We start from the raw sequence: 285,000 nt of genomic DNA, 5'->3' as shown, positions 1-285,000 counted from the left end.
CGGGTCGCAGATGGTGTGGGACACAGAATTTTCCCCATTAAATTCCTAATAATCTTTTTTGCGGTGCTGGTGGCAGAGGGGGGTGAGGCAGAGGGATTTCTCATTTTAATTAGAGGGTTTAAGGAGCTAAGCCCCTTTGAAAAGCGTGTCCTCTGAGAGGTGGTGCAGGTGATCCTCCTAACAGAAGTTGCAACCACATCGTCAGCCAGAAGCTCGTTTACATATTAGATTGGTGTCAGGTTGGCACTCGTCCTGGTTGAAAGAACTCCCCCATTTCTGAACTTGGCACATTCTCCCTTATTCTGGCATGGTGTGAGTGTTTTAGTATTAGGGGTTATAAGCTATGGTGTATATGCTGAAAGAGATCAATATATATTTCTTAGTACAGAATCAAGACGATTCTCCTTAACACATGTTTATTTATGAGTTCACTGAGCAAAGAAAAATATTTGATACATTCAGGAGAAGGGCCAATTCATATATACAGTACTTTTCAGCATGTAATTCGGGTGCGAAAAAGATGACACATTCTGATATGATTCAACAAGACATTGACCTCATCAGTCTAAAGTCCTTGATGTGAATTTAAAAGCCCAATATTAAATATGTAAGAGCTACTCCCATTTGGACAAATTACATGAAGTTTGTCTGCATTAGACATGGGCTAATCTGTAGCCCATTTATTTGCAATATAAGAGGGAAGTTCGACAATAAGGTCATTTGTATTCTATGTTTAAGCTTTTATAAAAGCTTAATGTCCAGAGCTCTCTAATAGATGTCTTTGCTAGTTCAGAAAAGCGTAAAGTGCAGTTTCAGTTTTTCGACCCAAATTTGATCTACTTCAGTGTAGCAAGGCACAGCCACTAGTCATTTTAGGTCTTTGGCTAAACACCCTGGAATTAATCCAGACAATTTGACTATTGTGGAGTTCAGAGACACATTTAACATCAACAGACCAACAGTTTATCAAAAAATTAGCAGCATGCCAAAATACGCTTTAACTGCGATTGATTCCAAGTTATTGTTTCAATGTATGGTCATGAGCTGTAGATAAAACAATATTCCAGGGTTTTTTTTCTTTCCAGGGTTCAGGGTCTGAATCTGAAACACAGAACAAGAGTTCAAAAACAGATTCAGAACAAAGCTCATATAAAAAGGACACCCACATACAGCTCAATCACCTTCATTAAACTACCAACGCTTCACACAATATTGAGAGAAATAGGAGTGTGTGTGTGTGTGTGTGTGTGTGTGTGTGTGTGTGTGTGTGTGTGTGTGTGTGTGTGTGTGTGTGTATATAATTAGTATTTCTGTAACAGTTAACAGTGATTACTACCACTACTTGTGCTTTTTTGAGGTCATCACAAAATGTGGATAAAAATGTGACAAACAACGATGGACTAATTTTAATTATTCAGTAATATAACAACACCAAAAAAATCCAATGCATTTAATCACACCATTAAAAATTAGATTAAGTATTTGTAATGGAAAATAAATAGAATAATTTTCAGTTATATGAAAGCTGTACACATTAGTGAAAACTTCATTGCACCGAAATGATTCACTGAGTTCCATATGGGGAAATACATAAATAAGTATCTCCTTGTTAACATTTTGTGTATATGAGTGTGTATGTGTGTGTGTGCGCGTGCATGCGCGCGCGCGTGTGTGTGTTTTGGGGAGTGAAGGTGACAGCAAGAGAGAACTGGCACACACACAAGGACCAAATGGTCTCTTGGCATCGAATGCAAAGCCATAAATTTTTACTCTCATTTCCTGAACAGACAATATCTGAGCAGCCTGGTGAACGTGATCATCCCCCTTGGTATTTTTACCCTGTTTTGTTGCATTACAACATGGAATCAAAATGGTTTTTTTTTTTGTATTTAATGCAGTGAACCTAACAAAATTGTCTACAATTGATAAAGTGGAACGAAACAAGGAATGAAGAAAGAAGAATAGATCAGGCTTGGTTTATAACAAATAAATCCCAAATTTTGAACACCTCACAGAGCACCATTATACCATATGACAAAATGGAAAGAGTATGACACCACTACAAACCTGACAAGACAAGGCCACCCACCCAAACTCACAGAGCACGCACGGCAGGGCATTATTCGGAGATCCAACAGACACCACGGGTGACACGACGGAGCTGTAAAGACAGGAGGACTTTGAACCACACATCCCACAGAGTGAGGTTGTGGCCAGAAACATTGTTGTTTATAGAAAACATCCATTGTATTCATTGTTTATAGAAAACAAAATTCAGAAACATGTTTGGAGTTTGCCCAAAAGCAGGGGTGAGGGACACTGTCACAGGGAAGAAAGGTTCTCTGGTCAGGTGAGACTGAAACCGACCTTTTTGGGCCTCGTAGGAAATTGTGTGCTGCGGGGCACAAACCCAACACTCCCCATCACTTCAAGAGCACCGTTCCCACTGAGAAGTATGGCGGTGGTAGCATCACGCTGTGGGGAGGCTTTTTATCCCAGGGCTGGAAAAATTGGTCACAACTAAAGGAAAGACGGATGGCAATAGATACAGGGCAATTTCTGAGGAAAATCTCTTTCAGTCTGCCAGAGTTTTGAGGACACTGACCTCACACTGTTGATGCTACACTGGAGTGGTTCAAAGGGAAACCCTTAAATGTTTTGGAGTGACCTAGTCAAAGCCCAGACCTCAGTCCAATAAAGAAATGGTGACATGACTCAAATACTGTTGTACACCAAAGTAACCCATCTAACATGAAGGAGTTGGGGCACATTTACGTGAAGAATGGGCAGAATCCCCATTCAATAGTCATGCTAAGCTAATAGATACAAACCCCCAGAGCTGTGGCAGCTGTAATTGCAGGTAAAGGTGGGGGGGGGGGGGGTCACCTGTGCATACAAAAGATTTAATTTCATTTGTCAGAAATATTTTGCACCTTCAAAGTGAGTAAGCATGTTGTGTAAATGGTTGTGTAAATTTTAACTCCAGGTTGCAATGCCACAAACACCAAGGGTGGTGAATAATTCCACAAGGCACAGTGAATGCCATGCTGACACCACGTTTAGTGATTCTGACTATACTAGAATTTGTATGCAGACAGAAACTACATTACATTTCTATCTAGATTAGAAATGTAATTAGACTATCCCAAAGTCTGTAAATGGTGTCTTAAAATGATTATATATGTATATTACATATGGACATATATATATGTCTTACATGACCTTACACTCATTTGTTAAAAAAAATATATATCCACATTTAATAAGGAAACTTTTTTTATATACACAGTAAATAACTAAAGGCATACATAAAAAATTTACACATTTAAAAATGTGTATGTCAGAGTTATTTGTACTAGGTGTCATTTTTACAATGATGATCGCTTGTAGCAAGTTGTTTTGCATATGTCTGATGAAAGGAATGTCTGCATTGCGATGCAAAGAGGTCACAGGTTACAGGTCACAGGTCACCCTGCTCTCACACGCTAATAAGCAGAACTGCAGTAGTTATGTGTGCACATATGTGGCATATTTGTGCACATGCACATGGTTGATTGGGTAGAGGAGGAGGGAGGGAGGGAGGGAGATGGGGGGAGGAGGAGGAGGTGTGGAGGAGGGAGGGAGGTGTGGGGGCGGAGGGAGGGAGATGGGGGGAGGAGGAGGAGGTGTGGAGGAGGGAGGGAGGTGTGGGGGCGGAGGGAGGGAGATGGGGGGAGCAGCAGGCAGGAGGAAGCACACAGCACTGAATTATAATGCCCACATCTATCTCCCTCCATCAACAACAGCAGGGAAAAGGTTCAAGCTTTTTTGGGCGTTTGAGCAGTTCCGTGGTCCAGCACGTTCATCTGTTGCTCAATACCACAACAGACAAAATCTAGGACATTACCTCTGATAGTCGTGTTCATTCTTTACTCTTTGAATGTAGCATTTTTTTCTGTTGATTTGCCACAAGAAAAATTATTTACTCTCCCCTTACTCTTATTTTCCATATGACTATGTGTTTGAAGCCTAGTACCATATAATGGATGTTATACACAGTAAAGTCACCATAATAATAAGGAGCAGCTCGTCTTAGCCGTGTACCTCCACTGGTGGCATGTTGGCCCTCGGGCCTCCCCACCGGGACCACACTGCCATCGGTGGCCTCTTCCCTGCACAGACCTCGGGGAGCAGATTGGTTGAACTTTGCTGGTTTTATATGGTAGTAAAGAGTTGTGGATGCTGGGAGTGGGGGGTGTTTTGGTTCTTGGTCATGTTCCAAAAAAGTGTCATGGTACGCCGTGTATCACCAGCTGGAGGCTTAGCCTATCCTCTCAGTCTCTGTAGTGTCAGACGCCACCTGGAGAGGAGGAGAAGAGAGAGAGAAGAGAGAGAGAAGAGAGTGATACAGGAGTGGTTACTGATACGGGTCAAACAATATGATTGCAGCTCATTAATTGGATATTGCTACTCAAAAATGCTATTCAAAAATATTCAGTGCTATTCAAAAATACAACGTCTTAGAATATTATATACTACCCTTTTGGAAAATAGGTGAGAGGACTAAACATAATTTATCTTAACAAGAGTAAAAACAGGTTTGCTTGTGCAGAATTAAAGCAAAAATATGCTGTTCAAAGCATGGGTGCATTAATTTGTATTTTAACAAAACATTTTCAGATTCTATCAAAGACCAAAAAAAAAAAGTGTGAGTGGGTTATAAAAAATGGTGAGCAATAAACAGGCAGACAGGTGTTGATGATGCAAATGAAACAGATGACAGATGGTTAGTGGCTCCATCACTCACTGTGTGGATAATAGATAGAGGTAATCAAATTCCTCTGTGAATTTGGGACTTTCTTCAGAACTTTCCTCATACCACCATCAAACGCTCTCTGCGTGATGCAGACCCAGCAGGGCAAGCTGGGCTCCTCAAAGACAAAGCCATGTTTCACTTTCAGTTCCCAGGATTGTGCCACCTTCAATGGAGCCTTCAAGTTGCTCGAGGTCTATGGCATTTTGCCTTTCACAGTGGTTGATAAGTTTAAAGAGTTGTTGGTGATAGTTTTGCCTTTGGGTCTCAACCTCTTTGACAAGTTACCAAAATGATAACGGGACCAGGGTGCCTTAAGCTGAATGTTTTAAACTCCATTCTGTACATCAAGGACATATGCACACATAAGCACAAAGAAGACAAAGTCAGTACAGGATCAGAAGGTTCAGACAGAATACGTGTGCAAAGCAGGATCTGTCGTTTGCAAAACAATTTGCCACAAGCTTCAGCAAGTTCAACGACAAGCTCTAGAGACTCATCATTTCAAAATGCCTTTTTCATCAAATAGGCAAAAAAGAGGAGTCTTGTTAAACATGTACTGTAGTGCCTGTTTTAGAAAGCCTTAATCTTTTAGCACTCATTCTATGGTAAAGCATCCAATAGTGCTAAACAAATGTTCACTCATAACACTGATGTCCGCATGTGCGTAGATGACAAAAGTAAACCTGTTATTCTTCCATTGCTATACAATAACCAGATTCTATATAAAGTTGATGAATTAGTTTATAGGCAGGTGATGCTTCATGAAACATAGCACTCCAGATTAGGGGTGTATTCAACTAAGGATTTTCATAGTCGATTCTGATTCGTCTGCTTTTCCCTTTAGTCGACTAATAGTCGAATCGGGTTTATTTTATTTATTTATTTTTAGAGCGCCTTAAACGGACGTTCTCATTCAGGACTTTTTTCCTCTTCAAAGTAAAAACCTAAAACACTTAGATAAATGAATAAACACGGTAGGTTGGCTTTATTCAGCTTTTATTTATTTACTTTTTTTTATGAAACGTTAGAGAACATTAACCGTCAGAGCGCATTTCGCATATCGAACTGTCCGTGCAAAATGTCAAAAATATTTTAAATAAAATATGCCTGCTTGAAAATATTTTTAAAATTGCCACACAACAGCAAAAAAATACAAGGAAAGGTTCAAGTAACGGGGTTTAAAAGCAAACAACAACAAAAAATGTTTATAAACCTACTTGAGACGCACCGCGACGACACCTTCAAACATTTTTTTTCGCCTTACGCATTTTAAATGGTATGCCATGTTGGTTGTTGTCGTGCGAAATGAAAGACGTTGATGACATAAGTTGCACTTTACTTTGTTTGATTCATCTTTATGTTTTTCAAAATACTTTTGAAGTTTTTTAGTAGCCATTATAATCTCGGCAGATGCTGCGTATTCTGTAGCGTGTTCAGCTCCGCTCGTTTGGATTGTGCAACAGCAGGGTGTGATTTATTAATGTGTAGTAAGGAAGATGCCTATTGTTAATGCGCAAACATCATTTTTTAAATATTTATTAACAGAAATTTGCATGATTTTATTTGACAAAAGGCTATATATAACGAAAACAAAGACATTTCATGTAACAACTAATGCTTAGCTGCATCCTTGGGCACCCCATGCAGTTAGAATGGTACATTCGACTAAGACGTTCATAGTCGACTAGGGGGTATAGTCGACTATAGTCGAATCAGACTATTGCAGGTCACCCCTACTCCAGATTATGTTGAGCATATGTTGTGTTTATCTTAAATTATCACAAGTTTGCATGATCAAAATGAACTCAAGGCAGGCCTACGGCTGACTTCTCAGCTTCAGAACTATTTTAACGAACTTCTCAAAAGTGTTTGCAAATTGTCGTCACCAATTAATTGTCCCCTATGCAAAGAAACTCTCAGAAATCTGAACTGACAAGAAATGACAACCTCTTCTTACATTTCCATTTCAGTTGTTATCTTCATGCTCATCGTAGATTAGCCCTTTAGCGTCTAGGAATATGTTTCTCAGAACAAATACATTTAAAGGACAGAAATAGTGATCAGTTGTATATATAGCAATAAAAAAACCCTAGTTACATCAGTGTATACAAACATGTGCTGAACTGAAGAGTGTAGCTAAATGCCTGCGCAGACGAGTGTGTGTACTGGTGTGTGTGAAGGGGCGGACTTGTGTGGCGTGATTGTCATTCGTGCTGGTATCCTCGGGCGCTGCGTGCCAGGCTGCCAGTCTGTGCCGTTACACCTTGCTGCCTTTTAAGATTGCCCTGCGGAGACAGAGAGGAGAGCGGCAATTTCTACACGCCACAGTCTGCCGGCCCCGGAGAGCCCAGAGTCAGGGAGCGCTGCCAAGACTATACCCAGGAGAGAGAGGAGGGGGCAGGGCCACCAGAAACACAGGCACAGCCCAGAACCAGGCGGCACAGAGCTGGGTTGCCATGTGCAGCGGAAAGCAGTGTCTCTGGAGTTCTTCACAGCAATATCTTATCATGATCAAGCAAGTGTGTACTTTTATTGGGCAGTCCAATATACGTGGTCTATTCTAAGATGATCCATGAAGTGTGGTATATTTATATATGTATATGTGCCATTTTCTTTATTCTTCATCTACAAATGGTGGTGGATGGCAGAATGTAAATGAGATGGTTATTACACGAATGTTCATCAAGCTGAGCTGGAGAGACTTGAATAGCTTGATGAATATGCATGCAAATTTGTTAATTAAGTTAATTATTCTGCTGAAAATTCATTTGTCTTCCAAGGACTTTCTTGCAATGATTTTAACATGTTTCTATCATTAGTCATACTCCATGCTATTTAAAAGCACTTTGGTCCACTTTCCAAAAGTTTGACACAACCGGAAAAAGAAAATGAGTTTAAAAATGAGAAGATAAAAGAAAAGATAAAAGATTTTCATTTTTATAAAATCCTTTACAGCCTCACAAAATATGGATGATGGAATTCCATTATGTAAATAGGCTTATAAGCACATTTGAATGACCACAACTAGTTTAAAATGTACATGCAAAGTAAATATTAAATATTAATTAAAACTCATGATTGTCTTACATACCTTATTACCATGTCTGAAGTTCATCTGATGGCTACACATTTATGTAACTTTTTTTATCAATAAGAAAAAATAAAAACATCTAAATTTTTTGTTCAATACAGTGGTCCATGTTGTTACATTTGGACAATTTTAAATGTATATCTGGAGGTTAATTGATTCATATTTATATGTAGTTCAGTATGTACAAACCTACTAGATAGTCTTCCAAGCTATGAAGCTGTCGTTGCTATTAACTGTGTACTATTTATTCATAAACTGTGGACTTGACTCAGTTGAATATGTCGAATAGTGTATTTGCAGTTATCGTCTTGATAATAATGATAGTACTTTATTTACAATCAAATGATTATTGTAGTGGTTATGGCTGTATGTTGTATGTAAAGTCATTCTTGTCTAACATTGATGTTTCTTCAAATTCGCCTGGGAAAAAAAACAACTCATTATAGCAAACATTATTCATTCCATAAACACTTTATATTTCAGCACGGAGAAGCTGTTAAACTTTGTTTTCTACATCAATCTCATGCAGTGTCTGTTTAATCATACACTTCTTGAAGGTGTAATTTCTGTAGTTGATGTCACTATAGTTTTCATCGCATGTATGTGTCTATATACATGAAAGTCTTTTTTTCAGAGAACATTTAACAAGCAATTAATGAAGGAGATAACATCTCTCCTTCCATTACTAAATTACAGTGGTTGGCTCATCCATATCACAACATACTCACAAAACTAATTTAACCCCTTACTGTGTTATGTGTTTCACATATCAATGGCTTACCTAACAAAAAACAGGCACCTGCTTGTAGAACAGCACTTTAATTTGACCTACTAAAATAGGGATTTTTTATTTAAATTGTATTAACTTCATGGGTTTTTCTTGTAATATACAATGTTATGAAATACATTGTGATTATTTTTTTCAGGCTCTAACATAATTAAAATAAAAAGAGACAATTAATTCAGGGGACAGCTTCAGTACATCTACAAATAATTTGTTTACACAAATAATGTTTCCTGACAACTCACTATGACATAAAAGTTACCCAGCTTAGGTTGTACTATTGTGCAAAAAGCTTGAATGGAGCAATGAGCTCGAATGGAATAGCTACGCTTTATAGATCAAAACAAAGATATAAACAAAGATTGATGGAAACGACAGAAGATTTACTGGTCAAAAATGAATAACCATGAAAGAGAACACTAAACTCTGAAACACTCTTAACATCGGTGACCATTCCCAGATATTAGATCATTCCATCTTCTATTTGAGAAGCTTTTTTAAATAACTGTATACTAACATTAACATTTGTTATATTAAATGACAAAAGAGCCCAAGATTCATGAAGATACATAGAATGGGTGACCTCTGGAGGAGCTGTAGTCCTACTGCTGTCGTTTCAACCTTCTCTCATGAGGTTCTAGATGACTCCAGATGACTCTAGATGGCGCTAGACGACTTTACATGGCGCTAGATGGCTCTAGATGACTCTACATGGCTCTAGATGGCTCCAGATGACTCTAGACGACTCTAGATGACTCCAGATGATGCTAGATGGCTCTAGATGCCGCTAGACGACTCTAGATGGCTCTAGATGACTCTAGATGACTCCAGATGGCTCTAGACGACTCTAGATGACTCCAGATGACGCTAGATGGCTCTAGATGGCGCTAGACGACTCTAGACGGCTCTAGATGGCTCCAAGCTAGAGCAGTACCGGGCCTTCTGCGCTGTGTCTTGAACATTCTGTTTGTCAGCAAACCTAACAACCTGCCTTAGTGCACTGACCCCTTCAGTATCATAAATCAACATACAGTAGTAATTTCACAATATATTGTTATGACATATGAATGTTAAATCTACACAGGTAATCAAATATGCATTCATGCCTTCCCTGTGGTCGTGAAAAACCTACTTGCTTAGAACTGAAAGGCCAAGCCCTTATGTTAGTTGATCTCCACTGATCTCTATACTAATTTATTTTTATTGTTTCTACAGAAAATTAGACAATGGTAGAGAGATATTTCATTTGGACTCATGTCCTGAGTTTAAAAGGGGAGATTGTATAAGCAGTCGGGTCAATGGGGCAGTTCCTATTTTTATGACATGTTGTTCTTACCGAAGAGGAGGAGCTTGACACGCTGACACACCCTTCCAGTAGATGGTCTTTTATATATACACCATAATGAATTCATTACTGAACAAATTTCTTTGTCGTCATTCTACGATAAAATTGACTTTTATCTATTAGTTTCCGTTTAACAGAACTCTAAAAACGTCTAGAACCCCCACTGGCTCAGAACTACAGCGCCATCTGCTGTGGAAAATAACAGACAATTTTAATTCGCCTGGCATCACCTGTGCCAATATCAATAGTCCACTGAACCAAAAGTATGATTTATTATAATTGTTTCATCTGAAAACATCCATCTCCGACCCTCCTTTAGAAGCCCTGAAAGTTGTTTATCTTCCATCCTCTTCTGTAGGTTCAGTTATTATGAGTCAAATCCAGATTAACCACTCAAAATCTAATAAATAATAATAATAATGATCACATTATGACCGTTTTGAGATATCAATCCCAAACAGGTTGAATATGATCAAGCTGTAAAAACCTCATGAATGAAAGCTAAACTAGGGAATATTTTAAGAAAAAAATATTATTTAAGAAAAAAATATTATTTAAGCCTTCATATCCAGATTATCTCCACAGACCATACTGACTGTCAAACATACCATATTCCCCAAGCTCATTATTATTATAACATATGTATAGTATAAGAAATAACACATGTATAGTATATATAATGTATATGCCTATGTCTAATTGTACAATGTTGGCAGAATGCTAAAGTAAAGATGGCATTGGTCACCGCTCTTCATCTGGGAGATGCAGGACTCACACAGGCCTTGTCGGACTGCTGCGTGTCTGCTATAGTAGGAACACATGGCGGTACATCACAGCACCTGTCATTATAGTGAAGTTGCTCTCAGCAGGGGGCCTCTCTCCACACACCGTGTGACACACTACATAGGGTAGTAATATTTCTTCAGGAATGGAACATATTAAACACAAGTAGATTGCATGTGTTTTTGTGAATAACATTGTAACTTTATAACGTGCCAAGTGATATTATTTCACTTATTTATTCTAGATAAAGTAGCATAAACCTCATGTGAATTTTTATCAACTTTCTTAGTCACATTCCCATGAAAGTATCAATTTCTGAAAATTATCTATTTAGTAAGGCAGCCTGAATACTTAATAACAGGCTACTAAAATATGCTGCTAGACTCATTAATCTAGTCAGAAATGCTCGTTATGAAGTAAGCTGTTCTATATTCTTTTCAGAAAGGTTACCAGTGTGTCCACAATGCCTGCAAAGCATTTGAGGCTCTGAAAAAATGTAAACATAATTACAAACCAGTTTGCTATGTCTTACCAATTAACCCGATGTATGTACAAGATGCACAGAAAACCTGGAAAACATGGCTGTGTCAGCTATAACATACATATGGTACAAAGACACTCACAAGATCCGTTTTCTACACCTCTCATGTCTAAAAATGGAATACTCAAAGGAACATATTGCAACAGAACCAGAGTCTGCCTTGTGCTGGCACTGGCCAACACTCTGAGCAAGGGCCAATGAAAACACACAGTCCCCTGTCTCCACTTTTAATTGGGATATTCTAGGGCCATTAACAGCGGAGGCTGCGTGCCTGCACACGGCTGCCTGGGAAACACCACTAACTCTCGGGTCCGTCCCGTCACTCGGGTGAGGTTTGTGAACCAGACAAACAATACGGGAAAGGATGCATTTGACATTATACATGAAAGATGAAGAGATTGGAAAGACTGTTGCTCTAGAATTGGATTCATGCCACCTCTAGTGGAGCTGCTGTTTTTAATATGAGTGAGTTGGAAAAGGGGGAAGAGGTATCTCCATGGAATAGGCAATAAGCCTGTGCCATATGTTACGCCAGCATTGATTACAGTATCTTAAAGGTGTACCTTGCTTGGCAAAAAAGAACGACTGAATAGGTTTGTATATATTTTAAACATTTAGATGTACAGACACATATGGAGGACATATTAAATACTTCATTAAATCAGAAAATAGAAGCTGTTAAGGAGATTTTTACCATGATCAGTTACATATTGGCATCTGGGTGAAGCGAAAGCGATGACAGTTAAATTAATTCATACAGGCGGCGGCATTTTGACACCAAGTCAAATGCAAACTAGAGAACCCTGAAAACTCAAGATGGGATTCACTGAGCCCTTTGTCACTAAAGAGTGCTTCTCTTTAAAGAGAATCAGCAGTTATATAACGTTTACACACAGTATTTGTCTTTAGTGTTGGGAAGTAACTGACTACATGCAACATATATGATGAATTCAGTCTACACTTGACTCCAAAAGCAAAATAAATGTGCAGATTAAATGCTCATTTGCATAGTTAATATGGGGGAAAAGTTCAGATTACTTCCTCACGGTATGTATTTATTGTGTCTGTAACAATTGTGTCTATTCAGTGGATGGTTTCTTACTTATCTGCATTTTTTGCTGTTTGTCTTGTTAGTTCAATCCTTGCCAATACCTCCAGGCAGTGTACTAACACACAAACACTCACACACATATACAGATGCAGTAAACTCTGGAAGGATTATTTCTGCATTGTTGAATATGCATTTTTCTTCATGCACCAAACCATTATTATTACTGGTCTCATGTGATCACACCACCCGATGAAAGTGCCAATAGCATTTCACAAACTCCACACACTTAAAAAAAACTACTTGCAAATTAATAGTCCATGGATATAGATGCTTTGTATTTTCTATCAAGTAATATATAAAGGGCTTATGTAATCATAAGCTGGTGGTAATGTACAAGGCAGAATAATCAGTGTGATGTCATTCTTCATGGTGCACCACATTAGGGTTTAAGCCTAGTGCCACTGATACATACTGCAGATATATAAGACGACAGATGGGCAAACGTGAAATACAATTATAATAAAGCTGGATGTGAAGGCATGACAGAAAGCATATTACTACACACCAAGTTGGGCTGATCAGAAGGGCACACATGCATGTGTACACCCACACACACATTCAAGATGTGTGAATTTGAATTAAGTCCACACCTGCAACAGATAAGTCTAATAGATAATAAACGCAATATATCACTTCATCTAAATGAGGGCGTAGGATAACATATTGATCTCGAAAGAAAATGGAAGGCACTTCATTATGGTGCTAAAATTTACTTTATAATTTGTTGTATTTTATAAGCTCTGAGACCCTATAACAGTTTCCCTTGCATCTGAATTTACATATTTATTTTTATATGTATCTTTTTAATATACAAATACAAGATGCCTTTTGGAGCGACCTGGCATTAACACTGTCCAGGACGATGTCCATATCTAGCCCAGTGTCTGATCTTTATCACAGATGTGTCTCATAAATACCTGTAGAGTTTTGTGTGTGACAGAGGGCATTTCGTTTGGCAGTAATACAACTACCTCCTATGTTACAAGATTGTTTTATGAGTTTTCTGATTAAATTGTGGGTAGAAAATATTTGCCAACCTCTATGATATACCCTGCTGGAGTTTGTCATTGCAGTTTTTAAAATCAATACCAGTGTTTTAAAAATAGAAAGAAATGTCTTATTTGGTGGCAACAGGATTGACTAGTTAAGAGTGGACTTGCAGCGCCCTCTGCTGGAGAGATGTAACATCACAGTTTCTATTTAGGAACTAAAAGATTGTAGTTATTGACCTCCACTGTTAAGGCGCCTAACCATTAATGTTTCTTCTGAAGCTAACATGTTGGCAACAGCATAGAGAGGTAGGCCAAATAAGGGGTGTGAGTGGGTAGGCAGCAATTAAGACAAAAACAATAACAGCTGGCTGGCCTCTAGCTAAATTGTTTTAAAACAACAATCTGCCAATTGCGGAAGCCAGCATTGAATAATTCTGTTTTAGAGCACATCAAGCTTACTAGTGGAATTCATGTATGTACACGTTGTGACATTTTCTATAAGTAATTAGAGTTATCATAAGATCCTAATCCAAGTAAGTTATTAATGTTTTGCAAATTGCTCTTTAAAAATCCAACAGGGATTAATTTGAGCATTTTGAAAATATCAACTCATTGTGCTCAGCCACTCAACAATCAGGCCATTAACTTGGAGAGAAAACAAATAAAGATCAAAAAGTAGAGGAGTGCCGGTGACTAATATGACACATCCATCATTAACTGAGAGTTTTCTTGCATCCTCTTGCAGAAATTAATTGAGTGGCACAGAAAGGCCAGCAGAGCCCGAGGCCAGACTGCCTCCACCGTCTGTTCCTGGTTCCTCATACACACACAGGCCCACCAAACTGCTGATGCCAAAACTCTCAAAACCACTCACTGAAAGTCCACATTGCAGTTAAACGCTGATCTTTGCCTCAAATCACTCTCTGAAGGAAATAACTAACCAATGTGCAGTTTTCCACTATTTTGTTAAACAGGAAGGGTATTCATTACATTGGATCTTTTGCAGTTTTGCATCCCTTCCTATGATTCTACATACTTATTAATAGTACTTGAGATGTAACAGGCTATCCCTTGTGAAAGACAAGACCCAGAACATTGTGTACTACAGAATGATTCAGTAAGAACACTCCATGGAAAACATCAGGAACAATGTCAGCGCTTTAAGGTACAGAAACAACAACTACACATGCTGTCACTTTTCACCCTGCCAGCAGCTACTGAATCATCACAGCCAGTCAAGATGGACTGTAATTATAATCTTTCTTCATGTGGCCCATGCTGCTAAACTCCCTACCTACACCCTGCTATTGAGGATTACTCACTTCAATTTAGAAGGGCAGGTCGACATTGTAGGCCACAGCCAACAGGATTACAGGGTGTGAAAATAAGACTAGGAAATGCCTGCTGATGGGAGAAGACAAAGGTGCATATGAATGAGCCATACCTGCGTGACAGTCAAACCGAACCAAGAACTGAGATTCACGACACTAGCAGATCAGACATCTCAGAATTGTGAATCATGCTGGCTCCATTTTACTCAATTTTCTGTGAATAAGATTATTCAGAAACAATGCAATGTCTATAGACACTCCCGAAGCCTAATGACCTAAAAACATCCATTTGCCTACATCTCTCTATGTGGTTCGGTCTAATACTAAGCTTAACCTTATCCTGCAAAAATCTTCTGATCAATATACCTCCAAAGAAATACACATAATTTTTACCATTACCATTTAATTATTGATTTACTGAAGAATTTCAAATGAGGGTGGATTTTATATATGCAGTTGTTTTGGACTGCAGACTGAAAGAACGGCATCTGGAAAATTGTCACTAGTAAAGCTTGGGTTTACTTTGACAAATTTTATCCGTCCTTTAACCAGTTAGGATGTGGGACATTAATATTTTGTACATAGGGTTAGTAACTGTCTGGTCCTCCGAGCTTAAGTATATTTAGAAAATACTTTTGCAGCCTGCCGCTGCAAAGACTATAGGCAAAGGCATCATGACTAAAACAAACCCTGCTTGAGTGCAACATGAGAACAAAAGATCCCAGCACTCAGTTAAAAGCCAGACTGGACATTTACTGGTTCATGAAATCCTTCAATAAACCCCCAAAATTCCTCTATTAAAGTGTTATAGAACATAATATATACTTAAATTAAAAGAATTTAACTTAATCTACTGATGCATTTAATGAAAGACATTTCTACATTGGTCACTAATCTCCCATAGATTAACTGTGACATAAGATCACAAGATTCATGTTTATATATGTCTTTAAAAAAACTGATCTCTGGCACAGATTAACAATGCATTTACATACAACAATGAAGTACATTATCTCCGAGATGCTATAGTTTGTATTTGCTGATAAATGAAGTTTTCACAATGTAGAATTTGTGGAATGGCCATAGTAACTTGATAGTATCAGTATCAAGCCTATCATTATGAATACATCTTTGTTTTATAAACACCACCAGCCTTCACCCTAAACAATGAGACCAAATGAACATAGCCACCTAAATCATTTGTAACAAAAAAATATATACGTCTGAAAAACCATTTTTATTGTGTATAGAAATACTTAGTCGAGTGTGTCCATCAAACGTTCATTTTCATGATCAAACATCCAACTTTATCCCTGATTCAAAGCAGTCATGCTTTATCAAAATGTGGAATACCTATAAAAAAACTTTTATATAGACAACATTCATTTTCACAGCTATGTTTATCATGCTGGAATATGATCAGAAAACTTTAGAGCCATAATCAAGTCTGGTGTCCTAAAAACTGATGTAGTCCTGATCCTCTGGTAAATCCATTATTTTAAAAACCATGGACCTTCAACTGTTCTTCCTTTACAATGTTTATCTGTAGAGGAGGGGAATAAAAGAGAGAACCTCAAATTTAACAAATGTGAAACAAACAAAAACAAAAACAAAAGACACACACACACACACACACACACACACACACAATTTACCTCAAGTAGAAACTGACAAATATTTTTTCTTTGGTCTCCTTGTAACTGAATAACTTCTCCATACTCGGGGTGCTCAATCACGGTACCATTGCAGGCAAATTTCTGCAAAATAAAAGCAGTTACAAACAATAAAAGACTGCCTTTAATTTGACAAAGCAACAAGTCTAAATTCACAGCAAATTAATTTAATGGCTTCAAAATAAAAAAACAAAAAATCAAACCTTTTTGAAGGCCTTCACTAGCTTTTTTTTGTCATAATCATCCGCAATTCCTTGCACTGTAGTAAGAGTCTTGCGCCCGTTTCGTTGTTGTATCCTTATGTGGATTTTATCTTCTGTCCCAGCAGGGAGCAAGTCGTCACCCTTAGTTGCATCAGCAAAGGGATCTGGAAAGGAAAAAGTTTAGCACCAAATCAATGGAAAAAACTGACTTCTTTTACCATTTGACCATTACTGTATCGAGACCTTTGTCGGAGTTAGTGTCTACATCTCTACATGAGTTTTAATCCTACAGAAACGCATAACCAGGGCTTCCTCTGATCATAATATCGACATAACTATCCACACAAAAGGATTAAACATTTAAACTCTGTTGTAACCAGCTAGCTAAAGACACCAACTATAACTACCCGCTCATAGTGGCACGGCAACTAGTTGCAGATGGGTAACTAGTTACCACAGCTGGGTAACTTATCTAAGAGCAGTGACTACAGTGAGGTACATACAACCACACCAGCGTTTAGTGAGTTTAAACAGCCCAGCAAGTCTGACCATAAACTTAAAGGAAACCTCAAGACATTTTTAGCAAATTGGCTAAGCTAGCGTCCAGTAGCTAGTTCGCTCACCGCCCTAGTAGCACGGTTAGCTCATTAACGCTAGCCACTGAGCGAGAAAAAAACACACACAATTGAAATTAATTCTTAAATAAATACTTTTTTTGCAATGTATCCGCCTCACGGGATTTTGTTAAGCGCCTAGTTAGCCGGGCAGTTAGCTACTTAGTTAGCAGCGGCTCGAGACCCACGGCTCGCGCACGGTTTAGAGGCCAGCTGTCGCGTTAGCCAAAACTTACCGAAAGACTGGAGGTTCTGGATAGAGGACATGCGATATTGTGACTGTAACTTGATGGACGAAATATCTGCGCGCCGAGTTGGGCGTTATTACGAGCGGCTGATGGCTAAAGCGGACGCGGTGGTGGCGAGAGAGGGGACCGAGGCCTAAACGAACCGGATGAGCTGCCTGGCTACGCCTGCTTACGACATACGGGCCTCAGAAGAAAGAGCGAGATCGAGGAGGACGAGGCTGAGCGAGACGAAAGCCTTCCGCTTTGTTCTCAAGCGCGTCCGGTGAAAAGCTCGAACCTCATTGGTCGAGTCCGAGCAGAGGCGGGGTTTGTGTGTTTCCTGGGTTGCTGAGCTCGCCAGCAACACATGTATCTGTTCCCTAGTGATGGTAAAAGTGGGGCTTTTGGGAGATCGAATCAAATGAACCAATTGATTCGGAAAATGATTCGATCTTGTGAAACGTTCGAATCATCACACGCCACAGTGACATCTAGTGGACAACCAGGGCCTAAATCTCTAAATCAGGGGTGCCCACAGTTTTCAGCTTGCGAGCTACTTATAAGATGACCCAGTCAGAAAGATCTACCGGGGTGGCGGCGAACGTAATTTGTTGAGCGGGGGGGGGGGGGGGGGGGGGGGTGGCGGCGAACGTAATATGTTGAGCGGGGGGGGGGGGGGGGGTGGCGAACGTAATATGTTGAGCGGGGGGTGGCGAACGTAATTTGTTGAGTGGATTGCAGATTTGCTACCGTGAATGTCAATCAAAATACAACCGTCAGTGCAGATGTGCGATTCATCTACTACTATTTTATGTGACGCGATCTACGCACATTCCTTCGCGATCGACCGACACTTCCTTCGCGATCGACCGGTCGATCGCGATCGACGTAATGAGCACCCCTGCTCTAAATCCTAAATATTCCCCCATAGCATATTGTGTTCCTAAATAAATTTTATTAATGAAAACAGGGTTGTTTTAATGATGTCATTAAGATGTATTTTTCATTATGATACACTGTTAGTCAGTGGATTGATATAGCTGACATTTTTTATTTTACATTGAAAGGTAGGGAAATGCTTGTGTAATCCTTTATTTATTAAACATTACAAATAATTAGTAAACATTCTGATCTCAGACCAGCTGCTTGAACTGAAGTGCGGACTAAAACGCGCGAAAAGATTCGAAACGTTTCGAAACTACGTGACGTAACGAAACCCGTTTTTGGAACAGTCACGTGACTTTCCCCTTTTGATACTGACTTCGAAACAGTGTCTCGGAACACCGTGATTCAAATGAATCGATTCAGTTCGATTTCGCGTTTCGAGTTTGACATCACCACTGATCCCGCTAGATTAAAAGAAAGAGCTTTCAAAGAAAAGGCACGTTTAATTAACGATTAAACAAACAAAAAACAACAACAAAAACGACATTTCGGTCTCCTGACACTACTTTCAGAGATAGGAAAGAGAAGCACAAGCCCACATCACTGTTAAATACATGAGTGACGTTACACAACAGACACTACAGCCAAATCTGTTTATAACACTTACTCATAAAAGACCTGTGGTGGTGGTTTGCATCACAGCCCTATGAGTGCCTGAACTTAATAAATCACACACCTAATAGATCACACCGTGTACCATATACAATCAGGCAATCAGAATAACATACTAATTCGAACATCGTTTACCTACAAGGCAGGGCTACAGAATATTCATAAACAACCCGTTATACATCTTACAAATGAATTGAAGAAGCTTTTACACCATAAACTATATTGAACTCAGTGTTGGAAGAAGTGATCCAGGCGGGGCCACCGACAGTTGGCTGTGAATGTATTGTTGGCCTAGTGGGAAACAGAAGAACTGCACACACTTCAACAGAGGCTATCGCCACAGATGAGAGAGTGCACCAAGGCCATAGTGGTCCCAACAGCTGAGCAGCTCAGCTCAACTGTTGCTGTTGGAGTTGTATAATGGAAATATAATGGGAATGGTCCCTAGGAAATTGGGAAAACTCAACAAAAACGGGTTTAATGCAGTTTGATGTCTGTTAAATGGATTCACTGCCATTTATTTGGTGCTTGTGCTGAAAGCCAGCTGAAATGTTGTGCAGTGTTACAAGTCCTCCTCCACGTGTTCTGAAGCAGTGTTACAAGTCCTCCTCCATGTGTGTTCTGAAGCAGTGTTACAAGTCCTCCTCCACGTGTGTTCTGAAGCAGTGTTACAAGTCCTCCTCCACGTGTGTTCTGAATCAGTGTTACAAGTCCTCCACCACATGTGTTCTGAAGCAGTGTTACAAGTCCTCCTCCACGTGTGTTCTGAATCAGTGTTACAAGTCCTCCACCACATGTGTTCTGAATCAGTGTTACAAGTCCTCCTCCACGTGTGTTCTGAATCAGTGTTACAAGTCCTCCACCACATGTGTTCTGAAGCAGTGTTACAAGTCCTCCTCCACGTGTGTTCTGAATCAGTGTTACAAGTCCTCCACCACATGTGTTCTGAATCAGTGTTACAAGTCCTCCTCCACGTGTGTTCTGAATCAGTGTTACAAGTCCTCCACCACATGTGTTCTGAATCATCTCAGCACAGATGATGTCAGCACTATGCAAACTCTGACTTATTAAAAACTGCAAGGAACCTAACTCAATGTTCTTTACAGACAAAAACAACAAATTTAAGGGCACAAAAAAAACATATAATAATAAACACGGTAGTTCTAGACATTTTACATAAAACAAAATATATTCTGTTCGCCCACAATACCATGTTCTTCCATTAAAAAACCTGTATTTATTTATTTATGCTTATTGTCTATCTAAGACAATCTTCAAAATGCTATAATTGACAGTATAGCTAAAATCTATTAGCTACAATATCTGACAAGTGCTATGTTTTTGCTTTTGTCTAACCATTCCATCAACCCAATATGCAAAAGCACTTGACCTTATTGTTGTCAGATCACTGCTCAATACACTCTCCAGACTGACAAAGTCAAAGGCATTTCTGTCCAAGCTGTTTATGAGAAACAGCTGAGAATGGTCATGGTTTGCCTTCTTAAGCTCTTCAGCACACTGTGCCCGAAGTCCATCCAGGAGATCAGTCTCAGAATAACACAAATCAGATTGGGCCTGCAAATGGCAATCAACCTTTGTCTGGACAAACTGATAATGTTTCCTTAACTGACTTGCAGCTCTTGCGAGCTCTATGTGGAGTGCCTTCTGCCAATCTGACACAATAATCACATAGTAATCAAATTTGTCCATAAATTGCTTCAAATTCTCAAAGGAGTCATCAGTAATTCTCTCTATTCCTGACACAGCCCAAAATCGCACATCTGGGTATCGAAGTCCTGTGGCCGGAGTTGAACTGCAGGTAATATTCCGCTGACCACATAGGGCATTTAAGAGAGTGGAGACCCCTGACCCGGTTTCCCCCAAAATAGCCACGTCTAGTTGGAAGTGGTCTAAAGCCTCCAGTACAATCTTCACCTCTTCTGCACCATGTGTGAAATCAGAGCGTTTGCAGATTGTGCATAACTTTGCAAGGTCTTCATCTCCGATTTTTCCACTCTGCAAGGCATGGTGCCTAAAAGTCCTAATGTGTGTGTGTGTGTGTGTGTGTGTGTGTGTGTGTGTGTGTGTGTGTGTGTGTGTGTGTGTGTGTGTGTGTGTGTGTGTGTGAAAGAGAGAGAGAGAGAGAGAGAGAGAGAGAGAGAGAGATGAACACCAATGCTTTACATGGATCTTAAGTGAGATGTATCAAATGTTATAAGAAGTACAATGGAGACTTATTTCCTGGACGTAATGCTAAACATGCTAAATGTTCATAGTTGAAGCATACTCACTTTGCTTTTGTTCTACTTCTGGTGAATAGATTCGCCATGAAAATGGGGGAAAACCTCTCTTTTGAGTTTTGCAGCTTCATTCTCCAGTGTGTTCTTAAGGATCTGCATGTCATATTTCTGTGTGCCGTGGACTGACACTAGGAATACATGGGGGTGTAGGTTTTTGTCATTTAAATATTTCAAACATTCATTTCTCATCAGATTCAAAGTTCTGTTTTCAGTGAAGCTGAGTTTTCTACTCTGGGAAAGCAAATCATTGTCTACTTTTGTCCTGACAACATAAAAAGGCTTATTTTGTCTCTGTATTTCATCAATCACAAGCATGTTGTTCTCTCTAAATCTCTCAGATATCACTACAATGAACATGTCATACAGGTCAAATTGCATTCTGTCCACATAAGTCTTTGAGGCAAAAGAGGGCGTGCCCATCCCAGGAAGATCCCACAGTCTCACATAAGGGAGGTTTGGGTATTGATACATGGATGGTTCTGTTGTCGTCTCCACTACTCCTGTTGATGCTGCCCCTTCATCACCATGGTTTAGTCCACGCAGCGCATTAATAAGTGTTGACTTTCCTGAGCCAGACTCTCCAGTCACAGCAATGTCCATCTTTAACTGTCTGAACACTTCCAGAACAGCTATAAGCTCGTGCGTTGTTGTCTTGCAGTTTACAGACTGCAGTGCCTCTGTGATTTTGTTAAAGTGCTCTTCCGGGATCTTTTGTGGCATTGTAAATCTAAATGAGGAATAAGTGAGGTGAGTTCACATCCAATTTGTCGACGTATGCACCCCTCCCAACTGTGGCTGATAACTCGTTCTGGTTATTTTCAAAATTATGTTTCAACATTCCTGAATGTAATTTAGTTTGTTTGGCAGTGTAAATAAAACATGTGGTATTTTACAAGAAAATAAAAATGTCATAATCTCATAATCCCATAATTCTTGTTGAGCTCACAAGAAGTTGCTATCAAAAGAAAACAACTCGTTACCCTCAAATCACAAGAAAAACAAGTCATGAGAGCTGAGAGCACAGTATAGTAGAAAAGGGAACTTAAATGTGAAATGTGTAATAAATGCAAGTAACGCACAGTCTGTGCACCATTCATTTACTGACGGTGTTTATACTTTCTTTAGTGAAAATATAGGCACACCTGACTTGTCAAGTAAAATAAATAATCGTACACCGTGAAGTAGCATATGTGACGTCTGATCTTTTACATATTTCCTTTATACGACTTTATTCCTAAAATAAATTTATTTTTAGTGTGTTCTGTTATCATCAAAAGACTAGAATGTCTAAAGTAATAAAGTACTCACCCGGCGTCCATTTTACCTGTTTATAACGAGAAAGTGAAAGTGAAACGGTAATAAAGTAGCCGACAGAAGAAAATACTGTCATAAACCTGTGTAAATCATTCGAGCATCTTAACGTTGTTCAGGGTAGTCTAATGTGTCTTTAAACTGCCTTAATGACAATGTAAAGCGTCATTTACTATTTTGTGTGTAACCGATTCTTCTGTTCGTGATTCTCACGAATCGGCAACAGTAATGAATCAAATTGTGTCAAAATAAAAGTGCAGAATATTTTTATAGTTCATAAAAAACAATTTTAAAAAAATCCGAAAAAATATATAGAAAACAAATGCACAAAAAACTATACACTGACCAAAATACTATGTTCAGTAGTACACTGACTGCCTAGTAACCAGAACATTGTAAATGGGGCATATAGAAGAAATACATGTTTATGTAGTGTCAAGAGGTGTTTAGGCCATGAGCTATTTTGGCACGTGTGAGAGGAAAGAGCACAGCTAGTAGAAAGTGGGCTCTGATGTGATATTAAGGGGCTAGCAGATGTGGCAGAGTTTTGTTAACTTTTTTGAAATCAGAAAACGATGCATTCTAAGTTGATTTCTTACTGAAGGTTTATTCAATGTAAAATGCACAAAATAAATATGTGGAAAAAATATAGGTAGCTACAGACTGAGCTAACATAGATTAGCCATCACTAGCAAATGACTAACCACTAAAAAACAAGTAGATGCTATAGTGCTATACTATAATTTTTATCCTTTCTGTTGCCCTTGTCGGAGGACACGTATAGCAGACAGGATGTTTTAGTTCAAGGCATTGAATTGGGAATGCTTAAACTCCCATTACACAGTATATATCTCCCCATGGATGATTCCATGGGAATGGTACGTGTAGCTGTAGTAAGTGGCGTTTCATTCATTCTGCAGACCCAGACTTGTACAGGATTGATGTCCAATACGCTACATTTAGGGTTCATTTTGATGGTGTGACTAGCACTGACCAGCAGAGGGAGCTCTATTATGCCAGTGTTGCATTCCATCCATATTCTGATGCATGTGTGAAAATTTGTCAGTTGTTTTTGGAAATGATAGTTTAATGGTACATGTATATTTAAGACATGAGGACTGTAATATTGAGATTCACATCAGAAGGTGGAGGAACCCTCAGTGATCTACAGCACAATACGAATTAAGATCAGAATTATAACTGTGGAGGAATATGAGAGACAGGGGGAGGGTGGCAGTGTAAATGGTGATGTGCATGTAAGTGAATTTATGTGAATGTATCAGATTTGGAAAATGTACTTTCTTTCTTATTTGGTCAACTTTGCTCTTGTAGGCATACAAGGCTACCCAAATTGTGACCTGTGAATGTTTCCAAAATCTGCCAATCTGCCAATGTACCGATCTCATTCAAATTAAGTGTTAAGGGTTGATAAGAGTCTGAAGTTATAAGAACAATATGTCAATAGAGGAGGTGATCACAGAACAAATAAACAGAGGTTTGATGGTGTTTTGAGTCTATTCAAGATTGCTGTTGTCATAAGCTGCATATTGTTTGCAGTAATAAAGCTTGTGTCAGTAAACTAATTCTGAGTTTACCGTAATTTGTCCTTAATTTAAAAAAAATAGATTTTCATGTAATTGGCTGAACTGAAGTCATTGAAGTAGTTGTTGTTTTGTTGCTTGTCTTTTTGATTAAATTTTAGCTAGAAGGAAACTCCTGTCTATGCTTCATTGTCTATGACATCATGTGCATTGTGATGTCATATTTGTCATATGTCTAAATGTCCCATCATCAGGCCAGTTCTCCTGAAGGCAGCGAACTGATGGCTGTGGAGATCATAAAATTATAAAGGGCGTACATTTTTTTATTCCCAGTGATTTAAACTGAGCGAATAGAAAATCTATTCAATTGTATAAGAGGATTATAGACAAAAAATCGTCTTTGGTCAATTGATGGAGGTAAGTCTTGGAATGCTGAATGAAGAGTGGGAGTGTGAGGAGAAGTGTCAATAGGGTTACAAAAATGGAAAGTAAAGAAACACAAAGAAACTAAAGTATAGTAATGAATTACATTTTCTTTGTTACTGTCCATCATTGCTCACACAAATATTTTTAAATATCAGTGAACGGGAAACATGTCCCCATGCCCTTCTGATCACGTAGTGTGTACATTTTCACCAATCTTTCAGTCCTCCTTGTGTTCAATCAACTCTCAAAATGTATAAAACTTTGAAAACCTAACCAAATCATACCTGCAATCACATAAACGCTTCAATTATTATGCAACTGCTCAAGTGATCTTTATAGTGGAAAAAAAGAACGTTAATTTGCTTGTATTCTAGCTCACACCGTTGTCTAGCATATATGATGTGAAATTTATGTGAATAACCACTCGTAGCACCATAAAACAAAAACTGATGTCAACAGCACAGTGATTTTACACCTGGACAGTACTGCAACCCATTGATGGCTTTAAATTTCTACATATATTTTATAAGAAAAATCACAAACAGCGGAGCACTCTCTCTACTCGACCTACCTGTAGCAGAACGTCTGTGCTACTAAGGTAAGGAGCGCCCTACAGCTAGAGGACAACAAAACCGGGAATTCCGCAGTAGGTGCACATGAAATATACAGGGAATTGTAGTTCCGTCCCATATATATTTTTATTATATAATACTGTGGCTTTTTCATGCATACCTTTCCCGTAATTTTTTTTCATTTAACATTTCCCCCCACCTCAAATGTTGTTGGAAGCAGTGTTACAAGTCCTCCTCCACATGTGTTCTGAAGCAGTGTTACAAGTCCTCCTCCATGTGTGTTCTGAAGCAGTGTAACAAGTCCTCCTCCACGTGTGTTCTGAAGCAGTGTTACAAGTCCTCCTCCACGTGTGTTCTGAAGCAGTGTTACAAGTCCTCCTCCACGTGTGTTCTGAAGCAGTGTTACAAGTCCTCCTCCACGTGTGTTCTGAAGCAGTGTTACAAGTCATCACGTGTGTTCTGAAGCAGTGTTACAAGTCCTCCTCCACGTGTGTTCTGAAGCAGTGTTACAAGTCCTCCACCACGTGTGTTCTGAATCATCTCTCAGCACAGACAATGACAACTTTGACAAAAAAAAAAGAAAAGTAAGAAAGAAAAGGCCTCTACTTCTTACTGTCCTTTTTTGAGCACTTCAATGTTCACTTCCTTTTTGTCACTATGCAAACTCCTATTAAAACAGCAAGGAACCTAATTCAATGTTCTGTACAGACAAAAACAACAATACCAAGAGCAAATAAAAAACCCTAATTAATAAACATGGTAGTTCCAGACATTTTATGTAACACAAATATTCTATTCACCCACAATACCCCAAACACAAAGTGGAGAGTTTTAAGCTGCTCCAACTTTACAAAATCATTAATTACAGGTGCTAACACTTTATCATACCCATAGTACTTGGATTTTTGAGTAGGGTGACTTCTTGACAAATAGCTTGCAGGACATGAATTTGTATTCAATATGTATGAAATTTTATGTCTGTCTATGGTTATTTGTGCTTCTTGGCAAACGTCTAACTTGCAAAACACTAGGTAATGACTCCTGTAGTTTAGTAGTAGTCTGACTCAGTGGTATCTAGAATTCTGGCCTATCCGTACTATTACCTAGGCTGAATTCTGTGATCAGATGCACAGCACTTTGTAAGTCGCTTTGGATAAGAGTGTCTGCTAAATGCCGTAAATGTTTAAATGAATTTACATGAACAGTTTAAATATGTGCATGGATATCAATAGACCTGAGCCATAAGACTATGATTCATTTATTTACTTTAATTTATTAGTTTATTTGACAGGAACAGTGTACATTAATCAACATAACTGTAAAAGTACTAGAATGAGCTTAAAGGATATTTTTCATACTTCTAAACACTTACTGCTGAATATAGTATATCTATACTTATTTTCATAGACACAGTTACCTATATTTTATTTTTTATTCTATATTTCTATATTTTATTTTATATTATATTTTATTTTATATTCTATATTTATATTCTATATTTTATTTTATATTTTATATTTTCTTTATTGTATTATAAGTCCTTATATATTTAGATGTGCATATTACAAATTTCTTTCTTGCTGTAATTACTTCTTTGGAGTGCTTATACCTATATAGGTTGCTACTGTAATAAGTGCAATTTCCCCCTGGGATCAAAAAATATTACACAATCTGATTCTGATTCATCCGTTGTCCATTGTGTCTGCATGTCTGTTTTAACATCCTCACTCTTGGCACTGGAACACTGGAAGAACAAACAGAAAGGGGCTTTATTAGGCACATCTGGATAGGTCAAAATAATCTGTGGAAACATGGACCTAATCATTTAAATACAAGTCAAATTTGATTGAAAAACCCAAATCACTGAAAAGACATAAAAAAATGCATACATTGAAGCATTATGAGCTGGTCATTGCAGTGGGTCCTTTTGAAGCGCCCCCTAGCGCCCCCAGCTCATAAATTGCATTATTAAACATATTAAATATTGATGGATCTCCAAACAAAAGCGATACATTTCCTATCCCATCTACATGCCTACCGAGTTTTAGCCGTCTACATGCAGCCGATCGCGAGATATCCGGCTTTGAAGTTGGTGATGAAAGTGCCTCACGCACGGGGGTCTCCATACATATCCGTTTAAAAAACATATTTACGATGTGAGATGACTTCATGTTTTGTCACCTAAAAATCGTTTACTAATAAGGCTTCAATTTAAAACCTTAACATAGTAGAGAAAATGTTGTTAAATACCTTACTTTGCTTGCTCACTTCGCTGCAACATTGTGCGTAATCCACTTCCTGGATGAGACGCTCTGACAAATCTGCCCCTTTCAGCGTCACCGAAGCGTTTTAAAACCTGATTTGTCCTCTAATTACAAAGCTGAAGGGGTTCTGCTTCGAAATGCGTCGTTTTTATTGGTCTGGAGGGGGGGTAGTGACTTTGAGTGACAGTTTTTAGCACCTCTCCCTGGCGAGGTGTGGGGGGGGGGGGGGGGGGGGGGGTCATCCAATAAGCCGACTGAGACAGCTGGCGCCTTAGAAGTGATTAATGGCTGTTCTAACCAATAGTTTACTTCAAGCTGAAAAGATAAACACCTCACTTGCCATGATTGGTGACGTTTATTTGAAATTCCAGCACAGGAACGGTGGCTAATGATTTCCGTTGTAGTTTTGCTAACCTACTAGCCTAAGCTAACCTAAGCTAAGCTCCCCAGAACACACGCAAATGACTATGTTCGGCGAAACTGAAGCAGTCGTGGATTATTTTGTTAGTTGGTATTTTGATCGCGGATACTTTTGAACATCACAGAAAATAAAAGGATTACTTTTGATGGAATATATGTCTAGTTTTCGGGTACCACTCCGAACCCGGAAGTAAGCCTGAACCACCGCTGGACTCGTGAGTAAAAATGAACAATTTTACATACGAGAATTCGTACTAAATATATAATCTAATACTAAACATTAGATTATAAACAGTATTAGAGCATTTAAGTACTGGAGTACTCAGTATCGTGTAGGATGCTAGCATAGTTGGCTATGTTAGCTTAGCTTAGCCTGTCGGACTATCTTGGACATAAATATCATAACATAACATTTATAATAGAACATACAATTACTTCGTTTGGAATTTTCTGGTCTTTCTGTAAGATGTGCAACGTTGTTGTTTGCAATAGCTCCTCAGTTTCGTGTAAGGAATTAGTTAGCATGTTAGCCTATTTGGCTAAGGGTGTGTACAGGGTGTGTCATATTTGGATATGGGTGTGGTGCACTGGACATACCTTGGAACAAAGCTGAATAACTTTTCAATACTTTTTTTATGACAATACTATTTTTCTATGTTGTCAGAAAAGACCCTAGTGATTATATTTTATAATCTAGAACCTGATTTGAATAACTATGTGAATATACATACTGGTTAGGGAAGCGAAGCAGCCGGGCCGACGTCACCGGGAGGCGGAGCAGCCGGGCCGACGTCACCGGGAGGCGGAGCAGCCGGGCCGACGTCACCGGGAGGCGGAGCAGCCGGACCGACGTCACCGGGAGGCGGAGCAGCCGGGCCGACGTCACCGGGAGGCGGAGCAGCCGGACCGACGTCACCGGGAGGCGGAGCAGCCGGACCGACGTCACCGGGAGGCGGAGCAGCCGGACCGACGTCACCGGGAGGCGGAGCAGCCGGACCGACGTCACCGGGAGGCGGAGCAGCCGGACCGACGTCACCGGGAGGCGGAGCAGCCGGACCGACGTCATCGGGAGGCGGAGCAGCCGGACCGACGTCATCGGGAGGCGGAGCAGCCGGACCGACGTCATCGGGAGGCGGAGCAGCCGGACCGACGTCATAGGGAGGCGGAGCAGCCGGACCGACGTCATTGGGAGGCGGAGCAGCCGGACTGACGTCATTGGGAGGCGGAGCAGCCGGACTGACGTCATTGGGAGGCGGAGCAGCCGGACCGACGTCACCGGGAGGCGGAGCAGCCGGACCGACGTCACCGGGAGGCGGAGCAGCCGGGCCGACGTCACCGGGAGGCGGAGCAGCCGGACCGACGTCACCGGGAGGCGGAGCAGCTGGACCGACGTCACCGGGAGGCGGAGCAGCCGGACCGACGTCACCGGGAGGCGGAGCAGCCGGACCGACGTCACCGGGAGGCGGAGCAGCCGGACCGACGTCATCGGGAGGCGGAGCAGCCGGACCGACGTCATCGGGAGGCGGAGCAGCCGGACCGACGTCATCGGGAGGCGGAGCAGCCGGACCGACGTCATCGGGAGGCGGAGCAGCCGGACCGACGTCATTGGGAGGCGGAGCAGCCGGACCGACGTCATTGGGAGGCGGAGCAGCCGGACCGACGTCATTGGGAGGCGGAGCAGCCGGACCGACGTCATTGGGAGGCGGAGCAGCCGGACTGACGTCATTGGGAGGCGGAGCAGCCGGACTGACGTCATTGGGAGGCGGAGCAGCCGGACTGACGTCATTGGGAGGCGGAGCAGCCGGACTGACGTCATCGGGAGGCGGAGCAGCCGGACTGACGTCATTGGGAGGCGTGGAGACCTGGACACAGCATCAGGATGCTAACCATGTTAGCCATCGGGACGCTAACCATGTTAGCCACCGAGGCAATAACGGTGAAAGGAGACGAGGAACACCTCCACAGCCCAAAACTTTGCTGATTAAGGCCTTTTGCTTTCCTTGTGTTACTGTCTGTAAAGTGATACCCATGATTCCACGCATATTGCAAGATCATCCAGCTATGGAAAGACTGATTGTGCATATCGGCTCTAGCGATGTTTACAAACAACAGTCTGAGATTCTGAAACAGGATTTTAACCATCTTCTCGACATTCTGAAGTTTTCCCAGTCTGAAGTGTTCATTTCTGGACCAATACCAACTGCACGTCGAGGCAGTGGTCACTTTACCAGACTGCTGGCTCTAAATAGCTGGCTCACTACAGCCTGTGCACATCGGAAGGTAAACTTCATCGACAATTTCAACATCTTTTGGAGGCGTCCTGAGCTTTTTAAACCTGATCAGCTTCACCCTAACAAGGCTGGGAATCAAATGCTTGTGGATAATCTAATGTATGGAATCACTCACATACGGAACTTGCACCCAACCGCCAGCAGTAATGTCAGTAATGTCAGTCACAGGAGCTCACCATCTTCTGTCAGAGAATCTGTCCACAGTCTCAGAGGTAAACTCCAGGGGCCTCATGTACAAAGACTTGCGTGGATTTCTTACTAAAAATTGGCGTACATACAAATCCAGAAAATGGCGTACGCAAAAAAAAATCCGGATGTATCAAACTGTGCGTACGCCGGAATCCACGCACATTTCTTCTGTACATCCCAATCAACGTGGAATTGAGCACACACGGTGACACACCCCCCTATAAATATGCAAATTCATTTAAATTTGCCCTACACCGGAGGAGTTTCCTCTCTGATCTATCACAAACCATGTCTAAACGGGGAAAGAAGAGGAACTTCACCGAATGTGAAGTGAAGACACTCCTGAATGAGGTAGAGGCGCGGAAAAAATGTTTGTTTGGTGCATTGTGGCATTACGGCAAAGCGCAATAGGTCTGAGTGGGACAGCATGTGTGAAGCTTTAAATGTTGTGGGGTCAGAACAATGCACACTGGCAGAATAATATAATGCACCTAAAAAATATCAGTGATGTGCTCACTAGCATCAGCGACTCAATAAAAGAATTGGTTAAAATTTGAATGCTATCTCTTACCTTTTTATATTGTAGCTATGATTTGTTGCCTTGCTTGTATGGCACCTGGGTTAGGATGCGCATTAATTTGTCCTGGCTCTGGGTCCGCTGGTTGCTCCACCACCTCTAACAATGGCACAGCATACCTGTGCGCAACATTGTGCAGGACCCCACATGCCCTCACAATACGACACACCTTCTCTGGCCGATACACGAGCATTCCACCAATTACACCAATATTTTAAGTCCAATTGTCCAGGCCCACTCATAAACTAGGGCTGTGTACAATATATTCTGCAATATACTGTGAATACACCCTTAACAATATGTGAATCGATACAATCATCAATCCTGACTATAAACCCCAGAAATATCTCAACCTTTTGCAGGGTGTACAAGAACAAGCAGAAAGATGCTTACCTTTATCTTCAGCGCTTCTAGGGATGCGAACTCCAGCTTGGCGAGCTGGATCTGAATGTCCTTAGGCACATCTGGAATAACGAATGCCAGGATGACCTTGAAGGCCAGGAGGACGTGCTGAAATGGGGGACAGCAGGAAACACACACGTTCATCCTCTCCCTTCCCACATCCTAATGATCAGCACGAGAGCAGAAACTGAGCTGGTGTGTGCGTGCTGCGCGAACACTCCTGAACACACAGCTGGGTCTATGATGGGTTGGTGTATTCAATTAGGAACTGTTTCTGAGGAACTGACAAAAATGAAGCCTTTGTATTTGTGGCATTTTAATCTATCATGTCTGTAGGTCTTCTGGGAATGAAAACAGTGGTAGCTACTAGCTAAGTGATTAAGGTAATAATCAGATGGTTGCCAATTCAAGGATTCAACTGTGGACTTAAAAGAATCAAATAAGTGATGCCACAGTAGGTTTGACCCAAAGTCAACCAATGTTGGTGTGCAACTTGCTAGTGATCCAAATCCTAATTTGATTTTCATTTGAAAGAAGCATTTCCCCATGTAAAGAAACAAACTCTACATGGTATTTCTTTCGTTCTGTCTTACATGTTCTTGGCCCAGGGCCAGGAGCACAGTTATCAGCTTGAAAAACAACATATACATAACAATGTATGTGTGTGGTCTATGTCTCTTGGGGCAGAGTCTCTTGTTTAATTCTGCTAACACATGTAGAGTAGTGTTGTGTAGCAACACACAGACACTGTCCAAATATCTAGTCCAACAAGATTACTGGACCCAAGTCATTCAGATAAATTAGATCGTACAGATGCAGCAAAAAAACAGCTCAGTAGCACTAGAGATGAGAGGAGAGATGAGGAAAGATTACCTCCACAGCCACCACAGTAAGAAAAAGCTGTATATCTGCTCCAGAGAAGTAGGCCTTCACTTGCGGAGACAAACAAATCAGCGCACAGTTGGTCACCACGGCGATAACACTCATTACCTCAAACGCCAGCTGGAAGAGTGAGAAGAGAAATAAAAGTAGCAGTTCAGAATTTTAGCACCGAATACAGATTTATAATTGATCACAACTTCAGTCTGTGTTGTGTTGACACATTTGAGCTACCAGGATTGTGTGTTTAGAAATGACTTCCTGCTTTACAAGCATAAAATAAAATTTGCTTTTCGATATGTACAGTTCTCTGAGTAGTTGGCTTTTAAAATAGTTAACATTACATCAAGGTTATAGGTAATGTATCAGACTGTAAAATTAAAGGAAATGTGTAATTGTTCATCGGGGCACTAAAGGCTTTTTTATTCCTCTATCCCTTTAATGTGACATATCTGTTCATCTTTCAGAGGAGGAGGCATGCAAGACCACCCAGGTGTTTAACTAGAACTCTGAGGTCCACATCCTCCACATCACTACCCATAATCCCCAGCCTCCGCTCACTTGCCACACTCCAATGTCAGACGCGGGCTCAGAGAAGGGCCGTTTGAACACGTTGCACATCTTGAAGGCGTCGGAGTAGACCTCCGTCACGTTGTTGAGGACGACGAGCAGGGCGGCCAGGGGGTAGACGCAGGAGAAGAGGCTGACGTAGCCAAACAACAGGAACTGCTCCATGTAGTCGTCAAACGTGCCCTGATGATCAACCATGCAGCAAAAGCATATGAGCCCGAGGCAAAACTCCACCCACTACACCCAAGACAATTGACTTTATTTTAAAAGCCTCCCAACCTTCTGAAAATTTTTATGTAAGGTGATGTTTCAATAGTGTATTCAAATTATTATTTGATTTGATATGTCCATTAACATACAAATACACAATGAGCAACATATGGTGAAAGTGCTTTAACTTAATACAGGCTAATCTAAAAATCCCAACAATAAGTGCATATCACATCTGCTTTCTTTAAGAAAAAAGCAGTTATGTCCAACAAAACAACATTTTTATAATACAAAACTTTGGCTGAGATTACAATTGAGGCCAACTAGGAGACCTCTGAAATGTTTCTCCATATAAAATCATCACTCGGGAGCTCTGTGGCTGACCGTGTAGGACTTCATGTCACTCTCCAGTTCCACTTGCTCCACCAGGGCAAGCATTTTGTCTTCTTTGTCTCTTTTCATGTTCTTCTGGACTTTATTTTGGAGCTTCTTATTGCGTCTCCCCTGCAGCCAGTATGGCAGGAAAGATTCCATCACTTGGTTCAGGATCTGAGAGGTGATGAGCAGAGTAGCAAGACTCTGCAAGGCAACAAAAACAACTTCACTGGTAGTTTCCTGTAGGGGATGATCTCACACGCACGATGAGGATCAGGATACTTTACTAACATAGGGAACTGTCCTGAAAACCAATTTGTCCTGTTACTATGTATTCCCTAAACAGGACACCCAAAGACTGACAGTAGCATCAGTACTAAACAGAATGTACATCTCGAGATGCAGGTAATTTCATTGGCCACATTAGGTTTTAGTCAGTAAAATCCTTTAAAATTAATCAGAAACAAATGTAAAAATGTGCAGCTATTAAGGCTGTGATGTATAATTTAGAATTTTGATTTATTACTTACCTGTCTAAGTTGCACCATATCTTGCATTACAAAGGCAATATAGAACAAACAGTCAAAGCAATTGACGAAGTTGAACTGTAAATACATAAATACAATATATACATACATGATTAATCTCCAGCTGTTTTTAAAAGTAAAGTTTCAAAACAATGACTAAATTTACCTAAATGTCATTAATCATCTTGTTATAAAGAACTGACACAAACATTCAGTACATAGCAGATAAAAAAATAATAATAATTGAAGACCTATATACTTACCACTAACACTTTGAGCACCAGATGATTTTGAAAGGATGATTCTAGCCTGTGGTTTTCTAAACAATGCAAAGAGAACAAAACAAAAATCACCCTCATTCTTGGACATGTGTAAATATCAGAGTTAGTGCTACTCTGTGAATACCAATCCAAACTCAAGTAATTGAATCAGGAATTTCCAGATATGGCACCAGTCTGATACCATGTATAGCAGGGCTATTCAACTATATACGCAATTTGTTGACCGGGGGGGTGGGATGGGGTGGCAAACGTAACACTCGTGACAGAGAAACGTACCACATCATATGCAAATAGAATTATTTAATTATTTATGGGGAGATAGGGCGCCAGTTAAATAGCCCTGATATGTATAGGAATCCGGTCAATATCAGTTAATATGCTGGATTTAATATTGGAACAAAAATGGCACATCCAGCCAGAAAACAGCACAGCAGCATCACACCACCACTCACGTGATTACAGCACAACTCACACCACAGCTCACTTTATTACAGCACAACTCACGTGATTACAGCACAACTCACACCACCGCTCACGTGATTACAGCACAACATAATTATGAAGTCAATATTAATGTAATTAATTTGGAATTATAGTTGCATATAGCTGCAAAGGAAAAAGGTAGAAGAGCTAGAGTGTAAATTTCAGGAGTCATCAGGGGAGGTAACCATACTGAGCACAATATCGGTACAAAAAAGTTGAAGAGGGTAGATCAATTTTCCAGAAGATTCCACCACATGTTGCTGTTCCTGCATTCTCACCCCATTTAGTGAGAAACTCAGCTGCATATTGGAACAGCTGGTTCATAACCTCAATGACCACTCCATAGATGATGCTTGGGATGAAGAGCAGAACACTTGTCCAGAAGGTTGGTTCTGCATCGTAAACGTTCTGTGCCCAGATCTCCATGTCAAAGTAGATCATCATCACATAGACAGATATGTACAGGCACAGCAGCACAAAGGGCACAGACACCAGGTATATCCTCAGCAGCCGTCTGTGGGTTGCCAGAAACCAGTCTCAATTATATGGATATACATATATACTTTATATATGATATATACTTTATCTTCTACTAGGGTTATACAACTGTCAGACAAGATTTTTTGCTAATGCATCCTTCATTTCACAATACATACTTGGTGCTGGGATAGACAGGCTCTTCTCGGCCCGTCACTTTATTGCGGCCTGGCGTTCCATGGAATCCCGGCCGTGGCTCCTCGTAGGCCGTCTTGCAGCTCAGCGTACCCCATCCGTAGGCCAGCTGTGCACACTGTCGTTTCCAAAGCTCCAGGAAGACGGTGGACCACACCAGGTTGAAGACAGCGAACAGGACATATCTGTTGTAGTCCTCCCACGCAAACAGGTAGTAGAGGATGCCAATGGGGACCATCGGCACCAAAGCAAACGTGAAAAACTCCAGAAAAGCACTGTATATTGCTATGCCTTCTCCAAAGTAATTTCTAATGTCATCTGGATTGTTAAAAACACACAAAAAAAACATCTTTAGGATAACTTAGTGTGGAGTGTTGGGGGGGGGGGGGGGGGTTTAAGTGCATAGGCCTAGGCATAAGGACTAGAATACTGTATATGGGTCAAAGTGTTAATGTCCTATAATTTACAAGACCTATGAAAAACACACTGCACACTTGAGCACGCCCTCTCCTCTTACGCTCCCGTGTGAAACTAACTGAAGGGCTTGTTAATGAACTGAGGCAGCTGTGTTGGAAGCAGGAAGACTGTCAGTCTGCAGAGGGACCGTAGGGCCTTGAGACACTGACACGGGCGTGAAACGCAGATGTGAGCTCAGCTAAGAGAGGCAGCGAGGGTGACGCATTAAGACACGTGGGCTGAGTGCAACTGCCATGCCAGTGTTGGTTGTGACTGGAGAGCTTTAGTGAAAACAAGGCCTAATGCACTGAAAGGTATAAACAAACCATTACAAAGGGGAAGGGGTATGAGGAGACCCTAACAATAGGAATTTAGATGGAATTGGAGCACTGTGGAGGGAAGAAAGTGTTTTAGCTTAGCTGCTGAAATAGATTCACAAACTTGTGGTTTAATGTGAATATACTATTGTAGAAGGACCCAAAAATGCATATTAAATTAACAGCATAAATGCTGTAAAACACTTATGCAGCAAAAAAGCTTCATAATTGTCACGTAGGGCTACGCCCCCCTCTCCTAGCTGTCACTCCGGTTTCCCTGTTCCTCGTGTCTGTGCTGTTCCCTGCTCATTGATCCCGCCTTGTTGTCTGTCTCCATGGTTTCCCCTCGTCTGCCACGCCCGTGTCGTCATTGTCTTCACAGCTGTGTCTTGTTAGTTCATTTACTCATTCGTGTATTTTGGTGTTCTTTGTTCCCCGTGCGATCTCCGTTTGTTCCTGCCTGGTTTGTGAGTTCTCCTTGTGTTGTAAGTCATGCCTGTGTTCGGACTGCCTGCCTGATATGACCCCTGCTTGTTACTACGACTCTGCTTATGGAATCCCCTTTAATAAATCTCGCTCTCCTCAGCGTTTGTGTCCGCCTCCATGCTTTGCAACGAGCAGAACATTAAATAAATATTCAGTGTCTAGTCATGAAAATGTCCTACAAAGGACATAGAACATGTATCAAGCATAGCAATATTGTGAAATTATTTTAACAGCAATTTATCTAAGAAAGACTGATGTAATGGATGAGCTGTCTGGTTTAAAGTCCAAACGACTGCCTTACCCAGTGGCTGAGCAGAGAGCTTGATGTTTTGATACCAAGAGCGTGAAAGTTTTTTCAGCAGCTCTTTCTCATGAAGGGGGAAATATTGCAATATAATCCCATCGGACTGCAACCTATGTACTGAAAAAAGTAAAAATTAAAAAAAGTTTTTAAGTGTTTGCTGCGAGAAGTACAATTGACATGCCCAAGCATAAAGTGTGAAGTTTAAAAGTAATTAAAAATACATTAATCCCTTTAAAACATTCCTGTATTACTGTTCACCAGCATAATCCATCTTCAGAGTAGACTCACTTATAGATTCTCCAGAGTAGAGCTTTACTTCAGAGTTGCCAGGAACATAATCTTCCTTTTCCTTTGCCCTTAGCATGTCAAGCTCATGTTTGAGTATATACTGACGTTCCGCAGTGTTGAGGAAGCTGTCTCCATCCCCTAACACAGCATCAACAGGAAACAGCACTTATCTCTGCTACTACCTGCACACCCTACTGGGTTTAAGCAAGACTAGAAACCCTGTCTTTTTACATGATATAAGTATCTGAATGGGAAATATATTTTATAAGGGCACCATGACCTTCAGCACATATTAAAAAAAAACATATGCCACTCATGTATGTTCACACCCGCCAAGTCTTCCATCTTCCAGAAGCAGTGACCCATGTGATGTAACAGGCAACTGCTTCTCCTCTGCTTTAGCCTTCTCCGTACCTTCAAAATCTTTGAAATCCTCCCTGCTGGCGTTCGTAAATCCCCGCATGGTGCCATCTTTGAACTCCTTGAACAGCCCCGCCACCTCCGCTCCAGCAAGGAGCCTCTGCCTGGTTGAGCCCACGTAAAGCACAGTACGTTTGCCATTCTGCTCCTTCTGTACACGGCCCAGCACTTTCTCCAGTAGCAGCTCCGCTCCTGCATGGCGCAACAGAGAGACACACTCAAGTGAGCAAAGACCCTAACAAACCTCCAACTTCTAGAGATCCACTCTGAAATACAGAAATACTAATATATTGAACATCTATACCATGACATTTACATGACTATTAATGTCTACCACCTGCATCTGATTTAGAACTTATTTAAAGTATGCCAAGCTACTGATAATGGATCCATTCTTCTTCTTTCAGCTATTCCCGTTTAGGGGTCGCCACAGCGGATCAAACTCCTCCATCTGGCCCTGTCCTGAGTGTCCTCCACTGACCCACCAGCCACTCTCATATCCCCTACCACTGCATCCATAAACCTCCTCATAGGTCTACCTCTCCTCCTTTTGCCTGGAAGTTCCATCCTCAACACCCTCCTACCAATATACCTCTCCACCCTCCTCTGTACATGTCCAAACCATCTCAATCTCACTTCTCTAACTTTATTTCCAAAACAAGCTACATGTGCTGATCCTCTAATAAACTCATTTCTGATCCTATCCTTCCTCGTCACTCCAAATGAGAATCTCAACATCTTCATCTCAGACACCTCCATCTCCCTCACCTGTCTCTGTCAGTGCCACTGTCTCCAGTCCATACAACATAGCAGGTCTCACTACTGTCCTATAGATCTTTCCTTTCATTCTAGCCGACACCCTTCTATCACAGATCACCCAGACACTTTATGCCATCCACCCCACCCTGCTTGCACTCTCTTCTTTACCTCTCTTTCACTTCCTCCATTACTCTGTATCCTCGACCCTAAGTAGGTAAACTCGTCAACCTTCACCAAATCAACTCCTTGTAACTGAACATGTCCACCATCTGTCCTCTCTTTCACACACATGTACTCTGTTTTACTCCTGCTCACTTTCATTCCCCTGCTCTCCAAAGTATATCTCCATCTTTCCAAGCTCACCTCCACCTGCTCCCTACTCTCACTACAGATCACAATGTCATCAGCAAACATCATAGTCCAAGGGGACTCCTGCCTAACCTCGTCCGTCAGTCTGTCCATGACAATTGCGAACAGGAAGGGACTCAGGGCTAATCCCTGATGTAGTCCTACCCCCACTTTACACCCGTCTGTCATTCCTACTGCACATCTTACTGCTGTCACACTGTTCTCATACATATCCTGCACCACCCTTACATACTTTTCTGCTACTCCTGACCTCCTCATACAATACCACAGCTCCTGTCTCGGTACTCTATCATAAGCTTTCTCTAAGTCAACAAACATACAATGTAACTCCTTCTGTCCTTCCCTATACATCTCCATTAACACTCTCAAAGCAAACATAGCATCTGTGGTGCACTTAGCTGGCATGAAACCATACTGTTGCTCACAGATCTCTACCTCCCCTCTAAGCCTAGTTTCCACTACTCTTTCCCAGATTTTCAGGCTGTGACTGATCAACTTTATTCCCCTGTAATTACTACAGCTCTGAACGTCGCCCTTATTCTTGAAAATTGGCACCATTATGCTTCGTCTCCACTCCTCAGGCATCTTCTGACCTTCCAAGATTCTGTTAAATAACCCAGTCAAAAACTCCACTGCTGTCTCTCCCAAACATATCCATGCCTCCACTGGAATATCATCCGGTCCAACTGCCTTACCACACTTCATTCTCCGAATTGCAGCCCTTACTTCCTTCTTGCTCACCTGGGGCACTTCCTGATTCACAACCTCTACCTCTTCTAACCTTCTTTCCCTTTCATTCTCTTGATTCAACAGTTCCTCAAAATACTCCTTCAACCTTCCCAAGACACTCTCCTTACCAGACAACACATTACCACCTTTATCATCCTAACCTGCTGCACATCCTGCCCATCACGGTTTCTCAGTCTGGCCAATCTGTACAGATCCTTTCCCCCTTCCTTAGTGTCCAACTTCTCATACAGCTTGCTATATGCCTTCTTTTAACTTCTGCCACTGCTCTCTTTGCCTTACAACACATCTCCTTGTACCTCTGTCTACTTTCTTCATCTCGCTGAAAATCCCAATTCTTTTTAGCCAACCGCTTTCCTCTCAAACTTTCCTGAACTTCCTCATTCCACCACCACGACTCCTTGTCTATCTTCCTCTGTCCTGAGGTCACACCAAGTACCTTCCTAGCCACATCCCTCACTGCATTTGAAGTCTCACTCCAGGTATCCAGAACACCACCACCATTACCCAGTACCTGCCTCACCTCATCCCTGAATTTTACACCACAGTCCTCATCCTTTAACTTCCACCACCTGATCTTAGGTTCCGCTCTCACTCTCGTCCTCTTCTTCACCTCCAAAACCATCCTACATATCACCATCCTATGCTGTTTAGCTACACTCTCCCCTGGTAACACCTTGCAATCACTAACCTCTTTCAGGTTTCGTCTCCTACAGATGATATAGTCGACCTGTGTGCATCTTTCCCCACTCTTATATGTTACGTTACCTTCCTTTTTTTATAGTAAGTGTTAACTACAGCCATATTTATCCTTCTAGCAAAATCTACCACCATTTGTCTTTCCGTATTGCTTTCTTTAACACCATATCTACCCAACAACTCATCATCACTACTGTTCCCTCCACCAACATGTCCATTTAAAGCTGCTCCAATAACCACTCTCTCTTCTTTAGGAACCTGCAAAACAACTTCATCTAACTCTCTCCAGAATTCTTTATTCTCCTCCACATCACAACCTACCTGAGGAGCATAAGCACTGGTGACATTCATCATCACCTCATCAATCTCTAACTTTACACAGATCACCCTGTCACTTACTCACTTTACCTCCACTACACTCTTACTAAACTCATCCTTCAGGATTACCCCTACTCCATTTCTCTTCCTGTCTACACCATGATAGAAGATTTTGAAGCCACCACCAATTCCCCTGGCCTTTCTCCCCTTCCACTTGGTCTCATGTACATACAGTATATCTATCTTCCTCCTCTCCATCACATCAGCTAGCTCTCTCCCTCTACCTGTCATAGAGCCCACATTCAACGTACCAACTCTAACCTCCACCTTCCTGCTCTGCCTCCTCTCCTTCAGCTTCAGAACCCTTTTCCCCACTCTCCTCTTCTTTCTTGTCCCAGCAGTAGTCCAATTTCCACTAATGCCCTGTTGGACAACAGCACCAGCGGCGGTCGTTGTTAACCCGGGCCTCGACCGATTTGGTATGGAACTTCTATTTTTGATCCGCATCATTTGATTTGGCACAGTTTTTACACAGTATGCCCTTCCTGACGCAACCCTCCCTATTTATCCGGGCTTGGGACTGGCACTAAAATACACTGGTGTGTGCACCCTAGTGGCTAGGTTGATAATGGATCCATTCTGCACGTCATTATTATGTGTGGCGTATTTAATAAAGGAAGATTAAGGCTTGTTAGCAAACTGAAAGACTGATGTTATAATGGTAATTCCTGCCTGACCGTTAAAGATAAACCACAGCTGTACATACAGTGCTGCCTGAAAGTTGAGGAGGGAAATGTGTGAGTTGCTAGCATGAAACATGGAAACAGAACATGTGCAAAAGTAAATGTACCACAGCTGCTCTAGTAAAGTCAATTAGGTAAAAGACTCAGGTTGCAGAGTACTTGGATCTACAATCAGGCGAGCTTTTGCAGAGAGAACTTGAACAAACCAAAGGCTTTCTGGAAGTCCATTCTCTGGACAGAAGTCCAAAATTGAATTGTTTGGCCACAATCATCCAGGCCTGGGGGAGGAGCTCCTTGGCGAGCGCCTGGACAAGAGGGCTGCTTCCTTGAGACTTTGGGTTTGGGGCTCTGACTTGTTTGTGCTTATGCACCAAATGTCAGTTTGGAGTACCCGGCCTTCTTGGAGTCCTTGGAGGGGATACTGGAAAGTGCCCCTTCTGGGGATACCATTGTTCTGCTGGGGGACTTCAATGCTAATGTGGGCAACAACAGTAAGACCTGGAAGGGCGTCATTGGGAGGAATGGCCTCTACGATCTGAACCCGAGTGGTGTTTTGTTATTGGACTTCTGTGCTCATCACAGACTGCCCATAACAAACACCATGTTCGAACACAGAGGTGTTCATAAATGCACATGGCACAAGGACACCTTAGGTCGCAGCTCGATGATCGATTTTGTAATCGTGTTGTTGGACCGTGTGTCTTGGACGCTCGGGTGAAGCGAGGAGCTGGGCTGTCAACCGGATCAGATGGCAGGCAATGATGATGGACAGACATGGCAAACCCAAACATATAGTGAGGGTTTGCTGGGAACGTCTAGCACAAGAACCTGTCAGAAAGGTCTTTAACTCCCACATCTGGCAGAGCTTTGACCGCAACCCGAGGGAAGCCGGAGACATTGAGTCCGAATTTGCCTTGTTCCGCGCCTCCATTGTCAATGCGGCTGATCAGAGCTGTGGCCGCAAGGTTATCGGTGCCTCTTGTGGTGGCAATCTCCAAACCCGATGGTGGACACCTCGGGTAAGGGAGGCCGTCATGCTGAAGAAAGAGTCCTATCGGGCCTGGTTGACTCGTGAGACTCCAGAGGCAGCAGATGGGTACAGGAGGGCAAAGCAGATTGCGGCTTTGACCATTGCGGAGGCAAAAACTTGGGTGTGGGAAGAGTTCAGTGAGACTATGGAAAGTGATTTCGATTGGCTCTGAGAAGTTTCTGGAAAATCATCAGGAAACTCAGGAGGGGAAAGTGGTTCCCGACCAACACTGTATACAGTGGGGCTGAGGATCTGCTGACCTTGACTGGGGATGTCATTAGGCAGTGGAAGGAATACTTCGAGGATCTTCTCAATCCCACCATCACGTCTTGGGCTGAGGTGACCAGGGTTGTGAAACTCCTTAGCGGCAAGGCTCTGGGGGTGGATGAGATCTGCCCTGAGTTCCTTAAGGCTTTGGATGTTTTAGGACTGTCCTGGCTGAAACGTCTTTGCAACATCATGTGTACATTGGGGCATTGCCTCTGGACTGGCAAATCAGGGTGGTGGTTCCCTTTTTAAAGAAAGGGGACCGGAGGGTCTGCTCCAACTATCGGGGGAACACAATCCTCAGCCTCCTTGGTAAGATCTATGCAGGGGTTCTGGAGATGAGAGTCCAGTCAATAGTTTAATCTCAGTTACAAGAGGAACAATGTGGGTTCCGTCCTGGTCGTGAAACACTGGACCAGCTTTTAAGGTCCTAGAGGGTGCAAGGGAGTTTGTTCAACCAGTCCAAATGTATTTTGTGGATTTGGAAAAGGCATTCGACCGTGTCCCTCTGGGATTCGTCTGGGGGTTCTCTGGGAGTATGGGGTATGGTGCCCACTGCTACGAGCTATCCAGTCCCTGAACAAATGGAGCAGGAGCTTGATTGGCATGGCCGGCAGTAAGTCAGAATGGTTCCCGGTGGGAGTTGGACCCTGCCAGGGCTGCCCTTTGTCACCGATTTTGTTCATAACTTTTATGGTCAGAATTTCTTGGCGTAGTCAAGTGGCGGAGGGGGTTCGATTTGGTGGCCTCAGTATTCCGCATTTCCTTTTTGCGGATGATGCCTGTTGGCATCATTGGGCCAGGACTTACAGCTCTCGCTGGATCAGGTTACTGCCGAGTGCGAGACGGCCAGGATGAGAATCAGCACCTCTAATACAGAGACCATGGCACTCAGTCCGAATCGGAACTAGGCAAGTGTTGTTTTTGTGAATGGTTTGTAATATGTTTGAATAATCATGCTGAAAGTAATTATTTAAATATTGGTAAAATGTGGACATATAAGGATGTACATGGCCAACGGTACCCAAATGTGGAAAATGATGCTCAGTTGGTAGTAGGAGAAGATCAATTGGCAGGAAAGCAATACATTATATTACACCACCACTAGTCTAAACTGTTAAACAAGAATGTTAGGTATATGGATTCACAATATCTATACCAAATTGTGACCCAGCAACCGATTCTGCATGTTGAAGCAGAAACTGAGATTAATCAAAGCAAGCAACAGTTTTCCTATATTTAACCTCTTTTCCTCTTTAGTTTCTACCTGTTATTATGTCACTGAAATCTTGATTGCTGAGCTTCTGCCAGATGGATCCCACAGACATGTTGGCGGGCTTGCCCTTGTCTTCTTCAACCAGCTCCAACTTTTTAACCAGCAACTCAGCTCCTGCATGCACAAGAGAGAAACATTTAAGTTGGTAAAAAGCTTAAGAAATCATCCATCTTTCAGAAATCCAAATCAATAAACGCCAACATAGTGAAAATGTATAGCCTAGTACTACATTAACATCAACATATCCATGTCTAACTATGCAGAGATGTGACTTAAGTCATAGAACGAACAATCATTTGTGACAAATATAAACAAGTGAATTTTGTTAAAGTAGCATAAAGTTTTAGCATTAATGCACAGTGAGTTCTTATCACACCTTACAAATTATTTATAATTTCATATGTTAGATATTTTGATATTAGCAAAAGCCAAGAGCAATAGAACAAAGAGGTTTATTTCTGTGTTTTTAAGAGTGACATGAAGTTTCCAGCTAGAAGAAAAGCAAGAATAAAAAAATAAGAGAAAGCCAGTGAGCATCCTGTAAAAATAAACAGATTCCACTCGAATTTCCTTTTATTTTCATTAGATCTTTAGATCATTGTTAGTGTCAGGGTAGGCTGGGACCTGGGCTCAGGGGAGACACCCACTCCCAGACACACCCACCGCTACACCACTCCATCAGTCTCAGTCAACAGACTTACTAACACACCACACCTGTGCACATTCTTAACATTCCTAACATTCCTCGCATACTATTCATCTCTACTTAAGTCTACAGGTCCTGTCATCCAGTGCTGCTTATTCATCAAGCATGACCTGTGAGCGCTGCCTTCCGTGAGCTTGTCACCTGGAGTTCCATCTTTGTGATTGTTTGATCTTAGTTGTTCTGCGCTACTGCACCTTTCTTTTTGCTAGGCGTTTGTTATGTTGCCTGTTATGGACAATAGAGCTCTACAAACGCCTTTAACGCCTCCTACTGCTTCCGCCCCATCACAAGATTAGATAATTAGGTCTTTTGTTTATTTGTTTGTTGTTAAGTTAATCATTTTTGTCATTGCTTAATTTGTTCTCAACACATTGTGTCCTTGAATTTTAAGATGTTTTCTTCTTTAGCTAAAAGTCTGATAGGAGATGGAAATTTGTATTGTGTAGCCAGCAATTAATTTGTTCCAGAATCTTCAGCCAAGACAGGAATAAAATTCAGAACCTATTGGTACCAAGACTGTGGATGTCATTTAAGCAGTTACCTACATTTCAATGTAAAGAATACAAGTAAAGTTCAGGAATTCTATGGAAGAATGGGCTTTGGGCTTTGCAGCCATTTGCACAGGCTCCCAACTAGCAGCACAGCCTAGCAAAGCTTCTTCTGCACATATGGGCTGCTGCTTCTGATCCAACCCATTGAAGCCTAAGCCACAACTTTCTCATATGTTCAGTTGTTGACACCAGTTGGGTGACTGTTATTATTGTGTATTATACTTTCATTTTGCTGAGTAATATGTTAATAACCTCTCATCACTGTCTGTTTTTTTATCTTACTTCATCACAAGCCTTGTTTTGTTCATTTTGTTTTGTTACAGTTCTCTTATAGTCTTAGTGAATTCAGTACATTTGCTCTTTATTGATCTATCCCTTATGCATCCTATCACTGAATACATTATTATTGCTGATTAATCAATAAACATACCATTCATTTTAAAGCTTTGTGGCTTCATGGGTGGCTCTAATAATTTCCATTGATCAATGACTATATGCAACTTGTGGATTTTAATTGAGACTGAATTTGTGACGATCAAAGGAGGAGGCACGACGATTGACGTTGCGATGAAAACATATACTTTAATCAACAAAAACACGTGAAGTCCAGAGCGAATACGCAAGCACACAGACACAGGATCACTCACGCAGGCATGGACTCAAGACAAAGATGAGCACAAGACATTGCGCGAACGCACATTATATAGGTGACTAACACATACCCTCGTGATCTCGAGACAAGGCACAGGTGCGACTACGAACACGCTCACAAACGACCCACACCCACAGAACTACAAACATGGACATAACTGCACGCAGACGACATAACGACACGCCCACAGGGAGGGGTCCGGTGCTGTCGCCGTGACAAAATTCAAATGTAATCAACTCTCACTGAATTTTAATTTGCTCATTTATTGGTAGGATAACACCACCACACACCACAGCAATATGTTTATGGAATCATTAAGTCATGTGTAAAACTTGTCAGCAAACAAAGCAGTTCCACTCTGGAACAGATTTACTTTATTATGGCAATGCCTGCCTAGCCATGAAAGTTAAACCAAACTTGTACATTTGTGAAGGTCTTCTTGTCTCTATCAAAAGATTGGTACTATGACTACATCACCAAGTCCCTTTCACACTTCTACTTTCAACTTCTACCTAAGGTAAAGTCTTGATTATGTAACCAAAGAATCATAATGAAAAGAAATATGACTAATGCTATTTAAAGTTTGAACTTTTACAAAGTATTTTGTAATATAACACAATAATATGAACATCCAAACTCCATCATACCTCCATTTTGCTGCTTAGCTTTGATTCTTTCCTCTAACCAAGTGATGGTCTCATCTTTAGTGCTCTCAGCCAGCTCCAGCACCACCAGGGGCTCAAAGGTACCAGCATCACTGTCAGAGACCTGCTGGCTTAGCATGTCCTTCAAATCCCTGTTAAAGATACAGACAAGAGGAACAAATGAGAAAAATGAATTCAACACAAAAGTAAACACTTGGTGAGTAATCTCTATATACAAGTAAACATTTTTCATTTGAAACCATGAATCACTCAGATGCAAATAAAACCACACAACTTTGCCTGAACAGTTTCCATGTAAGTAATTTCTCTTTCAAGGACATCTTTCATATCTTCATATCTTGCCACAACTTTTGTATGGAATTGAATTCCAGTGACTGGACCAATCCATAATGCAAATCTTCTTTCTCTTAGGCCATTCCTTGGTAGGTTTGCTGCAATGCGTTGGGTCATAGTCTTGCTGTATAATTCATTTCTGTCCCACCTTCAACTGCCTGACTGATGGCAAGAGATTCTGGTCAATTGTTGATGGGTCTGGGAATTGGTGGTTCCCTGGATAATATGGTGTCATCCTGGTCCAGACACAGAAAAGCAGACCTTCACATTTCCACCACCATGCTTCACTGAGATTTTTCTCCTTATAATGTAGTGTTGACCTTTCTCCAAACATGGTGCCCGTTATCGTCCTTTCTTGAGTGCAGAGGTTTCCTTATAGTAGCTCTCCCATGAATGCCATGTCTATTTATTTTTTGCCTGATTGTAGACGCATGCACAGTTATCCCAGATGCTGCCGGAGAGGTTCCAAATGTCCTCGGGTGTCTCCTTCTGAGCTTTACTCTCCCTTTCAATCAGTGTGGCTCAAATATTTTGCCAAGGATGTTTCATTTGAGTGGTCTGCTTAATTGATCACTTGAGTACTCACGTGTTTCAGCAGCTCCCGGACCAACTGGGGGTGACATAAAAAGATGCAGAGTGTGATGATTTGCTTAGCCTGCCCACCAATCCCTCTGTAAAATACAGATATGAGGAACAAACAAGCAAAAACAAAAAGAAAACTCTGGGTGAGTAATCTCCATATACAAGAACGACCAAGTTAATGTTTTTCATTTAAACCCATAATTCATTCAGTGTGCATAAAGACAACACAATTTTGCGTGCATACAGTACTGTACATTGCATAGACAATATATACATACCATTCTAATCCAATTAATCAATTGCTTAAAAGTATACTACTCAAAAAAATAAAGGGAACACTAAAATAACACATCCTAGATCTCAATTAATAAAAATCTTTGAAATCAGTTGAAAATCTCTCATTTCTACCTGTTGTCTGTTCCATTTGCACAAGAGCAGTTGAAATTGATTCACAATCAGTGTTGCTTCCTATCTGAACACCAAGTGTGGATGACTTGGAGTTACATTGTGTTGTTTAAGTGTTCCCTTTATTTTTTGAGCAGTGTATGTCACAGTAGGCCGGGATCGGGGCTCAGGGGAGACGCCCACATCCCCGATACGCCTCCACAACACCACTCCCTCAGCCACAATCACCTGAATATTAATGCACCACACCTGTCCCTAATCCTAGAGTCTCTTACAAAGTCCTGCAGGTCCCGCCGTCCAGTGCTACGTATTCCTCGAGTCTTGTGAGAGTCTACAGACTGGTCTCAGTCACCCTCGAGTCTTTGCTAGTGTTTTGTTAAGAGATTGCGCGTCAGCGCTTTTTGAGTTGTTCGGCGTTCTTGTCTTTTCCGTGATTGCCACATGGACAATAAAGACCTTCCAAAGACTTTAGCGTCTCCTGATGCTTTGCTCACATTATATATATGAAACATACTTGTTTAAATCCTATTTTAATCCATAACTGAATAATTTAAACACTAAAAATAGTCTTCAAATAGCAATACATTAAACATTTTGAAATCAATTTCTGTTCAAACATTGTTTTTTGATGCATGTATGTTTATCCCAGATGCGGCCAGAGAGGTATAGCTATCGCATCGGCATAGCCTATTGTTATTGTTATCAAGACATAGTACAGCGCCTTGCGTTTGCACTGAGTCATGGACAGTAAAGACGAGCCGCTTCCACCCTCGCGTACTCCTTCTTTCCCGCGTTACGTGGTCGTTGATTAACAGATAAGTTACTTTCAGTCTACTGTCGAAGTTTCATTTTGTAGCCTACTGAAAACATCTGCGCCACAAACCTGTTAATTTTAATATCAAAATGTAGTGTGTGTTGTCCTCAGGGGTTTACAGATTTTAATATAGCATATGTTTAAATGTAATAGGCTATGGAAACTGAAATCCTAGATTAAAATTTTACAAACGTTTTTATATAAAATAAGTTTCGTATAAAAGTACTTGCATGAGCCCATTAAAACACTTAACTTATCATACAATGTCAGTGCATGAATAATATTGGAGAATTATTGTGAGATAAATAAAACTTTATGTCCAAGACATCACACATGGCAACTGACAAATCTTAACGCTTAAAATGTTCGTTTGCTTTTAACGATACATTTTTGCTTGTGAGACGGTTCACTTGACAGTGTAACTGTCATTTCTCCAACACGGGACGTGTCTCTCTCTCACCTGCTCTAACTCGGCGTTAAACATCTTGTTCGGTGGCTCTCACCTTTTGTGTCATGCACTGTTGTTCTCTTCAGCAGGTGTGTAGTCCTTCGGCTGTGGGTTGTTCTTGTCTCTCTGCAGTGTACTTCGTTCCCACTGAACAACTCAAAAGAGCACAGCGAGATCACCTCGGCACGGTTTTATATTGCCCTCCCTATGCAAATAACGGGGCACAGACATTAGGTGACGTAGCCGTGATATGAATATATGAATATGAATATATATATATATATATATGAATATTATTGTTTCACTGGGGAAGGGGGGGCACCATTCACAGGTAGTTTTGTAGTTTGAGCAGGAATTATTGGGTGGGGACATACATGTACTCTTATGCCTTTATAATAGGGTTCAAGAAGCTGAGAGTGTATGAGGATCATTGTGCATCCACTGCCCTCACAATTCCAATTTATATGAAAACCTCCATATTTCAAGCAATGCATCTTTAGAATGTGGAAATGTTCTATATTTTGGTGCATAGCACAGCACTGGACCTGGTGTAAATAACAACCCCAACATGTGACGTCGTGATGACATTTTTCACTCTTTAAGGCCCTTGTACTGGATAAGAAATCTTTGCAGAGGATGTCAGAGAGGACGAACAACAGTAGGTGAAAGTTCAGGTAGCAAGGCAAGTTTATTTATACAGCACCTTTCATACACAACAGTCATTCAAAGCAGTTACCCTGCCTGGTAACCACCAATGGTGCCACCTGTATACTAACCATGGAGTTCGACCGCTAAACCTCTCGACCCTTGTCGAGTTAGATCCCCTGAGTTCCCTATGAACTGCCAGTGCCAAAACACATAGCTCCACGTTACTAATGAACCCTTAAATGTCTAGTAGTTGCAGTAAAATACAATGACTTAGAATTATAGTGTATGTCTCTCATCTAGGTTTCAGCGTTAACTTCTATTTGAAGTTAATGGCATTTTTAGACTCTTTTCCATTTTTGTAAATGTTTCCAAAAAAACCCAAATAAACACTTTTGTAAGTTGCTCTGGAAAAAATAAAAGCCATCTATACAAATGTAATTATATACACCCCCCCCCCACACACATACAAATTCTTGGTTAGAATCCAAGTTGTCACTGATTGATTTGGTTTAAAGTCTTATAATGCAAACCTGTCAACCTGTCATCTGTAGAAATGAAGTGTACATACTTTTGATTATTAACTGTTGAGTCAGCTTCCCCATGAGGAGTAGGGCATAGTGTTGTAATGAATGTACATTCACCCTCCTTGGCATTTAGCATGAGTTCTCATGTCAACACTTTTAAGTTTTCTGTTTTGGTTTACTTCCATTTGCTTCCTTGTCTTATTTGGTCATTTATTTTGTATGCTACATCATGCTTTGGTCTGTGTTTAATTCTTGGGGGGTTTTCCCCTCTGTGTTCAAGGTTCCTGTTTTGCCTGTTCTATGTTTCATATAATCTCACTTTTGAATTGGAATTCTTGGTTTTGTTCATGTTTTTCTTTATGTTCATTAAAGGTGTGCATAATTAACAAAAACTGTACTAATAAAAGTTGAACCCACAAACTGCATTATTTCCAGAATTGAGCAATACATTTATGAAAGGAAATTTCATAGTCATTTTTATATGGATCTTTAAGTCTGTAGCTGAATTGATGTAAATATTACTGATTGAACATACTATGCTGTATACTGAATCCACTTTTAACAACTTTTATGCTGATGGTAGTAACAGTAAGGTTGTAATGAAATGCATTTTTGTCAGATCAACTTGTTCAGAACTGGCTATCTTGTACAGAAAGCCTTAAAAATATACACTGCTCAAAAAAATAAAGGGAACACTTAAACAACACCGCATAACTCCAAGTCTACCACACAAAATCGTTAAGATCATACTAATTTATTGTTGATTCCATTGTGTACAGCGCTTTGGTTACACTTTGGTTGTGTAAGGTGCTATATAAACAGTGTTGGGAATGTTACTTTAAAAAAGTAATTAGTTATAGTTACTCATTACTTGTTCAAAAAAGTAACTGAGTTAGTAACTGAATTACTCTATAATAAAAGTAACTCATTACCTGGGAAAGTAACTATTTGCATTACAGTAAAAAAAAAATGTATATGCCATTGAATAAGGATTTTTTGGAAAAGCAGTTTTCACAGTCAGTTGAATTGAGTAGACCAGAAAGGTGTTTAACTTTTGATATTTATTGCACATCAGCAGACCAGTGCAGGATAAAATCCTTTAAAATCCCAAATCTTTGTAAAAAAAAACTGGTTTGTTCACAACAGAAGTAAACTTAACAATAAAACCTTTATTTGGCACGGTGAGGTGGCCCCCTACCGGTCACCTCCGTCCACAGTGGCTGTTGTTGTTGTTTTGTAACGTCGTGTGCGTCCCTCAGGTGGGCGGAGCCCGTGATCCGTCTCACCTGAAGGTCGTTTGTTTGCCTATATATGTCTTGTCTTTGTACCAGTTGACCGCTGGTCATTATATCCTTAATTTGGAGATATTGCACGGGTTTTTGGTTTGCACACTTTCTATTAAACCATCCTTTTTCCCTGAGACTTGGCGTGATCGCTTCCTTTTAGTTCGCACACCCTGCCCGTCACAGAATGACCAGCCACCCTTCTGACCTGGGAAAGCTTTTCATGTCCGTTATTCGTTGCGAGAGTTCCGCCGTGCGTTTGTTTGTGTGTGGCACGGCGAGGACCAGGGTGTCTGCCTGGGAAAACTCTCATGTGTATGTTATAAGTGTGTACGGGTAGCAGACCGTAGGATCAGTGTGCGTGCTCGTTTGTTATATGTTCAATGTTTCATGTGTGTGACGCGGTCGCCGCTCGTCACTGTCGCCTCGCTCCCCGTGTGTCTTGTGTTTAATGTGGGGAGCGACTGCGACTCTGAGCGGCGCGTCACTATTGTGTTTGTATATGTAGAGCATGCATGTTTTTGGTCCCGTTCGTTTACTGTCTGTGCACTACTTTCTGTTTGTCTAGTATTTGCGTGTTCGTTGTGTCCTAGCGTGTTCGTGAAATGTCGTTGTTATATGTAATTCCACGCTTGCTCCTCCCCTTAAATGTGTGTTTGGGGGGGGACCGGTTGTGGTCCCGTGCCACTGGGTATGGCACGGAGGGGGTCGGTGTGGCGCGTTTGTGTTGTATGTTGGTGTGTGGTTGGGTGTGTGTGTGTGTGTGTGTGTGTGTGTGTGTGTGCGCTGTTTCTGTGCAGGTGCTTCTCCCTGGTGGTGTCGTGGTGTTCCTGGACCTTGTGGGGGTCTCCACCTTGGCAGGAGCCCCCTTGTGTTGTGGGGTGATCGGAGCCCGGTCATGAAGAGCCCCTCCCTAGAGGGCTGGGGCCCCTGGATGTTTGGGGACCATGGGGCTCCGGTCTGAGAAGCTCCTGCTGAGGAAGGAGATCCTCCCTCCTGCCCGTGGTGACCAGGAGGCCCTTGGAGCCGCTCCCTAGCCCGCATCGTTGGTGCTGTGGGCCTCGGTCTCTGGCGCTCCTGGGTTGGGTGGAAGAGTCCACCTTGCGATGAGAGGCCCCGGGAGGGGTTGGCTCCCCAGGAGGCTGGGGTGACCCCTAGCAGAAGGCAGGGGTCAGCTCTGGGAGGAGGTAGGTCCAGGAGGTGAAGTAGCCACGCCTCGGGGAGGTAACTTGCACACACGCACACACTAAGGATGATAAAGGAGCCGTAGCTCCTCGTCCGCACACCCTTGGGGCTCTCTGGCTAAACGCCGGTTAGGGCGTGAGGGCCCTGTGACCGACCGGGGCGTGGTTTTGTGTTGTTAACGGCCCAGTCGGTCCAGGGTCCCGCCCGGGGAGGTGAGCTGAGTAATGTTTTATGTTTTGTGTTTCAGCTCCCGGACTGCAGGAGATGTGTCCCTGCCTATCCCTGCCTTCCTGCCCCTTCGTGTTTTGTGTGCAGCCGCTGTGTGCCACACACCCAGTGGAGGGGAGTGCGGCTTGGTGTGGGGGTCTGTCACGGTGAGGCGGCCCCCTACCGGTCGCCTCCGTCCACAGCGGCTGTTGTTGTTGTTGTTTTGTGACGTCGTGTGCGTCCCTCAGGTGGGCGGAGCCCGTGATCCGTCTCACCTGAGGGTCGTTTGTTTGCCTATATATGTCTTGTCTTTGTACCAGTTGACCGCTGGTCATTATATCCTTAATTTGGAGATATTGCACGGGTTTTTGGTTTGCACACGTTCTATTAAACCATCCTTTTTCCCTGAGACTTGGCGTGATCGCTTCCTTTTAGTTCGCACACCCTGCCCGTCACACTATTCTTAATTAAATAAATCAAATACCCAGTCTGGTAGACATTCAGGAACCTCAAGTATTTTCTTAAATAATGTTTATATCGCCACCTTGAAAATGCAAAATTTTCTTCGGCTTGCTCCTGACTTGCCATTTCTGCCTCTTCTCAGTCTGTGTCGTGTGTCACTGGTGTGCTTTGGCATGCGTGTAAAAAACACGGGCTCTGATTGGCTACCATAACGCTGCCTTAGCCAACCGCTTACTGACTTGTTAAGTTAAACAGGTGTTACACCGAGAACTATGACCTATCGAGATCTGTTACTCCTCACTAGCCTGGGCAGGGGTCAGCTCGCATTACTGTTAGTATATCAATATATAGTAACGCACCGCTTTTAATGACCAGTAATGTCAACGGCGTTGTAACAACAGGAAAAGTAATTATATTATCCCGTTACTGACAAAAGGACGCCGTTTTCTAACGTCGTTATTTTTAACGGCGTTATTCGCAACACTGTATAGAAATAAATGATGATTGATTGATTGACTTCTGTGAAACCAACCTGTTCAGTTAGGAAACAACACTGATTGTGAACTAATTTCACATGCTTTTGTGCAAATGGAACAGACAACATGTAAAAATTAGAGGCAATTAGCAAGACACCCCCTATAAAGGAGTGGTTCTGCAGATGGTGACCACAGACCTTTTGTCTGTTCTCATCTTTTCTGGCTGATGGTTTGGTCACTTTGGAATTTTGTCAGTTCTCTCACCATAGAGGTAGCATGATGCAGTGTCTACAACCCACAGAAGTTGTTCAGGTAGTGCAGCTCATCCATGATAGCACATCAATGTGAGCTGTGGCGAGATTTGCTGTGTCTCTCAGCACAGTATCCAGAGCATGGAGCAGATACCAGGAGACAAGCCAGAACACCCAGAGACAAGGAGGGGCCATAGGAGGGCAACAACCCAGCAGCAAGACTACTACCTCCTCCTTTGTACAAGGAGGAATATGAGGAGCAGTGCCAGAGCCCTGCAAAATGACCTCCAGAAGGCCACTAATATCCATGTTTCTCCATGTCAGAAACAGTCTACATGAGGGACGTCCACATGTGGGGCTTGTGCTTACAGCCCACCGTGCAGGGCGATTGACATTTGCCAGAGAACACCAATATTGGCCAATTTGCCATTGGCACTCTGTGCTGTTCATGGATGAGAGCAAGTTCACACTGAGCACATGTGACAGATGTGACAGAGTCTGGAGACGCCATGGAGAATGTTCTATTGCCTGCAACATCCTCCTGCATAGCAGGTTTGGCAGTGGGTCAGTAATGGTGTGGGGAGGCATTTATTTGGAGGGCTGCAAAGACCTCCATGTGCTAGCCAGAGGTACCCTGACTGCCATTGGGTACCAGGATGAGATGTTCAGACCCATTGTGAGACCATATGCTGGTGCAGTGGGCCCTGAATTCCTTCGGATACATGACAAGGGGCAGTCATGGCCTGGTGGTAGAGAACTGGTCTTGTGACCGGAGGGTTGTGGGTTCGATTCCCAGACCTGAGGCCATGACTGAGGTGCCCTTGAGCAAGGCACCTAACCTCAACTGTTCCCTGGGCACCGGGTTAGGGCTGCCCACCGCTCTGGGCACATGTGATCCACAGCCCCCTAGTAATCACTAGTGTGTGTGTGTGTTCTAACTGCACAGATGGGTAAAAAGCGGAGGACAAATTTCGATTGTGGTGAAAAATCACAATTGACAAAATATGGCACATTTACATTTGACAATGCTTGGCCTCATGTGGCTAAAGTGTGTCCCACTGGATCCAATTCCTTCCACTCTTTTCCAGAATATGTCAAGAGAACTCCTTCTGTTCATCTCAGCAATCATCAACAACTCCTTAGTTTCGGGTCATGAACCTACCATGTTCAAGATGGCAAGGGCGGTACCAATCCTGAAAAAAGCAACACTTGACACCTCTGACATGAACAACTACAGACTGGTATCACTTCTTTCTTTTCTATCAAAAACTCTGGAACGAGCAGTCTATGACCAATTATCTCTCTTCCTCACCCAGAACCGACTCCATGATCCTAATCAGTCTGGCTTCAAACGGGCACACTCAACAGAAACTGCCCTCAAAGTAATGACTGAGAAGCTCCATGCTGCCAAGGCTAACAAGCTATCATCAGTTTCAATTCTTCTAGATCTTTCTGCAGCCTTTGACACTGTCAACCACAACATCCTCCTCTCTGTTCTTTCTAGCCTTGGTGTGACTGGCCTTGCTTGGAAATGGTTCCAGTCATATCTTGAAGACCCTTCTTATCAGGTAACATGGAGAGGATCTACATCCAATCTATATAAACTCTCCACTGGAGTCCCCCAAGGCTCGGTCCTAGGCCCTCTTCTCTTCTCTTTATATACTCGTTCCCTTGGTGACATTATTTTGTCTCATGTTTCTCTTATCATTGCTATGCTGAAGACACCTAGCTAATTCTTTCCTTCCCTCATTCTGACACCCAGGTTTCTAGGCGTATCTCGGTATGCTTAGCAGATATTGCTTCATGGATGACTACTCACCACTTGAAGCTCAACCCTAGCAAAACTGAGCTTCTGTACATTCCAGGAACCCCAAACCCACACCACGACCTCACAGTTTCCTTTGAGAACACCTTGTTAACACCATCAGAATCTGCTCGAACTGCTCAATGAGTTGTCCTTCTCAACACATTTGAAAACTGACCAGATCCTGCAGATTTTTCCTCTGCAACATACGGAGAATTTGACCCTTCCTTTCACAGGAATCTACTCAAGTGCTTGTGCAGTCTCTAGTAATCTCTAAGATGGACTACTGCAATTCCCTACTAGCAGGTCTTCCTCTACGGGCCATCAGACCTCTACAACTAATTCAGAATGCTGCAGCATGACTAGTCTTCAATCTCCCCAAGTTCTTACATGTGACTCCTCTGCTACGCTCTCTTCACTGGCTTCCAGTAGCGGCACGCATCAGATATAAAACCTTGATGCTTGCTTACAAAGCCAAAAATGGACTGGCCCCTCTCTACATGATGTCCATGGTCAAAAGCCAATCCGTACAGCGAACACTCCGAACCTCAAGCTTGGCTCGACCCGAAACTCCATGCTTAAAGTCTCTTGGAAGACAAAGCTCCAGACTATTCTCCATCCTGGCTCCAAGATGGTGGAATGATCTTCCATTAGCTGCTCGGACTGCAGAGTCTATTGCTATCTTCAAGCGTAGACTGAAGACCCACCTGTTTGTTGAGTTCTTACCAGAGCACTAACTCAGCTGATACCACTTGCTGTTCTTAAATTGTATGTCTGTCTATGGTTATTTGTGCTTCTTGGCAAACGTCTAACTTGCAAAACACTATGTAATGACATTGACTCCTGTAGTTCAGTAGTAGTCTGACTCAGTGGTATTTTGAATTCTGGCCTATCCGTACTATTACCTAGGATGAATTCTGTGATCAGATGCAAAGCACTTTTGTAAGTCGCTCTGGATAAGAGCATCTGCTAAATGCCATAAATGCCATAAATGTGTCAGCAGTTCCTGCATGATGAAGGCATTGATCCTAAGGACTGGCATGCTCGTCCCTCAGACCTGAATCCAATCGAGCACATCTGGGACATCATGTCTTGTTCCATCCACCAATGCCACGCTGCATCACAGACTGTCCAGGAGTTGACTGATGCTTTAATCCAGGTCTGTGATAATCTGGGATATTTGCCATAGCCTCATCAGGAGCATACCCAGGCATTGTAGGGAGGCACATGAAGGCCACACATACTACTGAGCCTCATTTTAACTTTCCTTGAGGAAGTTGGATCAGCCTGTCATTTGATTTTCCACTTTGATTTTGAGTATGATTCCAAATCCAGACCTCTATGGGATAATAATGCTGATTTATATTGATATTTTTTTCTCAACGCATTCCACTATGTAATAAATAAAGATTTACAACTGGAATATTTTATTAATTGAGATCTAGGATGTTCGTTTTTCCTTAATTTTTTTTCTTAATTAATACACGTGAACATATTTATTTGGCAGTGACCTCTATTGAGCACAAGTTGAAATGGTTGGTATACTACACTGCAGTGGCGGCTGGTGCAATAAAAATTGAGGGGGGCGCAAAATTTTTTAAAACAAATAAAGCAGTCTTAGTGCTCTTTATTTATTTGAACATGAATTTTGCCCTCTTTTCCTTCTGGCTTGCAAATTTCTCAATTACATTTTTGTTAAATTCAGTAATCTGTGACTAGTCTTTTCTCCATTGACAAGATGGCCAATGCATTCAGTCTGTCCTGGGTCATTGAGTTTCTCAGAAAAGTCTTAATCCTTTTTAGTGTTGAGCAGTGGGGAACCGTCAGGGCCCTCTACGCCCTCTCAGAGGGCCTAAAATATTCTTAAAGCATTATATATATAATTATCCAATTTTATTTTATCTACTTACAGTTTGACATTCGACATCTAAACAATTACAAAAATATAAGCAAATAAAATATTCACCCGTGTCTATTCAATCTGTGTTGGAAGGTGAGGGGTTGAGTGGAAGCCTGTGAGCCTGTGTCTCCCCCTATCAGGACTGTGATGCCCGCTGTTCGTTTACAGAGGGCCTGGCAGTTATAATTCAGCGCAATACCAGTTTCAAATGACAGCAAAATTGACCAATCATATCTTCTCTCTTAGTGGGCGGGCTTAACTGTATGATAATTTCCGCCCGCTGTGGCGACGCTAGCTGTCGTTAGCACCATCGCTAGCTAGTTTCGATTCATCCCTTTGACGTCCTCGTGCGCGTTGTTTACATATTCCGCTTCCGAGAACCACGGAGCTGTGAACCTTATTTTGTTTGGAAACTTATTTTGCTTAAGATGTTATCTAGTACAGATATTATTGTTTATTGCGTTTTTAAAGCTGTACTGTCATCTCAGTTTTTCTTTATTTAGTTTATTAAGAAAGGAAAAAAAAAATTTCGGGGGGGAGGGGGGGGGGTAGCGGGCCCAGGTTTAAAGGTCACGGTTCGCTACTGGTGTTGAGAAGCACCTTTCAGCTTCTGCTGTGGTCATGGGTGTGGTAATCAGGATCTTCAGGAGTGTGACAGTCTCTGAAAAGACTTCTTCTAGATTATATTCCATAAACAGCTGGAATAGGCCCACAGCACCACAACAGGCATTGAACTCTTCCTTGCTGTAGATGAGACTAAGCTCTGTTTTCAGCTTACCTTGATCAAGCACTGCACAACATTTGGTTGATCCGGGCCAAGGTCCTTCATCCTTTTTTCTATTCAAGTGAACGCTGTGTGAAAGGATTTTTTTTGTAAATCTAAAACTGAATTTTCCTCTCATTTTGTAAGATATGCTGCTCCAACCTGTAGCTATTCAACGTGAACCGAGTTAACGAACCGAGATGACTGACCCTACCAACAAGAGTAGGTGTGTCCGGGGCGCAGAGAGCTGCGCCCCGTGGAAAATCTGAAACCAACCAATTAAACTGCAGCCTCAGATCACGTGCTTGGCAAAAGTTTACGCATCTACATTCACTCCCATTAGACCGACGCCCCAACCAGGAAGTGTGCACAATGTAAGCAATTAAATACAATTATGTGTTTACTCTTTTAATAAATTCAAACATGGCTATATTAGACACACAGTGTGACTAAATAATTTCCTCACTATCGCAGTTTATAATGAACTCATTTTAATATCAGAACAATATTATGTGGGCGGCGCCCCGTATTGACCAGCCACCACTGCTACACTGGCTAACAGCACTGCTTGTCTTGTTGGGAACAGGAGTTTAGACTCCCATCTATGCAAGTTCATCATGCTGTAGCAGTAAGGGCCCTTGGTTTTTTCTCTTCGTTTGCTAGGGAGTGTAGAAGATACAAGGGTGGTATCAGACCAAAAGGGCTAACGAGGCATTCAAGGAAATGAGCTAAGCAAGGTGGTACACTGGCAACATTTTACTGCAAAAGAACAGTTCAGAAATGTTAAGCAATGAGGCCACTTCGCAAAGAATGCAGGGGGTCTATATGCATACAAGGAAACAAATGAAAAGAATGCAACTAGGGGATTTATTTACATACAAGGAACAGGTATATATGGTGGGTGTGGTTGGTGAAGACATTGTTACTGACTGAGGTTATTAAAATGTGCAAGTCTATTATCCTGTCATTCTGTCATCTGTAGTTATGAAAACTATATACTTTAAATTATTACCACTGGTATCACAACTTCCTCTGGGCATAGTGAATGATTGTGTCCATTTAGTGTTGTCAGTGAACAAAAACTCTACCGGTAAGAAAAAAGGCCACAAGTTGCATTATTTCCAGAATTGAGTAATACATTTGTGAGAGAAAATGATAAAGAATAAATAGCCTGATGTATCTGGGAGTGTTCAATTACAATCACATATGATGTATAATACAAAGATAAGAACCTGTTTGTTGATGAATTTCACAAAATAACAATAATTGTAACGCGAGGGTAGAAGCAAGATCTTATTAGTTTCACTTTTATTAAAGTGAAACAGATACTCATAGACACTCAAACACAACAACCTCACAGTTTCCTTTGAGAACACCTTGTTAACACCATCAGAAACTGCTTGAAGCCTGGGTGTAACGTTGGACAACCAGTTGTCCTTCTCAACACGTTTCAAAACTGACGAGATCCTGCAGATTTCTCCTCTGCAACATACGGAGAATAAGACCCTTCTCTAGTCATCTCAAAGCTGGACTACTGCAATTCTCTACTTGCAGGTCTTCCTCTACGGGCCATCAGACCTCTACAACTAATTCAGAATGCTGCAGCATGACTGGTCTTCAATCTCCCCAAGTTCTCACATGTGACTCCTCTGCTACGCTCTCTTCACTGGCTTCCAGTAGCGGTGCACATCAGATATAAAACCTTGATGCTTGCTTACAAAGCCAAAAATGGACTAGCCCCTCCCTACATGATGTCCATGGTAAAAAGCCGATCCGTATAGCGAACACTCAGAACCTCAAGCTTGGCTCGACTCGAATCTCCATGCTTAAAGTCTTATGGAAGACAAAGCTCCAGTCTATTCTCCGTCCTGGCTCCAAGATGGTGGAACGATCTTCCATTAGATGCTCGGACTGGAGATTCTATTGCTATCTTCAAGCGTAGACTGAAGACTCACCTGTTTGTTCTTAACAGAGCACTAACTTGGCACTTGCTTTTGTTCTTAAATTGTATGTCTGTCTATGGTTATTTGTGCTTCTTGGCAAACGTTTAACTTGCAAACACTAGGTAATGATATTGACTCCTGTAGTTTAGTAGTAGTCTGACTCAACGGTGTCTTGAATTCTGGCCTATCCGTACTATTACCTAGGATGAATTCTGTGATCAGATGCAAAACACTTTTGTAAGTCACTCTGGATAAGTGCGTCTGCTAAATGCCGTAAATGTAAATTTACTGTAAATGTAACTGTCAGGGCTGGCTCCAGGGATGTGCCATCTGCCGCCACAGGAGGGAGCCCACGAGCCAGCTCCCGCAGGCTCAATCAGCAGTGATGGCCTGCACCTGTTTTTCCACAACATAAGACAGACGTTGTGTCTCACTGCTGAGTTATTTCATGCCCGTAGTATATGTGGCCCCAGTCGGCTCCCCCCCCCCCCTCTCTCTCTCTCTCTCTCTCTTTCTGCACCATTCTCGCTGGTGTCAGGAATAGCAGATAACATAATCACGTTCACCTGTCTCACCACCACGCCCACATTCCGGGCATACTTAAGCACCCAGACTTCACTTCCTGGTTGCGAAGTATTGCCTCATGTCGTTGCATACCAAGCCGTCATTCCTGATTGTCTCTCTGTGTGCCGAACTCTGCTTGTCCCCTAGACCACGTCTCCTGCCTGATCCTTGGTTACCTCCCGGACTCTGCCCTCGCCTCTCGACCCTGGACCGCACTGACCACCGCTCCCACGCTACTGCTCTGCACCTGCCATACGTCACTTTGCTCATCGTGTGGCTTGTTGTACAGAGTTATTCAAATAAAGAACGTGTTATTCCGCATCAGGATCCCTCTCAGCGTGTTCTATACGTTACAGAATACTTCGCCTTTCCCATGGATCCTGCGGAAACACAGGCTCACCTAGCTCGCCAAGAGGCGACTATCGCGGCCCTGACGGAGCGTATACAACAGCTCACCGAGACAGCGTGTAACCAAGAAACCGCGCTCCGTGCCCTCACCAAATCTGCACGCCAGAACGTCCAAGGTGCCAGCCCTGTGTCTTCTGCCCCCCTGACCGTTGCGATGCATCCCGCCAATATGCCAGTTGCCCTACCTGAACGATATGACGGGTCTCCGGAGCGTTGCAAGAACTTCCTGATGCAGTGCTCCATGTACTTCACCTATCACCCGGCCCTGTTCCAGACGGATCGTCAAAAGGTGGATTTTATGCTGACATTCCTGACGGGAGAGGCAGGAGCTTGGGCTACTGCTCTTTGGAGTAGCGGAGACGACTCCCTGAATACGGAGCGCCACTTCTCCGAACTGCTCCGATCCGTCTTCGATCACCCCGCCGCCGGGCGTGATGTCGGCACCCAGTTATGTGAAATCAAGCAGGGGAGACGCAGCGCGGCAGACTATGCCAGAGAATTTCGTACATTGGCTGCTGGCAGTGGCTGGAGTGGAACTGCCCTCAAGACGGTGTTCCGCCGCGGTCTCAGAACCGATCTGCAGATTGAGTTGGCCTGTAAAGATGAAGATTTAACTCTTTCCGAGTTCATACAAGCAGCAGTGAACATAGATAAGCTGCTCACTACTCACCGTCCTAACACAGCAGGTGTACGCACTTCCACTCTTTCTCACCAGTCGTCTCGTCTCCCCGGAGAGGACAATCGAGAGTACTCCGAAGCGATGCAGCTGGGCCGGTCTCCACTCACTCCCCGGGAGAGGGCGCGTCGCATGCGCGAAGGACTCTGCCTCTACTGTGGCGAGGAAGGTCATTTCCGAGACCGATGTTCCACATGACCACCTCGTCTCCGTGGGAATTCCCCCTCTCAAGCAAAAGTAAGCCCTCCATTACTTTCTCTTTGTGGTAATTCCCAATTTAACCTACCTATACAGCTCACCTGGGGAGGTGTAACTCGCAGCTACTCAGCGTTAGTTGACTCAGGCGCAGGAGGGGACTTTCTCGACAGCGAACTAGCCAGATCGTTAAACATCCCCGTTGAGGAGGTAAACCCCCCTTTCCGAGTTAACTCAGTAAGCGGACAACCCATAGGTACCGGATTAGTTGACCGACGTACCAAGCCCTTGCTCCTCCGTGTCGGGCTGTTCCATACCGAGATGAGGCAGTTCTTCCTGGTCTCCGCTCCTCGCGATTCTGTCATCCTCGGTTTCCCCTGGCTAAGAGAACATGACCCTGTCATTTCGTGGCAAAGACGCGAATTAGTTGCGTGGAGATCGCATTGCCAGCAGGATTGTATGCATTTACCCCTTCGCTCCTCGATGGTTGAGAGTCCTCACACACCTCTCTCCGATGCGGTCCCTGAGCAGTACAGAGAATTCGCTGACGTATTCAGTAAGGAGCGTGCCAGTTTACTCCCTCCACACAGAACCTGCGACTGTGCCATCGACCTCCTTCCCGGGGTAACCTTGCCCAAGAGAACTAAGCCGTACCCGCTCTCCCGCCCAGAAGATGCCGCTATGGAATCTTATGTCAGTGAGGCCCTACAGAAGGGGTTTATTCGCCCGTCGACATCTCCTGTCGCGGCTGGATTTTTCTTCGTAGAGAAGAAGGACGGGGGGTTACATCCCTGTATTGATTATCGAGCCCTGAATGCTGTCACGCCTAAATATGCTTACCCTCTACCCTTCATCTCTGCCTCACAAGAGCGACTAATGGGGGCTGCAGTGTTCACGAAGCTTGATCTCAGGAGTGCCTACAACCTGATTAGAATTCGCGCTGGTGACGAGTGGAAGACAGCCTTCGTCACCGCCAGGGGGCACTATGAGTACCTAGTAATGCCATACGGGCTGTCTAATAGCCCGTCAGTGTTCCAAGCTTTCATGGACGACATATTCCGAGACATGATTGATAAATACGTGTTTGTTTACATAGACGATATCTTGATCTATTCCCCCTCTATCCAGGAACACATAACTCACGTCTCTTCGGTCCTCCAGCGTCTGCGAGAGAACGGCTTGTACGTGAAGGCGGAGAAATGCGAGTTTCATGCACCTGTCATCTCCTTCCTTGGCTGTACCCTATCGCCGGGTTGCATCAGTATGGACAACAACAAGGTAGACGCAGTCACAAACTGGCCTGTTCCCCGTTCCGTTAAAGATCTCCAGCGCTTCCTCGGATTCGCCAACTTCTGTCGTCGGTTCATCAGGGGTTTCGGTTCGGTGGCGGCCCCCCTTACCGATCTCCTGAAAGGGGGAAAGAAGCGCCACTTCATATGGACACCCAAAGCGGAACAGGCGTTTAAAGCGCTGAAAACCGCGTTCACCAGCGCTCCCATATTGCATCTCCCGGACCCTTCGTTACCTTTCATCGTTGAGGTCGATGCATCCGACGTTGGCGTGGGGGCAGTGCTTTCACAGAGACAAGGCAATCCACCCAAACTGTTCCCGTGTGCCTATCTTTCCAAAAAATTACAACCGGCCGAGGTGAACTATGGCGTGGGCGACCGCGAACTCCTGGCCATGAAACTGGCTCTCGAACACTGGCGGCACTGGTTAGAGGGAGCAGAGCACCCTTTCCAGGTATATACAGACCATAAGAACCTGGAGTATCTCAAGTCCGCTAGGCGACTCAATCCCCGGCAGGCCAGATGGGCGCTGTTTTTCACCCGCTTCAGATTCACAGTACATTACCGACCTGGATCCAAGAACACCAAGGCCGATGCATTATCCCGGATTCACGAGAAGACGCCGAGCGGCGAGATACCTAACCATATTCTCGGAGAATCCTGTTTCGTTGACCTCATCCGGTGGGATGTTCAGGACGAACTGGAGGAAGCCCTCCGCGCCGACCCAGGCCCTGCAGATAGTCCCGATGGAAAACAATACGTCCCGGTCCCGCTCCGGGGACGCCTCCTCCAACTTGCACACGATACGCCGGGCACAGGTCATCCTGGTATAACTCGCACCAAACACCTGATCGCCCAGAAATACTGGTGGCCGTCCTGGGAGGAGGACATTCGCGACTACGTACTCGCCTGTGTTGTATGCGCACAATCGCGCACACCCCGAGCACTGCCCACTGGTCAGCTCCTCCCCTTGCCGATACCCCGCCGTCCGTGGTCTCATCTGGCCATCGACTTTGTTACGGACCTGCCTGTCTCGGGCGGTAACACGGTGATAATCGTGATGGTGGATAGGTTCTCCAAGATGTGTCGTCTGATCCCTCGCTCGAAACTGCCCACTGCCATGGAGACGGCCTCTGACGTGTTCCACTACGTCTTCCGGATATATGGGTTACCCGAGGATATCGTATCGGATAGAGGCGTGCAATTCACCTCCCGTGTCTGGACCCAATTCTGCAAGTTACTCGGAATAACCGCCAGTCTAACCTCCGGATACCACCCCCAATCCAACGGAGAAGTGGAGCGCTACAATCAAGAGCTAGGTCGCTTTCTCCGCCAATACTGCTCTTCCCAGAAAGACTGGCACAAGTACGTCCCCTGGGCTGAATACGCACGCAATTCCATCATACATTCATCCACCAAACTGACTCCTTTCCAGTGTGTGTACGGCTACCAGCCGCCGTTCTTCCCCTGGGATAAAACCCCCTCTGACATCCCCGCTCTGGATGACTGGTTAAAGAACAGTGCCCGCACCTGGGAGCTCGCACACGTTAAGCTGCGGCGCGCGCTCCACACTCGTCGTATGAACGCTGACCGCCGTCGTCTCCCCGCGCTCATATATCACCCCGGTCAGCGAGTATGGCTCTCCACTCGTAACTTGAACCTACGCCAGCCTTGCCATAAGCTCAAGTCTAGATACATCGGGCCGTTCAAGATTACCCGCAGGATAAACGCTGTTTCCTACGAACTGCTGCTGCCCCCTCAATACCGCGTCCATCCCGTCTTCCACGTATCCCTCCTAAAGCCTGTTCACTACAGTCCCATGTCTGTAGCCCCGGTTCTGGATCGCCCCCCCCGAGCCCCTGGACATTGACGGCCGACCTGCGTATATAGTACGGGAGCTGCTGGAATCACGTCGACGGCGTGGGGGTCTCCAGTATCTCGTCGACTGGGAGGGTTATGGTCCCGAGGAACGAGCCTGGGTAGCCGCTCGCGATGTCCTCTGCCCGTCGCTCATCGCCGACTTTCACGCTGCACACCCGCATTTCCCCGCCCCCCGGGGCCGTGGCCGGCCGCCTTCGCGGCGTGGAGCGTCTGGAGACGCTCCGTTGCGGGGGGGGTACTGTCAGGAATAGCAGATAACATAATCACGTTCACCTGTCTCACCACCACGCCCACATTCCGGGCATACTTAAGCACCCAGACTTCACTTCCTGGTTGCGAAGTATTGCCTCATGTCGTTGCATACCAAGCCGTCATTCCTGATTGTCTCTCTGTGTGCCGAACTCTGCTTGTCCCCTAGACCACGTCTCCTGCCTGATCCTTGGTTACCTCCCGGACTCTGCCCTCGCCTCTCGACCCTGGACCGCACTGACCACCGCTCCCACGCTACTGCTCTGCACCTGCCATACGTCACTTTGCTCATCGTGTGGCTTGTTGTACAGAGTTATTCAAATAAAGAACGTGTTATTCCGCATCAGGATCCCTCTCAGCGTGTTCTATACGTTACAGCTGGTCTATCTCAAGTTTTCCTTACGCTGTATTTTTCTCTGTCTAGTTTCGATATCATTTATATATGATTTATAAATAAATATATGCAATAAACTGAGTGTCACGTGCGGCTACGCCCCCTCTCCTAGCTGTCACTCTGGGTTCCCTCGTGTCTGTGTTCTTGCCCGTTTGTCCCACCCTGCTCGTTAGTTTTGATTAATCCCTTGTTAGTTACCACGCCCCTGTATCATTGTTGCACCTGATCCTTGTCTAGTTCTATGTATATAAACCCCTGAGTCTCCCTTGTCCTTCGTCCGGTATTTTGTTGTTACTCTTTGATTATTGTATGCTGTTAGTTCGTGTATCTGACCCCGTGCTTTCGTGTTTTGTTTTCGCCCGTTTATTTCCTTGTGCTCTGTGTCTCCCTCCCTGGTTGTGTTTCCTTGTGTTCATCATGCCAGTGTATGCGTGCTTTTCGGACTGCCCTCCTGCTATCGACCCTGCCTGGCTATCCGACGATGAATACGGTATTCCCCTGAATAAATCTCGCTCTTCTCAGCACTTGTGTCCGTCCTCTCGCTCCGTGGCGCGAGCCACGTTACATAATACCGGAACTATCCAGGACACAGCGAGAGAGCGAGACTCCGGTGAGTTTAGTCGCTGTAACGAGTTGTTGGCTGCTTCCGTGCAGTTTAACTCTCATGTGTTACAGCGCGAACGAGCCGGAGACAGGAATACCCCTGGCGCTGTGGGAACAAGGAAGTCTCGTCGCAGACCGAAGAAAGCGCAGTCTCTCACTACTGGCTTTCGCGGCAAGACTCCTTTTGAGCGCTGTGAGTCTGCCCTGCTTGACGAACGCCACAGGGGTGAGCAACCTGTGGTACAAGCAGCGGGCAGACGGAGGGAATGCACAGACGAGTTTTGGCTTACCCCTCGGTCGGCTCTCAATGGCTGCTGCGAGCTTCCGACGCCTCAGAGGAGGCGGAGCCATCGCAGAGAGAGCCACCGAGGGGCGTGTGTGTCTTTGTGTTCTTCCAGGCTCAACCCGGACACTGAGGAGGAGGACCGAACACCGCTGATCCCGCCGGCTACTCCACAGGACACCCCCATGTATTTTTTGGGGGGGAGTACAAGCCACGTCGGCTTGGCGGACACGCCCCCCGATGACGTCAGTATGGTGGCTCCGCCCCCCGAGGACGTCAGTGCGGCGACTCCGCCCCCCGAGGACGTCAGTGCGGCGACTCCGCCCCCCGAGGACGTCAGTGCGGCGACTCCGCCCCCCGAGGACGTCTCACCCACGCCGGTTCCTGTCTCCGCGACCCAGGAGGGGTCGTCCACGCCGGCTCCTGTCTCCGCGACCCAGGAGGGGTCATCCACGCCGGCTCCTGTTCCCGCTGCCTGTCTGCCGGCTCCTGTTCCCGCTGCCTGTCTGCCGGCTCCTGTTCCCGCTGCCTGTCTGCCGGCTCCTGTTCCCGCTGCCCGCCAGCGGACGGCTCCTGTTCCCGCTGCCCGCCAGCGGACGGCTCCTGTTCCCGCTGCCCGCCAGCGGACGCCGCCTGTTCCCGCTGCCCGCCAGCGGACGCCGCCTGTTCCCGCTGCCCGCCAGCGGACCGCGCCTGTTCCTCCAGAGACTGTGCTGCCCTCTATTGGGCCCGGACTTTATGTGCCCTCTGCTCTGCCCTGTACACCTGCCTCTGTACCCGTGTTCCCCTTGCTCCCGTGTTCTGTCCCTGGATTTGTGTTGGTCCCAGTTCCTGTGTGTGTGCCTGTTCGTGTCCTTGTACCCGTCCCTGTGTTTGTGTCTGGTCAGTTCTTCCAGGTCCCTGTCCCCGTGTCTGTTCCCCAAGTCACGACCCGCTTTGTGCCCGTGCCTGTCTCTGTGGTCCATGCTGTCTTCACCTCAGTGTTTGCCTCTGCCTTGTCCCCTGGCCCCACTCCCGTGTCTGTCCCCAGTCCTGTACTGTCCAGCCCTGCTCCTGCTTCTTGCCCGGTCCGGTCTCCCTGTGCCCCGTGTACCGCCATGCCCCAGCCCGACTCCTGGCCAGTCTCTGGTTTCTCTGTCCCTGCCATGCCCCGGTCTCCGTGCCCTGCTTTCCCCTGGTCTGTTCCTCCGGTCTGTCCCGTGTCTGCTGTCCCTGTCCCTCGCCGTGTTCCGTGGTTCCCTGTCTTGTCCTAGTCTGGTTCCCTGTCCTGTCTGCCCTTACGTGCCCCGGAGTGGCACGCTTTGAGGGGGGGTTCTGTCACGTGCGGCTACGCCCCCTCTCCTAGCTGTCACTCTGGGTTCCCTCGTGTCTGTGTTCTTGCCCGTTTGTCCCGCCCTGCTCGTTAGTTTTGATTAATCCCTTGTTAGTTACCACGCCCCTGTATCATTGTTGCACCTGATCCTTGTCTAGTTCTATGTATATAAACCCCTGAGTCTCCCTTGTCCTTCGTCCGGTATTTTGTTGTTACTCTTTGATTATTGTATGCTGTTAGTTCGTGTATCTGACCCCGTGCTTTCGTGTTTTGTTTTCGCCCGTTTATTTCCTTGTGCTCTGTGTCTCCCTCCCTGGTTGTGTTTCCTTGTGTTCATCATGCCAGTGTATGCGTGCTTTTCGGACTGCCCTCCTGCTATCGACCCTGCCTGGCTATCCGACGATGAATACGGTATTCCCCTGAATAAATCTCGCTCTTCTCAGCACTTGTGTCCGTCCTCTCGCTCCGTGGCGCGAGCCACGTTACACTGAGCACGAGGTCATATTTTTACTCAATTTCTGTTGAAATCACAGATGATCTTCAGTGATAAAAGTTATTAATGGTGGACGTACATTATAAAAATGTTGTGTATATACATACCAGCTACTTTGTCATGCACACAGGCTGAGAATAGTGTTCAAATGTTACTAATGGTGTTTATTTGAAATTGTGTCGTCGGGTGCAGCGTGAAGGACGAGACACAAATCCAGGCTTGGTCACAGATGTCACTTTTATTGTGACAACGAATAGCGCAGTATGTGCACGTATAAACACTAACATAAACAAGAAACGTTCAGACTCAGACAACGACGAGCACAGGACACTGCGCGAGCGCACAATAAATAGACAAACCACATTAGCCACAGGTGAGACAGATTATCACAAGACACAGACGTATATATATATATATATATATATATATGAAATGACGTATATATATATATATATATATATATATATATATATATATATATATATATATATATATGAAATACCTTCAAAAAGTACAGTTTGCATGTAAAATGTGGGTTACAATGGCATCACTTCAGTGGAGCTTTTATTCCTTAAATCACAGGAAGACCTTTCTTTGCTAATATGTCCCAGATCAGACTGTAATGACTACCTATAATTTGTCTCTGCTTAGCATGAAAAGTCCATCCCCCTTAGAGATATGACGGAAGTTACACTCCTAAACTGTTAACGTGCTAAAATATTCTTAACATTTAGACTGTGATTTGATGAATTTGACTTGTGTAGGAAGGTGGCAGGAATGCAAAGGTTGGATGTGAGTTTAGATTGTGTGTTGATTGTGTAAAAATAGCAGAAATAATAAAAACATTTGGATGTTGCATAATTGGAAGATCAACACAATATAGTGTTTGGCTGTATGTGCTGTTTCTGCATGGGTATGTCTCTATGTCCCCATGTTAGTACAATGTGACAGGAATTATGTGACAGTAACTAAACAGGATCGATTTATGTTCAATGTACTGTATGAATGTCAACATAGAACAAGGTTTATATATTCATTAGGTGTAGGGTTTATTAAATGGTTGTATTCATTAGGTTTTATTACATTCTGTCATTAACACCCATTATTGTTATATTACATGAGAATTATGTAAACCCAGAAAAGTATTGTTGCTGTGGAAGATTCAGAAGGGTGTCTCTCTGGTTGCCTGGAGGCCTAGTAATTTTCAAGAATGTCATGTATCCAGGGCAGCAGAGCACAAACTTTGGTGTAGACACCAGGGAGATCAGGCTGGGCACAGCCATAACCCCATGATACAATGCCCTGCAGTACACCGTTACACACCAGAGGACCACCAGAATCACCCTGAGAGAGACATCCAGAAAAGGAAAGAGCTAAGAGTTATGAGCTACCTTCATAACCTTTAGTTCATTAAGCTGTATACACAATGTTTACATGGTGTAAGCAGATGCAGTTCATTCATATGCATTTATAATTCATTCATGCCATGGTATACTCATTAAATATAAAATCACTTATATGTGAAACCATTAAATAAATTAAAATGTGATGATTAAATGATTTCACAAATGCATATTAAATGTATAAGAATACATGGCATACCTGACAAGCATCCTTGCCTCCCTCCAGATAGCCAGCGCAGATCATGTTATTTGTGATCTTGCCTGGATAGGAGTTTTCACACACCTCATGGGAGAGAATTGGCACTTCTACACACTGGAGGTTAAATGGGTTGAACACTTAAAAAGAGGAAGGGAGGAAGTGTTTAAGTAAAGGTTGGATGTGTTTAAGACGTACAATGACCTAATATTCTGAATTAACCTTCAAAGTGATTTTCCAAAATGGAAATATTATTATTGCAAGCGAATCAAGTTAGACGTTCCTCCTGGACAAGTAATATACAATTAGACACAAGTATACTACGGGATCCCGGACCTGGTCACTGTATGCCTCGCGGGTCACATCTGGCCCTCTGACTTCCTCTCACCAGCCCACGTGGGATCGTTGTTAAATTAGAAGTCAAAACTAAATGTGTGGACATTTAGTCAGGAATCAGGACCAGGAGTCCTGCTTACACCAGCTTTGTAACATCCCCAAAAATGGTAAAATCCCCCCAAAAACCTTTCTCTGATGAGGAGTTTGTCAACAAATGTTGACGCTACTTTGTCCCGATACAAAGGAAACATTTTCAAATGTGTCCCTCTCCAGGCAAACGAGACGGATCAAGTGGGAATTTGGACATTGAGCTACAAAACAATGCCCATCCTTCCATTTTCATCTGCTTATCCGGGTGTGGGTCACAGGGGCAGTAACCTAAGCAGAGACGCCCAGGTTTCCCTCTCCCCAGCCACCTCTTCTAGCTCTTCTGGGGGGATACCGAGGTGTTCCCAGGACAGCCGAGCGATATAATTGCTCTAGCGCAGGGGTTCTTAACCTGGGGGTCGCGACCCCCCTGGGGGTCGCGACGTACTTCCAAGGGGGTCGCGAATGTGACACAAAATAAGGTGTTTTCTGAGTTAAATGTGCGACGAATCAGGTTCGGAGCTAAATTTTGTTGTTCTTTACTCAGCCTGGACAAGCGTAGCCACAACGTGCATGCGCGAACCTGAATCAAGACTCTGAATGAGGCAGGCTGATTCAGTAAAGTTTATTGAATCAAACTGCCTCATTGTGGCTCCGCTCGTCCAGGCTGGATTAACATGGAGCGTTTTGTAGAACGTCGAACTGAAAGTGGGGATGCAAAACGCCCACTTCCAGGAACTTCAGAACAGAAAAAAACGAAGAAAGTGAGAAAATATGAAAAGTACTTAGAATATGGATTTACGCAGACAAGCGAAGGAGAGGATGCACGACCGCAGTGTGTTCAGGGTTGCCAACTTTTCAAGATCGCTTGGAGTGAGATTTGAACCTGGAGGGGGTGGCGAGTGTAAATTGTTACCGGGCGGGTGTACAATGGACACAAATTAAGTGTTATATCGCGATCGATCGATCACCGGTGATCGGTGCCAGAGCGAACTAGTAACTCATTGAATCATAGATATGGATCAGAGGTAAATAAACTAGTTTTTTTTCGCCGTGAAAAATCGGATGTGTGGCGTGAGAGCGTGTGAAAATAGTCAAATTCGTGTGTCTCAGGCTCAATGCGTGAGAGTTGGCAACCCTGGTGTCTTGTTTGTGGCGAAGTGCTAACCAAGGAAAGTCTCAGGCCCTCCAAGTTGCTACGTCATTTGCAGACGAAGCATTCGAGTTTGCAATCAAAAGCTGTGGAGTGTTTAGAACGTAAACGGGGGGGGGGGGGGGGGGTCGCGAAATTTACCGGAGCCTAAAAGGGGGTCGCACAGTGAAAAAGGTTAAGAACCCCTGCTCTAGCGTGTCCTGGGTCTTGCCCGGGGTCTCCTCCCAGTTGGACATGCCCGGAGAGCCTCACAAGGGAGGCGTCCAGGTGGCATCCGGCCCAGATGCCCGAACCACCTCACCTGGCTCCTCTCTACATGGAGGAGCAGTGACTCTACTCCGAGTCTCTCCCGGATGACTATACTCCACACCTTATCTCTAAGGGGGAGCCCTGCAGAGAAAACTAAATTTCAGCTGCTTGTATTTGCGATCTCATTCTTTGGTCACTCCCCAGAGAATCGAAACGTAGATTGATCAGTAAATCAGGAGCTTTGACTTTTGGCTCAGCTCTCTCTTCACCACAACGGTCCAGTACAGTGGCCACAGTGTTGCACCGATCTGCCTGTCAGTCTCTCATTCCATCCTTCCCTCACTTGTGAACAAGAACCCGAGATACTTGAGGTAAAGACTCGCTCCCAACCCAGAGAGGGCACTCCACCGTGGTCCGACTGAGCACCATGGTCTCAGGTTTAGAGGTGCTGATGCAGTGAGAACTCTACGTCTTGGCCTGATGATACCAACAGGACCACATCATCCGCAAAAAGAAAAAACTGAATCTTGAGGTCACCAAACCGAACCCCCTCCGCCACTTGGCTACGCCAAGAAATTCTGTTCATAAAAGTTATGACAAAACAAAATAAAGCGGATGATTTTTTAAAATCTTTTTGTGTTGTCTCTGGAGAGTTGTGCTGATGCAGCCCAGTTACTGATCTTAATACATGGGGTAACGAAAAAAAATTAGATGACAGAGGAGCTATGTGGTCAATGTGATGCTACTTTTTTTTTTTTTTTTTGCATCTAATTTTTGAGAAATCATTAACATGATGAATTAAGAATTGAATATATAGAATCATATAATTAAAGGTAAAGTGTGGAAGTTTGTTATTTCAGAAGTGTTTATCTTCGCATTCATCTGCACCCAAGAAATAGCTCTCAGTTTCAAAAAAGTTGGTGAAACAGCATGAGCTAGGCATAGTTTACGCTGGTTACATGTCATCGTCACGTTTGAGATGATTTTGTTCCAACCCGTGTACTCTGAAAATAGGCCTATTCATGTTAATTTTTAATAAAACGAAACGTAGTATGTTCCTAATAACATTCGAGTTTATGCCACACGATACCGAGATCGCACAACAATGATTCCAGTGGATCATTTGAAGATGGAGCTAAAGAGCTTTTAAAAAATCGAGTTTTGTTATGTTCGCCTACTTATCCGCTAGATGGCGGTATTTATTAAATCTTGAGTAATGCACCCTTAACCCACAGGATATATAAAGTTGCCATGTGGGTGATGAAACAAACTCATTCAAAACTAAAAATGGCTCTTAATTTAAGTGTAGCAAAATCAAGAATATCGTGTAAATAAAGACAGTCATGTAGACTTGAAGTAGAAGACCTGCAAATGTTTTGATTCAACCAACTTCTACTGACCTGAATCTGAATAGATGTTGCCCCAGCCAGACACCACGCACATGTCCCCAGGAGTAGGACAAGCCTTAGGCAGAGCAATAGGCTTGACAAACTTATTTGTGGTGACAGGGTGAGACAGCTTCATCAGCATGATGTCAAAGTCTAGAGACAGGTAATCATAACTATGGTGCCAGTAGATGGCATCCACACCCATGTACTGTTCTGTACCCTCATACATCCAGATGTGGTGCTCTCCCAGGATAACAATTTGGGCATATGGGCTAAGAGACGGAAAGAAATCTTTAAATTGCTTCATGTATTCAGTTTTCATATCTGTCAAAGTTCATTAGCAGCTATTAAAATTCTATGTAATTTTGTGATATAGTATTTGTGATATAGTAAAGGAGAAAGAGAAAAGGTCTGAACGGTGCATTAGCATAACTTCAGCTGATATTAGCAATAGATAAATTGATGGTTAGGACATTTGCAATACTAACTCAATCCAGCAGTGGGCAGCAGAAATGACCCATTGATCATTGATGAGGGAGCCACCACAGTAATGATATCCAATGTTCAGAGTAACTTGCCAAGGCTTAGAGTGAGACTCGCACTCATAACCACCAACTATCTTATCATTCAATGGTGCTGCAGCTGTGGTAAACACACACACACACACACACACACACACACACACACACACACACACACACACACACACACACACACACACACACACCCACATAGAGAGAGAGAGAGAGAGTTATATATATTAAGTAATTTAGCTCTACTATAAAGGTAAAGTAAAAGAAAAATAGTTACTCAGGTAAATATAAATAATTAGATCATCTACAGCCTATGTTTTGTGTAAAGATACTATAAATGCTAGTGCATAAATATTTACACTGAAATATCTTATTGTGCCTATTTCTTCATTTTCCTTACCTGCAGTACCCAGAAGTGCTAACAGTAAGATCATCATGTTGCCTATTCTGTTCGTCTGACTGAACACGGTCCCTGAAAGCTGCATTTATAGTAGTGAGAACATTCTCTTTCTCTCTCTCTCTCTTTCTCTCTGTCTCTCTCTCTCTTACACACCCACTTTTTCTCTCTCTGTCTCTCTGTCTCTCTCTCTCTCTCTCTCTCTCTCTCTCTCACTCACTCACTCTCTCTCTCCCCTCAACAACTATCTTTCTTTGTCTCACACACACACACACACACACACAAACCAGCCTTCCTATGTGAGCTTTTAGATCTAGATCAATTAAAATACATCTAATCAGAATAAACATTTTCCAATATTATCATGCCAGAATGTAATTTTCCTGAAATATTTTGCAAATACAAAGTAGATTTCAATGGGAAATTGGTGAATTTTTAGAGAACCATCTTGTTTAGTAAATGTAAAGTTTAGATCTGCCATGCAACCAGCAGCACAGACCAAAAGGCATCTCTGCAGAATAATTTACAGCTGTAGTTAAAAACGTAAACTCAATGTTTCTATACATTTTATCATCAAAACATTATCCTTAATTGTACACAATGTTTACTACAGATGTTTGACTCTCAGCCTTGATATCAGCTTTTTGAAGATAGCATAATATCTAACATCTCAGACAGGTTATTTTGGAGTAGCAGGGTCAGGACAACACGTGTCTATTTCACACAGTACTTGATATCAACTGAAGGACAGGTAGAATTATAAAGACAGCTTTACAAGTCGACAAGGTTAAGTTAAAATTTCTATGCATAATTTTGAGAATATTACCTAATGTGGTCCAGGATTGACTGCAATAACGTGATTCAGGCAAGATGGCTGTTAAGATTTACATGTATTTTAAATTAAGAGAGAACGCTACTGTTATTTCAGTTACTGGCCTTCCAACAGAGATATGTTAACAGGTGTGTGTGTGTGTGTGTGTGTGTGTGTGTGTGTGTGTGTGTGTGTGTGTGTGTGTGTGTGTGTGTGTGTGTGTGAGAGAGAGAGAGAGAGAGAGAGAGAGAGAGAGAGAGAAAGAGGGAAGAGGGAGGGTGAAGATCATATATAATGCTTGAAGCAGCAGCCACTGTTTGCGCTGCTGAAGTGTTCATCATGGCGATGCTTATTCTGCTGACACTAGTGGGAGCTGCTGGTAACCACCGAGACTTTGTTCTCATCTTACATTCTTCTGCATGTTGTAAATATTAGCGGGTCAGCTTCACTGATTCGGTGCCTCTGATGTTAAAAAACAGATTCAGTTCCTTGGTTGTGTTGCCTAAACCAGAAATGAAATCTTTGCTTTACCTGGATTCAATGACCATAGATAGAAGTACATCTTTGGTTTTTGTTTTTTAAAAGGTGAGTTTGCAAGTGCAGTTAGATGATGACTATGTTTCCAGCTGTGCTGGGGTAAACAGAGGAGGTAGGACAGATCTTAGCGGAGACGCTTTGCTGAGAAGTGAAGAGTGGAAGTTACTTGCTCTAGCTGAGAACCGGGACCATGCATGCTTAGATGTTGGGAGAGAGTTTGCTTTATTTACTCAGTTTATTTACTTATTTACTTATTCACACAGTTTGTTTCAACTGTGGCCTTTTCATTAATCAGTTATTGCATAACTCCAAAATGTGTGTGTGTGTGTGTGTGTGTGTGTGTGTGTGTGTGTGTGTGTGTGTGTGTGTGTGTGTGTGTGACAGTGGCAGCACCCAGCTTTGATGGAAGGATTGTGGGAGGCTATGAATGCAGCCCTCACTCACAGCCATGGATGGTCTCACTCAACTATGGTTATCACTTCTGTGGTGGCGTGCTCATCAATGAACAGTGGGTGCTCTCTACTGCCCAGTGCTGGTACAAGTGAGTACTGCATGAAAATACACACATTCTTTATTATTGAATCAAAGAACGCATTTAAGGCATAAAACAGTTCATTTCATTTCGGAGGTGTAATGTACAGATAGAGGAGAAAATAAAAGAAACATTAAGAAAAGTATTAAGCACGTAAAAATTATTAAGACTTTTTGATTTATATTCCTGTAATGAAATAATAAAAAACATAAAAGTAACATTTAAATAATGATACATAAATAGAAAATAAAAGCACAACTTATGGGTCTGCTATCATGTTTCACATTTAAGCAATAAACTTAATTATGTGGAGTTCAGATTGTTAATTAAGTGTATGTTTGTCATAAATTTGAGTATGACATACAATACTTGCTATGAATGTTTTTGAGACTGTTCAGGTCAACTCATTCATTGTTGGTCCTAGTTTGTGCCCAGTCTTGCCTGTGTTGCCTCATGTTGCTTTAAAAGGCCACGTAATAAAGGCCTGTATCTCTGACTTATTTTGTAGCTTCTGCAACTTCTCCATTTAAAGGCCTCTGTGCTTTTTCATGTGCTGTTTTCATTATTTTGTCCAACTCCCCTAACAAAATGGTCACTTTGTGCATTATTATGAATTGCAGTTAAGTGAGAGGTTGAAACAGTTTCTCATTTCTGTTTGTCACTTTCTCTCCACCTAATAGTCCATACAGCATGCAGCTGATTTTGGGTGATCACAATGTACGTGTGTTTGAAGGCACGGAGCAGCTTCTGAAGACAGACAACATCATCTGGCACCCCAGGCAAGCATTGTCCCAGACCACCAAGACCACTAATACATCTAGCATTAAGACACCTCGTGGTCTGCAGATCCCACTGAAACACTGGCCCCATTAACCTCTCGTATCTCCAGCTATAATTACCAGACTCTGGACTACGACATCATGCTGATTAAGCTCTTCCACCCAGTGAAAGTGACTGATGCTGTTAGACCCATATCTCTGCCCACTGGTTGTCCATATGCAGGGATGCCGTGTACCGTCTCTGGGTGGGGATCTATCTACTCTGACACCTGTACGTACTTCACCCACATCCAGAATTCTACATTCTACCAAAAATATTGCCATTTTAGTGTGAATCTTGGCTTTCAAGACATATTGGATCTTTCTTGTAGTTATTAGGAATATCGGCATTGACCCTAAGGGTGTAATACAGGATACAGCTGTTCAAATACACTTGTTCATGAATGTATATATTAAAGAAGTGTGAATTGGTTGTTTACAGTATCTGTTTTGTTTTCTGTTATTCTCCAAACAGCATTTATGCCTTTCCACCTGCAGTGTGCGGATGTGCCAGTTGTGAGTGACGAGGTGTGTGAGACGTCCTACCCTGGTCTGCTGACTCAAAGGATGCTGTGTGCCGGCCATGCCGAGGGGGGCCAAGATGCGTGCAGCGTACGTACGGCCAGAGCCCTGCAGTCCCCACCTGGACTTGTGATGGATCACGGACCTGACGCTTCAGAAACACTACACAGAAACTATTTCTGACCGCGGCTGGAGATTTAAAAACTCCCGTTTGAATTGAAATGGTTCTTGAATGATTTTCTTCTTGTTGCCAGGGCGATGCCGGCAGCCCGCTAGTATGCGATGGAGAGGTCCATGGCCTGGTGTCGTGGGGTCAGGGCTGTGGTCTGCCAGGCTACCCAGGAGTGTATGTCAAGGTGTGCGAGTACCTCTACTGGATCAAAGATGTCATGGCTGCCAACCCTTAAAGTCTCTGCTTGAACTCCACTGCTACTTCTGCCTCTCTCTCTCTCTCTCTCTCTCTCTCTCTCTCTCTCTCTCTTTATTCACACCCTTTTCAATCATCCCTCCTTCATTCCTTTTTATCAGTGTATAATCCTGCATGATTTGGGAAATTCATTCCTTTTTATCGCTTTGCACTTTAAAGCTTTTATTTCCCTTTAGTAATCAGCCATATGCTGGACTGGTGTACACAAATAAACTGTGAGTTACTCCCTCGCTGTGTCAGTGGTGACTGTAAAACAGTGTTATATCCAAGGTTACCCAATCACTGGGCAGAAACAGAATGATGTTTAAGGTAATGTCCAGTTTATTTTCATTTCTGAAATTAATTGTTAACTGGTACTAGTGAGCTAGTTATTAGATGTTTCTTATTCAGGAAAACAGATAAGAATTGTAAATGTACTCTGTGAGACAATGACAGGAACACTGATTAGCTACAACTGTTTTACAATTGTACTTATGAACCTAATAAGCAATATAATTAACTTACAGCCATGACTTTCTGTCTAAGCTGGTTTGTAATAATATTTTTTTAAATTAATTGCATTAACTTAATTAATTCATGTGTATGTAGTCTCTACTCCAGGTTTTGGTTCAGCATTAACAGTTGTTAACAGATTTACAGTAATTTAGTCTACACCCAAATTTGGCTTACTGTACCATTTGTCATTACGTAAAAGTGAGGCCATGGTGCCATAAATTATGCTATGGATAATGAAATCTGATTTGGACTATTTGATTGATGTGAACAACACAGTTTAAGCTTTTGTTCTATTGATTTTCTTGTTGAAGCCCTGTTGATCTGTAAATTCTGTCAGGACGAGGGCCATCTTCCAGAGTTCTTTTGATGGTGTCTTCTGGTGGAACCTGTATCTTCCAAACCCCTCTCCTCTCCCTCTTCCCTTTGTTTATCACTTCTCCTCTTTGCTGAATTGCCTGGCCACGCCCATGGCACTCCAACTGAAGAAAAAGCAGAGAGGCAAATTTGCTTTGCTAAACATCTGCCACAATATGTCACTATAAAATAATAGTCCGTGGACAAATCTGATTGAACTAGTCACTAGACCATAGACCATATGCTTTTATATTAGTACACACTAGTGTACTAATATAAAAACATATGGGCTATGGTCTAGTGTACTAATAAAAAACATATGGTCTATGCTCTAGTGTGTACTAATTTAAAAACATATGGTCTATGGTCCAGTGTGTACTAATTTAAAAACATATGGTCTATGGTCCAGTGTGTACTAATTTAAAAACATATGGTCTACGGTCCAGTGTGTACTAATTTAAAAACATGTGGTCTATGGGCGAGTGTGTACTAATTAAAAAACATATGGTCTATGCTCTAGTGTGTACTAATTTAATAACATATGGTCTATGGTCTAGTGTGTACTAATTTAATAACATGTGGTCTATGGTCTAGTGTGTACTAATTTAATAACATGTGGTCTATAGTCTAGTGTGTACTAATTTAATAACATGTGGTCTATGGTCTAGTGTGTACTAATTTAATAACATATGGTCTATGCCATAGACCATATGTTATTAAATTAGTACACACTAGACCATAGACTCTATGGTCTAGTGTGTACTAATTTAATAACATATGGTCTATGGTCTAGTGTGTGGGTATACTGGAACAGACCTTCCCAATCATCCTAGAAAGCAAAATTCCTAACAAATTGAATATAATGTGTGAGTGATGTTGGCTGCTGAGACAGGAGCAGAGTGAAAGCAACATCTTTATTTTATATAAATAAAAGCCCTTAGCACTTAAACAAACAAAATGAACAACACAGGTCCTTAAAACAACTGACAAAGAACACGGACAACGATTAAATACACAAACGGTAAAACGTAACAGGTACAAGACAAGGAAAAGGTGAGATGACTAACACAGTCAAATGCCTAGACATCAACACCCACCCACCCACACACACACAGGGGTGTACAGAGACAAAAGCACACACACACACACAGACATGCCCGAGGGAGGAGTCAGGGGCGCTACTGTGACACTGAAAACAACAAAGAAATTACACATATAAATAACCTGACCTTGACATTACCACTGCAAGACTACAAGTTCATTTTAGTGGTTGATTAAGGAGTGCACACAAATTTTGCTGTGAGGAATACATTCAAGCTACTCGAAATAGTTTCAGCAATATATGAAGTGTTAATGAAAATGACAATCACACTATACAATGAACAATATGATAACGTGCACCAGAAACTCTCTGACCTCTTGAGGCCTTCTACCACTGAACTTTGAGTGAGCCCCTTTAGGATAATAATTATTTTGTTTTGATATTTTATTAATTATAAAATATCATTTTATGGCTTTTTTCCATAATTGCATAATTGTTTTATGGCAACCAGAATTGCAGCAACCAGCATGTGCCAATGTGTACGAGGGTGTCAATGTGCAGGTGGCTGAGAAAGAGGCAAATGGGGTTACAAATATGCAGCATATGAAGATGCCACAACCCGAAGGGTCAAATGGAAATGTGGGCGGGGCCACCCTGGGTTTCCACTACTCAGGGCATTCGTGCTTCTCACAGTCATATAATGACAAGAGAGAGTCATTACAGCAGACCAGTTCAACAGTGGTTATTCCATTTTTGCTGGAACATAAAAATGTAAGCGTAGTACATTTTTGTTCCTAGTAAGCAACGTTCAATATAGTGCTTATAGTCAATATAAGATACTTACAGTTTCTGTTTAACTGTGAGAGTGATGGATCACTGTGCTCAGGCAGTGACTCCTCACTAGAGAGATAGAGAGAGAGAGAGAGAGAGAGAGAGAGAGAGAGAGAGAGAGAGAGAGAGAGAGATGAGGTCACAACAAAGTGAAAAAGAGGTTGGGTTCATTGGTTTGATTTAGGAACATCACAACATTGAACACATTACTTATTTGTTGTCATGAACTAAAACCTTTAAAGTTGTAAAATACGATTGTCAGTCATTTGTCAACTCTAGCTTACTTTATAGCAGAGGTGGGGACTCGAGTCACATGACTTGGACTCGAGTCGGACTCGAGTCATTAATATTAAGACTTTTGACTTGACTTGAAAAAATATTCAGAGACTTAAGCCCTATCCGGACGGGATTAGTTTCTCAGGGGGTCCTGGGGTAATTTTCTCTTTTACGGGGGGTCCTCTGTGATTTTAATCCCGTCCGGAACGAGCATGTCCGTGTTTTTCTCAGACGTCCTCAGAGAAAATTACAGGCGGAATTACCTACTGTTTTTCGCTGTACTCCGTGGTCGTCTGGTAATTTTAGTCCCGTCCGGATCCACATGTCTGAGTTTATACATGCAGACATCACCTCGCGTTTAATAAAACAGCTATATGTCCACTGCCACGCACCGTAGTTACACGTTGGGCGCGCGTTTTCACGGAGATCCACGTAAAGACAGCGGCGAGCGAAAATGGATTTACTGGATTTTTTAATGGATTTATTTTATTTTATTTAACGGATTTATTTAGCTATTTACATTCATTAGCGATTTTTTATAATGTGTTTTCTGTATTGGTTTAACAAAATAGCTTAACTTAAACGGAGATCTTAAATGCTGAACTGAACAGTAGTAAAGTTAAAAGTTAAAAAGGAATCATCAGAGTTGGCAGTGTGACATTATTAAACATGCTATCACGTGACAAGGCGATGTCATGTGACCGAGAAAGCCAAAAACTCACGGGTCCTCCTGTTTTTTCAATTGCTGTCCGGATGCAAGAGTTTTATCACTGAGTACAAGGGTGAAATATTTTTCACAGACGTCCCCCTGAAAAACTAATCCCGTCCGGATAGGGCTTTAGACTTGACTTGGACTTTTACACCAATAACTTGGGACTTGAATTGGACTTGAACCTGTTTACTTGCAAAGACTTGATTTATTTTTACCCCAAATCTAAATTTTAAAACGCATATTAATATTTATAAAGTGTGCCCCATTAATTTCATTTCCGTCCTTCTGACGCAGACCGGCGTTACACCAGATTCTGTGACCGTCGAGTTTTGTGACCACAGGGGGCGCTATTTCACAGTTTCTGTTCAGAGGCACAAACGCTTTACGAATGCTACGTAAACTACGCTGGTGCACTTTCTTTACTCGTTTTGTTGGTGTCCACGAGCAAAAATATGACAGATGTTTATATTTACATTTATCGTCTCTTAATTACATAAATGTACTTAAACAAGATTTACCATCCCTTCACCATTGCAGCCAACAAAGAAATCATGAATGGGATGTACAGGTGAGCCTTTTTAACTGGGGTCACCAATTCTGACGGCAGCCATCAGAATATGTGACCCCACTGAATCTCCAGGTAACATTAGTAGCCTACACCGTGACCCCACAATAACAGAAAACAATAAAAAAATAACCCTAACCTTTTATTAGTCTATATTTAAACATTTTATCCAAATGTTTAGAATAACCATTCATATGACAGCATCTTGCTTACGATGAAGCTTGCTATTTTCGTGTAAAATGATGTAACGAAACATTCTTGTTTAAGTACATTTATGTAATTAAGAGAAGATAAAATGTAAATGATCTGTCATCTTTTGGCTGGCGGACACCAACAAAACGAGTAAAGAAACGCAACAGCGTAGCATTCGTAAAGCGCTGGTGCCTGTAAAAAAAAAAGACTCGAAAGGACTTGAAATTCCAAGTTTGAGACTTGGGACTTGACTTGACGGTTGCTTGTCTTGACTCGAGACTTGACTTGAGTTGACTGTCTTTGCTTGAGACTTGACTCGGGACTTGAGGATAAAGACTTGGACTTACTTGAGACTTGCAAAACACTGACTTGGTCCCACCTCTGCTTTATAGCATGAAAGTACACTTTATTTTGTCATTACCTTAATCCTTCTATCAGATCATCTTAGCATGTGATAATTTAGTATTGGCTGCATTTGTTAGTTTCAAACAAGATGAGATCAATCCCAATGGCAATAATTTATTAGAGTATTAAAGTGCTCAGTTAAAGATCACCTTACCCATACAAGGATGCTTCACTCTGATTCAGCTGTTGGTCTGAATGTGGAACAGTCCTGCTGATTGCCTACAGAGATAACACAGTAGGTTACCTTCTAAAAACAAAATGTGTACAGACAGTACTATCTGGATCTACTACATGAATAACTAATATGGGTGTCAAACATATTTGGTTAATTTAACATTATTTTGACCATCTGTAGACTGATGTATATTTAAAAAAAATATGTGTAAATACCTTCACCAAATCAATATTTATATTGAAAACATTATAAAGATTCCTAATATATTCAAAAGTGGCATGTGTGTTAATTCAAATAGACAGAGGACACGTTTCCTGCTCTGAACGGACACTCACTGAGCTGCTGTAGGCCCGGGCCAGCATGTCCTGTAAGGAGGGCATGGCGTGTGCAGTGGGGAGGGAGGAGGAGGTGCAGGAGCTGTGCTTGGGCGGCAGGGGAGGAGGTGCAGAGCTGGACGTGGGGACCTGATACTCCTCCAGCGATGCCTGTTAACGGAGAGCAAGCAGAGCATGATGGCACAAACACATCTGAAGGGTAATAGTGCTTCCTGGTGTATTAGAAGCGCAGGAACTGGGCAGACCAGTGCCACCACAAGACCTTTTTCACACTTCTGTGTAGGTGCCTCAGTGATTGAGGGTTTTTTTTAGATACCATCGTGTGCAGTTGAGAACACATGTTGTGGAGGGCATGTGATGCTCTCTCACTCTTTTCATGGCAGCCAGTTCTTTCATGACCGCTTCAATGTCCTCATGGTCGTCTTCCAAATCTTCATCATCCTCTTCTCTACTTTCAGCTGTTGTGGGCCGATATGGCTCGATGAGGATGGACTCGGTCCCTCTGATGTCACAGCGGCAGTAAGGGCAGGTGTGTGCGTCTGACTTCTGTGTGCGGGGAGTCATAATGTAAAGAGTCTGCACGCACATGAACAAGCACATGTGAACTCAGGCGACCGGTCAGAGCAGTGTATCTGCGAATGGACCCCCCCTCCCCCCCATATAAGCGCCCTAGGTACAGTCCGCTGTGTGTGCGTGTGTTTCGTGCCTGTTTGTTGCTGCACTGAATGTCATTGTCACAATATGTGACAAAACCACCGGCCACTCTATGGGGGGGGGGGGGGGGGGGGCGAGAGCATCTCCTGTTCTGGGGGGGGATTGGGGGGGGGGGGCAGGTTTGGTTGGGGTAACAGTACAGCATCCCCTGAATCATTGTCACAATATATGTTTGTATCTGTTGCCAGTGTATGTTTGTGTCTCAGCTTCCCTCGTTCGCCGTGGCAGATTTAAAGGCCCATAAAGACGGTTTCCTTTATAGCTCAGAAAAGCTTAATAATATTTTCCAAAGGATGGAATTTTGAACCTCACTTTAAGGTTCAACATGTGTAAATATTTTTTGCATGAAAGCTGAATGCCATGGATGTCTTTTGTTTTGCATAAAGATTTGAGTTCATTGGAAATTACTCTTCCAGTGAAAGGCAGCAGAGATGCATGTGACCTGCTGTCATGCTTAAACATGTAAATGCTAGCGTGATCTGGGGTGTGATGATGAATGTGAACGCAGTGGAAAATTAGACACACGCACAAGCACACGCACACACGCACACATACACACGCACACACACACGCTCATGCTTGTTGAAGCACAGACAGGAAGTCAAGTAAGGTTATGATGCCTGATGTGTCTTTCACAATACTGAATCATTGTTTGAATGATAGTGGGCTAGCACACACAGTTGTGTATTCAGCTACTACACAGTATGAGGGCTGAAATATTTGTTTTAGCCATTGGCTAGTAGCCGATTTTATTATAGTCATCTTGCACATTATTAAAGGAAAGAAGAGTGAACCTGTTATGTGCTGCAGTTCAAAGTGTTAAGTAATGTAATGTAATGAGTTTGTAATGGCGTGAAGATCAACACACCTGCCAGCCAGACAGGCAGGGTCTGCACAGCAGGTGACCGCAGGGCTGAATACGGGTGTCCTTGTCTCGCTCTGTACAGATCTTACACAGCTGAAAGGTACTGCCAATTTCACAGTATAACTCATATTGCTCCTGCACGAAGGATGGACAAAGAGAGAGAGAGAGAGAGAGAGAGAGAGAGAGAGAGAGAGAGCATGTTTAAGAGAGAAGAAAATTACATCCAAGCAATGGGAAGCTAGTATTTACAGTGACAAATCCATGCATAAAGCTTTTCAATCATAAATATAAAATAAAAATTTAATCAAATCAACGGATTCATTCAGAGACTGTAAATGTTTGTGGATTTTAGTAAGTTGCAAAAATATTTTCTCCATCAAGAAAATGTATTATATTTTAATATAAGTAGTTGTTGTGCTTTCTAATTAAATTATACCATCAATTCAATAATATCACAATAATAATTAATATAGATTAGATAAAAGAGCACTATTATTCAAGTTCAAGTTCAAGTTCAAGTTACTTTATTAGTACCCGTGGGTAAACTGGTTTTGCAGTTCATGAGAAAGGTATAGATGTCCATACATATAGACTACAAACACATAACACATATACATAAAAAAGAAAAAAAAACATTATAATTATTATTATTATTACAACTATTATTAGTTGTTTAGTCATTGTTTTAGATTCCAGTTATTTGGATACTTATTAGGGATGGTACCACATTCTACCACTCTGCAAAAATAGATATTTTTTGTTTACACTAAACTGCTCTAAATAAACCAACGCCTCAGCGTCCTGCCTCTACGTCCTGCCTCTGCATCCTGCCTCTGCGTCCTGCCTCTGCGCCCTGCCTCAGGGTCCTGCCTCAGCGTCCTGCCTCAGCGTCCTGCCTCTGCATCCTGCCTCTGCGTCCTGCTTCAGTGTCCTGCCTCTACGTCCTGCCTCAGCGTCTTGCCTCTACATCCTGCCTCAGCGTCCTGCCTCTGTGTCCTGCCTATACGTCCTGCCTCTACGTCCTGCCTCTGCATCTTGCCTCTATGTCCTGCCTCTGCGTCCTGCCTCTGCGTCCTGCTTCAGTGTCCTGCCTCTACGTCCTGCCTCAGCGTCTTGCCTCTACATCCTGCCTCAGCGTCCTGCCTCTGTGTCCTGCCTCAGTGTCCTGCCTATACGTCCTGCCTCTACGTCCTGCCTCTGCATCTTGCCTCTATGTCCTGCCTCTGCATCCTGCCTCTGTGTCTTGCCTCTATGTCCTGCCTCTACGTCCTGCTTTTACGTCCTGCCTCTGCGTCCTGCCTCTACGTCCTGCCTCTGCATCCTGCCTCTACGTCCTGCCTCTGCTTGGCCTCCCCCTCTTTCATATTCGAGCAGGTCTGAGTTGAAGGTGGACATGGAGTCTCTGCATATTGTCTCTGCCTTGCAACATTATAGTTAGGTAACATTAACCCTAACTTTTATATAACTAAAGATATCATTAATGTTAATTAAGGGAGCATTTTATGTAGTTATCTCTGTGTGATTGTTACTGCAACAGCAAAATGTGCATAAACTGTAATTGCATGTTTAGAGGTTGTTTGAAGATATATTTAATTTAGTTATATACAAAGATATACAGTATACTTAGATATACTTAGTTATATTTTCCTATAAAATCTTCAGCTTTCAAACTAGACACCAAAAGTGCAACCTGGCTGTGTTTCATAAGAGGCTGACTATAAGTTTAAAGCAAACCCTTGTGAGGAAGTCAATTACCTCTGTGACCTTAACTCGGCCCTTCTGAGATGGCATGCACAGACTTGTGAGGTCAGGATTCACATCACGGCCATCCGGATACAAATAGCTGCAAACATTTGCATTCCAGGTTATGGAAATATCTCATATCCTTTGAGCTTCTTTTCTTTAGGAAGCTGCACTATTCACTCACCTTCCCTCTTGGAATCCCTGTATTAGCACCTGGTAGAGAGGAGTGTTCTCTGGGATTGTCTGGATGATGTTACCATCTGTGGTCACATGACCGATTGCCCATTGGCCCATTCGTGTGCAGCTCAGACGGAAAATGTAGCTGGAAACACATTCAGAAAGGGAGTCACGGCCTAATCTTTCTGATCTAAATTCACAGGCATCTACTGGTAAACACATGTTCCTCACAAATGTTTAATAGTTAATGCATAAATCTTTAAACATTCCGTTAATGTATGAATCTGAATGTTAAGATGGTAAAAAAAAAAACCAAAAAGCCATTTTCATTTCATAAAGGCTTTCAAATTGTCCACATGGGCTGCTAAGCTTTCCAAAATGGCTTCTCTTCATCTTCTCTGTGCCACTTTGCTTCTGGTAAAGGCATAGATGTGTTGTAAACTAACACTGTCTTTATGGCTGAGGCTTAAAGGCTGAGTAAATATCAACAGCAGGAATCTGTTTAATTTGCATTCATTGAGTCACATCTCATCTAACTCATGGTTATTTCAGGGTATGTTTACACTTGGCAGCTTTCGTTTCGTTTCTAGACCATGGTGCACACCAAACAAACAGACCAAAACCACCAAGACCCTCAAACAACCTGTTACAGTTTGTTCCAGCTATGAATGCAATACGGACTAAAGTGATGTCATGAAATATGACCATGACAATAAAATGCACTCTTACTGTTTTGCCTCCGGAGTTGTGTCTAATCTTTCTGAATTTTAAACTGGTGAACATACCCCCCAACATATACAAATCCCACACAAACATTTAACACAACATAGAGCATTATGTTATGTTTTGGTTGGCATTATTAAAGTTTGGTTGGCATTATACTTTGGTAGTTATTGTGAATGAATGAATGAATGTTCAATTTAATTAATGTCTTTCAAGATACCCAAGATACCCAATACTCAATATTGTCACAAAATATACAGTATTAAAGCTGTTCGGCTTTTGTTTACATCTTTTAGTTTGATAGCAAATATGTCAGAGTGAATGCTTAGCCTATCAGGAGTAAAAAGCAACAATTTAATCTTTTTTTTTACATTTTGGTCCAGACTAAAGGAACCAATTTACAAATCTAAATGTAACTTTATTGTTCTCTGGTTGAATTCACAATTTGGACCCAAGCTAAATTATTAGATCTTATTGGTAGGCCTAATTATCAGTTACTTATCAGTGCAAGGAAAACTTATAATTAACAATTTGGTACATCAAAAAGGCAGGAGAAAGGTACATCTAAATCAAACAAGTGACAAAAAGCAATGCAATTTAATTGAAAATGACTGACTACCTGAATATAAATTCAGATATAAAATTCAGATTTTTCACTTTCATATGTTTGCTCTGTTCTTCTGGTGATTCTTTTTTAACATCTTTACCAAGCTTCATGTTTCACGCCTCAGTCCCTGCCTGGCCCCCATTCGCATGGCGTACCTGCCAGGTCGGTGTCTGTGATGCTCCAGTCTGGCCGTTACCTGGTCGTAGGTGAGAAAGGCCATGTATCCTGGGTGAGTCACTGCTAGGTGATTCCAGTTTCTCAGCAGGGTCGGCCAGGGCTGAGGTGAAAAGACATTATACTGTCAATGTATGTAATACTTTCAACAGAGCCACGAGAATCATTTGAAACAAAATGTAAACAAATATTAGATGGCTGACAAGACCAAAAATGGCTTTAACATTCAGGACTCACCAATAATATTCTTATATTCCTATGTGTATATATATATATATATATATATATATATATATATATATATATATATATATATATATATATATATATATATATTCTTATACTCTTAAATTCTTAAATTCTTAAATTTCTCCTACAATGTTTGGGTACACATGCAAGTTATCATGTATGTTTTAAACGTGTTACACTTGTATGCAGCTTGCAGTTTCCAGCACACAACTGGTAGCATTACTAGTCATCTGTTTCTTGGTATATGTCTTAACACAGTGGTTCCCAAAGTGGGGGGCATCAATATGGGGGGGTGTGTGTAGGGGGGGGGGGGGGGGGCGCAAACATATTCTCATCTTCTAAAGGGGGGCACGGCAGAAAAAGTTTGGGAACCACTGTCTTAACATATATGGACTCTTTAACATATTGATTCTGGTTGGCTTTCACCTTGGGTGCAGGTGAATTTATTTCACCTACACCTATTTATTTCACCTACACCTATTATTACCTGCTTTCCTAATTAACTGCAATAAATTAATAAAAAAGGCAACAGTACAGCTTTAGAAATGCAATAAACAATAATATATGTACTAGATAACTTCTTAAGCAAAATAAGGTTCCAACAAAATAAGGTTCACAGCTCCGTGTTCCTCAGGAGCGGAATATGTAAACAAAGCGCACGAGGGCATTAAAGGACTGAATCGAAACTAGCTAGCGGTGGTACGCTAACGCCAGTTAGCGTCACCACAGCGGGCGGAAATTATCTTAAAGTTAAGCCCTCCCACTAAGAGGGAAGATATGATTGGTCAATTTTACTGTCATTTGAAACTGGTATTGCGCTGAATTATAACTGTTAGGCCCTCTGTAAATGAACAGTGGGCATCACAGTCCTGATAGGGGGAGACACAGGCTCACAGGCTTCCACTTAACTTAACCCCTCACCTTCCAACACAGATTGAATAGACACGGTTGAATAATTTATTTGCTTATATTTTTGTAATTATTTAGATGTCGATTGTCAAACTGTAAGTAGATTTTTAAAAATGTGATAAATTATATATATATATATATATATGTTTTAAGAATATTTTAGGCCCTCTGAGAGGGCGTAGAGGGCCCTGACGGGTTCCCCACTGATAGTAAGTTGACATAGGTGAGCTTACCATCATAACGAATTTTAATGTGAATGATACCATGTCACAAATGTCATAGCATATTTAACATCAGTTATTATGAATTTGGCCCACTATATATAGCATTATGTAAAACATGAACATTTTCTTTAAATACTTACTATATACTTTCAAACGTTTAACTTTTTTTCTGCGTGCTAGTTGTACCTGAAAAAGTCTGGTGAAGATATCAAACTCGAAGACAGAAATATGGTCGTTACAAGTGAGATCAACCGTTGACTTCAGGGCCATTGCTTCCATCCCCTCTTCAAAGCTGTGCACCCTTCTTAACTGCTGCTTAAAATAGGACCACTGAACTATACACCTGAGAGTGAACAACAAGAAAGCAGTAACTATAATGCTCAGAGGGACATGTCATGTTTTGCATGCAAAGTGCACAAATTCTTTGGAAGTGCACAAAACGTATGACAAAGCACAATAAAGAGTGCTTCTGACGAGTCAAATCTGGTGAAAATGATCTGTGATCATATATTCAAATTCATTAAATCAAATCTACATGCTACGTTTCCTCACTTGGTTCCAAATGCTCTTCTCCAAAACTCCTTCGCCTCTGCCTTGGTTAGTTTGAAAGTGTCGCCCTGAAATCGACCACCAGGAAACAAGGCACGTATCTCCCACAACATGTGGCTGAAGAGTAGAGACAGCTTGGTCAAGTTTCTTCTGAAAGAGGAATATGTGAGATCATGATATTAGAATAACAACAAAAAAGGTAACGATTACATAGTGAGAACGATTAATAGTACAGTGTATATTGTGTACAGTAGTACACAATATACAGTATAGTAATAGTATTTAATAGTAGCAGTTAGATATAAGCCCAGGTGGAATTTCACTGCTTTATGAAATAGTTATTCACATGCATTCATGTAACAAATCAAAAATATATACTGTACATAAATAATTAGAAAGGAAACACTTTCAAATACATTAACACATAAAGGCAAGAAATCGTGTAAATATGCACAAGACACATGCATGCTAGCTACTACAAACAGGAAATCACAGGCTTACATATCCTGTCCTGAATCTTTGAAGTTCACTGACAGAACTTTCCACTGTCAAATGACCATGTGTAGACAGTACATTTCGTTGCCATGTCAGCATCCCTGCTACAATACAATTCTCTTAAAAGACATGTACATAAACAAGTTCATGTTTATGTATTTGTCAGCATAAAAAACATAGGGGAAAAGTATTATTATTATTATTATTATTATTATTATTATTATTATTATTATTAAGAAGAAGAAGAAGAAGACAAAGAAGAAGAACAAAGTGATTAAGTCTACAAACTATGAACTGGCAGAATTTTGTGAAACTTAGAATTTAGTAAATAAGCCCATCCTCCGTAAACACTACAAATAATGCATTATGTTTTTGAGTAGAGTCACAGACGTAATTTTGTTAATTCAGTTTTTACGGTTAAAACCAAATATTTAAATAGCGACGAATCCATGTCCCCCCCACTTTTGAAATCAAAATTACGTCCATGAGTAGAGTGATACACCACTGCATCTTGTCATAGGTGTGCTGAACTGGGTGAGACGTGTTGTCTTGCAACCTCACTGTTATCACTGTCCACATCTGCTGTGGAGGAGCAGAAAACAAAGTTTTGATATAAAAATACATGTAATTTTCTTTTGTTGATTTATTATTAAAAATGATAAAGCAACTTGCATGTATTTGCTTAGCTCAACCTGTTCTTTGGCCAGTTCTTTTGTTCTGTCAGTAGTTATAAGTTGTATAAGTTATCATTCATCATTCATCAGTTATCATTCATCAGTTAACTTTTGAGAATAAACAATGATCTTAGAGGGTGGGTACTTAACAGTACAGCTTTAGGCTGTATGTGCTTTTTAACTACTTCCATGTGCTTTTTGTACTCATTTATGACATATTTTTTAGTATTTGTCTCACTGTTACAGCTTAATTTTGAGATTGTTGTTTTTCTTATGAGAGAGTTACTTGGTGTTTAGTCAAGATGAAAAGCAAGTTACATTAGCTACGAGCTAACAAGCTCAAGTAATGACAAAAGCTAACTAGCTAGCTAATTAGTATGGCCAATTATTTAGCTTATTTACATGGAGGTTCATTTTATTTATATGTCTCATTCAGGGAAATAGCCTGTTTGTCATGGTAATCCATATAGGTATCTTTGTCAGATTTCTCATTTTTATTCCATAAACAAGATCTAATTTAGAAACTGACTAGTTAGGTTGCTAACTATTTAAGCCTATAGCTAGCTGACTTGTTCTTTCTGGCTAATGTTAGCTTCTCCTCCACTCCTGAAATATCCATCAATGCAGGTTCAGACATAAACAGTTGGCTGGCTATGTAATCCATGGTTCAACTCTCACAGTTGATTTTGATGTGTTGATTTTTTGAAAGCCATTCTGTGCATCACCCCTAATTCCACCAATCAGTGCCATACTCATAAATTATTCATGATCCCCTCAGAAGAAGGATTAAAAAGAATAAATAAACCAAAGGTTTGTTACATTCAAATCACAGTGCTGTAAATGGATATATAAACAAGCATTTTTTAGCCTGACGAAGGTCACATAAAATCTATACTGCCATCAAAGAACAATAAATAAAACTGAATTAATGCATTCTAGGGTACTTTTAAGCAAAACCCTAATCCAGTTCAAAATCCAGTTACAGAAAGCTGTCAACAGTGTGTCGGTAACAGTTTGTGGAGTATGTTGAGATGGTATGTACGCATTGAATATTGTTCCTGCTAAGTGACTTCTCAAGATAATATCCAGAGATGTAAATTTGGAAAATAAAGAAAAAAAAATTTAGTTACACAGTTATTTAAAAGTCTTTTTTTACAACTCAAAATAAAGTGTCACCAATATAATTCCCAGTAATGTTATATGGTGTTATACACTTTAATTGAAAATGTAATACATCTTGTGTATTCCTGGTATTTTTTACTTTGTTCATACATTTCCCAGTACTGATTCTTGATTGTGATGCTCTGTTCGATGATATTTTGTACTTTGTTCCACTTGTGAGTACCGCTTGACCGCGATTACATTCTCTCCTCTGATTCATGACGATGTTACAGATATTCTGTTAAGAACTTCTTAATTCTTAATCTTAATACAAAGAACCACACAAAATTGTGTTAAAACAATCATGAAGGACATCACTAACTCTAATAACTCTTGAAAACTGTACATTACCAATAATGTAATAAGGTACAAATCTGCAAACTAAAAATGTAATGCCTTCCCAAAAAATTTATTAAGGTTTTACATTATTAGTCAAAATATTGCATTAATGGTCAAGACCCTGTATTGTATTATTAAGCAGATTATTACATCATTACAATCATGTGCACAATTGTATTACATGAATGAGGTTATAGTATTATTGGTAAATTATTAGAATGTTAGAACATTAGAATGGGTTGTATACACGTAACAGTGCGTTGTGAATAATCTGTGGTTAAACTGTGCCAAGAATGAAACATAATGTAAATAGGTAGTAGATCAATAAATAAATGGTGATGTTACCTTTAGTTACTTTCAGACAACATGACTTCCTCAATACCTTAAAATCCCTCAAACTTTTAAGTTGCTTGGTGGTTTGGTTTTGGGTTTTTTTTTCCCTACTGTACAATACTTTCTATTATCTTTCATAACTATTGTATGCTTTTTGAATTATTCTGTTGTCTTTTTGTGGGCTTGCTTGTGAAGCGCGCCTGGACCATGCCATTTCATTTGTGTGTTTAGTCAGACAGCTCAAGGCCACGCTGGACCCTTATGCCAAGTTACTGGCTTTAGCTGGCAGAAAGTAGTTTTCTTCTATTAGCATCATAATGGAGAAGTCTTCCAGCGCTCATACACATGGGCTATTAGTAGTCAGAGTAAATCTGCTACTTGGCACCCTCTTAGTGTAGGACAGGACGAAAACCAGGCACACTTTAGTTAATAAAGGAGTTCGCTATAAAGTAGCAAATGCCTAACTTTTGTGAAAATTGCTAAAGATATTGGGCATTTATAGTCATCATGGTTGTAGGCAGATCAGCTTTAGATGTTTAGCGTTGGCTTGCGCTTGCTTGGATATTTTACATCACAAATGTTGGCTTTTAGATTACCCTTTCAGCTGCAGACACAAGTCCAGAGCAAATGAGATCTTTTTAAAGACTTGGAAACATTTGTGTTTCACTCTGTGGTCATTATTGGAACAACTTTATTGAATCGCATATATCTGGGAGTGAACCAGTGCTGTGTGTGTGTGTGTGTGTGTGTGTGTGTGTGTGTGTGTGTGTGTGTGTGTGTGTGTGTGTGTGTGTGTGTGTGTGTGTGTGTGTGTGTGTATTCTGATTCAATATTTAATATTCAAGATATTCAGTTACTGAACTAGCGCCAAAGTATAATGTTGTGCAGACATGGCAGATTTCAACAGAAACAGAACAACTGGACATTGTTACATATGCATGGTTAAAGAACATTTGAGTGTCTCCTCTCACCTGGAGCTAGACATTTCCTCAAATATCTTCTCCTTCCCATCTTTGAACAGCAGGACAGCCCTGTCTGTCTTGTCCAGCAGGTGTCGAACGTGGATCCTCAGGTAGTCCACTTCATCCCCGCGTGTAGAAGCTGTGGCCGAGGCCCTGTAGGGAGCCCATACTTCCATCAGGAGGTTCCTCGTGTCAAACACCAGTTCCGGTAGGTACGGGGGACTGTTCTTCAGACCTAACCGTGAGTCGGTACAGAGCCTGTGCAGTTTGTCCAGCCTTTTAAGCACCTTGTCAAGGAGTTTACAGTCAGCATTGGTAGGGGGCTGGGATGAGGAGTGGGGCAGGTTAGGCTCAAGGTTTTGACCTAATCCCCCGGAACTTCTGGACACTGCCATTACGGATGCGAAGTGGACGTCTTCTCTGTGGGTTTGTTTCTCCAGCAGCCGTACACAACGAGAAACACGTGGAGCAATGGCCAGACCCCGATCCTACATCTGCTGAAGATGTAGCACATATCTAGATGGGCAGTGATCTCTATGGTTCTTGATGTCATTCACTTCCGTTATATAGCCTGAACACTGCCCCTCTCTTGAAAATGATGAGACACTGGTAATAATGTGGACCTTAATTTAAACATATGATCAACAGTAAAGAAAGATCTGCATATTGAAGGTCTGCTCATCCTGCAATCATGCCTCTGCGTTAATGCACCCCCCCCATAAAGTCTTTGGCTCTTGCTCTGTGTATTTGAAGCCACTTCCTGGGGTACTTTTTCTTTTCTTAACTACTGAATACAAGGTAAAGTCCTTCATATCATTTTGACTGATCAATATATAATTCAGTAATTTTTGAGAGGTCATCTTACCATACTTTGTTCAATAATCCATTGTATGGTCCATTTCATAAAATGTTGTTAAATCCATCTCAACCCATGTCATAATCCCAAGGTTTGACAAAAAAAAGTGTTGACTGACGAAAAATGGAGAATATCAAGCCAATTACAAAAGTGATTAATAAAGTTAGCAGTGCTGAAACACCTTCAGAGGTTATGACTAAATGACTTTACTCAAACACAGTTGTCCGAAAAACCCATCAAATCACTTATATGCTTCTAATAATAACTGTGAAGGATCAACATAAATCTGGAGAGAAATTTACTGAAAGTGCCTTGTCCTGCCTGCTGTGGCAAAACTCCTCTCCCGCAATATCACTCCACCCCTTTTCACAATAAGACTCTCACTCCCTCCAGCACCCATGTGATCTCACTCATACTGTCCATCTGATTCTATGTTTAACCCCAAAAATGGTTGCAAAAAGAAAATATATATACTATATACAACAGGAACTAACTTAGCTGTAGACATTCATGTTTTTTTCTCTCTCTTCTCTCTCTCTCTCTCTCTCTCTCTCTCTCTCTCTCTATCTCCGCCTAACATACAATCTCAGGTTAGTTTCCGGGTAGTAAGCAGACAAACAGGTTTTCTTTAGGCCTCAAGGGGGCAGAGAAAGAATGTAATATCATAATAGAAGTTTGTACCATCTAAATGCAACACAAAAAAGAGTGTGGTAATTACTAAGGTATTGTAACTAACAAAGTCATTTTTAACAAATACATTTTTATGAGGCAGAGACAGTGAATTTTTGTGTGATTATTTTAATGGGAGTTTTATTCATTATTATTTAGCTTAAATGTAAATTAGGTATAGGAGGGGAGACAGGACTCACAAGTTTCTTCACATCATCACTTTGCAAGTATAAGCAATTTCAAGTGTTTTATACTTAAAGGGCAATAGGTATTTAAATGTTTTTTTTTTTTCAATGATGATTCCTCTTTATGGAACAGCCATTATACTGACCCCTGGTGGCCAGATAATTCAGCTTTTTGAAGACCTAAGCATTTAAGGTTCCATTACCAAAACCCTTCACACTGGACAGCAAACCTGAGGAGGGGCTACTGACTTAATTCAAATACGGAATCGAGAATAATCCTTCACAAATCCTAAAACACAGCAGTCACAAGAATCATTCATAAGTGGAGGCACAGAAGAGACCCCCCCCCCCCCCCCCCACCCCACCCCGCCACTCCAGACCCTCTAACAGACATACTGGTTCCAGTCTGCCCCTGTCCACTTCAGATGGTCCTTGCACTGTTAGACATGTGTTCCTATATTAGTGCTCTGTTTTATAATATTTAGTTTAACCATATATACACAATATTGGCCATTTATAGCCTTCATATATGGCTGACTAGATTTTGATCAATACATTTGGTATTAAAAAAGCAAAGTACAACTGATTGAGTCTCTGTCCCTGAATCCCTTGTCTTCAAGTTTAAACCTATTTCTTAAGACTAAATAAATAAATTCTGATTTTGTCAATCCATTATTATTATTATTATTATTATTATTATTATTATTAACTCGACTTCTCACCATTTGGAAGACCAACAACGAATACATTAAATACACTAGCAAAATACATGCGCGCGCACTCTCTCTCTCTCTCTCTCTGATACCTGCAGAGGGCAGGTGCTACGTACTAATACTCTATACGCACTCTTGATTGTGAACGAGAGTGTGAGAGGTGTGTCGTGGTGTGGGCGTCTCCCCAGAGGATCTGGGCCAGCCTACCGTCACAGCTTTGTACTGCTCTCAAGTGCTTGATACTATTTGGACAGAAATTACTGTCCAAGTAATATGCAATGCAAAAACATTATCTTTTGACTTAATTTTCTGAAAAGAATAAACATAGAGCACATAGAAGACTTTCTGCATTGAACATTTAAAATTGTTTTTTAAATTGCTGTCGTCATGCTACCATGTGTTTTTGTTTATATGTTTTACTTTTAAAGGTATAAACATATGACTCGGCCTCTGTTATGTAAATAATGGTTTGGGTCTCCTGTTACGACAAACCCAAAGCTAAACACCTATGATTAATGGTATAATTGTAACAGATTGCAGCTGGTCAAATATTTACTGAAATATTTGAAATATACATAGCATGTATGTTCTATCAAAATAATTTAATTTAAAACAGTAGGATATTTGACAGCATCTTTTGTTGTGTAGAACGTTTTTTTTCTCTCTCTCTCTATGACTGCAGGTGAGCCAGGCCCGTCTCTCCTACCCTGTAGGAAACTACCTACTTCTCTCTGTGGATTCATGCAAATTTTTCATGAGGTTCAAAAAAAGGTTCTTACTTCTTTTTGAAACCTCCCATGGGTTTTGAAATCTCAGTGATATCTTCCATCAAGCTATCGAGGCACATGTTACATTTACAGGTCATGAACTGACAGTCTACAGCAGGGTTTTAGGGACTTTAAATACTCATTATCTTTCCGTTTGCCATTCTCACCCATAAGGTAAAGGAAAGTCCCAAACGGGCCCAGGTAAACCAAGCCCGTGGTCGACTGATACCCTGGAACAACCAGTAACCAAAAGGGAATGGGTGTGAAAGATGATTACTTATAACAGGGCGTGTGCATTTTTTCGACAAGATCGACCAAAAAGCTAAATTAACTTAAAACAAACCTCAGAGGGTGAAGGTTTTAAAAGATGCAAGGACATTGTTAAATTAGAGTTGAATAATGGTTAGATGAGTTGCAGATGTGAGAATTCGTGTCTTGATATTTGTCATAATTTGGGCAAAGTTACTCAGCCAGGACTGTAAATCTTTTTTTGATGCCAGAGGTCTCTAGCCCTTATCCTGAGGATTAGAGGAAGAGGTCGGGGCGTAGAGAGACCTGCTTCCCGATAACAGACAGGGACATCCCCGCGGTCCTGCCAGCTTCCTACTGCGGCAAACCGGTTGATGAATGAGAAGATAAGACTGCAAAACAGCAGTTGTGCCTGCATGGCTCCTTCACCGCCACCAAACAGGTTACCTTGCGTTCAGGGCGAAGAGTCACGCCTGTATAATACAAACCAGAAACCGATGGGAGAAATAACCTGGTGGTTGAGAAGCTTCGGACAATCCACGTACAACCTGACCACGTCAAATGTCAGATTTATTCATAAAGCACTTTAAACACAACAGTTGTTGACCGAAGTGTTGTCCATATATCGCATGAGCTCAAAGGGGAATAATGAGTTTATTGCCTATCAGTGTGAAGCTCCAACCGACGTGTCGTCCATATATCGCATGAGCTCAAAGGGGAATAATGAGTTTATTGCCTATCAGTGTGAAGCTCCAACCGACGTGTCGCTTTCTACCACTGACGGTTATCCTGCAAAAAAGGTCAGCTGATCAGTTATAGTTTTCTTATTTTATTTTACTTTATTTATTACGGATCGTGCAGCCAGACCGCACGACAGCAAAATCTGCATAAAAATATTGTGGCGTGTAGCATTTCGCTTAAAGTTGTTGGGCAATGTGAGTAGGGAAAACCCCCAGTGTTCACGCATTGGCGTGTGTAAGTGAAGAGAGAGAAGAGAAACCTTCTCTGAAGACCTCACATTAATGCAGGACATCGCAGCAGTGAGCACCATTGCTCTGTGTGCATTATTATTGCACATATTATTATATTATTGCACATAGTACTATTAATGCCATAGTACTATCGCAATCAAATGAGAGAGCATGTAGTTTTATGAGAGAGAGACGGTGCATTTCCTAATATTACTTTGATCAGATACTGAATTGGTCAGGGTGTTGATTTCTTTGCGTGGTTTATTTGAATGGGTTGTAGTATAGTATTCACTGATGTGGCATACACATAGGAAGGCTTTCAGACCGTGATATTTAGTATCATTAAGTTTTTTACTTTAACGAGTTTACTCAAAGGACTATTGTTTTGCGGACCTGTAAAATGTTTTAAGATGCCTCCGGGCTAAAAGTAAGGGATAAGGAGAGCTCAATTACGCTTGATGACAATGACCATGAGCGATAATAACACTGAACCATCTGCGCCGCTTGACCTGAGGACCAGAGGAAGAGATCTGGGGAGCTGCTCAAACCGAGCAGCAGGCACTGAATGTCATCCAGGGGACACCATCAACGCAAAGGTGGCGGAATACAGCTCCAGAACATCTTCAGTTTCCTCGACGATTAAAAGGGACAGCGATGAATGCAAAATCAGCCCAGCCAACATGCCCTCTAACGGGAGGTGTGCCAGAGAAGCTGACAGTCATCTGAGGTCTTCTGAGACCTCTCCATCAAAACTTCCATTACGAAAACGTCCTTTCCCTCCCGACAGCAAACATGTGGAGGAGTTGGGAAGTAACGTGGAACCGCTACTGCCAAAGGACTCAAAGACGGACTGGAGAATAAGGCCAAGTCCTGCAAAAGTTCCAAAATGCAACCGGAATCGTTCAAATGTGGAGGACCATCAGTTCATAACCCCAGTTCCTGGTGGCTCTGGCTGCCTTGATCATGTTCATACCGTTCAACCATACTGTAAGTTTTAACATTTCTCTTAAATAACGTATGTCTTGTGATATTATTCATAGATATATGAATAGCTCATTGATTGTGGTAATACAGGAAACGACTCGTTTCTGAATTTACTCCAGTAAACGCAAGACCAAGTCGAATTTCCAAGAGGACTGTAGATCTGGACGTTTGATCATGACTATCGACTGTTCATGAGAGGTTTAGAGATTTAAATAGGTTTAAAGATAACAATGTTCGAAACCACTCGAGTTTCCTAGTCACTTTTTGTCAAGTCTACTCCATTTAATATTTCTCACGAAATATGTTTGAGTCATATTTTAATTTGGTGTGCTGCAGCGCACTCGAGGTCTGGGTACCGGTGGTAAATACGAGACTTGGACCTGGTGGTAAATACCCGAGTGGTACCTTGACAGTCCGTCTTAGACCCAAGCATTAATTCATTCATTATTTCATCCTCTCGTACTGGGTTGACGCAAACACAAGATTGCGAAGTCATGGTCAGTCCAGTCAACGTTGTTTGTGATTGTGAAACTTTCCAGTCAACAGGAAGTTAGAGAGTATGTTTAGAAGTCTCTCACAAGACGTGTCAGTGGCTTAGCCTTTCAGTTCGCACGAAAATAATGCACATGTGTGAAAAACTGCCTTTCCATTATCTGCAAAAAAATATTAGAGATTAATTAGGAGATTCATCTGCTATTGTTTTCTAACCCGGAAGTAGGAGGATAGGGAAAGCGAATCTTAAAGTGAAAAAAAAACTCTTATTGTGTTTTCATTTGGTAAAAATTTGGATTAGTCTTTCATTGTCTTAAAGGCTGTTGTTACAAGTGCTCTGTTGATTTAATACCGAGGATCCAGATAAGCATATATGTTAGAAATTTGAATTAGAAGTGAGCTATATGTCAACTATATGAGGTCCTTATGTGTGTTTTAACAGCTAGTGTCCCTCTGTATCATCACAGGCTACACATACTATGTGCCGCCATACAAACGCTTACCTGCTTCTCTACACCTGTCTGAGGATACAGATTATCTTCTAAACGAGGTTGCTCTGGCAACACGCCAGGATGAAGATGGTGACACGTAAGTCTTTTGTTTTATCAGTCGTAATGTTCAGGGCTTCAAAGTGGGTAACACAACACACACAGTTTCACAGTGCTTCAGTAAGAGTGCCCATGGCTGATAATTGCCTTTAAAATGTATATTACTTACATTAATATCCTGTTATGATTTAATTCGTGATTTACTCCAACGCTATGCCACTGTACTGAACCTGAACATGAAGATGAAGAGAAGAGCTCAATCAGAACACCTAAGCACAGTGGGGCAGTATAAGTTTTGACGTTCAGCTGTGTATGGAGGTGCAAGACCGTGCAGAACTTTGCTTGTAAGCAGGAAGAGTTTACACTGAATCCACTGAACTGGTAGCCAGTGTAACTGATATAGAATTGGGGTTATGTGGACTGATTTTCTAACATACTAGAGAATTTCATGAGCCGAACTTCAGCTCTTAGTGTGAAACATCACTGCTGGTAGTCCTGCTCACCGGGTGGGCGTGTCTAATATCCAAACCTGAAACAGTTCCGTCTATATCAAACAGAAGAGCAGCCGTGTGCAGTCTCACACATCCATGTGGCAAATGTGTGGTGAACACCAGGCCAGAACAACCCGAACAATTGCCCTTCTGAGAGATGGTCTCCGTCACACCGCCAATCAAACTCAAAGCACTGAGTGTGAAATGCCCCATTATACATGCATTTTCATAGGAGTGCATGAACAGAATGCTGCCCATACGTTGCCATGCAGATTTGTCCTCCTCTTGTAACCTCATTCATCATTTGTCACTTTCTGGCTACAGAACAACCACTGTTGTTGCACCTTTCTTAGATCGGTTGTACGTCATTGGTCAGTGTTGCTGGTATCTTTACATGGGTGAGTACTATGTTGAGAGTTGACTGCCATCTAAGAAGAACTAAAGAAGGCAGTCATGGTCTGATGGTTAGGGAAACAGTCTTGTGACCAGAGGGTTGTGGGGTTTGATTCCCAGGCCCCAGGCCAAGACTGAAGTGCCCCATGATCAAGAAACTTAACCCCAACCGCTCCCACATCCCAATAGTGATCACTAGTGTGCACTTAAGTGTGTAAGTCACTCTGGGTAACAGTGTGTGCTAAATGCCGTAAATGTAGACATGAGAAGACCTCAGTAAATAGCTCAGTAAATGTCCTCGGTGAGATATAGCTAACACAGTTGTTCATGACAGCAAATGGGTGCCTGTCTCTAACTCCTACACCCACAGAGTGTTTCTAATAATGTGTCTAATAATGGGGGTGGTTACTATAGTTCTGTATGAGTTAAGGTAGCTGAAACTGTGGATCAACTTTTGTGGGCTTTATTGTCTGGTTTGTAGCCTGTTTGGTGAATATATATATATATACTTTCAGATTCTCTTTGGTATGATTAAGCATTTTAAAAGTGAAATTGTTGCCTTTTAGAGAAGGTGATTCTAATGAAACTTGTCAAATTAGTGCAGTCGTTATGATTTGGGCTGGCACACATCTCTTAACACATCTGACTGTCTGACTGACCCCCCCCCCACACACACACACACACATACTTCACAGCCATTTCACTTCCTGCAGGGAGGATTCCATATGGCCCCTATGTCTTCTGGTTCATTCCAACAACTCTCTGTTAAGTTGCTGTGGAAGCAATGAATGAGTAATTCAATAGAATGTAACAGCAGTAAGCCATACTAGATTGTGATTAGTGCATGTATTGCCTGTTGTGGGGTAGAGAGAGGGGGGGGGGGGGGGCAAGAAGGAAGCAAGGAGAGGGGGGTTATGGCAGGTATGTCAGACTGCATGCAGCTGTATGAATTCTTTGTGCTTTGTTAGTAAGGTGAAAATGAAGGTAGTACTTTGAGTAGACAAGTAATCTCAAGATGCATAAGACCTGTGGTGACTCTGCTTATGGTCAGCTCTATGGTCCAGACAGATAACAAGTAGTATAGAGAAGATGTGCGTTCTTTGCATGAGGAGCTGGGCTTGAGTGACTGAGGGAAACGGATCTAGATGAAAGGTCTGAAGGTCCTTGGAGTAAGTGCAGGTGAGACGGGCCATACTGCAGATGATCACATAAAATGCTCGGTCATGCATGGATACACACCCTTACTGTAAGACCTAAACACACACCCACGTGATGCCAGCTATGAAAATGTCAGTCTTTGTGAGCTCATGTGAGTGAAACTTTGCTGTCCAAAAACAGCACCTGCTGTCATGCAATACCGACACCCAGAGTTAGTCAACACGTCTTCAAATGTCTCGTCTAAGTGAATAAACGTGACTGTACAGGTTCACTTAGAACGATCCTTCAGAAGAGCAAGGTCAGATGGAAAGATCGGTTAAGATCACGCTTTAAGGAGTCTGCATATGTCAGTTTATATGTATTCAATGTGTAAGTAAAAAAACTATGCATGTAATGTGTACTGCTAATGTTTATGTGTAGTATTGTTTCATAAGATCATATTAATCATTGAGATTGAATTTTCATCTCTTTAGTGTGTTTTCAGTGTAGAGTTTATTCTACCAACATATGATCATGAATTGGTGTTTTGAAAGATGGCAAGTCTGGGTTACTGGTAAAAACCAATTTCCTGGCCCCTATCTTCGTTTACATCAGCAGATGTCTGAGAGGTCATATTTCAGCAGAAAACAACATTTAAGCCACACACACTTACATACAGATGCACAAAAACAGGCGAACACACACGCAAGCATGCTGCCCGAGTCCCCCTTCTCTGTAATCTGCTGTCTGAGGGCTTTTACGTCAATGGCTGTTTCATCCTCTCACCTTGTTTTCTATCTCAGCGCTTCACAGACCCTCACTTTCGGGAAAGCCAGTGTGAGCGCGCGAGTCTGCGGTTTGCTCAGGTGTCTTTCTCTCACTCTCTGTGTTCTTCTCTTTTTTAATCCTTTTTAAATGAATGGGCTCAAAAACCCAAACATCCGCTCAACACTTCCTCTTTCACCGCTTTCTCCCCATCTCTCTCTCTCTCTCTCTCTATCTCTCTCTCTCTTGCTCTCTTTATCTCTCTCACTCCCCATCTCTCTCTCTCTCTCTTTATCTCTCTCTCGCTCTCTTTATTTCTCTCGCTCTCTTTATCTCTCTCACTCTCCATCTCTCTCTCTCTCTCTCTCACTCTCTTTCTCTCTCTCCCCAAATCTCTCTCTCTCCCCTTCTCCCCATCTCTCTCCCCATCTTTCTCTCTCTCTCTCTCTCTCTCTCTCTCTCTCTCTCCCCATCTCTCTCTCCCCATCTTTCTCTCTCTCTCCCTATCTCTCTCTCTCTCTCCCTCTCCCCATCTCTCTCTCTCCTTATCTCTCTCTCCCATTCTCCCTATCTCTCTCTCCCTATCTCTCTCTCCCCCTCTCCCTATCTCTCTCTCCCATTCTCCCTATCTCTCTCTCCCATTCTCCCTATCTCTCTCCCCATCTCTCTCTCTCTCTCTCTCTCTCTCTCTCTCTCTCTCTCTCTCTCTCTCTCTCCCCATCTCTCTTTCTTCTCTGTACTATTTCTGTTCCTGCTCTTTACTCTTTCTCTCTCTATCACTGGTTTTATGTACTTTGTTTTGCTTTTCACAAGTCCTTAAAGAGATTTGTTTATATAAGAAAACTATACATTAGGTGCATGTACAGACTGTAGTAGTAACTGCATAGCATCGACTTGTCAAATGTATGTAGTGCTAAAGGAGTGTGAAGTGTAGAGTGTTTTGCAGGCTTCTCTTCTTTTCCTGTGACTACATTAACAAATGAACAGCTTGCTGTGTGCGTTGCTCTCAGATAACGACACAGCTGTGTACTGTACGTCTCCGTCGTTCATTGTATCCTCTTCTTTAGCCGTTTCTTTCCCAACTCCACTGGGTAAGTACATGTAGAGCACATGGGACATTCATAGATAAATGAGACATTTTTACCAGGGGAGCATGAAAGCCCTCAAAGGCGGTAAGAAGACCTCAGTGGTCATATAAGGAGATACTGTTGGCAATAATACTTTCTTTTTTCATAAGTAGTGTGAGGTGCAAGCATATTAACTATCAGCATTATTAATATCAGGAAAGGATATAAAATGGGCATTATTTAGCTGTTCTGGATTTGGCATAATCTTTCTGCAAAGTTTCATCTTACTTGGAATAATACCCATAATGCTATGGAGAGTACATCTTTTCAATAACCTTCATGTGCGCTGTAGCTGCATCTGTATGTGTTACAGACACTACTGGAGTATAACAAAATGGGTTCATTTACATGCAGCAGGTTGCAGCATTCATTATAGGCCAGATGCAAATTGTTGTTTGATGCCGTTGGTGTGTGACTTCTGTGTGAGTGGGTGCAGGTTTACCCTTGGGTCAGGTCTGTTCTGCCTCAGTAATAATGCATTTTATGGTCCAGTGATGGCCCAAAATGCCAAAGTTTAAATTCACTTTTAATAATACAGTTTTGCATCCAGTTCAGGGTAATGTTTGGTTCAATTGGCCTGTTGTGGAACCTTTTCTCAGCAGCTTGGTCTGCACTGTATCTGTCACTGTGACATTAGAGTGTTTGCTGTTATGTGTATAGCTGGATTCAGGTTTTGAGGTTGATGCTAAGAAACCTAATAAAATAAGATGGAAGTGCATGAAGAAGTTTGCATGTTGCATGATGTCCAACGTTGAACCTTCTAAAAACACACACACACACACACACACACACACACACACACACACACACACACACACACACACACCCCATCCTTTCACACAATGTTCTGCCAAAGTGCTTGGTTGTGTTGCCGTAAGGAGCCACTTGCTTGTGCCTCTGGTTGGTTTCTGGTAAACGGTATCATACAGTGCTTGGCTCAGGCTTTTTGGGCACACTTCAGCTTCCCTTCAGACTTTGTTTACTGCCACAGCCAGCCCATGCCACAGTGGATGTGAGGGTTTGTGTGTGTCTGGTTTGTACAGGATGCCGAACATGCGCAGCCTTTTCATTATCTGGGGCTGCGGTCTAACTAAACTCTCACTCACTTCCAGGAACCTAAAGTTTCATCTGTACAGAAGAGAGACAGAGACTGTGAGATTGTGAGAATGGGTGGATCATGAAATGGAAGTGTGAAGTGGGGTGCTGTGCGTACTACAGCCCAAAGCGTCTTACCAGCTGTTAAACATGCAGGTTGTTAATATGGTATGAAAATGAGATGTTTTAAATATGATGAGATGTTTTAAATATGTACATGTAGGCACACATCGAAATTATATATATATATATATATATATATATATATATATATATATATATAGTTCTTTGGTCAGTGAAGAGCTGCTGCTTATCTTATCTTCTGTTATGTGTACTGTAGCACTTCTACCAATGAGTTGCAAGCATTGGACCCATGATTACAAATTAACTAGGATTTCATTGAGCATTACTTTTGTAAAACCGGAAAAAAAAACATATCGTTTGGTAATGAGCAAAAACAACCCAGAAACATGAATACGATATATAGGCAGCATTGGCCACACCTGGCAGGTATGGCAAATTTGGCTGATTTCCAGAGCAAACACTGAACAGTTGGGAAAGGAAACCTCCACTTAAGATTAAGAGAACATAAAGTGGCCTTGCAAACGGGCCTCCCACTAACCCTGTGTGTGTTCTGCCTTTCTGAGTTTGTGGGTGATGTGAACGTATTCTACAAGGCTGTTATTGAGTGGGACAGATACTACTGTGGAGAGAAAGCAACTGCTTACATTAAACCTGCAGCAAAAATGTGTCATCGGTCTAATATTATTTGTACTATGCACTTAACAGGAAAATGATAACTAGCACCTTATTTACTTCAACAGTTCTCCCACACTGGCGTGAATATGAGATGGAAAAGAAATTAAAATGCACGCGTTAAATTAAAATACACAGCACCTTATCTGGCCCATGATTAAGGCGTAAGAAGTAATATCATGAACAGAGAAGTCATTTACGGGAAACACTGAAGGAGGAAAGAGCCCGGTGAACTTTAATGGCGTCTTCTGCTTTTTTGTTTCTGAACCAAGGAACAGAGAAAGCGTGATGAAGCAAGTTTCTTTTTTCCTCTTGTTTAAAACAACCTAACCTTTTAGGTCTGAGGGCAAAGACTGAGTCAGGTCAAAATTAAACACTGTATTCTGTCTCAATTCCTCTTTCACTTTAATGCTTCTTGAAAGATTTTGATTGTATGGTTATTCTTTTTACAACCTCCACATAGGAAAAGCTATGTTTGCACATTGGAAAAGTCAGATGGTATTTTAATGTGTCAACATTTCAGAATGACTCTAGATATGCGTCAAAGAATCTTAGCACTTGTTAAGTGACTGTAGCTGCAGACAGTACTGCCGAACGTCCATCATCTGTCTTTACGTCTTTACATGTTTGCTTAGCTTTTTCTATAGGTTAGTTGTGTGTGTGTGTGTGTGTGTGTGTGTGTGTGTGTGTGTGTGTGTTTCATTTTGCAAATATGTGACGTTATTATTTTGATTTTGTTATTTACACGTTATTATTCTTTTTATTATGACAGTGGGCCATCATGTGTGCACCATGCAGGTCCTGTAGTGGTTGTGTCCGTGGCGTATATGTTTTTTTGTGGGGGGGTAGAGGGGCTGGGGTGGTGGGGGGGGGGGGGGGGGGGGGGGGTAGGCACAGTGCCCCTGTAACAACATCCCTGGATCCCTCCTGAGGCGTGGCATCATTTCTGTGAATGCCGATAAAGCAGCACTAGTATTGCCAAATTTTCGACTTTGTCGCTATATTTAGCGAGAACTCAGACCTCTCTAGCTACTCTTTTTAGGGGGTTACGTCATTTAGCCACTTTCAGCTACTTTTAGGACAGCCAATCACTGCTTCCCTGAGTGAGGAGTTGGTAACACAGTCATCTAGGCTAGTGATGTTGAGAATGTGCTGCATATGAATGACTTTATACCTGCATGTAACTAGCCAGCTAGTTAACTGACTACATGGCTAATGCAGAAATCCCATTGTAGTGTGACACTTTTTTGCTCTATAGTTCTTTCCAATAATGAAGAGAAAATGTAATATATTGCACTTCTTTAAAAAATAATAATAAAGAGGCTCATGCGGACAGTCAGTTAGAGCCAGAGAATTCAGTCATGGTGAACTGTTACAACATCCGCCCTTGGCTTGATTTCAGCCTCTGTGTATTACTGTGCATGCACACACTTCAGTTCTCCCCAAAATCTCAGAGCCAGTATTTGACTCAGCAGCTGGACTGTAAGACGGTGACTTAGAAAGAGGGGATTTACAATTCATGCACGGTCATATAATTCATGCATAAACGGCATAAACAAGCAGGAAGAGTGTTTGTAATAATAATAAAATTGATGCCTGATTCATTATTATAATTGATAATTGATCATATTGTAAAGCAAATAACACAAAAGTAAAAGCACCAAATTGTTGATGATAATCTTATTTATAACAGAAAACTGTATAAAATGTTGATTCATATTGAATGTTTACTTTTGCTGATTAAATGCCAGCACCATAAGGTAAATAATCGACCCCTCTAACAGACCTACTGGTCCCAGTCTTCCCCCCAGTTCAGATGGTCTAGAACCTCCCCCAGGTTGTGTCACATCTGATGTTTGTCTTTGGTGTGGTGTGGGAACATGGGCCACTGCATTCCTACTGACCTTTTTTTGTGGTTTCTGGTTTTGTGAACAAAATGTACGAGATCTCCTGGATGTGAAAACGCATTACCGGCTGTCCATCTGTATTGGACATAAAGGTTAGAAATACAGCTCGGTCATTTTAGTAAGATAATGCTCATGAACCCAACGCAGGCATTCTGCCAGGGAGTCAAAGACACTGAACTCACAAAGAAGGATTTTTTTTTTCCAGGTGTGTTGAAATTCTATGTCACTGAACAACATACTGAAAGCCCCTATAAAGCCGCATTAATAACAACGATGAATATTATTCAAAACAGAAAGAGTGGTGCCATTGTGCCTGATGTCAGGAAGTGACCTCAAACTAAAGTAGTTGTTACTGGAAGTCTCTTTACAAAAAATATACACATGCTAGAAGGATTGTACGAGTCCCTCATTCATTTTCTTGTGAATCCCGGACACGCCCCTTTCTGCTTTCAACTTGCACACACAGAGAGAGAGAGAGAGAAAGAGAGGTTTTCTGTGAAGTGATGGACTGATAACGACTTCCCTGTACTTACTGGGACTGTTACATATATGGATACTGTGTGCGGTATGAGTCATGCAGGTTAAAAGGTTTCAGAAATGGTTAGTCACGGCATCAGGTGATGGATCGCCGTGTGGATCGCAGTTGCTTCACTCAGCTGTCTAACCACACACTGGTCAGCAGTACATGTGGTATATGCCTTGTGTGTTTGTGTGCATATGACTGCGTGTAAGTTCCATATTCCAAGTAATATACTCACAATTTCTTTGAAAAGCGAAAATCTGAATGACAGTAAGATCAATATATCATAAACTTCACTTTTAAAGTGAAATTGTGTGTGTGTGTGTGTGTGTGTGTGTGAGAGAGAGAGAGAGAGAGAGAGAGAGAGCATGTGAGAAACATGTGCATGTGTTTTGTAATAGAGGGACTGGAGTTAATATAAATATTGATAAAGTTGATTAAAAATTTGTACCAGTCAAGCATAGCAACTGTTTAGTAGAGTCATCCAGATAATTTACAGACATTGGGTGCTTCTGACAGCTGTGAGTGAAGCAATACACATATTCACTTCTGCTGATGCTTTTAAGAAGTTCAAATGGCAGAAAGCTGTAATAAGGGTCTTTAAAACCGTGTCCAGAAAATCTTTTACATTCAGAAACAGATGAGCTAGACCTAAATAACCAATAAAAGAACACCAGTAACTCTTAAGAACAGAGCAGGCCAGGTAGCATCTGGTAAAAAGTTCCTAAACTTTCCTATTCATACACGATCTTTAAGCCCTGGAGAAGAACATTTTGAATGAAACGTTGGTGGAATACCTCATGTTTTACTTGTAGGACTAAAGCAAAGGGTTAGTAGAGCTTCATAACTGAGGGTTCTCAGTGTCTGGGAACTCTGCCCATGAAGCAGACCCTTGTCTGGCTGATGCATGGATTGTGTTTATTATTGCAGGTCTCTGCATATCGCTGTCGTTCAGGAGAACGAGGCTGTGGTTTACTGGCTCATTCACATATTACGTCGGGCTCGCAAAGACTTGGACTTGTATAATAACCTCAGACAGGTAGGACACCTCCTGGTGTGCACGCATACACACATGCACACATAGTGATCCAATCAAAAAACAAGCAAAGGTACTAAGCTCGAGGTGATGAAGATCATAGCATTGCATGAGGAGAGGGGATGAAAATCGGCACCTGTGCTACACCCGCACATCCAGGGAGCTGACCTTTCCTCCCCAGACCCGGTGCCTTCTCACGTCTGGTGCTTCTTGGGAGCCTTTCGGTGGTTAGCCTGTTTGCACATCACACCACTTCCCTGTGTGCAGTGTGAACCTTCTGCTCTGGCTGGGAACTGCTGTGGCTCCTGCCCCCCCCTGCTGAAGTCCACATGGACTGTCCCCATGCTTTCACATTCTGTTCTCCTCCTTCCCTCCCCCCCTCCCTCCCTCCATCAAGCAGCACTTCCAGCTATCTCACCCGTTCTCTTCATCACAGATAGCCACTTCATGTTTAACCAAACCACAGAGATTACCTCACCTCATGCTGGGGTTTCAGTCAGCACACGCAATGCAACACAGTTACCAGAAGCTTTGCTTGAGTTAAGCATATGAACAGGGGTTTGTCTTATTGTTTTTTTTTTTTTGTTTGTGTCTTTATTATTATTTTTTTGGTTGTCTTCACTTTTATGTGTTTTCCAGTAAGTAAAAGAACACACATATTATAAAATACAATGTCTCCGATACTTCACTCAAATTATCTCCAGGCGTTCTTTATTAAATTTAAAAAAGTGAGCATCTTCTCAGCTGACTAGCATGTTTAACAAGTGTTACTACTACCACCGATTTCTCTATATTAGTGTATTCCTCTTTCCTCTACAGCATCTTTACGCCCACAGATGTACTGTGACCACTTACAACGACTGAATGCTCATTATAGATTCTGAGCAAGTCTGTGCTCGCTCACGGCAACAGCTGTAGTGAAGATTAGGAAAAGAATCAAAATCATTATCATTAGGTTATGTGCATGGAGTCTAGTTATGTGTGCAGGTTAGTTTTGTATACAGAGGCTAGATATGTGTGTCAAGGTTAGTTATGTATGCGGAGGCAAGTTATGTATGTAGAAGTTTGTTTTGCGCATGGAGGTTAGTTATGCGTGCAGTGGTTATGTATGTGGAGGTTAGTAATGCGTGTGGAGATTAGTTATGCTTGCAGTGGTTAGTGTTATGGTTAGTTATGTGTGTGATAATTATGTATGTAGAAGGTATATACGTGGAGGTTAGTTATGTGTGTGATGGTTATGTATGTAGAAGGTATATATGTGGAGGTTAGTTATGTGTGTGATGGTTATGTATGTAGAAGGTATATATGTGGAGGTTAGATATTTATGTGTGCAGAGGTTAGATATGTGTGCATTAACATGCATTTTTCTTGTTTTCTGAACATTGCAGTGTAAGCTGTGTGTTTGTGTGTGTGCGTGTGTTTGTGCATGTGTGTGTTTGTGTGTGTTTGTGCATGTGTGTGTGCGTGTGTTTGTGCATGTGTGTGTGCGTGTGTTTGTGCGTGTGTGTGTGTGTGTGTTTGTGCATGTGTGTGTAAGTGTTTGTGCGTGCGTGTGTGTGTGTGTGTGTGTGTATTCGTGCGTGTGTGTGTGTGTGTGTGCGTGTATTTGTGTGTGTTTGTGCATGTGTTTGTGCGTGTGTGTGTGCGTGTGTTTGTGCGTGTGTGTGTGTGTTTGTGCATGTGTGTGTACGTGTGTTTGTGCGTGTGTGTGTGCGTGTGTTTGTGTGTGTGTGTGTGTGTGTATGTGTGTGTATTTGTGCATGTGTGTGTGCGTGTGTTTGCGCGCGCGTGTGTGTGTGTGTGTGTGCTCTGTGAAGCAGCTGCTGTATGTCTGGTATGTGTGTATGAACTTATGTGTCCTTATTCCGAGAAGTCACATGCCCCTCGCTCTCTGGGCTGTTTCTCAACATACCTTCTGTTGTGGCTCAGAGGGTAAGAAACTGGGACTTTCCCTTGCCCTTCCTCTCTCTCTCTAACTCTCTCTCTCTGTCTCTCTCTCAGTCTCTCTCTCTCTCTCTCTCTCTCTCTCTCTCTCTCTCTATCTATCTATCTCATTAGAACTTTATTATATTATATAGATTATTTAGTTTGTCTGAAAAATAAGGCATCAACTTACCATAAAAGACCGATTTACTGTACATTTAATTCAAAGTATGAATAGCTCTATCTGCATAACTGCCACCGGGGCAGTACTCTCGGCGGGTGGTGTATTTATTGCCCCTCGTGTTCATGCTCTCCAGCTCTGTCTTTGACGCTATCACTCCTGCACTTTGCTCTGTCGCACGGCCGTTTTATGTGCTCATCCAAACATCCGTTCAGCACGTCCCTTTTTTTGTTTGCTCTCTTTCCAGATAGGAATATAAATATCCAGACGCACTGCAGGGGAGAGGAAAGGGATTTTCCCTCTCTAATCCCATCCTTCCATCCATTCTCTCTCTCTCTCTCTCTCTCTCTCTCTCTCTCTCTCTCTCTCTCTCTCTCTCTCTCTCCACTCTTTCACTTTCAGCTCTTCCTCTCCCATCCTTGTTTGCCCCTTTCTTCTTGTTGTTCTTGGAGGGGTGTGTGGGTGACACGTCACATGAGCAGTGGTAGGAGAACCGTTACAGCTGGTAATCTTACAAAGGGACTGTATGAGATCAGAGATGATTGTCTTAGTTGAACTGTAAAGAATTTCTCATTGGGTTGGTTGAATACATGGGTTCTTACACATGCACAGACCAGTGAGATCCTGATGTGTGATTGTGAGATGCGTGGTGACTCAGACTGGATTCAGGGAAACTGTGACGCTTTCACCGGAAGGGAGTGTCACAGACATTGTGACACCGGAGGAATTTCTCCTTTCTGCATATCTATATGTCTAACTGCAGGGTTTTACAGGAACCTTGAACTCCCCTTTCTTACTAACCTCCAGTGGGTCAGCCCTGTGCCAGGCCTACCTGTCAGCACTAAAACAAAAGAATATTTCTTGTTATCGCTGTGAAACAACACCAAAACATGTTGTTGTCGTTGTTGTGCTTGTTCTGCTGTCTGTACCTTTAACTTGGTAGATAGTTCCAAGTGAGAGAGTCCCTGGGTGGGAATACACTAGGATGTGATTCATAATTAAATACTAAATTGCCCTGTATTGCCAAACAAACTTCAATCTGTTAATGTTACTAGGAATTTATGAATTTATGATGCGATTATATAAAGTGAGTTTTTTCTCTTGGGGGAAATTATTACAAATGTTTTAGTACTTAACTCAAGTTATTATTGTTTGTCTATTGCCATCTCATTCCTTTGAGTACATTTCCTGCTTCTGTCCTGCATCCGTCCTGCTTTTGGAAATCCTGGTCACAATGATTCAATTAAACTGACTCTCACTGCTTCTGCCCCCCCCCCCCCCCAAACAGACTCCCCTGCATCTGGCAGTCATCACCCATCAGCCTAGAATAGTGCTTGCTCTTCTGCAAGGGGGGGCTGACCCAGGGGCGCTGGACCGTAATGGACAGACCACGCTGCATCTCTGCTGCGAGCACAACCAGGCGGAGTGCCTGTCCGTCATCCTGTGCCACCTGGCCCGCCCCCCGCGCTGCTGGTCAGGACTCCTCGATAGCAGGAACTACGAGGGTAAGTGCTGGACTAGATGAACCAGGTGACTGTGATGTTGACACCTCTGTGTGAACCTTCTTTTGGGTATTGTTAAATGTAATGAACCCTATAATATACATTGTTAATATATATTTAGGTTGAGATGCAAAGCATTTCTGAAAGTAGGGTTTGAGAGAGGGCATGCAGTGTATGGCGTACCTACTGTGTGTGTGCAACGCTTTAGACAATTTGTTAAAAATGTTAAAAAAAAAAAAGTTTTACTCGATTGAATTTATTAGCGACTTAAACCATGCGCCCTCTTGTGATAAGGGAGAGCTCTCGGTTCAGTTGCATGGCAAAGTGAGCCTTATTTTTCCTGCTGTGAGGTACAGAAAGCCCCTAGAATCACCAACAGAGGGTCTACCCAGCTGAGATGTGGGTGATTGTGTGGGTGTGGGTAAATGCCTTTGTGTGTTCTTCAGTAAGACAAGCCCAAGCTTGCCTGGGAGTGTTATCAGATTTGAGTTGTTAAAACATGACACATCCATCTGATCATAAACAAATCTGCAGTACATTATAATCTGTTGAATTCCAGGCATGACCCCTCTACACCTGGCTGTCCAGGACAGGAATAAGAAACTGGCCAAAATGTTACTGGACAGCGGAGCTGACATCAACGCTGTGGTCAGTGAAGTCTCTGTCTCTTCTTCATCTCATGCATGTCATATTACTTACAATAAACGAATCATTTTTCTGAAAATGTTTGACATTCTTTAATGGAGGTTAAAAAGACAACCACACAGGAAGTGATGTAATAACTGTAGCTCCTGTGAGTGCTTAGTTGCTGCAGAGTCTCAAGAACAACTGCTCACCAACAGAACTAGGCTGACTTATGCACACATGTCTTCTTTTTAGTATACATAACATGTTACAGAATGACAATTTATTTAAAAAATTTATAGTTTACATAGAAATCATTTATGGAAGGATTGGTATATTTTCACACAGTATTGACTGTACGTATGTAAAATTAAAGTGACTTAATAGGTACATGTGTAAATATATGAGTGCATATAAAACATAAATGACAGCAAACGTCAGGATGGAAAGGATGGAAATGTGTTATTCCATCAGACTGCTGATGGGGAAGCAGCGGGACACTGAAAGCGAGACAGTGTCCACGCATGCGCACATGTCCCCACAGGACAGTGTGTCCACCGCACAACAGTGTTGCCCTGATCAGAAAAGACAAATACTTCACTGAATGTAAATAAAGAGATGGGTATCTTTCCTACCAGTGTGAGGTTTGTAACTTGCTCGTGTGAGTAAAATTAAAGTTGTAAATGAAATTCAAGCTTAAAAGGCAATAGGCACTTTTTTCATTCTGTTGATACTGTGCTGTCACCTCTGTATATTGTTGGAATGTTTCCAGGTTATTCAGGTTATAAGATGCTCTCATTGTAACCGCATTGTTCTTTAATTATGGAACACCTCAATGCACAAATCAGGTTCAAGTTTAAAGTTGTGCTGTCGTTTCTCTATGTACTTATTGTGTGTCAGATGTTTCTGCTGGTCCATAGTGCAGCAGCAGATCGGCACAGTACAAGACTACAAAGTGCAAATGCACAAGAATGACAAATGTGCAGAAGAAGCAAAAAAATACTATAAAATACTATAAATACACACATTTTGCACAAGGGAGAGTATCGGTAAGACAGATCAGAGTAGCGCAGAGCTGGGAGGAGTCTTGGTGGTGATGGAAACACTCTTAATTAGTCCAACTGGGAATTGGGGAGCAGCGGTGTGTTGAGTAAACTAGTGTGGAGTGTGTAGGCTGGTGTGGAGTCTGGCGGTGCTGGCAGTGGAAGTTCTGGTACTTTCTGCAGGAGGAAAAGGGGGCGGAGAGATTGTGAGAGGCGCGAGAGACGTCATCCACAGTGCCGGTGGCTTTGTGGGCGCACCGCTTGTGCCAGAAGGTGTGTTGAGAGACCACTTCTCAACTGTTAACATATACTTCACTGTAGTGAAGGCGGTGGCAGTGGGAGGCGTGTCAGGCGTGCTCTTCTGAAGCGATACAGGAAGTGAAGGTGTCACTGAGCTGTTTTTGCTATGGCAGGTGGTGCCGAGGGTCCAGGTGAACTTGGCTGTGATATGCACACCAAGGAACTTGGAGCTTGTGAGTCCATTGACAGTTGGGCCATTGATGTGCAGTGGGGAAGCTAAAGAGGATTTTTTATGACATAAGGCCAATAGTTATGCAGGCAGGACAAAGACCATTTCTTTAGCACTGATGGTGATCTTTTAAAGGGGAAATTGCCTGGCTCGGGGGAATATTGAAAATGCCTGTTAAGACATCCGTGAGATGATTAGTAGATTAGTACATAGCAGTCTTTGGTAACAGGAAAGAGTTTTCCCTGACATCTCCTTTTCCACCGTGGTAAATGGTTTGCTCTTCCCTTCAAATCATGCCGCCAGATCATTCAGTGTGTTTAGGAGTGAGGCATCTCCATCACGTGATAATACTCTGTGGCTAGTGATGGCTGGAATATCCTGTCACTTATGTGTCATACGTGTCTCTGGTGTCAAGGAAATGGTCAGTGGATTCACTGTGCACAGTAGAGCTTTGCATCTGTGATAGCCCAGGATATTTTTTTTTTTGTGGGAAGGAGAGTCTCCTGCCATTTCGTATATGTAAGCAACCTCCCAGGTTTTTAGCAGCTCACACACCTGTGAGGTTATCCATGCCTTTTGGTTAGCAGGTGTGGTGATGGTGGTTCTGACATCATTGTCACGCTTGCTTATGTAGCCAGTAACAGAAGTTGTGAAATGTGTGTTTTGGGTCTGACTCACTTCTCCCGTCACCACAGGACGTAAAGAGTGGACGCAGTCCGCTGGTACACGCTGTGGAGATCAGCTGCATGGACATGGTCAACTTCCTCATTGAGGTGTTTATTTGTTTTCTGATGTATTTACTAGGTGTGTCAGGAGTTTTTTCCCAGTTTTATTTCCTTATAAACATATGACTCAGGCTTTTTACAGTAATTCAATATAAATATAGTCACAGACTCTCTGTTTTTAAACATACAAGGAACAAGAATAGACTCTAAATAAACAATAATTTAAAAGCAGACTTAAAACTATATATGTCTTGCCTTTTTACCTATAAAAAGTGATGGTCATTGTAGTTTTAAAATACATCACCTAAGAGGTATATTAATGGAAAAGTTACTTTTTTCTGGATATTAGTGTATAATAGTCATTTTAGTGTTTAGCAAGAAGGGTATCAAGAACTCGCTTGACTCTTGTAGGGATTCCTTCAGCATTTTATATCTCTGTATACCAGCAAATGGCCTGATAATAACATAAGATAAAAATTAAGTCAGGTTAACCAAGATATCGTGCTGCTTCATATGTACTTGAACGTTTTGGAGAGATATTGGAGTAGTCATTTCTGCTCCTCTGCCCCGCCCTCAGAATGGCTGTAGCGTGAATTCCCAGTCGTACAGCGGAAACACAGCCCTGCACATGGCCTGTGGCCGTGGGGATGTGGAGGCCGTGCGTGTACTCTTGAGGAACGGCGCTGACAGCAGTCTGAAGAACTACCACAACGACACCGCCGTCATGGTGGCAAAGAACAAAAAGGTAAGAGAGTCGGAGTGGTTTAACGGGCAAGAGGGTAGAATCTATATTCTGTTTAACTTCATTTAGAAACGGAAATGGGAGAAACTTGATGATTTCACTGATCATTTTCCATGAGTTAAATAGAATGTAAATGCTGCCTGTCACTGGTGAATGTTAGCAGTTACAATGTTTTGCCGTTCTGAAATGGATCAGGGCTGATATGGCGAAGAGGCTGGTTGTGTGGTTAATTCTTGACTTTTTGATCAGGTCTCTGATGTGCTGCGTGGGAAGGCGACTCGTGGCCAGTTTTTGAAAACTGAGCAGAGCTTTAATGGTGAGGTATACACCATACAAAACGTTGCGTTATAACACTATAACAGCATGAGCCATATGAAATAGGAATATACCTTCCTGAGTCTACCTGAATTTTAAATCTTGAAGATTTTAAGTGAAGTGTACCATTATACTACCTACAATCTCTACATATTCTACAATTGTTTCTATAACTGTAGAAATGTTTATGTTTTTTAAAGTAAGGGTCTTAGTCATGGGCAGAAAACATATGATTGCTAAGTGACCCTGAATAGTCCAGGTGCAGGTTATCCATTGTGCTCTGCACTGATATCAGTTCAAATCCCATTTTTATCATACATTGTCCATGGCCATTTCTGGCATCTCAATGATGTTGAGGGCGACTCTCCCATCGCACAATAATCAGTCAGTCAGAGCACGTGTAGACCATGCGGTTAGTGTTTTCTGTCCCGCATCTGCTTGGACTAGAGTTAAAAACCTTTTTGGGCTTAAACCATATCCACGATTTTTACCTCCTATGCTGGTTTGACCTCCTATGTATGCTGGTGGTCCTTTCAGCCTTTGTAACTGTTTTATATTGCCGAAGTCTTCCTGGTGGAATAACAAAGCTTGTTTTTGTTTGTTTTCCTGTTTAGATTCTCCATCTCCAAACAATTTAAGCCATTCTCCTCTGGCCACACCCAACCCTCAGTGTAGCGCATCCCTGTCTCCTGTAGCCCTTCGCACACACTCACCACACAGCCAGTCTGGTGAAAGCATATCTGGGAACCAGTCACCAATGGGAACTCAAGAAAAAGAAGATGTGCAAATGAGACCGCAGGGATTTCATAATGTGGTATCGGAGAGAGCGGACTGTCGGATGTCTTTTCATTCTATTCACGTTTTACAACCATCTCACTATGATGCATTCTTGCCTTCTGTAACTCCTTTGAATGTGGAAGCTTTCATGTCATCTCAACCACGATACTACCCACCTGATGTGCGGAGGCCTCTGTGTCCCTCTGAGGCACCCTTAATCATCTTCCCGGCCGCACCACCTGGAAGGGGTGGCCCACCTCCACATGTTCATACGTCCACGTTCACACAATCACGGCCCTCCAGTCATAACAGTGACCAATCGGATACATCCAATACGAGTGTGAGCAGTGAGGGTAAAGGTGCAAGTTGATCATGACTGATAATTTTATAAACTGTTTATAATTGCACATGCTCCATTTGGTCCTTTTGGCACTCTGAGGGTTAAAATATTTACAGTGGTGATTACAGAATATGAACAGATGTGGCAGGCCCATCTAATGAGATGTTATTATTCTATGTAGCTTATAATTTATGGTTGGCCTGAATGCTGTCTAAATTCCACAGTTTTTATTATCTTAGCATTTCCATCACATATTTATACATTGCACCTGTGAAAATGCATCATGGGTGAAATGATGTGCATTATATTAATTATTCTAACAGGTTTTAAGGTCACTGCAAAGGGATGATGATTTTCAGTAACTCTGGTGGAAAGTCCCTCCAAAACAGTTACTAATTATGATGTGTAACCTTGTATGCAGTTATGAGCTCTAAACTGAATATATGAAAATATGGCAAAAACTGAGAGATGACAAATAAATATTTTTCTACATACGTTTTTCTTGTAAGTATATTTTGCTATATATATATATATGTGTATGTGTGTGTGTGTGTGTGTGTGTGTGTGTGTGTGTGTGTGAAGTATTCTGACTTCTGTTTTTCTTCTCTCTGTCTCGCAACTCAGTGCATTTAAGCGTGTAGACCAAGACAATCTGCTGCAGTTCAAATCGAGCATCAGAATGTGTATTAAAAGGTGATTTTAGTGTCTTTGAACGTGCCATGGTTGTTGGTGCCAGAAGGTCTGGTCTAAGTATTTCAGAAACTGCTGATCTACTGGGATTTTCATGCACAACCATCTCTAGGGTTTACAGAGAATGGCCAGAAAAAGAGAAAATATCCAGTGAGCAGCAGTTCTGTGGGCACAAATGCCTTGTTGATGCCAGAGGTCAAGTTTTTCAAATCTCCTGTTGTCCAATTTTGGTGAGCCTGAGCAAATTGTAGCCTCGGTTTCCTATTAGCTGACAGGAGTGGCAACCGGTGTGGTCTTCTGCTGCTGTAGCCCATCCTCCTCAAGGCTCTACGTGTTTTGCGTTGAGATGCATGCCTCGGTTGTAACGACTGGTTATTTGAGTTACTGTTGCCGTTCTATCAGTTCGAACACGTCTGGCCATTCTCCTCGGACCTCTGACATCAACAAGGCATTTCCGTTAATGAACAGTTGATGTCATGTGATTGGCTAATTCGACATTTGCGTTAATGAGCAGTTGTACCTAATAAAGTGGCCGGTGAGTGTGTGTGTGTGTGTATATATATATATATTTTTTGTGAACAGGAAAGGTGGCATGACCTCCTGTGCTGCTCACCATTTTACATTTACATTTATTTACATTTACATTTTTTCTTTGTTAAATAGATAAATGCTAAATAATTTTAATGTGTTTCTACAAGAGCTTATTCAGAACGTCTAAAATAGCAATCACATTAGGGATAAATTGAGCTCTTTTTAGTGTTTGTATAGTGAATTTTCCATACCACTTAAGCAGGCTATGTTTCGTTTTTTGTTCAGCAGATGGCGCTGCGTGCGCTACTTCTGGCTATGTGCCAAGAGACTACTTGTATCTGTAGTTGAGGTAGCAAAAGTATTTGCATTTGTATTTTATGCAGCAATCTGTTTTTGTTTGTATTAATATTTTATAGTTAAAGTGTTGATATAAGTGTTCTTCAATAAAATAATAATTATGAACTGTTATGAAGCATTAGTTTATGGTTATCATGAACCTAGAAAAAAAACATATAGAACCATAAACACAACTAATGAAAATAATTTTAAAACTAGCATTTAGTTCCTAGTCCACAACTAGAATCAATAAAACAATACAATACATTACAATACAAAACAGAAAATTATAAAATCTTAATTAACCCGTGAGAGAGATCTGGTGGAACGAGTTTTATTTTCTATATAATCAATGCCACTACAAATGGAAAGATACAGCCTCGATATCACAGTGTTATGTCATTTCTGCCTTAATACAACCTAAACAATTTGGGTTGGGTGGGCAAACCCGCTTCGCAGTAAAATGAGTTAAGCCATATGCAAGATGAATAAGACACAACTGTAGATCTATGCATGTTTGTAGGCTATTTAACGAGACAATAACTCGGCGGCACGCTACAAATTTCAACTCAAATCCGCGATTGGCTCTTTGAGTTGCGCGTCATTTGGTGCGAAACTTCTCAACTCACAGCCGCGTTCACCAAAAGGCCCGGAAGGAAGAGACGAGAGGATAAACGCTGCGTTACGTTAAAACAACCGACTTTGTTTCAAGATAACGAGCTCCTTCAAGTCAAGAAGGTAACGTTTGAGTTGAAGCATACTTGAGTTGAACATTTGAGTTGAAGCTCGCCTGAAACGGAGCAGTTGGTGGCGGTGGCGCAGGAAAACGTCCTTGTGGTGATCTAGCCGACTAGTTTATACGGCAGTGGTGCTCGGTCTCTATCCACTATTCAGTAAAACCTTTAACACATTTTTGTTTTTGGCTGTTTTCATCCAGTTTCATCCAGCCGCGGTTAAAGGGAGCTGCTGGACCCATTTGGACTGAATGTAGAATCGAGATACTCGGTTCAGACGCTCGGGGTTTGCTCGGTTAAACCGTCCACGTTAACTAATGTTTTTAGTGAAAATCACAGCAGCAAACAATAGGCTGTGTAATAAATGTTATATTTTTAAACGTAGTTTTAGTCAAGTAACTAGCTGTAACCTTTGAACAACGTCTAACTGGTTAAAATACGAGATATATTTTGCTAGAAATTCACCACAACTGCAGGGAAGGAGAGCTGCTTGTTCACGTGTATTTTTGTGCCAATCTCGGTACAAACTCGCAGAAACGGTCCATGAAGAACAAATTGGGTCCTATAATGTCCTTCTTACCTACATTTGCGGCATTTAAAGTAGATTTAAACACTTTAATGACGGGTTTCCATTTAGAGCTCGTGTGAAGGCTTACAGTGTGTGCTCTACAGGTAGTTTTAGTGAGATAATGTATAGATATATCTATAGCCTACTTATCTATATAGTATAGATAATGGTGACACTAGGTGCACATCACTGTGAAAGTATCAAGTCTTTCCAACTTGCTCAACAGATATTTTAGAGGCTGGTTGCAGATGCTGTACTCTGGCCCTGATTTTTACATTTCCTTTGTCTTCTGGTCATTTATACGTTATGAAATCAAGTAGATCAGTGATATTGGTGTCTAGGATGTATATGTTCTTTATCTTGGGATGTACAATGTGGTTATTTAAAGATCTGAAGGTCTAGCATTACAGCTTTGGCTAGAAGCTGAATTCCACTACAAACACTTAACATTTCTATTGGCGTTCCACATATTGGTCTCAGCCACCTTCTGTACAAACCAGCGGGCATTAAAAGAGGGAGCAGTCATGCATTCATAAATATGAGATGTTCCTCACTGTGTTCAAATAATATTCTATATATAAAACGTAAAAAATCTCCAAGTGTTAAATTTTTCTGTTTATGGCCATGTAAGTAAGCATAGTCGATCTAATACTGTTTAATATTGTCCTGATTTTTTAAGGTGGCTCAGCGTCCAGAATTTCCTTCTGATGGATTCTGTGGATCAGTAAGCCAGAGAGGAAAACAAAACAAGTGATAAATGCAGACTTGGGTACAATCTGTATTGACTTCAGCGTCTGGACTGGAATTCGGTTGTCTCTCTGCTCAGTAGGGACATCTTGGTTAGAAATTCCTCATAGAGATAAGTAAATACCAAGGTTTTGGGCAGGTTTGAGGACCATCATCTGAAATTAGCTTTTTTTGAATGTAAAAGGCTGTTAATCACTCAAATCAAAAATACTATAAAGGGTATTACAACTCAGAAGGAGTAGGACACTGTGATAGATTATTCCAAGTTAGTTTATGATGGAAAACAAGAACTTCAGGAATAACTAAAATAATTTGTAACAATGAACATATTTGTATTTTTACATTTTCAGAACCTTATAAGACAGAGTTGAGTTACACTGAAGATACAAGTTTGCAAGTTGTTTTGTTTGAATGTAGCAACCATTATATATTTTTTATATTTATTCATATAAATACAATTTCTCTTCTTTTTTGGAGAGTTTTCTTAAAACTTTATTTCATACGTCAGCTCCTCTTCTTTTCAAGAGGTCTGCACATGCAAGCACAAGTAGAACCAAACAGTTGTTTACACAGTAGGGCACTACATTTGTGAGAAGCTGTGAGCATACGGTTAAAAACAGTAGCTTAGTAGAAAAACTAGTCAAGAATCCACAAACTGTCGGGCACGGTTCCTGTGAAAATGGCCACTGCAAGAACAGAGATCTCTGCTTCAGTTGTAAATCTGAGCAAACAGAATGGACAGACGAGGTCATCGTCTCTCCAGTCAAGATCAGCCACTGCCTTGACACGACCGGGAAACACACTCCGTGCCCCCTATGAAGGAATCGGCGTTCCACACACCACTGGTGGTATCAGGTATATATGGATGAGACGTACTGCATACATTTGGTGATATTTTTCCTTATGCAAAATAGTGCATCCTCCTTTCTTTGTTTCTCAAAATGTATCTATTGAATCATCATCATCATCATCTCAGGTTTGGTGATGACTGGAAGAAGGTCCTACAGCTCCCACCAAAAGACACGAGAATGAAAACCTCGGTAAGATAAAAATAAATGTTATATAGAGGCTGCGTGTTTTAAATATGGGCGTGACCTAATTTCACTGCATGTTAACCTAGTCTAAAACACCCGTTTCACAGTAGGGTGTAAAGATCCAGGCACAAGCAAGATGCAAAATGCAAAAAATTGTAACCTTCTCAGTTTGACTCTTTTATAGTGCCACCAGTCTGATTGATGCCACTCAGTTCTAAAGTAAAACTGCTTCAGATGTGCTTTAGAGTTCAGTGCAGCTAGAATCCCCATAGTGATTCGTTCCTCAAGGTAATATTAAAGAAATTACTCATAGAAATTACTATATCATTTAGATATAATTATAGGCACTGCTTTTCAGCTAATTTTCTCTCAACAGGTCATGTTAGTTTTTTCTTTAATTAACATGAGCTTAAGCATTTTCTGCTTAGTATCGACACACAGGTGCCAGAGGTATCTAGGTATCTATGTGCAGTGAAGCTTACCGACAGGTCCTGATTGTACTTTTGAATTTGAGTAGTAGTCTAATATTGTTTCAAACCTTCAAAAGAAATGTCAGGATAACCCAGACATTGGGATGATTTGAAAACCTGTACAAATCATCCAAATTATCTTAACCAGCTTGTAAAGCTCATCTGGATTTTTTTTTCTGGTCAGACAATAGCTGTTGGATTAGATCTAGATTAAGACTGTGCTGCTATAGTCCCTCCTGCCAGACGTAGGTGGGGAGTGTGGTTTTTAAGGATCTCCCTGCTCTTGGGCCATGTGGTCTCTGTATAGCAGAGACACAAAGTCTTCATAACTGTTTGGATCTGTTAGGTAATTTCCAGTCATGTGTATGTTGCATTTGATTCTTAACACAAGCACTATCAGATGAGAGGATGGATATGTTTGTTTTTCCTTTTGCTGAGAGTTTTGTAAACCATCTATATACGCCACCTCCTTTCCATTTTGCATCCTGCTTGTGCCTGGATCTTTACACCCTATCCGTGTGTGTTTCAGAAACACCATGACATTCTTCAGTGCTTTAATCCAGAACCATTAAATCTCCTACCAGTAATGTAGAACAATAGCATTTTCTTAAATTTGCGGTTCGTGCATTGTTGCAATATACAGCTTGTCTTTGATGCATTGTAACATGCGCATTCAAAAATCATTTCTATTTTTGCAGACCAGTGCTGGACTGTATTCTAAGTCACCACAGTGTGCAGTTCTTGTTATGGTATTCAATACAGAATCAGATTCAAAAATACTTTACAGATCCCGGGGGAAATTGTGATTATTACAGTTGCGACCGTTAATGTTAAAGAATAAATACTAATTTAAGTACTCCAACAAAAAAATGTGCAATATCAACTAGGCTTGTCACGATACTAAGAATTACAACTTCGATACAATACTTAAAAAAATATTGAAATTCGATACCATTTTCGATACCAAAGTCAGATACGGTGCTAATTTCCGTTTTAAAGCCTTTTTATTTTTTTTATAAACAAACAAATGAATGTTGCTTTGTGTTTGAAAATTGTACCTTGGGACAATTGTAACTTCATTTCACAACAAATATCTGTCTGACTGAACAGTTCTTTTGTGTTAACAAATACAAGCATCTTGTAATTCCAGGATGAAACATGAGAGAACGTGAAGACGTTACGATTGGGCGTTTTGAAAATAAACATCCATTAAATAATATGATAAAAAAGCGAATAATTTCGAGTACATGTATAAATATTTAACTTATCCCAACAAACATGCGACGTCAGAAAGATGTTAAAATCAAGTCTGTATCACGTCGGTCAGTCCAGACCCATTTTTGCATGTCTGGTGGACGTTCACTGGTTCAAAATCTGACAGTGTGACTAGGACCATAACCTTTTAACTTAACATGAACGTCTATGACGAGTTTTCTATCTGAACGTCTGACTAGGACCTTTATTGGATGTCAGGACGTGCAAAAACTGCAACTGAACGGCAGTAATAGACGTTTAAAAAAGACGTCGCTAAAACTTTCATTCTGGCTTTTCAGTGGACGTCTTTTGAACGTCTGACAAAGTGTCTTTGCTCGTGCTGGGAAATATTGAAATGGACCTTGAAAGTGACATACAAGTGTTTGAATTCCACAAGGTGTATGAACCCTGCAAACATGACTTTGTTGAAGCGCGGCGCACGCGAGGTCGTGCACCTCTCGAATTTTGTAACTTCGCGCGCGCCGCGCCTCAGCGCAATGAACAAAGTCATGTTTGCAGGGTTCAATTCAAGCGCTTGTACTAATATTTCCCAGCACGTTAAACTTAATTAAGTTAAATATTTATACATATACTCGAAATGATTCGAAATATTGTGCTTTTAATCACATTATTTAATGGTTGTTTATTTTCAAAACGCCCAATCTTAACGTCTTCACGTTCTCTCATGTTTCATCCTGGAATTACAAGAGGCTCGTATTTGTTAACGTAATACAAGTTAACTGTTCAGTCAGACAGATATTTGTTGTGAAACGAAGTAGTTACAATTTCAACATTTTCAAGTACTTTAGCCTAAATTGCAGTACTTTTCAAACCTGAAACACAAAGCAGCATTAAAATTCGTCAGGTAAGTGTTCATTCCCCTGTTTTGAGGGGTGTTTCTTTTATACTACCACATATAGTTTCGGACAACACTGCAAAGCGGAAAAGCCTCCACCGCTCGCTGAGGTGTGCGCGGAGTCGAGCGCTATGGTCACTCAACCAGGCTTTAGCGCCCTTCGTTGAAATGTTCCAAAAGCACCGCTTGCAAACGGGCTTGTTCATGTCCTTCAGTTTTCCATCTGTATCTGCTTCGAATCCAACAGCACTGCGTTTGCTTTAGCTGCCATATTAGCATTACAAATTGTCCTGTACATTACGGCACCTTGGGTGGGTCAAACGAAAGCGCATTTTATGTAAAAAGAATCGATACTTAAGGGAAACGAGTATTGTACCGTTTCAGAATGTTCAGTATCAATACGTATCGATATATCGATTTTTTTTTTTTGACAACACTAATATCAACACTAAATTAAGTTTATATTCTCTAGAATACAGTTAAGTGATGGTGGCTGTGATGATAAATATAAATATGGAATATACAAAACACTGCTAAGCAAATGTCAAAACAAAGCCCATAGCTGTTTTCCCCATGCTGGAAAAAGCATAAATTCATATTAATAGTACAATAGATAATATATTTTTATTTTTAGGATGTGACTGCAACCAAAGGTAATGAGTTTGAAGACTACTGCCTTAAGCGTGAATTGTTGATGGGCATCTTTGAAATGGGCTGGGAGAAGCCCTCCCCTATCCAGGTAGGTCCTGAAAGATTTGTTTTTTCAGAGTGTGGAAGCAGTTGGTTCTAAATATAAAATGTATTTGTATATAGCTTTGCCTTGTTTGTACTGCTCAGGTCATTTGTAGGTAGAGTACTGTTCATATATGATGGTGCTGTAGCCAAAATGTTTTCTGCTATTAATGCTTGCAAAATCGACTTGTGAATCCAGCATTCATGTGAGCATCTCGGGACACATGTTATGATCTAAGGATCATACCCCAAGTCATTATCTCCATGCAAGATGCTGTAATTATTTAGCCTGTCTATTTTATTTGGAGCAAGATTAATCAAATTGAATTAATCAGAACCTCCTGGTTTAATTCTTGTGTGTATTAGGCTAACAGCTTTTGTAGTATAATCTTTTCACCCTATCGACACAAGTCACGTCTGGTTTGCACCTTTTCAGTTTTTAAGAGATGCAATATTTGTTTAGCATCAGTACATCATTGCCGTGGTAACATGAAGCCCACAGTGCTGCACACAATCTTGTTCTTTTTTTTGGTTTGTTGTTTTGGAATATTCACCTGGATTGATACAGTGAGTCTTGTGGCATATAGACTAAAAGCAAGCAACAGGTCTGTGTGTGCACAATTAAGTACCGAACCACCGTTCAGCTGTGTTCCTGAGGCATACACACACACACCCACCCAGAGTCTGGGAAAACATTTTAATGAGAGCCTCTGGGGATGTCGGACACACACCCTCAGACACAGAGACATACATATAAATATACAGTACATGCAACCAAACAGGCAAGCAAAACACATTCACGTCCAGTGTAGCATACTTTCAACACAAACACATGAATAGACAAACAGGTACACGCACACACACACACGCCTGTTGACCTCGCATCTACTCTGACTTAAAAAAGAGTTAAATATGCAAAGACCCATGCTTTGTACAAAAGTTTTTTTGTTTAGTAATGATACTTGTTTATATAAAAAACGAAAATCAAACCAAAATCTTAAGAAATTTGGCTTCCCCACTCCCAATAGAACAAACGAATGAATAAAGGGTGTTCTTGCTTCTTCATAGACTACACTTTATATCCCCTACCCTTCTGCTCACCCACGCATGCATGTTTATAGCAGGCATTACCCAAACATTGAGGTGAACGTTTGTGACCACAACATCCCTGTCAGTATATCTATATTACTGACTGCGTAAGGGAGTGTCTGCATTTATTACATCTCTGCTTGGAATGTTAAACCTATACTAAAGATGTAATGTGTTTATTTGCCTATCGCGCCTGTTTTAAAGGAGGAGAGCATTCCCATTGCCCTGTCGGGGAGGGACGTTCTCGCGCGGGCCAAGAATGGCACAGGGAAGAGTGGCGCCTACCTCATTCCTCTCTTGGAGAGGATCGATGTAAAGAAGGATCACATTCAAGGTAAAGATATGCTCATTTCTGGTACACTTCGCAAAACTTCTGCTTGTCAGTATTGAGAAAGTGGTAGTTTTTTTACTTTGTCATTTTGAAATATCTTATTAAGTCTAAATATCTGTGTGTGTATATATATATATATATATATATATATATATATATATATATATATATATATATATATATATATATATATATATCTCCATCGTCATTCTTTATGGATAAAAGTAGAATAATGTAAGGCTTTGGTTATTTAAAGCATTTTTTTATTGAATATAAATTTTGAGACATTCAACCACTAATTAATTCAACCACTCTAAGCAGACTTAACAAAAAATCTACTGTTTTAAAGGCATGATGTGCTCTAAAGGTACATGTTGAGGTTGGTTTATTTTACAGTATGCAATTATAAATTTGTGGTATTGGTTTTCAAAACTCTTGGGGGCGGGGGCTGCTTTGGTGTATTGCTAGACAGTTATAAAATCATTGTTTCTTTAAAACTTTGAGTCACTGTAATGAGAATGAATGTCTTGGACCATTTACATAAATAGATCTAGTGCATTTATTCGGAAATAATGCATTAAGAAAACTGTTGGTTTCTTCAAGCATTATGAATGTCCAAAGCATGCTTTAAAAATATGTCTCTCTCCATTCTCTCTCAATCTAGCTATAGTATTGGTTCCAACCCGTGAACTGGCTCTACAGGTGAGCCAAATCGGTATCAATATGAGCAAGCACCTGGGCGGAGTTAAAATCATGGCCACGACCGGTGGGACCAATCTTAAAGATGACATCATGCGTCTGGATGAGACTGGTAAGTGTCCCTGACTGATGAAGAGGACTAATTTCTCAGCCTGCTATGCTGCAAAACTGCTCCTTAGAAAGTTTTGAATAAATTTGGGAGCACTTGACTTAAAGAAATTACTCAGTGTCTCCCTTTGCTTTTCTGTAGTTCATGTTGTGGTCGCGACCCCAGGCAGGATTCTAGACCTTATAAAGAAAGGTTTGGCCAAAGTCAGCAACATTCAGATAATGGTGATGGATGAGGTGAGTTTATCTGTTTAGTTTTTACTCTTCCACATGTTACTTCATTCACTAAAACTCAAAGAATGATGGATGGTCCCTCTGAATCATGGGTATTGTGTGATACGCTCCAAATTACATGTTTTATCAATCCACACAAATGTGGGTTCCAGTTACCTTTTTTTCCCAGAGCACTGAAATCTGGGAGTCTGAGAAATCATGTCCTCTTCCACCACCAAAGAAAAAATACACAATGTATAATAAAGATTCAGCAGATTTGTGTCTGAAGGAAATTACTACTTTCACTGAACATGCACTGAACTCCAGCAGAACCATCCAGAACGTGGAACTCTGCTCAACTGTTGCTCTCATTTATTTTCCAATATTTTGAATCAGAAATGTTTGACTGAGTTTATGCTTATGCAGCTTTATTATAGCAGTGTCTTCTCACCATCATTGTTCTTCACTCTGTAGGCTGATAAGTTGCTCTCTCAGGACTTCATCGTACTCGTTGAGGAAATCATTGCCTTTCTGGACAAGAATCGTCAGGTTCTGCTCTACTCAGCCACCTTCCCCATCAGTGTACAAAAGTTCATGGTGAGAAGAGTGTGAAAGTGAAAGAATAGATTGTCATCCTTATGGGTCTGGGGAATAGTTCTACAGTTCTTTTTCATAATGGGCAAAAATTAACAGGCTAGTATTGATTTTGAGTAGTGGTGGGCCGTTAACGACGTTCGTTAATTTGAGCCATTTTAATATAGATTAATCTAGATTAATCTAGATTAATTTCAAGATTTCAGTGAGATTAATCTAGATTAAAAAAATTAATCTATGCCCACCCCTAATTTTAAGTGAAATTGATTAATCGCTAAAGCTCCATTTAATTGTATTATTTACATCATTTTGCTGAACTGTTCAATGGATTTGGTCACGTGTACTTGGATTGACGGTTGACTTGGTATTTGTCTTGGGTAGGACTTGAGTACTGAGTAGGATTTGAGTACTGAAGCCCATTTATATCGGTACTACATTTGTAATTTTCTGTTAAGAATGTTAGGATTTTTAACATCTTGTGCATTCAGGCAACATTTACAAAGATCTGATGAGTCTCAAAATTTATAAGTAACGTTTTAAGTTCAAACTTCATTTTGTTCTAATTATATTTAATCAAACAAGTTTTAAATTTTTTGTGCTGCTACGTTGAGAAGGTGCGTTCCTTGTGTTCTTGTTTTGTAGAATAGTGTTAGCTTTCTGTTGTCCTCATCACCCACTTCCTGTTTGCTGGTTCCTCCAGATGTTCTCCTACATGAGCTTACCCACCTTGTTTTTGTTTTTCTTCTTCTACCTCCTGTATTCTGCGCAGGCTAGACATCTCCGAAAGCCCTATGAAATTAACTTGATGGATGAGCTGACTTTGAAAGGCATCACTCAGTACTATGCCTACGTTACAGAGAGACAGAAAGTTCACTGTCTCAACACCCTCTTCTCCAAGGTAGGAGGCATCTTGAGGCATTTGGTTTGACATGTCCTTGTTTTCTAGTCCTGTGGTGATTCTTCAGTCCTGGAAGTACTACTCCTCCGAGTCTTCCCCTAGCACACCTAATCCAACGCAGAATGGGGTTTTAACCTTCTCCGGTTGGAGGTTGAGAGATGCTGCTCATTTGTCTGTGTTGATAATAAGATTTTATCTTTGTCCTTTAGTATAAACCAGCAGGTAGAACTTATCTTCTGTTTCACTATTGTCATTATTTGACTCTTACAGCTCCAGATCAATCAGTCAATCATCTTCTGTAACTCCACTCAGAGGGTGGAACTTTTGGCTAAGAAGATTACACAATTGGGCTACTCGTGTTTTTACATTCATGCAAAAATGAAGCAGGTAATTTTATGAACCATAATAAAATGTGAATTTTCTTGCAACGATTTTGCTCTAAAAAAATCATATCAAACTAAAGTTTGTAGAAGCATTTCTCTCTGTTTTACTATAACAAGTGTTTTAATATTGCAGGAATACAGAAATCGTGTGTTCCATGACTTCAGAAATGGCCTATGTAGAAACCTGGTTTGCACAGGTAAGAATACAGTGCTTCTCAGACTGATAACTAGTGGAGTGCATTGTTTTTATATATTTTATGACTGGTTTTACATTGCGTTTACTTGTTTTCCCAGATCTTTTTACAAGAGGAATTGATGTGCAGGCTGTCAATGTGGTCATTAACTTTGATTTCCCCAAAAATGCTGAGACCTACTTGCATCGTATTGGTAGATCTGGTGAGTGGTCAACATATACACCTGCATACATAAACCGAGTTGGAGTGAAGTGTTTCAACTTTCTTCATAGATCATGTGGTACCTTGAATTTTTTTATTATTATTATTTTTTTTTTACATTTATTCATGATCTTTTGAGGGGCACTATACATTTGGATTATGCTTGAGTTACATTTTGGATGCGTTTGTTTTGTCTTTGACCACTGTGGTAATTTTAAGGATTGGGTACGAATCACTTCCAAATCCCCACCTTCACCTCACTGCACCTTCACCTCAATTAATTTGCATATTCATGAGAACGTGCAATATTCTGCCATTGGATCATTTTAAAGAAAATTTACTTTTACAGTAATTCTTTGACTCTTACAAGCATTTATTTTACAGTAGCATGCAGTGTTTTGACCACTAAGTGTATTTTTTTGACATGCAATCATTGTTCAGGCTGTCCTAGTTATTTTGCTGTTGAGAGAAAATTAGAATGGACGATTGCTGTGTTTTGTCAAAATCTCCCTTTACTGCAATTGTGGTTTTCCATTCTCTTGTGGTTTATGAACGTATAGGGGCTGCCAGTAGATGTCGGACCCTCCATATGCGAAGTGTTTTTGAAATGTTTCAGTTTTGTTTTGTTCTTCTGAGAAATCAAGTGTTGGTGTACTTGATGTGTCGGAAATGCAAAAGAAGCAAATTTGATTAAAGTAGTGATGGAATAAAACTAGTCAATAACTTGATGTCCGTATTCTGCTCTGCTCTTATGGAGAATTCTTAGATTAGGCCTATACACAATTCATAGAATTGATTTTTGTAACCTTATTTTATCAATGTTATTTTGGAGTGTTTAAAATTCTCTTTGCTTTTTTGTTGCCCTAAGGCCGTTATGGACACCTTGGCCTCGCCGTTAACCTGATCACCTCAGATGATCGTTTCATTCTGAAAGCCACAGAGGAGCAGCTGGTGACTGATATTAAGCCCATTCCCAGCAGTATTGATAAGAGCCTGTATGTGGCAGAGTTCCACTCCACCAACCCTGAGGACGAAGAGGAAAGAGACATTGTGCTCAGATCTACAGAGCTTGGTGCACCTTAACCGGTAAGTGACTAAAATCTAGGCACGGGCTATCTTTATCTGTAGATGGTAGCTGTTGCTGGTTGTTAAAGTACCCAAACTAATGAGAGTTTTAAATTAGTGGGGCTTACATGGGTTTAATGGTCAAATAATACAGTTGTGATTGTGGATCTCACATCTTTGTTTACTGTGTTCATGCACTGTTTATGCATGTGTGTGTTTTTGTACTGTAAGCAATTTGTAATGTAAGCCAGATGGACGGACATGTTTTTTTTTTATTATTTCAAGTTAATGTATTTCTCATCATTTCATTCTTCCCAGAGGAGGAAATAGACGATGATGCATTTTGCACATCTTCTGTGGAACAGAGGAATGAGGACAAAATGCCCTTCCCTTTATTAACACAGTTATTCGTTCCTAATTTGTTACATTTGCCATTTCCTGACCCTTCAATGCATTGAAAATGCTAATTGTTTTTAACTTGGGGGGTACTGGCAAACCATGAAGATGTGATTTTGTATCAGTTTTTTTTCCTACACATTTAAACCCATATTGCTTGTTACCAAGTATGAAATGGCGTTTCATTTAGGGTTCTTGATGTCTGAACCTACCTCATCCTACACCACTCTGTGAAAGAAGGACAAAATCGCATTACATTACATACAGTTTCACATATTCTTAAGTGCCTTAATGAACACTCGGTGAGATTTGTGAGCCTTGTTTCCCCAACTTTGTTTGAAGATATAAATGAACCTGGTTCATTCATTTTAGGACATTTATAATCTTGAATTTCATTTTAATGTAATAATTGGGACCGCTCCTTGTTTACCAGCGTCACCCTCACCCCTGGTTGGTCCTGTTTAGCTTTTTATTTGCTTGTCACATCAGCACAACTGTTGCAGTTGAATTAGCAACAGTGTGTTTAGATGTCAAAACTGCTGTATGCCGGTCTGAGCCAGTGCAAGTCCCTCTTTTTGTCTCACTGTTGATTTGTACCATTTCTGTGAGTGGACACCTTCGACGTGGTGTATAACTGGGAGAGCTTTATGTTCCAAATATCAATACCAGAATCTCCATTACCTTGTATATTTTTTTAAGGGGAATAAAGTCCAGCATTTTTTTATGAAGGAAAATAAAGTCAACATCCTCTGTACATGTCTAGTGTTTTGTTTGTTTTTACTGACATTTAAACAACTTTAACATATTCTGTCATGTTCATTTACCACACACTGCCGTTCAGGAGTCTGTAAATGCAGTTTTAAATTTATTTTCAGATCTGGGAACCAGGATCGGTTCAGTAGTGAAACTAATTTGTTCATCTCAATCATTTGGCCTAGGGTGACTGATGCCAGCCAGGTGGCTTAAGCAGTTCACACAAAGTAACACTTAAGCCTGGTTTATACTCGACGCGCCGCGAGCGGCGCGAGGGTCCGCGCGGCGAAAATGACGTAATCGCGGTGGCTCCGCCCGTGCGCGAGGGCCTCGCGCGCTGTCGCGGCGCGAGGTCGTGCACCTCCCGAATTTTGTAACTTCGCGCGCGCGCCGCGCTTCAGCGCGATGGACAAAGTCATGTTTGCCGGGTTCATACACCTATACAAGGTGGAATTAATGCACTTGTACGTCACTTTAAAGGTCCATTTCAATATTTCCCAGCACGTTAAACTTAATTAAGTTAAATATTTATACATATACTCGAAATGAATCGAAATAATTCGCTTTTTTATCACATTAGTTTATGGTTGTTTATTTTCAAAACGCCCAATCTTAACGTCTTCACGTTCTCTCATGTGTCGCCCTGGAATTACAAGAGGCTCGTATTTGTTAACGTATCGTTTCGGACAACACTGCAAAGCCATATTTACGTTTGATGCCTGATGTGTATATATACGGTCTCTGGTCAGGTAAAAATGTTCTTTCCCCGTTTTTGCAGGGGTTTTTTATTCTCCACTGCCACCTATCGCCACCTATCGTTTCGGAGAACACTGCAGCGACGCTCGCGACGTTCGCGAAAGTATAAACGCCTACACCGCTCGCGCAGGGTCGCGCGAGGTGGGCGGAGCCGCGCGCTACGGTCGCTCGCGAAAGTATAAACCAGGCTTTACACTTGCAGATATCTGACATAGTGGAAACACCCCAAATGGTAAAACCGTTCTTAATGTTACTAGTTGTTAATGTTTAACGTTACTAGTTAATTTTTCACATGTGGTCCAGAACATGAAGTGTAACATTATTAACTGAGAATTAGTACTTTATCATAAAAATGCATGGCAACAAAAACATAATTTTGAAGTTAAGCAGTTGTACTTGAAGCGATGCCTTCAGACTGTTCCACGGACTATATGCAGTGTTCAGTAAGGTTGCATTAGGTTTTCAAAATAAGCTGACACAATCTGCAGACGAATGCCATGAATGGTCTTTAATGAGTTTAAAAGACTTGTAAATTGTTATCAGTAGACTTTATAGCCAGGTTTTGTACGCACCATGAGCATGGACATCACCTGTGGGGCTAGTGTAAGAACTACACCCACCATCTACTACATCTACCAAACGGGCATCTGTCACTGCACAGTGATATGGCACTCAAAACACGTGCAGGAGTAATTCGATCATGAAACTGGTCGTTTCTTAATGCTACAGATGTAAAAGCTTAAATGTTGCACTTGTAACAATTCCTCAAACGGGCTGTTAAGGGCGGACCGACCCGCCCCATAAACGCGCGAGCCAATCGAGGCGAACGGATCGTTGTTCCTGTTTACGTCGATACTTCATACTCGGTTCTTACTCGTGCTCAGGATTAGAAGTTGTTTTACTTTAATCGTACTATATCGCATTTTTGCACACCCTGAAGATGCAAGGAATAAGGTATGACCGCAAATATACCGTAGTTTAAACTGAAAGCTGTTAACGCTCGTATTTCTTAAAGAAGTTTTCTAAAAACCGGAAGGGAAATGTAGTTATGTCGTTCTACTAATGTAATTCTACCAATGATTATACAGGCTGTTTAGCTTAACAGATTTAGGCCGTTTAACAGAAACTATCACTTAGGTCATTTGGTTATCGTATAGTCAGTTAATCTAACAAAGGCATACACAATCACCTATATTTCACCCTCAGAAACTACTTTAGACCATGGTCATCTGAGGCAAACCTGGATGGCAAAACTGTTGTGATTACTGGCGCCAATACAGGAATCGGCAAAGAAACTGCCATCGATTTAGCAAAGAGAGGTAGGCTTTTCCTGTCTGACTTTAACGTATTCGGGGATGTTATGTAGCTGGCAATGTTTTTAACTATATATACTTTATTTTAGTTGTACCTTTACTTTATTAATTCAGTGATTGTCGCGCTTGACTTTTGTGTAACTGTTGTAAAGAGTGGAGGCAATCCTAACTCTGTCTCTTAGGAGATGGTAAATCCTGTCTCTGTCTCCTAGGAGATGGTAAATACTGTCTCTGTCTCCTAGGAGATGGTAAATGCTGTCTCTGTCTCCTAGGAGATTGTAAATCCTATCTCTGTCTCCTAGGAGAGGGTAAATCCTGTCTCTGTCTCCTAGGAGATGGTAAATGCTGTCTCTGTCTCCTAGGAGATGGTAAATCCTATCTCTGTCTCCTAGGAGATTGTAAATCCTATCTCTGTCTCCTAGGAGAGGGTAAATCCTGTCTCTGTCTCCTAGGAGATGGTAAATGCTGTCTCTGTCTCCTAGGAGATGGTAAATCCTATCTGTCTTCTAGGAGAGGGTAAATCCTGTCTCTGTCTCCTAGGAGATGGTAAATGCTGTCTCTGTCTTCAGGTGCTCGTGTTATCATGGGTTGCAGGAATGTGGAAAAAGGCGATGCTGCTGTTAAAGAGGTCATCAAAGTTTCTGGAAATCAGGATGTCATCTGTAAAAAGCTTGACCTGGCCGACTCCAGCTCTATTAAAGAATTTGCCCAGGCTATCAACAGTGGTGAGAGCATGATACATTTAGTCTGATAGATTTTCTCATAGGACCTTAAATTTAACTAATCAAAAATATCCATGGTGGCCACTGCATTATGAAGCTTACTTTAGCCCTTGGCAGAACAATTTTACATTGTCATATGAGAATTTGCTTTAAACACCCTTTTTATTTGGACCTGGATACCAGACAGAGATGTATATTCTTGGAAATGCTACATTGTGGTAGTGGTAGAAACGCCTTACTTTTGGACTTCATTATTTTAACTGTTCTCTTGTGCAGTCTCTTTTTACCTGAGCACCACTGTAGTAACACATGCATGTAGATAATTTGATATAATTCTAAGAATTAGATGCTGTTATAAATTGAAATAACACGGTTGAAGTCTACTATAAACTAGATCAGCCTATCTCTGTGGTCCAGACCAAACATCAGATACCTGCCTAGAGAGTTTGTTGTAATATTTGATACTCTGTGTAGTATTGCCTAATCGAGAACAATGGATGAATTGACATTCAATTGACAAACAAGTCTTTCCTTGTTTTACTGAATGCACACAGCAGATTGTAAATGTTCTAGCCTTGTTTTAAAATGTATGACTATTTAGCACCTCACGACTAAGAGAAGACAGTTATAAGCATCGTGTTGCACTGCTGTGATACTGAAACATCATTCCCAGCATCTGCTTTGATTGTAGCCTATTCTTGATTGTTTGCTCAGGTACCACCTGGCACTGCACATATGGTACTGCACATCTACTGCAGTGTTTCATCTTACCAATGACCTTTTACAAAACATTCTGTTCAAAAGATGCAGCCATACTTGATTTTCTAATTGTGAGGATTGTTTTTTTAATCTTGTAGGCTGAATAACTGAATTCTCTCTTTATATATAAAGATGCTCAGCTATAATTACACGATGTAAGTACAACTTTGTTTTTCTAGAGGAGAAACATGTCAACATCCTGATTAACAATGCTGGGGTGATGGTATGTCCATATGAAAAAACAGCAGATGGATTTGAAATGCAAATTGGTGTCAACCACATGGGTAAGCAGGAGTGATTGTAAATACATTTAAAGTCTTATTTTAATTAAATGCAATGAGAGAGGTCATAACTTTTCCCATGATCTTGTAGGACACTTCCTGTTGACGTTTTTGTTAATTGATCAGCTGAAGAGATCAGCTCCAGCTCGTATCATCAACGTCTCATCCATGGCTCACAAGTGGGGGACTATTAATCTGGATGATATTAACAGTGAGAAAAGCTATGATAAGTCCAAAGCTTACAGTCAGAGTAAACTGGCCAATGTGCTCTTCACTCGCTCCTTGGCTAAAAAACTACAAGGTGAGTGCCACTGCATCAAAAGGGCAAGTCTCTCACACATTACCTGGGTCTTCGGGGTTGCTGTTCTAAAGTCAAGAGCAGAATTGCTCCAGAGCAGAATTATATTAAGTGTAGAGAAATATAACTCCATATAGCTGACCTGATTTGATATTTTAATGGGTCAGCTCTGCTTAGTCACACAGCTATATTGTGGTGGTTTTAAGGATTTACTGCATTCCATCGTCCTCTGTAAAAATGTGGCCTGACGAGAATCCTTGGGTTTGTGTGACAGGTTCAGGTGTAAGCGTGTATGCGCTTCACCCTGGGGTAGTGCAGACTGAACTGTGGAGACACTTGAGTAGAGTGCAGCAGGCAGTCATGTGGATGGCTAAGCCCTTTACCAAGACTTCAGTGCAGGGAGCCCAAACCACCATCTACTGTGCTGTAGCTCCTGAGCTAGAGAAAGAGACGGGCAAGTATTACAGGTGGGTAAAAGAAGTGGAGTGATTAGCAGCCATGTTCAAGTGTCTTTGGTACTTTTATTACATTGGTTATTAAAATTGTGTGTGTTCCTGCAGTACCTCTCCACTGTCTGCAAACTTGACTTCCCTGCAGTGACTGTATTGCAGACTGACTGTCTTCCCCGCCGCAGTCACTGTATTGCAGACTGACTGTCTCCACTGTCTTCCCTGCAGTCACTGTATTGCAGACTGACTGTCTCCACTGTCTTTCCCTGCAGTCACTGTATTGCAGACTGACTGTCTCCACTGTCTTCCCTGCAGTCACTGTATTGCAGACTGACTGTCTCCACTGTCCTCTCTGCAGTGACTGTATTGCACACTGACTGTCTCCACTGTCTTCCCTGCAGTGACTGTGCACCTGCAAGTTGCTGTGACGCTGCTCTTGATGACGACCTGGCACAGCGCCTCTGGGACCTCAGCTGCCAGATGCTCCATATAACATGGGACTAAAGCTCATGGGACTAAAGCTCATGGGACTGAGGCTCATGGGACTAAAGCTCTGGTTCTGTTGGAATGAGCCAAGAGATGGACATGTTGGTACCCCCCCCCCCCCCCCCCCCCCCCCCGGTCTTGGTTTGACCCTCATACAGCACTCATTCACGCTTTTCTGGCTGTTATGCACTGATTCATTTGAGGATAGAGAGATTATAGATTGGGGCTTATGACAAAAAGTGATTTACGACTTTGACCTCTAGTTGACCCCGCCCCTTACACCCCCCCCCCCCCCACTCCCCTCCACACCCCCCCCCCCTCCACCCCCCTCCATCCCCCCCCCCCCCCACTCCCCTCCGCCCCCTCCACCCCACCCCAACTCATGACATCATCATCACATCAATCACGTCAAGACGACCAAAGAGTATTAAGTTGTGCTTTGATATTTTGCTTGATAAGGTTAATTAAAACATTATTTTGATCTTCTTTGATGTTGACTCTCCGGAGCAGTATAACCCTAGACACCTGCGACACACACACACACACACACACACACACATAAACAAACACGTGCACATACCCCTAGTCCACACAGATCAGCGCTAAAAGATAGGAGGATCTCAGATACACACAAACACACACCCTGAACAGAACAGGAGGATCTCAGACACACACACACACCCTGAACAGAACAGGAGGATCTCAGACATACACACACACACACACACACACACACCCACTCCCCTGAACAGAACAGCACACACACACACCTAGTCACACACACACACACACACACCTAGTCACACACACCCACTCCCCTGAACAGAACAGCACACACACACACACACACACACACACACACATACATACCCCCTAGTCACACAGAACCGCGCATGCGCACACAAATATGCTTACTTTGAGTAACTTCAAACAGTTAACAAAACTCTGATGAACCAATGAGGAGGCATTCTCAACACACCAATCCGGGGTGCATGTTTAGAGCGCGAGCATTTAAAGAGAGAGAGGGGGAACGTTTCCTTGAGTAGCCAACATGCATTCGACTGTGGTATGCGAATATCCATACAAACCATTTTTTTCCTGAGTGAGGCCCCATACTGACTTGAAGTAACTCTGAGGGTCCTCGGCACACTGAGTTGACCTCGTCACCTTTCCCTCAATGAATTAACTCAGGTCTTCCCACACACACACACACACACCGATGCACTCGCACATGACCTTGACTCACGCTGTAGGGAAACCTCCGTCCACTGCCCGCGACACACACACACACACACACACACACAGCGCCCCCTAGTCACACACTCCCCTAGTCACACAGAACAGCGCACACACAAATATGCCTACTTCAAAGTAGCGTACTTCAAACAATTAACAAACTCTGATGAACCAATGAAGAATCATTCTCAACCGAGTTAAACCACACTGTATAAACATTAAAATTACCTCTTTTAAAATTTTATGTAGAGAACTTGTTAAGTTATCAAGTTTATAATGACAATCTTAAAACAATGTAAATATATGTAAAAGATTAATACATTGTTTTATTCACTGTTTTTTTCTGAAAACATGGAACTCAGATTTCAGTCTCCCTATATCAAAGAAACTGCCATAACTTTTGATCAAATGTTGGAATATCTCCTCAGGAATCACCCGACTCTTTTAAAACATATCCTTTCTAAAGTCTGCAGGAGCCTATGATACATGTTGGGTCATAGTGCTTAATATCCGTTATGTGAAGCTCCACTGTGTAGCAGAGTTTCAGGGAACTTCCTGAAGACTTATGAAAGGCCGTCCTTTAACAGTAAATGTGGGTTTATCAATAAATGTGACAAACCCATAGAAAGTTGCAAAAAAACACTGGACCGAGGCATGAATTGTGCACCAGTTTAACACCAAGTTTAATCTATGTGAATTGCAGTTTACAAAAATTGCTTCTGGGGCAATTTCTTTAACTTTATCTTAAAGTCCTTTAGCGGGAGCCATGACAGTAGTCACAATGTACATCACAAAGTGCTGCATCTGTTATTTTAAAACACCAAAGACAGATTGGACATTTTGTCGTTCTGAAATATAAAACATCCACAAATCATTACTAAGTTTGGGCCTGCGGTATTTACATAACAAATTATCAGACTGTTGTGCATGACATGAAAATGTCAGTTGTCTTATCTACTCGCCAGTCAAAAATGTAAGCAGATGGAACTTCATCTTTGATTTCATTAAGGCCAGAGGCTGTAATAACAGAGCCTACAGTTGTAAATAACTCTGAATGTAGTTGGACATGCCAGAAAACAGAGGATGACTGGAGTGGTTAAGACATCATCGTACACGGATATTCTCTGTAATTGCCCTTGTTAGTAGATTCTACCCTCATTACAACCTCTAAAAGTGAGCTGTTTAACGTCGAGCAGTGAAGAACATCAATATCTGGATAGTTGCTATTTTGTGCTGTTAAATCTTTATCTTTTGGTCCCTTAATATGTAGCCCATCATCAATCACACGTTCTACTGTGACTCTACATAGGAAACCTGACCATGAACATGAGCTCACGTTCCTTGTTTTTCTATTGAGTTTTGTATGTCTAGTCAAAATTAACCAAACCCTCCAAACACACCTTTCACCAAACAATATGTAACCGAGATGATTGCGGCCAAACATTCTCTTAGTTTAAGGCAAGACACTACAGGTGAATAGGGTAAAAATGTCATCTAGCAATCACTATGAAACAATGATTATTGACATTAAGAGAATTACAAGTTTTCTGAAATGTTGTTTAAATATGCAACTTAGGCGTTATCTAATTAAATATATGTTAATTTGCATTTATTTCAAAAACAGAAATCTAAACAATGCATAAAGTCAGGTTCAAAATTCTTGTTTTGAGATTCTGAATATCTCTTTATTACTTTATAAATCAGAAAAACTGTTTACTTACTCTCAATCTAATCATATCATTAGAGCATCCCCAACAATAAAAGGACAAACAACAGCAAAACAGAGCAATGTAATGACTAAGTTTAACTTCAATAAAACGCAATCACAGCGCACACACTGCAACCTGTAGAACTTTTACCTTAGATTGTTGTATGTCTGTCCTGCACAATAGTTCCCCAGTCCTGTTTACAACCTAGTCATCCATCCCTGCTCCATATGTATGTCCCTCACACATTTCCTCATGATGTCTTTTCAGCTTTTTAGCTGTGCTCAGGTTTGCACTTGTGTTTCACGCTGGCAGACGTGTCAGATGCGACAACCTCTGCTTTTGATATTCTGAGTATATCAGGTTCATTACATTGACAGTAAGACTGGGCTCTGCAGCCACAATCTCTCCATATCAGTCATCATAGCAGAGGCACCTTCACTAAAGGTAGAAATGGCCATACCTGTTGCTGCCTCAACCCTGCATTTACCAACACAATTAAATGCATAGGATATCACTACCTGTTCATCTCCTCACGTTTAATTGGTGTATTTATTTTTTACTTTTACGTAACATAGGTATGAGTTTAAAACCTTTAGTCACAAAACACTGTATTCATTCACTTTTATTAATATTTTGTCCATTCTACCACTAAAGAAAAAATCTGTAGGGTAAAACTGACATTATTTAAATGTCATTATATAAAACTGTCTCTATCTCAACCCTGTCCCATACCTGTATTATTTTTGTAAACCTGCATGTCCCAAGACGCGTATATGTACAGTATATACAGGTTTGCGGTACCCATCTCTTTCACACAGACTGCACTCTTAAAACAAACTGCTGCAAAATCCGTGGTCTGATATTAATTTTAAGCCCTGTGCCTACACAATTAGGACAAATTAATCCACTAATTAGTTCAAACGCGCTTTGCTGTCTAAAGTCTAAAGACATTTGCATTTTACACCTGAGAATATCCCTCTGCAATCTTCACTAAAATGAAGCGACTTAAGAAGTCAATATTTACATTTTTCTACAGTATATACAAACAGTATAGTAAATAATAAATAAAATGAGCTGGAGTTTATGAGTTTATATTCCATATATGCCCCATGAACCGAGCTTGAATTCCTCCAAATGCCGGGGTATGCTTTTAAAACTATGTTCTTTGTCAAAGTGATGAAAAGCTTCAGATGATCTTCCAATCATTATATATTACACTGCACAAATTCATTCCTACTGTGCAATAAATGTGTAAATATTCCAGATAACAACTGAACTGAAAACTGAACTGAAAAAGAAGTATACAGTCTGAAGTGTAGTACTGAACCCCAAATATGCGCAATGTCCGAGGGGTTAAACGTGTTGTGCTTCTATGGGGGAAAACGTCACGCTAGTTGATGACAACCTGTGAGAACTTGTTCTTTGAACACTTGCACGTCCGGTACATTGTTTTGGAAGAATATAGTTATGTACATATAATATTAAATATCTGCAGAACTTTTTTCAAGATATTTTGGATATTTTACCTGTGCTTACCTCGCAGTTGCCTTTGAACTGCGGTTATCTATTACACTTTAGGTCTAAACTCATATCCATACTGTTTAAAAGGTTTTTGAAGTAACGTAATGTTTTGTACTACATTTTCCATATGACTTGTGCAGTTTAATGAAGTTTATATATAGGCTACTTTGCACTTCACTTGCCCGGCTGAAGACCTCTGTCTAAACCTCCTGTTTCTCTATAAAATCTGCACAATTAGGGGAGGCCGGGTATGTTTGTAACCCTTTTTGCTTCCAGTATGGAAAACACAATATGTATTAGTTAAACAATATACAAGACTCGTGTGGCTTAATGAAATGTGGGAGTGATAGAATTTATAATTATTTTATAACTGTGGGGTATTTTTCTTGTCCAGAATCAACCAGCTTTTTGCTGCCATGGTTCTATGGTGTAACTATTTTGTACTTCACTGCACATCAACATTTTTCTCAACTAGGTATTCAACAAGTGTATCAACCACTTTGCAAACATTAATCTGTTTCTTTGTTGAAAGTTTTACTACACAAATGTCTATTATATACACACACAGACAAAGCACATGATCGATTTTTACAGCATTGTTGCTCTTAGGCATGAGAACCAACAGTTTACTAATAGACACATGGGGTGTTTCGTTAGAATCTACACACACAACTGGGCCAAATGATGCCAATCATGCGACGTTGTTGTTTTGACAACATTCATTTGATTCTTGAAATTTTGTAAACGTTTAACATCATCAGCGTTCATGTTATTAAAAAGTGTAAAATCATCCACACTATCGCCAATACAATTATACAACAAATGTGTCAATTCGTAGTACACACGATGTTTCATCACACGTTCTGACAAACTCTGTCGTACACAAGCCAGACCCATTTTCGACTTAAACAGCACTACGAGTCTTTGAACCGCCTTCCCAATGGTCAACGGCGTCAGAGACGAATTGTTCGGATGTTTGATCAACCAGACTTTTCCTTAGCTCCTGCAGCTTTTCCACAATGTACGGCTCGCTCCGCAATTCACAGACAACGGTTTCAGCACATCCTTGCACTTTTTGAAGAGCCAGCTGTATTCCAAAACACTTTAGAAGACCCGCTATGGCTTCTCTTAACTCGGGTATGAACAGTGACTGTGTTATATCTTTATAGTATTTTTCAAAAAAGAAGATATCCGGCTCAAAGAGACACGTGTGTCGACGCTGGCTGGGGTGATTCACCTCACAACCGAGACACATCTCCTTCAACTTGCGATCTATGATGTGTTGTAGGATTGCAACAACGGCAGATTTTATCAGTTTCAACGACGTAGTACACACTCGGCTGTCCACATCATCGGGCTGCTCATGTGTGATTGTGTCTTCTGGAACATCGACTTGCTCATCCGATGGGGAGGCCATATTCACATATCCAAGAGCCAACATACTATTGTCCGGTCCCGTGTTGTCCATAGCTGATTCATCATAGCTGTAGTCCACAAACCTACGACCGGTGCCGATCTCCGTATATTCAAAGCACGGACCTCTGTAGTTTCTATACCACACACGCTCACAGGCATCCGGCTGGTCTGCTGGATGAAAATCCTCAAACACGTTGGCCTGCATGTTGGCCTTGTCTTGATGTTGTGTGCCCACGATGTGGAGTTGTGTTTCTTTTAACGCACTTTCGGGTAGGCTGTGATCCTCTTTGACCACCCCACAAACGTCATAAGCCAGAGAATCAAACAGATTAATTTTAACATCCCTAAAGTGGTCGCGAGGTATTTGACCAAATGCTTTGGTATACCGTCTCTTCCTTGGCGCTAAAAACAAATTGGTTTCACCACTAGAACTAAATCTTGGCGTAACTGTTAAATCTCTAAAAAGAGCCTGATCCACACACAGCAGACATTTTAAAATGCTGTAGCCACATAAACTGCAGTGTCGGTTTAAATACTATATACAACATCTACATATTTAAATGTCTCGCGTCTGATTGACTAAACTGTGTGACATAGACGTCAAGGCGTCATGCACCAACAGGTGTGGTGTGGCAGGGGATGTGAACTGTGGGGGGCGTACCCCCAGACCTCCCCTTGTGGGGGATAGCCTGTCAATCAAACATGTCACTCAAGGGTCATAAATCACTCAAAAAGGTTGTATAATTGTATTGGCGATAGTGTGGATGATTTTACACTTTTTAATAACATGAACGCTGATGATGTTAAACGTTTACAAAATTTCAAGAATCAAATGAATGTTGTCAAAACAACAACGTCGCATGATTGGCATCATTTGGCCCAGTTGTGTGTGTAGATTCTAACGAAACACCCCATGTGTCTATTAGTAAACTGTTGGTTCTCATGCCTAAGAGCAACAATGCTGTAAAAATCGATCATGTGCTTTGTCTGTGTGTGTATATAATAGACATTTGTGTAGTAAAACTTTCAACAAAGAAACAGATTAATGTTTGCAAAGTGGTTGATACACTTGTTGAATACCTAGTTGAGAAAAATGTTGATGTGCAGTGAAGTACAAAATAGTTACACCATAGAACCATGGCAGCAAAAAGCTGGTTGATTCTGGACAAGAAAAATACCCCACAGTTATAAAATAATTATAAATTCTATCACTCCCACATTTCATTAAGCCACACGAGTCTTGTATATTGTTTAACTAATACATATTGTGTTTTCCATACTGGAAGCAAAAAGGGTTACAAACATACCCGGCCTCCCCTAATTGTGCAGATTTTATAGAGAAACAGGAGGTTTAGACAGAGGTCTTCAGCCGGGCAAGTGAAGTGCAAAGTAGCCTATATATAAACTTCATTAAACTGCACAAGTCATATGGAAAATGTAGTACAAAACATTACGTTACTTCAAAAACCTTTTAAACAGTATGGATATGAGTTTAGACCTAAAGTGTAATAGATAACCGCAGTTCAAAGGCAACTGCGAGGTAAGCACAGGTAAAATATCCAAAATATCTTGAAAAAAGTTCTGCAGATATTTAATATTATATGTACATAACTATATTCTTCCAAAACAATGTACCGGACGTGCAAGTGTTCAAAGAACAAGTTCTCACAGGTTGTCATCAACTAGCGTGACGTTTTCCCCCATAGAAGCACAACACGTTTAACCCCTCGGACATTGCGCATATTTGGGGTTCAGTACTACACTTCAGACTGTATACTTCTTTTTCAGTTCAGTTTTCAGTTCAGTTGTTATCTGGAATATTTACACATTTATTGCACAGTAGGAATGAATTTGTGCAGTGTAATATATAATGATTGGAAGATCATCTGAAGCTTTTCATCACTTTGACAAAGAACATAGTTTTAAAAGCATACCCCGGCATTTGGAGGAATTCAAGCTCGGTTCATGGGGCATATATGGAATATAAACTCATAAACTCCAGCTCATTTTATTTATTATTTACTATACTGTTTGTATATACTGTAGAAAAATGTAAATATTGACTTCTTAAGTCGCTTCATTTTAGTGAAGATTGCAGAGGGATATTCTCAGGTGTAAAATGCAAATGTCTTTAGACTTTAGACAGCAAAGCGCGTTTGAACTAATTAGTGGATTAATTTGTCCTAATTGTGTAGGCACAGGGCTTAAAATTAATATCAGACCACGGATTTTGCAGCAGTTTGTTTTAAGAGTGCAGTCTGTGTGAAAGAGATGGGTACCGCAAACCTGTATATACTGTACATATACGCGTCTTGGGACATGCAGGTTTACAAAAATAATACAGGTATGGGACAGGGTTGAGATAGAGACAGTTTTATATAATGACATTTAAATAATGTCAGTTTTACCCTACAGATTTTTTCTTTAGTGGTAGAATGGACAAAATATTAATAAAAGTGAATGAATACAATGTTTTGTGACTAAAGGTTTTAAACTCATACCTATGTTACGTAAAAGTAAAAAATAAATACACCAATTAAACGTGAGGAGATGAACAGGTAGTGATATCCTATGCATTTAATTGTGTTGGTAAATGCAGGGTTGAGGCAGCAACAGGTATGGCCATTTCTACCTTTAGTGAAGGTGCCTCTGCTATGATGACTGATATGGAGAGATTGTGGCTGCAGAGCCCAGTCTTACTGTCAATGTAATGAACCTGATATACTCAGAATATCAAAAGCAGAGGTTGTCGCATCTGACACGTCTGCCAGCGTGAAACACAAGTGCAAACCTGAGCACAGCTAAAAAGCTGAAAAGACATCATGAGGAAATGTGTGAGGGACATACATATGGAGCAGGGATGGATGACTAGGTTGTAAACAGGACTGGGGAACTATTGTGCAGGACAGACATACAACAATCTAAGGTAAAAGTTCTACAGGTTGCAGTGTGTGCGCTGTGATTGCGTTTTATTGAAGTTAAACTTAGTCATTACATTGCTCTGTTTTGCTGTTGTTTGTCCTTTTATTGTTGGGGATGCTCTAATGATATGATTAGATTGAGAGTAAGTAAACAGTTTTTCTGATTTATAAAGTAATAAAGAGATATTCAGAATCTCAAAACAAGAATTTTGAACCTGACTTTATGCATTGTTTAGATTTCTGTTTTTGAAATAAATGCAAATTAACATATATTTAATTAGATAACGCCTAAGTTGCATATTTAAACAACATTTCAGAAAACTTGTAATTCTCTTAATGTCAATAATCATTGTTTCATAGTGATTGCTAGATGACATTTTTACCCTATTCACCTGTAGTGTCTTGCCTTAAACTAAGAGAATGTTTGGCCGCAATCATCTCGGTTACATATTGTTTGGTGAAAGGTGTGTTTGGAGGGTTTGGTTAATTTTGACTAGACATACAAAACTCAATAGAAAAACAAGGAACGTGAGCTCATGTTCATGGTCAGGTTTCCTATGTAGAGTCACAGTAGAACGTGTGATTGATGATGGGCTACATATTAAGGGACCAAAAGATAAAGATTTAACAGCACAAAATAGCAACTATCCAGATATTGATGTTCTTCACTGCTCGACGTTAAACAGCTCACTTTTAGAGGTTGTAATGAGGGTAGAATCTACTAACAAGGGCAATTACAGAGAATATCCGTGTACGATGATGTCTTAACCACTCCAGTCATCCTCTGTTTTCTGGCATGTCCAACTACATTCAGAGTTATTTACAACTGTAGGCTCTGTTATTACAGCCTCTGGCCTTAATGAAATCAAAGATGAAGTTCCATCTGCTTACATTTTTGACTGGCGAGTAGATAAGACAACTGACATTTTCATGTCATGCACAACAGTCTGATAATTTGTTATGTAAATACCGCAGGCCCAAACTTAGTAATGATTTGTGGATGTTTTATATTTCAGAACGACAAAATGTCCAATCTGTCTTTGGTGTTTTAAAATAACAGATGCAGCACTTTGTGATGTACATTGTGACTACTGTCATGGCTCCCGCTAAAGGACTTTAAGATAAAGTTAAAGAAATTGCCCCAGAAGCAATTTTTGTAAACTGCAATTCACATAGATTAAACTTGGTGTTAAACTGGTGCACAATTCATGCCTCGGTCCAGTGTTTTTTTGCAACTTTCTATGGGTTTGTCACATTTATTGATAAACCCACATTTACTGTTAAAGGACGGCCTTTCATAAGTCTTCAGGAAGTTCCCTGAAACTCTGCTACACAGTGGAGCTTCACATAACGGATATTAAGCACTATGACCCAACATGTATCATAGGCTCCTGCAGACTTTAGAAAGGATATGTTTTAAAAGAGTCGGGTGATTCCTGAGGAGATATTCCAACATTTGATCAAAAGTTATGGCAGTTTCTTTGATATAGGGAGACTGAAATCTGAGTTCCATGTTTTCAGAAAAAAACAGTGAATAAAACAATGTATTAATCTTTTACATATATTTACATTGTTTTAAGATTGTCATTATAAACTTGATAACTTAACAAGTTCTCTACATAAAATTTTAAAAGAGGTAATTTTAATGTTTATACAGTGTGGTTTAACTCGGTTGAGAATGATTCTTCATTGGTTCATCAGAGTTTGTTAATTGTTTGAAGTACGCTACTTTGAAGTAGGCATATTTGTGTGTGCGCTGTTCTGTGTGACTAGGGGAGTGTGTGACTAGGGGGCGCGTGTGTGTGTGTGTGTGTGTGTGTGTCGCGGGCAGTGGACGGAGGTTTCCCTACAGCGTGAGTCAAGGTCATGTGCGAGTGCATCGGTGTGTGTGTGTGTGTGTGGGAAGACCTGAGTTAATTCATTGAGGGAAAGGTGACGAGGTCAACTCAGTGTGCCGAGGACCCTCAGAGTTACTTCAAGTCAGTATGGGGCCTCACTCAGGAAAAAAATGGTTTGTATGGATATTCGCATACCACAGTCGAATGCATGTTGGCTACTCAAGGAAACGTTCCCCCTCTCTCTCTTTAAATGCTCGCGCTCTAAACATGCACCCCGGATTGGTGTGTTGAGAATGCCTCCTCATTGGTTCATCAGAGTTTTGTTAACTGTTTGAAGTTACTCAAAGTAAGCATATTTGTGTGCGCATGCGCGGTTCTGTGTGACTAGGGGGTATGTATGTGTGTGTGTGTGTGTGTGTGTGTGTGTGTGCTGTTCTGTTCAGGGGAGTGGGTGTGTGTGACTAGGTGTGTGTGTGTGTGTGTGTGACTAGGTGTGTGTGTGTGCTGTTCTGTTCAGGGGAGTGGGTGTGTGTGTGTGTGTGTGTGTGTGTATGTCTGAGATCCTCCTGTTCTGTTCAGGGTGTGTGTGTGTGTCTGAGATCCTCCTGTTCTGTTCAGGGTGTGTGTTTGTGTGTATCTGAGATCCTCCTATCTTTTAGCGCTGATCTGTGTGGACTAGGGGTATGTGCACGTGTTTGTTTATGTGTGTGTGTGTGTGTGTGTGTGTGTGTCGCAGGTGTCTAGGGTTATACTGCTCCGGAGAGTCAACATCAAAGAAGATCAAAATAATGTTTTAATTAACCTTATCAAGCAAAATATCAAAGCACAACTTAATACTCTTTGGTCGTCTTGACGTGATTGATGTGATGATGATGTCATGAGTTGGGGTGGGGTGGAGGGGGCGGAGGGGAGTGGGGGGGGGGGGATGGAGGGGGGTGGAGGGGGGGGGGGTGTGGAGGGGAGTGGGGGGGGGGGGGTGTAAGGGGCGGGGTCAACTAGAGGTCAAAGTCGTAAATCACTTTTTGTCATAAGCCCCAATCTATAATCTCTGAGGATGTCAGTCATGCACAGTGTAATGAACACTATTGTTTTAGTGTTTGGTCCCCCCGTCTGCTCTCAATCTCTCTCTCTGTGTGTGTGTGTGTGTGTGTGTGTGTCTAAATTAATGACATATGTTTATTACAATTACAAATAAAGAGTATCAAATTGTTACACATATAAAACAAGTGGTATGAAAATAGTGGTCTGATAATAGAACAGTGCTGTGCCTGCAACCTCCAGTACTTAACCAGGAATTCATTACAATAGGTGATAAATTATAGAAGCTTTGACCCGTGTGGATTACACCCTGGGATGAAAATGGAGAACCTCAGCAAATTGCACGGACCACCATTCTCACACATAACAGCTTGAATTATGCAGCACCATCATTTTTGCAAACAGGCTCCTTATTCATGAAAATATTCAAGTCTAAACAGTGTTTTAGTTCTGGTGTGATTACAAGCTGAAAACAAGTGCAGCTATTGCATTTCTTTTGGCATTAGGCATATTGGAAGACCGAGGCAAATGAACAGGGCTCAAATGTGTTGACCAGAAAAACATCAACAATAATGATTGTCTAATGTTCCATGAATGTGGAACTGTGTTCTTATAGTTGGCCTCGGTCTTAGAGAGACCAGTCATACAAAGGAAGGTGATACCTGTACACTGACAGCTCTTAAAAACCCTAAGATTGCTGCCAACAAGTTCCTGAGGGAACTGCTGATAAGTTAAGGAGATCCAAGCCAGCCTGTGCCTAATGCGCCATCTTGTGGGAGGCATGTGTGCTCTAGTAAACCCTGGTGATAAACGTATAACCCTGGACATAACATATAACCCTGGTGGGAGGCTTGTGTGCTCTAGTAAACCCTGGTGATACATACAACTGTTGCAGAGTGCTTGCGAGTTACTGGGGAATGTATTCATATCTCCCATTTTCAAAAGATTATTAATATATGTTTTATCTGGGGATTTTTAACAGTGGACCTGGGGTGGGGTGTGAGAGTGTTTGTTGTGGGTAAACTAAAACTCCTTATAAATCTTTATGTAGTGTAGTCGAGTTTTATCTCCTCTATCTCCCCACTCTAAAAACGCTGCATGAACCTAATAATCAGTAATTCTGTAATATGAAATTCTGATCCAAACTTGGCCTCTGAGACAGTGTAGCATAGGCATAATTTTGGAAAGGGACGGAAGTTGTGTGAGCAATGACTCCTTACTCGTGTGTTAGGGTGGGTGGCGTGAGGTATTTGAATAGTCAAATCATGATGTTTGCTTTTTTCCTATGGCCTAATCTCTTAATTACCAAAATGTGTCATTAAATTGATAATCAGGTGTGAAACATGCTGAACACGTTACTGTAGCGTCTTTCTTATTTTGACCTTGTTTTGAACTTGGCATCTGTGCATCAAACTGTGCTGTTTGTTCCTATAGCCTGATAACTGAAAAAAACTCAATCAAAAGTTAAATATATAGTATTTTTTAACATAATGTTATTAAAATAATGCATTTTACTGTAGCATGTTTTAATTAAGCCCTTGTGAACTTAGCATCTGAACCTGTGTAGTGTGGGTGCACTGTTGATTCTCAAAACTTCTCAGGAACTTGACAATCATATGCAAAAGATAATAGACTCTGCAATAATTTTACTGTACAAACAAATTTTACTGTAACATATCTATGTACATTCAGACCCTGTGAACATGGTAAGGGATGGTTAGTCATCTGAAAGCCTTTGCTCAGTGTTTGACCACTGATATCTGACAGTACAGTCACATAATCTGACAGAAACAGTGACCACTGTGCCAAGACTGTTCTGTACCCTACCATCAAAGGCACATCATCAGAAATTATTTGGTTAGTTAGTTTGGTTACCTATTTTTTGAAATCTTCCTTGAAGTCACACGTCACAAATGGTGTCATATTTTCCTGCCCTGTACACTGTATGCGTGTGTGTGTGTGTGTGTGTGTGTGTGTGTGTGTGTGTGTGTATATATATATATATATATATATATATATATATATATATATATATATATACACTTGTACAATGTATGACAATAAAATCTTAATTCATTCATTCATATTATATATATATATATATATATATATATATATATATATATATATATATATATATATATATATATATATATATATATATATATATAATATCCTGGATTGTGTTGATTCCACTAATTTTACCTGGATTGCTAATTAGAAAATCTAGCAAGCTTGAGCAAAATCCTGGTGAGGACTTTTAATCGCGGCACCTGGAATTGACAGCACTAATATATATATAAATTCATATACACAGTTACACACACACACGTGTCACGCAGTTTTTTTGTGTGAGTGTGTGTGTTCATGAGGAAATTTGCACAGTGGTTAACCACGTCACTAGAACCGGGTTAATCAATAATCTGTCCTGACAACTGATAATGAAAACCGTCTCTGCGTTTCAGAAGCTTCGTCGTTCGATGCGCCTACAACATCTCGACATGATGCACTTCGTTTTCCAGCGGTTGTATTAAACCTACACGTGGAATGGCTATATGCAAAAGTGATTGCATAGAGAGACCACTGTCCTCGGCATTTGGGCGCCTCGGACGTTTTGTTAGTAGAAATCCGTGGTGTTTTTTGTTTTTTCCTTTACTGCTAGCAGGTGGTCTGGGATCGGGGTTCATCTTTCTTTTAGACAGGGAGGTTCATGGCATTGAGAACCAGTTTACACCTCTGAACGGACCAGCCAAACACGAGAGGGCGTTTATACAAGAACACTTCAAAAATAATGGACCTTTCTCTCAGTTTAGGCTGACAACGGAGGGCTGTTACGCTTCTGTGATCATCACTGATCAGAAGCAAAATGACATTTTAACAGTAGACGCGTTTACCGAAATAATTGACCTGGACAGCGAAATTAAAAGTGTTAATACAGGGGACACTTTTGCAAGTCTTTGTGCTGAAACCGCAGGGACATGCATGTCAAACGCAGTTTTAGATATTATAAACTACAATGCGGGTGAAATTGAGAGTACCAAACTGGAGTATCCAGTAACTGGACACACCTTCTTGGGATCTGAGGTGGGAGGTGTGGAGCTTAAGGCAGGAACCTCGGAGATCGACAGCGCGAAGGCCATCAGACTTTATTACTTCTTAAAAGAGGACCAACCGAATAAAACTGTTCGGTGGCTGGACGCTTTCATTGAAACCGTTTCCACTTACAAAGACCTTAAAACGGTAAGCAGATCAGCTGTTTAGATGAAAGAACTTTAGTTTACTAAACTAAAATTCAAATTTTCTGCCTACACAATAAATGTTGTTAATATCAACAATAACAATTTTAAAGCTCCTGACCTATAGGTCTAATAATAAAATCGATAAGTAATAATAATATAGGCCTACCGTTTGCTAACGGTTATTTTTTGTAGGCTACCTTTTGTTCAGGACTACCTTAGATTAGATTCTCAGACAACTCAAACGCGTTTATTTAAAAGATCTGAAATTATAAATCCTGAAAAAATTGTGCATTAGTTTTGATTAATTATTAATCCATTATTTGTGCTAGATTCAAAATTGTGTATATACTTTCATGTAGGTTGTACTACATGAATACATAGGTGACTATTTGGACACGTAATTTATACACCCTGTATGTTTAGGTGTCTCTGTCTTATTACACTTCACTATCAAGAGACGAGGAGCTGGAGAGAAGTTCAGCATCCGTCATCCCCTTCTTCGCCATCACCTATTGTTTGGCTATTAATGTCGCAATAATATCTTGTTTGAGGTAAAAATAAGCTTTCTACAAGTTACTTTCAGAACATGTGATTATGGATAAATGTAAAACCTTTGTTGATTTTGGATGATGTAACAATATATATATATATATATATATATATATATATATATATATATATATATATATATATAATGATTGGTGTCTTTGCCATAGCCAGTAATTCTATTAATTTAATAATTAATTAATTTGATGTTTAATGAATTTTAATGTAATTAATTAATTAAATAATTTCCCCAGGTTGGACTGTGTGAGGAACAAGGTGTGGGTGGCATCTTTCGGGGCGCTTTCGGCTGGCTTGGCCGTGCTGTCCAGTTTCGGGTTGCTGCTTTTCTGTGGAGTACAATTTCCTATGACAGTGACTACAGCTCCTTTTTTAATTTTGGGTGACTCTTATTACTCTGTTTCATATTTAGTTTTTATTATAACAAAAACACGCTTTAATTATGCTTGTTACTAAGGCTACTTTTCCTGTATTCTCTCCAGGGATTGGGGTTGATGACATGTTCATTATGGTTTCCTGCTGGCAGAAAACAAAAGTTCTGGATGAAGTTGAAGATCGTTTGGCAGAAACGTATAAAGAAGCGGCTGTATCGATCACTATCACCACACTAACTGACGTCCTGGCCTTCTATATTGGGCTCATGACTCCGTTTGTCTCGGTACAGTCGTTCTGTTTGTACACTGGTACAGCCGTGCTCTTCTGTTACCTCTACAACATCACATTTTTTGGTGCCTTTCTTGCATTAAATGGAAGGCGAGAGAAAAGCAACAGACACTGGCTGACCTGCATGGTGGTGGCTAACAGAAAGGACTGTCCCAATGGTAATATGTGTTGTGTGGGAGGGGATTATAATGAGTCGACTGGTACTGAAATGGAAATGCCCCTTGATATCTTTTTTAAGAAGTACTATGGGCCCTTTTTGACAAATTCTTGGACTAAAGTGTTTGTGATTTTTCTCTATGGTGGGTATTTGGCTGCTAGCATCTATGGGTGCTTTCAAATGCAAGAGGGAATTGACCTAAAAAATTTAGCTGTAGATGACTCCTATGTTGTTAAATACTATGATAATGAAAAATACTTTAAACAGTATGGTCCCATTGTTATGATTGTTATCACGGATGACAAATTTCAGTATTGGAATGCTTCTGTACGAGAGAACCTTGATTTATGTCTTAAAGAATTTAAGAACCTGCCCATGACCTCAGAAAATGCTCCCATATCTTGGCTTCATGCATACTTACAACTACCTTTAGATTTCAATGATGAGAAAATATTTAAAAGCAACCTGGTGCCATTTCTAAGTGTTTCAGGATTCAGTCAAGATGTCAACTTTTCTAATAACCAAATTATTGCCTCTCGCATGTTTATTCAGACGGTAAACATTAGTACAGCAATTGATGAAAAAAATATGCTGAATGTTTTTAGGGAAACTGCTGAAAAATGTGCAAAGTCACAAAACCCAGTAGACATATTAGTTTACCACCCTGCATTTATCTATTTTGATCAGTATGCCGTTATAGTAAGCAATACTATCCAAAACATAGTAGTTGCTACTCTGGCTATGTTGATTGTTTCCCTGTTGTTGATACCAAACCCTCTCTGCTCAGTATGGGTGACTTTTGCCATTGCGTCTGTCATTGTGGGTGTGGCTGGTTTTATGGCATTATGGGATGTCAATCTAGACTCAATATCTATGATTAACCTAGTCATTTGCATTGGTTTTTCTGTTGATTTCTCTGCTCATATTTCTTATGCGTATGTATCTAGTGATGAAGAGACAGCAGATATGAGGGCTGTAGATGCCCTCTATAATCTTGGCTATCCAATGCTACAGGCTGCAGTGTCAACCATTGCAGGGGTAGTGGTGCTGTCAGCCTCTCAGTGCTATATATTTAGGACGTTCTTTAAAATCATGTTTTTGGTCATCCTTTTTGGGGCATTTCATGGCATAGTGATCTTACCTGTGTTCCTCTCTTTATTCGGAGCATGTAGGAAAATGCAAACTTCAATCGAACCTAAAAACAATAAAAATCATGAAATTCCAAGTCATTTCGTTAATAATTATGCCTTCTCCGATCCGCGTAATTTATCTCTTGATCAGATCACATACAGAACATATCAAACTCCTTGTAGCAATCCACCAGCAATTCAGAATCCTGCAGTCTATCCAGCACTGGGGATGAGCTCAGATCCTGACTGTCCTTAAATCACTAGTAGTGAATTCATCATGAAGACACAAGTGTACAGTTCAGACCTAAAACAAACTCTCATTTACCCACCAATATATGCATGAATGTTGTTTTGCTTTTGTTTTGTCAGCTGTAACATGTACAAATAACCAAAATGTTTAAAACACTCCTTCAGTGAAGCCTTTTCAGCACATACTGCTAATTTAAACAACGAATTTATGTACATGGTATTTTACGTAGACAGATTGTAATTCAATTTGTGATAATAAATAAACATTTCCTGTAATACTGTTATTTATTTGCACTTTTCCTGCATTATGTTTCAAATGGAGCTTCACTTATTATAATGTAACACTATATTCCCTATATATCAGACGTCTGACAGTCAGTTCTTGAAGTTGATGTCTTTAAAGCAGGTTCAATGGGCAAACGTGAGGATCCAGCTGACTGCTGTACTACTCTAGCACATATAGGTGAGAAGGTAGTGTTGCCTGTGATGGAGGGATGTTAGAGCACAGTGTGTTACAGCTTGCTGTATGGGGACTGCGTAGCTGAACTCAACCTCTAGTTTAGTGTTGTCAGGGTGATCTTCTTGGGCCTAATTCATGACAACAAAAACAAGCCTAAATTATTCATAATTAGGCCTCTTCTGAATAAGAGAAATCTAGACCTCACAAAGACAGCACATTTCAAAACCCAGTGACCCAAAGTGACTGAACAGAATAAGTAGTATACTCACATTATCACAAATACATAACGCAACACACCAATAAATGTAATTTCAGAGAGAATGACTTAAAATAGGACAAAGTAAAATATTCAGGGAGAGATAAAATGTAAAAGAAGTTAGATAACTTAAAGGCACTTTTGAAAATGTGCTTATTAAAAGTCAAGAGTAAGGCAGAAGCTCAGTATTGTGCAGGAGTAGTGTTCCATGGTTTAGGTTCAGGTTTACTAATATAGGACAGAAACTTAGCAGCACTGAACCTTTGAGTTCTGCACATACTGCAATGTTATAAGCCCACAGGCAGGGAGCCTGTACAAAATGTCATTGCAGTCCAACCAGGTGATAAACAGATAAATAAGAATTTCAGCTGCTGAGAGTGAAAGAGTGGAACACAATCTAGAAATGTTCTTAAGATAAAAAAAATATAGCCTTAGGAACATTTTAATGTGGTAATCAAAGTACAGTATTAGGCCTAAGACAACACCAACATTATAACCTGAGCCAAGGAAGAAGTGGTCAAATCTGGGATTTTTCAGGTGTACTTTTGGACTTTCTTTAGAATTGCTGGTGATGCATGTTTTAAGAAATTCTCAGCCATCCATGACTTCATGTCAGTAGGCAGCAATGTTCTTTACAGCTTATTTAGCACTACTCATGACAGTTTTACAATAAACAAACAGCAGTGAAATACGTGTGAATAGACACTGTTGTAACCTTAGATTACTTTTCATGTCTAGATTTATTTCTACTTGTTTGTTGGCCAGAAATATTGACATTTCACAATACCTCTTCAATGGGGCATCATAGAGTAGAGACTTTTCAAGCTAAGAACACCCTCATCTGCAACCTTAAATGGGACATGTAACAAGATGTCTACATTACACAAAAATTTGGAAAAATGATAAATGAGGTCAATGACAAAATTAAATGATGGTTTGAATTAAATGATAAATAATGAAGGACACTAAAACTCAGATTGTATATGAAATATAGCCATGGAGGGGCGTGGTTAGGGTCCCCAGACTGCTGTAGACTTCCCTACAGCTGAAACTAGTTCAATTTTTAAGGGTTTAATGTGTTACATAGGTGATAATGTATTAGTGGGATCCGTGTATGATTTCTTTTGGTTAGAATGCCCTCTCTAGATATTCTAACATAGATTCTTGTTACTGTCAAAGACGCGGAAGTGAGCAGTCGTGGTACCCCGAGGAGGACCTCGAGGAAGAGGCCACATGCCAACCATCTTCAAAGGGCCGTTAGAGAGCAATCACAGCACTGGCTGAGCCAGCATGCATCGGCCTATCACACTGCCACGGCAGAGGAACATAGGAGCCATGGTCCGCACGGCCGTGGGAGGTTGGCCAGCATCATGGTTGTGTAATATGGCCATCACTGGGAAACCGTTGCATCTGCTCTGTGTGGTGAAGGCCCTACAAGACCTTGTGGATCAGATCATTATGGCCTTGCAGTGTTGACCATGGCCCTCCAGCAATGTTTAGGGCAGATTGATCTTGACCTTGGTGGCTGTATTTGAAGTTGGAGGATACAAGGAATATGAGGAAGAAGGAACTGGAAATAAAACATCATGAAGATGGTTACCGTCCCAACAGAATAGGTATGGTAAACAGAACAAGTCAACCATTTCTAAAACAATATTAAACATTAACAAATTGACAGAAAGCAACATGGCATTGCAGGGAACCCAGCCATGGCCTTCTCATCTCTCCCTCACTCAGGCCAAAATCAAATCAAATTTTATTTATATAGCGCATTTTACAACAGTTGTTGTCACAAAGCAGCTTTACAGGTGTCCGAGTCCAAGCCCCCAGTGAGCAAGCTAAGGGTGACAGTGGCAAGGAAAAACTCCCTAAGAGCACGAGGAAGAAACCTTGAGAGGAACCAAGACTCAGGGGGGGAACCCATCCTCCTCTGGCCGACATAGCTTCCTTCTCGAGGATCCCATCATCCCAAGGCAGCCCCTCTCCCATTGTGTCGTCTGCTGTAGTGTCTGAAGGTTAGTTCTGCTCCTTCTACACTGGTGGCTGCTCCAACGTTGGCTGCAGCACTGAGTTGAACGTTTTGTCTCTGCTCTTCCGGAAGCAGCAATATGGCACTATGAACATGGATATATGTGCTGGTGTTGGGGCTGAGTGCAAGTGCATGTGCCTGGCCTTCAGGAGGACAAGATGTAAGACAAGTTAGTGCCATTTTGTTGCTTCCGGAAGAGCAGAGACCAACATGTTCAACTCAGTGCTGCAGCCAACGTTGCTTCCACACAATGGGAGAGGGGCTGTCTTGGGATGCTGGGATCCTTGAGAAGGAAGCTATGTGATGTCCACTACTGTCCTGAGTAAGAGAGAGATGGGAAGGCCATGGCTGGGTTCCCTGCAATGCCATGTTCCTCTCTGTCAATTTGTTAATGTTTAATATTGTTTTAGAAATGGCTGACTTGAAACGGTTCTGTTTACTGTACCTAGTCTGTTGGGACAGTTACCATCTTCATGATATTTTATTACCAGTTCCTTCTTCCTCATGTTTACATTAGCTCACTTTAGTTCACTTTCTGCATGCTTGCTGTGTGTGTGATTTTCATTAAGCGAATTGTTCATGAGAAGGAGATATTGTCAGAGCTTTTTTTGCCACAGACATTACAGTACTATTTCTTGTTTCCCCTAATATATGTTACCCCTATTTCTTGTTATTATATTAATGTCATGCTTGTTTTGTTTTTTGCTTGTACTCATTAAATTCAGAATTTCAATGCGTTATCAATGTAACTCAAAATTAAACGTTAAATTTGCTTAATAATCGGGACAGTCATGGTCTGGTGGTTAGGGAACTCTTGTGACCAGAGTGTCGTGGGTTCAGTTCCCAGGCCTGAGGCCATGAATGAGGTACCTTTGGGCAAGGCACCTAACCCCAACTTCTCCCCAAACCTTAAAACCAACATGAGTCATGAAGTGTGGCAAATACTCTGGTCAGACATCAGCCAAGGAATATGAGGACACTTTACTGAACCAGGTTCCCTCATGCTGTTACCATATTCCAGGCAGTAATAGCACCAAGCATAGCTAAACAAATACAGTGCCAACTAAGCTAATTCAGAAATTTAAATTTCTCACATCAGTGTGAAGCAGGGGTCACCAACCTTTTTGAAACTGTGAGCTACTTCTTGGATACCAATTATTGCGGAGGGCTACCAGATTGATACACATCAATCGATCGAAAGTTGTTGAGCTGGGGGGGGAGGTGTCGATTGCTAAGCGGGAAGACCGCTAGCAACCGCGGACAATCTCTAATAGTAGCAAAAAAAAAAAAAACGATGCAGTTCATTGGTGCGTTGCACTATAGTGAGCTATTTGTAGAACAGGCCCGCAGGTGACCCCTGGTGTGAAGGCTAATAAAGTAATAATGAATAAATAATAAATAATTTCAGGAGACTTCTGCAGAACTCAGATAATAAAGTTTAATATGTAACTCTTAAGTGTTCAGGTGAAATGTATCCAGGGGAAATGGTTTGATTGCCTGTAAGGAAGTGAGATTAATATTTCACTCAACACAGATGAATTACTTATTTCTAGTCAGGTTACTGTCTGTTATTTGTTGTTTCTGCTTCTGAAACTGGAGAGAGAGAGAGAGAGAGAGATAGATTATCTATCTATCTATCTATCTATCTATCTATCTATCTATCTATCTATCTATCTATCTATCTATCTATCTATCTATCAGTCATCTATCTAATCATATGTCTATTGGTGATGTGTAGGTGTATAGGTCTACATCATCACAAGCACATGTAGCATGTTTTGGAGATAAAGTTAGAGAAGCGAGATTGAGATGGTTTGGACATGTACAGAGGAAGGAGGAGAGGAATATTGGTAGGAGGGTCTTGAGGATGGAACTTCCAGCCAGGCAAGAGGAGGAGAGGTAGACCTAAGAGGAGGTTTATGGATGCTGTGGTAGAGGATATGTGTGGCTGGTGTGTCAGTGGAGGACACTCAGGACAGGGCCAGATGGAGGAGTTTGATCCGCTGTGGCGACCCCTAAATGGGAATTGCCGAAAGAAGAAGAAGAAGCCATTATGGCTTTTTGAAAAACGTTTTTGGGGGAGGTGGGGTAGTGCCCTGTGACGTGACCTACGCTCAATGGCATTTTCCCCTTACATGACTTTAATACTTTAAGTAGTATACTTTTACACTTGTAAAAAAGATGAGTTTGAGTTGAGTAAAAAAGATTGAGTTGATACTTAAACTCTATCCAGAAGCATTTTTAAATCATAGTATCTATACTTGAATGAATGTGAATACTTTTGACACCTTTGTTGATTTATTTTATTGGGAAGGTCATCTCTTCACTCCCTTTTGGGAGTTTTTTAAATATGTTCACTTAATTTACTGAAATAATCCTCTCGTGAACATTCTTGTAGACAGTTCATTGTTTTCAAAGGCTGACCTAATTTATTGCATCTAATTTAGCAAACTGACTGTCAGACCATTTTATTAGTCCATGGAGTTACCCAGGATGATCTACCACCCCCACACACAAAAAACAAACAAAAAACGCAGTGTGCATTTTGTGACCTGAAAATTCAGCCTTCAAATAGTAAGCCATTGTCAGTAAGCTGTTCATTAATTTGTCATATATCAGTAAGGCAGGCAGGGCGTTGAGTCACTGGCTTTTCCTTTGGAAATAGACACAGCATACAATTGTTTTAAAGCTCTTATGCTTGTACTTGAATTACTGCAGGGCTGTTTAAACTGGATATCTTCTATTGGAAGTTAGCCAGCTTGATAGTTGCTATACAATTGCTTTACTACCTATCTGACCTCAGATAAAATGATTCAGCTTTAACCAGGAATGCTTCTGAAAAGGCCATACATTATCTAGATTGTTCATGACATTTTATTACTGTCCCAGCTGGCATTTCAACGTTGAATCAACGTCATATGTTAAGGTTGAATCAACGTTGGACTTGGTGTTGATTTTGAAAAGTGAATGAACGTTGATATAACCTTCAATATAACGTGAATAAACGTTCAACCTTGAATAAACCACAAAACTCACGTTCATGATGCTCAAACTTGCATGGGAGAGAGGAAAAAAACAACTGTATGCCATAATGAAAGAAGAACAATTGATTTTTTTTTATTCTCTCTGTAAATTTCTTCTTTGAGAACATGGAATAGCAGAACTACAAACAAAATGTCCAGCAAATATAGGGTAGTGAAGAACTTGCATCAGGCTGAGTGTAATGAATGTCAAAAAGATCTATCTTATTTCTTGTGGCCACCACTACCCAACCTCTGGTGCATACTTGAGGTATTTAGCCATCGTGTCCATTGCCTCCTGTTGTGTGATTTAGTGTGTGCTGAGAACAGTGTCTAAAGAGGAAAAGCAAACCGTAGGTTAGTTTATAGTCATAAATACTGTACATCCTGTGTACAGTGTGAAATTTTTTTTAACTGTACATTGTTATTCCATTAGGATCTTTTTAATTATTCACACATGGACTACAAATAAACGTGAAAAAAAAAAAAAAACAATTTACTGGTCCACTTTGGCTTCCTATGAGAAACTACATTAGCAACCAAACCTAAAATACAGCGTTGTATGTCCGTGGTCCAGGGACGCATTAGCAGCTAAAGTTAGCTTATACTAAATCTCACACAAACTAGCCTCATAACACACTAGTAATGTTAAATGGGCAGGCACACACTTAGGAAACCGCAGTAGCAACTGCAAAATTTCATATTGAAAAATATTGAATTTTCATCAACTCATTTCTAATTTTTGCTCATGCTAGCTAGTCAGGCATCCTCACAACACCTAGCCAGGATAGCTAACCAGCTAGCGTTACTGGGGTCACCTATTTTAGTAACTTTACTTTTGTAATTAATAATATTATGCTCCTCAGGTATTGACTAAACTTTGACTTTGCTTACCTTAACTTTTAAAAATGCCTCCCAGCGTAGGCTATACCACACCAATGTTTATAAAATGGCGCCAAGCAGCCAGGGGTGTCAAAGTCTCACAAGATTATCTCGAGGCCGGCTCTGGTGGAACAGAAAAAAATGTCTTGATATTAATATATGATACGCTATATAATATATTATAGGCTACGCTATAATACCGCGTATATTATGTAAGAAGAAAAAATAAAAAGGACATACATACCTTTACATTTCACGCCCTCCGCCTGCATCACTGACGACACAACAGCCAGAATCCCTCGAGAGATCACACAAGATTCACAGTTCTGCCTGATGTCGAATACTTTCTCCTGCTATATTTAAACTTCTTGATTTGTCATTGCGAAGTTTTGTTTCTGCCTTAAAACATTTCAAACTGTTTCATTGCCTGATGTTGTCTTCCTGTTAGTACCTGCCTGTTTTTGACGATGTTTTTGGACAAATGAATGAATTATAATAAATAATAATAATAATGATAAATACCTCTTTCAAAACCCTGATCCAATGCCAAAGAGTTGTTTGTACTTACATTTTTCATCCTTGCATCCAACCGTTTTTTTATTGTATTTTTTGAACAAATGCAGGTTGAAGATATTATGTTTATTCACTGTTAATAGTTCAACGTTTGCACAATAATTTAACATTAAATGTTGTTTCAACATTGAAACACCAACAAACATTATTTCGACCATATTTCAACCATATTTCAACGTTGAAGGTCGGTCGTGTGCCAGCTGGGGTGTTTGCTGTTATTGCCAATTATTATAGAAAAGAAAAGTTTCATGATTTTTCTAAACAATGCAACATCCTCAGCTTCCTTACAGCCTTGATCATAATCCTCTCCTGCCTCTCTTTTAGTGATCACATAAACCATCTAGAGGCTATCTAATAAGAGACATTAACTCAAACTAGAGGTATTGCAGTTTCAATTTGCAAATTTTTCAGTGCATTTATGGCCTTCACCATTTCTGTCTTCAGTCTCAATATCTTGTTCATCCTGGTTTAATACTGTATAATTCCATCTACTTAACCTGTTAACTGGTTTCTCCAGAATATAAGGTACCGGATCCCATTCCATTAGAACCCACATTTTCTATTAATCTAGACTTGTTGTTATGTCACACATGTATGTCCTGACTGTCCTGATATACATATATGCCCTGACTGTCCTGTCATACATATATGCCCTGGCTATCCTGTTATACATATATGCCCTGACTATCCTGTCATACATATATGCCCTGGCTATCCTGTCATACATGTATGTCCTGACTGTCCTGTTATACATATATGCCCTGACTATCCTGTCATACATGTATGTCCTGACTGTCCTGTTATACATGTATGTCCTGACTATCCTGACATACATATATGCCCTGACTATCCTGTCATACATGTATGTCCTGACTGTCCTGTTATACATGTATGTCCTGACTGTCCTGACATACATATATGCCCTGACTATCCTGTCATACATGTATGTCCTGACTGTCCTGTTATACATGTATGTCCTGGCTATCTGTCACGTCCCGCCTAGTTTCCCCCCTTGGTTCCCTCCTGTCAGTAGCCTGTGCTTTCCCTTCGTTTCTCCCGTGTGCTTGTCTGGTTTGTTCTGTTTTGTCTTCCCTGTTTTAGTTCTCTTATCTCTTTGCTGGTTTATTTAGTTGTTCCTTGTTAGTTGTATTTTCCCGTCGCATATTGTTCCCCTCCATGATTCTCTGTTTTATGTTTTCTTCATTCGTATATCTGTTCCCCCTTAGTAGTTGGGCTCTGTTGTAGCCTTCGTCTCTCGCTTCTAAGTTTGTGTATGAATTCCCTGTGCATTTTAGTCTTCTTGTTCATCCAGTTTTTCAGTCCTGTTTATGTTGTGGTTGTGTCATGCTTATTGTTAGTTCGTCCGTTGTCGTAAGTAAAGTAGTCCTTCCTGTGGTGTGTCTAAAGTTTAATATTTCTAGTATTGTGTTTAAAGTGGTGTTTCATTTAGTGTGTTGCTTGGTTGCCGTGTTGTCTATCTTGTGTTCGATCTGGTGTATATTCTTCTGTCCTTAGTTGTTCTCTCTTGTTCCTTAAGGTTTCATATTATAGCTGCTCCAAATAACCTGCAAAGCCTGAAATCCCAAAATATCATTTGCAATGATATATCAATTAGCTTTCAAATATTCGGCCAATCTCCGCATATTGCCACTAAAGAAAATCTGACCTTCTACATTAAATAGACTGAAATTGCTCTATATCCACTTCAAAACCCATGCTTTTCTCCAATGTTTTGCTTTCACGGTATGACCGTCGTCTTCCATAAAAACCTTAAACCATTAAAAAATACAGCCTTTATCAGGACTCTATTAGGCCCTGGGCCAGAAGCTGCCTTTGCGTGATGATTCATGTCTTATATCTCACTGCGTTTGGTGGGCTCACATCTATTTGCCACTCTGCCTCCTACTGGTGGAATATCTACTGGCAAATGGTACTCATTTGCCTTTATCCTGATCAGAACACCAACCTGGTTCTCTACTTTTTTTTTTACTTTTAAAATACCAGATTTCTCCTTACTGTTTAAGGTCTTAATAAAGGTATAAATGGATCCTGACAGCCTAGCACAATCCTTCTTTTTAGTCCATTTCCTCAGAACCTCCCTCACAGCCTACTTACCTTTACTGATGTAATTGCTAGTTAACTAGTAAACCTGATGTAGCGTACTTTGTGAAGTTAATGATTTACTGAATTATTATTATTTTTTTTTTATTTGTTGACACTCCCCGCAAAATACCCGTTACGTCCTTAGAAGCTATATCAATTTGGTCTAAGCATTAACCAGGATATGATTTCACATGGAAACTGACATATTTGGTCAATAATTATCTTTTATTCTTCCTCCCCAGTTGATTTATATACAGCAGTCGCCATCCCAACCTTACAACAAGAAAGAAAAGCATACGTAAGATTTATTTTCATTTTTCCACTTTTGCTATAATTAGTACATTCACTAATTAAAAAAAGAAACTTATGATCTTTTAAAATAAATCCACCCTTCAACATTTCACGTAAGTTGCCCATGATTTATTTCAGATCACTTTCATCATGAAGGATGATGATCCAGACATCGCAGTTGTTGGCATAGGATGTAATTTCCCTGGAGGTAAGCTATTAAATGAGCAATAAACACTTCTAGCAGAAACATCACACTTTTGTGACTTTGCTTCTTATGGAATAATACCGCATGCTGTCATCCATTTTAGGAGAGGGGCTCGATAATTTCTGGAAAGTGCTCCTTGAGGGAAGGAACTGTGCCGTCCAGATACCAAAAGAGCGCTTTGACTGCACCCAGTGGTACGATCAAGACGAGAGCAAGGCGGGCAAGTCTCGCACAGCTAAAGCCGCACTTGCTGATGGGTGAGTGTTGCGCTCTTTCAAACGGAACTTGGCAGAAATGTTGAATAGTAGCAGGACAGTAAATTGGTGTTAGACATATAATAATCACTGTGTGGCTTTTGTATGCGTGTGTTCATAAAATGTATTTAAATATTCAAACAAACCTGTTATGTGGTTAAAGATGCTTACTGTAGCTTATTAAGTTTTGAATGCGGCTTTTCAAAATACCTCAGCCACTCATTAAAATGCTGAAATATTATTTTATTATAATATTATTATTATTTTACTTTTCATTTCAACTATAGTGTTAGAATAAATTATATAGTATAATGCGTGTAAATGTTACTATGTACAATATTGCTAACACTTTTATTAGCTGGTCTTTGAATGAGCTGTAATGTCCATATGCAGTGTTGTACATGTGTTCACATTTTTGCGTTTTCTAAACTTGAACCGTTCAGTTTAGAAACAATGAACGTGAGCGTAAATAGGTTTGTTTGAATATTTAAATACATTTTATGAACACACGCATACAAAAGCCACACTTTTGTATGCAAATTGTGCCCACCAGATATGAAAAAACAAGTTCGGACACCAGCATAAAATTTAAAACGACATAGTAGTGTTGAAGCATCACAGTAGTATTGTGGAATACACGCGACTTAATGATGAGTAGAAGAATTCATCGCAAGAAGAACTGCGATGCAAAGTTCGTTTCCCAACAATAAGTGGGCAGGATTGCACTTGATTATATTGTGGGCGATCTACAGTAGTTTGAAAAAAATCATTTTCATTAGTATAAAATGAACTTTGAACTAGTATTAGTGTGAACTGATACCACACTGTCCAAGCGGTGCGCGTCGCGAGCGAGGATCAGGCAGGAGTCCATAGGGCAGCCACACGTTTAAACTCACACGCAACATGGACCAGTAGCGCCTTCAGACGACTGACAACGACGACATGTAGGCTAACACATGGACTTAAATACGTAAATATTAACAAGACACAAGTGCAAAACATAACAATAATGAGACAAGACACAGGTGAGATGAATAACAGGGATGAACACATACACGCAAAGAAACACACAACACAAACACGCACGAGCCGGACCGTGACGCCACCAAATGCATCAATTATACCGTGATGTTTGCTTTGATCTTTTGAAAATCTCACATACTAACACTGCATATAACTCACACAGCTCTAATAAGTATTGCTATATATGTTCATTCAAACTTCATATATAGGCTATGTATGGGGGCATTCACTTAAATTAAAATAGTATATAACCAAATATTATTAAGATAATATTATAATTACGTTGTTTTTTTTACAGGTTCAATCAGCTTGATAACAAGTTCTTTGGTATTACTGATGCTGAGGTGGAACAAATGGATCCTCAGCAGAAAACACTCCTACAGTGTACCTACAGAGCACTGGAGCATGCTGGGATACCTATGGAGAAGGCTGGCGGGAGCAGAACAGGAGTGTTTTTGGGTAATACTGACACAGTATAATCTAAAAAGTGTGGTGGTGATGATGATGATGATGATGATGATGATGATGATGATGAAATAGAACATATTAGAAAGAGGCCCTTCATTTTCTGGGCAAGTAAAGTGTTTCTTCTAAACTCCTACAAAATTAGAAGAATATATATATATATATATATATATATATATATATATATATATATATATATATATATATATATATATATATATATATATACACAGGTGCTGGTCATAAAATTAGTGTGACGGACAGGGTGAGCGAAATAAAATGGAAGCGATCACGCCAAGTCTCAGGGAAAATGGATGGTTTAAGTGCGCAAACCAAAAACCTGTGACATGATCCAAATTAAGGATATAATAACCAGCGGTCAACTGGTACAAAGACAACACGTATATAGGCAAACAAACGACCAGTGGTGGACTTAGCAATTTGGGGGCTCAAGGCGAATTTAGGGGCCCTACAACATTAATGTGCGAGAAATAAGTTAGCTAATCTGGGGGCCCTACAGTGGGCTGCAGTGGGAGGGGCCCAAGGCAATTGCCTAGCAATGCCTCTATGCAAAGACCGCCTCTGCAAACGACCCTCAGGTGAGACGGATCACGGGCTCTGCCCACCTGAGAGACGCACACAACCCAACAATTACAGGACAGCTGCCGCTGTAAACGGGGGCGACCAGTAGGGGGCACGCGGTACCGTGACAATTAGAATATCATGAAAAAGTATATTTTATTCAAAAAGTGAAACGTTTTCTATATTTGTATATTGTACTCATTCATTACACACAGACTGATATATTTCAAGTTATAACTACATATAGACAGTGCCTCCAAGTAGTATTCAATGCCCTGACATTTAGACTGTAGATCAGCCTGGATGTGTGAAATGCACTGCAGCAAAAATACTTAAAATATTAGTTTATTTTTTATTTTAATTGTGAAAAGTTCAATCAGAGGGTCAAGGCGTATTCCAAGGTCATCAGAGACAAAATTGTGAAGGGTGACAAGGCTGGCAAAGGGACAAAACTCTTTCCAAGGAGTTGGGCCTACCTGTCTCCACCATTGGGAGCATCATCCGGAAGTGGAAGGCTTATGGAACTACTGTTAACCATCCACGGCCTGGACAGTCTTTCAAAGTTTCCTCCTGTGGCGAAGCCAGGCTTGTCCGAACGGTCAAGGCTGACCCAAGGACAACAACGGGGGGGCTCCAGGAAGATCTCATGGTGGTGGGGACATTGGTTTCAATCAATACCATAAGTAACGTACTCCACCACAATGGTCTCCGTACTTTCAAAACCTCATGTCTAGGCTCGTCTACAGTTTGCTCATGATCACTTGGAGGACTCTGAGGCAGACTAGTTCAAGGTTCTCTGGTCTGATGAGACCAAGATTGAGGTCTTTGGTGCCAACCAAACCCGAAATATTTGGAGACAAGATGGCACTGCATACAACCCCAAGATTATCATCCTTACAGTCAAGCATGGTGGTGGCAGCATCATGCTGTGGGGCTGCTTCTCAGCCATGGGGCCTGGCCACCTGGTCTGCATCCACGGGAAGATGGATAGCACAGCCTACCTGGAGATTTTGGCCAAGAACCTCCGCTCCTCTATCAAGGATCTTAAGATGGGCCGTCATTTCATCTTCCAACAGGACAACGATCCCAAGCACACGGCCAAGAAAACTAAGGCCTGGTTTAAGAGGGAAAAAAATCAAGGTGTTGCAGTGGCCTAGTCAGTCTCCTGACCTTAACCCAATTGAAAACTTGTGGAATGTGCTCAAGGTCAAAGTCCACATGAGGTGCCCAAAGAACCTAGATGACTTGGAGAAGATCTGGATGGAGGAGTGGGCCAAGATTACTCCAGAGAATTGTGCTGGCCTGATCAGGTCATATAAAAAAGGATTAATAGCTGTAATTGCAAATAAGGGGTTTTCCACAAAATATTAAACTGAGGGGTTGAATAATAATTGACCCTAATGTTTATGTTTTAAAATGTATTATACTTTACCTGAGCAACTTATATGTTAGGTTTGTATTATTAGCATCTGTTAATAAATGCTGATCTTGTTATATATATATATATATATATATATATATATATATATATATATATATATATATATATATATATATATATATATATAATAAATATAATATATATACATATATATATATTTTTTTATTTTAGGGGTGGGTATCACCACTGATTTCCCAGTTTGATTCGATACCGATTCACAAGGTCCTGATTCAATTCGATTTTCAATTCGATCCGATCCGATTCAATATTGATCCTTGTAGGGACATTCCAGTTACAATAAAAAGTGTAGTTTGAATGTGAAATGTTGTAATGATACAAGGAACACTCAAATTTTATTAAAATGTATTAGGATATTAGTGTTTATACTGTGAACAACAGTTACATTATTTTTTTTATATCAATTAATGCACACATTTCCACATAGCTCCTTTACCAGAAAAAGCATTGAAAGCTGTTTTGAACAGCCTTTTAAAGTGCAAATTAAGTTTTTTTTTTTTTTTAGCATGTAACAAAAACATTTATGAACAGTTCTGAATATTGTAAACATTAAGGTCCAAAAACTAAGATTTATTCATGACTGCTTTCTGACATCTTGGAGATTGTCAAATTTTTCTGCAAGAAAAGGAGCTGATCAACATGTTGAGGAGTGAGACAGCTCCTTTGTGCAGTAACAATATTGCCAGCTTTTGAGAAAACTTCACAGCTTTATACTTGACGCGTCGCGACCGGCGTGAGGGTCCGTGCACCGAAAACGACGTAATCGCGGTGGCTCCGCCCGTGCCCTGTCGCTTCGCGAGGTCGTGCACCTCTCGAATTTTGTAACTTCGCGCGCGCCATGCTTTAGCGCAATGAGCACGTCACGCGAGATAAAATGCGAGACATAAAAACGGTACGCATATGCGGGGAAAATTGGCCAATTCTAAAGATGATCCCAGGTTTAACCTATACGGCATCGATATTGAATCATTCAAATGAAGATCGATTTGAATCGAAAAATCGTTTTTTAAACACACCCCTAATATATATATATATATATATATATATATATATATATATATATATATATATATATATATATATATATATATATATATATATATATTACAGTAACTTGAAATTGTTTCATATATTTATATGTATGTTTAGGCCTGATGAACAGAGACTACGAACTCAACATGACAAATGTTGACCCAGTCGTCATTAACCACTGCACTGGTACTGGTTTAGCTATGAGCATCGCTGCCAACAGAATCTCCTACTTCTTCAACTTCACCGGGCCATCTTTCACCATAGACTGTGCCTGTTCCTCTTCTCTCGTTTCTCTTCATTTAGCCTGCCAGGCCCTCAAACAAGGTAAAAACAACACACTGTTTTTTGTTGTAGGCCTACTGTATTTCATCTTTTATCTTATGACTTCATACAGCTTCTTGGGTAACAACTCAAAAGCACTATTTTTATATTATATGGACATAAGCAATCATAAAGAGTCAGTAGTTTATACTGAAACTGAACTAGTCAGATACATTTCTCTTCTTGAATCTGAATGATTTGGTTATTACTTCCAGAATTCTATTAACCCGTTTGGCTGTACTGTTTTAAACAGGAGACTGTGAAATGGCTGTGTGTGGAGGTGTTAGCTGTATTATTCAGCCACAGATATTTGTGGCTCTAAGCAAAGCAAAGATGATTTCACCTAATGGCACAAGCAAGCCATTCTCTAACAAAGCAGATGGCTATGGAAGAGGAGAAGGTTGTGGAGTCCTCCTGCTCAAGCCTGTGAATAAGGTATTTCATTTTACATAAACCATGTACCTTTAGACCTTAACACATTTATAGAACCAGTTTCCCAGAGCAAGATCAAGCATAGGGCTACAAATAATTTATGAAAACTATAAAAGTAAATATATACATATATATTATATTTGAAAATATTCCCATAGGCTCTGCAAGACCATGACCACATTTGGGGCATCATATGCAAAACTGCAGTAAACCAAGATGGCCACACTGTCACTCCAATCACAAAGCCATCCATGGTCCAGCAGGAGAAGCTTCTCCATGGCATCTACTCCACAGAGACCTACCTGTCTGACGTGCAGTATATAGAGGCTCACGGGACTGGGACGTCAGTGGGAGATCCAATAGAGGCAGGTAGCATCTCCAAAGTTATTGCCAAGGCGAGGTCTGCAGACTTAGGGCCACTCTGCATCGGCTCTGTTAAAAGTAACATTGGACACACAGAATCTGCAGCAGGCGTGGCAGGACTCATTAAGGTTCTCCTCATGATGAAGCACCAAACCATTGTTCCTTCACTGTTCTACTCAGAAGAAAGCTCTAGCATAGATGCCCAAGCTCTCAATCTAAAAATCCCCACCAGAGCTGAGAAATGGGTCACCAGAGACAGTTCGGTGAGAGTTGCAGGGATAAATAACTTTGGATTTGGAGGGACAAATGCACATGCAGTTGTGAAACAATATAGACAGGAAGAGTGGCCAAAAGAACCTGTCAAGAAAAATCATCATTTTTTTGTACTTTCTGCAGCAACAGAGAAATCAATGGCAATGATGATAAAAGACACTGTAGAAAATATCAATAGTGGTAATATAACAAATCTACATAGCTTGGCATACACATCTGCATGTAGAAGGAGTCACTTAAGACATAAATATAGGAAATCATTTCATGCATCATGTTTGACTAATTTGAAGGAGAAACTTGTGCAGGCCCTAGAAAAAAAGACTGTGATTTCAAAGCCAGATCCCAGACTAATTTTTGTTTTCTGTGGGAATGGGGTAACCTACAGAGGCATGTGCAAACAGCTCATTAAGGAGGAACCAGTTTTTAGGGAAAAAGTGAGAGAGATTGAGTCTCTTTTCCAAGACTACAGAAAACTGAGTCTCATAGATATGCTGGAAAGGGAGTTTCAACCTGACGTTGACTTCTCAGATCCAGAAATTATCCAACCGCTCCTCTTTGCCATTCAGGTTGCCATTGCTAAGCTACTAATGAACTGGGGAGTTAGGCCAGACGCTGTTCTTGGCCATTCTGTTGGAGAGGTTGCTGCAGCCCATTGCTCAGGGTTGTTGTCCCTTGAGGATGCAGTGAAGGTGATCTACTATCGCAGTCACCTGCAGAGCAAAGCAACTGGAGGTAAAATGCTAGTTGTAAGTAACATGGCTGTGTCGAACGTGTTGGATATCCTCCCTTCTTATTCTGGGAGAATTTGCTTGGCAGCGTACAACAGTCCTCTGTCGTGCACACTTTCAGGAGAGGCAGACGCCATTAATAGTTTACATAAGAGCTTGAACAATTCACATAATGGGAAAAATCTGTTCCTTCGTGTTTTAGATGTCCCTGCTGCTTATCATAGCCACATGATGGATTCTATTTTGGCAGAGGTAGAGAGCAGTATAGGTCCATTAGAGGCACAGAGCATAGCGGCAGAATTGTTCTCAACAGTGACAGGAGACAAGGTATGCCCCACAGATTTTGTTAATGGCACGTACTGGGCAAGAAACATCCGAGAGCCAGTCGCATTTGAACAAGCAGTAAAATCAGCCAAACAGAATAAGAATGCAATTTTTGTTGAAATTGGCCCAAGGAGAGCACTGCAGAGAAACATCATGGAGACTCTAGGAAATGACACAGTGGTGATCTCCACAGTGGAGCCAGAGAAAGACCACGAAACAATGTTGACTGCTGTGTCAAAACTTTTTGAAGTGGGAGTGAATGTAGATTGGGATCAATTCTACAAAGGCTGTGAGATGAAACCTATTTCTTTGCCAAGGTATCAGTTTGACAATGTGATGAAAGATGTGCTTACTGAAGTAGCACACACCGATACCAGTAGTAGTCACCCTGTAATTTCACAGAAGAGTAAAGATAGCTTGGTTTTCAGCTGTGACCTCTCATCTGAGGCACTGTCCTACTTGAATGATCACAAACACCAAGGTGTTGTCATTATTCCTGGGGCATTTTATGTTGAGTTGGGTTTAGCTGCTTTCATGATGAGTGCAAATCCAAAAGTACCCCTCAGTGCTCTGCAGCTCAGTATAAGTTTCCACACTCCATGCATTTTGTCACAGAATACACCAGGCATGAAAGTGCAGCTGGATCCAACAGAAGGCTCAGTGGGAAACAGTTTTCAGTTCAGTGTACATTCTTTGTCAGCAAAGTACGCATCTGGCAAAGTAGAGTCAGTACAAAAAAGACAACCTGAAGAACAATGCATTTCCCTGGATTGCATCTTTAAAAGATGCCAGTTATTTTTCAGTTCTGAGGAATTCTACAAATGCCTGTCTAAAGTTGGATTTCAGTACGGTTATGTCTTCAAAAACACATGGGGTGTTTACTATGGGGAAGAACTCAGAGAAGGCTATACAGTTGTGACAGTTCCTGAAGAGTTATGGCCGCATCTCTATGACTATTATCTTCATCCGGTGGTCTTAGACTATCTCATGCAACTTCTTCCTGTAACAGGACCTGAACGCTTCTCAGGAAGGGCTGGATTTCCATCTCAAATTGGCAGCTTAACTGTGTTTGAACCATTGCAGAAGGAGATGGTTATATACTTGAGAGCAACTCATGTAAGTACAGAGGAGCTTAATGTGTGTGCCTGTTTTACTGACAAAGAGGGCAGAGTTTTGGTTGAACTCAAACATGTGACACTCACATACCTAGGGGATCCTTCTCATGTGGTACAGGAGTATTTCTTCCACAACAACTACAGCACTATCTTTGAGAATGAAAACTTCTTGACACCAAAATCTTTGGTCTTCGCAGATCAATTAGGAATTTCCAAAGGCTTGTGGCCATACTTAGACCCATCATCCAAATGTATTCCCCCCTCACATGCCAAGGAACTGATGGAAAATCAGTTTGAAGTTTTTCTATCAGAAATGAAAATCCCAAACATCAAGACAAACTTCCAGGAAGTTCTGTTTATGTGTAGTAATGTAGATCTAACCTCATACAAAACAGAGAATGTGCTAGATAGTACGCTGAACTGTTGTGAAATCTTCAGGAAAATGGTTGCAGGTCTTAGGAACATACATTTCCAAGGCTCCATCAGAGTTGTAAACTATCGGTCATCAGAGGGAACAGTTGACCACATTAGCCCTGGATTTGCACTGTATGGAATGACAAGAGCCTGTGCTGCTGAGGTGCCAGATCTCTCTTTTCAGCTGATAGACCTGGGCTCACTCTCGAAAGAGGACATCAAAGCCTTGTCTCAGGTCCTCAGATCCTATCCTTGCAGCAAATACCCAGAGCTAGTTGTGAAAAATGGTCTGATTTATAACCCACAGATCACCCAAACACCCATTCCAAGTACAATCAGTGCTAACCAAAGCCTCCACTCTTCTCAGTGTAAAAGTTTTATCTTAGAAACCTCTGATCCCCATAGAATGACAGGTCTGTCAGCAATAGGTTCTGATTACACTGTTCAATCCATTGATGCAAAAAATGTGGAGGTCCAGCTTTGTAAAATAGGTGTTCACTCCTCAGACTACTTTCCAGTCAGTGTCTCTGATTTTAGCTTTGGTCAGACTTTATACTGGAGCAAACACACATCCCAGAAGCACAAACTTTTAGCTCTTGACTTCAGTGGCACTGTCACAGCTGTGGGAAAGGATGTTAGAAAACTGAAAGCAGGAGATCAGATTGTGTGCTGCTACCCTGTTGCTGCTTCTAGCAAAGTTGTTATTCCAGCAGCTGCTTGCTACAAAACAAAGAGACTACCATTTCTGAAGGAGACTCCCTGTGTGTCCTACTTTATACTTGCTTGGAAGGTCCTGCAGTGCTCATTGTCAAAGACCAAACAACAGATGAAGTTGGGCATTTTCTCCACTATACCTGACTCGGTTCTGGTGAAAGTCTTAAGTATAACTGCAATCAAGTCAGGCTGGAGTGTCACTATGGCAACAACGGCTAATCAGCTGACTTCTGAGTTCCGTGATGTGGTGGGAGTAGTGCTACTACCTCCCTATGATGAAGAAGTTATTGCAAAAGCAGCTAATATTACTGGTGTTAGACACATTGTCCTCGTCTCAGACAATCAAACCTCTGTCAGTCCGCTTGCTTTGAGAGGTCTTAATGATGAGGTTGTCATGAAAGTCCTTTTCACATCAAACTTATTGCAGAAGCAATCGATTGTAGCACGAAAGTCACACATTGCGCACTGGCTAAAACAAATGCATTTGGACAAAATGTCTGTTGTTTTTGAAAAGACCACTTTTCAAAAACTGGCAAATGGAAACATTGATTGCTTGCCTTTGGATGAATTTAAATCATACTTCAGATGTCAGACCATGCCTGTGGTGGTACTGGGTCATGACACCAAGAATGAACTGTCTGACATTCCACTTATGCCAAAAGCCCAACAGTTGTTCCAGAAAAATTCTGTCTACATAGTGACAGGGGGCCTCACAGGGCTGGGCTTTGAGACAGTGAAATTCATTGCTCAGAAAGGGGGAGGAAACATTGTAATCCTCTCTAGGAGTAGCCCAAACCAACTGATGGAACAGGAGATAAAAAATATCAAAGATCAATGTCAGTCTTTTATCACAAGTCTACAATGTGATATCTCTGTACCAGAGCAAGTTTACCAAACAATCGTTCAGATCAAAAAACTGTTCTCATCCAATCCAATTAAAGGAGTGTTTCACAGTGCAGTTGTTCTTCACGATGGGCTGATTGAAAGCCTGAACAAATCCCTCTTTGAGAAAGTCATGAGACCAAAAGTGAATGGTGTAATCAACCTTCACAATGCCACTAAACATTGCGATTTGGATTATTTTGTATGTTACTCCTCCATCTCATCCTTCCTTGGCAATGCTTCCCAGACAAATTATGCTGCTGCCAATGCATTCATGGACACATTTTGTCAATACCGTAGAAACATGGGGCTTCCTGGGCAGTCGATTAACTGGGGGGCTTTAAATTTGGGTCTCCTGTTAAACAAATACCAAATCCAAAAATTTCTGGAGGCAAGAGGATTGGCTACCCTGGAAGTTCTAGAAATTCATCAAAGCCTTGAACAATGTCTTATCTTGAACAATCCACAGCAGGTTGTGTGCAAGTTCAATTTCAAAAACATGAGATATAATGTTCTGTCTCAAAACAAATCGCTCACTTCTCGGTTATCAGCATTGGTAGAGGAGAGCCTTAGAAAGACTAACACGATCAACTCCAACCTTGAGAAGAGTAACACAGTCTCTTCGCCTAATGAATACATTAAGTCATTAATCAGTAACACTACCGGTGTTGAGCAGAGCGAAATGTCTGATGATACTCCTCTATCAGTATTGGGCATTGATTCCATGTTAGCCATGACCGTACAGAATCTCATCTTCCAGGAGAAAGGTGTGAATGTACCACTAGTCACTCTCCTTGATCCACACAGCACAATTTCTGACTTAGTGAAAATCTTGGGAGAGAACACGAATGAGGGAAAACATCAGTATCAGGATGAGTTACACTCTGAGCATACCACAGAGCATACCACAAGGTTATAGATGACAAGGTTATAGATGACAAAGTTATAGATATTCCGCTCATTGTTTATGTAGATTTAAAATTCCCACTTCATTTATGGGTGGATGTTTATTTTGTTTGTATTGGTTGTGATTAATTTAAACCATTGTGTATATAATGCTAAATGTATATTTTGGTAAAGTATTTGTGTATTTGTTTGTTTTTTCCTTTCCATTTGCTTTTTGTCAAAATTCAAAAATCTATGCCCTGAGATTCTAGCCAATGAGTGTCCGTGCTCTTTGTAATCACTATAAACTGGTTTTTGGAAACATATTATGGATCACATACTGTGTTGTTGGAAACAAAGAGAACATTTTGATTTTAGTGGATTTTTTCCATTAAGATTTTCTCATATTTGTTTGGATTTAGCACGATCAAGACCTAAATATGTAACAATTTTCATGTACATATTTCAGTAAGATATTTTAAAGTCACAAGTTTTAAAACTTCATGTTCACTTGCATGCAAATGAGTAGTGTGATCAACATATCATTACTATGTTATGGCCAGGTTGTAAATTTAGCAGCTGAGAATTGTAAATGTAAATGTGTGTGCCATATTTTGTCAATTGTGATTTTTCACCGCAATCGAAATTTGTCCTCCGCTTTTTACCCATCTGTGCAGTTAGAACACACACACACACACTAGTGATTACTAGGGGGCTGTGGATCACACGTGGCCAGAGCGGTGGGCAGCCCTAGCCCTAGCCCGGGGAGCATTTGGGGTTAGATGACCTTGCTCAAGGGCACCTCAGTTATGGCCTCAGGTCTGGGAATCTAACCCACGACCCTCCGGGCACAAGACCAGTTCCCTACCACCAGGCCATGACATTGTGTCAATTTAACAATTTTTTTAAATGTATTTGCAAAAAATGAAGAACTTGCTTGTAATGGCCTTGCAGAATGACATTTTATTTTATAATGGATGTTTATAATTATTATAGAAAACATTCATTAAAGAAGACAGAATTCACGTTACCATTGTTTCATTTTGGTTTTGTAATGCTTGGAGGCAGGCACGATGAGGCAAGTGCGTTGCAGACACACAACGTTTATTCCACGAATAACACTTAACGCAAATAGCGCACATAAACATATAACACAACTACAGACCAGGGTTGCAACTACATACTTTCTGAGGTGTATGCAAACATACTCTCCACCCCCACCAACTGGGCAAATAATTTTCTGGCATCGATTTGGTGCCCCCTCTAGTGCAGCGCCCCTATGCGTCGCATACGCTGCATGCCCCCTTTTTGCGCCACTGCTACAGACGGTCAGGATCAAAACTGACAAGGGCTTGTGACAAAGACAAGTATGAGACATTGCGTGAACGCACATTAAATAGACGAACTACACATTCCCCAGTGATCACGAGATGAGCCACAGGTGAGACCGATGAACGCGCACACACAAAGCCACACCCACGGAACTACATACATGGTTATAACCCGACACAGACAACATGAACACATGCCCAAAGGGAGGGGTCCAGAGCTGTTCCGTGACAGGTTTTTCTTGTGTTATCCTGTTCTGGCCAATTTTTTTTTTTCAAGAGAGAGAATAATCAATTTAATATTTAAAATGTATATCAGTCACATTTAGCCATTTAAAATACATGTCAGCTGAATTCTGAGAATTTATTTGCCCTGTATAATCCACACATTTTTATACTTGGTATTTTATCTCGTGAATTTATATAATAACCACACATTACTCAAAGGAGAATTTAAAAAGGTGAAGACTTTTTTTGTAATCATGGGCCATAGACAGAATTCTCCAGTGTTCTGCTACATTTTGATTCTTTTGACAGTTCCTTGTGTTACACATTAGGTATGAGAATTGCAATGTACACTGGAGGACTCATGAGATCATGACAAATGACCTGTGACTTCAGATGGGAAGCGTTTAAAGACCTATGACTTCAGATGGGAAGACTCACAAACTGGAAATGAGGTATGGCGTATTAGTTAAATTAGTCATGATTGTAAAGCTGCTTTGTGACAACATGTGTAGTAAAAAGGGCTACATAAATAAATTTGAAAGAAAGAAAGAAAGAAATGCGTGTCCGTCAAACATGATGTTCGTTAATGTAATGTTCCGACAAGACTGAGAATCTCATGCACTATACAGTATGGACTACTGCAAAAGTCTTTAAACTGAACTCCCCCAAAAACCATTCAACAGCAACAACATACAGAATGCTTAAGTAAGAGTTTTAACCAGAACAATAACAACCTCAACAACAACAATAATAATAATTCTAATAATAATAGTCAATCAATCAATCAATCAAATTTTATTTATATAGCGCTTTTTACAACAGTTGTTGTCACAAAGCAGCTTTACAAGTGCCGAGTCCTAGCTCCCAGTGAGCAAGCCAAAGGCGACAGTGGCAAGGAAAAACTCCCTAGTTTTTTGCATGAGGAAGAAACCTTGAGAGGAACCAAGACTCAGGGGGGGAACCCATCCTCCTCTGGCCGACACCGGTCACCATGACAACAACAACAATATAGACAGAATGTAGACAGAATGTAAAAGATGCAATAATGTCAATTTAGACCGAAAAATATGTAATAATGTCCATCATGGTGTAGGCATCCGGTTAGGCAGGAGGTGGCCGGCCAGGATGGATCGCTTGTCTCTCCTCATCTCATTATTCCTCAAGCAGGCGGGCAGCCATGTGGAGAAATGAAACAGGGAAAATTAGCTCTGTATGAGGACATATACAGGACAGGTAAAATTATAAACATTTCTGGAGTGTGGCAGCAACTCCGGCACTAAGTTAAATTATTACAGCCTAGCTAAAAAAAGGCAGAACCAGAAGGTAACATAGGCTTGGGGGCATTCTGAGACAATGGCATCCGTCCACTGCACTGTCAACAAACTTGAGTGACCACGAGCAGTGACAGGATGACAGCACCAGCACCCCAGTCTACCATAAAACCCTTCGTCTATGAACCCCTGGATCTGTACCTTTATCTAAGGGGGATATTAATTATCAAACGCTAGACTAAATAAGTGGGTTTTCAACCTAGATTTAAAGATTGTGACTGTGTCAGAGTCCCGGACACATTTAGGAAGATTATTCCAAAGCTGGGGGGCCTTATAAGAAAAGGCTCTTCCCCCTGCTGTTACCTTGTTAACCCTATTTGTGGAACTAATAACAGACCAGCACCCTGTGATCTTAGTTGACGTGGGGGTTCATAGTAGGAAATAAGTTCCTGGAGGTATTCAGGAGCAAGCCCGTGTAGTGCTTTATATGCTAATAATAGAATTTTAAAATCAATACGAAATTTAACTGGGAGCCAATGCAGGGCTGATAGGACTGGTCTAATATGCTGAAATTTTCTAGTTCTGGTCAGAACTCTAGCTGCGGCATTTTGAACTACTTGAAGTTTATTTAGATTCCTATTTGAACATCCTGACAGTAGTGAATTGCAGTAGTCTAGTCTAGAGCTAACAAAGGCGTGCACCAATTTTTCTGCATCATCCTGTGATAATGCATTTCTTAATTTGGCAATGTTGCGGAGATGTAGAAAAGCTATCCTAGTAGTATTATCTATATATTTATCAAATGATAGGTCGGAGTCGAGTATGACGCCTAGGTTTTTGGCTACTGTGCCAGGTGTAATGGGATAGTCTGCAAGATTAAGCATTAAATTTGGAATTTTCTGTCTTGCGGCCTTAGGGCCCACAAGGAGAACTTCTGTTTTGTCCTCATTTAATTGTAGGAAGTTTATAGTCTTTATTTGCATAGCCCCTTTCATACAGAAACTTGGACAGGCATGGTGGTGTGGTGGTTAGCACTGTCGCCTCACAGCAAGGCGGTCTGGGTTCGATTCTCGGTCTGGGCTGCTCTGTGTGGAGTTTGCATGTTCTCCCTGTGCCTGCGTGGGTTTCCTCCCACAGTCCAAAGACATGCGTGTTAGGTTGATTGATCACTCTAAATTGCCTGTAGGTGTGTGTTCTCCCAGTACTTCACAGGCTTGTCTAAATGTTGTGCAGCAAACTTTAAACGAGCTTCAACATGCCTTTTCTTCAGCAATGGAGTCTTGCGTGGTGAGCGTGCATATAGGCCATGGCGGTTGAGTGCATTACTTATTGTTTTCTTTGAAACACTCGTACCTGCTAATTCCAGGTCTTTCTGAAGCTCTCCACAAATGGTCCTTGGCTCTTGAACAACTCTTCTGATAATTCTTTTCACTCCTCTGTCAGAAATCTTGTGAGGAGCACCTGGTCGTGGTCGGTTTATGGTGAAATGATGTTCTTTCCACTTCCGAATTATGGCCCCAACAGTGCTCACTGGAACATTCAGAAGTTTAGAAATTCTTCTGTAACCGATGCCATCATTATGCTTTGCAACAATAAGGTTGCGAAGGTCTTGAGAGAGCTCTTTACTTTTACCCATCATCAGATGTTTCTTGTGTGATAGCTGGCCATCATTTGGGACTGAACCAGCTGATATTAATTTGCACTGACAAGGGGCAGGCTTGCTTTCTAATTACTGAGAGAGTTCAGCTGGTGTCTTAGCTTTTCATGCCTCTTTACACCTCCCTTTCTTCATGTGTTCAATACTTTTTCCCTGTGTCATTTCACATTATTACAAATAACGTCATTTCTGGACATTTATGGTTTGATTTCTTTGTATGTATGGATCACTTGGGTTGTTACCGACATCTGGTGAAAATTTCATTTCATTAGCACCTCTAGTAATATATTTACTGAGAAAAATGGTGACGTGTTCAATACTTATTTTACCCGCTGTACATCGCAACCCGAAAGTGAGAGGGGGAAGCTTAAGTTGTAGTGAAAAGGGTGGGGTAACAAGCAAAGGTGTCAATTTCAGGTTCAGAAAGTAAAAGTCCTCACCAGGATTTTGCTCAAGCTTGCTAGATTTTCTAATTAGTGCAATCCAGGTAAAATTAGTGGAATCAACACAATCCAGGAAGCTTGAGCAAAATCCTGGTGAGGACTTTTACTTTCAGAACCTGGAATTGACACCTCTGGTAACAAGCAGCAGGTGTACAGAATATTCCAGGAGGTCACATGCTGTTCCTAACAGTACTAATGCAATTTTATTATTTCTGCAGGGCATACCATTGCAGTTGTTTGTTACACGAAAGTCTTCAACAGTATGGAGCATTTCTCTTCAAAAGACAGTTCAGCTAAAAAAAAATTACTATTATTTTTTAAAATTAGGAATTATCCGCGTAATTGTTCAGCCTCCGATTCTTTTCTTTTTGCAGCAAAAAATAGGCCGAGTCACAATTCTTGTTCCATCCCCCACTGCCCCACCCACTGCCCCGCCCACTTCCCCGTACAAGTGCGCAAATTTGTTTTGCAACACGTACACTGAGATATGTGTTGCAAAAGTCAAGCAGAGCAGATTTGAAGTTGTGTGGAATTCGTGGTACATTTCCTGCCAGTAATTTTTTAACATTCACGCTCAGATTTTTATTCTACAAGTTCTCACATCAAAATTACAAGTGCAACTTTTAGTTTACAGGTTGTCCATAGTTGTCCAACTGCATTAATTTTAGCCATTTGTATATCTGAGCTCTGTGTGTTCTCAGACGTGACTTCTGGAAAATGGTACACAACTTCAGAAAGTGAAAGCCTTTGGTAGAGCATTGCACAATATCTTCCAAGCAAGTATAAAGTAAGAGACACAGGGAATGTTTTCCATAAACTGAAGTCTCTTCGTTTTGTAGCAAGCATTCTCTGGAAGGATGATTTTGGAGGTTGCAACACTGGGAGAACAAGAGACAATGTGGTCTCCCACTTTCAGTTTTCTAACATCCTGTCCCACAGCTGTGACAGTGCCACTAAAGTCAAGTGCTAAAAGCTTGTGGTTCTGGGATGTGTATTTGTCCCAGTATAACGTCTGACCGAAGTTAAGGTTAGAGATACTGACAGGAAAGTAGTCTGGAGAATGCACACATATTTTACGTTGAGAAGGAAAAAAGCAATACCCCAGCGAGAGCTGGGGTGGAGGATGACTCACAGGTGGATAACATGGTTACGGACTTTGGAACGGACATGACTACGAGAAGTGGGTTGAGCATAGAGGCAGGCAGGGTGGTAGGTGAAAAGGCACTGCAGACTTGCGTGTGTGGGTGGCGCAAGGTCACGTCAGTGAGAGGGCTGAGGATTCACCAAGGGAAGATGAAATGTTTGAGTGAAGGAGTGCAGGGGGCCCGAATTGAATAATACCTTTCACAGAATTGCTCGAGTCAGTCGGCTGATCTCCAGCGGCAGGTTATATACCACAGTCCACAGGATATCAACACCCTTGTTACTATGGAGGCCAACTCAAGCACAGGAGGTGGAGAGGAGGATAGCGGTGATGGGCCAGGGATTAGTGGAAAGCAAAAGGGAAGAGAGAAAGGGGTAGGGCACAGATTGAAGGATAAATGGCCAGGGGCAGGTGATAAAATGTTGTGGAGGTGTGTTGATGATTTGAAAGGGATGTTGGAAGGGTTGAAGGGAACAGCGGAAAGTAAGTTGAACAGGCTAGGTAAAGTTATCTATGATTATGGTGTGGCAAGATTTGGTGTTGTGCAGAAGAAAGGAATGAGTAAGGATGTTTGTAAATCAAGGAGGCAGGTAGAAATAGGAAAACTTGTCAAGGAGTCAAGGTTATTGAGGAAGCAGTGGAAGCGGGGTAATGAGCAGGAAAGAGAGGGCATTGAGTTACTGCAGGACGAGTTGAAAAGTAAGTTAGGGAAATTGCGGAGAGCAGTAGCTATGAGGAAAAGAAGGAAGAAGAAAGCATGCTAGGGAGGCATTCTTTAAAGATCCGTTTAGATTTGTTAAAACGTTGTTTAGTCAGGAGAAGTCAGGGAGCCTAAAGGTAGGACAGAAGGAGCTTGAGGGGCATTTTCAGAAAGTGTACTCAAGGGAGGAAAGGACTAGTGAGTTGAAATTGCCAGCAGATATTCTGCCAATAGGTGATCTACAGTGGAAAATGGATGTTAATCCCCTTAAGTGGAGTGAGGTACAGGATGTAGTGCAGTGCGCAAAAGCAGGTTCAGCACCAGGGCCTAAAAGTGCACCAGATGTTTTGAAGTTTCTATGGAAGTTGATGATTATAATGTGGAAGAAGGGGATTATCCCAAAGGACTGGCGAAGGGCAGGTGGTGTTCTTATTCCAAAAAGAGAAGGATTCTGTAGCCATAGAGCAGTTTCGTCCCATAAGCTTGCTTAATGTGGAGGGTAAAATATTCTTTAGTGTAGTTGCACATAGGCTGGCAGCGTTTCTGGGGAAAAAAGTTAATTGATACATCAGTGCAAAAAGCAGGGATTACAGGTTTTTCAGGGTGTATAGAGCATAGTAGCATGATTTGGCACCAGATTCAAACAGCAAGAGCAGAAAGAAGAGATCTACTTGTAGTATTCTTGGATCTGGCTAATGCTTTTGGTTCGGTACCGCATGCGCTGTTGTGGAAGGCATTTGAATTTTTTCAGGTTCCAGATGAGATTACGAGGCTAGTTAAAGCTTATTTTGGAGACATTCAGTTTTTTTTCAGCACAGAGGAGTTTGTTACATCTTGGCAACGTCTGGAAGTAGGTATAATGGCAGGGTGTACAATCTCACCATTAGCATTTACAATGGCAATGGAGGTGATTATTAGGGGTTGTAGTGAGTTGTAGGTGGGGAGAGGTTGCATAATGGCACCCGGCTCCCACTGATTAGGGCATACATGGATGACATGACTACATTAACAACTACTGTTCCATGTACTCGACGGCTATTGGAGAAGTTAAGTGATAATCTTAGGCTGGCTAGGATGAAGGTTAAACCCAGTAAGTCTAGGAGTGTTTCAATTGTGAAAGAGAAGTTGACACAAGAAAAGTATGTGATGGAGGGAGAAGTAATACTGTCTATTCTGGAGAAATCAGGTAAGAGTCTAGGTAGGTGGTACACCGCAGCACTGAACGACAAAGAGCAGGTTGTAGAGTTAAGGAAGGAAATTGGTGAGGCTATTAATAGTATCGATAAGTCCTTTTTGCCAGGTAAATTAAAGTTGTGGTGTTTGCAGTTTGGATTGTTGCCTCGTCTAAGATGGCCACTGACAGTGTATGATATTCCGATGACTGAAGTTGAGAGGCTAGAAAGGATTGTTAATAAGGCTGTAAGAAAATGGCTTGGGGTTCCACAATGTCTTAGTAGTGTGGCATTAGTTGAGGAGTTTAAATGTGCCAAGGTAGGCCGAGAAATGTTGTTAATAGGGTCGAAAGATGCACTGATCAAAGCAGTGGCACCAGTGACACATACAGGAAGAAAGTGGAATTCCCAAGAGGCAACTCAGGCAGCAAAGAGGGCATTGGAGCATAGAGATGTTGTAGGGCAGGTGCAAAATGGTAGGGCAGGACTAGGGTCAGGTGATACATGGAGGGCATTCAGCAAGGCCACATCACCTGAGAGAAGGCGAATGATGACTGGTTTTATTCGAGAGCAGGAGGAGGAAGTAAGATAGGCAAAAGGACAGGACAGAGTAAGCAGGGACAGTGGATGAAATGGGAAAGTGTGGAGAAGAGGAGAATCACCTGACGAGAGTTATGGGCATTGGATGCGAGTCGTATAAAGTTTCTTGTGGGAGCTACTTATGATGTGCTTCCAACTCCACAAAACCTTGGGCAGTGGGTAGGTGAGGATCCAACTTGTAAGCTATGTGCAGGAAGTGGTACATTGAAGCACATCCTGTCGGCATGCAAGGTGAGTTTGTCACAGCGACGTTACACATTGAGGCATAATCAGGTACTCAAATCATTGGCAGGTGCGCTGGTTAAGAAGCGGTTGGAAGTTAATGGCATGCCAGTTGCTAATTCCAATAGAGTAATTAGGTTTGTGTGTGAGTGGCAGCATAACAAGGAACCAGCACAGTCTTCAAAAGTTGGCGGTAAGTGGGCTGATGCAAGAGACTGGAAGCTGTTGGTTGATGTAGGCTGTAAATTACAGGTCCCAGAGTGTATTGTAGTCACAACCTTGAGGCCAGATGTTGTGTTGTACTCTGAAAGTAAGCGGATAGTGTATATCATAGAGTTAACTGTTCCATTTGAAGACGAAGTTGATGCAGCATATGCAAGGAAAAGGTTGAAGTATGCAGGTTTGGTGGCTGAGGTAAGAGGGCAGGGCTGGCGAGCATATATTAGACCTGTAGAGGTAGGGGCTAGGGGTTTTGTGGCAAAGTCTGCCACAAGATTGCTGGCAGAGTTTTGATTTAGAGGCTGTGTGATGAGAGCAGTGGTAAAGGAGTCGTCAGCGGTAGCTGAGAGATCTAGTCAGTGGGTGTGGCTAAGAAGGGCTGAGGTTAGGTGGGGTAAGGATAGTACTTGAAGAGATTAATTGTTTGGTGTGTGTGATGTTGGGATATGGGATATGGGTAGCAAGGTTGTTAGCAAATGCCTTCCACAACAGAGCATGCGGTGGCAAAATCTTGTGATGGGCTACATTGTGAGCTTGGAGGTGGGTGGGTCTGGGACGCCAGAATCCACTGATGAGCCTTCTGGAGGTGTTGGGGGCTCAATTCATCAAAACACCAACAAAGGGAGGTGCGTTCCTGATGACCACAATGAAAAGCTTGCAAGGAATTGTGTGTGTCCTTGTCACTTTGTTTTGAATGTCAGTCCAGGTTTGTGTGGTGGTCTGAGTACTTGGCAGTTGAGGCAATGGACCATGAACATAGTGCGCTTTGCTTCTGGATCGAGCCAGTATGAGATTGTAGCTGCTGCTGTGTTCTGTTCAAGCAGCTAGTGTGTGCATAGGGTGTGTGAAGTCTATCTTGTCATCGCAGTACTTTTTTAGTAGTACTGGGTAGTTGAGACGATGGGTCATGAGCATAGTAGTAGGGTATTATTAGATCATAGTGGTTGGTTGGTTAATACATCCTAGCCAAGCTTTTTGCATGTCTCCAAATGTTAGGTGCAGGATTTTATCATCTTCCTGTATTATGTTACAGAGCTGCACCTGTACATATTTTCCTTCAGTTAGATCAACTACACTAGTTGTTATGGCTGATAAACATGACATTCTGTAGGGGTTGGCTGTCTGCAGTGTGACATGCTCAGAGTCTATTCCTCCTGATAATATGTTAATGGGTGTACGTGCTATCATTGTGGATTTAATTTGTCCTTTACTTATTGTGACCTCTGGGTATTCATTGCTTTTATAAGAGCCAATTACAGAAGCCAGTGCCTGTATGTCATCATTTGACACTGTGGCAAGGTCTATCAGCTGAAGAGAGAGTTCTGACAACTCGGCAGCACAAGCCCTTGTTAAGCCAGACAGTACAAATCCTGGACTAATGTGATCAACGGTACTCTCAGACGATCTGTAAGTTATAACATGCACAGTGTGCAAATGTTTGCATTTCCTCAAGGTCAGAACAACTTGACGAAAAAGATCACAAATGTCAACCAAATATTCAAGAACAGTCTGGGTTTTAAGATGACTCAGATTTTTAAAGTTCCAGATAAACAAGACTTTCTCTGTGTCTGCTGTGCTTTGATCACACTGCAACAAAAAATCTGAAGCATGCAAAGTAGACCTTAGGTCAACAGGAGAGTGTGACAGAAATTATTGATTAGATAATGTTGTTATTATAAGAGATCATTATGAACTTTATGATTTACTACATGTCCATTCTGACTAAGCAGAAGGTCTATAATAATGAAGTAGTGTGTTTCAGTGTAATCATGTACTTATGTTTAGTTCATATTATTCACAGGGTTGCCAACTCTCACGCTCACGCATTTGACTGTCTTCACACGCTCACACGCCACACATCCGATTTCTCACGCTGAAAAATTAAATCTAGTTTATTTATCTCTGATCTATATCTATGATTCAACAAGTTACTAGAATAATTCAGAAATCACCAATCAATACTCACATCAACAAGAATCAGCAATCCATCTGGGCTCTCACCAAAATGAGCCATAAGAAGCTGAACGACATGGAAAGTCAAATCCCCTCATCAGTTTAAGTGAACAAACTTGCATATGTGAGAAACGGATTAAGTGAAGCTATATTTAAATCAATTTTACTACAGTTTAGTACAGGGGAGTTTAGTACAATAAGTTGTGTTTGCACCAATAAATAAAATGCTGACACCTCACTTTCACATCTGTTTCCACATCAATGCTTTCAGGTTCCCTCCTGTTTGCTGCGTTCCTGCTGGCTCTATAATAGGACAAGTATACATAAGTTAATTATATCTTTAAATTATCATTGGCCACGTTTTACAATGTTGAGTTTACTGGCTGTTTTCCCGCCTGCAACTAAGGATGCAAAACCTTATTTACAGAAGTATTTTGTAATGATTCACGGGGGCGGGTGTGATGCAATTGCAAGAAAGATAATTTATTAAACAGAACAGAAACCAAAGGGGACCAGAGAGAATAACCAAGGGTAGAAGAAGACACACTAGATCGAACATAACACTATAAACACGGCGACTAAGTAACGTACTTTACAAAACACTAATGAACACAATACTAGAAATATTCGAACATAAACACACTATGAGGAAGGGCTCCGAATTTAAAAGGACTCTTTTACACACGACAACGGACGAACTAACAACTCAAAGGCATGACAACAACAAATATAAACAGGACAGAAAAAAGCTGGAAAACAAAACTAAACGCACAGGGATAACTCTACGAACCAAGGGGCAAAACGAAGGCTACGACAAGGTTTAACTGCAAAAGAGAAAACTGGTAGACGGGAACAACGACAAACGAGGAAACAAACAGAGACAGGGAGGCGGGGTACAAAATACTAGGGAAGACCTAACTAACCAGGAACAACTAAATGAATAAGCAAAGACACAAGAGAATACAACAGGGAAGACAGAGCCAGGACTAACCATACCAGCACACGGGGAACGAAGGAACGACACAGGTACAGAGCATGGAGGTGAGCAAGGCGGACAATACAAACAAAGACCGACACGGGAGTGAAACACCACGGGGATTAAATACACTGAAACAAGGGAGGTAAACGAGACTCAGGTGTTTGTGCTAAAGATGAGGACAAGACCGACAGAGGGAGGAACAAATGGGAACGGGGAAGCTAGGCGGGACTAGGGAGGAGGGAGGGGCTAAACGTGACAGAACCCCCCCTCAAGGCGTGCAACTCCGGGGCACGACAAACAGGGAGGGCCGGACAGATGCCGGGGACAGAGGCATCAAGACACAGAGGGAGACGAGTGGGCGAGGCCGGGGCAGGGACTACAGACACAGGGCAGGATGGACATAGTGGATCAGACACCAGACGTACGGGAGAACCGGGACAAGGAATGGGAGGCGACGTGGGAACAGGACCAGACGGGACAGGACAGGGAACCGGCACAGGAGGCGGGACCAAAGGGGCCGGACAAGAAGGGGTCAAGGGCACAGGACTGGACACTCGGGAAGACTGGGACACCGAGGCAAACAGACGGAGGACGACGGAGACAGGGACGGGAACAAAGTGGGTGACCACCTGGGGAACAGAGACAGGTACAGGGACATGGAGGACACCACCAAGGACGGACACAGGGACAGGTACGTGGACGCGGACGGAGACGCACACAGGAACAGGGACCAACAGGAAACCAGGGAGGGGGCAGGGCAACAAAGGGAACACAGGTAAGTGCAAAACAGGTCCAACACGGGGGCTAGCATCCAAACGGTTCAGCACTGCGTCAGTCTTAGACCCACAGGCGGGCAAAGTAGTCATTGTGGCGGCGTGCGCAGACCGAGGAATGTCCAGGGGAGCCGGCGGAGCCAGAGGAGTGTCCAGGGGAGCCGGGAAAGGGTCCAGGTGCACAGGTAGGTTCGGTTGAGGGACAGCGGAGACCGGGGAGGCCGGACGGCGGGCCACAGGGACCGGATGCCGGGCCGCAGGGACCGGATGCCGGGCCGCAGGGACCGGTGGGATCGGACGCCGGGCCGCGGGGACCGGTGGGACTGGATGCCGGGCCGTGGGGACCGGCAGGGCCTGTCGGCCGGCAGCGGGAACAGGAGGAACAAGGGGGGTCTTAAGGAGCCGGGACGTAGACTGGACCCTGGGGAGCCTGAGAGCCGAGGAGGCCCTGGGGAGCTTGGGAGCCGAGGAGGCCCTGGGGAGCTTGGGAGCCGGAGACGTCGAGGCGACGCCGTCGGGAGCAGGCGGGAACGCAGGGCAGATGTCGTCGGGAGCAGGCGGGAACGCAGGGCAGACGTCGTCGGGAGCAGGCGGGAACGCAGGGCAGACGTCGTTTGGAGCAGGCGGGAACGCAGGGCAGACGTCGTCTGGAGCAGGCGGGAACGCAGGGCCGACGTCGTCGAGAGCCGACGGGTACGCCGAGCAGACGCCGTCGAGAGCCGACGGGTACGACGAGCAGACGCCGTCGGGAGGAAGCGTGGTCGCCACGCAGACGTCGTCGGGAGGAAGCGTGGCCACCGGAGCGCAGTCGTCGGCGTGGGGCGTGGCCACCGGAGCGCAGTCGTCGGCGTGGGGCGTGGCCACCGGAGCGCAGTCGTCAGCGTGGGCCGTGGCCACCGGAGTGCAGTCGACGTTGTGGGGCGTGGCCACCGGAGCGCAGTCGACGTCGTGGGGCGTGGCCACCGGAGCGCAGTCGACGTGCACGGGGTTCCTGATCCTGTCTATGACCAACAGGTCAGCAGGTATTCCCTGTGGAGCTGACTTGCTTGTCTCCTTACCGAACCTGTCGAGCAGTAGCTGACAGAATCCCTCCACTGTCCATGCGTCCGAAACGCGATGCACCAGGATAATGTTCGCCCATTCCAGGGCTTTTCCTCTCAGCAGAGACCTTAAAAACAGCACCAGTATCTCCTCCGATGGAGTGGGGATTGTGAGGAACTGAACATAGGCCTTACTCTGAAAATCAAACACCCTGACATGCCCGTTCTCGCCATCATACTCCTCCGGACAGAGGCATAAGGAGGGTAGAGCCACAGGCTTACCCGCGGAGTCTCTAACGAGCAGAGACTGGACAGAGTCTAATTGTTCCATGAACAATTCCATGTTAAACGGCTCAATCGGTAAGATTAATGTTTTCTGATCTTGCTGCGTCATGTTAAACTGGTCGGTCTTTTTGTAATGATTCACAGGGGCGGGTGTGACGCAATTGCAAGAAAGATAATTTATTAAACAGAACAGAAACCAAAGGGGACCAGAGAGAATAACCAAGGGTAGAAGAAGACACACTAGATCGAACATAACACTATAAACACGGCGACTAAGTAACGTACTTTACAAAACACTAATGAATACAATACTAGAAATATTCGAACATAAACACACTATGAGGAAGGGCTCCGAAATTAAAAGGACTCCTTTACACATGACAACGGACGAACTAACAACTCAAAGGCATGACAACAACAAATATAAACAGGACAGAAAAAAGCTGGAAAACAAAACTAAACGCACAGGGATAACTCTACGAACCAAGGGGCAAAACGAAGGCTACGACAAGGTTTAACTGCAAAAGAGAAAACTGGTAGACGGGAACAACGACAAACGAGGAAACAAACAGAGAGACAGGGAGGCGGGGTACAAAATACTAGGGAAGACCTAACTAACCAGGAACAACTAAATGAATAAGCAAAGACACAAGAGAATACAACAGGGAAGACAGAGCCAGGACTAACCATACCAGCACACGGGGAACGAAGGAATGACACAGGTACAGAGCATGGAGGTGAGCAAGGCGGACAATACAAACAAAGACCGACACGGGAGTGAAACACCACGGGGATTAAATACACTGAAACAAGGGAGGTAAACGAGACTCAGGTGTTTGTGCTAACGATGAGGACAAGACCGACAGAGGGAGGAACAAATGGGAACGGGGAAGCTAGGCGGGACTAGGGAGGAGGGAGGGGCTAAACGTGACATATTTAATAGAATGGCTGGACAATTGTGGGTAATAGTCTAGCTTATATTTATAAGACGTGTAAACCGTTAAATTAAAAATGTAAAACTTTAAAGGCAAACACACTTTATAAAGACCCAAAACTTGCTGCTTGCTAGCTAGCTAACACTGCTCACGTTTCTTCGCTAAACTTAGTCACTTAATGAAACAGACATAACAACATTGTAAATCTTAAAAGTTTAGTAATTATGCTGACAAAACAATACCGGCCGCTGCAATTATTAGGAGACGCAACGTTTTAACGGCTACCTTCTTGCTTGAGCCTTTTTGGCAGAGCTGCAGAAAATGCTCGGTCGCGCATCTACACTAAGCCGCTAAAGTAAAACTCAAGTTCACATGGTGTGACCGGTGCAGTCCAAACGTGTCGGTTGTAAATGCACCAGCTCGTGTCTCCTTTCTTTATATTATTAATAAACACAATATGCTGCTCGGTACTTCCTACACTGACTGAATGCTGTTTATGTGTGAGTCTGCAGAGCACAAATGCGCGTTAACAGTGAAAAACGACTTAAAAAATGACTTAAAATAATCTTACCTTAGCTTAGAGTATAAACCGCGCATTTGTGCTCTATAGACTATAAGCAGTTTGACAGAAAATACTGTATTATGCTGTATTATTTGTCATGTTGAGGACCCCGGCCCCTCCCTTTTGGGCGTGTGTATACGTAGTCCACGTGCTTTGTCTGCGTCAGTGGGACTTCGTGGTGAGGGTTATGTCGTGTGAATAATGTGTATCACCTGTAGGGGTGACCTGCAATAGTCGCTGATTCGACTATAGTCGACTATACCCCCTAGTCGACTATGAACGTCATAGTCGAATGTACCATTCTAACTGCATGGTGGTGCCCAAGGATGCAGCTAAGCATTAGTTGTTACATGAAATGTCTTTGTTTTCGTTATATATAGCCTTTTGTCAAATAAAATCATCCTAATTTCTGTTAATAAATATTTAAAAATGATGTTTGCGCATTAACAAAAGGCATCTTACTTACTACACATTAATAAATCACACCCTGCAGTTGCACAATCCAAACGAGCGGAGCTGAATACGCCACAGAATACGCAGCATCTACCGAGATTAATGGATACTAAAAAACTTCAAAAGTTTGAAAAAGATAAAGATGAATCAAACAAAGTAAAGTGCAAGTTATGTCATCAACGTCTTTCATTTCGCACGACAACAACCAACATGGCATACCATTTAAAACGCGTAAGGCGAAAAAAAAAACAGTTCAGCGGTTTGTCGTTTCGGTCGTGTCATCTCGTCTCGTCGCGGTGCGTCTTGGCAATAGCCTATAAACATTTTTTGTTGTTTGCTTTTAAACCCCGTTACTTGAACCTTTCCTTATATTTTTTGCTGTTGTGTGTCAATGTTTTTATATTTTCAGGCAGGCATATTTTATTTTAAATATTTTTGACATTTTAGTGTCTGACAGTTCGATATGCGCAATGCGCACTGACGGTTAATGTTCTCTAACGTTTCATAAAAAATAAGTAAGTGAATAAATAAAAGCTGAATAAAGCCAACCTACCGTATGTATTCATTTATCTGTGTGTTTTAGGTTTTTACTTTGAAGAGGAAAAAAGTCCTGAATGAGAACGGGATCCCGTTTAAGATGCTCTACATAAAAAATAAAAATAAACCCGATTCGACTATTAGTCGACTAAAGGGAAAAGCTGACGAATCAGATTCGACTATGAAAATCCTTAGTTGAATACACCCCTAATCACCTGTGAATCGTCTCGTAATCACGTGGGGCTAATGTGGTCTGTCTATTTAATGTGCGCTCGCGCAGTGTCCTGTGCTCGTCGTTGTCTAAAGTCTGCACGTTGTGTGAATCGTGTGTGTTGCTCGTGCGCTATTGCGCAATCTCTTTGTTATTAAAGTGACGTCTGCCTGGAAAGCAAGGATTCCCGTGTCTCGTCCTTCGCCCTGCCCGCGCGTCACAGAACGACGAGCCGTCAAGAGACAAAGAAAAAATGCCAGACTACAAAAGCAAGCCCAAGAAGCGGAAAAAGTCATGCAAGCGGCACCACCGCTCTTCTTCCTCCCCCCCGCGCCGCGAAGCCCCGCCGACTTTGGCGCAGCTCGAGCTGGACCCGATCTGTGCGTCCCTGCTGCGACAGGCGCGGGTGCACCACGACCCCGAGGCGGCGGAGAAGCTCCGCCAGGAGGCGGTGCGGCTTTGGGGAACATACCACCCCTCTTCATCCAGGGACCCCCACCCCTGCGGGTGAGCTCCTTTGCGCTCTGTGGGGTGGAGAAGACCCCCGAGTGCGAGTTTGGGGAGGGGGACTCCCCAGGCGAGGAGGAGGAGCTGGAAGACGAGGAAGACAGCTACCCTCCGTCTTTATGCGACGCCTCCACCGTCAACTACGGTAGGGAGGAGGAGTCAGAGGAAGACGGCTATCCTCCGTCGTTAGATGACGTCTCTACCGTCAACTATGGGGAAGAAGAGGAGGAGGAGGAGTCCGACGAGGAGGACTACCTCCCTCCGCCCGTAAACCCCTCTTCCGTTGTAGAGGAGGAGGAGGGGGACGAAGAGGAGGACTACCCGCCCTCTGAGTGCTCCGCCGACCCCGCTGACTACGGGGAGGAGGAGGGACCTGAGGAAGACAATCGTCCTCTGTCCGTTCGCTCGGGCGTTTCCGAGTGCACGGATAGCGAACTAGACTCGGAGGAAGAGGGCAGTCCGCCCCCCTCTGAGTGTTCTGGTGGAACGGTGAAAGGGAGAGGGACCCCGTCCTCCGATCGCTCCGGAGGAGAACGGATGGACTGCTCCCGGGGTGGCAGCCCGGAACAGCCCATGAGCTGGAGCCAGGGCAGTGAGGCGATGGAGACGGAGGAAGAAGACCACACTGCCGGCTCCAGGGGGCGATCGAGAGGAGAAGGGGGAATGCCCTACGGCCCACCGAGGGGGAGGACCAGCCGCGCTGCGCCAGGCACGTCCGCCAGCCGCGCTGCGCCAGGCGCGTCCGCCAGCCGCGCTGCGTCAGGCGCGTCCGCCAGTCGCACATCACCCAGCGGAGGGTCCGCAGCGAAGGCTGAAGGAGGACCGTCCCTCGCAGCTCCCTGTCTCTCTCCCCTCATCGCTCTCCTTCTGGCGCGTAGCCTGGCGCCTGTTTCATGTCTGTCTGTCCCAGTGTTCGTAAGTCTGCCCGTATGTTTACCAAACCCCCTCTTCCCATTTGTGCCTCCTATGTGTGTAAGCGTGCCTGTTTGTGTGTTTGTATCTGTTCCGTTGTGTTTGTCTAACGTCTTTTCCCCTGTATTCCCAGGGAGGGTCTTTTCGCCCTGTATTCTAGGCGGTCCGTGGCGGATGCTTCCCCGAGGGCGGTCACCTCCCAGACGCAGGACTGAGCGTGTCGGATCCGCCCATCGCCGTGGGTTCGGGGCACTCGGTCCTGTTGGCACCCCGGGACGGGTAGTGCCCTTGGAGGGGGCGTCTGTCACGTTGAGGACCCCGGCCCCTCACTTTTGGGCGTGTGTATACGTAGTCCACGTGCTTTGTCTGCGTCAGTGGGACTTCGTGGTGAGGGTTATGTCGTGTGAATAATGTGTATCACCTGTGAATCGTCTCGTAATCACGTGGGGCTAATGTGGTCTGTCTATTTAATGTGCGCTCGCGCAGTGTCCTGTGCTCGTCGTTGTCTAAAGTCTGCACGTTGTGTGAATCGTGTGTGTTGCTCGTGCGCTATTGCGCAATCTCTTTGTTATTAAAGTGACGTCTGCCTGGAAAGCAAGGATTCCCGTGTCTCGTCCTTCGCCCTGCCCGCGCGTCACATTATTACAGTTATCAGCTGTTATTGGGAAACTGACTGCATTGCTGTTAATTTACATACAATGAATAATTATTTAATTAATAATACGTATTTTACAATTATTCTAAAATACAGTAAGATACTGTTGTATATCCACTGTGAATTTACAGAAATTTGTTAGTGTAGGCTACTATTTTTTTTTACTACACTTTTTTTTTTTTGTAATAAATTAATCATTTAACCACGTCTGAGTCCTAATCCATTTTCAGAAAATTTCCACAACAAGAGAAAAACACTGATGATGGGTGCAAGTATGGCTTCAAAGCAGTAGTGATACCTAAAGAATCCTCAAAGACAACAGCTTTGAGTTTTATTGTAAATCTTGGTATTGGCAGGGGCAGTCCGTTTTTCATTATGAAAGAAACATGATTCTGTCATTTTCATGCTGTCTCCTAGAAATGTAATTCTGACATGCTTCAGTTCAGTCAAAGTATGTCCTTTTGTAACTGAAAAACAACCACTAAAAACAACAACTAAAAAGTCAGCCTTCGAATAGTAAACCATTGTCAGTAAGCTGTTCATTACTTTGTCATATATCAGTAAGGCAGGCATGACCTTGAGGAAGGGCAACTTGGTCACTGGCCTTTTCTTTGGAAATAGATACAGCATACAATTTTTTTAAAGCTCTTATGCACTTCCTGTTGTTCCTTGTTGTCCTTGAATTACCGCAGGGTTGTTTAAACTTTATATCTTCTATTGGAAATTAGCCAGCTTGATAGTTGTTATACAATACAATTGCTTTACTACCTATCTGACCTCAGATAAAATGATTCAGCTTCTGAAAAGGCCATATATTATATAGATTGTTCATGACATTTTATGACTGTGTTTGCTGTTATTGCCAATTATTATAGAAAATAAAAGTTTCATGATTTTTCCTTACAGCCTTCATCATAATCCTCTCCTGCCTCTCTTTTAGTGATCACATAAACTCTCTAGAGGCCATCTAATAAGAGACATTAACTCAAACTGGAGGTATTGCAGTTTCAATTTGCCAAATTTTCAGTGCATTTATGGTCTTCACCATTTCTGTCTTTAGTCTCAATATCTTGTTCATCCTGGTTTAATACTGTATAATTCCATCTATGTCCTGACAAACATATATGTCCTGACTGTCCTGTCATACATGACTGTCCTGATATACATGTATGTTCTGACATACATATATGTCCTAACTGTCCTGTCATACATGTATGTCCTGACTGAAGGTTGCCAAGTACCTTCTGGCTGCTACTCTGAACCTGCTACAACTTCACCTCCATCAGCATTATAAATGCATCTTTAAATATATGCTAATATATGCTAATTACAACAGAGTGACAAACAGAAGTGACTTCCAGTTACATACTCTTCTGTATTAATACAAAATATAAGCCTTAACCAAAGTGTAATGTTATCCAGTGTAATATGTCATATGCTAAGTGTAGTCAACAGTAGTCAAACAGGAGCCATCTAACGGTCTGCAGTTCATTTTATTCTGCACGTCCATTTTCCATTACAAGCACTTCCTGTCCGTCTCCTAATACGCTCCTCTTTCAACAGGTATCATTTGTTCTCACTACATCTCCCCCCTTTAGTTCACTGTCAGACCTTCAAACAGAACTTATTTTACGTTTAACGTATTTCTAAATAAACTTGAACAGTAAACAAACTTGAGCACTTAACATTGAAGTAACCCTCATTACTTTTCATTTCTCCTGTTGTTTTTTTTTTTTTAACAAACCTATCTGTCCTTCTCTAGGGGTCGGGGGCATTCTCTGAATTTGTCTGGTCTACAAATTCAGTCTTTGCGATGGTCTTATGGTCCAGCCCGATGTAGTTTCTCTGGGAGTCTCTGGAATAACCCTGATATGTGACCTGTTTCTCCATAGACTTCCTGAAGGCAGGTCTATGTTGTAAGACCTGGGTGTCTGAGCTGGTCCACTGACAGTCCCTGTTTGTTTTGTGTCTCTTATCCAGACCCTTTGTCCTGGCCTGAGTTGTTGTCTCGTCTTCGGGTTGTGTCTTTTGTTGAACCAGAAGGCCTGTTGTTCTTTTAAGTCCTGGTCCTTCTTTTAGAATGCATGGAGGTCAGGCCATCTAAGTTCCCCCCTTTTCAGGAGAGATTTCACAGTCCTCACTGCCCTCTCAGCCTCGCCATTACTTAAGCGGGGGCTGCTGGTCGTATGTGTGAAGTCATACTCCCTGGCGAAGGCTGCAAATTCTGCTGCTGAAAACTGGGGGCCATTGTCCGTGATCACAGATTCTGGGACCCCATGACAGGCAAAAATAGACTTGAGTTTTCCGAACACATGTGCTGCTGTGGTGGATTTGCAACTTCAATATAACGTGAAAAGTAGTCAATAGCCACAAGGTATATGACATTGTTACATTGGAAGAGATCTGCTGCCACACGCTGCCATGGCCTCTCCGGCAATGGAGTTGTCAGCAGTGGCTCTGGTGCCTGGTGAACCTCACGTGCACAGGTTGCACAGTTTTCTATTTTATGTTTAATCTGTTGGTCAGACCTGGCCACCATACGGATTGCTGCGCCCTAGCAACACACTTTGTCATGCCTTGGTGGCCCTCATGAATTTTGTTCAGTATTTCCTCCTGCATTGTGACCGGGATGACGAGTCTGTCACCTTTCATCAGGAGTCCGTCAACAACCAACAGGTCCTGATGATAATGCCAGTACAACTGCAATTGTGGTGAAAGCACCCGTCTGCTCAGAGGCCATCCTGTCTCCACCATGTGTTTCAGTCTTTTGCAGACTTCATCTGCATCCTGTGCAGTCCTGATCTGCACTAGCCTCTGCTCTGATGCTGGCAATTGTTCCACTGAACTCAGCTCTTTACGTAGCTCATCGAACCCTCTTTGCTGTGCGCTCCCCCAAACCCAGTCAGTGTCTGTTTTGAGCAGATCTCGTAGTGGTTGTGTCAGCTCTGCTATGCGTAGAGAAAACTTTCCTACATAGTTGACCATCCCCACAAATCTTTTTACATCCGCTGTGTCTTGCAGTGTGGGCATCTCCACGATCGCCTTAATTTTGCCTGGGTCTGCCTAAATGTTTCTTGCACCGACTATGTGGCCAAGGAACATTACTTTGTCCACTGAGAAATGACACTTGTCGTTATTGAGCATCAGGCCCTCTTCCTGGAGCCGCCTCAACACTTTATGCAGCTCTTGTAGCAGTATCGCCCAAAAGGGGTGATAAATGTGGTTAATGGGACTGATTTTGGATGCAGGGGGATCTGCCAAAATCGGGCTGTGGCATCCAGCTTTGTAAAGATGGTAGCTCCTGCAAGCTTGGCCAGGGTTTCATCAACGGCCAGTAGGATATGTCTCTCTCGGCAGATAAACTCATTCAGAAGGGTCATGTGAGAACAGATTCTGATCTTGCCTTTGGGCTTTGGTGCCACCACCATACCTGCACACCATTCTGTAGCCTCTTCAATGGGCATTATCACACCCACCATCTCCATTCATTGGAGTTCCTCTTTTACCTTGTCATGCAGTGGTAGAGGTACACTTGTGGCAGTGATAATGCATAGGGCTTGGCGTCTGCCTCCAGCTTTATTCTGTAATCCCCTTTTCGACAGCCCAGTCCCGTGAAAACTTTGGGGTATTGTTTCTTCATGTCTACCTCTAGCTCTCTTACTGTGTCAACTAGATGCAGTAGCTTCAGGTCTGAGATTGCAGGCAGACCCAGTAGAGGAGTAGCTAACTTTTGTACTACATACACTGTTTGTGTTGTTGTTCTGTCCTTATATTTCATAACTCCATCAAACTGACCCTTCACCTAGTACCTTTAGTGGTTCATTGCTGGGCCCGCACAATGGTATATGCTCTGGTGAGTGGACCATAGCATTCTTCTGAGTAGGCGGTACCTGGGATGACTGTGGTGTCAGCTCCTGTATCCAACTTGAAGGTAATGTCCTGACCATTCACTTTCAGTGTCTTTTTCCATGATTCAGGTTTATTTCCTCTGGACTGCGCTCCCAGGAAAAGAGTGTCCTCTTCCTCCGCCTCAAGAATTGCACCTACTCTTCCTGATCTACAAACAGCAGCAAAATGTCCTCTCTTATGACATTTTCTGCATTCTGCCTCCCGTGCAGCACAGTCAGGGAGGCAGAATGCAGAAAATTTTCACTTTCATTTTCAATTTCATTTTCACTTTCAAACCTGGAACACAATGCAACATTAAAATTTATCAGGTAAATGTTCATTCCCCTGCTATAGGGATATATATATATAGATATAAGCTCTTTCCTTGCTATCTGAAAATGGTTTCATATTATACTGCTATGCTCCAAATAACCTGCGAAGCCTGAAATCCCAAAATACCATTTGCATTGATATACCTGTAGCGCCCCCTTAACTCTAGATCAGGGGTCGGCAACCAGTGATTATGCCTCGGCAACCACCGCATAATCACTGGCACGCAACACGCTGGACCAGCATCAGCAAAAAAAATTAATAATAAAAAATCTCAGACAGAGAGCACGATGCTCCAATCGAAACGCTTTGCTCGGTGGAGGCGTTTATACTTGGCGATCGATCGCAATGTAATACTTCATTTGTGTCCATTTACACCTCCCCTCTGCTAACAATTTACACTCGCCACAGCCCCCCACCCTCAAAAATATAAACTTGCTACCCCCCCCCCCCCTCCAATATTATTTGTTGATAGTGGCACACTAGTTGACTAGACATGTTAAAGTTGGCACTCCATGTCTCAAAGGTTGCCAACCCCTGCTCTAGATGATACGAGTAAGGTGAGTTCGGGCTATCTTATGTAATTTAAGAGCTGTTAGCAAAGGCTTACTCTTGTAGAACTATTATTCCTATAGACATAAGAATAATAAAATACCTATTAATAACAATAATGAATAATTATATATTAACTAAAAACCTAGAAAGGCTGGGATTTCCCCTCAACCAAAAAACCCAGATAACAAGCATAACACTTTACAGTAGAGGTCTGCACTCCCGCGGTAATCCCGCGGGACCCGTCAGAATATCTTGAATATAAAGCAAACTGTGATCGCAACAGAATGTGTTCACAACCACAAACGAAACGGCAGTAAAAGCTTTGTTGTGGCTAAAGAAATCGCTGCGCTTCAGTCTTTTTCAGAGGGAGCATTTTTGAAGCACAATCGCTATTTTCACAGTAATTTGACATTTCAAGTTTTGAACAAAGTAAGTGTGATATATTTGATCATTTTTTCTTTATTCACTTGGATAGTTTGATCGTTGATTGATGGAGTAATATGGGTTTCATAACCTAACAAATTTTACAGGATTTATGTTATAATAACAGCAACAAGCTAACATTTTTTTACATTTACGCAAATATATCTGTAATATTTGTAAGTTGAATAAGTAATAAATTAAGAGTTAATTATCATTAAGGTGTAGGTACATTTATAAGTTCCGTGGGTAACGATTATGCTGATGTGGCCCGCGGTGAAAATGAGTTTGACACCCCTGCTGTAGATGGTCAACCAGTTTCAGCTGTGAAAAATTCAATTAAAACAGGCGAATACACCACAATTAAGCCAACTACAGGAAAGTCTGATGTATGGAAGTCATATTCCATTGTAATTAATGGAGATGGAAATTGTCTACCATTTGCTTGTTATGATAGATGTCAGAAAGTGTTGGTGTACGTCACCTGACGGCATGTGTTTGGACTGTGGTTAGAAATGGGACAGCGCAATTCATCGCTATATTACTGTTTTAATAAATACATCAGAAAATTTCAAGTACTAAATTTAATTAATTCAATTCATATTAGGATTGCGGGCGGGGGGCGACAGAAATGTGTATGTGGCGGGCGGGTGCGGGATTAAAACAAGCGATTTTTTGGCCGGAGCGGGCGGAAGCGGTACTAAAACCAACAGGAGCAGGTGGGAGCGGGTTAAAACAAATGATTTTTTGGCGGGAGCGGGACTAAAAAAGCAGTCCCGCGCAGACCTCTACTTTACAGTACAGACTTTCATTCCAATGTTATCCACTCTGTGTACGTGTGTGTGTATTTGGTGCAGGCCTGATCCGCTGCTTGGGAACGTAGAGGCCACAAATTAAAATGGCCATTTCGTGCTCGTCTACGCAAACAAAAAGAACGTAGACTCACTCCCTGGTGTGGAGGAAGGGCGTACAGAGTAGCTATCTAGCTTCAGCGACGGAGAATCCCACATTGCAAGAAAAAGTCTGAGCCTCACAGCTCAGACCGCTGTGCGGTAGAGCCCTGTGCAGGCCCGTTGACAATCTTGCTGGGACCCGGGACAAGAAAGTTTCATGTGCCCCCCCCATATAGTATATAATATAGCCACTCATCAAAGCTGTTTCTGACAGCTGACTGGTTTATACTTGACGCGGCGCGAGGGTTCGCGCGAAAATGACGTAATCGCAGTCGCACCGCCCGTGCGCGAGGGCCTCACGCGCTGTTGATTCGTGAGGTCGTGCACCTCTCGAATTTTGTAACTTCGCGCGCGCCGCCTCAGCGCAATGAACAAAGTCATGTTTGCAGGGTTCATACACCTTTATAAAGTGGAATTCAAGCACTTGTACCACTTTCAAGGTCCATTTCAATATTTTCCAGCACGTTAAACTTAATTAAGTTAAATATTTATACATATAATCGAAATGATTCGAAATAATTCGCTTTTTATCACAGTATTTAATGGATTTTCAAAACGCCCAATCTTAACGTCTTCACGAGAACTGTTCAGTCAGACAGCTATTTGTGGTAGCGAGGGAAATTCTCCTTGGTAACGTTACGTTGGGCCTGAAGTGTTGCTGCGGCTGGCGCGATGCTCGGTTAGCTTAGCCCAAACTGCCGACAGCCTCGAGTTTAGGTTAAGTTCACTTCCTCTGTGAACCGAATCTGAGGGACTTGGCACAGGGCCAGCCCCGTCGACAGTGGGGGACAACCGGGTCTGTTGGCCCCGGGGCCCAGGGCCAGGGGGGCCCATCAAAGAGCCCAGCAATTTATTTTTATTTAAAGTCTATAATTTTTAAATAATCTTGAAATCTTTCATTAATATAAATTTCTGTACTCAAAATAAGCTCAATGGCTAAAATATATGTTTTTTTTACCTATCTGCATATTTTCCATTAAGTGCATACACCCCCGCCTCCCACTGGAAAATGGTTTGATCCAGCACCGACCGTAACCGGCTGGAACCCGCCCAACAGCGGGAAATACAGTGGTGGATAGTTAAAGTAAATACAGAAATCTGGAGCGCAGAAAAGAAAGGAAAACATTTACCTGACGAATTTTAAAGTTGCATTGTGTTCCAGGTTTGGAAAGTACTGGAATTTAGGCTAAAGTACTTGAAAATGTTTGAAATTGTAACTACTTCGTTTCACAACAAATAGCTGTCTGACTGAACAGTTCTCGTGAAGACGTTAAGATTGGGCGTTTTGAAAATCCATTAAATACTGTGATAAAAAGCGAATTATTTCGAATCATTTCGATTATATGTATAAATATTTAACTTAATTAAGTTTAACGTGCTGGAAAATATTGAAATGGACCTTGAAAGTGGTACAAGTGCTTGAATTCCACTTTATAAAGGTGTATGAACCCTGCAAACATGACTTTGTTCATTGCGCTGAGGCGGCGCGCGCGAAGTTACAAAATTCGAGAGGTGCACGACCTCACGAATCAACAGCGCGTGAGGCCCTCGCGCACGGGCGGTGCGACTGCGATTACGTCATTTTCGCGCGAACCCTCGCGCCGCGTCAAGTATAAACCAGTCAGCTGTCAGAAACAGCTTTGATGAGTGGCTATATTATATACTATATGGGGGGGGCACATGAAACTTTCTTGTCCCGGGTCCCAGCAAGATTGTCAACGGGCCTGCACAGGGCTCTACCGCACAGCGGTCTGAGCTGTGAGGCTCAGACTTTTTCTTGCAATGTGGGATTCTCCGTCGCTGAAGCTAGATAGCTACTCTGTACGCCCTTCCTCCACACCAGGGAGTGAGTCTACGTTCTTTTTGTTTGCGTAGACGAGCACGAAATGGCCATTTTAATTTGTGGCCTCTACGTTCCCAAGCAGCGGATCAGGCCTGCACCAAATACACACACACGTACACAGAGTGGATAACATTGGAATGAAAGTCTGTACTGTAAAGTAGAGGTCTGCGCGGGACTGCTTTTTTAGTCCCGCTCCCGCCAAAAAATCATTTGTTTTAACCCGCTCCCACCTGCTCCTGTTGGTTTTAGTACCGCTTCCGCCCGCTCCGGCCAAAAAATCGCTTGTTTTAATCCCGCACCCGCCCGCCACATACACATTTCTGTCGCCCCCGCCCGCAATCCTAATATGAATTGAATTAATTAAATTTAGTACTTGAAATTTTCTGATGTATTTATTAAAACAGTAATATAGCGATGAATTGCGCTGTCCCATTTCTAACCACAGTCCAAACACATGCCGTCAGGTGACGTACACCAACACTTTCTGACATCTATCATAACAAGCAAATGGTAGACAATTTCCATCTCCATTAATTACAATGGAATATGACTTCCATACATCAGACTTTCCTGTAGTTGGCTTAATTGTGGTGTATTCGCCTGTTTTAATTGAATTTTTCACAGCTGAAACTGGTTGACCATCTACAGCAGGGGTGTCAAACTCATTTTCACCGCGGGCCACATCAGCATAATCGTTACCCACGGAACTTATAAATGTACCTACACCTTAATGATAATTAACTCTTAATTTATTACTTATTCAACTTACAAATATTACAGATATATTTGCGTAAATGTAAAAAAATGTTAGCTTGTTGCTGTTATTATAACATAAATCCTGTAAAATTTGTTAGGTTATGAAACCCATATTACTCCATCAATCAACGATCAAACTATCCAAGTGAATAAAGAAAAAATGATCAAATATATCACACTTACTTTGTTCAAAACTTGAAATGTCAAATTACTGTGAAAATAGCGATTGTGCTTCAAAAATGCTCCCTCTGAAAAAGACTGAAGCGCAGCGATTTCTTTAGCCACAACAAAGCTTTTACTGCCGTTTCGTTTGTGGTTGTGAACACATTCTGTTGCGATCACAGTTTGCTTTATATTCAAGATATTCTGACGGGTCCCGCGGGATTACCGCGGGAGTGCAGACCTCTACTGTAAAGTGTTATGCTTGTTATCTGGGTTTTTTGGTTGAGGGGAAATCCCAGCCTTTCTAGGTTTTTAGTTAATATATAATTATTCATTATTGTTATTAATAGGTATTTTATTATTCTTATGTCTATAGGAATAATAGTTCTACAAGAGTAAGCCTTTGCTAACAGCTCTTAAATTACATAAGATAGCCCGAACTCACCTTACTCGTATCATCTAGAGCAGGGGTCGGCAACCTTTGAGACATGGAGTGCCAACTTTAACATGTCTAGTCAACTAGTGTGCCACTATCAACAAATAATATTGGAGGGGGGGGGGGGGGGGGGGTAGCAAGTTTATATTTTTGAGGGTGGGGGGCTGTGGCGAGTGTAAATTGTTAGCAGAGGGGAGGTGTAAATGGACACAAATGAAGTATTACATTGCGATCGATCGCCAAGTATAAACGCCTCCACCGAGCAAAGCGTTTCGATTGGAGCATCGTGCTCTCTGTCTGAGATTTTTTATTATTAATTTTTTTTGCTGATGCTGGTCCAGCGTGTTGCGTGCCAGTGATTATGCGGTGGTTGCCGAGGCGGTGGTTGCTGGGCTCTTTGATGGGCCCCGGGGCCAACAGGCCCTGGGCCCCGGGGCCAACAGACCCGGTTGTCCCCCACTGTCGACGGGGCTGGCCCTGTGCCAAGTCCCTCAGATTCGGTTCACAGAGGAAGTGAACTTAACCTAAACTCGAGGCTGTCGGCAGTTTGGGCTAAGCTAACCGAGCATCGCGCCAGCCGCAGCAACACTTCAGGCCCAACGTAACGTTACCAAGGAGAATTTCCCTCGCTACCCCACTCGGGGCTAACCGGTTCACTATCGGGTTCTCTAATTGACAACCCCACACTTTTATTTACTCTACACCTGCAACACAATACAATGTGTTGTACATTATATTGCTAGCTTCTGTCTCATTGGTCTCTTAATCACTCCTCACGCTGTTCTCTTTTCTCTAGTCTCTCTCTACTAAAAAAAAAACCGGAGTCTACCCATGAGTGACACTCACTCTGGGCCAATCAAAATGCTTTTAATCTTTTAGTGTCTTACACTGATAACGTTTAACCCATTCCTACACCCAATTTTAAACTGCAAATCATATTAAACAGTTCATAACAAGTTTAAACATGTTAAAAGAAACAGTATGAATAAAATAAATAAATAAACAAACACCAACAATTCCCCAGGGGCTACAGTATTGGCAGTCATGGCCTAGCGCAGGGGTACTCAACTGGCGGACCGCGGTCCGGATCCGGACCCGAACGCAGTCCTGTCCGGACCCAATCTCATTCCTGATTAACTGGATACGGACCAAAACAAAACCGTAGCATATATTTCAGGGCTATTGAAAAAACACTCCGTCACAAGTGTTACGTTTGCCACCCCCCTCTCAACAACTTACGTTCGCCCCCCCCCCCCCCCCCCCCCCCCCCCCCCCCGGGCTACAAGCCTGGTTGACGCTTCGCGAGCGGTGCGAGGGTCCGCGCGGGGAAAATTACGTAATCGCTGAGGCTCCGCTTCAGCGCAATGAACAAAGTCACGTTTTCAGGGTTCATACACCTTTATAAGGTGGAGTTCAAGCACTTGTACGTCACTTTCAAGGTCCATTTCAATATTTCCCAGCATGTTAAACATAATTAAGTTAAATATTTATACATATACTCGAAATAATTCGCTTTTTATCACATTATTTAATGGTTGTTTATTTTAAAAACGCCCAATCTTCACGTCTTCACGTTCTCATGTTTCGTCCTGGAATTACAAGAGGCTCGTATTTGTTAACTTAATACAAGAGAACTATTCAGTCAGACAGATATTTGTTGTGAAACCAAGTAGTTACAATTTAGTACTTTAACCTAAATTCCATCACTTTTCAAACCTGAAACACATAGCAACATTAAAATTGGTCAGGTAAATGTTCATTCCCCTGTTTTGAGGGGTGTTTCTACCACATATTGTTTCGGACAAAACACCACAACCCCCCCCCCGGACCTCAGGTCACAGGTATCTGCCAAAATTGGACCGCGGACAAATTTAGTTGAGTACGCCTGGCCTAGCGGTTAGGGAACTGGTCTTGTGACCGGAGGGTCGCAGGTTCGATTCCCAGACCTGAGGCCATGACTGAGGTGCCCCTGAGGCCCTAACCCTCAATTGCTCACTTGCATAAAAATGTAAGTCGCTCTGGATAAGGGCGTCTGCCAAATGCCATAAATGTATGAATAAAATAAATAAATAAACAAACACCAACAATTCCCCATGGGGCTACATACCAAATAACTTTCAAATATTCAGCCAATCAGAAAATCTGACCTTCCACATTAAAAAGACTAATAGACTGAAATTGCTCTATATCCTCTTCAAAACCCATGCTTTTCTCCAATGTTTTGAGATAATCCCTTCTTTCTTTCACAGTATGACCGTCGTCTTCCATAAAAACTTTAAACCATTAAAAATACAACCTTTATACACCTGATTCAGGACTCTATTAGGCCCTGGGCCAGAAGCTGCCTTTGCATGATGCATCATGTCTTGTATCTCACTGTGTTTGGTGGGCTCACATCTATTTGCCACTCTGCCTCCTACTGGTGGAATATCTACTGGCAAATGGTACTCATTTGCCTTTATCCTGATCAGAACACCACTGGTTCTCTACTTTTTTTTTGTTTTTAGCTAAAAAAAAGCCTAGCACAATCCTTCTTTTTAGTCCATTTCCTCAGAACCTCCCTCACCACCTCCAGCCCGCTCACCTTCACTGGTGTAATTGCTAGTTAACTAGTAAACCTGATGTACATTGTGAAGTTAATGGTTTACTGAATTATAATTTTTTTATTTGATTTGTTGACACTCCCTCCAAAATACCCCTTACTTCCTTAGAAGCGATATCAATTTGGTCTAAGCATTAACCAGGATATGATTTCAAGTGGAAATTGACATATTTGGTCAATAATTATCTTTTATTCTTCCTCCCCAGTTGGTTTATATACAGCAGTCGCCATCCCAACCTTACAACAAGAAAGAAAAGCATACGTAAGATTTATTTTCATTTTTCCACTTTTCCTATAATTAGTTCATTCACTAATAAAAAAAGAAACTTATCTTTTAAAATAAATCCACCCTTCAACATTTCACGTAAGTTGCCCATGATTTATTTCAGATCACTTTCATCATGAAGGATGATGATCCAGACATCGCAGTTGTTGGCATAGGATGTAATTTCCCTGGAGGTAAGCTATTAAACGAGTAACAAACACTTCTAGCAGAAACATCACACTTTTGTGTATTCACTTTGATTCTTATGGAATAATACCGCATGCTGTCATCTATTTTAGGAGAGGGGCTCGATAATTTTTGGAAAGTGCTCCTTGAGGGGAGGAACTGTACCGTCCAGATACCAAAAGAGCGCTTTGACTGCACCCAGTGGTACGATCAAGACGAGAGCAAGGCGGGCAAGTCTCGCACAGCTAAAGCCGCACTTGCTGATGGGTGAGTGTTGCGCTCTTTCAAACGCAACTTGGCCGAAATGTTGAATAGTAGCAGGACAGTAAATTGGTGTTAGACATATAATAATCACTGGTGAGCATGCTTACTGTAGTTTATTAAGTTTTGAATTCGGCTTTTCAAAAGACCTCAGCCAGTAATTAAAATGCTGAAATTTTCATTTTATTATAATATTATTATTATTATTTTATTTTTCATTTCGACTAGTGTTAGAATACATTATATTAAATATATAGTATAATGCGTGTAAATGTTGGTATGTACAATATTGCTAATACTTTTATTAGCTGGTCTTTGAATGAGCTGTAATGTCCTGCAGTGTTGTGCATGTGTTCACATTTTTGCGTTTTCTAAACTTGAACCGTTCAGTTTAGAAACAATGAACGTGAGCGTAAACCACATAACAGGTTTGTTTGAATATTTAAATACATTTTATGAACACACGTTTACTCAGGTGGGAAAAGCCACACGTTTGTATGCAAATTGTCCCCACCGAATATGAAAAAAACAAGTCCAAATTTTATGCGGACAACGACATAGGCTGTAGTGTTGAAGTATTAGCTACAGTAGTATTGTGGAATACACGCGACTTAATGATGAGAAGAAGAATTCATCGCAAGAAGACCTGCGATTAAAAGTTCGTTTCCCAACAATAAGTGGGCAGGATTGCACTTGATTATATTATGGGCGATCTACAGTAGTTTGAAAAAATTAATTTTCATTAGTATAAAATGAACTTTGACTAATATTAGTGTGAACTGATACCACACTGTCCAAGCGATGCGCGTCGCGAGCGAGGATCAGGCAGGAGTCCATAGGGCAGCCACACGTTTAAACTCACACGCAACATGGACCAGTAGCGCCTTCAGACGACTGACAACGACGACATGTAGGCTAACACATGGACTTAAATACGTAAATATTAACAAGACACAAGTGCAAAACATAACAATAATGAGACAAGACACAGGTGAGATGAATAACAGGGATGAACACATACACGCAAAGAAACACACAACACAAACACGCACGAGCCGGACCGTGACGCCACCAAATGCATCAATTATACCGTGATGTTTGCTTTGATCTTTTGAAAATCTTACGTACTAACTGCATATAATTAACAGAGTTGTATAGTAACGAAGTAGAACTATTTCACTACTGTACTTAAGTACTAAAATGCTGTATCTCTAATGTGCAAAAGGGTTTTCAAACATACAACACTCAGACAACAGATAAGGCACACAGCCCACAGACCATCACAGTTTGTGCAGATTCCCATTTAGTATTGTGATGGCTTTTGGAAAGAAACTATCCCTGAGTCTGTTTGTTTTGACCGGTATGGACCTGTAACGTCTGCCAGAAGGCAGCAGGTTGAAAAGGTGGTTGCCGGGGTGGGTATTGTCCGTTACAATATTCCTGGCCCTGTTGAGACAGCGAGAGTTGTATACAGAGCTTATTGGGGGCAGAGAGCAGCCAATATTTTTTTCTGCGGACGAATACATGTCCCCCCCACAAAATTACGTCCATGTACTGGAGTATTATTTTTTTCTCCTACTTCCACTTTTACGTCACTACATATTTTTCATCAGTTTAATACTTTTACTCCGATACATTTTTGCGTGATGTATAGTTACTGTCACGGTGAGGCGGCCCCCTACCGGCCGCCTCCGTCCACAGCGGCTGTGTTGTTGTTGTTTTGTGACGTCGTGTACGCCCCTCAGGTGGGCGGAGCCCGTGATCCGTTCCCACCTGATGGTCGTTTGTCTGTCTATATATGCCTTGTCTTTGTACCAGTTGACCGCTGGTCATTATATCCTTGATTTGGATCTATTGCACGGGTTTTAGGTTTGCACACTTTATATTAAACCACCCTTTTTCCCTGAGACTTGGCGTGATCGCTTCCTTTTTGTTGCTCACACCTGCCCGTCACAGAATGACCAGCCACCCTTCGGAAGCCGCCGAGTCTCTTTTTCTTTCTCCTTCGTTCGTGGTCATGTCTCGTGGTAAGTGTTTGTCTGCGTGGTGTTTTGTTTGAAGAGCTCCGCCGTGCTTTTGTGTTTTGTGTGTGTGTGTGTGTGTGTAGCACGGCGAGGACCAGGGCAGTCTGCCCTGAGACAGCTCTTCGTGTCCGTTGTATGTTGCGGGAGTTTCGCCGTGCGCTTGTGTGTGGCACGGCGAACACCAGGGTGTCTGCCTGGTGGACTCTCGTGTGTGTTTTGTATGTGTGTACGGGTGACGGACGTGTGGACCAGTGTGCGTGCTCGTTCTGTTCTATGTTGAATGTTTTATGTGTGACGCGGTTGCCGCTCGTCACTGTCGCCTCGCTCCCCGTGTGTCGTGTGTTTAATGTGGGGAGCGACTGCGGCTCTGAGCGGCGCGCGTCACTGTGTGTGTGTGTAAACAGAGCGCGCATGTGATGGGTTCCGTCTGTCTGTTTGTACACCGTTTTTTGTTTGTCTAGTATTTGCGTGTGTGTTTTGTCCTAGCGTGATGTCAACTGTTAAATGTAATTCCACACATGCTCCTCCCCTTAAATGTGTGTTTGGGGGGGGACCGGCTGTGGTCCCGTGACATGGGGTGTGGCACGGAGGGCGTCTCTCCCGAGGGAGGCCCTGAATAGGGTAGGGCGCGTTTGTGTTCTATGTTGGTGTGTGTGTGTGTGTGTGTGTGTGTGTGTGTGTGTGTGTGTGTGTGTGAGTGCTGTTTCTGTGCAGGTGCTTCCCCTTGGCGGTGTCGTGGTGTTCCTGGACCTTGTGGGGGTCTCCACCTGGCAGGAGCCCCCTTGTGTTGTGGGGTGACCGGAGCCTGGTCGTGAAGAGCCCCTCCCTAGAGGGCTGGGGCCCCCGGATGTTTGGGGACCATGGGGCTCCGGTCTGAAAAGCTCCTGCTGGGGATGGAGATCCTCCCTCCTGCCCGGGGTGACCAGGAGGCCCTTGGGGCTGCTCCCTAGCCCGCGCCGGGGCGCTCTGGGCCTCGGTCTCTGGCGCTCCTGGGTTGGGTGGAGGAGTCCACCTTGTGATGAGGGACCCCGGGAGGGGTTGGCTCCCCCAGGAGGCTGGGGTGACCCCTAGCAGAAGGCAGGGGTCAGCTCTGGGAGGAGGTAGGTCCAGGAGGTGAAGTAGCCACGCCTCGGGGAGGTAACCTGCACACACGCACACACTAAGGACGACAAAGGAGTCGTAGCTCCTCGTCCGCACACCCTTGGGGCTCTCTGGCTAAACGCCGGTTAGGGCGTGAGGGCCCTGTGACCGACTGGGGCGTGGTTATGTGTTGTTAACGGCCCGGTCGGTCCAGGGTCCCGCCCGGGGAGGTGAGCTGAGTAATGTTTTATGTGTTTTGTGTTTCAGCTCGTGGACTGCAGGAGGTGTGTCCCTGCCTGTCCTTGCCTTCCTGCCCCTTCGTGTTGTTGTGCAGCCGCTGTGTGCCACACACCCAGTGGAGGGGAGTGCGGCTTGGTGGGGGGGTCTGTCACGGTGAGGCGGCCCCCTACCGGCCGCCTCCGTCCACAGCGGCTGTGTTGTTGTTGTTTTGTGACGTCGTGTACGCCCCTCAGGTGGGCGGAGCCCGTGATCCGTTCCCACCTGATGGTCGTTTGTCTGTCTATATATACCTTGTCTTTGTACCAGTTGACCGCTGGTCATTATATCCTTGATTTGGATCTATTGCACGGGTTTTAGGTTTGCACACTTTATATTAAACCACCCTTTTTCCCTGAGACTTGGCGTGATCGCTTCCTTTTTGTTGCTCACACCTGCCCGTCACAGTTACTCGTTACAATTATAAACATGTTAGCTGGCGCTGTCACCGGGTCAAGCGATCAGGCTGTCTCGTGAGCAGGGGTGGAAAGTAACTAATTACATTTACTCACATTACTGTAATTGAGTACTTTTTAATGAGTAATTTGTAATTTTCTGAGTAGTTTTTGAAATATGTAATTTTTACTTTTACTTGAGTACATTTTGACCCAAGTAGTTTTACTTCACTACATTTGAACGGCCTTAAATTACTGAGTAAAAAAATATTGATGGTGAAAAATTAAATGGGGGCAGAAATTTAAACTTCGAATCCCAGAACTGAAGGCCAATTGCATGGCCTTGCCTTGCCTTGCGCGCGCCCTTTCCATTGTCTCATAATCAGGTCGTAATCTGGTGCACTTTTTTTTCCAAAAGGATGAGATTGTTCTATCTTTAAATCTTCTATCTTTCAGGTTCTGTGGGATCCTGTGGACATTTTATTGTGAAAAGTGGAATCCTGTGGGCACTGTATTTTGAATAGTTGGATCCTGTGAGCGTTTTAAATAGTGGAATCCTGTGCGCATTTTGTTTTATTTTGAGATGTGGGATCCTGTGGTCATTTTATATTTTATTTTGAGTTGTGGCAACCTGTGGGCATTTTATTGTGAATAGTGGGATCCGGTGGGCACTGTATTTTGAATAGTTGGATCCTGTGAGCACTTACTTTTAAATTGTGGGATCCTATGAGCATTTTTAAATTTTTGATGTGGGATCCTGTGGGCATTTTATTGTGAGTAGTGGAATCCTGTTGCATTTTAGTTTGATTTGTGGCATCTTGTGGGCACTTAATTTGGTGTGCATTTTGTTTTTTGAATAATTTGTAATTTAAATTTCTTTATTCTTATCATAGTGTTGTCCATTGGACAATAGGACTGAAAATTGTTTGCACTTTATGGTACTGTGACGTTGGGTGCGAGGCGAAGGACGAGACACAAATCCAGCTTCACAGACACAACGACACGTTTTAATGTAGATAGGTATTGCGCAATAGCGCACGCTAAACAGACAAATACACACGTAACGTGTAGACTCAAACATTAGACAACGACGAGCCCAAGACACTGCGCGAACGCACATTAAATAGACAGACCACATCAACCCCACGTGATGACAAGACGAGCCACAGGTGAGACGGATAATGACAAGACGCACCCACGGAGGTACACAGACGCAGACGAATAGACGCAGACAACGTTAACACGCCCCAAAGGAAGGGTTCGGGGACCGTAGCGTGACAGGTACAGGTTGTGACGGTCCTTGTGCTGTGAGGAAGTATGTTCCTGAGCCCAGCTGATCTTTTTGCAAGCGTGGATGTGCACTTAAATACACTTTGAAATCGATTAAAACAACTTGTGTTGAATTTGGTTCATGATTCATCCATGCATTAAATAACAAAGTAACTAAGTAACTTTTACTCAAATTACATTTTAAATGAAGTAATTTTGTACTTTTACTCGAGTAAATTTTGAGATGGGTAATTTTACTTTTACTCTGAGTAGATTTTAGGCAAAGTAATGATACTTTTACTCAATTACAATTTTTCAGTACTCTTTCCACCTCTGCTCGTGAGGCATGCTCCGGTCGCGTCTCGTTTACTCTGCTGAACACTCTGAACACTTGAGCTTCCCTAATCGGTTCACTTGACACGTCGTGACAGCCGCACGGCAAAAATGACGCAATCGCGGTGGCTCCGCCCATGCGCGTTGGACACGCGCGCGGTCGCTTCGCGAGGTCGCGCACCTCTCGATTTTTGTGCGTGCGAAGTTACAAGGTGGAATTCATGCACTTGTATGGCACTTTGAAGGTCAATTTTCAGTATTTTCCAGCACCTTTAGCTTAATTTACATATTTATACAAATACACATATACTCGAAATTATTCTAAATAATTCACTTTTTATCTCATTAAAAAGAGATGGTACTGTGTATAGTAACAGCAGAAGAGCAGAATAAGTGCTGCATAATAAGCTTGTTAGCGTTTTAATGTACATATTTTGGCATCTTTTACACCTTCAACATCGAGTGATCGTGGTGGTGAGGGTGAGGAAGGAGACCACCCTGGCCCTACCTAGAGACAGTGTTTGCGTTTGCTGGAGTGAAAGTAAATTCCTATAAGATGAAGTGCCATCTCTGCCTCCCTAAAGAGTGTGAAATATTGGCCTTCAAAAATTCACCTTCGAATTTGAAGAAACACATCAATGTAAGTTATAAATATAACGCACAGAAGACACACCAGTTTTAGCTGTCAGTAAGCGCCAGTGTTGCGAATAACGCTGTTAAAAATAACGGCGTTAGGTAACGTCATCATTTTGTCAGTAACGGGATAATATAATTAGTTACTTTTCCTGTCGTTACAACGCCGTTTACGTTACTGGTCATTAAAAGCGGTGCGTTACTATATATTGATATACTAATCCGAGCGGACCGCTGCCCAGGCTAGTGAGGAGTAACAGATCCCGATAGGTCACAGTTCTCGGTGTAACACCTGTTTAACTTAACAAGTCAGTAAGCGATTGGCTAAGGCAGCATTATGATAGCCAATCAGAGCCAGTGTTTTTACACGCGCGCCGAAGCACGCGAGTGACACGACACAAATGGAGAAGAGGCCGAAATTGCGTTAGGTGCAAGCCGAAGAAAACTAGAACTTTCAAGGCGATATAAACATTATTTAAGAAAATACTTGAAGTTCCTGAATGTCTACCAGACTGGGTATTTGATTTATTTAATTAAGAATAGAGGTTTTATTGTTAAGTTTACTTCTGTTGTAAACAAACCAGTTGTTTCAGGTTGAGAGAATTTAATTTAATTTCATAGATGTAAATGCACTTTATATAGTGTAACTGTTTACTTTTGCTTTTTTTCCCAAAGATTTGGGATTTTAAAGGATTTTATCCTGCACTGGTCTGTGGATGTGCAATAAATATCAAAAGTTAAACAATTTTCTGATCTACTCATTTCAATTGACTGTGAAAACTGCTTAAAAAAACTTAATTAATTGGCATATAACCTTTTTTTAACTGTAACGCAAATAGTTACTTTCCCTGCTAACGAGTAGAGTAATTCAGTTACTAACTCAGTTACTTTTTTGAACAAGTAGTGAGTAACTATAACTAATTACTTTTTTTAAGTAACATTCCCAACACTGGTAAGCGCTAGTTAGGTTAGATATCTTAGCTAACTAAACTAATTATGTTCATGACGTAGTAGAGAGAATTCTATGTGCTGCTGTATTCACTTAACATTAGCTGGCAATCATAAATCATAAAGGCGATGTTGTGTTTTTAGCAACAGTAAGCCGTGTCTCTTTTCATGCTGACTAATCATCAGAGGCGGTCTTCGCATAGAGGCGTTCCTAGGCAATTGCCTTGGGCCCCTCCCACTGCAGCCCACTGTAGGGGCCCCCTGACTAGCTAACTTAAAGCCTGGTTTAAACTTGACGCGTCGCGAGGGTCCGCGTGGCGAAAATGACGTAATTGCTGTGGCTCCGCCCGTGCGTGAGGGCCTCGCGCTATCGATTCGCGAGGTCGTGCACCTATCGAATTTTGTAACTTCGCGTGCGCCGCGTCTCAGCGCAATGAACAAAGTCATGTTTGAAGGGTTTATACACCTTTATAAGGTGGAATTAAAGCACTTGTACGTCACTTTCAAGGTCCATTTCAATATTTCCCACCACGATAAACTTAAATAAGTTAAATATTTATACATATACTCGAAATAATTCGCTTTTAATCACATTATTTAATGGTGGTTTATTTTCAAAACGCCCAATCTTAACGTCTTCACGTTCTTTCATGTTTCGTCCTGGAATTACAAGAGGCTCGTATTTGTTAACATAATACAAGATAACTGTTCATTCAGACAGCTATTTATTGTGAAACGAAGTAGTTACAATTTCAAGCATTTTCAAGAATTTTAGCCTAAATTCCAGCACTTTCAAACCTGAAACACAAAGCAACATTAAAATTGGTCAGGTAAATGTTCCTTTCCCTGTTATTGAGGGGTGTTTCTTTATACTACCACATATCATTTCGGAGAACACTGCACGCAAAAAGTTTAAACGCTTCCGTTCGCACAGGGTCGCGTGAGGTGGGCGGAGTCACACGCTACGGTCACTCGCGAAAGTATAAACCAGGCTCGCATATTAATGTTAATGGGCCCCCTAGCTAAATTCGCCTTGAGCCCCCAAATTGCTAAGTCCGCCACTGCTAATCATGTGCCCGTTTTCAGGCATCCCAAGTTGCAAAAGTTGATTTCAAGGAGGTTACCCCCCCTGTGTGTAAGTTGTTGAGCGGGGGGCAAGTTGTTGGGGGGGGGATGTAAGAACAGGCCAATCAGATCCCCCTCTCTCTCCTTCCCACTTGCGATTAGAGAAAAAAAAAGTCTGTCGCCTGTGTGCGCGTTTGTGTGGGTCACTCGTTCTGAATTCCGGGAGATTATATGTGACTCGCGGGTATCAGGGAGCCACTACCGAAATGCGGGAGACTCCCGCAGCTTCTGGGAGACTTCAGATGTCTGCCGTTTTTATAGTGTAGTGTTTATAGGGTAAGGACATTTATTGAGGGTAAACGCAGGGCAGTAGGCCCACCCTTAGAATCCGATGGACGGACTTTATGTCCAAAATACACTTCGTTTTCTCAGCTAAATTAAGGCAAACTTGTACTTCTTGTACATCAAACCTATGATGTAGCGGGACATAGGACATCTGTTTTTTTTGTGTACGAAGTGTTAAGCCCAGTTTTTTAAGTTGCTACTTGCTTGTACATACAGAACACTTGTATTTGTGGTCTTTGACGTCTTTGATTTGTAAGTGATATATAAAAACAATTGATAATCAAACTTTGACAGCTTTCTTTAATTAATTCAAAACACAATACTTGTACTTTTTACTTCCAGTACTTGAGTAATAAATTTTTGAATAAACTACTTGCAATACTTAAGTACAAAAAATGCAAGTAAAGTTTTTAATGAACACTTCAACTTCTACTCAAGTCAATTTTTTGATACTTGAGTACTTGTACTTTTACTCAAGTATGGGTCTCTAATACTTTATACAACACTGCTAACAGAACTCTAATAAGTACTGCTATAAATGTTCATTCAAATTTCATACATAGGCTATTTATGGGGGCATTCACTTAAATTAAAATAGTATATAAGCAAATATTATTATTACTTTTTTTTTTACAGGTTTAATCAGCTTGATAACAAGTTCTTTGGTATTACTGATGCTGAGGTGGAACAAATGGATCCTCAGCAGAAAACACTCCTACAGTGTACCTACAGAGCACTGGAGCATGCTGGGATACCTCTGGAGAAGGCTGGTGGGAGCAGAACAGGAGTGTTTTTGGGTAATACTGACACAGTATAATCTAAAAAGTGTGGTGGTGATGATGATGATGATGATGAAATAGAACATATTAGAAAGAGGCCCTTCATTTGCTGGGAAAGTAAAGGTGCTGGTCATAAAATTAGAATATCATGAAAAAGTTTATTTATTTCAGTATTTTCAGTACTTTTTCTATATTTGTATATTGTACTTATCCATTACACACAGACTGATGTATTTCAAGTTATAACTATATATACATATATTTTATTTATTTATATGTATGTTTAGGCCTCATGAACAGAGACTACGAACTCAACATGGCCAATGTTGACCCAGTCGTCATTAACCACTGCACTGGTACTGGTATAGCTATGAGCATCGCTGCCAACAGAATCTCCTACTTCTTCAACTTCACCGGGCCATCTTTCACCATAGACTGTGCCTGTTCCTCTTCTCTCGTTTCTCTTCATTTAGCCTGCCAGGCCCTCAAACAAGGTAAAAACAACACACTGTTTTTTGTTGTAGGCCTACTGTATTTCACCTTTTATCTTATGACTTCATGCACCTTCTTGGATAACAACTCAAAATCATTATTTTTACATTATGTGGACATAAGCAATCATACAGAGTCAGTAGTTTATACGGAAACTGAACTAGACACATTTCTCTCAAGTTTTCTTGAATCTGAATGATTTGGTTATTACTTCCAGATTTCTATTAACCCGTTTGGCTGTACTGTTTTAAACAGGAGACTGTGAAATGGCTGTGTGTGGAGGTGTTAGCTGTATTATTCAGCCAAAGACATTTGTGGCTCTAAGCAAAGCAAAGATGATTTCACCTAATGGCACAAGCAAGCCATTCTCTAACAAAGCAGATGGCTATGGAAGAGGAGAAGGTTGTGGAGTCCTCCTACTCAAGCCTGTGAATAAGGTATTTCATTTTACATAAACCATGTACCTTTAGACCTTAACACATTTATAGGACCAGTTTTCCAGAGCAAGATCAAGCCTAGGACTACAAATAATTTATGAAAACTATAAAAGCAAATATATACATATATTAGTGCTGTCAATTCCAGGTGCCGCGATTAAAAGTCCTCACCAGGATTTTGCTCAGGGTTCCTGGATTGTGTTGATTCCACTAATTTTACCTGGATTGCTAATTCGAAAATCTAGCAAGCTTGAGCAAAATCCTGGTGAGGACTTTTAATCGCGGCACCTGGAATTGACAGCACTAACATATATATTATATTTGAAAATATTCCCATAGGCTCTGCAAGACCATGACCACATTTGGGGCATCATATGCAAAACTGCAGTAAACCAAGATGGCCACACTGTCACTCCAATCACAAAGCCATCCATGGTCCAGCAGGAGAAGCTTCTCCATGGCATCTACTCCACAGAGACCTACCTGTCTGACGTGCAGTACATAGAGGCTCACGGGACTGGGACGTCAGTGGGAGATCCAATAGAGGCAGGTAGCATCTCCAAAGTTATTGCCAAGGCGAGGTCTGCAGACTTAGGGCCACTCTGCATCGGCTCTGTTAAAAGTAACATTGGACACACAGAATCTGCAGCAGGCGTGGCAGGACTCATTAAGGTTCTCCTCATGATGAAGCACCAAACCATTGTTCCTTCACTGTTCTACTCAGAAGAAAGCTCTAGCATAGATGCCCAAGCTCTCAATCTAAAAATCCCCACCAGTGCTGAGAAATGGGTCACCAGAGACAGTTCGGTGAGAGTTGCAGGGATAAATAACTTTGGATTTGGAGGGACAAATGCACACGCAGTTGTGAAACAATATAGGCAGGAAGAGTTGCCAAAAGAACCTGTCAAGAAAAATCATCATTTTTTTGTACTTTCTGCAGCAACAGAGAAATCAATGGCAATGATGATAAAAGACACTGTAGAAAATATCAATAGTGGTAATATAACAAATCTACATAGCTTGGCATACACATCTGCATGTAGAAGGAGTCACTTAAGACATAAATATAGGAAATCATTTCATGCATCATGTTTGACTAATTTGAAGGAGAAACTTGTGCATGCCCTAGAAAAAAAGACTGTGCTTTCAAAGCCAGATCCCAGACTAATTTTTGTTTTCTGTGGGAATGGGGTAACCTACAGAGGCATGTGCAAACAGCTCATTAAGGAGGAACCAGTTTTTAGGGAAAAAGTGAGAGAGATTGAGTCTCTTTTCCAAGACTACAGAAAACTGAGTCTCATAGATATGCTGGAAAGGGAGTTTCAACCTGACGTTGACTTCTCAGATCCAGAAATTATCCAACCGCTCCTCTTTGCCATTCAGGTTGCCATTGCTAAGCTACTAATGGACTGGGGAGTTAGGCCAGACGCTGTTCTTGGCCATTCTGTTGGAGAGGTTGCTGCAGCCCATTGCTCAGGGTTGTTGTCCCTTGAGGATGCAGTGAAGGTGATCTACTATCGCAGTCACCTGCAGAGCAAAGCAACTGGAGGTAAAATGCTAGTTGTAAGTAACATGGCTGTGTCGAACGTGTTGGATATCCTCCCTTCTTATTCTGGGAGAATTTGCTTGGCAGCGTACAACAGTCCTCTGTCGTGCACACTTTCAGGAGAGGCAGACGCCATTGATAGTTTACATAAGAACTTGAACAATTCACATAATGGGAAAAATCTGTTCCTTCGTGTTTTAGATGTCCCTGCTGCTTATCATAGCCACATGATGGATTCTATTTTGGCAGAGGTAGAGAGCAGTATAGGTCCATTAGAGGCACAGAGCATAGTGGCAGAATTGTTCTCAACAGTGACAGGAGACAAGGTGTGCCCCACAGATTTTGTTAATGGCACGTACTGGGCAAGAAATATCCGAGAGCCAGTCGCATTTGAACAAGCAGTAAAATCAGCCAAACAGAATAAGAATGCAATTTTTGTTGAAATTGGCCCAAGGAGAGCACTGCAGAGAAACATCATGGAGACTCTAGGAAATGACACAGTGGTGATCTCCACAGTGGAGCCAGAGAAAGACCACGAAACAATGTTGACTGCTGTGTCAAAACTTTTTGAAGTGGGAGTGAATGTAGATTGGGATCAATTCTACAAAGGCTGTGAGATGAAACCTATTTCTTTGCCAAGGTATCAGTTTGACAATGTGATAAAAGATGTGCTTACTGAAGTAGCACACACCGATACCAGTAGTAGTCACCCTGTAATTTCACAGAAGAGTAAAGATGGCTTGGGTTTCAGCTGTGACCTCTCATCTGAGGCACTGTCCTACTTGAATGATCACAAACACCAAGGTGTTGTCATTATTCCTGGGGCATTTTATGTTGAGTTGGGTTTAGCTGCTTTCATGATGAGTGCAAATCCAAAAGTACCCCTCAGTGCTCTGCAGCTCAGTATAAGTTTCCACACTCCATGCATTTTGTCACAGAATACACCAGGCATGAAAGTGCAGCTGGATCCAACAGAAGGCTCGGTGGGAAACAGTTTTCAGTTCAGTGTACATTCTTTGTCAGCAAAGTACGCATCTGGCAAAGTAGAGTCAGTACAAATAAGACAACCTGAAGAACAATGCATTTCCCTGGATTGTGTCTTTAAAAGATGCCAGTTATTTGTGAGTTCAGAGGAATTCTACAAATACCTGTCTAAAACTGGATTTCAGTACGGTTATGTCTTCAAAAACACATGGGGTGTTTACTATGGGGATGAACTCAGGGAAAGCTATACAGTTGTGACAGTTCCTGAAGAGTTATGGCCGCATCTCTATGACTATTATCTTCATCCGGTGGTCTTAGACTATCTCATGCAACTTCTTCCTGTAACAGGACCTGAACGCTTCTCAGGAAGGGCTGGATTTCCATCTCAAATTGGCAGCTTAACTGTGTTTGAACCATTGCAGAAGGAAATGGTTATATACATGAGAGCAACTTATGTAAGTACAGAGGAGCTTAATGTGTGTGCCTGTTTCACTGACAAAGAGGGCAGAGTTTTGGTTGAACTCAAACATGTGACACTCACATACCTAGGGGATCCTTCTCATGTGGTACGGGAGTATTTCTTCCACAACAGCTACAGCACTATCTTTGAGAATGAAAACTTCTTGACACCAAAGTCTTTGGTCTTCGCAGATCAATTAGGAATCTCCAAAGACTTGTGGCCATACTTAGACCCATCATCCAAATGCATTCCCCCCTCACATGCCAATGAACTGATGGAAAATCAGTTTGAAGTTTTTCTGTCAGAAATGAAAATCCCAAATGTCAAGACAAACTTCCAGGAAGTTTTGTTTATGTGTAGTAATGTAGATCTAACCTCATACAAAACAGAGAATGTGCTAGATATTACAGTGAACTGTTGTGAAATCTTCAGAAAAATGGTTACAGGTCTTAGGAACATACATTTCCAAGGCTCCATCAGAGTTGTAAGCTATCGTTCATCAGAGGGAACAGTTGACCACATTAGCCCTGGATTTGCACTGTCTGGAATGACAAGAGCCTGTGCTGCTGAGGTGCCAGATCTCTCTTTTCAGCTGATAGACCTGGGCTCACTCTCGAAAGAGGACATCAAAGCCTTGTCTCAGGTCCTCAGATCCTATCCTTGCAGCAAATACCCAGAGCTAGTTGTGAAAAATGGTCTGATTTATAACCCACAGATCACCCAAACACCCATTCCAAGTACAGTCAATGCTAATCAAAGCCTCCACTGTTCTCAGTGTAAAAGTTTTATCTTAGAAACCTCTGATCCCCATAGAATGACAAGTCTGTCAGCAATAGGTGCTGATGACATTGTTCAATCCATTGATGCAAAAAACGTGGAGGTCCAGCTTTGTAAAATAGGTGTTCACTCCTCAGACTACTTTCCAGTCAGTGTCTCTGATTTTAGCTTTGGTCAGACTTTATACTGGAGCAAACACACATCCCAGAAGCACAAACTTTTAGCTCTTGACTTCAGTGGCACTGTCACAGCTGTGGGAAAGGATGTTAGAAAACTGAAAGCAGGAGATCAGATTGTGTGCTGCTACCCTGTTGCTGCTTCTAGCAAAGTTGTTATTCCAGCAGCTGCTTGCTACAAAACAAAGAGACTACCATTTCTGAAGGAGACTCCCTGTGTGTCCTACTTTATACTTGCTTGGGAGGTCCTGCAATGCTCATTGTCAAAGACCAAACAACAGATGAAGTTGGGCATTTTCTCCACTATACGTGACTCGGTTCTGGTGAAAGTCTTAAGTATAACTGCAATCAAATCAGGCTGGAGTGTCACTATGGCAACAACGGCTAATCAGCTGACTTCTGAGTTCCGTGATGTGGTGGGAGTAGTGCTACTACCTCCCTATGATGAAGCTGTTATAGCAAAAGCAGCTAATATTACTGGTGTTAGACACATTGTCCTCGTCTCAGACAATCAAACCTCTGTCAGTCCGCTTGCTTTGAGAGGTCTTAATGATGAGGTTTTCATGAAAGTCCTTTTCACGTCAAACTTATTGCAGAAGCAATCGATTGTAGCATGGAAGTCACACATTGCGCACTGGCTGAAACAAATGCATTTGGACAAAATGTCTGTTGTTTTGGAAAAGACCACTTTTCAAAAACTGGCAAATGGAAACATTGATTGCTTGCCTTTGGATGAATTCAAATCATACTTCAGATGTCAGACCATGCCTGTGGTGGTCCTCAGTCATGACACCAAGAATGAACTGTCTGACATTCCACTTATGACAAAAGCCCAACAGTTGTTCCAGAAAAATTCTGTCTACATAGTGACAGGGGGCCTCACAGGGCTGGGCTTTGAGACAGTGAAATTCATTGCTCAGAAAGGGGGAGGAAACATTGTTATCCTCTCTAGGAGTAGCCCAAACCAACTGATGGAACAGGAGATAAAAAATATCAAAGATCAATGTCAGTCTTTTGTTACATGTCTACAATGTGATATCGCTGTACCAGAGCAGGTTTACCAAACAATCGTTCAGATCAAAAAACTGTTCTCATCCAATCCAATTAAAGGAGTGTTCCACAGTGCAGTTGTTCTTCACGATGGGCTGATTGAAAAATTGAACAAATCCCTCTATGAGAAAGTCATGAGGCCAAAAGTGAATGGTGTGATCAACCTTCATAATGCCACTAAACATTGTGATTTGGATTATTTTGTATGTTACTCCTCCATCTCATCCTTCGTTGGCAATGCTTTCCAGACAAATTATGCTGCTGCCAATGCATTCATGGACACATTTTGTCAATACCGTAGAAACTTGGGGCTTCCTGGGCAGTCGATTAACTGGGGGGCTTTAAATTTGGGTCTCCTGTTAAACAATCAATCAATCAAATTCAATCAATCAATGATTGATTGATTGAAACAAAGACCAAATCCAAAAAATTCTGGACTCAAGAGGATTGATGACCCTGGAATTTCTAGAAATTTATCAAAGCCTTGAACAATGTCTTATCTTGAACAATCCACAGCAGGTTGTGTGCAAGTTCAATTACAAAAACTTGAGATATAATGTTCTGTCTCAAAACAAATCGCTCACTTCTCGGTTATCAGCAATGGTAGAGGAAAGCCTTAGAAAGACTAACATGCTCAACTCCAGCCTTGAGAAGAGTAACACAGTCTCTTCACCTTATGAATACATTAAGTCATTAATCAGTAACACTACCGGTGTTGAGCTGAGCGAGATATCTGATGATACTCCTCTATCAGTATTGGGCATTGATTCCATGTTAGCCATGACTGTACAGAATCTCATCTTCCAGGAGAAAGGTGTGAATGTACCACTAGTCACTCTCCTTGATCCACACAGCACATTTTCCGACTTAGTGAAAATCTTGGGAGAGAATACGAATGAGGGAAAACATCAGTATGAGGATGAGTTACTCTCTGAGCATACCACAGAGCATACCACAAGGTTATAGACGACAAGGTTATATAGATATTCTGCTCATTGTTTATGTAGGCATGTGATGAAAAGATTTTAAATTCCCACCTAGTTTATGGGTGCATGTTTATTTTGTTTGTATTGGTTGTGATTATTTTAAACCATTGTGTATATAATGCTAAATGTATATTTTGGTAAAGTATTTGTTTTTTCCTTTCCATTTGCTTTTTGTCAAAATTCAAAAATCTGTGTCCGTGCTCTTTGCCATCACTATAAACTGGTTTTTGGAATCATATTATGAATCACATATTGTGTTGTTGGAAACAGAGAGAAAGTTTTGTTTTTAGTGGATTTTTTCCATTTAAGATTTTCTCATTATATTTGTTTGGATTTAGCACCATCAAGACCTAAATATGTAACATAATTTTCATGTGCATATTTCAGATATTTTATAGATAAGATATTTTAAAGTCACAAGTTTTAAAACTTCATGTTCACTCGCATGCAAATGAGTAGTGTGATCAACATATCATCATTACTGTTACTGTTATGGCCAGGTTGTAAATTTAGCAGCTGAGAATTGTTATAATTGTGTGTTAGTGGCAATTTAACAATTTTTTAATGTATTTGCAACAAATTAAGAACTTCCTTGTAATGGCCTTGCAGAAGGCCATTTTATTTTATAACGTATGTTTATAATTATTATAGAAAACATTCATTAAAGAAGGCAGAATTCACGTTACCATTGTTTCATTTTGGTTTTTCTCATGTTATCCTGTTCTGGCCAATTTAATTTTTTGAGAGAGAATGATCACTCAATAAATGATTTGTTGCTAAATGAACTAAGGTCTTTCCTTATTTATTAGGTTCATATACATAACGTTAAATATTAACTATCAACAACTGTAAAAAATGATAAAATTTGATATTTAAAATGTAATCAGTCACATTTAGCAATTTTAAATACGTTAGCTGAATTCTGAGAAATTATTTGCCCTGTTTAATCCACACATTTTTATACTTGCCATTTTATCTCATGAATTTATATAATAACCACACATTACTCAAAGGAGAATTTAAAAAGGCGAAGTCTTTTTTTGTAATCATGGGCCATTGACAGAATTCTACACTGGACTCATGACCCGCCTATTGCTACATTCCCAGTGTTCTGCTACAATTTCATTCTTTCAGTTCCTTGTGTTACACATTAGGCACGATAATTGCAATGTACACTGGAGGACTCCTGAGGTCACGACAAATGACCTGTGACTTCAGATGGGAAAACTCACAAATTGGAAATCAGGAGGTATGGCGTATTAGTCAAATTAGTCATGATTGTAAAGCTGCTTTGTGACAACATGTGTAGTAAAAAGGGCTATGTAAATACATTTGAAAGAAAGAAATGCACGTCCGTCAAACATGATGTTCGTAAATGTAATGTTCCGACAAGACTGAGAATCTCATGCACGATACAGTATTGACTATATTAAATGACTTTAAACTGAACTGAAACCATTCAACAGCACCAACATACAGAATGTTTCAGTAAGAGTTTTAACCAGAACAGTAACAACAACAATAATAATTCTAATAATCTTTATTTGCATAGCCCCTTTCATACATGCAACTCTAAGTGCATTAAAGAATTTATTTTATAAAATAACAGAATGCCCTAATTATTAAAATAAATAAAGGAAAAACATGAAATGTAAAATATGACAAATAGAACAAAGCATATTACTCCAGTTTTTAAATCTTTATACAGGCTTCCAGTTAGATTTAGAATTTAAAGCAGTACTACTAGTCTATAAATCACTGAATTAATAAGGCCCAAAATACTTTCCTAATATACTCAAAGACTGTGGGTCAATTATATCTATGGACAGAAGGCACCATGTAGGTAATAACAGCAAAGTAAAACAGTAAGTTGAGTTTCCACCTTAAGGATTTTCGTGCATAACAAGCACCAGTACTTGAACGAAATGAATAATAAAAAAAAACGTCAGATTTAACAGAATTACTAATGCTATTTTATTACTTCTACAGGGCATACCACTGCAGTTGTTTGTTACACGAAAGTCTTCAACAGTATGGAGCATTTCTCTTCAAGACAGTTCAGCTAAAAAATAATTAAAAAGTAATTCTCAACATACATTTATTCATGACTCCAAATCCTCATGTTCAATCTTGTAGAAGTTACCATACCTAAAAATATTAATTATTAAAAAAATGGAGAAATAGAAAAAAAAACAATTTACAAATATGTATCATTTTTATACCCATTATTAGCTTCTTTGAGATGTTTAATAAGTGAGGACAGAGTGCTGTTAGGATCAAGTAAAGCAACAAGTGGAACGTTCACACCAGTCTCTTGAAACATTTGATTCTGCATCGTCATGGCCAACATTGAATCAATTCCTACTGAAGCAAGGACAGTTTCGTCTTCAACGTCATCAGCAGCTACATTGCAAATATCACTTAGAATGCCTCTTACATAGTCATCTAACGAAGACTGTAGCTCTTTCATGGGCCCATATATCACTTTGTTTTCAAGTTCTCTCTCAACTAAAGTGGTCAGTCGAACTTTTAGGGAGGCATTTTGGGAAAGAACATTGTTCCTCAAGTTTCTGTAATTGAATTTGCAAATGACCTGCTGAGGCTTATTTGCCAATAAACATTGCTTTAGAGCTTCATGAATTTCTGGTAGTTCCATGATCATGAGTCCTTTGGCTTCTAAGAATTTTTGAAAACCTTCTTTGTTTAGTAGAAGGCCAAGGTTAAGTGGTCCCCAATTGATAGACTGACCAGCAAGTCCAAGGTTACGCCGGTAGTGACACAAAGTGTCTAGAAAGGAATTGGCTGCAGCATAATTGGCCTGAGAAGCATTGCCAATGAAAGAGGAGATGGATGAATAACACACAAAGTAATCAATGTGGCTGTTCAGAGTAGCAAAGTGCAGGTTCAACGCCCCACTGACTTTGGGCCGCAAGACCTTTTCGAAGAGAGACTTGTCGAGTGTTTCAAGCAGACCATCATGCAGCACTGCAGCACTGTGGAACACTCCTTTGATTGGACAAGACGGAAACTTTTGTCCAATGACTGCGAATGCTTCCACCACCTGTTCTGAGACAGACACATCACACTGGAGGGTGATAAGTTTTAATCCATATCTCTTTTGGAGGCTGCTAATTTGTAGCTGCGTCTCCGTGGATGGCACACTTCTAGAGAGCGTGACAATGCACCTTCCACCCCAATGTGAAATGAACTTCACTGTTTCAAGTCCCAAACCCGACAGACCACCTGAAATTATGTACACACTAGTCTTTGTGAAGAGCTGCTTGGGTTGGGGTTGTAAACAGATATGAGAGGTGTCTGCTACAGATCCACTGTTATGCAGAACAATTAAGGATACTGTTTTGGTATTGAAATAAGACTCAACATCTGTTGTCTCGCAAGTCATTATTTCAGGTGGGGTGACCTGGTAGGTGTTGCTGCGTAAGGATAAACATGTGTTGTCCAACTGCATTAATCTTAGCCATTTGTATATCTGAGCTCTGTGTGTTCTCAGACGTGACTTCTGGAAAATGGTACACAACTTCAGAAAGTGAAAGCACACATTCTCATTCAAAACAAAGCCTGATGGAGAGAATTTTGACCCCTCCTCCAAAACAAGAAAAGTATGCTTTGCTCTGGCAATATTACCCAGCTGTGCCAAACAGGATCGATCATAAGGAGGTATAAGGACAAAAACAGGACACTGGTTTAAACTTCGGATGAGACCACTTGTTTCCGTCTCTGTGAAAATGTTCCATCCTGATTTCTTTGCTGTGAACATTAACACCTTTACCAGAGCTGAATCTGTAACTGTAGAAAAAATACACATGACTGTGTTTGGCTTGGCCTTTGGTAGAGCATTGCACAATATCTCCCAAGCAAGTACAAAGTAAGAGACACAGGGAATGTTTTCCATAAACTGAAGTCTCTTCGTTTTGTAGCAAGCATCCTCTGGAAGGATGATTTTGGAGGTTGCAACACTGGGATAACAAGAGACAATGTGGTCTCCCACTTTCAGTTTTCTAACATCCTGTCCCACAGCTGTGACAGTGCCACTAAAGTCAAGTGCTAAAAGCTTGTGGTTCTGGGATGTGTATTTGTCCCAGTATAACGTCTGACCGAAGTTAAGGTTAGAGATACTGACAGGAAAGTAGTCTGGAGAATGCACACATATTTTACAGAGCTGCACCTGTACATATTTTCCTTCAGTGAGATCAACTACACTAGTTGTTATGGCTGATAAACATGTCATTCTGTAGGGGTTGGCTGTCTGCAGTGTGACATGCTCAGATGGGAAAGAGTCTATTCCTCCTGTTAATAAGTTAATGGGTGTACGTGCTATCACTGTGGATTGAATTTGTCCTTTACTTATTGTGACCTCTGGGTATTCATTGCTTTTATAAGAGCCAATTACAGAAGCCAGTGCCTGTATGTCCTCATTTGACACTGTGGCAAGGTCTATCAGCTGAAGAGAGAGTTCTGACAACTCGGCGGCACAAGCCCTTGTTAAGCCAGACAGTACAAATCCTGGACTAATGTGATCAACGGTACTCTCAGACGATCTGTAAGTTATAACATGCACAGTGTGCAAATGTTTGCAATTCCTCAAGGTCAGAACAACTTGACGAAAAAGATCACAAATGTCAACCAAGTGTTCAAGAACGGTCTGGGTTTTAAGGTGACTCAGATTTTTAAAGTTCCAGATAAACAAGACTTTCTCCGTGTCTGCTGTGCTTTGATCACACTGCAACAACAAATCTGAAGCATGCAAAGTAGACCTTAGGTCAACAGGAGAGAAAAACACTGATGATGGGTGCAAGTATGGCTTCAAAGCAGTAGTGATACCTAAAGAATCCTCAAAGACAACAGCTTTGGGTTTGTTGTAAATCTTGGTATTGGCAGGGGCAGTTCGTCTTTCATTATGAAAGAAACATGATTCTGTAATTTTCATGCTGTCTACTAGAAATGTAATTCTGACACGCTTCAGTTCAATCAAAGTATGTCCTTTTGTATCTGAAAAACAACCACACACCTCAAAGTATTCTGGCATCTCCTGGGTCACTCTCATATAAATGACCATTTCTTTACACAGAGGTGCAACTATCACAATGCTGCCAACGGTAGTTGGAAACCCATGTCTGATAGTGCTGTTACTCAGTACTAAAACAGAACTCATCTGAAAAAATGAATCCAGTACAGCTGGGTGCACGCAGTACTCATAAAGCTGTCTCAACAATTCATCCGGGATCATCAAAGTGGTAACCGCTTCCTTAAATTCCTCTCCATAGTGGATGTCACCCAGCTGCCTGAAGGTAGGCCCATACTCAAAGCCTGCCTGGTTAAGAGTGTGATACACCTGTTCCCCTGCTATGACCAATGAGCATCTCTTGAAAATTGTGTCCAAGAGGATCGTTTGGTGCTCAGTCATGGCTGGTCCTCTTCTGCAAACAATGGAACCTGATGAATGCACTGCAGCTGAGGACTGTATCTGAAACAGAACCTCATCTTCAGATTGCTCAAGTTGCACCTCCAGAAGATGGGAGCCCTTGGTAAGAACGAGCAAGTTCTGAAAGTTGATAGTGAGCTGAAGTGAACTGAGAGGCATCTTTGGGATAACAGATACCGTGCCAGAAGCCAAGGCCAGTTCAACATACAAAGCGCCCGGAGCGATGACAATGCCATTGCTCTTGTGCTCCCAAAGATAGGGGGCGACGTCGGACGACAGACTGCATTTCAGCATTCCACTGTTACGCTTATGGAGATTTATTAATGGGTGTGGGCAGTGGGCCACCGCATCATTACCTTGTCTTACATCCTCAAAACGTGTCTCGTTCTTTAGACAATCAAACTGATACACTGGATAAGATGCTGGTAATGACTCAAACCCACTGTACAACTGGTCCCAGTCTACATTGACTCCTAGCTCAAAGAGCTTTGACACAGCAGTAAGTATAGTCTCATGATCTTTATCAGGCTGCACGGAGGAGAGGACCACCGTGTCATTTCCCAAAGTCTCCAAAATATTTCTCTGCAGAGCCCTTCTTGGACCAATCTCAACAAAGACTGTGTTTTTCTTTTTGTTTGCCACTACCCTCAATGCTTGTTCAAATGTAACTGCGTTTCGGATATTTCTTGCCCAGTAATCACCAGTTACAAAATCCCCTAAACAATAGGCCTTTCCAGTCACTGTGGAAACCAATTCGCAGTCCAATTTATGTTGCTTTAGAGACCCAATACTGTCCTTAATTTGACTTAGTATTGGATTCATCATATGGCTATGGTAGGCAGCAGGAACCTCTAAGACATGAAGGAACACATTCTTGCCCTTAAGTGAGGTCTTTAGTACTTGGTATACATTTTCAACAGCATCTTTTTCACCGGATAATACACATGAAAGCGGACTATTATAAGCAGCTAGACAAATCTTCCCAGCATACGATGGAAGAATTTTCAAAATGTCTGACACAGCTGCATTACCAACAACCAGCATCTTCCCTCCAGTCACTTTGGTCTGCAGAACACTCCGATAGTAGATCACCTTCACTGCGTCATTAAGAGACAACAGACCAGAGCAGTGAGCGGCAGCAACCTCTCCAACGGAGTGGCCGAGGACAGCAGCCGGCCTGACGCCCCAGTGCTTTAGCAGGTGAGCTGTGGCAACCTGAGTGGCAAAAAGGAGGGGCTGGACGATGTCTGGTTTTGAGAAATCATCATTGTCGAAGCCGGTTTCTATTTTTTGTAAGATGCTTATAGGTTTGTACTTTTGAAAGTAATTTTCTACCTCTCTCATTTTTTCCTGGAAAACAGGCTCCTCTTTCAGCAGCTGTTTGCACATGCCTCCGTAGGTAACTCCATTCCCACAGAAAACAAAAACTACCCTGGGGTCTGGTTTCACTGCAACGACCTTTTTGTTCGAGCCCGCTTTTAGCTGTTCTTCTAAATGTGAAAGCGATGTGGTAATAAATACCTTTCTGTATTTGTGTTTCGTGTGACTTCTTCTGCATGCAGATGTATAGAGGAGACCTTGTATGTCAGTTTTGTGGTCCGTCATAATCCTTTGCTGTGTGTCAGCGATACACAACTCAAGGGATTTACTTGAGGCAGCAGACAGTGGAAACAACTTTTTTGAACTGAGCTTGTATGAACTAGAGACTACAGCACATCTGTATTCTCTGACGATGGCATGTGCATTTGTGCCACCAAATCCAAAACTATTTATACCAGCCACCCTCCCCATGGAACTAGTGCAATGCCATCGCTCAGCTCTGGTGGGGATTTTTAGATTGAGAGCTTGGGCATCTATGCTAGAGCTTTCTTCTGAGTAGAACAGTGAAGGAACAATGGTTTGGTGCTTCATCATGAGGAGAACCTTAATGAGTCCTGCCACGCCCGCTGCAGATTCTGTGTGTCCAATGTTACTTTTAACAGAGCCGATGCAGAGTGGCCCTAAGTCTGCAGACCTCGCCTTGGCAATAACTTTGGAGATGCTACCTGCCTCTATTGGATCTCCCACTGACGTCCCAGTCCCGTGAGCCTCTATGTACTGCACGTCAGACAGGTAGGTCTCTGTGGAGTAGATGCCATGGAGAAGCTTCTCCTGCTGGACCATGGACGGCTTTGTGATTGGAGTGACAGTGTGGCCATCTTGGTTTACTGCAGTTTTGCATATGATGCCCCAAATGTGGTGAAAGTTCTCAAGAGCCTGGACAAAATGTTAAGACAGTAAAGGTAAAACCCATAAAACACTGAGTGAAATATGAATCAATGTAATGTATAAGTGAGAAAATACTTACTTTTTTAAAAGGTTTTAGCAGGACTATACCACAGCCTTCTCCTCTTCCATATCCATCTGCTGTACTGGAGAACGGTTTACTAATGCCTTCAGGTGAGATCATTTTTGCCTTGTTGAGGGCCACAAACACACGTGGCTCAAGAATACAACTGACACCTCCACAAAGTGCCATCTCACAATCACCTGAGAAAAGAAAATCAGTTAATCATGTAGCAAATTGAGATGATTATTCAGAATCTGCTAAAACATTTCAACAGGTCTCCCTCTGGGGATTAAATGGTTATATTCAAGTTTAGTGGCTATTTAGTTCGCTTCCATCTGTTAAATCATCCTTATACGCTGACCAAATAAAACAAACAAAAACATCATAAACAGTAAATCATTATATCGTGACTTCCAGAGTTTCAAGTAGTCTATAACTGGACCACCATGCATTAGTTCAAATCAGGACTCATACAGAGTAGCCCAGATAACAACTCTAGTAATCCACAAATCTGCCCTGTGCTGAAAAAATACTTGTTATTAAAAAGCCAGGACTCAAGAAAGTACACTTGAATACTGTTTGCACAAATATTTTATAAATATTATATAATCTGATTAAAAACACTGACAAAAAAAATTGTGAAGACCAATTGCCATTCCAAGTATGTTTATGTGCTTGTATGATGAAAAAGGCATTACCTTGTTTAATTGCCTGACATGCAGAGTGGAGTGCCACCAGAGAGGAGGAGCAGGCACTATCGATGGCAAATGAAGGCCCAGTGAGGTTGAAGGTGTAGGAGATCCTGTTGGCCGCTATACTCATGGCTGTCCCGGTTCCATTGTAATGGGTTATTGTGCCGGCACTGTTGTTCAGTAGTGTTTCATAGTCTCTGTTCATGAGTCCTGAAAAATAAGCATGTTGTTCTCAGTGCTTGACATAGACCTGCACGAAGTACACATAGTGAGAAATACACATTAAAAAACAACAAGACTGTGGTGTTGTTACCTATATAAACACCCGTTCTGGAGCCACTGATGTTTTCCATAGGAATCCCAGCATCTTCAAGGGCCCTATAGCAGCACTGCAGAAGGAGCTTCTGCTGAGGATCCATGACGTTTGCTTCAGTCTCAGAGATGCCAAAAAACTTGTGATCAAACTCATTGAACCTGGAGGAAAAACAAAAAGCAGATGATGTATTAAATCTAATTTTTGATCGTTTATATAATCGACCTGTGTTAACACAGCAAACAACCTATTGTTGTGAACGCTGAATCCATTATGGTCTCTAAGAAGCCCATGATAGGTTTTTGTTGTTTTGCCACCTTGAATTTGATTTCCATAAGTCTGGAAATGAAACAATTATCAGAAAGGTAAAGTGCTGACTGTCAGCTTTCCATTTAGGATATACATATCATTCCAAAATATAACGGACACTTTAAACTTTGACCTCATAGCCATACAGTTAGTCTACTCTCCCTTCAGTGGCCAAGCACTCAAAAAATATGCACATTATCTTTTATAGTTACTTTGAGTAATTTTTTTTTTTTTTGCAATGCAATAAAGAAGAAAATCATAAAATATTTCACATAAAGAAATATGATGAGATGATAATGAAAAAATAGCAAAAGAAATGAAACATTTACCCATCTATAAAAGCTGCTTTAGTGGTCTGTGTTTTTCCAAGGATTGTGTTGTCAGGATCATACCACTGTGACAAGTCAAATCTATCTTCAGGAATTTCTGTAGCACAGTTCTTCCCATCAAGAAGAACTTTCCAGAAACTGTCAAGGCCCTCACCTGTGAGGATGCCACACACATTATATATATATGCTATATATTATATGAAATGTTTGAAAATACTAAAACATACCTCCTGGGAAGTTGCAGCCAATGCCAACTACAGCGATATCTTCATCCATTTCGGTGCCCTCAGTCACTCCAGGAGAGGAAAATCACCACGTACCATAACCAGGTAAAACATTTTAAAACCGTACCAACTTTGAAACTTCTTCACACCCGGTGTTCTCCTTACAGATCAGAGTGCATCTACATCCAGCCAGGAATTTTAAGAGTCACTCCTTAACATCCCAAAGCTTTTAAGAAGGTTTTCATGGCTCAGAATCAAAGAAAAAAGTCTAAACAAAGGTCTTTTTCAAGACACAGGCATCATGTTGCATGTATAGTTTTCACATAACCCACAATTAAGAGATTTGAAACAAAAGCTAATAATTATATACCCAGGCAAAGATAAAAAGTCCACCTCAGTATAGATAATAGAGGCTTTATACTGACATGCACCACCGAGAAGAGAAACAATCAAGTACAGGATAGCAGCTTAACTGAAGACCTGAAGGCTAAGCTCAGTTTCAATCTGAATAGCTTTGATTTAAGCAAAACTAAAGTACTGTTTAAATTATCCCCTCCTTACTTTGAAAGGAGCAGCTTTAATTTAGACATACATCTTTTTTTTTTACAGAACAACTGGCCATCACTAAGTGCCCACAGTTCAATTATGGGCCATGCGACAGGGCCTTACTTTGAAGCAAAGCACTTGGAAGTAACAGTGGTTTTAATAGCATCATACAATTTGATAGAACTTGGTAAAATTGTGAACTTAGGGGGGAAAAGAATTCCAGTTTCTAGGATTTAAAAAACAATTTATTAGTCTTTGTCATCATCATGTTTAAGGAGCTAAATAAGTCTCGCTCCTGGTAAATCAAAGCCAGTCAACAGCACACAGTGCAGCCACAATAGCTCCTTATCCGCTCACACACTGGCCAATTAAAGGGCCAAATGAACTGTGAGATTGAACAGCACCATGACAAACTAGGCAACAAATAAATAGCACTGAAAAAAATCACTATTTTGTGCATCCAAGTACATATTTACCAATACTTCACACGGAGCAGATTCGATTGATGTTTTTTGGGAAATATAAGGTTTCTCTCCATGTTAACAACACTTAAGGGTTTGACATTAAACCAGTACTGTTGTTGTTACATTCTTGGCTGAATGTTATTTAGTACAATAAAGTATGTACTTCGAAATAAAGCTCTCTACACAGGCAGATGTAAAATTGGAGTTTAAATTACTGATTGCTCTCCCCCTTATAAATGATAAAGTCTTCATTTTGAAGGTATTCAAATACATCCCAGGACATTAACTGCTTCCACAAACCTTCTGTGTAGCCATATGACATTACGATTTGACTGAATAATCAAGTATGACATTTTATGGCTATTTCAAAGTACATTAAATTTCATTTGGTATGGAATGCATGTTGTGAGTCCCAGCGCAGGCAAAGGTCTTGAAGTGGATTCCTACTGTGTTCATATTCTCATTCCATATTCTCTCCTTCCTTTGGAGTTGAGCGCTTACGATTTGCCTCTTACCATTTTCACTGTGATCACAAGGACAGACAGAGTACACACGGAACTCTATAACCAAATTAGGTGAAAATAAATCGAAATAAGGGGGAAGACTCCATACAGCTTCTTGACAAAAAACCATTTTTGATGTCAATTTTCTCTCTCGAGATAAAAATGATCCAGATATTTGTTCACACTGTTTAATAAATGATGAAGGTCTAAGACCAAAAGGTCTTAATCCACGGATCATGTCTAAATGTAAAGAATTATGTCTTCTGCTCTCTTTGAGAAATCAGTCTCATCTAGGGTCCAGAGATTTGCCATCAAGGATCATTTGAATCTCTTTTGCATCCAGAGTCTCATAAGTCAGCAAAGCATCTGCCAGTTTCTTGTGCTCTCTACTGTACATCTTAAGGAGGTTCTTAGCACGCTCATATGAGTCCTGCAGGAGCAATTGTAGAAAATGAACATAATTAGATTTATAATCTTAAAGACCATGAGGAAAAAATGCCTGAGGTGAGGAAATAAGTACCTGCAGCAGGACCCGGACTTCCTGTTCAACAGCAGCTTGTGTCTCTGGGCTTTGTTTGGACAGGTCGGCATAGGTCATGACCCCGAGCTGGAGCAGGGAGAGAGAACATTAGGTTCCGATCCGTTACCTCTCACACACACACGCACGCACACACACGCGCGCACAGACACAGACATTGTATTCTGTATGAATGTCCATTCAGGCAGATTGTGCATTACAAATGTTAAATGTAAAGCTGCAGTATCTTAACAGTGGGAACTGTTTTAGCCTTCTTCTACATGAAGAAGGTTTGATTCAGAGGGCTTGGTCTGACACAATCACACAGAATCAAGATGAAGTCTAGATTTAACGTCAGGATTGTGAACACTATTATAGAACTCACAAAGGTTTCAAAATCATGCTTTAAAAGGTGCAATAACTTTTGATGAAAATATGCACATGTATGAAAACATGGGAAATGCTGTCAATTATGAATCACTGCTGTTATTATGAAATACGTTTTCGGAACCAGATGACAAATTAAAACTCATTAGAATGGTTTCATAAACCATTTTATAGAAGAATTGTTTTATAGAAGAATTGTTTGTCCTTGCAGGCTAATCACAGTCCTCACACCAACCTCACAGTCCTCTCACACCAACCTCACAGTCCTCTCACACCAACCTCACAGTCCCCTCACACCTACCTCACAGTCCTCTCACACCAACCTCAGTCCTCTCACACCAACCTCAGTCCTCTCACACCAACCTCACAGTCCTCTCACACCAACCTCACAGTCCTCTCACACCAACCTCACAGTCCTCCTCACACCAACCTCACAGTCCTCCTCACACAAACTTCATAGTCCTCATACCTTGTTACTCATTCCAAATCGTGTCACCATCATCTTTGCAATCTGCGTGGCTCCGTCAAAATCGCTCGACGCACCTTAAAACAATTATCCATATTTTAAAAGGTAACCTCAACAGAAATTAACCAACTTATCCTAAGAAATCAACACACTTGTACGTAAAGTTCACCTGTAGTGATATTCTCTCCCCCAAAGATGAGCTCCTCGGCCACTCGGCCACCCATGCTGACATCCATCTGGGCCAACAGCTGAGCACGAGTCTCACTCCACCGGTCACTTTCAGGAAGCATAGACACCTGGGTGAAGGTTATAATGCAGGTTAGCAAACTACCACTGTGCATATCAAAGTATATTTAGTGTGTGGTGTGATTTTTAATGGCTAATGAACTGTGTTTGCATGGCATGTGGTGGTAATTTCTGATAATTACATGACCAAGAGAGGCGCCACGGGGCATGATGGTGGCTTTATTGATAGGCATGGCGTCCTTGGTGTAAAATGCCACTATGGCATGACCAGATTCATGATAAGCTGTGATGGTCTTGTTCTTCTGGTCAATTTCCACACTCCTGCGTTCGGGACCTATTGAGAAACGCGTGACAAAAGTGTAGTTTGTAAAAGAAACACATGATCACGGTCTCCACCATGAGACCTGAGCACAGAACAAAGTCTCACCCATAAGAAACACATGATCACGGTCTCCACCATGAGACCTGAGCACAGAACAAGGTCTCACCCATAAGAAACACATGATCACGGTCTCCACCATGAGACCTGAGCACAGAACAAGGTCTCACCCATAAGAAACACATGATCATGGTCTCCACCATGAGACCTGAGCACAGAACAAGGTCTCACCCATAAGAAACACATGATCATGGTCTCCACCATGAGACCTGAGCACAGAACAAAGTCTCACCCATAAGGATCTTGTCCTTGGCAAACTCCAGATCTTTCAACGTCACCTCCTCCTTCCCATCTACAGCAGCTTTCAGTGCAGCCTGGTTCACCAAGTTCTCCAGCTCTGCTCCAGAGAAGCCCACAGTTCCCCTGGCTATGATCTCTGCATCCACAGCTAAAGGGGCACACACACGCACACATACACTTCTGTAAGTAATAATGAATGTGAAGTGAGACTATAAGATTCATTTTGAATGTGTATGATTCACCTGAGGCCACTTTGATTTTTTTCAAGTACCAGTTCAGGATCTCTGTACGCCCTTTCACGTCAGGTCTGGGAACTGTGACCTGCATGTCAAACCTGCCTGGTCTCACCAGAGCACTTAAGACACACACACACACACACACACACACACACACACACACTGTGCTCATTGTTTTCTTGGTGCATGAAGCAATATATTTTAAGGCCTTCAAATCAAAATCATGAGCATGAAAAACTCTCTTAACATCATTGTTTGAGACCCATGAAGAACTTATTCAAACGCCACACTTACTTGTCCAAAGCTTCAGCGAAGTTTGTTGCCCCAATAACAATGACCCCTTCATTTGGTTTAAACCTGAAATTGTCAAATAAACAAATACACAACATTGTACAGTATTTATCTTCATTTTCTGATGATGCAATATGCAAACATACCACACACACACACAGAATTGTACTATATAAATATACAAATGTACTATATAAATATACAACTATATATAAATATAAAATATACTATATGCAAATGTACAATGTATATTTTACTGACCCATCCATTTCAGCCAGAAGCTGGTTAATCGTCTGTCGTGAATATGGGTGCATAGGAGACTCAATCCTCTTTCCACCCACGCTGTCCAACTCGTCAATGAATATTACACAGGGGGCGTTAGCTTTTGCCTCTTCTGCAGAAAACCATAACCAAAAACAACACACGACCCAGCTGAGCTTCACTTGGGGAATCTACTGCACCACCACAGAACCGAAATAAAAATCACAGGACAAAGCTACGAAACATCTGCTACATATCCTGCAACCTCCACAGGCAGAGGGCGGCACCATTGTGAAAGACCTTCACACTCACTGAAGAGGTTCCTGATGCGGCTTGCTCCAACACCCACAAACATCTCATCAAACTCTGACCCCGACGCGTAGTAGAACGGCACGTCCGCTTCTCCTGCGACCGCCCGGGCAAGCAGAGTCTTGCCAGTCCCGGGGGGCCCCACCAGGAGTATACCTGCATTACAGAAAACCCACTCAGCCTACACATCTTTATTTTCAAACAATATAAGCACAAACACATTGCTTAGCCAAGAACCTTTGGGAAGAGGCATATTTTATCCAGAAGTATACCTTTGGGAAGAGGCATATTTTATCCAGAAGTATACCTTTGGGAAGAGGCATATTTTATCCAGAAGTATACCTTTGGGAAGAGGCATATTTTATCCAGAAGTATACCTTTGGGAAGAGGCATATTTTATCCAGAAGTATACCTTTGGGAAGAGGCATATTTTATCCAGAAGTATACCTTTGGGAAGAGGCATATTTTATCCAGAAGTATACCTTTGGGAAGCTTTCCACCAAGTGCAGTGAATTTCTGGGGATTCTTCAAGAACTCGACAACATCCTGAAGCTCGTTCTTGGCTTCTTCCACTCCTTTCACATGCTCAAACGTGACATTTTTCATCTGGACAGGATCCAGTGCAGAATCCAGGCCAGAAGTAGTTCGGAAACGGACTGTGAACAGATCAAGCCATTAGCCAAGCACTGTAAATACAGTCAGCAACACAAACTATTTTCACCACTTTAAATCTCATGCTGTATAATTGGAGCATTTTGAAATTTTTTGTCATTCCTACAAGTCAGATTTCACTGGCATTTCTTTTGCATTATATACATTAATGGTTCACTTCATATGTTTATAAGTGAGAAAAAGAAATACCAGTGAAATGTGACTGGTAGATTCACCATCTAAACAATGTATAATGAACTTTTAATGGTTAATGGTTTTCTGTGTAAATTAGCTTGAATGTGCTGTGTAACAAATAAAATAGGAAACCGGTATCAGAAAAGGAGCATTTACCAGAGAGAAATGGGGTTCTGGACAGACCATAGACACCAATGAGCAAGAGGACAAGCAGAACCAGACGGGTTCTCTTAACAGAATCTGTCAATAACACATTTCAATTATCTTCACTCATTCTTAGAACACAATACCTGTGCATGACACAGAGCTGGCTATTATACAAGTGCATAAACAGAACACTACCAAAACACATAACGTAATCTTGTTACCTTGTACTTGTGCAATGTGTAATGACAATAAAACTATGCTACTACTACACCAAAACATACACCTCTCGCTTCGCAATGGAAATTTTATGATGCCTCAATGCAAGATTGCAATTAAGCAATAGGGAGCAAGTTAGCAAATACAAACTAAATGATATATAATTGAGAAAAGACGGTCACAAAGGGTCCTTACCTTGTGTCCTCTGGATTAATGCTTGAGCCTTCATGAAGCCCTCAGTGAATCCAGTCTTAAAGGCATCCTGTAGGTTCTCTGGAAGATTCCTTTGCCTCCATAACTGGTCAAGACTCTCAACATCAGCCTTTTCCCTCATGAGGAGACCCTGAAAGAGAACAATGAACCAGCAACACCAGAGTAGAGATGAGGGACTAAATGCAGTCAACTGCTGAATTATCATTTGATGTGATGTTAGGTGCTGCCCCTCAGGAAGAGGTTTGCTAACCTTCATGAAGGCCGGAGTGAAGCCATCTGGTTCTGCTGGACTCTCATTGATAGGCCGCAGGCGTCTAGTCTTAGACCTCAGAGTCTTAAAACCTCTGCTCTGAACCCACACTTGCAGGAGCAAAATACATTTTCACGTAAATACATTGATGTGATGCCTATTGATTAAGACATACTGCCTGCTCTTCTAAACTTTACATAAAAATACAGGTATAAAGGTGTCAGGTATGACAAAGCTCTTGTTATATTACAAATTAAGAGCACAGCACTTTTATAAGCAAAAGCACTTGTTACTGAGGTCAGACAAAAGTAGGACACACTGACTGCTGTCAATAGCACAACAACAAGCAACAGCTTTTCGCAACAGTAAAAGGGCTTTTCTGAACATAGAGTATTAAACTCTGAAAGAGACAGTAGAGCACCACCACTGTCTCGTCACTTGAAGCAAGAAGCGGTGGTCATTTGATCATTTTATAAATACCCTGCAAGCGCTGAAGGTCAGAGCTGGCTTCCTGAAGAGGACTAAATGTGTGTCTGTAGAATACTGAAGACCCAAAGACTCCTGGTGTTCTGTGAGGGAAACCTATCAAAAAAAATCAGAGAGACTTTTTACTTTTATGCCAATACATAAAATTAACAATCTAGCACATTAGCAAAAAATGGCATTGCTGTTAGACTATGCGGTCAGGTTATACTTCTATTTATATTGATATTTATATTGGTCCATCTATTTATATTGGTATTTATATTGATACTTCTATTTATATTGGGTATTACCTAAAATGAAAGCAAAGGGCACATTCTTCTTATTTCATGTAGACACTCTGTGACTCAACACTGCACATCAAATATTATTCCTACACAAATAGTACTTTGTACACAAAAAATGTCTAGTAGCCTGTGCAAAATGTCCTGTCCATTATGGCTTTGTGTGTATCTAAGTAATAACTCATCCACAAATACAGCTTCCCTTTAAATAGATTTAAATGCCAATTGTAAAAATGCTCTGCCCTGCTGTACTTTACCATGTTTATTGTGGAAGAAGGAGCATGTGGAGATGTGAGATGTTTTCCATCTGGCGGAGGGACGGTGGCCCATGAGGTCCAAGTTCCCCTCGGGAGCTAGCGTGGGCCTCAGCCTAGCCAGCAGCTCGCTGACCGCACTCCCCCTCAGCTCGGACGGACCCAAGTCCTGGGGCTGCAAGAGAGGGCCAGTGCCAGTCAGGAACAGCCATAAGAACATGCATGTTACAGTCTCTCAATAGGCACTACTGCCGGTACTTCAAAAGTAAACACGCATAATATCCATCAGAACATAAATATGAAAAGGTTAGCACTGCAAAACTTGAGCTTGTATTATGATTCATGCATTATGAAGTGTTTTGCTGTAGTGTGCCCACCTCGAGTCATTCAGACATACAGCCCTACAGAGTGTAATTACAATAGTACTTTAACACCCCAGATACAGTTAAGCACGGTCTTTAAAAGCATCCAATATCAAAACCATGTAAGGCAGAAGATCTGCAGAATTTAAGCACCTGCTGGTGTTCATGACAGCCTCATGCATCAAACACCAACACTGCAGTCAGAGACTTTTATCTGGCATGTCGACAAAGGTTAAACGTCCTTTACATACACCTTAGATCCCATGTTTTCCATCACAGTTAAGCTCACCTGTGTTCCTGCTCCACTGAGGAGGTCATACTTTGATGAAAGGTCCTCCTGATGACTCTGAACTGAAGTAACAGCAGCACAGCTGACTGACGCTTTCAGGGAGCACACTGCATTCACCACATGGGTCAATGGCAGAGTTACCTACAGGACAAATTACACATGACAAAGTCATTAGACAAATGCTAAGAGTATGGCAAGCCCTAGATAAACTTTTTATCTGGATTTGTATCTACGTAAAAACGCACTCGAGCTTCTTAGCTGCATGTGGCTAATAAAACTAGAGTGAACACAGCAGGCTGTGGTCAGGGCTCCAACAGTCACGTTTCCCACTAGCAACACACCGCCAGCTCGGTTATCTATGGACACGACAGACGCGGGGTCGGCGCGTTTATGTAGCAAGACGCACAGACAATTTAGAAAACTTTTAAATAAGTCTGTAGACGTGCCATATATACATGAAGTCGGGTATATATGGATCTAGTCTAGAAACTTCCAGGTATAGCTTAAAGCTAGCTAGGCTAAAATAGGCTAAGCTAAAATAAGATGGGCTAAGCTAGGCTAAAATAGACTAGGCTAAGCTAAGCTAGGCTAAAATAAGATAAGCTAAGCTAAGCTAAAATAAGATATGCTAAGCTACGCTAAAATAAGATATGCTAAGCTATGCTAAAATAAGATATGTTAAACTAAGCTAGGCTAAAATAAGATAAGCTAAGCTAGGCTAATATAAGACAGGCTAAGCTACGCTAGGCTAAAATAAGCTAGGCTAAGCTAGCTAGCTAGCTAATACCGGGTAGCTAGGTAACCAGGAACCCGACATATGCTAAGTGGGAAGCGACTGGTCAGCTAATTCGATGCGATCTTGAGGTAGATCAGAGTTTATTTATTATTTCACAGGACTCATCAACGTTACGTCAACAGGTTACATTAGTTCGGTGCGTTTCACTGGACCCGACAACGACCAAAACCGCCTGATAACGGACGACGGTGTTAGCGGCTGTCTTACCGGTATTACATCATTCTTTAGGCACTTTTCACGAAAAAATCTTACCTGAGACTGAAAGGACGGGATTAAAAAAGACATTGTTTAAACTACTGTCTAGCTAGTTAACTCTTCTTAAAAGTTCGAGATCCATTCAATCTAGTGTGTTTTTATTTTCCCGTTGAACTGAGCTAGGTTAGCCGTGTTGTAGGTAGATGTCGCTGGATGTAAAAATAACTGCATGTGCGCCGCCTATTGGACTAACGCGGTACTGCACGTACTGATACAGTCCATGTCGATATATATCCAATATCAAATGATAAGGGATTTTTTCTGAAGGGGGGTACAAATTAGTAATTTTTTAAAAAGTACTTATTTGACCTGCAAAATGGATTTTGACGTACCAAACTTACCAGTAATTAGCTTTGGAATATTGTTCATGATATAGTGTCAGCCTTTTGCTAAAATGTATGTGTTACTTTCACACCAGCATTTAAACAAGGAAAAAAATGAACACAATAAGCCACAATTTGTAAAATAAATAATTGTATTTATATTATTTGAATATGTAATTGCAAAAGAAGGTGAAAACACCACACTAAATGAATAATAAGAAATCTCCCTTATATACACATTAATACGTAGGCCAAAATTCTTGAGTGGATAGAATGGATTACAGAAAACCATCTGGAAAAAAATAATCCGACAAAAGAAAAGGAAAATGTTCAGCATGCAATTACATTGAGGGCTGGTGCTCACATGATCATTAAAGCAAATTAACAAAGATAATACAAATATACAGTACAGTGCATTGTGACATAGCTGCAAACAAGGTCTCCAATTCTCCATGACTGGCATGTTGACCAGGACAGTACTGGGATAAAGCTGACTGAGATAATCAACATGTGCTCTAGTCTATGCCAAAGCCCATTACTACATTCCTTTCACCCACAGGACCTGCTTAATGGATAGCATGTAAAAACATGCTGCCTGGTGAAACAGGTTATTCTTCTTTACGGTGCTTCCTGAGAGGTCTGGGAATGTTCCGAGACGTTGTAGAGGACTTCTAAGTGCCACTGCAATAAATGTATGTCGATTCAAGAGGTGTCTGTAATTTGGCTCAGACACTTTTGCCTAATTATTCTTGTTCATATAACTGGCCTACAACCCACGTTATGTGAGAACAGCTAGAACTTGGGGACAAATCGCACTTCAGGCAGGACTAGTGAGACCCTGGGACAGGAAACTTAACTTTAATGTTGTTCCTGGCTTGGTGTAGTTAGGGCTTGATAGGATTTGGCCAATTAATTTGTTTGGATAAAAATATAAATAACCTCTGTACCATCTCCACAAAATCACCTTCACTCCCTCCCCTGGGCTCAGTGACCAGACCTTGCAGAGGTCTGACATAAAGCAATATGGTCAGTAAATTCCTGAATAAGTCCAAGCTGTGCAATAGGAAACACACGAAAATACCCTCAATTACTCCAAATAAAAGTCCCCAATCTGAAGGTTTAAGATGTTAAGACATTAAAGGCATTCTTAAACGAGGATAAAAATATATAAACATATGCATAATTTAATGCTGGCAATTTTCCATATTATTACAGAACATAAATGAAAAATATTGAAGCAGGTTTCACAACGCACCATCACCCTCACTATTTACAGAACGCAGGAGTTAAGATCGTCCTATTTCTAACTTTAATGAACGCAGTAATGTTGGCTGGTTCTTTGATTTTTGCTACAGGTCCACGTTCAAAATACAACTGCATTTCTTACTGGTCAATGTGCTGTTATTTAAAGTAAATAATTTTCATAGTTTGTGTAGATGTTTCTTATTTAGAATTTCTAGGTGCTAGTAATACGTCTTACTTTAAAGGCCAAAGAGGCTACCTCACTTGAATACTTCAATAATGCATCTGATGTACAAAATAAAAATCACAGTGAGTGTTATACCACAGATCTAAGAAAGTCAATTTCATCACCGGCCTAAGCCTAAATGCAAAGTAAATATTAGACAATATGGAAGAACAATTCACAGCACCCTGAAATGCTCCCTCACATTTGTACCAACACACAGGATCTCAAGACAATCATGTTTGTGTCAGAGGACTGTTTGTACTCCGTGTTAACCTTATACTCTTCCCCATAATCAATGGCGTTCGGTCTGCTGTGCACAGAAACAGTCGTCGCTATAACAAGGGCACCGCGCGCTGGATTCAGGAGTCACCCCTGAAAGACGTGGATCTCCTCTTCACCGAACGCCTGCTGCTTCACCAGCCTGGAACGGGAGTTTTCACAGACTTAGGAGACAAAAGCAGAGAAAGTGTGTGTTTAAACTGCTGGGAGAACTGTGCAGGTGTCTGTGAAGCAGCCTTTGACAACCGAGGTTGAGCCGAGACATATCAGTACTCTGAACAGTAATATATGGTTGAGGTGCAATGCCGCATGCTGATGGTGCGTGTGTGTGATGAGCGAGCTGTACTCACTGCACTGTCAGCTCCGTGAAACCGACAGGTCCGCACACGCAGACCAAGCACGTGGCGTCCCCCGGTCTTTGCAGGAAGTCCTGCAGCACGGAGGCCTCTACGCGTCCTCTTCTGCCCGTCCACGAGTCCGAAGGCTCCGCCAGAACGTACTCCACCTGGAACCTGACGCACACGCAGACCCAGACTCAGTCATGCGGGTCTGTGGTCCCGCTGCACCTGTAGAGACCACCAGGTGCCCAGAGCACGCGGCGGGACGCCTACCATCACCCTGCGAGTGTAAAGAGAGCCGTACCTCTCTTCCTCCGCACGGAGTTGCTCCAGCTCGGAGTGCCACACGATGTCCCTCTCCTGATTGTTGAAGAACATGAGCTTCGTCTTTCTAAGAGGGCAACAAAAACATTCTTAGGCTTACAGGCTTGACAGGTAACAGTTCGAGTATCAGACAGAGATGAACCAATGTGAAACATGTCAGGATTCAACATTTTGGTTTATGGCCCTGCATTGATCAATGGAAAACAACAATATTACATTTGGACACACTGAGAGGAAACCCGAGAGGGAACATGGTTAGAATGCATCTGGACATGAAGGTTGTGTGTAACCTGATAGTGGGGAGTTGATGAAGGGCCATGTGAAGGAGGCGGGCCATGGGAGTGACCCCAGTACCAGCAGCCAACAGGTACAAATGGGTGACATCACTCAAGTTCCGTCTCGGAAAGGAGCCCTCCGGACCGCTGATGGACAAAGACGCTCCTGACAGGAAGAGTTAATCGTTTCAAAAACACATGGCATTAATATTAAAGATTATTAAAGTTGTTGCCTTGAGCCTGCTCTTGAAAGAAAAGTATGACATGAATACAACAACCTACAGTAATAGCAGAGTCTTTAAAACCTACGACCACTTTAACAAGAGGTTGGTGGTTTCAAAAGTTAACCCCTGCCCCCCCAACATGTGCACACATTCTCTCTCTCTCTCTCTCTCTCTCACACACACACACACACACACACCCCCCCCCCCCCCCCCCTTGGCTTACCGATGTCCAGGCAGTCCAGATGTGGTGTGAACACTCCATCAGGATAGATCTTAATCATGAGATAGATATCAGAGCTCCCTGCACTGCTGGGGGTTGTTGAAGGCATAAGCATGTGGTCAACAGGTGTGTAGGGCTTCACAACAACACGGCCTGTTCAAAATGAAACACACTGCTCAAAATTCACATTAACAGCTTCAACGCTACTCAAAACTCACACATTAAAACACATCTCTACAAGGTTAGCAAAGAAAGCAGCTTGCATGATAATTGGAACTTAAAAGCACAGACCAATTTCATGATCTTCAGTTAGAGATCATAATTCAAAATAATATTTATCAGTATGTTTAAGCTGCATCCTTCACATAAGGTTTGGCGTGTGGCGTTACCCTGGACAGAGGCTTTGAGGTAGACGTGTCTCCCCACAGGAATCTGCATTCGTGTTCCAGGAGGTAGTCGGAAACAGAAGAGCCGGGTGTCATGTGTAACTTCTTTTTTAGAAACCAGCGTACAGTCTCTGTAGAACAGCTCTGCACTCACAAGATCAACAAACCTCAGGTGTTCCCTTATTCACCTGCTCTTCACTTATTTGGTCCTAGCGGTGATGAATTAGCGAGATTCATCCAGAGAGGCAGGTAACTTACCTCGATCTTTACTCAGAATAAATGAATTGTGGGATTCTAGCGGTTGGCCCACTTGTGCCCACCGGACACTAACAGCTTTACGCAGGCACACTTGAACTTTTCCAACCAAACTGGCCGTTTTAACTACCACAGCAGAGAGAGGGAGGGAGAGAGGGATGAGTAGAGATAGTGCAAGAGAGTGAATGAGCAAGCAGCACACACAGGGAGATAGGAAAGTCATTTTGTGCTTAAATACTCCACATTAGTCTTTAGTGTAATAACAGATTTTATTTTTCCAAAATGATATCTTCTGAATAAAGGTGAAAAATATTTTTGTTATATGTACTTGGGCGCCTATGAATGTGAACTTGAACAGTGATGGGCAGTGGAGGTATTCGTACAGTAGGGGGCGATAGTGAGCAAGGTCAGCTACATGCCAATGAGCCACAAGCTGCTTTTCATTCTCCATGCCTAGATACTCTGCCTTTGACTGAGATATGCAGTCTGTCAAACCTCAGACACTGATTCAAAGTGCATTTGGAGTTCACAACACACACAATGAAATGCATGGTCGACACATTTTTGCCAAGTTGTGCTCAGAACAGAGCTAGAGATCATTTCATTCAGATAATCATCTGTGACATTAAACACAGTACATCATCTGTAGTGGCACTAAACACATTACCAGAATACATACATACAAACGAGCAGTGATCATCAGTGGTAATAAACACATAAGCAGATACTTTCTAGTACTTTAGTAAGCAGATACTTTCTAGTGTGTGTGTGTGTGTGTGTGTGTGTTCTGATTGCACAGATGGGTTAAAAGCGGTGGACAAATTTCTATTGGGGTGTAAAAAATCACAATTGACAAAATATGGCACATTTCACATTTCACAGATACTCTTCAGTCATCCGTTTTAACTTCACTACCATCGTTTCTGCCTGACAAAGACAAAAAGAGAAATTACTTACCGGTAATGTTTTCTTCAATCTCATGAGCCAGACCTAAAGAGGACATATTAATTAGATGACATCAACATATTAAAGGAAGGTGCAGGAATGCCGAACACTGAGGCTCTACACAGCTTACGCCAGTGAAGCAGATATGAGCGGTTTCCCAGCAGCACCTCTATCCGTAGAGCGTTAGCGTGAAGGTCAACTACTGAACATCCCGAGTTGGGGATCTTCCAGGGTGGGAAAGAGGGAACAAAGAGGGATATTACAAACAGAAGAAGGAGAGATCAAATCTGATACCTTTCACATAGCAACAGGTTTTGAATAAGCCCAGCAAAAATACCTACCTTATGTTTGGTGTAAATAACAATGTTAACAGCCTCATCTGTCTGAAACCAATCATATCTATAAGAAAATAATAAAAATAGAGGATCACCAGGGCTGATTTGAGCAAAATTCAAATAAATATGTAATTTCTTATATGACACAAATCTGCTGTAGATACCAATGGTAAACTTCAGCAATGGTAAAGTTAGCATATGTAAATAACATTCAAACAAGATCAGTAATATCTACAGCAGAGATCATCATTATAAACTATATATATATAAAATATATATATTAAAAATAGTTTATAGTTCTGATTAAAAGAATTGCTCCATACTGAGGGTGATGGTCTGTAGATGGAGGTGGTGCCACTATTGGCTTCAACACCACAGGAGAAGGTGGACTAAGACCTGAGAAGGAGAATTAGTACTTAGTCATTATAAAACTTCTTGTGGCGCAATGCTCCTTTTCCACCACATAATTGCCATGCGTGAACCACTTACACAGCTTTACCACCTGATAATTACACATAAATACGTAATGCTTCATGAATACAGAATGAAGCTCCTACCATTCACTTGGAAATGGGCCTTTGTTGTTGGCAGACCTATGGGAGTATAGTACAGAATCATCAAGTATACAATTAAGTATAGAATATACCAAGTTTAAGTATTATGCCCTAAAGTCTGATTATAGACAAACAAAGCACGACATGCCATGTTTCTACTGCACCATTGTAACTGAATTCAATGCAGTCCTGCGCAGCTGAGAATTCACTGATGTCTCAAAAGGTGAACTGCCAACGGCAGGATTTGATCTGTACCTTTACTAACTGCTGGGCCCTTCACCACCATCCTGCCCACCAAGCACTCCTTCAACATGGATTCATAGTTAACCCACCGGTGAACCTGCGAGTGGACAATAACAGTAATCAAACCTAAGGCAGTGTGGTTAAAATGCCTCACACCTTTTATGTTTTTCAACACAAACACTTTCTGGTCCAATGATCACCTGGTCAAACAGATCTGTACCATCAATACCAGCTGCCCTCATCAGTTCCTCTTCCCCACCAGGGTGAAAATCCACGTAGGCACTGACATTATACACCATACCTGCAAAACACACACACACACACACACACACACCATACTGAATGGTATTCATTGGTTTTAACAAAGAGGAACTTCTGTTTAGTAAACGCTTGGTAGCTTACACATAGGTTGGTAGCCAAACAAGACACAGGAACAGTATTATTGCGTCAATAGTTATGATCACAGTTCCAACACAAAAGCTCTAGTGAGCCACGAAGCACCTGCTCCATAGTGCTGCCATCTACATTCTTGTATGAAGGAGTTATGGTTCAAAATGCTGATGCCTCTATTAGCAAGTACTGCATCATGCTGGGATGCACCTGAGCATCACAGAAACTGTTTTGGTGAAATTCTGTCCAATCTGAAAGCAGTTGAAGGGACAAGGAACTGAGACGTTGAAAATGGACTACAGGAAAGAATGCAATCTGACCACAAGGTCCGCACTCTTATTTAATCCACTTTCCTTTAACCCATCACTAACCTTTTTTGAAAAACTTTAACATGAAATATCATAAATGATAAGGAGATAGCAGTAAGGTGGGCAGAAACAAACAAACAACTGAAAGGTACAGAACAAAGCAGACGGCTCTTTTGAAACGGGATCCTGGTGACTCATACTTCCCAATGATGCTTCTGCTCTGAATGCCGTTACCTCGTATGCATGTCCAGCAGTCGTTTCGTGTGTTGTGTTTCTGTAGTTCTTCCTCCGTGACCTCCATCAGTCGCCCCTTCAGTCCAGTCAGATCACCTCCACTTTTTGCGAGTCGTATCCAGTCCATGAGGCTATGGCCTGGCTTCAGTGCCACCTACACCACACACACAACCAACCAACCAACCAACCCCCCCCACACACACACACACACACACACACACACACACACACACACACACACACACACACGATGACAGCTCATCAACTCATATCCAACATGTGTGTAAGTTCAGAGGTGTGTGAAGGAAGCTCACCTTGTTCCTCGTCTGTCCCAGAGGGGCGACCCGCTGCTGGGAGCTCAGCCCAGGAAAGGAGGGGGCGCCCTGCATGCCTGCTCGTCTAACACCGCTCCAGATTCAGGAGGAAAACCCGCTATCAAAGCTTCAGACGCCGAGAGTTCATCTACCTGCGACTTGATTCAAGGGGAGGCAGGTGGCACGCATCGCCGCGAACATCTCGGTCTTGGCCAGTTATCCAAACCGGTCAAACACTCTCGACGTTAAGATGGTGAAACGATTCCGCGGAAGTGTCAACAACGCGTCGCTGTTATGACGTCAACGCGAACGTCGCAGAGATGTGACGACACGGGACCCGCCCGCGCGCGCTGGTGTAGAGGGCTGCGCATGCGGCTTTATGTCCGAGAAGATAATATGATTTAACATCCCGATTTTAAAAGTCACCATATATTTTTCAAAACCTAAACGTGTTGGGCTGTGTTAGCTTGACGTTTCTCTCTCTGTATGACAGAGACTCTGTTGACTAGTTTAATAGAATCTTAACAGTTTCATCTCCGCACAGGTGGAGTCCATCTGTGCTGCTGTAGATGAATCAGTAACGCTGCTCTCATGACATCGTCTATGAATTTTTTTGCTTCTCAGCTGGAAAATACTTCATGCATGTTAGTTGACAAAGACAGTTCACAAGTACACATATGCAATCTGAGATAAATGTTATAACAGCTTTGAAGTGAGGTTACTTACTTGATTATCATCATTCAACTTGATTGATTAACTGCATAGGCTAAAGAAGAAAAACAGCTGTGCGGCTTATAAAGAAAATCATTAAATCACGCAGCAGCGTAACCAGGCCCGTCGCGATGGGGCAGGCAAACCAGGCAATTGCTTGGGGCCCCAAGCTGGCCTGGGGCCCCCAGACAACAACAGGTTAAGAATTAAATGCAGCGACAAACTGTGTGCGCCCCCCTTTACATTCTCAAAGTCATGAGCAATGACACTGTTCTCAGAATCCCCCTCAAGGGGCCCCTCCCACCAGCTGCTGAAGGCAGGCAGACACTGTCCTGACAGACAGCCAAGTTTTAGACGCCGGCAAATATGAAACTTAACCATGAAGCGAATTTATCCATCAGGAAGCCAAAAGAGAAAACAAAAGAAGGAAGAGGAACACAAAAAAACTAGTGGTGGGCCGTTAACGGCGTTAACGGCGTTCGTTAATTTGATACTCTTATCGGGCGATATAAAAATTATCGCCGTTAATATATCTACTAAATGGGTAAGCAAACTATGATGACTTTCAACTTGACAGTTTAGCTCGGCTGTATTCCTAACCAAATTGCACAGTAGGGGCGAGAACGAGTTTTCAAACCTGTGAATTAAAAATCGTACGTGTGTTTACATGGATGCAGCCACGAAGTCGCCAGGTTTGCTTCATGGAAAATTCATTTTTAGGAACGTAAAATATTACCGGAGCGGAGCTCGGAGCGGTCGTTTTCTGCATGGTCCTAGTGCTAGATTCGTCGCTATTTAAATATTTATTTTTAACCGTTAAAACTTCAGAGGACCAAACCGGCTTTTGAAAAAGTCCCCCCCAAATTATGTCCGTGAGATTAAATGTACTAAATGTTGGCTTACATTTCAAATATCATGTTTAGCTGAATAAACATGTTATCAACCCCTTTTAATGTACAGTATGTAGGCTTACAAATTCATGTTTAACTGAATAAACCGTTGAACACGAGTAGCCTACATTTTATTGAGTATGTTTTTTTCTTCAAGTATCAAAGTAGAACAGCTTCCTCAAGCAGTCATTGATGCATTTTGGAAACAGGAGATGACCCCCTGGTCTAATGCACCCTCTGTATTAAGAAACCCTATCTCAAAAGCTGACTTTTAGTTATTACTTGGGTAGCACACATATGAGCCATTTTAATATAGATTAATCTAGATTAATTTCAAGATTTCAGTGAGATTAATCTAGATTTAAAAAATTAATCTATGCCCACCCCTAAAAAAACACAAGACAGTGGTAAGTGATGATTTACACTGGATAAATTAGGCCTACCTGTACAAATGATGTAATTTAGCAGCAGGTAGGCTAAAAACAATATATACGTCCCGGGTAATCTCTACAAGTAGTAAATTTGTAAAGTAGTTAGTTTGAGGTGTATATGCTGTGGTTCTTGAAGGTGGACTGCGGCCAGATCTTTTTTTTTTGGCCGGAGGGGGGTTTGGGCATGAGATTTCTGGTGTGGAGGTTGGGGGGGCCCCGGTTGGTGTCTTTGCTTGGGGCCCCCAAATACCTTGAAACGGCACTGAGCGTAACTGGTTCCCGTCCTGTATGGGAAGATGGAGCTGATATAAACCTGCCTAAGACGCACACTCATTTGAGTACCATCTTCCTTTAGTAGGCTACTAGTGCCACATAAACTCCTCCAGATTAGTTATCCTCACTCTTGTTCTAACACAAACTTTCAGTTGGCAGTTGGCAGTTGGCAACCCTGCGGTTTACTTCAACATGCAAGAGCATTGCAGTGCATAAACAATCATTTAAACGGCCAGAACTGCGAAAACAACACATTTCCTATTTTACTTGATACTAAGCATTTGAATACGAAATTGTTATTTTAGCACAAACACCCACTAGGTGGCAGTAGTCTTCCAATTTCTCCTCTACATGCAAGTCCACTACATCCATGAGATGGCGGTCACTCGCTGCAATAAAGAAACTATTTATTTCATGGTGGATTTTGAAATCCCATTCTTAGCCAACTCGTTCTGAGAATCATTGTTCTGAAAAAAGGTGAGCTTTTCTATTGCTTTGAAAAAGGATTTCTGGGATCTGTGCTCTGTTGACTTAACCACCACTGAAGATGAGAGGAACTAGGAAGAAAATGTAGAAATAAGATCCAAAAACCCAGGCTTACATATACCCGGAGGTTCTTTAATAACATTTTAATCACAAGCCCTTAAATGTTGGTCATGTGTTTCAGAACATGTTGCAGTGCACTGGATCAATTGGCCAGCGAGCTGATGAATATGCATCACTTTGTCGTGTTGTGCCATCTTTGAAATATAATACACCTGGGAGGATTTAGAGGGCTTTTGGAGGCTGTTCTTTAGCACCTTCTAAAGTGGTCAAGCACCGCTAAGGGGAGGAACACAGGTAACAGTGTGATTGGTCAGGTCAAGTGTTTACGCTAGAGAGAGCAGAGAAAGATCAGCCTTTGCTCAGTATCCTCTTTGTCTACACTTAGCCAAAGACCAGTGGCTCAGTGACGAAGCCTGATATATTCACTGATATATTCACTAATATATTCACTGAAATTATACTGACAGCACCACTCCATGGTGGGGAACGATCATGCTTTTCTCTGGGTAAAAAGCACTTGTTTAGATAAAACGCTTTACATTGTAACTTTCATACTCTCACTCTCTCTCTCTCTCTCTCTCTCTCTCTCTCCCCCCTCATTCTCTTCCTTTCTCTTGTGCCCCCCCCAACAAAAATCTAAGCACAACAGCACAGGGTAGATAATTACAATTTCAAAACCATTTGCCAGATCATTACCACCTAATCCCCTGTTTCATCTGATGAGTCACGCGTCTCATTTAGCATGGCGCTGGACAGCTCGCTGGGTTTTTTCAGCACCACTGTCCCTCGCCTTTCCGGCCACAGGGGCACGGCGAGAACGCATACCCACGCACACACACTAACCATGTGTAGATCTAGAAGGACATGACGAGATTTGCTCTCACTCCACGTATTTTGCTGATTTACCCGAGATATCAGGTGAAATCCTTCAGCAATCCTGATTTTCCTCTGGCTGACTGAGGACCGATCCTGAGTGCAGCTTCTCCCTTATCATTTAGGTAAAAACATTTTTTTTCATTATGAATTAACCATAATAAAGGATGATTAAGTAATACTCATAAAAAAAACATGTGGATCGTTCCTTTCTATTTCAACTCACAATTTATGTATTTTCAAAGAGGTTTCTTCAAGTGAGTCCAGAGACGGCAGGATGTAGTGTGTCCGTGATGAATACCCAGTCTCTCACCAGTACATGTGCCTTCACTCCACCATGTCTTCAAACATGAACAGTCTCCATAGCAACAGTACTGAGCCAATCGAATTTATATCAGGACTGGCTCCTTTCACCGGTGAGTTTTCAAATATTGTTGCATATGTTTTTTACTCATCATTTGACAGCGTCAATAATCTTATCACATTTATTTTGTCAAGCCTGTGAAGGCCCCATTCATGGTCATCATTGACATAGAAAATGGTCAGCAGCCTTTTTTTCTATGTAAAAGAGACGACGATATGAAGCCTGTGTGCGTCACATTTAAGAGGCTGCACAACGTCTGTGCCTAAGGTCTAATCGTTTTCAACATGATGCATATTCTTCCACCAGCATGGCCATGTGCTATAATTATTCATGTGATCATTTAGAAACAAATTCAAAGGTGTTTTTTTCATCTATTTCCATCCATAGCTCACGTTTTGCTGGTCTCCCCTTTGACCTCTTCACCTTCCCGAGAGGAGGCACACATAGCAGACCAGTGTCATCGCCGTGGCAGCAGAGGGCCTTTGAAACTGACTGCTTCGTCCAAAAAGGGCACAGCAGACCCTGCAGGCAAACAGGTCAGAACTCAACGAAGCCCGTTCGATTCGTGACCCGAGGTTCAGGGAGGGGCGAGAGGGAGATCGATGAGACTGACGATGCTGCTGGACACCACCCATCATCCACCTCTGCTCTCGGATGCATTTTGGCTCTGATGTGGGGTTCTGGCAGAGGGAATGATATTTGAGAATAATCAATATAGGCCTATAGCAAGAAATATTATAACAGGGTCAAACTGTGTTACACTGACATCCACAGCACTCTTTGTGATGACGTGTTTACAGAACTGAGATGCGGTGGAATTCTGTACTTTTGCAAAGTGAATTCTACAAAAATGCATAATGAGCATGATGTTGTTCAACAGTTCAGTGTGACTTTACTGTAGCGCCTAGGATACATTCTGGATAAAATGTCTAAAAGCTGAAAATGTAAATGAAAATACAGAGAACACACAGAGGTCTAGCCCACAGGACTCACCACATCCCACTATGAGAAGCCAAAGCTGATCAGAGGTGATACAGAAGACATGACGCAGTAGTTACAGTTTATTCTAGAGTCAGGCATTCTACAGCAATCAGAGAAAAGATTTTTCTTTTGAGTTATTGCTCAAAATTTGGATTGTTATAGCTGTTTTTCCACTAGATTTATTCGTGCACTGGAAATGCTGTCATGGGGCATGTGGTGCTGCTCGTCATTCAACACAACACTTGGCATTTTTTCACTGCATGTAAGTTTTGCACAATCCAGAACATGAAATATACCAGCTATAGTATAAACACTGAAGTGACAAATGATTGCAAACGAATCTTTTTTGTTCCATTCATTTTGTAGTCTTCTGTCAACCACAAGCAGGATCAATTCTCGTGTGTAATATTTTTCAAGAGAGGTGACGGATGTCCGTGCCCACACCCACCTGGTGAGGGGAGTGCGCTGGGGAGGTGAGACGGGTTGCGTAAACAGTTATGTTTTGTTGTAATCCCTGTAAACCCGGCTCCAGCCTCTCACGCTGTAGGGATGAGAGCTGCCGCTCACTGCCTTAATCTTCCTCTCTGCTCTGCCTTCTCCACCCCCACCCCCACGTGGCTCGTTTCCTTCGTATGAGCGAGTGAGCGCGCACGTGAGCATGTGTGTGAATGGGTGCGGTCAAAGGAGAGGCGGGTGAGGAAGACCTGCTTCTGCAGAGAGGAAGAGGGACCCGCACAGAACAGAACGCTTACGTCCTGGTCGCTTACGTAATGAACCTCAGCATGTTGAACACAGGTGCAGGCAGCACAGGTGTTGGTGGCGGTGGGTGGAGTGAGATTGGGTGGTTGTCTTACTGTTTATCTCTGTGGGGTTCAAGAACAGCACAGAAGCCCAGAATGGTATGGCGTTGATTCTGTGATTCTAATCTCACACATGGAGAGTATGTGAGTCTATCCATAATGGTCTCCTCTATGGGGCAACAGCACAATCCCTTTAACACACTACAGAAGTGTATGTTGATAACGGAGTAATCCACTGGTGCTGGTATTTGGTGATCTGGTGTAAAAATGGCCGTACTGCTGAGGTCTGTTTTTAAGAGTGTACCAAGAACAATGTTGTGTTGCATTTGGGGTCTCATCTCCCACCATCCTAACTTTGATTCTGCTTGGTGTGGGGGGACCCCAAGGTTTACGGCACATGTTCTGAACAGCAGATTGACACGGACCCCTAAGGAAGATAAGAAGGCACTATATGGCCTTGGATAATGGCGGCATGGTGTGTTTTTATTTACAGAAAATTTCTTTCAACTTACAGTTCACACTGTGTCCATCCTACAGAAAGCATCCGGAAACACTTTAGTTTTAATTAACAAAGCTGTACACCAAGAGAAACATAAACCAATAGTCGTATAGGACCTGCGAGATTTAATTGGCCGTTAAAATATTTCACATTAGCTATAATAGGTACATTAGTAGCATGTCTAAAAGAGAATGTGAGTTTAACGGGTGTGTTTTTATTGACATTAAATAGTATACAATGTCATTAGTTAAACAGAATGACCCTCCTGAAATATTCAACTCTTGTGCTAATTAGAGGCGTTTGGCGAGCGGTGCTGTTTGGAGGAGAGCGTGCAGGCCTGCTGACAGGTCTAATTAAGAGCACAGGGCCTGATAATCAGCTCAGCTAACGCTATTATCCCACCCACACACACTCTCCCATAAACCTGCCTGCAGGAAAGAGAGTTGCCACTCAGGACATGAACAAAAGAGTGAGAAATAACAAAACAACGATGGGAAGAAAGCACAAAACCCTCTTGATGTAGCACAAGTATGTAGCCATTAATGTTAATGGTGTGACCCACCGTTTGTTTTAAAATGAGCATTTCTGCTGAGGGGAAAGTAAAGCCTCATCTGGAGACCTGCTGCAGGACTTTGAATGCAGCATGCGGCTGAGATGCGGTCACGTGTGCAGAGGTGGAAATTCCACATTCAGAAAGTAAAACTCCTTCCCAGGATTTTACTCAAGCTTGCTGGATTTTCTAATTAGTGCAAGTCAGGTAAAATTAGTGGAATCAACACAATCCAGGAAGCCTGAGCAAAATCCTGGTGAGGACTTTTACTTTCTGAACCAGGAATGTCCACCTCTTCATGTGTGGGTGGGTCAAAAAGGTTGTTGCACATCGTTTAATAAATGACTCTTTTTAAATCGCAAATGTACAGGAGACAACTCACAGTTTCTAGGTTTGTGTGCACCACTGTGCACTGTGTATAAACAGGAAAGGGATGAAAAAGATGAAACCTTCACGTGTATCATCAGACCAAATGATTATACACCAGTGTTTTGACACTGGCACACCCCACTCAGACAGTAACTAGTAGAGGTGTTTTTTTGAAGAGAATAAAATAAAACTTTTATTATATATTAATATTATACTATATTTTATACACAATATGGTCAGACTATATTAAGCTCATATTAAATTAACATGAACAACACATTATGAAAGGGTCTAAATAAGATTTATTATGCCTTTCTCATAAAGACTTAAAACAAACAAAAAAAAAGACACGGACTTGATTCCCTCTCTGATCATTACATTGCATGGGATCATATGGACACTAAATCAATAACACCTTTAATTGAATATGGCCAAGTTACATATTACATAGTACAAGAGCATATGCAGCATTTTCACCTTGCCTTTAAACCAGCAGACAAAACAGACAAAGCAGCAGAGGAGAACTTTATTTTCCTTTAATTATGTGATTAATCATTTCTACACTCGCTCCAAATCACTCCCCCCGGGGTCCTGTGTGTAAAGCAAGTGGAACACAGTTTAAACCACAGAGCAGTCATCTGCCCAGACGTTCGGGGTGAAATGTAAATCATTTGCATTTAAGTGCAATAAATGCACACAGCTGGAAGTGTTTGCATGTGCTAATCCAATGGACACATTGTTTCACAGTATACTTCACCTCTGGCATATGTCTTGTCTGTGACTCATGTTAAGGTGTTTCTCACTCTTCGCACCATCACTGGAATTAGTTTTTATCTGGGGGAAAAAATGGTCCATTTATGTTTTTGCAGTGCATACAGTAAAAAGTGACCCGCTATACCGGGTGAGCGGCTATAAGGTCGAGATTTATGCCCTGAGGACGTGGAGCCAAGCTGAGTGTAATTGTGGGCAACGTGGAGAGAGTGTGTGGCTGGCAGGCACTCCTACGGTGAAGGAAACACTGGCTGTTCAGTAAAACAGTAGCACTGTATTACAACCAGCAGCAAATAGGATTAGGTTAGCGATTCCCTGCTGGCCCTACAACTTCAGCTAAACAACCCAGAGCAAGATGCATTCAGGCACATTAAGTCATGACGGTTGATTCAACAACAGAGCGTCCCCTGTCTGTGGACAGTCTTCAGTGAAGTGGTAGCCTATTGCTACTTTTCTCCATTTGATTTGAGTGTGTTCATCATAAATAGCTCACGACGCTAATTCCCCCTCTCCACCTACTCTCTTGGTCTCACTCGCAGACAAAATACTCCCCTAGCCAGGCCAGTAGTGACGTCTCCACCCATCATAAGTGCAGGATTTATGCATATCAGCAAGCACAATCGAGGTTTCACACCTCTCCCTCTCTCTAAGGCGAACACACAGAGGCCGATTGCGATCTGGCCGCCCAGGAGAAGGTGCACGTATGGAGGCTGACATAGTGCCCACAGCTGAGAGTGCTTAACCGGCCTCCCTCTCACAGGCTGCCTATTGTTCCCCACCGATGCCTGTGGCTGTTTTCCTCATGAACATTAAACCTTATTTCAATAGGCAAGACACCAGCAAGTCCACCAGCTAACAAGCCACGCCCCCAATGTCATGCCCCGCCCCTTCACGCACATGGCTCTCTTCTTTATTGCCCTCGCTCGAGTGCTGATCTCGCTGAGATGCTTCTCCCCTCTCACCCCTCTTCCTATCCCATGGTCCTAACTCATCTTCAGGCTTCAGGAGATGAGTTAGGGTCCTTGGAGATGATTGTGCTAACGGACCGCTGAGCCGATTTGTGCATGATGTAAGTCCTTAAGGATACTATTACTGATGTGTTTTGCAAACACTGAAATCATTTGCATAGTTTATAAATCATGGAGAGAAAGCCGACTTTAATATGACTTGCTGCTGTTGGCAGACATAGGGGTCTCCTCCCAGATGTCCTAACCAAACATTAGGGTCACCAAATTGGATGACAAAACTTAAACCAGTTCATCGTACCTAGTGACTTGAGACAAGTTGTTATGGCATTAATAAACTCGTTGTCAATGAGAAGTCACTAAAGGAAATTCAATCTCCATCTCTTTAGTCTAAGTACATAGGTAAACATGCTTACAGGACAACTCTCCGTGGAAGTGGGGACTGGACCCATGGTGGGTGCTGATGGACAGATAAGTATCATTGGTGAGCAAAACTGAAGACACAGATTGTCCCTGTAAAGTTTAATACCTGTGTAAGGGACAGTGTGATTGACAGCGGTGTGCCAGGTCAGCTCAGCCCCCTGGCCCACACCACACCATCTGTCTGCCCTGGTATTTCAGGTGCCACTCCTCCTTCTGTCATCCCCCTTTCCCTCCTCATCCCTCTTTGACAAATGTCAATTGAAACAAGTAGACAGATGATATGAGAGACTGCCACCCGCGCCTCTTCTCTCTCTCTCTCTCTCTCTCTCTCTCTCACACACACACACACACACACACACACACACACACTCATCCAATGGCTCGCTGCACCCAGCCTACCTCAGCTCAACAGCAAACACATGCCTGGCTAATCAGCTTAGCGTTTAGGGCTGACACTCTCTCTTTCTCTCCCTCTAAGCTTCTCCTTCATTCTCCCTCTAGCCCCCCCCACCTACATCCACACCCCCAACAACTCACACACCCACCCACACACACACACACACACACGCGCACACACAAACTCCCCTGCAACACTTTGGTGCAGGATTAATATCTAATTATGTCAGGTCACTCGTCCAGATGGACCCTCGCTCGTCTCTTTGTGTCCCCTCACCTCTCACGCGGGCCCTCTGACCTCCTGTGTCGCCCAGGCAACATGTCTTGGTGTCCCTTCTTGGGCAGGATGTGCGGATGAGACACGCGGGACCCTCTCAGAGAAGAACACCGACGCCCCAGTAGTTGGTATTCTGGGCCCATCACATGGCTGGTTAAACCCCATGAATAGATAGATGTTGGTGGGTGGCTGGCCATGGCCATGGCTCTCTGTGTCTAGTGGCAGACAGATGGTTCAGAACACAGAAAACAAGCGTGCGTTTCAAGGGCATCAATGCCCATAATGTGCTTATTTTCTTTCATTAATGTTGGAGAACATAATAGTAGAGAATTAGGAGATCGTGATGTGAAAGGAATACGTTTGTGAGAATTTGCACACCAACATGAAAAGGTGGAACCTCCCCTTTTAGCTGCTGGGCTGTGTGTGTGGACTCACGTTTGTGCACCACACCACACACACTTGTTTAGTCAAAAGATAAAGGATTATATAAAAGGCATATGTAGCCCAAAAGCATTTAATAATTTTTCCGCATAAGCAGGTTGGAAAATTAATTAAGTAACCACCAGGCACAATTGTGTCTGTCTGATGCTAATTGATAAACATCTACTCTCTCTTGTATTCTTATATTTGGAAAATCAAATACAAACTCATGTTTTCATTGGGACATGTATCAAAATAACATACAACAAACAACATGTTCAAGCTATATCAAAATAAGAAGATCAAAGTGATCTAAAAGGTTCTTACATAATTTGTTGTAGGATTGTGGAAAAGAAAACCTTTAGTTTACTGCAGACTGGAAATACAAAACTTAGAGAATATTATGAGAATTCTTCTAGTTGTTCAGCTTGAGGTGTGATGTGTCTAATATTACACATGACAGTGTGTAATAGAACACCAATCATTCAGGCAATTAAAGATGGCCAATGGTTTAGTTATATTTCCTGAGTAATATTAATATTTCCAAGTCTTTAATTGAATGTCAACCAATTATTTCTAAAGGGATATTCAGTGAATGATACTGCATTGAAATTGACCTGGGTACTTTGAGAGATTTTACTGATATAAGGATGATTACCCTAACTCTAACTCTAACATAACTAATCCTAATCCTAACCCTAACCCACCAGTTTCCATACTGGACCATGTCCTCCTGTTGTTGGTCAGGAGTGATATTCACTAATGATGGTCCATGGGTACACATGTATTCTATTAAAATCTTTTTTCACATTTAATCCATTTTAGAGAAGCAAAAAGATGATATTGCCGACATTATTAAATTAGTCTTAGGAATGAAAGGTGATCTTTTTAATTTAAACAAACTGTCATTATGTCCTGACAGATGTCCTGTTGGACTACGTCAGTTGGCATGTTGGTGAATTCTTCCAGAGAGTCACTTTGCCATCAGTGGCTCCAACTGTAAACAGTTGGCATGACAGACACTGTGATGCACCACAGAATTCAGTCCTCTGTGAACCAGCAGTGTTACAGTTTGACCAACACTGATGTGACACTGAATTCAGTCCTCAGTAAACCATCAGCATTACAGCATGATAAACACTGTTAGGTGGCACTGTAAATTCAGTCATCATTGTGATATTAATTTTGAAAAACACCTGAGTGCCTAATCCTTTTGGGGAAGGTTAAGGGATTCATCAGAAAATAATGATTTATTTACACCAAAGCACTCCACTACTTGAGCCCGCTAGACCAAGCGAGAACAGAATCTCCAAGTCCAAACCAGGCCCACACTGCTGCAGATACGTGCAGTGCATTGTCCTGGAGCGCAGATTCCACTGTTTGAGCTATGAATAATTAATGAGAGGCTTGATTTACCCACTTGGGCAGTACACAGAACACAACAGACAGTGCTGATGCCTGAATATTTTATAACTACTTATATGTTATTTCAGTATCAGTTATCTAGTTATCTGCTACAAATGAATAAATAAAATCAATAAATAAATACAATTAAATCATTTAAAAATGGTATATAGATGTGTTGTACATAAATGTGCCATAATGTATAAATATGTTATATACTAAATATTATGTTATGTATATGTATTATGTTTTGTATTTGTGCATAATTTATTCTTACCTAGATATTAAAACTGTGTGTATGCACCGAATAACTATTATCAACATTTCTGGAAAGGAAGCCCAAGCATATAGTTATATCCTCTTATAAAGACGAGCAGAGCTGGAGTCTCATGAGAATATTCTGTAAAACATTGCACAGCAACATACTTGAGGAGTGACTTGGTTTCTGGGCACCATGAGTTAAAATCGTAACTACCAGGAGAAGCCTGGAGAAGAGATGAAAACAAGTCATTGTGGTTTACATTTTCTCCTGCTCTGCAGCACACAAGTTTCCAAACGCTGAAGCTCGGAAGCACAGAGCAGACAGGGTGTGTGTGTGTGTGTGTGTGTGGGGGGGGGGGGGGGGGGGGAGATGCTGCATTTGAAACCATCAAGCATTATGTAGGTCTACAGCTTCGTGGACATGCCAAGGTTAAAATTTCCATTGCTAATATGAACTTTGCATAAGTGCTTATAATGGTAGCATCCCGTCTGCCTGGTTATTGTTTTTCCACTAAAGCAAAGCAAAGCCCTGAAAATTCCTGGGCAAATATAAACTTTGCTTAAGTACTTATATGGCTGTTTTTTGCTTCCCCATATGGCGGCCAAAGGCACAGGCCCAGGGAGAATACAAAGCAGCTCACTAAGCCAGTCTCCACCCCCACACAAAAGAGCCGCTCTTCAAAGGAGCAAAGTCCCTTTAAACAGTTAACAGGAGTAGAGGAGATCCCAAACGTGACCGTGTTTGAGAACGCTCAGCTTCACAAAAAGCTCACTCATCTCCTCTTAGCGCCGAAACTCACTTAACTGATCTGGTGGAAAATGAGAGGTTCTGCACATTGGGCCTCATAATGATTTTGTGACACCAGTACACCTAAAGTCAGGCTTAATATTGCAAAATGTCTATTTTAAAGCACCTAGAGTAAAATTCAGGCGATAAAAGGTCGAGAATTGTTCTTCTCTGGTGGTGTTGGTATACATGAATAACATGGACTATGACACAGTGTATAAGCATTATAGGCATTATAGTTTTTGTAGAGGTTGTCTTGGTTTTTATTTTCCCCAAAAAATTTTATTAGGACTTTGTTTAAAACATCATAAATAATGTTTTCCAAATTGATTGACTTTATAAAACTATATAAAAAAATTAATTGTGTTAAATGAAATGCATTTTTTATATGATATTTAACTGCACGAATAAAGCTGTGTATGTAGGTGTTTATGAAGATGTGTATGTAGACACTTTCTTAAATCAATACATAGTATAAAATCTTTTTTCTTTATTTTTGCTTTTACTTGTCAAATATATCCTAAACCTTGTATGTATTGACCAAAACCACGTTGGCGTGTTGGCAAGTAAACTCACTGTTTTATTTGTTAAAGGAAACTCTTATTTGTAACAGATGGATTATATAAACACTGTGATTGTATATTGTTCTACCAGTATATTCATGTTTCTCCTCATCTGTTTACTGAATGCACTGAGATGTGTCTGAAAAGCTGAGTTTATACATCATTTCACATTAGTAGTACAAGATCATGTAATTTATTTTAAAAGGTCAGAAATTACATGAAAAAGTACTAATAAATTAAGCCACTTAGTTGGCCAGTAATTCAAAATGCGATACAAAAGTAAAAAGTATAATCGGCTTCCCTTCAAGGGGCTGTATAGATGCTGACAGCAATAACACATGGACACTATTACAGTTAAAAATCTGAAACTTTTATTTATCTTGTGTGTGTGTGTGTGTGTGTGTGTGTACGCATGCACACAAGCCTTTGTTTGCGTGTGTATAGTTTTGAAGTAAGTTTGCATTCGCTGATTCTTTGTTTGGTTATACGAGGTTACAGGTCATAGGAGATGTCCTGATGTCCTGACTGGTGCATGAGTTGTCCAGAAAGCAGTCAATAGTGTAGTCTTCTTCATCTTTAAAGAGAGGTTTCCTGCAAAATGGAGCAAAATGTGCAAATAGACCATTAAGAAAAAAAAAAGAATATATATATATATATATATATATATATATATATATATATATATATATATATATATATATATATATATAACAAAATAAATAAAATAAATACTGTGTGTTATGTTTAGGCATTTGAAGACCTAAGACTAGCTTTCTCTGTTTTCTGATTGGGGCTCAAGGAGCTGGAATCACTTACTCTGCTGAATACTGACTGCTGAATTGCTGAATACTGACTCGTTAGTGGGATTTTTCATGAAGGCGACAGTACAGCTCGCATATTCTCACACCAAGCACGGAGTGTTGATTTCACTGCCTACAGTCGGACGGTGAGTGTGTCACCCGGGCTCCGCCCTCTCCCTCAGAGAGAGTGGTAATTACCCTGTTAATATATTAGTGTGCTGCATCGATTACCTGGCTAATCCGATCACAGGCACGCCATTGATCGCTCATTGAGCGCGCCGACAATAAGCACTTTCAGCAGAGCAGCGCTCAATAGTGCCCACACAATGGGCTCTCTCACAGCTAATTGGCTAAAATAAGCCAAACATTTTGCTTTCTCTAGCCAGGCGTGGATCAATGGTGAGCATGGGTGCTGCATTTAGATGACTTTCTTAACCTCTCTCTCTCTCTCTCTCTCTCTCTCTCTTTCTCTCTTTCTCTCCCTCTACATTTCCCCCCTTTTTTATCAATTCAAATCTTTCTAAACCTCACATCTCTTTTAACATCCCATTTCATATCAACCCCTTGGCTATCTCTGGCTTTTTCACACAACCCCCTCCCCCCCACCACACACACACACACACACACACACACACACACACCCCCCCACGTGATGTGTAGCTGGACTGGCTGGAGCAGCTGAGTACCGTAAATCAGACGGAGGCGGAATTCCATACGTGGAGTTGGCATGCGTTCTGTCAGCCATGAAATAAAGACGTAGCGCAGTCCAGGGTCAGAGGTGCCAGGGCCACACCAGAACACACACACACACACACACACACACACACACACACACACACACAGCTCACCTCCAGCCTCTACCGCCTGCTATGCCCCGACAACGTGAGCACCGCTCTAGGCCAGAACGGGCTTCCACCCCCTGCGGCTCTGTTTGTGGGGTTCCTGCCACCACACCATAATTCACAGCTTGTAAGATGCCCTGTAGTTTCTCGTCTGCTGGTGGATACAGGGCTTCTGTACTCATGAACCACTAGCTGTGTGAAGCAACCCGACACTGAGACAGAGTGCCTAAAATGATGTCAAACATGCCGGAGTTCTAAGCCTCCTCCCCGCAGAAGACGTCTCAGGAGCTGACCCACTACAGCGGATGGCAGAGACGGTTTCTATGTACTATGTATTGTAAGAGTGTTTTACTACAAATTACGAACCTTGACGCTGGATCTTCAAGGCTCAGGCTAGTTGTGGATTCACGTTGCGGAGGAATGCCCACTGCTTTCACTTCCAGAGTTGTTTTTTTCCTTCCTGTAAGATGATGAAACGGTTCCCCCACAAATATCTGGGAAAATGAAGCCATCAGGACACTTATCTCTGAGACCAAGCTGCACAGGGAGTCTCACATGCTTCTCATCTCTGCTGTGAACGAAACACCAGCTCATCCATCTCCCTGCAGAAGCTCTAGATCATGGGTGGGGCAATTGACCGGTTGGCTAAGGTGATGGGTCATGGGTCATGGGTCAGAGACCCAAAGAGCTTAGCTGGTATTTGTGTTTGTGTTTGTCCACTTCTATTGTCTTTATGGCCTTGGTGTGTCAGATCTGTTTACCTGTCTACCTCTTAGGAGCTGAGAGCAAACCCACATACAGTGATAAGACCAACGGATCACTGCAGGTACACACAGCCATTTATTTACACACTCACTTTCCCTCATCACTTTAGCATATATTGTCGTTTTCACCTATATATCATTACCATTACAGAATCTCTCACTCTGCCTCTCTGTCTCTCTCTCTCCCTCTCTCTCTCTCTCTCTCTCACACACACACACAGAGACCACACCACACCACTCACACCTGTTACAATTCCTGCAGTACAGCCAAGTTGTGGTGAGACATCAAAGACAAAAAATCTAAATGACTAAGAGCTGGTGTCTCCAGTTTAATGTCTGGTGGGTTTTAGCCCAAGCTGATGAGACTGGGATAAGGCCTGTAGAAAAGGAGGTTAACCCCACACTGTAAAAACCAGCTCTGTGCGTCTCCGTCATCTTTCTCCCTCGACGGTCAACAAAGGGCTGACCTGTCCCCTGAGGCTGGGCCGGGCCTGCCCACCCATGCCCATGGCTTCCATCATCTTCCTCACTCCTGTCATACTAGCCATAAAAGCGAATAAGCAAGTTTCACCCGCGTGCCTACACCGAGTTCCTCTCCGAACTCTGCTACAAAAGTTCAAAGTTCAAAGGCCCTCCTCCTTCATTGGCTGAATTTTTCACCAATTACTCTGTCTGATTGGCTGTTTTAGGATACTTACTAGAACCTTTTCGGTAAAATAAGAGACAGAAGAGGGTACAGATGGAGACCTCTCGAATACTCTCTCGAATATTCTCTCTAATGCTCTCTTGAATACCCTCTCGAATACTCTCTCTAATACTCTCAAATACTTCCTCAGTGGTTCTTGTGGTTTGATTGTGGAATGTAGGATATGTATAAATGTACTCTCACTTGTAGATCTGATAATAAAATATCAGTGAGAGTTTTCCAGTAATCCAGGGGTGCCCTTCCTGGGGCACCCTCGTCAGCTTGACCAGGCACTGCAGCTGTTTTTACGGCTGCTCACATGGCCTGCACGACTCCATATGATCAGAACGTAAATAACAGTGTTTAATGAGCCCTCTGATTTTAAGAACTCCAGAGTATAGCCACCACATCTGCCAAGTCACTCACGCTAGTGCCCTTCTGTGAAACAATGGAGCTTCCATTACGGCCATGACAAAGCCCATCCGTCTGTATTCAGCTGGGCCTTGTACAGTGTGGGCTGTGATCCAGATCCCCAACGGAGCTGCAGGGCAGCTAGGCAGGGTGGCATGGCCCAGCCCGGCCCGTTACAACCCCCTGAGTCCTGATGTCCTCTGCCCATACAACTGCATTTGCTGTGGGCATGAAATGCAAGAGCAGGATCCGTGGTCTGCACAATCACTTGACATTTGATACTCGGAAACTACAGCCAGAATTGAAATTTCAAGACTTCCTTTGTTTCCAGATGTAGGAAAAGAAATAAAAACAAACAATTATATATACATATATATAAATATATATTTCTTTCCCAAATTCATTAGACAAAAAACCTTTATATATATATATATATATATATATATATATATATATATATATATATATATATATATATATATATATATATATATATATATATATTGTACTGTATATATCTTATTGTACTCTTAGTTAGTAGCTTGTGGCATCTCCTTATGCAGTCATTATTTCTACCAAATGTCTTCTGTAAACACAAACAAGTGTCTCACATCTGCTTTTTGGGATTTTGACCCACTCCTCCTTGCAGAACTCCACAGTTGTAATGTTGGAGGACATCTGGTATGTACCACCTGCTTTAGATCTTGCCACAGCATTTCTATGGGACTGAGGTCTGGACTTTGATTGGGCCAGTCCAGAGTGTAAATCTTCTTTCTCTTAAGCCATTCCTTGGTAAATTTGCTGGAATGCTTTGGGTTGTTGTCTTGTTGCATAATTTCTATCACAGCTTCAACTATGTGACTCATGGCAGGAGATCCTGGTCAAGAATGTGTTGATGGTCCTGGGAATTGGTGGTTTCCTGGATAATATGGAGTCGTCCAGGTCCGGAGGCAGAAAAGCAGGCCCAGAACTTCACATTTCCACCACCATGCCTCACTGTTGGAAGGAGGTTTATTTGCAGTATTGTCTTTTCTCCAAACATGGCGTCTGTGTTTGTGACTGAATAATTAAATTTTGGACTCATCTGTCCAGAGAATGGACTTTCAGAAAGCTTCTGGTTTAAATGGGCAACTTTGTTCTTTTTTGAGAGTAGAGGCATCCTTTTAGCAACTCTCTGCCATGTCTAGACGCATGTACATTTATCCCAGATGCTGCCAGAGAGGTCTGCAACTCTCTGGTGATGTGTGGGTGGTGTGTGGGTGATGTGTGGGTGGTGTGTGGGTGGTGTATGGGTGGTGTGCAGTGTTGGGAACGTTACTTTAAAAAAAGTAATTAGTTATAGTTACTCACTACTTGTTCAAAAAAGTAACTGAGTTAGTAACTGAATTACTCTATAATAAAAGTAACTCATTACCAGGGAAAGTAACTATTTCCCTACAGTTAAAAAAAAGTTATATGCCAATGAATAAGGATTTTTTAAGCAGTTTTCACAGTCAGTTGAAATAAGTAGATCAGAAAGGTGTTTAACTTTTGATATTTATTGCACATCAACAGACCAGTGCTAGATAAAATCCTTTAAAATCCCAAATCTTTGTAAATTAAATAAATAAATAAATAAGCAAAAGTAAACAGTTACACTATATAAAGTGCATTTACATCTATCAAATAAAATTAAATTCTCTCAACCTGAGACAACTGGTTTGTTCACAACAAAAGTAAACTTAACAATAAAACCTAATAAATCAAATACCCAGTCTGGTAGACATTCAGTATTTTCTTAAATAATGTTTATATCGCCACCTTGAAAATGCAAATTTTTCTTCGGCTTGCTCCTGACTCGCCATTCCTGCCTCTTCTCCGTTTGTGTCGTGTGTCACTGGTGTGCTTCGGCGTGCGTGTAAAAACACTGAATCTAATTGGCTACCATAACGCTGCCTTAGCCAATCGCTTACTGACTTGTTAAGTTAAACAGGTGTTACACCGAGAACTAACCTATCAAGATCTGTTACTCCTCACTACCCTGGGCAGCGGTCCGCTCACATTACTGTTAGTATATCAATATATAGTAACGCACCGCTTTTAATGACCAGTAACGTCAATGGCGTTGTAACGACAGGAAAAGTAATTAATTATATTATCTCGTTACTGACAAAATGACGCCGTTACCTAACGCCGTTATTTTTAACGGTGTTATTTGCAACACTGGTGATATGAGGGTGATGTGAGGGTGATGTGTGGGTGGTGTGTGGGTTGTGTGTGGGTAGTGTGTGGGTGGTGTGTGGGTTTGGCCTTTACCTGAATTATTTTTCTGGTGACTCTTTTGCTGTCATGGTCGTCCACGTCTGGGCGGAGTTGCTGTGATGCTGAGTGTCCTCCATTTATAAATGATTTGTCTTCTAGTGGATGGATGGAGCTGGAGTCTCTTGGAGATGGTCTTGTAGTTCTCCCAGACTGATGGGTTCTCACTACCTTCTTTTGATTGGTCTGCTTAATTGATTACTTGAGCACTCACATGTGTTTCACTCTAACTCTAACACATGTGGGTCTTTTGCCTAATTGACCTCCAATGCAGCTGTGCAACTTTCTCACATGCTCTGATTCCATGTTTCATGTCTGCTGGAAACTCAGATATTTCCATCAAAACAAGTAAATGGAATTTATGAACATAAACATGACATTTCATATTCAAAACCAACAGAAAAATCTACACTACTCAAGGGGTTCACAAACTTTCAAGCAGCACTGTATATATATATATATATATATATATATATATATATATATATATATATATATATATATAAAATATGCAATTACCACAGTAATTGGTCATTAATTGGTAATTAGTTTTATTGGCTAATTATTTGTTCTGAACGCATGACGAAAAGCCTGTTGTGCCATAGACACAGTTTGACACGACTAGGCCTACTTCCCTATTGTTCTCTAAAACAGACCAAGCACACACACCAGGCAAATGAACAACATACATGAACCAGGTCTGCTTGCTTGGACGCTACACAGCGAGGTCACTTAGGAATGTTTTGGTCTTTCAGTTTATAATGAAATGCTGTCAGAGCGAACACCCAAGTTTCAGAATAATGATGTGATCACATTTGAGCCGGATGTTCAAAGATTTACTGTTGTCTCCTGGGATATTAGGCTTTAGTAGATAATGTATGCATGCTAGCATTCTAGTCAGGATTACAAATTCATTCTTTATATTGCATTTAGCATTTATTCTCCCCATCACCACCACGTACCATATTTCAGGACTGTTTCAGTTGTCTGTTAGGATAGTGGTAGTAATAATTCTCTCCACATCATTTGCAGTGGCCAACTATTCTGATTAAAGAAACCTTAAACATGGTGAGTAGCTGTGAGCAGTTGCAGAGTTGTGGCTGGATCACCATGTTCACAGGTTTTCTTCACCTACTTCTCTTTCTCCCTCAGAATCTGTCAGTTGGTTGGCCGTGTTACCGCGATCTGCAGCAATCAACTCCGCAGGGTTATGAAAGGTGTGACAAGATATGATGATATGAAGCAATGAGCTCTGTGGGGTAATGGGAGGCACGTACCCTCAGCACTGGACTTGACTGGAGGCTCCAGGTGGACAGAAGCCATGGTGAGTCTAGTGTGTCCTGTCTGGGAGTTTGATAGGTGTGTCACCATGTGGGAGTCTCTGGCAGACCCAGCCTGGCCTGCTCATACCCGTATCACACGAGGGCATGGGGGAGTGGGGGTGTTGAGAACTGGTGGGAGGAGACATAACTGGTGGGGCACATGGAGGGCTAGGTGTGGAATGCTCCCACAGTATACACCCAAAGATACACAGCCACCCGGTTACTTATTACAGAGACCTGGCTATAAAATCACTTTTTTCTCAGAAAGGACAAACACATAGATATCCTCAAAGCTTTAACACATTCAAGAGCTATTTGCAGAAAGATTCTTGTGTTGATAATAAATAACAATTGTAACAATTGTTCTAATTAATGCAAATAATTAACAAAATGTGATTATTTAATTAACCAAGAGCATGGACATATGTATGTGCACATGAGAGCACACACACACACACACACACACACACACACACACACACACACACGCAAAAATAAACTGAACAAGCTCACATATTGACACTGTAAGATGCACACTTTAAATTTTTCATGCTGATCAAATAAATGTTCTTTATTAGTCATAATGTGAACTAAGCCTATTCAGGCTAACTTAATTGTACATTTATCTAAGCTGGTTCACTGTGCTGTGAAAATGTTATTATGTGTTTTTTCCACACATGGATAACTGATCTTTCTAGGTATGAGCAGCATATATATATACATATTCTGCTGCACTAAAGAATGTGGTGAGGGAGGCATGTTGAATACTAAAATAGTTTACACATATATGAACCCTGAGAAGTTCAGTACACTTGACGCTAAAGTATTTATAATCTCACAGCACCCTACAAACAATAACAAACACCTACTTACCAAAACACAAACAACAAGCCTGACCGTAAATACATGTAGTGTGGGATTCCACAGTAATCTCTATAGTATATATATATTATATTGAGCTTTGTGAGAGTCACGAGAAGTATGTTGAACTATGTAGTGGTGAGTGTGTATGCAGGCAATATTACCCTCATGATACTTGACTCCTGCCTTCTCAGACCTCTAAGCAATGCAGACATCCTGTCTAGAATGGAGCGTGTCAGACACAGGAGGGGTCAGTTTCCCCTTTTGACCTTTTTAGCACCTTTCGACCTCCCCAACAAAAGTCACTTTACTCAGAGAGTGCATGCAGTGAGAGTGCTCCCAGTGAGAGTGCTCCCAGAAAGAGTGCTTCGAGTGAGAGTGCTCCCAGTAAGAGTGCTTCGAGTGAGAGTGCTCCCAGTGAGAGTGCTCCCAGTAAGAGTGCTCCCAGTGAGAGTGCTTCCGGTGAGAGTGCTTCCAGTGAGAGTGCTCCCAGTAAGAGTGAGTGAGAGTGCTCCCAGTGAGAGTGCTCCCAGTAAGAGTGCTCCCAGTAAGAGTGCTTCAAGTGAGAGTGCTTCCAGTGAGAGTGCTTCCAGTGAGAGTGTTTCCAGTAAGATTGCTCCCAGTGAGAGTGCTCCCAGTAAGAGTGAGTGAGAGTGCTCCCAGTGAGAGTGATCCTTGTGATTAGTCCCAGTAAAAGTGCTTCCAGTGAGAGTTCTCCCAGTAAGAGTGAGTGAGAGTGCTCCCAGTGAGAGTGAGTGAGAGTGCTCCCAGTGAGAGTGCTCCCAGTAAAAGTGCTTGCAGTGAGAGTCCTCCCATTAAGAGTGAGTGAGAGTGCTCCCACTGAGAGTGTCCCCTTGTGAGAGTGCTCATGCCAGTCTGCCCTGCAGTACTGAAACCAACAGAAATTAAGGGTGTGAAATGATTGAACACCACACTGTATTTGAACACCATTTGATTTGTTACCTAAGGTTTGAAAAATATATGAACGAATGCCAGCAAACAACGATAGAGTGGCATAGAGAAAGGAGGTCAGAGTGAAAACTCCCCACCAAGTCTCCTTGACAAGGGGAAATAAACTCAACCATTGCTAGTGTACTGTTCCCATGCAAATAACACTGTCCTCAGGCCAGGGAACCCAAGAAGCCAAGGCCTACTAAGCAAAGAAAGCAAGGGAGATGTTTTAGGAGCGTGCCCTCCATAAGAGACGTCTGGAGGCACACTGGTTTGTGGACACTACCTGCTCTTGTTCGCATGGTAAGGTGCAGCACCAGTGGCAGCATGGGAGATGGTGTTTGCACAGGTGGGATCCTCTACCGTCACTGCACACGTAAATCTGCCCGAGCGCGATCCGTCTGTGCACCCAGCTCACAGGGTCAGTCACGCAACAGGCTGCCGGCTGACCTAAGCCCCCCGTCTTTGTGCTCAGTGACAACTAAAGAGAAGACGTAGAGGAGAAATAAAAATCACAGGAGCATCCAGCAGGCCACAGTGGGTTAGAGCTCCTTTCTCTGTTTTTTTGGCACATTCTGTCTTAGAAACTTGTTCAAAACATAATGTATATGCAGCATGGATTCAGGAATGTTGCTCCATATGTCTGCATGGAGTGAAACTCTGCCAAACTTCAGTCTCTGGAGACAGCGCTCACCCTACATAACGCCAGGGTCACATTTATTCAGAGAGCTACGTTTGTTCAACTTTTGCTATTTATTCACACATTCGCCACTGATGAAGAGAAAGAGAAATTGGAGGTGGAAACACCCTGTGGTGTTGGTGACCTTAGATTATGCAGTCAATAAACCCCCACACTCAGGGCAAGCCGTAAAACCCATTAACACACTTCCTGCCCCCACTAATGCCTAACTCTACATATTAACATCCAATAACAGGCACTTAAACAGGCTTGGTCTTGACCATTCCACTGCTGGTATGTTTTAGAACGTGTTGGTCAGTGGGTTTAAAGCATTGCTTCTGTTAAAGTTCAGCGGTTGTACATGACAGTATTGGAGCTGATTCTTTCCCCAGAGCTGCTATGGGAGTTGAGTACTGAACATAAAGGCACTTTCTGCCTGCCCTCTCAGCAATAAGGCAAGGTATTCGCCCATTTTAAGTGTGTGTGTGTGTGTGAGTATCTCCCCATGTACACACAGCTGGTTGCAAGGTGTGTGCAGGGTATCTGTGGGGACCCAGCTAGAGTAAACAAGTTCAGTGTGGGGCAGCTCACCTCCCCTGTCTTACCTTTCTCGTCCAGCGCTAACAAAGCCAGACAAGCAGATGGTCCCACATCTGGAAGGGCTCTGCTAAGAACCCTAATGGACTTGCTGCAAGCCTGTTTGTCTTCTACGAGAGGCCGCGCCATTACTTTGCCCCACACACACACCTGAAACAAACTAACTGCGGAGAGACAACTTGGAACAAAGAACATGGAGAAAAATGTGCCCATGTGTTCAGTCGATGTGTGTATAGGATCACATTCAGTTGCTACTGATAAAGCAATAAGGAAATCCTAGACACCGATAAGGATATTGACGTTACCTCCTCTAACATGTGAAGTCTAGATAAAGGTCTGTATTGGAAAAGAACAGGATTTAAACCCAAATACATCAGCTTCACTTTTAAACACTTCATAATGCAGTGGGTTATCATAAATGGTCGCTACATTTAAAGCTTTTATACAACATGCGTTCGTTATTTATATATAGTAAATGGATACTGCCGTATTTTCCAAAAATAGCAGTAAACAGCAATGATTTAATAGAGGATCATTTGTTCTGTGCAAAAGCTAAAGCTATAAAACAAATACAGCAACATAGTTGTGGCTTTCTTACACTTTACTGTCTACATACATAAAATAAAATACATAGAATTGTCATGGATAAAATAAAACAAATGGTATATGAAACAAATCTATTTTGGATAGAAATAAGATCTTTACAGCAATAGTAACTGCTGGGCAGTGAATATGAGTCAACCCAATGAAGCCATGAAGAGATGCAGACGTGTTTTCTGATGGCTTGATGTTTTTATGTAATTGTTGCGTTTCGGAAGGTGAGACGGGTGAGAACCAATCAGCTCTTTTTTTATCAGCAGATGAAATGAAAACGAGAACATTCGCCGAGTGAACAGGGAGTCTCGAGTCTCTAATGGACAAGTGGAAAAAAGTTAAGTGTGCCTCCCGGTTGAAAATCCACTTGCCGTCGATGTTAAAATGTAAACCACAAAGGCCTCAGTGGCAGCAATGAAAAAAGGTCTTAATGTGATGCAATCTCTGTAGAGCTAATCTCCAACCATAATCACAGCGAGGAGAGGGGAGGGGGAGAGAGAAAAAAACACTAAGAGCTTTGAACAAGGAGCACCAAATGGTGTGTGCAATTAATCTCAGATCCTCCAACACAAAAAAAGCAATTTGTATGTTAAAGAATGGGAGTAGTGGGTGAGCAGTAGTGGGGCGAGTGCAGGGACGACCCCCAGGTACCCTCAGCACCAATCTGCTGCCTGCTGCAAACGTCCTTTAATAAGGCACCATGTGCTGGATGATGACTGAGGAGCGTCTGTCTCAGTTGGGAACATGGAGGAACTCACTCTCTTTCTCTCTCTCTCTCTCTCTCTCTCTCTCTCTCTCTCTCTCTCTCTCTCACTGTCCCTCTCTTTCTCCCTCCCTCTCTGTCTCTTTCTGTCTCTCTCTCTCACTCACTTTGTGAATACAGACCTACAAGCTGTGAAGGCCTCTCTCTTTTGTCATCCATTATCTGCTTTCTCCTTACACCAGCCGAGTTTGTTCTGACTGCTGGCACCTACGACGCCCTCGTGGGGTGTGTACAGACAGATGGCCACATATGCCCGGACACCCTTTCCATCACCCTGAACACACACTACAGAGCCCGAGTTTCACACATGTAAATGAACACATTTGGACTACAGCTAAGATTTAAATGAATTAATATAAGCATGCAAAGAAAATCATCTTAGATTTGACATCTTATTACATTTTTTAATTACTTTTAACATACAACATATTTACAACTACGACATTTCTGGAAACCAAAACAATAGAAAATTTGCTCAAAAATGAAATGTTCTATCTTACATTCAGCCACTGTCTAATGAGAATCTCTCACTCAAAGCCATATTACTTCACTATAGTAATTCCTCTTCCTTTTCATCTTTCCTTTTCTTCGATGACTGATGAATGAAGATGAATCTGGAGAAATATATTAACTGGGTGATGGCACTTCATCAGAAACGCTCATACACTTTTAATTAAAGCATTATGAATTCTAGACCCCTCCAATCAAACAAGGACAGAACTGCACTACCATATCAGCCATCACTCACGATGATGTCCATAAGGCTGAAGTCAGCTTAGTGCAACCCTGCAGTGCTAACTTTAATGAGCTTTGAAAATGGCTTGACCTGACCACGTTTTCCTTCCATTTTTGGCATATTTTATTTCACACTTGTTTTGGACAAAGGGGAGAAAGTGTACCTGACATATGTTGTACTCCTACACTGTGGGCTCTTACCTAGGCGCTTCGCAGTAAGTCAAGCATGAACAGAGACCAAGCCATCTCTGTGTCGTAATCATTAAGACGTGCTCTCCAGCCCCCAGAAGCTGTGCAGTCAGTCCTCACTGACTATGGCCAAAACTGACAGCAATATTTTTACAAAGTCGGCAGCACGGTGGTTGATTAAGGAGTCATCAATGTCACAACTGATGTTTTTACATCCATCAACCTGTTGTAACAACAGAGATTAATTGGTATGTAGTGACACTATGCAAACCCCAGTGCATATGGTGAAGGCCAGTGCCAAGGCCTTCTATGACTTTGATTTAATTAGGCAATAAACTGGACTATAGCACCATCTGATATGTTGTACAGACTGGCTTTCTTTACTCTTTTTTTTTGTTTGACTTAGGAAGGTCTTTATGGACTATGTATTTTTAAAAGAATTTTGTATTACTGTCTTTTGGGTAGAAATCAGCATGAGTAGATATAATTGATTCATGGTTTGTATCGGATTCACCCAAGTGGTGTTCTAGGACTGGTATATATTTATTGCATTTCCCCTGTTTTATGAATAACATCATGCCTCCCTCATCCATGAAGGCTCACAAAGCAAAGCAGCGGATGAGCAGGCTTTGTCTGGGCTCCCAGCCGTAAGCTGGGCTTTGATGTGATGACTGAGAGAGGCGGAGAGAGATGAGACGTCTCTGCCTTGAGAAAACATAGCGACACACACATCGCACTAAAAGAAGGAAGGTGTTCCATTTCAGGATCAGCCAGCATTAGGGAGGAAAGGTTGTGAAAATAACACCCAGGCACAAGCTGTTCAGAAATCGAGCGTGAAATTGTGAACAGAGGGATTAATGGGACTGTAAAAAGAGCATTTAAGTCAGTCACACACACACACACACACACACACACACACATGCATGCATAGACACACTCACACACACACAAAGGTATGCATGAGCCAAGCGCGCTGTAGTCCTGCTGCTAGACGTGAAGACTTGATCAGGGTGGTCCTTTCTCAGGAGTTCCAATATGTTGTTTTTGGAGAAAACGAGGTACCAGGGTGGCAGCAGCAAGGTGAGACAGGACAGCGGATTCCTTCTGTGTGTTCTCCCCATGAGCCGAGACACAATAGAATCATAGAGATGATGAGGTGAGTGGTGAGGGACACTCCACTGAAATCATCTGTAAGTGGTTGGAGTGCCGTGGCTCGGATATAGAGCACACACTGATCTCTAATGCGCTACTCACTGCGTGGGTGTTTTTGAGCTCATCTGTCTGTCGGTATTAAAGAACTGTTCCGTCTGTGACACACCTCTTGCATTATCCCTGTCAGCAGTCCATTACAACATATCACTATCGTATATGTTGGGCTTTATATAGAATTGACTATGTGTGTATGCACACAGGGCAGTGTGTGTAATAGACTGGCAGTATAGGTAATCAAATACTGGCTTCTCGGACAAACATACAATGCACACACATTCCTTCACACACACACAACACACATACATGCAAAATGCATCTACATGCACATATAAACATTTTGAAAAAAAGAACAGCAGGAACTCACCTGTCTAGCTGAGCTACAACGAGGTTCTCTGGTTTCGGAGCAGGGTATGTTCCTGGTATGTTCCTAAGCCTGGCAGTAAACAGTGAGGGATTAGTCTTTCTACATTTGCGCCTTCTTGTCTTTCTTTGGGGGTGACAGCACAGAAATGTGCACCTTCTGTTTTACCACTCTGGGCTTTTTTGGCAACTGTGACAGGCCATCATGTTTCCACTCCTGGACTTCACCTGACAGACAGGGAGATGAGGCCTTGTGTTCAGATCTGAGCACAGAACTCTTTGTGCTGTTTCCTTCACCCTCAAATTCATGCATTTTCTTTTTACATGCATCATGACATCTCATCATTAAACCTATATCTATTTACTGAATGTGGAAAAAAAGCAGAAACAATCCCTCAGTCATGTTTCACTCCCTGATTACTTATGAGACAGAAGGGAAACTGGGATATACTACGGAAGATAACCCTCTGACCTGGCCCATGTGAGACACTGCAGAGGGTTCCCCATTAAAGCGCCTCTGTGAATGATTGCAGGCTCGTGTCATGGCTGGCTGAGCTCCGAGAGAGATTCGAGCACTCCGTGAGAGAGAGTGAGAGCGGGACGGGTCTCGAAGCCCAGTGCCGAGAGCCCGAACGCCCGGCCGATCCGCACTGCTGCCTCGCCCGCCGGCGTGGGCTGGGAACCGGGCACCACTGCAGCCATTTCCTCCACCGCCTCGCTTTTCCGAGATCCCAATCACCTGCTTCATCCAGTCAGCGTGTCTGGAGGAGGGCAGAGGGCAGGAGAACGGGGGAGGCGGCCCAGCTAAAGCAGACAGAGCCTTACCACTTCAGGTGGTCGAGAGATGCTGTGTTTGTCACACACAAAAAAAAATTGAATAGTTTTTTTTTATTTTTTTATAATAATAATAAAATAAATAAATAAAATAAACAAAACATTAAAACTGTGTTCAGCTCCTTTTTAAAAAATCACCAAATGCCACTGGCCAAAGCTAACAGTCCAACATGGATACTATTATTATAGTGTTCCTGGCGTGGGTCCAGACACAAATTTCCAATTCTATGGGAATAAATTCTAGTACATATGGTGCAAGACTTGTCAAGAGAAATCACATCTTTGTTGTAGCCAAGAGCCAACAAACACTCAAGGCCGACACAAAAAAAATAACATTTGGTGCTGTTCCCCAACCCTGTTCCCCAACCCAGTTCCCCAACCCTGTTCCCCAACCCTGTTCCCCAACCCAGTTCCACAACGGTGCTGGTCCACACGAATCCTATCAGTTCGGTCCTACCCAGCCCTGCTCTGGGCATTACAATATTACTGACACATGTGGCGCTGTGGAAACCTTTAAAAATGAGAATTTCTCTTCTACTCATGGTCACTTCAAGACTTTGAAATGCAATGGATAATAACATGAGATCCTAAATTTTAAACACAGATTCTGCAGACCAGACTAAAGACCTGAGACTGATTACATGTTGGATCATTAATCCAGCTTCATTATTGTAAGGTCATGCTGTCTAATGAAGAAAGAGGCTGTTGAGTTAGAGTCCCGGTAAGTGAAGCATTTTTTGCTACAGGAGCTTTTAGAGAACGGGTTCAACATGGCTGCATTTCTCTCTGCAGCAGAATAAATGTGCTTTATCTATATAAACACGCCACTTACATTCTTTCACACAAACCCGAAGCACCATGTCTACAAATGCATGCAATAATATGACCAGTAGATTGATAAAATAACAAAATTATATCAAGACAAATAGTGAATAATTTTTTTGTCAGTCTTTATTTAAACTGGTTGTACCTGTAAGGCATGTTGAAGGTGGGTGGGAGTATAAAGTAGGACACCAGACAGCGGCCGACTGCCCCAGCTGTGAGAGGAGACGGGTCAGAGGTGTGTGTTAATGCTGTCTGTTAGTCGCAGTTGCTTGGCAACACATCTGTCAAGACGACACTTGTTACGTAGACCTCTTCTCACACGGCACACGACGAGCGGCACAAACAGCTGGTCGCGTCGGATCACCAACCACCGTTCCACGAGTTCTGGAGGGCTTCTCCCTCGAAAATAGCCTCGTAATGGGTGTTCAGGAGGAGTTCGGATTCATGTCATAGGGGTGGGCAAAAAATCACTACTGCAAACAATAAACATCTATCAGCAGACACGAGACAAAAACAGCCGCCTTTGTTGACCCCCCGATCCCCAGTTTAGTCGAGCCTAATTGGAGATTCTTCTGTATCGATTTTCATCTGCTCCTTTATTTGGAAAAGCAGCCACACATAACCAGGGGACATCGGCTGGGCTCGCAGCTGAAATGGATGGTTGAGAAACTTTTCAATTGTTTGCTGAAAAATGATTAGAGCAAACACACTATATCATTTCCAGGAGCAATGGAGTGGGAGGTAGTGTTGTTTTAGGTTGGATGTGTTTTCTTTTTATTCTAAGAATCTATTTTCGCTGCAGGAATAAGGGTGGAATGCTGACAACAGAAAAATGGTTCTCTCCGTCTCTAAGTGCCATGGACGTAATTTTGATTTCAAAAGTGGGGGGGACATGGATTCGTCGCTATTTAAATATTTGGTTTTAACCGTAAAAACTAGGGGGGACCAAAACGAGCTTTTGAAAAAGTGGGGGGGACATGTCCCCCCCAAAATTACGTCCGTGCTAAGTGCAGAGACAGACTCCAGTGTTTACATACAAGACAGACACCAGGATCCAGTAAATAAATAAACCTTTCCCCAAATTCATTATGGAACAAATTTGTTTCTACTTGCTCAAATAATTGAAAATACAGTCAAACGCTTTTGTGAATGAAGACAAATAGACAAAAAATGTTCACTCACATTCGTTTCTCCAGTTTAACTGCGGTGGATCCCCAGGTTTCATTTCACTCACACACATTTGAGCAAGGAGGATTCTCTAGTGTCAGAAATGTATAAAGTTCAACATCTGCAGTGGCACTTATAAATCCATAATGCAAATTAGATAAAAATATTTTATAGTCCTGTATGAATCTTTTATAAACATATTGGTCTTTCTAACTACTGCTGTCATTTTCTAAAGTTTGCTTAGAATTGTTTTTTATCTTAAGATATTATTTAAGATTATATACAATTGTTGCACTAAATAATAGTATACTGAGATCGCTATAATTTATTATTAAGTGCAAAGTATCTCCTGCATTTATCATTTACCAACAATTAAATTAACTTGCAAATACGTGTAGCAAAAAATTGCAAATACTGTGCATATAAAATTTTAAGGTTATGTGACTATAAGTGATAACATTATTATTTTTATACATTTTACATTATTTTTATAATATGTAATTGAGTTCTAAGATGTTTGCAGAGTGGTTAAACGAATGATGTATTTTATCGCATTTAAATAAAGACAGCCACAGTGTTATATATACATAAAACATCACTAAATATATGAACTGCATAAAAACTTAAATGTCTATAAAACAAGTGATCTTTCAAAATCTTAGAATTTATAAAGAAAATGTTTCACCCAATGAGCTATGATTGCATGTATTATTATTACCAGTATGTCCAATTATCAGTGTTCATTTGGAAATAATGACCTACATAAGGCTAATTTAAAGCATGAAATATAAACAAAAGAAGACAAGCTGATTTGATTGGAACTATATTTAAAACCAAAATGAAAACCACTTTTTTCCATTCACATAATAAATACATTTGCCACTTGTGCATCAAAACATATCTAAGCGTATTTACATCATAAATAAATGTAAAGAACGATTTTTATCAATGTTCCGGGGGGAAAAAAAGAAAGAACAGACGAAGAAAACAAGTGCTGCTCAAAGCAAGCGTGACTCCAGCCCCCAGCGCTGTGGTAATAAGAGACCTGCAGTGCAGATGCACAGATAAACCCCTCCCATCTCACCAACCCCTCCCCTCTCCCCACTCCCCTTCCAGCCCCCCCCCAGCACACTGCACAGCAGAATCCCTACTGCCACGCCCACTGCCACGCCCCCTCTTCCTCCCCTTCCTCCCACTTCCACTGCACCACAGTGAGTCATCGGAGCGACCCGGCTACAACATGCAATCACGCCCCGACTAACTGAAAACCATGAGGGTGTCGATCACTCCTTCCACCATGCTGTGTGTTTGACATTAAAACAGATGTCATTACAATTGCATAATCCTGGTTGTGTGATGATGGTCAGATGACTGAAGGTGTGAGCCCTGTGAGCTTTAGTGCTGGACCTCCAGAGAGTGAGTTACGCTCTGTGGTAAGACAGCAGAGCACGTGTGAAGAACCTTCACTGCTACATGACAAAGAGGCTAATTGAAAGTTATCTCCATATAGTCAAATGTTTAACATGCCAGGGAATATTTAGAAACTTAAACCTAAGTGGCCAAATCCCTTGGACTAGAATCTGACTCATCTGTCATTTTGAGTAGTATCAATGAAATAATCCCAGCTTTCCAACTCATAGATGGACACCATCATCATAAAACAATGAATTATTGTATGATCAGTTTCTGCTTGGTCTATTAACAGTGCCTGGTTGTTATTACACATCACACATACTTGTAAAAATTTCAGTAAAAACTTCATTTTCATTTTCATTTTTGTTTCATATGTGGAAAGTAACTTGAGTTTAAGATGCTGATACATGTTTTGCATTTCTCCAGCAGGTTGACTGGACAGGACACATGATGAGTGGACAGGATACAAAGACAGGAACGTGGTGGCACTCAAACGCAGATCTCAAGACAGGAACATGGTAGCACTCAAACGCAGAACTCAAGACAAGAACATGGTAGCACTCAAACGCAGAACTCAAGACAGGAACGTGGTAGCACTCAAATGCAGAACTCAAGACAAGAACATGGGAGCACTCAAATGCAGAACTCAAGACAAGAACATGGTAGCACTCAAACGCAGTACTCAAGACAGAAACGTGGTAGCACTCAAACGCAGAACTCAAGACAGGAACATGGGAGCACTCAAATGCAGAACTCAAGACAGGAACATGGGAGCACTCAAATGCAGAACTCAAGACTAGAACATGGTAGCACTCAAACGCAGTACTCAAGACAAGAACATGGTAGCACTCAAATGCAGAACTCAAGACAGAAACGTGGGAGCACTCAAACGCAGGACTCAAAAAAGCACCAAATGTGATCTAAATCGCCATGATCGTTTCAGACAGTTAGACCAATCCAAACCTTATTAGTGTACAGAAAAGATGAAAATAGCAACATGGTGAATGTTCTAAGGGAACTGCAGGGATCATTTCAGCTCATATTTAATAACTAAGTATGGTTGTGTCTTCTGCTTCTGTAGGATATTTGTGTCATCTTACCTTCACTGTTTAATCATTCCCTTTCTATTCCAAACTGAGGTCTAATTGATGACAACATAATAAATGCAATCAGACCAGCTTTTCTTGCAAAATAGTGGTTATGCACATGTAAAATTGTGACTATTTAAAAATGTTAGACCTTCATCTGAGCCATCTGTCTTTTTAATGAATGAAACCTTTTTAACGAAGTCTCCTTAACGCTGAAACCTAGAGTCAATGCAAATAGTAACATAAAAGATCTCAAAACGGACAAAGCAAACAAAAGTTAGTGTTCTGTCCCTTTGGGAAGAGAAGCCGGTCGAGGTGACCCCAGTCTTGGCGAGTGTGTTGTTAAGCGTCAGCTGCCATTAGAGATGATGACAGAGGTTCCTTTATGACTGGGGGGCTGTTCAGCCTGCATGCGCAGGTGGGAGGCCATGTCGTAGTGGGAGGAGCCTGCGCACCCCAGCGAGTATCCCCTGAAGCTGTCTGCCTCATAGAGGTGCTCCAGCGCGTAGCCCGTGAGGGAGTAGGCCGCGTGCTTGTCCAGGTACTGGCGGGGGTGGGAGGGGTAGAGCGCGGGGGTGGGCGACACGGCGCAGGAGCCCGAGAGCGCCACCTGCTGCTGCGGAGGGGGGGAGAGCTCTGTCTGCAGGAAGTCTTTGGCTTTGGCCAGCCGCTCGGCACCCGGGCTGCTGAGGCGGGGCAGGGGGGTGGGGCTGGGGGCGGGGCTGATGACCTGAGCCGTCCCCCGGCACGCGACACCCTGCA

General features: G+C 41.8%; 16 protein-coding genes and 2 long non-coding RNA genes across 25 annotated transcripts in view; 8 read left to right on the top strand and 10 right to left on the bottom strand.

The window, feature by feature from the left end:
- Positions 1-15,991: 15,991 nt before the first annotated feature.
- On the bottom strand, positions 15,992-17,726 carry eif1b (eukaryotic translation initiation factor 1B). The gene is made up of 4 exons (XM_076971875.1): positions 17,500-17,726; positions 16,650-16,813; positions 16,429-16,530; positions 15,992-16,316 (listed from the first exon to the last, which is right to left on the bottom strand). Exons 1-4 carry the CDS (start codon positions 17,528-17,530, stop codon positions 16,272-16,274), a joined length of 342 nt encoding a protein of 113 aa, XP_076827990.1. The 5' UTR covers positions 17,531-17,726; the 3' UTR covers positions 15,992-16,271.
- An 842-nt stretch (positions 17,727-18,568) lies between these two features.
- Positions 18,569-22,873, bottom strand: irgq1 (immunity-related GTPase family, q1). Its single transcript, XM_076971872.1, has 4 exons — positions 22,656-22,873; positions 21,792-22,074; positions 21,339-21,475; positions 18,569-21,088 (listed from the first exon to the last, which is right to left on the bottom strand). The coding sequence occupies exons 1-4, from the start codon at positions 22,664-22,666 to the stop codon at positions 20,362-20,364; spliced, it is 1,158 nt and encodes a 385-aa protein (XP_076827987.1). The 5' UTR covers positions 22,667-22,873; the 3' UTR covers positions 18,569-20,361.
- Positions 22,874-29,063: 6,190 nt separating this feature from the next.
- On the bottom strand, positions 29,064-49,135 carry LOC143473258 (anoctamin-10-like). The gene is made up of 17 exons (XM_076970147.1): positions 49,028-49,135; positions 47,310-47,394; positions 46,373-46,521; positions 43,808-43,930; positions 37,603-37,800; positions 37,189-37,326; positions 36,898-37,017; positions 35,322-35,655; positions 34,944-35,179; positions 34,165-34,220; positions 33,905-33,979; positions 33,384-33,578; positions 32,781-32,972; positions 32,214-32,342; positions 31,332-31,448; positions 29,183-29,743; positions 29,064-29,087 (listed from the first exon to the last, which is right to left on the bottom strand). Exons 3-17 carry the CDS (start codon positions 46,506-46,508, stop codon positions 29,064-29,066), a joined length of 2,634 nt encoding a protein of 877 aa, XP_076826262.1. The 5' UTR covers positions 46,509-46,521; positions 47,310-47,394; positions 49,028-49,135.
- Positions 49,136-69,315: 20,180 nt separating this feature from the next.
- On the bottom strand, positions 69,316-74,555 carry LOC143474391 (serine protease 1-like). Its single transcript, XM_076971857.1, has 5 exons — positions 74,511-74,555; positions 74,066-74,219; positions 73,590-73,849; positions 70,368-70,504; positions 69,316-70,109 (listed from the first exon to the last, which is right to left on the bottom strand). The coding sequence occupies exons 1-5, from the start codon at positions 74,545-74,547 to the stop codon at positions 69,960-69,962; spliced, it is 738 nt and encodes a 245-aa protein (XP_076827972.1). The 5' UTR covers positions 74,548-74,555; the 3' UTR covers positions 69,316-69,959.
- Positions 74,556-75,655: 1,100 nt separating this feature from the next.
- On the top strand, positions 75,656-78,445 carry LOC143474390 (trypsin-like). Its single transcript, XM_076971856.1, has 6 exons — positions 75,656-75,697; positions 76,240-76,396; positions 77,068-77,166; positions 77,277-77,437; positions 77,681-77,817; positions 77,982-78,445. Exons 1-6 carry the CDS (start codon positions 75,658-75,660, stop codon positions 78,132-78,134), a joined length of 747 nt encoding a protein of 248 aa, XP_076827971.1. The 5' UTR covers positions 75,656-75,657; the 3' UTR covers positions 78,135-78,445.
- Positions 78,446-78,452: 7 nt separating this feature from the next.
- cblc (Cbl proto-oncogene C, E3 ubiquitin protein ligase) lies at positions 78,453-95,863 on the bottom strand. 4 transcript variants are annotated; one of them, XM_076971853.1, is made up of 13 exons: positions 95,300-95,862; positions 94,444-94,931; positions 90,474-90,620; positions 90,108-90,264; positions 88,521-88,642; positions 87,043-87,180; positions 86,871-86,958; positions 85,119-85,250; positions 83,906-84,082; positions 83,537-83,686; positions 83,181-83,245; positions 80,890-80,945; positions 78,453-79,128 (listed from the first exon to the last, which is right to left on the bottom strand). In XM_076971853.1, the coding sequence occupies exons 2-13, from the start codon at positions 94,827-94,829 to the stop codon at positions 78,983-78,985; spliced, it is 1,764 nt and encodes a 587-aa protein (XP_076827968.1). In that variant the 5' UTR covers positions 94,830-94,931; positions 95,300-95,862; the 3' UTR covers positions 78,453-78,982. The 4 variants fall into 4 exon arrangements, with proteins under 4 accessions (XP_076827968.1, XP_076827969.1, XP_076827970.1 ...); XM_076971854.1 differs by having other exon boundaries at positions 94,444-94,928; XM_076971855.1 differs by having other exon boundaries at positions 90,474-90,617; positions 94,444-95,863.
- A 2,345-nt stretch (positions 95,864-98,208) lies between these two features.
- bcl3 (BCL3 transcription coactivator) lies at positions 98,209-119,230 on the top strand. The gene is made up of 9 exons (XM_076971851.1): positions 98,209-99,831; positions 100,788-100,908; positions 109,990-110,098; positions 113,488-113,704; positions 114,261-114,349; positions 116,533-116,610; positions 117,140-117,307; positions 117,554-117,620; positions 118,234-119,230. The coding sequence occupies exons 1-9, from the start codon at positions 99,303-99,305 to the stop codon at positions 118,764-118,766; spliced, it is 1,911 nt and encodes a 636-aa protein (XP_076827966.1). The 5' UTR covers positions 98,209-99,302; the 3' UTR covers positions 118,767-119,230.
- Positions 119,231-120,774: 1,544 nt separating this feature from the next.
- On the top strand, positions 120,775-133,613 carry ddx61 (DEAD (Asp-Glu-Ala-Asp) box helicase 61). The gene is made up of 14 exons (XM_076971850.1): positions 120,775-121,031; positions 122,275-123,197; positions 123,319-123,382; positions 126,591-126,695; positions 127,982-128,111; positions 128,773-128,919; positions 129,058-129,152; positions 129,603-129,725; positions 130,492-130,620; positions 130,891-131,007; positions 131,137-131,200; positions 131,298-131,399; positions 132,267-132,484; positions 132,782-133,613. Exons 2-13 carry the CDS (start codon positions 123,022-123,024, stop codon positions 132,479-132,481), a joined length of 1,467 nt encoding a protein of 488 aa, XP_076827965.1. The 5' UTR covers positions 120,775-121,031; positions 122,275-123,021; the 3' UTR covers positions 132,482-132,484; positions 132,782-133,613.
- Positions 133,614-135,057: 1,444 nt separating this feature from the next.
- On the top strand, positions 135,058-138,931 carry rdh12l (retinol dehydrogenase 12, like). Of its 2 annotated transcripts, none has more exons than XM_076971849.1 (7): positions 135,058-135,322; positions 135,575-135,687; positions 136,251-136,406; positions 137,342-137,446; positions 137,535-137,744; positions 138,016-138,208; positions 138,302-138,455. In XM_076971849.1, exons 1-7 carry the CDS (start codon positions 135,309-135,311, stop codon positions 138,339-138,341), a joined length of 831 nt encoding a protein of 276 aa, XP_076827964.1. In that variant the 5' UTR covers positions 135,058-135,308; the 3' UTR covers positions 138,342-138,455. The 2 variants fall into 2 exon arrangements, with proteins under 2 accessions (XP_076827964.1, XP_076827963.1); XM_076971848.1 differs by lacking the exon at positions 138,302-138,455 and adding an exon at positions 138,592-138,931 and having other exon boundaries at positions 135,063-135,322.
- Positions 138,932-152,811: 13,880 nt separating this feature from the next.
- On the top strand, positions 152,812-156,631 carry LOC143474382 (patched domain-containing protein 3-like). The gene is made up of 4 exons (XM_076971847.1): positions 152,812-153,595; positions 154,018-154,145; positions 154,395-154,540; positions 154,641-156,631. The coding sequence occupies exons 1-4, from the start codon at positions 152,903-152,905 to the stop codon at positions 156,362-156,364; spliced, it is 2,691 nt and encodes an 896-aa protein (XP_076827962.1). The 5' UTR covers positions 152,812-152,902; the 3' UTR covers positions 156,365-156,631.
- A 9,484-nt stretch (positions 156,632-166,115) lies between these two features.
- fasn2 (fatty acid synthase 2) lies at positions 166,116-178,453 on the top strand. The gene is made up of 6 exons (XM_076971844.1): positions 166,116-166,179; positions 166,280-166,433; positions 167,752-167,912; positions 171,109-171,315; positions 171,566-171,747; positions 171,903-178,453. Exons 1-6 carry the CDS (start codon positions 166,122-166,124, stop codon positions 177,474-177,476), a joined length of 6,336 nt encoding a protein of 2,111 aa, XP_076827959.1. The 5' UTR covers positions 166,116-166,121; the 3' UTR covers positions 177,477-178,453.
- A 29,870-nt stretch (positions 178,454-208,323) lies between these two features.
- On the top strand, positions 208,324-224,391 carry LOC143474379 (phthioceranic/hydroxyphthioceranic acid synthase-like). The gene is made up of 7 exons (XM_076971843.1): positions 208,324-208,435; positions 208,563-208,632; positions 208,738-208,891; positions 217,890-218,050; positions 218,320-218,526; positions 218,780-218,961; positions 219,301-224,391. Exons 2-7 carry the CDS (start codon positions 208,575-208,577, stop codon positions 224,356-224,358), a joined length of 5,820 nt encoding a protein of 1,939 aa, XP_076827958.1. The 5' UTR covers positions 208,324-208,435; positions 208,563-208,574; the 3' UTR covers positions 224,359-224,391.
- Positions 224,392-227,117: 2,726 nt separating this feature from the next.
- pks1 (polyketide synthase 1) lies at positions 227,118-234,701 on the bottom strand. The gene is made up of 6 exons (XM_076970665.1): positions 234,583-234,701; positions 234,356-234,509; positions 233,718-233,878; positions 233,411-233,614; positions 232,731-232,912; positions 227,118-232,639 (listed from the first exon to the last, which is right to left on the bottom strand). The coding sequence occupies exons 1-6, from the start codon at positions 234,629-234,631 to the stop codon at positions 227,138-227,140; spliced, it is 6,252 nt and encodes a 2,083-aa protein (XP_076826780.1). The 5' UTR covers positions 234,632-234,701; the 3' UTR covers positions 227,118-227,137.
- A 633-nt stretch (positions 234,702-235,334) lies between these two features.
- Positions 235,335-244,053, bottom strand: yme1l1a (YME1-like 1a). Of its 2 annotated transcripts, XM_076971842.1 has the most exons (18): positions 243,877-244,052; positions 242,829-242,969; positions 242,181-242,352; positions 241,637-241,738; positions 241,157-241,266; positions 240,889-241,036; positions 240,487-240,570; positions 239,967-240,140; positions 239,488-239,640; positions 239,176-239,308; positions 238,918-238,980; positions 238,630-238,742; positions 238,380-238,535; positions 237,891-238,042; positions 237,632-237,758; positions 237,466-237,539; positions 236,613-236,699; positions 235,335-236,522 (listed from the first exon to the last, which is right to left on the bottom strand). In XM_076971842.1, the coding sequence occupies exons 1-18, from the start codon at positions 243,907-243,909 to the stop codon at positions 236,379-236,381; spliced, it is 2,166 nt and encodes a 721-aa protein (XP_076827957.1). In that variant the 5' UTR covers positions 243,910-244,052; the 3' UTR covers positions 235,335-236,378. The 2 variants fall into 2 exon arrangements, 1 of the variants encoding a protein (XP_076827957.1); XR_013120749.1 differs by lacking the exons at positions 235,335-236,522; positions 236,613-236,699 and adding an exon at positions 236,716-237,253 and having other exon boundaries at positions 237,404-237,539; positions 243,877-244,053.
- Positions 244,054-244,353: 300 nt separating this feature from the next.
- Positions 244,354-252,158, bottom strand: cyb5r4 (cytochrome b5 reductase 4). 2 transcript variants are annotated; one of them, XM_076971841.1, is made up of 16 exons: positions 251,295-252,158; positions 250,981-251,134; positions 250,249-250,349; positions 250,061-250,145; positions 249,809-249,844; positions 249,575-249,647; positions 249,258-249,315; positions 249,047-249,140; positions 248,929-248,961; positions 247,975-248,097; positions 247,720-247,860; positions 247,334-247,483; positions 246,902-247,052; positions 246,592-246,678; positions 246,300-246,461; positions 244,354-246,113 (listed from the first exon to the last, which is right to left on the bottom strand). In XM_076971841.1, exons 1-16 carry the CDS (start codon positions 251,367-251,369, stop codon positions 246,107-246,109), a joined length of 1,530 nt encoding a protein of 509 aa, XP_076827956.1. In that variant the 5' UTR covers positions 251,370-252,158; the 3' UTR covers positions 244,354-246,106. The 2 variants fall into 2 exon arrangements, with proteins under 2 accessions (XP_076827956.1, XP_076827955.1); XM_076971840.1 differs by having other exon boundaries at positions 244,356-246,091; positions 251,295-252,155.
- A 173-nt stretch (positions 252,159-252,331) lies between these two features.
- Positions 252,332-257,450, top strand: LOC143474375 (uncharacterized). Its single transcript, XR_013120747.1, has 6 exons — positions 252,332-252,549; positions 255,057-255,143; positions 255,264-255,434; positions 255,770-255,918; positions 256,541-256,625; positions 256,730-257,450. It is a non-coding gene; the product is annotated as an uncharacterized LOC143474375 (long non-coding RNA).
- LOC143474377 (uncharacterized) lies at positions 253,598-255,338 on the bottom strand. The gene is made up of 3 exons (XR_013120748.1): positions 255,245-255,338; positions 255,052-255,131; positions 253,598-254,421 (listed from the first exon to the last, which is right to left on the bottom strand). It is a non-coding gene; the product is annotated as an uncharacterized LOC143474377 (long non-coding RNA).
- A 25,415-nt stretch (positions 257,451-282,865) lies between the features above and the next one.
- The window catches only part of sim1a (SIM bHLH transcription factor 1a), a 22,014-nt gene continuing 19,879 nt past the window's right edge, over positions 282,866-285,000 (bottom strand). For both annotated transcript variants that reach the window (XM_076971838.1, XM_076971839.1), the window contains one exon: positions 282,866-285,000. This exon is cut by the window's right edge and continues 276 nt beyond it. In XM_076971838.1, the coding sequence (XP_076827953.1) occupies positions 284,588-285,000 (413 nt within the window). In that variant the 3' untranslated portion in view covers positions 282,866-284,587.

Source organism: Brachyhypopomus gauderio, chromosome 13 (genome assembly GCF_052324685.1).
Source record: "Brachyhypopomus gauderio isolate BG-103 chromosome 13, BGAUD_0.2, whole genome shotgun sequence".
In the NCBI taxonomy this organism is placed as follows: domain Eukaryota; kingdom Metazoa; phylum Chordata; class Actinopteri; order Gymnotiformes; family Hypopomidae; genus Brachyhypopomus; species Brachyhypopomus gauderio.
Note: the sequence above shows the minus strand (reverse complement) of the source record. Positions and strands in the feature narration are given on the sequence as shown.

Bases quoted from the DNA above. Each gene is read 5' to 3' on its own strand.
- LOC143473258 (XM_076970147.1), bottom strand. From the start codon at position 46,508: ATGCTAAGCCAGCAGGTCTCTGACAGTGATGCTGGTACCTTTGAGCCC. The intron at 34,221-34,943 runs GTGAGAATGCAG...TGCATTGTTTAG, and splicing joins TGAGTTTCTCACTAAATGGG to AAAACCACAGGCTAGAATCA. The intron at 32,343-32,780 runs GTGAGCGGAGGC...TCACTCTTCCAG, and splicing joins CTGACATTGGAGTGTGGCAA to CTGGCGTTTGAGGTAATGAG.
- LOC143474379 (XM_076971843.1), top strand. From the start codon at position 208,575: ATGAAGGATGATGATCCAGACATCGCAGTTGTTGGCATAGGATGTAAT. The intron at 208,892-217,889 runs GTGAGTGTTGCG...TTTTTTTTACAG, and splicing joins AAAGCCGCACTTGCTGATGG to GTTTAATCAGCTTGATAACA. The intron at 218,962-219,300 runs GTATTTCATTTT...ATATTCCCATAG, and splicing joins TACTCAAGCCTGTGAATAAG to GCTCTGCAAGACCATGACCA.
- pks1 (XM_076970665.1), bottom strand. From the start codon at position 234,631: ATGGATGAAGATATCGCTGTAGTTGGCATTGGCTGCAACTTCCCAGGA. The intron at 233,879-234,355 runs GTAAATGTTTCA...TTTTTCCTCCAG, and splicing joins AAAGCAGCTTTTATAGATGG to GTTCAATGAGTTTGATCACA. The intron at 233,615-233,717 runs GTAACAACACCA...CTTATTTTTCAG, and splicing joins CAGAACGGGTGTTTATATAG to GACTCATGAACAGAGACTAT.
- rdh12l (XM_076971848.1), top strand. The intron at 137,447-137,534 runs GTAAGCAGGAGT...ATGATCTTGTAG, and splicing joins AATTGGTGTCAACCACATGG to GACACTTCCTGTTGACGTTT. The intron at 137,745-138,015 runs GTGAGTGCCACT...TTTGTGTGACAG, and splicing joins CTTGGCTAAAAAACTACAAG to GTTCAGGTGTAAGCGTGTAT.
- yme1l1a (XM_076971842.1), bottom strand. From the start codon at position 243,909: ATGTCTTTTTTAATCCCGTCCTTTCAGTCTCAG. The intron at 241,739-242,180 runs GTAAAGTACAGC...TTTTTTTGATAG, and splicing joins CTTCTTCCACAATAAACATG to GTTTCCCTCACAGAACACCA. The intron at 240,141-240,486 runs GTAAATGCTCCT...ATCTGTTCACAG, and splicing joins CAGAACCCCATTTCTCTCTG to TCCGTTTCCGAACTACTTCT.
- eif1b (XM_076971875.1), bottom strand. From the start codon at position 17,530: ATGTCCTCTATCCAGAACCTCCAGTCTTTCG. The intron at 16,814-17,499 runs GTAAGTTTTGGC...TTTCCTTTCCAG, and splicing joins CCAGAACCTCCAGTCTTTCG to ATCCCTTTGCTGATGCAACT. The intron at 16,317-16,428 runs GTAAATTGTGTG...CCTCCTCTACAG, and splicing joins TTTGTCAGTTTCTACTTGAG to ATAAACATTGTAAAGGAAGA.
- fasn2 (XM_076971844.1), top strand. From the start codon at position 166,122: ATGAAGGATGATGATCCAGACATCGCAGTTGTTGGCATAGGATGTAAT. The intron at 166,434-167,751 runs GTGAGTGTTGCG...TTTTTTTTACAG, and splicing joins AAAGCCGCACTTGCTGATGG to GTTCAATCAGCTTGATAACA. The intron at 171,748-171,902 runs GTATTTCATTTT...ATATTCCCATAG, and splicing joins TGCTCAAGCCTGTGAATAAG to GCTCTGCAAGACCATGACCA.
- LOC143474382 (XM_076971847.1), top strand. From the start codon at position 152,903: ATGGCTATATGCAAAAGTGATTGCATAGAGAGACCACTGTCCTCGGCA. The intron at 153,596-154,017 runs GTAAGCAGATCA...CTGTATGTTTAG, and splicing joins CTTACAAAGACCTTAAAACG to GTGTCTCTGTCTTATTACAC. The intron at 154,146-154,394 runs GTAAAAATAAGC...TAATTTCCCCAG, and splicing joins GCAATAATATCTTGTTTGAG to GTTGGACTGTGTGAGGAACA.
- LOC143474391 (XM_076971857.1), bottom strand. From the start codon at position 74,547: ATGATGATCTTACTGTTAGCACTTCTGGGTACTGCAG. The intron at 74,220-74,510 runs GTAAGGAAAATG...TGTTTACCACAG, and splicing joins AGCACTTCTGGGTACTGCAG to CTGCAGCACCATTGAATGAT. The intron at 70,505-73,589 runs GTCAGTAGAAGT...CCTCTTTTTAAG, and splicing joins CAACATCTATTCAGATTCAG to TGTTCAACCCATTTAACCTC.
- cyb5r4 (XM_076971840.1), bottom strand. From the start codon at position 251,369: ATGCAGGGCGCCCCCTCCTTTCCTGGGCTGAGCTCCCAGCAGCGGGTC. The intron at 249,845-250,060 runs GTACAGATCAAA...ATACTCCCATAG, and splicing joins GGGCCCAGCAGTTAGTAAAG to GTCTGCCAACAACAAAGGCC. The intron at 248,098-248,928 runs GTAAGTAATTTC...CTGCTGTGGTAG, and splicing joins GATTGAAGAAAACATTACCG to TTAAAACGGCCAGTTTGGTT.
- irgq1 (XM_076971872.1), bottom strand. The intron at 21,476-21,791 runs GTGAGACTGTGG...ATGTATTCCTAG, and splicing joins AATACCCAAACCTCCCTTAT to TGTCAGTCCACGGCACACAG. The intron at 21,089-21,338 runs GTGAGTATGCTT...CACACACATTAG, and splicing joins AGAAGTAGAACAAAAGCAAA to GACTTTTAGGCACCATGCCT.
- ddx61 (XM_076971850.1), top strand. From the start codon at position 123,022: ATGGCCACTGCAAGAACAGAGATCTCTGCTTCAGTTGTAAATCTGAGC. The intron at 123,383-126,590 runs GTAAGATAAAAA...TTTTATTTTTAG, and splicing joins ACACGAGAATGAAAACCTCG to GATGTGACTGCAACCAAAGG. The intron at 130,621-130,890 runs GTAGGAGGCATC...TGACTCTTACAG, and splicing joins TCAACACCCTCTTCTCCAAG to CTCCAGATCAATCAGTCAAT.
- cblc (XM_076971852.1), bottom strand. From the start codon at position 94,829: ATGGCAGTGTCCAGAAGTTCCGGGGGATTAGGTCAAAACCTTGAGCCT. The intron at 85,251-86,870 runs GTAATTGACTTC...TCCTTCGTGCAG, and splicing joins GCCGAGTTAAGGTCACAGAG to GAGCAATATGAGTTATACTG. The intron at 83,687-83,905 runs GTGAGAGAGCAT...CTCCGTTAACAG, and splicing joins AACTGGCTGCCATGAAAAGA to GCATCGCTGGAGGAGTATCA.
- LOC143474390 (XM_076971856.1), top strand. From the start codon at position 75,658: ATGGCGATGCTTATTCTGCTGACACTAGTGGGAGCTGCTG. The intron at 77,167-77,276 runs GCAAGCATTGTC...TCGTATCTCCAG, and splicing joins AACATCATCTGGCACCCCAG to CTATAATTACCAGACTCTGG. The intron at 77,438-77,680 runs GTACGTACTTCA...TTCTCCAAACAG, and splicing joins ATCTATCTACTCTGACACCT to CATTTATGCCTTTCCACCTG.
- bcl3 (XM_076971851.1), top strand. From the start codon at position 99,303: ATGACAATGACCATGAGCGATAATAACACTGAACCATCTGCGCCGCTT. The intron at 100,909-109,989 runs GTAAGTCTTTTG...TTATTATTGCAG, and splicing joins CAGGATGAAGATGGTGACAC to GTCTCTGCATATCGCTGTCG. The intron at 113,705-114,260 runs GTAAGTGCTGGA...GTTGAATTCCAG, and splicing joins CGATAGCAGGAACTACGAGG to GCATGACCCCTCTACACCTG.